This window comes from Lycorma delicatula, chromosome 2, assembly GCF_047948215.1.
Source record: "Lycorma delicatula isolate Av1 chromosome 2, ASM4794821v1, whole genome shotgun sequence".
NCBI lineage: Eukaryota > Metazoa > Arthropoda > Insecta > Hemiptera > Fulgoridae > Lycorma > Lycorma delicatula.
In genome coordinates this window covers 112,908,565-113,159,911 of record NC_134456.1, presented here as the reverse complement: position 1 = coordinate 113,159,911, position 251,347 = coordinate 112,908,565, and the positions used below count along the sequence as shown (strand labels likewise).

The 251,347-nt window shown below is 29.2% G+C and overlaps 3 protein-coding genes and 1 long non-coding RNA gene across 6 annotated transcripts; 1 reads left to right on the top strand and 3 right to left on the bottom strand.

The window, feature by feature from the left end:
• Positions 1 to 10,428: 10,428 nt before the first annotated feature.
• On the bottom strand, positions 10,429 to 23,960 carry EMC4 (ER membrane protein complex subunit 4). Its single transcript, XM_075356108.1, has 4 exons — positions 23,801 to 23,960; positions 20,952 to 21,102; positions 20,455 to 20,572; positions 10,429 to 11,449 (listed from the first exon to the last, which is right to left on the bottom strand). The coding sequence occupies exons 1-4, from the start codon at positions 23,905 to 23,907 to the stop codon at positions 11,253 to 11,255; spliced, it is 573 nt and encodes a 190-aa protein (XP_075212223.1). The 5' UTR covers positions 23,908 to 23,960; the 3' UTR covers positions 10,429 to 11,252.
• Positions 23,961 to 43,633: 19,673 nt separating this feature from the next.
• Positions 43,634 to 50,913, bottom strand: LOC142320234 (uncharacterized). Its single transcript, XR_012755320.1, has 3 exons — positions 50,755 to 50,913; positions 50,586 to 50,639; positions 43,634 to 44,008 (listed from the first exon to the last, which is right to left on the bottom strand). It is a non-coding gene; the product is annotated as an uncharacterized LOC142320234 (long non-coding RNA).
• A 225-nt stretch (positions 50,914 to 51,138) lies between these two features.
• On the top strand, positions 51,139 to 84,148 carry LOC142319143 (T-cell activation inhibitor, mitochondrial-like). 2 transcript variants are annotated; one of them, XM_075356106.1, is made up of 10 exons: positions 51,139 to 51,323; positions 60,154 to 60,292; positions 63,817 to 63,940; positions 64,190 to 64,436; positions 66,247 to 66,467; positions 71,768 to 71,859; positions 73,799 to 73,899; positions 74,321 to 74,464; positions 78,109 to 78,240; positions 82,713 to 84,148. In XM_075356106.1, the coding sequence occupies exons 1-10, from the start codon at positions 51,286 to 51,288 to the stop codon at positions 82,945 to 82,947; spliced, it is 1,473 nt and encodes a 490-aa protein (XP_075212221.1). In that variant the 5' UTR covers positions 51,139 to 51,285; the 3' UTR covers positions 82,948 to 84,148. The 2 variants fall into 2 exon arrangements, with proteins under 2 accessions (XP_075212221.1, XP_075212222.1); XM_075356107.1 differs by lacking the exon at positions 64,190 to 64,436 and having other exon boundaries at positions 66,222 to 66,467.
• Positions 84,149 to 87,760: 3,612 nt separating this feature from the next.
• On the bottom strand, positions 87,761 to 237,863 carry LOC142319142 (uncharacterized). Of its 2 annotated transcripts, XM_075356105.1 has the most exons (9): positions 237,688 to 237,863; positions 208,810 to 208,874; positions 153,797 to 153,884; positions 106,577 to 106,719; positions 99,994 to 100,192; positions 98,227 to 98,539; positions 97,587 to 97,729; positions 93,079 to 93,180; positions 87,761 to 91,229 (listed from the first exon to the last, which is right to left on the bottom strand). In XM_075356105.1, the coding sequence occupies exons 3-9, from the start codon at positions 153,879 to 153,881 to the stop codon at positions 90,949 to 90,951; spliced, it is 1,266 nt and encodes a 421-aa protein (XP_075212220.1). In that variant the 5' UTR covers positions 153,882 to 153,884; positions 208,810 to 208,874; positions 237,688 to 237,863; the 3' UTR covers positions 87,761 to 90,948. The 2 variants fall into 2 exon arrangements, with proteins under 2 accessions (XP_075212220.1, XP_075212219.1); XM_075356104.1 differs by lacking the exon at positions 208,810 to 208,874.
• Between the last annotated feature and the right edge of the window lie 13,484 nt (positions 237,864 to 251,347).

Below are 251,347 nucleotides of genomic sequence, written 5' to 3'. Positions count from 1 at the left end.
ATCGAGAAATTTAGGGAGATGGGTTTGGGTAAAAGACTATGAGTAACATGGAAAAAAAAATTGCAAGTTATATCAGCTGCTATGCAACATAGTAGCAGCTAGTTCATGCCAATGCTGGCCCAACAGAAAGTGTTCCAACTGCACATAAGCAGTTCACAAAAACTGTCATCCCATATAAAACGGTTCAAAAGTTATTGGCCACAAACTATGGAAAGTTTATTCAGTACTTTTAATGTCTAGTAGACAATTCTGATTTTATTTTGGACTATGTTTTCTACACCGAGACATTTCCATTTATCAGGGTATATGCACGCACAAAATTAACATTTATGGTCTGCCCGACAACCCATGAGCCATAAGTGAAATTCCTCTTCATTACCAGATGATTGGAGTGTGCACTGCAATATCCAGGAGAAGAAAAGAGAAAAGTCAGCTCATGTTCTTCGCAGAAACAATATATCTGCTCCTTAATTTTAAATCATTCACCAGTTCATGGGAGAGCTAACAGAGTAAAACATTAATAATGCACAGATTCATACATCCAAGTTACTGCAAGAGGTTATTAGAGATTGAATTGTTTTAAAAGCTTGTGGCCACCTCATTCGCTGGACTTAACCCATCCGATTTTTATTTAATTAGGGTAAATTGAAAACAAAATCTATGCCATTAGGTATAAAATTACAAGAATGCTTCATTAAAGAACCATACCAAGTTGAATAAAAGTAGCAACTGACAACCAAAATTAAATAAGGACAAAATCTGAAAATTGAATCAACATAGCATGTTACATTTATCAATGAAAGCTTTGCTTGAAATGATAATAAGGTTAAACTTGTTTATAGTGTAAATGATTTATGTAGATTTATTATTACTGTTATTGCACATTTGAAGCGAAAGATATATGAATATTGTACGAATATTTTGAATTAGATGTGAATTTCTTTTATTGGATAGTTAATAATTTTAATACTGTTAACTGAAAAAACATAGAAGCTACGCTATATCATTCATGGTAGATGACTTGGTGCAGGATCTTTAGCTAGGATGAGAGTTTGGGTTAATATATCTAAATTTGGGATTGCTAAATAAGTTTAAAGTGCTCTTTATCACTTATGAACAATTTTTGATGTATCACCAAAATTATACTTTAAATCATTCACATCTCAACCAGCCAGCCTTACATATACTGTCTGCTTTTAGAAGTTTGCTTTAGGTTACTTAATGCATTAATATCACCTAAAGAACATGCAGAAGTAATCAACACAATTAAGATATCTGGTAAGTAATGGGTTATAAAAGTACACTCTTCTAACAGTATAAACTGGACTCTAGAGAAAATAACTGACTAATTTAAAAACTGGGTATAACGTGGCTTTCATAATAAACAGTGATGTGCTATGTTGATCAAACAAAGATACAATGAACTCTTACAAGCTGGAGAGCATGCTTTCTATGTAGTTAGCAATATGAATTAACGATTTGCTGACTGTAGTATGGATGCAGGTAATTCATCTTTACAATGATGATATTTTACTATCTCCAAAAATGACCATACATCTTAATGCACTATAATATCATGAAAACACTAACACACAATGACGTACGAGATGAAAAGCATAATTCATATCAAAAACATTTTTTTACAAATTCTAAATATGTCTGCTGAACTAAAAAAAATTGCAAGAAATAACATCAGCTGATGTCAGGGGAAGAACAGCAGTACTAGTCACAGAAGGAGGGCTGCATTTGTAATTGAAACTAATATTAGATTTAATGAAGTTTATTTGGCTTTGTTTAAAAAGTTGATTGTTTTAAAATATTTTTCAACACTGAACATTACAGACAGAACATTGTGAAAAGCAAGTAAATGGATCAGTAATGATGATAATTAAATTTGGTTTTTATCATTAAGATGTTACAAAAAACATTTAGAAGAGAACTTGCTTGATCTACGCTATAAGATTTATCAGAGCATGCATGATAAAGAATTGTCGAGGCACATTAAACTAGTAAATTTAAACTAGAGCAAAATATGTTACCTACCATATCATGAAACAGAAACATTAATCAATTTAATGCAAGTCCTCAGTTATTGCTTGTCTGTGCACCCAGTTCTGGTGCAAAGATAGTACAACTGTTAAAAACATGAAACCCAAAACTTTTAACCTATATGGTGATTTACCATTACTTTTACAACCAACTTATCCATTTCCAACTCTGTAACAGCCTACTGTAAATCAAAATTTATGCTATGAATTCATAAAAAGTTACTCCAGTAAAATTATAACACCACAATATACAAAATTCCATACTGATTTTATTGCAGTGTTCATTTGGCCCACAATGCTGTGCATCTATACTAAAAAATTAAATTGGTGACTAACAATACATCACTAGGGTCCACCCAAATGCATCTTGAAAAAGTAGTAATTTTTTTGAAAATGCAACTAATTCTGCTGTGAGAACTCAATTTTCTTGCATTTTCATTCAGTACTAGAGTTCACCATAAATGCGTAGGTAATTAATTGGCCACTTCATATCATTGTGCTCACTCCACTTTGGTTGCCACTGGATTGCAGCTGTGGAATCATTAAATTACTGCTTACAAATGAATAAATACAAAGATTTGTTAAAAAAATACCAAACTTTTTTTTTTGCGTGCCAACAGAGATATTTAGATCTATACAGTTGGCAGCATTGTGTTCCGCATAACCTCTGTAACCACATGTTCTTGGATTGTTGATATCATTTAGTTTTCATGTTATTGTTATTTGAGTGCAACATGTTCAAGTGTTAGTAGCGATTTTTGTAATGTGTTTTTCAGGAGCAACGATACAACATAAAATTTTGTGTGAAACTGGGGAAAATTCACAGAAATTTCCAAGTTTTGAAACAAGCCTACAGAAATGATGCTTCGGGTCATACACAATGCTGTGAATAGTTTTCATGATTTAAAAGTGGTCATCAGTCGATTGAAGATGACCCTCCACCAAGAAGGCCTTCGACTTCAACTGATGATTTTACATGTTCAGAAAATCAACGATCTGGTGCATGCAACCACCAATTGACTGTCAGAGAACTTGCAGAAAGGGTTAGCATCTTGATTGGATCATGCCATTACCATTTTGACTGAAAAATTAAACATGCATTGAGTTGCAGCAAAGTTTGATCCTAATTTGATGACCGAACAGCAGAAAGAACATAGAGTGGACAATTGCTGGCAAATTCTTGAACAAGCCAATGATGATGAAACATTCATGCAAAGGATCATAATGACAGATGAAAGCTGGGTTTACAGCTACGACATTGAGACAAATGTGAATTGACTCCATTTGTGAATAATTTATCCTCCTAAACCTTGGTAATTACTTTTAGTGATAATTATATCGCTAAGCGGATAGCATAGAATTGATTTTCCAAGCAACTGCTAAAGCAAGAATACAGCTAGCATTTCTATAACAAGATCGAACTGAAGGTACCTCGTTGGTCTACAGCAGAAGGTAAAATGAATGAGACCATTCAATGGTTAATTTAATAACCAGAAGACAAGTTATCATTTTGGAGCCAAAATTCATCATGAAACTTCACTCTGGGGTGTGATATTGTGAATACCCCAAGTCACAACCCTAAAGGCAGATTCAAGTATAAAAAGAACCAACAATCAATTTGTTGAATTACCAAATGACATAAGAAAAAATTTTAAATCTTCAATTTAATTTCAACTTTTTTCTTTCAATGAACTTTGCTACCATAATTTGAATAACATATTGAAATCATTATAGTTAAAAGAAGAGACAGACTTATAGGCCACATACTAAGGCATACTGGAATAGTCGCTTTAATGTTGGAAGGACAGGTAGAAGGAAAAAATTGTGTAGGCAGGCGTTTGGAATATGTAAAACAAATTGTTAGGGATGTAGGATGTAGAGGGTATACTGAAATGAAACGACTAGCACTAGATAGGGAATCTTGGAGAGCTGCATCAAACCAGTCAAATGACAAGACAAAAAAAAAAAAAATTGAAATCATTAGTACGTGAACAAAAGTTTTAATATATTAGAGAAGAGTTATTAGAATTCTCAGTGCAGTAGAACTAATACAAAACAACCCTGTTGAAATATGAAAACTCAACATAAACATTATTTGTCTAGCAGACCAATGTATCTACTGTGACAGAGAGAATTTTCAGCCGTTTATTTAATTATTTATAAAACTAACTTGTTTTATATTTTCTAAAATATTTAATTTTTTTGTGTTGTAATATTGAATAGTTTATTCGTTTAATCCTGATTAAAATCTGTCACATTTTGATAGGTTTTATTTTTAATAAACTTCAAAATTCTTACATTTATATTTAATTTCTGTGGATGTTATTTATACCATTTTACTAAGAATCAAATTCTCAGCAAGCTCTTTATGCGTTTGTGACCCATTTAATAACGTTATTTTACACCAAACAAAATAGTGTGTTTTTCAACCAAAATTTTTGTCTTTTACCACAGATTTCTTGAAAACTATTAAAAATACAGTTCTAAGGACCTAATTTTTCAGGTGAATTTTCACATAAAACGACTAAGTATACTCATTAATTTAGGTCTTAAGAATTACAGCTTTACTTAAATTTATCAAAAGTACAGATATCTTTCCTATCAAAAGAGTGAAATCTTTCCTATCAAACACTTGCTAATGGTGTCCAAACGTTTATTTATATGAAATTTCTTCTTTATTTTCACCAGTACTCATCCTGAAACTATTTTAGATGCCTCATGAATCACTCTGTATATGTATATGTTAAAGCAGAGTTTCATATTTTTACTTTCTTGTATGAAGTACAAGTACTCAAAAACAATAAGCTGTAGAATGTTGAAATTTTGGATTTAGGACTGTTCTAGGAAGGTGCACAACTCCCCTTTTGAATGATTGCAATCAACTGGACCAAAAGTATCAAAAAAAAGCCCAAAATTAAAACAAATTTGGATTTTGGATTTTTTCTTAACTGCAGTAATAAGCCCTCATTGAGAGCTTTTCAATGATATAAGTGGTACTTATTTTCATTAGTTCCAGAGTTACACCCCAATAAAATTTTAATTAATGAAATATTTGGATCTTATAAGGGGAAGGCACATTGGCAAGATCAAACTTCCTTTTTTTTAAATTTAAATACATCGATTTATTAATAATTATTAACTTGCGATTGTAAAAAGGTTTTTACAGTAAATAATGCAATAAGAAAAAATATTAAGTCATGTGGTGTCCACATCAGATTTTAAGTTTGTAATGTGTCATGCACTAAAGGGAACCCTTCACAGTAGAGGGGCATTTGTGATTTGGGCTTGTGTGAGCTCATATGTGCAAGTGTAAGTTTTATTGATGATTGTGCCTCCTATAAAGTATTACAAGAGTGTTGTGGGCTTGACTATCTAATGAATAGGAATTTTCTAGGTGTGCTAGTGAGTTCTTTTAAAAATAAAATACCATAATAAATTTCCTCTCAAAACTTTTTTTTATTCATGATGATAGATGAGGTTGTCGTTCCACAAATGATGAACTATTAACTAATAAAATTTACAATAATAGAAACAGATTTTTCACTTAATGGTTTCATTTGTATCATTAATGTTACAACTACATTTCTATAGCCATAAAGTTGGTGAACCATAGTTTGGCACTGACTGCAGCATTTGTACACTAGGAAACTTAACCACCTCATTTAAACAAAAGCACATTTCCACATCCAGTAATAAAATGGCAGCAGTTTGTACACAGTTGATAAGGGAGGGTGAATCCAGTTTGTTTTAGTCAGTAAGCTTAAAGTCAGCTAACCTCTATTCATCCTTCCAGACCTGAACAGTATAGAAATTAGCCATGTAGACGTCAATTGCACCTGCAATTGATAACATTAGCATGCCTGCTGATCATCACCTGGCATTTGATTTGATTGCTGATGCAATTGATTACATCATTGCATGCTGTAATGACTGTTATACTCAGGAGGCTTATTTATATCAGTCCATACTCTAGCTAAGGCAGTTTCTTATGTACAAGCAGCTGCTCCAGAGAATTGACAAAGTTATTCTCTGAGATTATATGAGCCTCTACTTGATTTGTATGAGTATATCGTACTAACTTGGAGTACTGTATACGGTCTTCATAAAATACTGGTGGGGTTTTGAACATGGATTAAATGAAAAATTCTCACAGTTGATGTTTATTGAATTTGCCTTCTCATAGTTTTCAGAAGTAATGTTTCTATCCAAAATAGAGTTCCTACAACTATGCAACACTGATAATACTTGAACTACACACTAAAGAAAGTAGAGCAAGTATGTTTAACAAATATAGTGCTTTATAAAAAGGAATACAGCATTTGAATTTAGGAATTAAAAAGTGAAATTATGGTATAGAAAGCTAGTTAAATCGTACAATCAATTTGTAGTGTTTTTGTGATCTTGTAATTTAACAGTCAACTAACAGAGATATAGAATAGTAAACTCAACTTTAAAAATAAATAAGTAGTTGGTTATTTGTTCTGTACAATGTGACATCACTTATAACAAAGAAAAGTAGCAATTTCTCACAATGAACTTCATTATCCCATTGTGTAGGAAGGAATGTTCTTTGCTTGAAATTATGGATCACTCCATAGCAAGTTGATCATATAAATGGTAAAGATTAGTTTAATTCCATTACATTTCAAAAAGATTTAAACTTTACTACATGCTTCTCTGTCTACTTCTGCTTTACTGTGTACTTCACTCTCCTTAAACCACCAAAATTTGCTAAGAATGTGCAACTTCCTAGTTCAAAATCAAGTGAGTCTAGCAGTAAATAGATACAGGCAGGCATTCATTTGCACATTGATTCATTCTCTATATGAAATGTGTCCAATGGCTGCACAGGACATTCAATTTGGGACTTTTTGAGTGATTCTGAACAGAGATCAGTGTTCTTAGCTATTTGATGTAGACTACGTTATGTATTGCATAATAATCAATAAAATAATTTAAGTTTGTGAAATTTAATTTAAGGAGATCTATACCCATCAGAACTATACATCATAAAAGAAGTGTCCCTTAAGTGGAAAAACTTTTGTATGCCAGATTCATTACATGCATTTCCAGTAGAGATAAAAGTCATCTTTTGTTTTTTACAAAGAAATCATTAAGTATTAATTCAAGCCAATTAATCATTAGCTTCATAATATTATAAAATGATTGAAAAGAAACTCAGCAGAAATATATATATCTCAAACAATCTACAATGTCAATCAATGCTTTTAACTGAGGCTAATGCAAAAAGTAAGAAATGCCTTGAACAAGCGTTTAAATTGTTTGCAGTACAAAATCCAACATCTCCCTTAACTAAAAACACTAAAACATCATCTCTACATCAAAATGACATTTGTGTGCTTGTAAAACCCCTATGGGACGTATTAAAAATGTTTTATTATCTGAAGTGGGACTCATTATTAAAAGTGCAAGTGAATGCAGTACAAGATCAAAAGCACAATTTCACATATTTATGAGTATGTCCTCATCCACGCAATGCATTAATCTATGTAAACATTTTACTAGGTAAAAGTTAATTGGCAAAAACAATTTTTTGATAGACTAAACTTGTTTATAGATTATGACAACGCTATGTGCAATACCTTCTTTTAAAATAACCACTATAGACTTAGTATACAATGTCTAGCAATACTCATCTGTCAATAATTTGAAAGGGTTCATTTCATAATATTTATTGTACTTTAAAAACATTAGATATAACTTGATCTTTTTCAAGTGCACAGACTTTACCATACAATTTTAACAATTATTTTATAGCATATAGTGTTTACTATTACTATGAAAATAATAGAAAGTTACATTTTAACAATTATGTACTTATTTCTTTTTAAATTGTCAATATGCCAATTGGGCCAGAAGCTGATACCCATTGTAAACATTAAGAAAATCTTGTTTGTGACAATCACATCGATTTTAAATTACCACCCTTTGTTACCATTTAGTTATGGACACAAACACCACAGTGCACTGCTATTCAATCAAGCATCTGTTGAATACAACTATTATGTTCATTGGACATTTTTGATTCTAACCTGTGAAGATGTTTACTAATGAAGAAAGAGTTTTGCTTTAAAAATCTGGTACAAAGGTGGTTATAATTTAATAATAAATGATTGGAATAATCATTTCAACATTGTTTTACTAACACTGAAGGTTGTCTACAATTTATGAAAATGTTTAGAGAAATGCATCTGCATTGGACTAACCCAAGTCAATCAGCCTAACATTATGTGATGAAACTAAGCTTGAAGTTTTACAAGTGGTTATCCAGAGCCCAAAAAGCCCACTTGTAGACTATGTTCAGAAAATTTTACTTAAGGCTAAATTCTAACATTACATACCTCATCTCATACATGGCCTGTTTGAAGACGATCCTGATCGTAGGCTTCAATTTTGCAACTCAATGTTAAATGAGTTAACAGAAGGTGATAATGAGTTGTTATCAGAGATAATTTGGAGCGATGAGGCAACTTTCAAATTAACTGGCCACGCCAACAGACACAACTGTACCTATTGGTATTAAAACAAAATCCCTTTCAGCACGCCGGAAGGCAAAGGTAGATTCCACCAGTGCTAAGTAGGGGATAAAAAAAATTCCAACCTTAAAGTTAAGAAAATTTCAAATGTACTCAATACGACAATGGTTGCATGTGAAAAAAAGTTTAGCGTATGACGGAGCCTCTTCTTACAATCCTAGCAACATTTTGGTCATCCCTTGCCGTAAGAGTTGGTCATATCAAAAATTGTTTCAGAAAAAAATTTAGGTAATGTTTAGAAGACTAACAACCACTTTAAACTGATTTGGTACTATGCCTATTAAGGGAGATATAATTTTTTATTTCTTCGAAACCCTATTTTTTTCTACCCCCTGGGCCAATGGTTGGCGATATCAAAAAACTTTACTTAGATAAGTTTTAGGCTCTTATTCAAAGAAGAGTAGGAACTTTAAACGAATTTGATATTTTAGTTATTAAGAAAGTTATAGCAATATTTTTTTTTTGAAAAAGCCAACCCATTCCCATCCCCATGGTCCGATTTTGGTCATTAATAAATTCGACTGAGATTTGGGGTCAAGTTATTTTTAGGGAACAATTTGAAAGTGAATGGCACAAAATTATGGCAGTTATCGTGTCTACAAGAAAGTGAAATATATATATATAAACTTTTGAGCTGACTGGTTTTGGGGTCTGGGGGATGTGAAATGTGAAGATATGTCAAAATTTTCTGGAAATCGAATTATGGTACCCATTACGATAGGTAGCTTTCTGTTGAAATCTACTTAAAACCATAGAACTGTTTTTGAGGTAGCTAAATCAACCTGGTGTTGCCGTTTGGGGTGGTATCTCATGTCGTGGAATAACTGGGCCTTGGTTTTTTGACGAAGTAGTATCTGAAGAGACATGCCCACCAGCAATGTTCAAAACCTATGCCATTCCAGGGCTAAAAATGAACTTTCAACATGCTGGAACTCCACCCCATTACACAACAGCTGTGTGAAACTACATTGATTAGTTAATCTTTGGATTGATTAAGTCATTGGACGGCTAGGGGCAATAGAAATGCCATCCATATCTTCTCCAGACCTTACACCCATGGATTTTTTCTTTGGGGTACTGTTGAAGATAAAGTCTATGCTACAAAACCACAAACAACTGAGGATTTGAAAGATGATATTTAAAACGTTTTCTAAGAAATATATTCCAATATATGATTGTGCAAACAAATATGCTTAAGCATCTCAGGTCATCTGCAGAAATGTATCAACGAAGATGGAAAGCAATTCAAAAATAAACATAATAAATAATCATGTAGCTTTAATAAAGTGACCTTTACAATGGGTAGTGACTTTGGCCTACCAGTTTAATAAAAAGTTAATTTTTCATAAATAAAGATATTTTATTTGTGACAAAATAATTTTATACATGCAACAAAGGTGACTGTACCACTTAAGTTTCTATTTCAAGCACAATGAATTTCTATTTCAACACCAGTGCCACTCATCTATACATAAAGTATTTTTTGTTATGTTGTATATTGTATTCATAAATTACAAAAGAGAGATTTTAATGAATGATGGCCATGTAAAATAATCCCATAAATTTTTATCTCAAAAGAAATAAACAAAATATGGCATAACATGCAGGTTAAGTGTTCATATCCCAGTGGATTCATTCCTTCATAAAATGTTACACATTAAACAAATCTATTAACATACAAAGTTATTTTATTTCTTCTGTTATGATAGATTTTCAACAAGTAATAATAGCTTTACCCATCCAAAAATTTTTATTTTTTAAATCTAATTACAGAGTTCCAAATATTTATTTAGGTTGAGTTGATTCAATTGATTAATGCAATAAGCTTTTCTTTAGATATATTTATTACACAATATCACAAACATAACAAAATAAAGGAAATTCAATGTAAATAAATAAATAACAAAATGAGACTGCAACAAATTAATTGCTAAAGGAGATGAAACAATATTTAGGATAATTATAATTTTTAGTTCCCATGTATACAATTTAATATATTTCACAAAACAATTTTAATTTGGAAAAAATAGACTAAACACAAAACCACTAAAAATAAATTAATTATGTAAGAAAATCTTGATAATATTTACAGACATGCATATTAACATTATTATTATTATAATACATATTCTCCCGATATCATTAAAAAACCACATTTTTAAAAGTTCCTAATAATATTTTAATAGTTATACAACATACCTTGGATAATTCAAATAATATAAAATATAAGAAGATAGCCCATCAATTAATAGTATAATGCTGGACCATTTCATTATTATTCAGTTGCATTTCACAAAAATTAACAAGTAACCGTTTAGATAATGTTAACAACTAATAAAATTCCCTCTATGATAATTAATTGATTAGGTAATGAAATAATAATTAATCATAATTTTTTATTTTAATCCAATCTACTATTTAAGAATGTAACTAAAGTTAAGTTTGCAGATAAAACTGATGTAAAAATACATATTAATTTCTTCTGACAAAAAATATCAAGATCTACAGATTTTATTATATGCATATATTTCTAATAGTGTAATCTATAAAGTTTATTTTAAATGATATATAAAAACAAATTATAGACAAATTAATGTTTTTCATGTAAAATAATAATATTCCATCAGTACATTTTTTATAAAATCTGTTATGTCATAAGAATACCTCCACCAGAATATTCCATCCTTAATTGTGGTTCTACAAATGCTAACCAATCCGATGTGTGAGAAGGTAGTAATCCCATAGACTGACATTTATACAGAGCCAAAGCAACATTAACAATATTTCCAAGAAAATAAACAAATTTCTGACTAGCTGAATGGCTCCCTTCAATCATCTTAAAAGCTGAAAACAAAATTCAAAAATTTATTAATTGAAAGAAATTCAATCACTTTTTATTAAGCTTATAAAACTATGTCAACAGTATAACATTTCACAAAGTACTAAAAATTAATTATAGTAAATCTTCGGTAATGTTTTTATGTTTTACTAAAATTTTAACTTAGTAAGGTTTATAATACTACAACAGAGATACAATATGTTACATACCTTGTTACCATCTGGGATTACATAGTATACAATTTTTTGTATACTATGTAATATATCAATATTACAAAATTTGTCTGCTTAGTTGACGAACAACTGGTCGACTACAGATGAAGTTAAATGAAAGAGTACACATAAAATAAAATAACAAACATGGAATAAGACAAAAAAATGTATGTCAACATACAACATGGTACAGTACATATACTATACCATAATAATTATTAAAATCACCAAGGAGAAATAAGCAAATCAAATCTAAGTAAGAAGTGAACTATACAGTTTTTAACTGTATTTACAATCAGTATTTTTATTTAACTCTACATACATTATGTTATAAAAATCAAAATGAAATGATTGACATGTATTGAAAGCAAAAACAAGATTGCAACAAATGTTGTGAAGCTAGTAAAACAGAAAACAAGACAAGACTAAATATATGAAATTTATTTTCTTCTAGCTCCTCTATACACAAATCACAATAGTAAAAATCAGCAACAGGAATAGTTAACTCACTATAAGGTAGTAAGAGGCATTTTCTTGCAAGTTTATTGATAATCTGCCTATATCGTTGAAATCTACTAAACAGTAACAAATCAAAATATATTTGAATTAATATTATTTTTAATTATTTTCTATTTCAAGAGGTTTTACTTTATAAAAAGCAATGTAGAATAATCAAGATTTTTGAAATTACCAAGGTTGACTAACTAAATAATTAATATGAAATATGTTTATGCTTACAAGTACAAAATCTGAAAGAAAATAAAAAATACTCACCTGATTCTACACAGGAATGAAACCTGAATTAAAAATATTCATTAAATACTGCTGGCAAGAAGCATCCTACTATAAAAAGGTGGATGCCTTATTATTTATCACATAGAATCTGACAATACAGGTTCATTTCGGAATAGAAATAGGCTTTTTAGTCAAAAAGACAATGATTACCATAAGGAAATGAATTTGAAGGATCACTTCTTGAAATTACATATTAGAGGAAAGATATATCAATGCGATTGATTACATTAATGTAATTCCTTCAACAAACATTAAAAGATTTTAAATAGTTTGGTGGCTGGAAAACAAAAGTATCTTGTTCAGTATCAAAATGAAGTCATGATACTTGTAAAAAAAAAATTTTTTTTCTAATTAAAAGATGTTGACAATGAAAATGCAACAAAGAGGACTACCAATCTCAGGTAGGAACATCATTTACATTAACTACAAGAAAACAATTTACAATAAAATACAATAAAATTTCTGTATTGTAACTGATAATAATTTGTTTAGGGAATTATAGTGACAATGGCTAACAGTGGTAATAGTATTTTTGGTGATACATTCTGAAACTGAGAAAATACCTGTACCAGTAATCAACTAAAATAGATAAGAATAATATCTTTAATGTAACTTTGAACCAATTTATAAAAAACTATTCAAAATATACTCAAGTAAAATACAAATTGAAATTGCAATATTAAAAACATATCAAATTTTAATACTGACAATTAATTTTGCTACAGACTTACTGTTTTACAAAATATTCTGGAATGTGTGTTCACATAAATTTTGTAATAGTGCACTTACATTTCAGAAGTTCAGATTCACAGGCATAATGTACTTGGACGAGAAATAGTCAATCTCAATATTTTCTTTCTAAGGTTGATAAGACATCTTCAAAAATAGTTCCTCACATAAAAAAAGATATAGTATGAAGATGTTCCCTGTCTAGTTTTGTACTGGGCCTACAGATGACAGTAAAGGATTACACAAGCAGCAAGCCTAACTTCTAAATTTTATAATGCAGTGTGCCAAATGAAATTGCTATATTTACATTGGAAGTTGTTAAATTGGTGATTTTGTAATTAAGTACATGCAATGGTCTGCAACTGCCCCACAGATAAGAATTTGGAAAAAAAACATGAAATTTTACAATAAGCTAGGAAAATATAAGCTACATTCAATTTGCTTCTGCAAGATTAAGGTGATGAGGCAATGGGTTGCACACAATATTTTGATTAGCACTCATGCTTAAAAAGTGGAGATGTCCCTGTAGGACGAGTGATTCCTGAAGACCTTCAGTAGCATTATCACAAAAAATTTGGACTTGTGCACAAGGACTGTTGGAGGATGATCAATAGCATAGCTGACAAAAAAAGGAATTAGGGTAGGAGAGAAAAATGCAAGAATGAAGGCAGAAACTGTAACAAATAAGAAATAAAGATATTAAGTGCAAATTAGATAATTTGAAAGAAGATGTAATAACTTTCAGAAAAACAATAACTCTAAAGGAAGATGTAGTATACAGAATGAGAAAAAACTTTACGGAAATGCAGATAAAAAATCTTTCCTACAGAAAAAAAGTTAACAGGTGGCAAGTTAATTGTAAAAGACTATACAAAGAAAAGAATTATCTGTTAAAATTATACAGAAAATTAATTGATAATTTCAGAGAAAATATTGAAAACTGAATTTAACAGAGATCTGAAAGATTTAAAAAAGAATAAAAAAGTGTGAACTAATAATATTCCACCAGAATTACATTGACAGAACAGAATTATGCTGCTGTACAGGACAAATAGGATAAATAAGGTTTTACACATTAAGCAAAATTTGTGACTGAAAAAATACTCTCAGATATATAAGGGAACTATTGCACCATCAGTTTACAATCTCATGCATCAGAAATACTAATTGATTAGTTTACACATAAAATAGAACATCTGGTGAAGGCAAGTTAAAGACCAATTCAGTTTCAGAAAAAACATGAATGCAAGAGAGACGACTCTAGTTAGACTTATTTTAAAAGGCAGATGGTGTCTAAGCCTCCAATAGACTTAGAAGCTAGATTGAAATATTATAATTTCTTAGAAAAAACAGACAAATACAAGTTATTAACAATTTGTATAAGAACCAGTTAACATTTATAAGAATAAATGATGGAAAACGTCAAGCTTTGATTCAGAAAGAAGAGAACAAGGATGAAATCTGTCCTCATTTTTATTCAGTTTGATACATAAGAAACAATATAGGAATTATAAAGAAAAATACAATAGTGTAGTACTACAGAAAAGAGAAAATAAAAATTTTGTTCATAATTTCCTTTGGCAGTATTTAAAAATGATTAGAAATAGCGAATGGCATGAATATAATTAGGAAAGAAATTCAGCTGGAAAGTAACATTAAAAAACGTAATATGTTATGGGAAGAAGGACAATGAGGAATTATTAAAATATGGGAAACATAATACACCAAAAGTTAAACAACATTGCTATGTAAGGAAGATAGCAAGGTTAACAGCAAGGCAGATAAAAGTAAAAAGCTAGATAACAACAGAGTAGCATAAGCAAGGAGAGCTTTCTATACAGAAAAGAAGTTTTTTGATCACTGTATATCAAAATTATAGGACAAATAGGGGCAAAAATTATTAAAATTATCAGTATGAAGTTTAGCATTTTATGGTAACCAAACATGAACATTGAAAAAGCAGAAAGAAGGATAAAGCCCTTGAAATGCAGTATTACAGAAGATGGAAATTAGCTAGGTTGATAATGTGCAAATTAAGAGATGTTAAGAAAAATAGAAGAGACAAGACTGAAATTGAATTTTATAAATAGACAAACTAGGATAGTATGTTATACTGTGTATAACAACAATGATAGAATATATAAATAAATATATTTTCCTAGAATCAATTCTTTTAAGAATCATATTCCTCTGTACTAATATACCAATTAGATCTATTTGATAAACCTAAGTAAAGAATAACAAATAAAGGATGACACTTACCTTATTCCATTTCACATGCAAAAGTGTTTTTGTGAACTTCTCCTATCATCAGTTGTATTACATTTCTTTTTATAAATTATTCACATCAAATTACAAATTAAAATTAAAATTTTTTATATATAATATATTTAAACATTTTTTTAATTAAACTTTAAAAGTTAAAAATTACACATACGAGGTGCTACCCAAAAGTTCGGGGAATTTTACAATAAAAATAAAATAGCTTACCATAACTTATAATTTCCACTGTCTCCTTCAAAGTAATCCCCTTGGGCATTGATATAGTGAGCCCAGCATTTTTCCCATGATTCCATGCATCCCTGGAAGTCTGCAGGTGTTAAGTGTTCGAAGCACATTCTCAGTTTCTTCCTGAATCTCCTCAGTTGTGTTAAAACTACGGCCTTTCAATTGAAATTTTATTTTCGGAAAGAGAAAAAAGTCGCACGGGGCAAGGTCAGGCGAACAGGTTGGGTGGAGAATCACTACTGTCTTTTTGGAAGCTAAGGAATTCTTTATAGCTAGTGATGTGTGTGTGGACGTGTTGTTATGATGCAGAACCCAGCTCTTGTTACCCCAGAGATCTGAACGTTTGCGCCTAATGCTTTCACGTAACCGCTTCAAAACTTCGCAACAGAACATCCCATTGACAGTTTGACCAAGAGGAACAAATTCCTTATGGATAACGCCTTTGATGTAAAAAAAGACTATCATCATGGACTTCACGTTGCTGCGAACTTGGCGACTTCCACTGCAACGACTGCTGCTTAGTTTCAGGATCATACCCGTACACCCATGTCTCATCACCGGTTATGATGTTGGAGACGAAGTTAGGGTCATCTCTTGCTGAATTTTTCAATTCACTACAGACAGATACGCGATTTTGTTTCTGGTCGTTGTTCAACAGTCGCGGTATGAATTTTGCAGCAATGCGTCTCATGTTCAAATTGTCTGACACGATGCGTTACACGGACCCATATGACATTTTTACAATTGCACAAACATCATGGATTGCTTGTCTACAATCTGCAACAATAGCCTCTTGCACTTTCGTGATGTTTTCCGGTGTTGCACTTGTTGATGGTCTTCCTGAACGCTCATCATCATCGACTGTCATTTGTCCATCTTTGAATCGTTTGTACCACAAAAACGTTTTACTTTTACTCAAAGCATTGTCACCAAATGCTTCAACAAGCATGCGATGGGTTTCTGTACAGTTTTTAAGCATGAAGCAAAATTTGATGCAGGTTCTTTGCTGTTTAAAATCTGCCATTTAGAACTTCGCCGAAGCAGTAAAACACAACCGCACAAAAGTCAACAATGCAGCCTTTCACCATCACAGCTGTTGGAACATTGATTCACAAAGAGTACCGTTAGCCACATCTAGCGGCAGCAGGTTGTACCAGCAATGGTTCCCGCGTGAAATTCATATTCCCCGAACTTTTTGGTAGCACCTCATAAACTACTATGACATCAATTAATAAAAATAAAAATTAAAATAAAATGTTTAAATAAAATATATATGCATGTGGTCTAGCTAGCCAATGTCACATAACTTTACAGAGTTGAAATATATTGAATTATACATTAAATTTCTGAAGAAGTATTGCTATCTACAGCAGCTTTTATAATTGTGTCACCCTCATACTCTGAAGCTTGATCAGATTAAATCTACTTTCTGTTCATATATATACAATTTTTCTAAAATGTTTAAACCTCTATTATTTGTATTATTATTATATTTTTTTTAATTTTGAATATTTCTAAATTTGTTTGAATATCAATATGTGTATTATTAATAAGATGGTCAGAATCATTAGAGAAACCCATTTTTCCATTTTTATAATATCCAAAATGTTCAGAGAATCTAGTTTTAAAGGATCTAGTGGCTTCTCCTACATAAATATGGTCATAATCATTACAACTTATTTTATAAATTCCACTCAAATTGTATAAACTATATGAATCAGTATGTTTATTACTTTTGAAACATTTTATTAAATGGTTATCTATCTGGTATGCAGGCTTAAATTTATTTTAATCATAAACTTTTGTTATATTATCAATAATGCTATACCTATTTTAAATATACATTGCCAATTTTTTGTGTGTTATTTATTGGTATCAAATATATATTATTGTTAATTTTTGTCATTTGTTTTTTGAATATATTATCACTAAAAATTCATTAATACCATTATATTTAGCAATTTGCTTTATAATATCTATATCTTTATTTAATTTATTTTTATTTTCATTATACTTTGTGTAATTAATTGTTCTATTAACCACGTTTAAATTTTATATATATATATAAATATTGTGTTTAATGATTTTGGTATTTAATTCTGATTTTTTTTCAGATTTATACTCTTTTTTTCTTTCTCCCTGGAAACTTAGATTGTCGAATCACTTTTCTAAATTTATCTCTGTCTTTACAAAGATCCTTACAAATGTTTAATGGTTTTGAATGTTTCTACTTCTTCAGACCAGTTGGTCTTTGCGGCTCTGTTTATGTAGAAATTAATTATCTGTTTTGTCAAACTTTGGTTGTTCATTCTGCATAAATGTCCATAAAACTGTAATCTTCTTTTCCAGAATAAGTCCTCTATTCTTTATATATATTTTTAAATTTCAATTTGTAAATTACATCTTCATATTTTGGTCCATAAATTTTTCTTAAAATTCATTTTTCTACTTTTGCCATTTCTTGTTCTGAATTAACTTTAGACATTTTACCTATACAGTGCTTAACCATACCTTTATAGTGCCTCAATTTGAAGTTATATGACAGGGATTTTTTATTATAAATGTTCTTCGTGAGGTGAAGGTAGTTTCCATTTTTTTGTACTCTATTCTTCATTCCATTTTTTTTTAGTTATATTTGACCTTATTATTTCTCACAAATATTTACATTTTGAACTCTATTTATTTCTTTGTTATTCGAAATTTAAAGGGTTTGAGTTCTGTTTTCTTTGTCATGCGTAAACCAATTTTTCATATGAAATTTAAAAACCAATTTCGCTTGCACATTTACACAGGCCGTGCGACATAAAGCCGCCCTGTTCTACGTACGATTCGTACGGAACCTCGATGTTACCGGCATGCGACGGCCGTACGCTTTGCAATTTAATACCGGTTTTCAAACCGGCGTCAAATAAAATTTCAGAAATACAGAAATTTTTAATCCCGTATCCTAATTTAGTATTATAAGATTTTAAAGGAGGGTAAGGTTTCATAGGTTTAAGTACACATACCTGTGGTCTGTATTCATACAATAACGATTCCGCTGTGGCAGAATTGGTTATCGGAAAGACCTGCATATCTTTCATAATTTCGGGTAATGTATCGGCCCCTGTTTCATTATAATAATGCTGTACATAGTACTGCTGCAGAGATATCTGATTGCCAAACGAGCATGGAATTGAAGAATAATCTATGGCCGAGCCGGTGGCTGTACCGCCATACCAATTGGTAACCTCATCGCACGGATTGTGCAGATGGAGCTCTGTGGGTACCATAGGGTTGTCAGAAGCGTATGTATACTTACAATTTACGCCCTGATACTTGTTGCAAAGTCCGTATGCGGCACCAACTAACATAAATTGTTCGCTGTTAGCGTTGCTTAACTGCGCACTATTTGTAATGAACGGTAGACGAAAGCCTACCGGTTTAACACTGCACTGCACACGTTTCACTTCGGACGTTATAGGCAGGTTGTTGAATTCGGCCGGAGACAGGTACCACGGTATGATGTCCACAGGAATGAAGGCGAGCGGTGTGGTCACGTACCCGACGCTCTTGTAGGTAGGCGCTACGGCGGGCTGTTTAGCGGCCTCCGTCCATTGCGTCTTGCCGGAGAGATGTTTAAACTGGTAGCCGCACGTCCACATGAAGCGGTGATGATTGAACCGCAGACGGCCGGTCTTGAAGTTGGAGACCGGCATGTGGATGAAGTCTGTACCTCCGGTCACAGAGTTGCGGGCCGTGGCGGCAGCGCCATCCATTTTAGCTACCTTTGCAGGAGGTTCGTCAGCCATAGCTGTATCCGCTGTACGACTGCCTGACATTCGTGGATATAATACGCCGGTAACGGATTCCACTCCGTATTTGATTGAAAGACCAGCGGCGCCCACAAGGCTGTGCCAATTCCCAGTCCTAGCGAAATCGCCAGCAAAATCCCCGATCGCAGATCTATCAGCTGCACGTATATGATGATGTTCGGTGGCCGATTCGTATCTACGGTCGTGTTCAAGCGCGATCTGATCATCGATGTCCACCGGGGGCCCGTTATCGATTGGGTTGCCAGGGCCGAGGTAATTGTGACCGGGGAAATTCATACAACAGACTGGTCGACGGTCCACAAGTGCGGTCTTATATACCGCACACAGCTCGTCCCTCCCCACCACCGCATGATCGCGTACTGGATACTTGTCCGGATCTGGGAACCAGATCCCGCCTCACACCTTACAGACGAACAGCATGTCTGAATGTATCGGAGGTTCCGGAGCACTTTTGAATTTTGATTTTTAGCCTTGACTACATCAGTTGCAAAAATTGCAATATCATCTGCGAAGGCCAGAATGTTTGTATTCATAAATTTAGTTTTAGTGCCCATTTTTTTGTTTTCATGTATGTTTAACTTTTTAAATTAGATTAATGTTAGGCAAGATCTCCTTGCCTTACTTTTAATTTGCCTTAGTTTTAATTTTGAATGTTCTGAAAGTTCCCCTAACGAATTTCACTTTTGATTTTGTGTTTATTAACGCTGTTTTTATAATGTTTATTGTCTTGGGATCTATTTTAAATTCTTCAAGGATTTTAAGTAGAATTTCCCAGTAGATTTGATCTTAGGCTTTCTTAAAATCTATAAAAATTGCCAACTAATTTTGGGTTTTTAATTTTTTGATGTAAAATTTGTTTATAGTTTATTAATCATATAACTGAGAACAGAGGATGCAGATATTATGTTGAGGTCATATCATTATTGTACTACTATTTTAACTTTAACTTACTATTTTGCATTGTGAACAGAGCTTTAACTGGTCGTATTATAAGCATTCCAACCATCATAATTGGAAATATTGATATTGAATTTCCAGCCATATACATAATTAAAAGATTCATTGGAACCTGAAAAAAAAATTATGGTAATTAATACATTAATTGGCAAAAATAAAAAGTCATTAAGACTTAAAAGAATTATTGTTAACAATGTGATAAACTTAAAATTATGAAATTAGTAGGTCAACAAGTAATTATATAAAAGTTGAGTTTCTACAATTGCTCACTTGGTAATTCAAAACTACCTTATTTACTAAAGAAATAAATCTTTATTTGTTAAATAGTTTTTCTAGAACTTTTAATGGGAATATCGACTATAATTAGTAAAAAAGAATTAGAAATTATTTAAATGAAATAATTATTTCATTCCAGTTTTATACTATAATTATAAACACTTTCTTTACAATGAACATTAAATATAGAAGCTAAATAACCAAAAAATTCTCACTTGTTTTAATGGTCCCAAAGCTAAATCCCATGATTTCTTAATTATCAAGTGATTTGGATCAGACTCCCTTGATGTTTCTGTGTACACTTGACCCAATGCAGGATTGTAACCTGGTGGTGAAGACAGATCAACATTTTTTTCTTGCTTAGTTCTAAAAAAATAGTAAATATAATCAATGAAACATACCAGAGGAATAACTAAGACTTTCATTAAAAGACATGCACATATAAAAAATAATTAACTGTTATGATGATACAATAAAATCCTCTTGAGAAAAGAACAAAAATCAACACCAACATTTACCACATTACTATTATGCCAAAAAAAGACAGAACATTCAGAGCAAAGACAGAGCATTTATTGGATCTTTCCTGCTATCTGCCTGCTGTTATCTACCAATTCAATTTATATTTTTATCCTTTTGTTCTCATTTTAATATATAGTTTATACACAAATCTGAGTTCATTAATCTATCAGTTGTCAAATCATTTAGTAAGTAGTCTTCCTATAACGTATCTGTACTGAATTTCTTTGATAAATCAAAAATGGTTAAAGACAATTAAAGTGACCAGACATTTTCTCCATATGACAAAGGAATTTTCATTCGTAAAGAAACTGATAAGATGATGTTGACAAATGTTAAAAATTAGGGTTCATATACAGAGATAAAGAACAATTGCTAACATTTACAGGAACCAAACAGCAACAGTAATAATTGAAGAACATAAGAAAGAAGTTGTAATAAAAAAGGGTGTCCAATAAGGATGTATCCTATCCCCATCAACATTTTAATCATTACATAAAACTAGCAGTTAATGATGTTAAAGAACACTTTTGATCTGGAGTAACAGTACAAGGTGAAAAGATAAAGATGCTACAATTTGCTGATGATATAGAAATTCTAGCTGAGAGTAAAAAAGATTTAGAAGAAACAATGAATGAATGTCATGGAAGAAGTCCTACACAAGAAATACTGCATGAAAATAAACAAGTACAAAATGAAAGTAATGAAATGTAATAGAAGTAACATAGATCGACCACTGAATGTAAAAATAGGAAGAGAAAAGGTTATGGAGGTAGAAGAATTTTGTTATTTGGGAAGTAGAATTACTAAAGATGGATGAAGCAGGAGCGATATAAAATGCTGAATAGCACAGGCAAAACGAGCCTTCAGTCAGAAATATAATTTTTTTATATCAAAAATTAATTTAAACACCACAAAAAGATTTTTGAAAGTTTACGTTTGGAACGTAGCTTTATATGGAACTGAAACTTGGACGATCGGAGTACCTGAGAAGAAAAGATTAGAAACTTTTGAAAAATGGTGCTACAGGAGAATGTTAAAAATCAGGTAGGTGGATAAAGTGACAAATGAAGAGGTGTTATGGCAAATTGATGAGGAAAGGAGCATTTGGAAAAATTTAGTTAAAAGAAGAGACAGACTTATAGGCCACATATTAAGGAATCCTGGAATAGTCACTTTAATATTGGAGGGACAGGTAGAAGGAAAAAATTGTAGTAGGCAGGCAACGTTTGGAATATGTAAAACAAATTGTTAGGGATGTAGGATGTAGGGGGTATACTGAAATGAAAGACTAGTGCTAGATAGGGAATCTTGGAGAGCTGCATCAAACCAGTCAAATGACTGAAGACAAACAAAAAAAATTATTTATATGATTACTTAGGGTAAAGATTTTATTGTTACAATTAATATAACTAATAACATAATCTGATGACAAATGATTTATTATCAGGGCATACATTCTCTAATATTTTTAATTATTTATCAAAGAGATTAATCCATCACTTCACCAGAGGAATTCAACCAAATAGGGATTAACGTCCATTATCATTTGTCTAATTGCACTGAATAAAAAACTATAATTGTGTAATGGGAATAAAAAATGTCCAGCTCAAGAAATCATATAAATAATAAAACATTAAAATGAAATAATTAAAAAAAAACTAATATTTGCAAAATAAAAAAGTGATAAATTGATTAAAAACAGAAGAGAGAAAGTAATTAGTTATATGAGACGGCAAATATAGATGAAATAAAGATTATACCTTAGCTTATGAACTCAGAGAAAAATAGTTATCTGCTGCTTAAAAGTAAAGTATTTATCAATAAAGTACATTAAAACCTTTATTTTGCTGTAAATTAGTAGTGTAAATTGAAAAAGTTAAACTCAGCCCTACTAAATCATAATACTAAAATACGGATTCAAATTATAAAATTACATCTCAAAGTGTAATCTCCACTTCAAAAACCAAATTGTTAACTGGTGGTTTTTGTTATCCAAAACGAATGTTTATGTTTACAAAATTTACAAGCTACAGAATGTACACAAATATCCCTACTAGCTAACTGTTATGAAAAAAGAAACGTTAAATATAAATTCTTAATTTTATATCTAAACTTTAATTTATTTTCAAATTTTTATCTACATTTTAATTTATTTTTATACTTATTTTAACAATGATTAGCTATTTCATCTAACATCTGGTAGGAATAGACAAAATAGTGCTGATCATTTGACATTATGTGAAATCAAAAAATAACAATAAACCTGCCTTGTTTTAAAACAAACATAAACACAAGTACATAAATAAGTCATGAAAATAAATTAAAATGAACAAATAGTTATGAGAAATTAATTAAAAAAATATAAGTTGAAAATAACCTACAAAACATGTTTCTAAAGAATAGTCATGTATTAGGCTAACAGTTTTGCGGAAACGTTAATACTGTAGAAATGTATTATATTACTGTAAGAAATCCTACAGAAATCAAATATGCATAAAAATTAAATAGTAATGAAGGTTTACCTAAGATACTTAATACATACCTGTAATTAAAATCTAGAGCCCATTTATATCTCTTATTATTTGTTCTTCCACCAACTAACGCCATTTTATTTTGTCGTCTGCTGGAACGTAAAGTCAGGGTTACCATCCCCAGAAATTAATAAAACATTACAATTACCAAATTCCTTGACCAAGTTTAAACTAGAAAAAAAACTTCAATCGTTTTTCATCATCAGGAACTGAACACTTATTTTAATTTCCGTTCAAAGTTATCTCCCTACCATTAAAATCAATTTCATTTCTTCTACAAATTGGGGGCCCCCTAATAGAAACAATACCACGGTACCCTGTCCTACCGTACCCTTGTTCCAATAAGGATTCAACCATATAATCCGTTTCTTTTTGTTTTTGTTTTTCGCGGGGAGGCGAAAAACGCCTGTGCGTTATCATCGCCCGGAATTTTTTTTTTAATAAAAAGGTAAAATAACCCTAAAATAATAAAACTAAATAAGGCTAAAACAAAAGTTAAAAAAGTGAAATAAAACTCAAAACTAATATGACAGATGGAGCCTTTAAGATATAAAAACTAAAATAATAGAAAAGGAAACTATATAAAATTTAACTAATTTCGATAGGGAGTGCAAACTACTCTAGGCTTCCTACTCGGATAATAAAATTAAAGACATAGAACCAAAAAAAATCAAAATTGAAAGTAAGAGAAAAAATTATCAAAAATTCTTCTAGCATAAAAAACATATATATTAAATTTTTGCAGTAACCTAGTACTACGCAAATACAGAAACATCCAATTCAAAATTTCATTATCATTATACAAGATACCACGGATCTTTGTGGGTAGATTAAATTTACGACGCAACGCCGCATAACATATGCAGTCTATGTGTACGTGGTGCGGTCAGTTGCATCGTGTGCATAGGAGTGCGTGTCCTCTTGACATTAGGTACTCGTGTGTGACCCTCGTATGTTCTGTCCGCAATCGGCAGAGGACTACTTCTTCACGTCGAGTTTTCCTGTACAAGGAGTCCCATGGCAACACAGAATCTTTAATCTGCCGGAGTTTATTATCGACGGTAGTCGTTCAGTCACCTTGCCACACCTTACTCTCAGTGATTGTTTTACACGATTAATAAAATCAGAAGTAGTAACTCGGGTGGTAAAAGGAGGCTGAATATATGCTTCTTTGGCAGCATAATCTGCTTGTTCATTACCTGGAATCCCTACGTGGCTAGGGACCCAGCAAAAACTTACTTCTGTGTTGCGATTATTCAACTCAGCGATTGCGTTCTAAATTTCAATGACGATAGGATGTTTGGAATAAAAGTTTTCTAATGCCTGGAGAGCACTGCACTAGTCACTGCAAATAAGAATGTTTCTATATTTAGGGTTAATGATATTTAGAGCCTTATTTATAGCAAGCAGTTCAGCGGTAAACACACTCGTAATACCGGGTAGGCGAAACATATAAGTTCTTTCATTGACAACAAAAGCACAACTAACGGTATCGTTTTGTTTCGATCCATCAGTGTATATCACCGCGTCTGGGTTCATCTTGGAAAGAACACACTGAAACATTTGACACACTGAAGCAACGTTGGGTACGGACACCTACAGGTGCAGTACAGCGTGGACGGTCCTCATACTTTCCTAAATTAGGATTTCTAAGAACTGAGTCAAAAGCCGGGTGATTTGGCTGTCGTTTGAGACGACCAAAATAAGATTAAAAAACCTGGTCTCGTCTATCCCAAAGTGATGGTTCACCACAGTCTACAAGTAAGCTTGCGACAGGGCTTGATCTAAACGCACCTGTAGCAAGCCGAAGAAAAGCATAATGTACATCATCCAGCATTTTAAGGACGGTTAGACGAGCTGAAGAGTAGGTGACACAACCATAATCTAAACGGGAACGAACAAGGGAATAGTAAAAACGTAACATTCATGACCGATCGGCTCCCCAATTAGTGTTACTAAGGACCCGCATCATATCTAAAAGTTTGGAACATTTTGTCCTTAATTCCTTTATATGTTTGACCCAAGAAAGGCAGCTATCTAAAATCAAACCTAGAAACTTGACGTAAGGAGAAATAGCAGTAAGCTCTCTGTTCAGAAAAACTTGCGGAATAGAAGGGTTTCGTAGCCGAGAAAGGACTACACATTTCGTTTTGTCGGATGAACATGTGAAACCAGTAGTCCTGGACCAAGACTCAAGGCGAAATATAGTGTTCTGTAGTAGTCGCTCTGCTGTGGATGTTGAACGGCTTGCAATGTAAATAACAAAATCATCAACAAATAGAGAACGTGAGACAGGAGCTTGTACACAATTGGTAATACTATTTATGGCCACAGAAAATAAGGTGGTACTTAATACACTACCTTGAAGTACTCCATTCTCCAAGACGACACTATCTGAGAATAAATCGTCAACACGAAACGTTCAGTGATTTATGAATCCCCGGATAAAAGCAAGTATATTGCCCTTGATTCCCCATCCCTTGAGGGTGTTAAGAATACCACGCCTTTTTTATATCGAAGAAGATAGCAACGAGGTGCTGTCGATTTAGGAAGGAGTTTTGTATGGCTGTTTCCATTGACACTAAATGGTCAATGGAAGATCGTCCTTGTAGGAAACCACACTGTTCCGAAGATATAAAGCCATGTTTCTCCAAGTACCATGTACGCCTGTGGTTTACCATTTTCTCCATTATTTTACACAAAACGCTTGTTAAAGAAATAGGGCGGTAGCTTGAGGGGTCGGTTTTTTCTTTACCAGGCTTCAGTGCTGGTATAATAAATGTTTCTGACCAGCCGGGCGGAAAGACTTGTTCGGAGAAAAAAACCATTGTAAATATTCAAAAGATGTTGTAGTGCTGGGTTAGGAAGGTGTGAAAGCATACCAAGGCGAACGTTGTCCGGTCCAGGGGAAGTGTCACGTGAGTTCTTAAGTGCGTGTAATAATTCCTTAAATACGAATGGAGTGTTTAATTCACCAACCGAATCACCAATGTTTAATGACAATATTTCTATCTGTACTTTGTACCTTTGAAAATCGTTATTATATGATGAAGTAAGAGACACTGAGTGGAAAGATTTTGCTACAGCCGAAGATGATGAAAGGAGTTCTCCCTCATCAATAAGACCGAGAATAGATTGTCTTGGTGATCCGAAAATTACATGGATTTTTTCCACACAGTAGATGTGGGAGTATTGCGTGAGTGTTCACATATTTTGTCCATGAACTACTCTTAGCGTTCAAGAAGACTCAACGGCATACCGCTTTAGCCCTGCGGTACAAATTTAGATGTTCAGTTGTAGGTCTATTATTAAATTTGCGTAGTGCCCGCCGTCAATTCCTAATAGCACATTTGCAATCATCATTCCACCATGGAACAGAAGGACATTTAGGATTACCCGATGTTTGTGGGATATATCTGCTGGCAGTCTCAAGTATCATGGATGTAAAAGAGGAACATTGCTCAAGGATGTTCGCACCATCGACATATTGTGATTGGAAGGCTTTATGATATCCATTCCAGTCCGCCCTTTCAACAATCCATCTCCATGGCCTTCTCTTAACCTCGTGGTCCACACCAAAACCAATAATAATTGGTTTGTTATCACTGCTGTGAAAGTCATTGCAAACAGACCAATTAAGATGAGGGAGTAAATTTGGTGAGCATATGAGAGATCGATGTTAGACATAGTACCAGATGATAAAGACATGAATATGTGAGATCCATTCAGCAAACAAAGTTCTAAGTCTTGTCTCACACTGTGTACTATATTTCCTCAAGTGTAGCAGAAGGTCGAGCCCCAGGAAACATGGTGGGCATTGAAGTCTCCTACTATTAACAATGCAGATGGTATCTGTGTGAGGAGATTTGGGATATCCAGAGCACTGAACTCAGTGTTCGGTGAGAGATACAGATTGCAGATATGCAACTTGAAGGGAATAGAGATCTTTACTGAAACAGCAGGAACGAGAGTGATCAGCTGAATCCTTGTAGCCAACACCGCATTCTTCATGAAAATAGCCACTCCACCACTCTCTCTACTGTCTACTATACAGTCGTATCTCTCACAGAAGTATCCTCTGAGTGCTATTGGGTCATGTTGTAGAAGATGAGTTTCTTGGAAATACATAATTATTGGATCATGTATGTGTGCAAGTACTCCAATATCTTCAATATGGGATCAAAGAACTCTAACATTCCACTTAATAATGTTGATAAGGGTAAAAAAATATTAACAAATAATAAAAAAATTAAATAAATATACTTAGGAAACTATATAAAATTTAGTTGTATATGATTCGATTTTTCTATTTCGTATTCTTTATTTTAGAGAATTCCAACGCCCTTGGGTTGGGAGGTTCTTCAACCATATCCTCCAGTATATGGGGTGATGGTGGAGGAGACTTATTAGAATGGGATGACATCCCAGAGGGGGTGGTTATGTGGGTTCCCTTTATGGGTAGCTTATTAGGTGGCTTACTGCCAGCTGTGATAGTCTCTGCCCGTACCGGTAGAGCTTTGAGAACAGGAACATGGATCACACTGTTGGATTCATTAACTGTGACGTCAGACTTTTTATTCATCTTTGTCAGCTCTGAAATAGTGGCTGTAAGTGAAGCAACTTGATCAGAAAGGATCTGAACATGTTTTTTAAGTTCATTGCAGGATCCGCACTGTTGATTATTAACATTTGTAGGAGTTAGTTTTGACGTAGCGGTGGCAAAAGATACATCTGGTTTAACTAGGTTCAATAAGTTAGTTATCTTTCTATATTCACTGCGTGCAGCCGGAAAAATAGCTTCTGCTCAATACAGATTTTGAGAATTGCCTTTTCTTCTTTAAAGGTTGTGCAGTCTTGGGAGCGGGCTGTATGTGAACCACTGCAGTTCGCACATTTTTCACTTTCTTCGCAGTTAGTGTCGTTGTGACCTTCGTTAGCACATCGAGCACAGATCTTCGTTCTCGAGCAAGATGTTGTAGTGTGACCATACCCTTGGCATCTGAAACATCACTGTGGGTTGGATATAAATGGTTGTACCCGAATCGAGAGGTAACCCACTTTAATCTTCTCTGGTGGAACAGGAAGACTGAATGTCAGTATAAGAAACGGTGTTGTTTCTTCTGTTTTGTTCTGCCATTTCATTATACATTTCACTTCTATAATACCTTGAGCATGAAGTTAATCAGCAATTTCACTTAAATCCATTTCTAGACGGTCGCAGCAAAAAATTACTCCTCGGCTGGTATTTAGGGTCTTGTGGCATGTCATACTTACGTTTATGCTACCCATACTGGTGAGACGTAACAGGGAGTGACTCTGCTCATCATTAAATGTTTCCACCAGAATTGTTCCATCACGTAATTTCCTAATGTTCTTTGGAGAACCAATAAAACCAGTGACACATTTGTTAATAAGGAAAGTTTAGACCTTTGGAAGGGAGCTACCTTCCTGATTATTTCGAAGAACAACAAAGCGAACATTCTTACACTTGACATTACCTTCGTCTTCTATAGTAACAATATCCTTGTCAGACGAAGCTGACCAGGGCCTTTTCACTAGACTAAAATTGGTGGTTTTTTTCAGATGGACCACCAACCATCATAGAATTTACTGATGGAACTGAAATTTTGGTCCCACGAGTACTGGCGATATAATAGACCACTCCAGCAGAGCGCACGTGTATTGGAGCTAGAGCTAAGTACAACTGGGTTTGCTCTGGTGGCCAGAGGATATCGTTCGAGACTCACTACGTAGAACCAATCACCCATCGGCACGATAGTTCCCACCTTAGGTTACGGTTGCGTTTTGTAAGATGTCACAACACCACCGAGTGTAAATGAAAAGAAAACTCAAATGGATGTTGTTATGTAGTTGAGTAAATGTATATGTTGTAATTTGTATAGTGTTATTGGTGTAGTATATGTGTACATTGTAAAGTATTCTGCAGCTCAGTGTTTAAGGCCTAGCCTCTGCAGCTCAGTGTGTACACTGAGCTGCAGAGGCTAGGCCCATGGGGACGCCAACCCCCAAAGTCTTAAAGAATAAGACTCCCTGTCAGGGTATAATCCGTTGTATAAGTAGTCTAAACAGTACTTATAAAGTACTTTTATGCTGTTATAAACAGAACCAATATTACTAAAGTTTATAAACTTACCTCTAAACTGCATTTGTGATTTTATTTATGGCTGAAGTTGATATTTAGATTTAACTGCTGATGCTTTCCTCCAGAAAACAGTTACTGATTTTAAATGAAAAACAGTTGTAATTGACTTTATACAACACATATTTTTTCTATGATTGATCAGATAATAAATAGTGATGTTTCTCTAATCTTCAAGACTGTAATTTTGATTTGAAATAGTATGAATGGCCCATCACTGTTAACCAGGTGTAGGAGTTAATTTTATTACACCTGAAATGGTTCAAAAACAGAAATCAATTGAGGGTTACTTTTTTAACACTGTTTTTACTTCCTTGTACGAAGTAAAGGAAATATGGTGATTGTAAAAATTTTCGGTTTTCAGATGTCAACGAAAATACCCATTTTGACCACCCCTGAATCCATTTTGGCTAGTTTCGCCGTGACATCTGTGCATAAGTAAGTATGTATCTCGCATAAAACAAAAACGATTAGTCGTAGGATGTCAAAATTTTGGATTTAGAACTGTTGTAACATCTAGTTGTGCATCTCCTCTTTTGATTCCAATCGACTGGACCAAAAATGTTCAAGAAAGCCCAAATTAAAAAAACAAAAATTGAATTTTGGACTTTTTCTTAACTGCAGTAATCAGCCCTCATTGAGAGCGTTTCAACAATATATCATAAGTGGTACTTATTTTCACTGGTTCCAAAGTTATAGCCAAATAAAATTTTAATTAATGAAATATTTAGTTCTTACAAGAGGAAGGCGTATCAGTTCAAATCCTATTTCATTTCCATTTTTTAATTTAAATATATTGATTTATTAATAATTATTAACCTCTGATTTAAAATAGTTTACAATAAATAATAATTCAATAATAACAATAAAATAAATAAAAAAATATCAGAAGTTATTAATGAAATAAAATTTGGTGTAGTTTTCATTTAAAAAAAAATGCATATATGTAATTTAATAGGCATACAAGGTGCCCAGATCAGATTTTTAGAACTGCATTTAATACTGCTAAGAAAAGAAGTACTAAATGTTTTATAAAAACAGATAATTCAAAAGTTTTGTTTAATAAACCTGGGACATGAAAAAGAAAAGGAAAAAAACAAGCCATGTTAAAAAAATTAGAAGATCCAAAATAAATATTTTATATATTTAGCAATAACAGTTCTAAAATTCCATTGTCTGAATTAAATTACATCAATAATTTCACAGTTATTTTCTGCACAATATTTCACGACCAGAAATACTAGCTTTTTGCCCAAGTAATTTGATGAATAACTTAATACTTTTATGATGAACTTATTTGATATTAGCTCTTTATTAGTCAGCATGTGATAAATGGTAAATAATACAAATTATTTTTGATTTTTCCTTTGCACTTTGTATATTTGAATGAATTTATTGTTGTAATGATTTTTTTACAATGAATGTTAAGTTCAGTCTGTGAACTTAAAGCTATGTTTATGTAATGTTGTGTATAAAAGAAGATTGTTTTTTATGCCAATTATAACTATTTTTCCACTCAAACCTTTTTCTTATATTTAAGAAGTTATTTATATTGTTTTGGACTTTGCTTTGAATATTTATTTAATATTTATATTAGCTTTTATATGTATGTTCAACATTTTCATCTACATTTATAATGAAGGAAAATTCTCTTATTCATTTATTTTAGTAATAAATAAATAGAAAGAAATTGGTCAAAATATTTTATGATGCAACTGCCTACCAATGTTACACAGTTATTTTAAAACATGTAATAAAAGTTGTTATCCAGTTTTTTAAGCAGAAGGATTTTTAAAAAATGGGACATCTGAAATAAATTGGGAAACGAACATTTTATTAAAATGATGAGACTCTCCTATGAAAATTAGGACAAGTTGAAACCCTGTAGCAAATAAAAATAAATTTAAGTCTATAAAACACATTTGAATAAACTAAAATTTAAGCATACAATATGCTTAAAAAATTTTATTTTTTTTATCTCAGATTACAATATTAATTATTGGTTCATACATTATTACAATTAAAAATTGATAAGTGTATAACATAAATTATACAGAACTACAATGATAATTAGTTCAATAAACAATTTATATAAAAAGAAGCCTTGTATTTCTTAAATTACATGTAAATAAATCTTTATTCTGGTTGTAATATAAAAATATATTGTATATAGAGCACATCAATATAAGATTTGATAAATATAAGAATAAATTAAAAGATAAAATATAGATGTGATTAAAGTCCATATTAATTATTTAAATATAAACAAATGAAAAAATACTAAGGTAAATATAATAAATATAAAAAAATTACTGTAAACAATCCTCATTTCAAAAGCCACTATAAAAATTTATGTTGAACATATATTTAGGTAAATGGGATGCACATAAATCTTGTTTTTGGGGGGATTTTAGTTAGTACTATTTAACTAAGTAATATAAAATTTTTTTAATTGTATTTAAATAATAGAAGGAAAGATTTTTCCAATGTTTCAACAATTTATTAAAAATGGCAGCAGAAGAATAAAAAGGGCCTTTCTTTTAAACCGAATTATTTAGTTGTGTTATTTACTCTGATAACTCATTTTTGTATCTTAAAAGCTTATTCTGACTTTGAGGGAGTACCAAAAAATGGCATTACACACCTCATCCAAGAGATGTATAATAATTTAAAATTCTGGTATTCTTCTTATATACTTGATACTTTACATGAGAGATATAGGGATTATAAATATTTAATAATGTTGACAAGCTTAGAATGTTATTAAGGTGCTTCAAAGCAAAACAGTACACCTTGATTTCGTTATAAATGAAATTGATTTTATTATCCCATGAGAATGTTTCATCTAATAAAAAAATCCAGAAATTTTGCTTTGTAGGTAATAGAAATATCTTTGTTAACATAATGGAAATTCTATTTACGCAATCAACAATGTTACATCTACCTGAGAAGCATAGAGCAACAGTTTTATCCATAGTAAGTTAGATGGTTACAAATCTGTTCAGTGAATAATTCTGACAGTGATGTATAGATATCAACTATTTATTTTATACATCTATAAATTTACTTAGTCTAACATTACATACAAATTACAGTGATTTACTCTAAACCTTAATCCTAAACATATTTAATTAAAGTGTAGAGATTTTGATCAATTACTTTTGATGAATATTAACCATTTTTGGATTCTAATGTAGTATCATAATTTAGTGAAACATATCGAGGTATACATAGTTTATGTTCAACTTTTGAGTATTTCTTCTATCTGTAAAACTGTAACTGGTGCTGGATAATTACGGTGTTAAAAGTTGCGTTATTTTATAAGATAATTTAATCAGAAGTTGAATTATTTTGTAAACATGTTATACTTACAAAGGAAAATGAATATGGACTTCAAAGTTTTAGGAGTCCCAAGTCTACAATTACTCACTCCTAAGTGCTATTTTCTGTACACAAATACTGTTAATATGAGTCTTGAGAATTAATTTCCCCCAGAACTCAATATTATAAGATAAATACAGAAAGAATATGATATAAAATAAAGTCAGTAGTGTATCAATTGACAGATATGCCAACCATACTCTAAGTTGATCCAGATAAGAATTTAATTTCTTTCAGAACATCCATGATAAATGAGAATCAAGTTTAAATCCCAAAAATTTTGTCTAATTGATTTCTTCTACAACAGAGTCATCTAAGTCTGTATTCAATTTTGGATAGTTTTGTTAGAATTAAAGCTAAACTGAATCAAACTCATTTTTCAAATATTTACTTATTATTTGCTACATTGTTTCAATATTAAATGGCAGAAAAGAATTTTATTTCATGTCCTCGAGATCTCATTCCCAACAAATATAAATAACACATTAATTATTTTGTTGAATTTTATATATAATGAAAGCCAAAAAATTAAAAGCAATAATGGTGGAATGGTCTTATATCACAGTTTGAAAACTCTGAATTACACAGCTCATTTAAATTTTGAATGTAATTTATTTCAGTATACTGTATTCTATGATTCAAGTAGAAGCTTATAAGTTGATATTACTGAACAATTTAGTTTGTATTTGAGGATATCATTTGATCAAATGTTTTTATAATGTCATGAAATGGATCTGTTATTTAAAAATCACAATCTAGTTGATTCAGACAATAAAAAGCTATTTAAAAATATCTTTTAAATAGCTTTTTTTTTCAGCCCAACAGCTGAAGTTCATAGTAGAAGTCTGATCTCTAAGCATTACCTGATAGTCATCATTCCATTATGTACTTATAGATTTACTGAAGGACATCGGTATAGAGTTTTCTTTTAAGTGAGTGAATAATCAGACATATTATTGCTAAAATAATATCACAGAATACTGAAATTATGGTTAACATAATTCTAACAAGACCACTCTCATCACTACAATCTTGATTCATTCAATCCTTTACTGCAGTTTCCATTAACTGACATCTTAACTGTCAGTAATGCTATGTTTATATACGATCACTACTAGAAAATTATTGAAGGCGTGTTTATATAATGTATAAACATAATTTATATTTTTATAATATATAAACATTATAATTGATTGACTGAACATAATTGTATCAGTTGCTCTTTAAGTAAAATTTCATACGCCTTCAGCAGTCAACCTTTTCATGCTAGACAAGTCATCAGGTATACAACTTCTAATTCTATAACAATCAGAAAAAACAATAAACAAAATATTAGCCTAAATATGTGATTTAATTCCACTTTTTTATATCTGATCATTCTTCTAATCATTACGTTTTTATATCTATTACTTTCTGATATACAAATGAAAAACAGTGTTCAATTCTACTAAAAAATAATAAACAATAAAGAAACCTACATATGGGGTAGATTAACATTTACAGGAAAAGAAATTTACCTGATCAAAAAATGTTTCAATAAGTATAATATAAAAATGGCAGCAAATATGAATAATACACTTAAGAAGATTTTTAATGACAGCATAGTAGAAAAGAATATTTATAACAGTACTGGTACATACAAAATAAAATGTAAATGAGATGTAACATATATTGGGAAAATGGGAAGAAAGTTAAAATTAAGATTAAACAAACATATGACATCTTTTAATTATGGAAAACAAGATTCTAACTATGCAACACATTTAATAAAAGAAGGACATACCCCATCGAAAATGGAGGACTCGATAAAACTCATTCACAATTGTGTAAAAGGAAAAAGACCGAATAGAAATTGTTAAATTAAAAATAATTGGAAAATGATCATGAATGAACAGATTAATAATCATACAGATGTTTTATTTAGGAATCTTAATTTGTGCAGAACAGAAAATAGATAATTATAAAATAAACAGACGAAGTTTAATTGAAAGATAAAAGAACAGGAAGTCATACAAAGCATAGTTTCATAATAAAAAGAGGTAACTTATTCCTTTACAATATCTGTTTTGGTCTTTCTTATGGCTTTGATGCTGCACATAAAGAACCAGAGATACAAGACGCGTTCATTCATGAGAGAAATAGATACGCTATTTTTTGGAGCAACTTGTAACTAGGTCAACTTACAATTATTAAGGTTATGCTAATTAAAATACATATAAAAGAAATATTATTAAATACCTTAAGTTAAAAAAAAATCAATATTAAATAAAATCACAATTCTGAGGATGTTTCTTAACTGAAACTGTTTAAATTCATATAATTTATACACAATAAATTATGATAACAAGATAATAGGGTTTTCTGTTTTTTTAATTTATATTATTTTTTTAAAACATATAGAACACTTAAGTAGGGATTTCAAATAGAAACTCAGAAACACTATAGAAGGAGAAAAGAACTTAACAAAACTTCTCATTACCTCTACCTACTCAGATTTATAAACCTAACCACTACATCTTTTTGTATGTAACAGTAAACCACAATAGACCAAGTCACTTTTTGGGTAAAGCTGTTGTATGTAAAAAAAATAATTTTGTAAAACTCTATTGAAATTTCTGAAGAATAATGTAATAGGTTAAGAAATCTTCCATAAGATTGTATATGCTAATGATTTTCTAAAAGAAAATATTATAATTTAATTTGGAATATACTGATCGAAAGATGTTAAAAATGGCTCAACAATAAAAATGACAATGAAAATTACAATAAGGCCTTTTATCATAGGCAAATAATTAATATATTAATAATTTATATTATAGATACAATAAGAAATATTTTTGTGTAAGAAAAAGTATTTTGTTACACAAAACTTTTCTCTTATTTGGTTTCATAGATGCAAAAATTAAAAATACGGTAAAACTTGGTTACAGGGAACGATCAAATATGTGCGTTACGTCAGAATGCTCGGTACTTCCGAGTTGCCACTTTGTAACCTTAAATTTTGACGCCATAATTATCTATTATAATACAAAAAATATACTGTATACCCAAGATGAAGCTGTTTTAAAATAAAATATCGATGCGATTTGTATTACAGACTAACAAAAAAAATTTTGATGTAATACAATTTTTAGACTAATACGTTTTGCTTTCAACCAAAATTGTTGGCGTTCAATGAATTAATAAAAAAAAGGAAAAATTGGTAATATGTGTGCAGTAAAACTTAATAAAATCATCGAAAAGTAACAAATGAAGACCACATAAAAATTTCTGTCACACGTTTTTACGTACAAACTATAATTATTAAATCTAAAAAATCATTCTAATCTACTTTTTCTTCATTCTAACAGAATACGTCTAACGTAACTGCGCATTCAACTAATTAGACTTAAAATAATCGTTTATTTTTGTTTGTTTAATGATCTTATACCTGTAATCATCAACACGGTTTTGTAGTTTATTCAAGTACTCCACAAATTAATCACTTACATTATTAGTTTCACTAAACAACGTTAATTTTTTAAAACATTCTTTGACGTCAATCATTGATATGACTGGAAGAGTAGTATATTCATCTTCGTTTTCGGTTTCACCTTCGCTATCACTTGTACGACTACGAATTACCTCACCAATAATGACTTCATCAGTCGGAATCTCTGTAGTATGTACATCAGCTAATGCGTAGACATCTATTGAGTATTCCTGAAAGGCTGATTTTTTGTCGAGTTTGTATCCATTCTGAGAGTGGTATATCGTCATCACCATCTTAAGTCAAAATATGCTGTGGAATGACACCGGATTTTTGTGATATATTACACCAAGCTCGTTTCATAAATCATAGCGTTTAAACCGTCATTTGGAATTCATTTTTTTCAGTCCGTGTTCTCAATAACTTTTAAAGACATTAACCGCCTGTTATGAACATTAAAACTGCGAATAACCCCCGTCCATCGTCTGCAGTTTTGCTGTGGTATTAGGCCGACAAGATTTATATTTTTAAGTTGTACAGTGACAAATGAGCAAGACAATTATCAATCAATAATAAAATTTTTCTGCAGTTTCAAATTGGCTTCCTCGCCCTGCGCAGGACTGCCGAAGTGATTTAGTAGGTAGTAGGAACCTGGGTGGCTAGGGACCGCCTGGGCAGTTGACTGGCCGAAGGTAGGCGTTTTGGCGACGACCCACGGTTAGATTAATAAGAGGTGTCATTTTGAATTGAATTAAGCTGTCGGCGGAGTTGCGGCCGCTGCCAACGGGCATGGAATTCCTTGCTTTGGGGGGGGGGGGGGGTGCGGTTGCGCTTCGACGAGGGCAGTTTGTCTGAGCACACGACACTGTCGGCGGGACGTGGCTGCGTGCCGCTTAGGTGGCATGTAGCGGCGTTTCGACAGCGGTTAATGAACGAAGGTGAATGTCATGTGGGACTCCCCCATGGAGCTGAGCGGGAGTAGGCGTTCATTCTCCTCTCCCCGGTAGACCAGACCGGAGTCCGTGTATTCTTTGCACTAAATTTGAGTTATTAACGTTAGCTGGGTTCATTAAGGAAACTAGGTCTAAATTTCGTTGTTGCGATCAACACTTTTTAGTGGGAAGTTGTTGTATTGCTTCGAATACGAGACATTCACGAAATTGGCTCATTAATAACTAGAACTAGGCGCGGGATTCGGGCTTCCGCTTGTAGGTTCTTAGCTTAGTTTTAGAGGGCTACGATGTAGCGTTAGGTGTCCCAGTCTTCTTCGGAAGGCGATTTTATTGGGGCATCTCTCCCGAGGACTGAACACTGTGTAATGTTATCAGTACGAAGGCAAGAAGATGACCTCCGTTAAAGCCATTACTGGCAAGGAACGGAGAGGGTGGTGTAGCGACCGGACACGCGACGTTGGCGGGATCTTCTCCCCTCGGGGGTTATCGAGATGCAGTTTCAAATCCCTTTTATGAATTTCTTGTTCGAAAATCATTGAAGTCATCCATGCTTTTGAATTAGACACGTAATCGACGGGAAGTTTTTTTTACGTTCTTAAAACATCTTGGATTGCTTGATTTCCCTATTGCTAAAAGTTTCCGTTTTTCTGTGCCAGTCGAATTTGAGCATAACAAAATCGTTAGCTTGACTTTGACTGTTCCCACCAATACATTTTTCACTTATAAATTTAAAAGTTTTGTCGGGAGTTAATTTATAAAACAAGCCGGTTTCATAGGCATTAAAAATGCCCTCTTTATTATAACTCGATTTAATAAGTTGCCAATTATCATTCACTAAATTGCTCACAATTAAACTGTCTAGGCTGTTAGCTTCCCCATTAATTTTTGAAAAAACAATTTGATGTCTGTTTTTAAAACGGTCTAACCATCCGTTGCTACAAACGAAATCTGCGTAGCCGAGATTTATAGCGAATTTTCAACCTGATTTTTTAAAACTGGACCACTGTTGGATACATTTTCACTTTAAACCATAATTGGAGTACCTAAGTCGTCTTTGCCACATAGCCTTTGTTTTTTGCTTAAGTGTGATTTTTTTCAAAAGCACTCGTAAGTTTCTCGCGACTCTTCCATACTGTTGAAACTGTGGATGAAGAAAGTCCATGTTTTTTGCAAACATCTGAATTTGATAGGTCTCGTCCCAGTTCTTGGATAATTTGGATTTTATCACTCACGGACAGTTGTTCCCTTTTGACGTTAATAGAGTACATTTTTAAAAAAATACACTGTATAGTTTTTTTAGCACGAAACACTAAAATGAAAAAACGGCATTCACTGACGCGACTACGGTGTTACTGTACTGTATTTGGCTACTGGGTATCCGATCGATCACTTTAAAGCAATACATTATGTTTAACTGATTCTATGGTATTTTTAAACTGAAAATTATGACTATGGATTTACCAGTGAGGGTAGCACAGGTAAAAATGATCTTTAACCACGCCCCTCTTCAGACTTTTACTTAAATCGTTTAAAATGTGCTATAGAGTTCGATGAACCTGTTAGGGCGGTTTTGACGGATCATTGTTTAACCCGCGTCTTTCCTGGAATTTTGCAAACAGAAAAAACTGAGTAATTAAAATAATTATCAGCCTTTGTAATACTGCAATGGAACTTGTACTGTACACCGTCCTGTTACAAACCTTTTGTTCACCCTTCGGACCTGACCTGAACAAGCCTAAGATAAAATGTCACAATCTTAAGTATAAATCGTAAATTTAGAAATGGAATTTCCCTTGTGTTGAGATTATTTGGTTGTTAGTTAACGTTTTTGAATTACAGTATTTTAAAAATTGGAAATGCTCATAATGACAAAGTTTATGATGCGTCGATACCTTGCTAAAAGCAAGTTAATTTACTATTAATGAGATAGAAAACCAAACAAATCCGTTAACTTGCTCGTTATTCGCGGGTTCCACTGTGTATTATTTCTATTTTTAGGAAATATAGCATATTCATAAATTATAATTATTCCATTGAAAGGTTATAATATGAAAGTTAAAGCAATAATATGTTTTAATTTACAGAACTTTTGGCATATTTCATGTTCATTTATTGTTTTTTCATGTTCTTGTTATACCTTTAAACAGCAATTTGAGTTGCTACAATTCTTCTAGCGTGGAAAAATATAGCATTCTCAATAATTCTAATTTTGCCCTTGATACATCTTGTATTTTGTAAGTGGTTAAATTTTATTTTGTTTTTTATCTCACATGGAAGGAACCATTTGGAGTAACTGTATGTATTATTCGTATTTTACTTTTGTCGTTTCTGAAGACATCAAAATTTAACCTGTATACAACTACTTTTAACAGAAAGTATCAAGTGTACTGCAAATTTTCATAACTTATTCAAATTTTATAAGATTGGTAAAGCATGTACTTCTACAGCAGTTTTCACTCAATTGAATACTTTGAAAAAATTACTCTTTGTTTATGATGGTTTGTTTTGGGTGTGTCTGAAAAAAATCAGGTTGGCTAGTTATTTTTTTTTTTGCCAAAACAAGTATCTCTAACTGAATATTTTTGTCAATTAGATTACCTAAAAAGTTGTATTGTGAGCTTTTTTCTTCAAATAAAAGTTTTATGTATAAATATTTTATAAATGAATACTTCAATGAATCATTCTTTTATAACCATTATTTAAAATTAGCCTAGTATAAGCAATATGTATTAAATACCGGCGATTCAAAAAGAACTTCACAACTTTAAAGGCATATAAAAATATATTTAGATAACTTACAGATTTGGTTAAGGCCTCATTTCATAGCAAAACACATCAATTTTTGACTCATATAATTGATTAGTACAGAATTTGGCCACGTGTTGTTAAAAATGGATATATTTACTGGTGTGGAATGTGCTCTCTGTTTTTTGGTTTCACGATTTGCACAAACTGCAGTTCAATGTAATCTTTACAGAGAATACAGAGGGGAGCCTCCCAGTTGGCATATAATTTATTCTTGGCACCAACCTTTGTTAAGACAAGTTGTTCTGTTAAACATACAAAATCACCAGAATACCTGTGCATCCTTGAAGCTGCTGTGGAACAACTCACAGAAAGCTTTGCACATAGTCTGAAGAAATCAACTCGACATGCATCACATGAGACTTACATTCCACAAACAGCTGTTTAGCGTGTTACATAAACGATTACAATTTAAGCCATACAAACTAACTGTGGTTCAACACACTACAGGTGATGACAAAGTTGCTTGCAGTTTTCTGTGGGAATGATGTTCAGAAGTGCAGAAGATGAATTTTTAGACAATGTAAATTTTTAGTGATGAGTCAACGTTTAAATCAGTGACAACCTGAACACCTGTAACTGCTGAATACGGGCTAGCAAAAGCACTCATGAAGCTTTGCAGTGTATTTGTGATAGCCCTAACATCAGGTTTTATATGCCCTTAACAGACTGTGTGGCCTCTTCTTCTTCCAGGAGGCAACTGTAAATGGTGTCATTTATCTGGATGTGCTTCAAATTTTTCTAATTCCTCAGTTAGGTGATGATGACTCAGATGGACGCCATTACTATCAGCAAGACAGTTACTTAGAAGTCCAAGATTTTCTTGATACTAGATTCCCAGTTTGGTAGATTGGTTCTGAAGATCCAATTGCATGGCCACTTCGCTCCCCATAGTTGACTCCGCTAGATTTTTTCTTCTGGGTATTGAGTGACAAATTTGACATTTTTTTCTATGAAATGAGATATCAACTGAATCTGTAAGTTATCTAAATAGAGTTTTTTACATGCTTTTAGTCGTAGAGTCATTTTCCAATCACCCAGTATTACAATAAGCATTATGGACATCTGATATGTAAATTCATTATATTGTTCTCTACTTGATTTATTCATTAAACTTACATTTACTGCTACCATTTAGTTAACTTTAATAATTTAGGGATCATCATCTTAAATTAGATATATTAGTTACACATATTATACTGTCCTGGCTGTCACCTTATAAAAGTATTTTCATGGCCTAAGAAGACAATATAACAGAATGAAATTTCTTATTTTGGCAAGGACTCCCATATAGAATGTAGGTCCTCTTGGCAAGATAGATAACTGGATTCCAAAGGAAGTCTCTTTGACCCCTTGCTTTTCTTATTATTTATTCATGACCTATCTCAAAATTTCAAAAATATGATTATTTAAAATGAGAAAATTCTAAGCAGTTCCAAAACTTAATGCATGGACTGTAACTGCCTTTTTCCAATAATGATATTTATCGTATTTATTATATCAATAATGTAAAATTTCTTTTTGCTTTGTTAGATTACAAATTCTTGTGGGTCATTAACTGATTTTTTCTGAAACAAAATTAAACCATATTGTTTCTCTAAGAGAACATTAGGTAGGCTAAAAAAAGATGTAGAGTGTAACCACAATACCTCATTTTTAGACGTTTTAATAAAGCAAGTAGCCTATAGCTTATAATTATTAAATATTTACTGTGCTTATGTATATTTCTGTCTAAAGTATTCATTTATTACCTTCAGGCTCATTCAAAATATCAGAATAAGTATTCTAGATACAAAAATCTGATGTGTATAACACATGACTTTCTTGTACACCTATTAAATTAAATTTACAAATTTTTTTAAAATGAAAAGTACATAAAATTTTATTTTATTAAAAACTTCTGATATTTAAACATTTTTAAAAATTATTTTATTATTAGTCATCGTAAAATATTTTTTAAAATGAGAAGTTAATACTTATTAATAAATTGATATATTTAAATTGAAAAAATAAAAGTAAAAACGAGGATATGAAAAGTCTGATTTGAACTGATTTGCCTTCCTCTAAGATCCAAATATTTCATTAATTTTAATTTCATTTGGCTATAACTCTCTAACCAATGAAAATAAGTTCCACTTATGATATATCATTGAAAAGCTTTCAATAAGGGCTTAATACTGCAGTTAAGAAAAAGTTCTAAGTCCAAAATCCAAATGTTTTGGGATTTTGGGCTTTTTTGAACACTATTTTTATTATATATTTTTTATATTTTGTATTTGGGTGAAATTTATATAATAAATTTTTTTTTCTCTATTTAAATTTGTGTATAAACCAGGATTAGATACCTTGTTATTCTAAATTAAGGCTAATTTCTAAGGTAGTACTACATTTTGTTGACTGAAATTTAATAAATCTGGTGGTTTTTAAATCTTTTTAGAGGAACCTGTAATTTAAATAATATTCCACGATTTTTTGTACCTTTTTTTCTTGTATATCACTCTTGTTGAATGTAATGAAAATTTATTTTCTTTTTCTTCTTTTAGATTTATGTTAGGTCAAGATGCAGTTATAGAGAGGTTATTATGGGTTACATTAATTTAAGTTTTTTTATATTTATTAATTTTGAATTCAATAGTAATTTTTTTAATTTTGCTCTCAATTATGTACATATCGCCCATCACTCTCATAAACTGAGATAAGTCGTAACAAAGTAGATGTACTGGAAAGTGTATCTAGAAATGGATTTTGGTTTTTATTTATTTACAATTAATATTTTTAACTATTTTTGATTGCTGATTGCAGTCAAAAGGAGAGGTGCACAACTTGATGTTACAACAGTCCTAAATCCAAAATTTCAACATACTATGGCTAATCATTTTTGTGTTATGTGAGATACTGATGTATGTACGTACGTACAGATGTCACACCGAAACTACTCAAAATCGATTCAGGGATGGTCAAAATGGATATTTCTGTAAACCGATATATCTGAAAACCGAAATTTTTAAAGTAATAACTGTAAAAAACATGAGTAATAAATACACTATATTAATACTGATTAAACAAGAAACCGGAATAATTAACTCAACATTTTTTCTTTATTGCTGAATAGTCTGTACAATATTCAAATATTTTACTGTTAATGAATTTAGAGTAAAATCTATTACTCTACTTTCTAAAAAATTTATTAACTGAAATCTAACTAATAATTTTTTTTCTACTATCATTAATTTTGCATTTGATTGAAACGTGGACGTAAAATTAAAATGATTCAAGAAAATGTATAGTTAGAAAATAAAACTTGTTTCAAACTCAACTATATAACTTCAAAATCATTCATCATATTTATTGCAGCCAGACATTATTTCTTCTTGTCAGATCCACCAGTACTTTCTTCTACATACTTCATGAACTTTTCCCATAGTTTTTGCGGGTTATCTACCTTCTCAATCTGAAAATATTAAGCAAATAAAACTGAAGTAATATTTCTGGTTTAGTGGTAAAAAGAAAATCAAATAAATAATAATTTTTTCTTATCTATATATATTTTTTTTTTGCAAAAATAATAAGTCCTACATAAAAGATACACTAAATTGAAATAACAAATTGTGTTTAACAATTCAGTAAATTTAATTAATTATCACATATTCAGAGTGTTCCAGAAGTTTCTTGCTAAACTTTACAAGTGTATCTCTCTGATTAAAGTAGAAAAAAAGTTCATATGAACAGAGGGTACAATTTATTTTGTTAATTAAAGCCAGTCTAAAATTCTCCCTACTTTTCACTCAGCTTTATCATATTTTTTTAACAATGTGGTAGTGCACTTTCATGATTGCAATTTATAAGGATAAATTTACAATTATAGATGTAATTTTATTTAGACAATTTTTTTTCAAAGTTGTGAGTAAAATACTTTTTTAAATCCTTATGAAATATTGTAGACAATATCCAAAATATATGTTTTCACATTTTTGTGAAAAAAATTATAGAAAAATAAATAAATTTTTGCTACGAATCTAGAATAAAATTTGTGTTAAAAATTGACACTAAATGAATCTCACAACAAGATACTATTTTTATTCATTGTTGTTATTAATAAGATTGCTGTACTGGATTGATTTTTATAATAAATTAACTCATGTATAAAACTGAATGTAGATAAGTAATAATTTAATAAATGAGCATTACTGATTTTGCTGTAAGCCTTTGTTTTTCAAAACTACTGACAATAATACATTATATACATACAGTACAAGAACATCACATCATTTGAGGTATATAGATTAATCATTTTAGTAACTCTATTGTATTACAATTACTACATCGGTCTGTCATTTTAAAAATAACCCTTGCACACTAAACTAAATGAAAACTACACAAGTAAAGGCAAGAAAAACAGTCAATTTGTGGCTGCAAATGTCTTGAAATGAGCTAAGAACCAGCATCGAGCTTAGAATAAACTTTTATTATCTACTGTGAAATAAAAGATGTGATCTAAATGTTTTTGTAATTTCAGTCTTGCTTTCTAAAAAAAATACTTCAAATTGAATTATCAAATTAATAAATTTAATTAATTAAATTATGGATTGTATCATTTTTAGAATACTTTGATATAATATTAAAAGGAGCTTACTGCAATATTCCAGAAGCCTGTAGTATGTAGACAAATTATACATTTGATCAATATTGTGTTGGCTCATTTATGTTTTTTCAACTGCTAAATTACTTATACGTTTGAAGATGTTGAAAATATTTAATAATGCATAAATATCATCATCTTTATGTACTTGGTGTAAAAATTTGGAGTTGTAATTATTTTTGGGTCCTGATTTTATTAGGTGGTTTATGAAGGTTGTTGTCAATTCAAAGGTTTGTTGTTTTATGTACTTGAATGTGAATCAATTTGTCCAATTTAATATTCAGCACAATCATTTTAGTTTAATTTATGTACGCCTGCATTGTAATGTGTCAAGTGTGTGTTTTAGTTTGCAGTATGCTCATGTGTATTCTGTTTAGAATTTTAAATCAAACACAGCACTTTCCTTCCCTAAAAATTGGCAATCTCGTATGAATTTTGCTTGAGGTATTTTCAATTATTATGCATTTTCAATCACTGTATGTATGCGATTTATTTCTATATTTTATGAAGCATTTTGTTGATAAGTGTGATATACAACTAATAACTGACACAAGATATTTTAATGTATTGAGTCCTTCAGTGTCTTACGCAGCTGATGTACAAGGGTAAGTCAATTATTATCCGCAATAAAGTTATATTTTTGTTTTTGTTTGGATGCTGCTAGATTAGTTCCATTATCGCTGCCCTGTCATTAATCATGGCTGCTCCGCTTTCTGTTTGCACCAAAGAAGAGCAAGATTCAGTGATCCGTTTTTTGTGATAGGAAGATGTATCAGGAGCCAAAATTCATCAAAGACTTTCGGTAAAGTATGGGAACAGTGTGTTGCTGCAACAGAGTCTACGAATGGACTGAAAAATTCAAGAATGGTCGCACAAGTGTTATGCCCGATGAAGGAGCTGAACGACTGTTTCTCTACAAATGAGAAACATTGAGCTTGGATGTGACATGGTTTTCTTAGACAGACAAGTATAACTATTGATGAAGTGGCACATCATCTGCAAATTAGTCACGGTTCTGCCTCTGAAATCATCCACAACAGACTTGGGTTTCATAAAGTCTGTATAAGATGAGTTCCAAAAAAACTCACACAGTTGCATAAACAAATGCGCTTGGAAATCTGCCAAAAACATTTGGATTGCTATGGTAACGAACAGGACATCTTCTTAGACAGAATCATCACTGGTATGAAACATGTATCCATCATTATGAGCCGGAGAGTAAACGGCAGAGTATGGAATGGAAACATCCAAATTGGCCCTGCAAAAAAAAGTTCAAGACCCAACCATCCACAGGAAAACTGATGCTTATGGTTTTTTGGACTCACAAGGCCCAGTACTGGAACATTATGAGGAAAGGGGCACGACAATAAATAGTGTGCATTACAGTGAGATGCTTACTGCTAAGATGAAGCCTGCAATTCGAAGCAAACACCGAGGACTGTTGTCAAAAGGTGTTATGTTGTTGTACGACAATGTCCGTTCACATACTGCTGCCCACACTGCTGAAACGCTCCAGAAACTCGACTGGCTCATCCTCCGTATAGTCTTGATCTTGCCCCTTCTGTCTAGCACTTCTTTGGTCCACTCAGAGGCATTAAGGGGCCGTCGATTTACCTTGGACGAAACAGTGAATTCCTGGCTTGAGAAACCGAAAACCTTCTTTTTTGAGGGCATCAGGAAGCCTGTGCAACGATGGGCCAAGTGCGTTGAAATGCAAGGGGACTATGTTGAAAAATGATGTACATGTAAGTTTCCTATTTGTATTGCAATAAAATTTATAACTACATTGCGGACAATAACTGACTTACCCTCAGTAACCTCAGACTTACCCTCCCATACATCAGTATGCATGAGAAAGCATGCTTTTACTCTGTTAGGTATTAGATGTATTACAGATAAAGTATAACATTACAGCATGGATGTTCTACATTTAATAGTACACATGCTGTCTATTTTGATTATAGTGAGGTCAAGGAAATTAACTGATTTTTATGCTCATTTTGCTCAGTGAACTATAAATTGAGGTGAAATTGGTTGGTGAGAGTGATAAATTTTGACATTATTTTGCTATCTTTGTACTGAATAAGATGGAATCAACATGTCGCATAAAAACTCTTAATATTTTCAGGAAAGAAGCTTAGTGTGTTATTTAATACTACTAACAATGTGCATAAGATTACAAAATAAACTAATAAAATAAATAAATAACAATAACACAGTCTCCAATAGTACACAAATTTAATTGCAGTGACTATAAATATTTATCAGGGAGACTGGATGCACATTTATCCACAGATGCAAGGGATATATATAGCACAAGATATATAAGAATCAATTCTTTCAAATAAGTTTGCAGAAATAGGACATATAAATTATACATTATAATTATTATATATCATATATAATTATACATCATAAACTTTATTTGTATCACATAAAAATTAGGATTCAAGTAAACTTAAATATGAAATTTACAGCACAGAAAATTTCAATTAAAATAACACGTTAAATAAAACAACATACATTAAATATATTACAGTATTTAACTTCACATTAAAGTGGTTTCCTGACATTTTAAAACGAGTGTCATTACAAAACTGTCCCCAGTAATTCCATTAATGAAAGAGGAACATAATTAACTATAAAAATATCTGAAAGAATAATTTTCACATAATTTGAAAGTGAGATGATAAAAGGTTTCTTATGAAGGGGAAATTGAAGAGTTTTATGTACTGTGGTTGAGTAGTTATGGATGAAAGAAATTATTAATTTTAAATTGGTTTTTCTTAGTAAAAGTATCAAACCACGTATAAAAACAAATAAAAAGAGTATAATATCTTATTTACAAAAGATAATTTTGGTCAAGATGCCACGTCATTTGATCCAACTTACGTCTAAATATTCTCTCACTTTTAAAAGAAATATCCAAGAACATAATTATACATGATATATAAAATAAAGTTTTCTGACTTCAATTTAGTAAAATAAACGCATTAACAGGATTTCCAACTAAGGATGGAATGAATTAAAATTAAACTTTTCCATTTTTCAGTATTATTGCATACAATTTTTTTTTCATTTTACTGCATACAAAACCTTCTTTGTCTATAAACAGTAAAAATTACTTCATAAAATGCTTCCTTTTATTTTTAGTAAATACTGCTTCACACCAAATTGAAAAATAGAGGACCTGTTTGTAGTGACATCATGGCTCTTTATATGAATGCACTAAATATTGTTCCAACCTTGTAATGACATGTATGTATGCACATAAACCCCCTCTTTCTACATTTAAGGGCCTTCAATGGATTTAATTTTACTAACAATACTAAAATATAAACAATTTGCAATTAATGTAATGCAGAAAGGAGTAAAAACGGATTTACATTCAGAAGAATTATTCTGAATTAAATTTGGCACAAATCAGAAAAGCCAAAGGGAAATGTAGAAGAAATTGGAAGTTGTTTCAAGTAAACGTAATAATTTTGTATTTCAGATCCCTTAAAAATGCACTGTCAGATCACTATTTGCAGCACATTGGATAAAAAATAAAATAAATTAAAATAATTTTTTCTTAAAAATAAAAATACCACCTCTTTCACATCAAACATAGAACACATAATACAGTACAATACCTGTCTATAACAATGGGCCATATTACAATTGCATTGTAGTAATGTAATATTTAAAAAAAATCTTCTCATTAATTTATTTGAAGTTAAAAGATTTTTCTTTTGCAAAACAATGTTACTCTGTTTTAAATAAAAATGACTACAATAAACATGTCTAAAATGTAGTTTTTAAAAATCTGAATTTTCTGGTACCTCAATCATGGGCAATTCACATTTATTTAAAATTTTAAATAAACTAAAAGTTTAGTTTTTTAAAAAACTAAAATTTTTAAATCAATTCAGTTATTTTTGTTAAATTAAAATCAATTCAGTTATTTTATTTGTTATCGTCAATTGTCTGCTTTAATTATTTTATATATTTATTATTTTTACATATTAATATGTAGCTTAACCTACATGTTTCTTTGTTAATTTTATGATGCTGTTCTGGAAAAATGTCTTTCCAACTCTACCCAGCAATTGTTGGGATTTCCTTTTTTATGTGTGGCTCATCTGAAGCCATTTATGATCTAGAAAACATAAACTGAGGATTGGAAAATTAAAAAGGTCAAGGTAAAAAGTTTGATTTTTTTTGTGTTAGAATGGTTCTATGTGCCATAAGGAATGTTGTATCAACTCTATTATATATTGGGATAGCCAAGGAAAATTTTTATTCTAAAAAGTCAGGTGAAAATGCGATTGAATGGGACTAACTACCGGTTTGCCATTGTATCTGTTATTTGTTAATTGCAGCTTAGCCTGTTGTAATTTTGTTATGGGATCAAGTACCACAAATGAAGATATTGCATGCATTAGCAAAGTTTCTAATAAATGTAAAGAAAAAAATTATTACAAAATAGAGGAAAAAGATATTTTACATATGCAAGCGTTAAAAATTCCACTGTTATTATTTCACACTTTACCTGACCTTAAGTTTTAAAACATTTTGTTTGTTTGAACAATATACGAATATAAAAACCATTTATTTGAATAAATATAGCATGAGATTTCCAATATAACAATATAAAAATTTTCAAAATATAACAATTTCTCATGGAGACGGTTCCAAACGCAAGGGAAATTTTTCTTCATTCTTGAACATTTTTTGTTATGGATTGTGAATTTTCATATTCATGGAATGTAGGTAACAATGTGTGCTTTAAACCAAAATTCTTTTACACTGTTTAGTTTTATATAATAAACATCCAACAATCAAATTTAACATAAAAAATATTTGTTTTGTCAAAATGGCATGCTTGTTCTCTTACAATAAAAAATAAATTCCATTAAATAAAAAAGTAAATAAAAGACTGCATCATTGTGAAGCCATTTGAAAAATGTACACATAAAAAAAAAACAAGCACTAATCCAGTTAACACAGTATGCATTCAAACTAGTGTGATGAGATGAATGTAAAAGTATGGTTAAGTGGGAACAAGGGGATAAGGAAACTAATAATAGTACACCTGATAGAATATTTAAAATAAATATGAGTTTATGAAAAAAAATTGAAATAACTTTTAAGTAATCTTATAGATAATTGCATATCAAAGTTACAGGAATCACTTTATTCTCTCTCCACAATTATATCTTGAACTGTATATCGTTTGCTTATTACATTTCAGGAATATCTAACAAAATATACGTTAAATCGATAAAAATATCTTAATTTTTAGATTTCATGTTTTGCAGAATTGGGGTCATACTCAATTACATTATCATTTTTTTAAGACAGTAACCATCATCAAATTAAAAAAAAAAAAAATAATAAAAATTACCTCGTAGTTCTGAGCTACATATATACCAGTGTACACACCAATCCCATACGTTATCTGAAAACATACAACAATCTTTTTTTAAAATTAATTCTTGAGTAACTAATAGAATTGAGGTTATGCTGTTAAGTAATAATACGAATTTTAGGGAAAACAAAAAAAAATAACTTACCAAAATTTTCAGCATTATTCAATTTTAAATGTATTCCTTCAAAACAAGTATTTTTCAGTTAGTATTACTTTATTTTAGAATTCAAAAGTCCTTAAAAAATATTCGAAAAGTACATACCGGTAACCTTACCTAACACATGATTGTTAATCGTAAACAACAGGATTGCAATAGTCATTATGCTTCTTTTTAACATCTGTGGTTTTGCATGAATTCAATATTTAAACATTTCAGTTACTTAAATATAATTATTAAAAAAAATAAATAAATAATTGAAAAATTAAAGATAAAGTTTTTAAAAATATTCTTAAAAAATTAAATTCAAGGGAATTTTTCATCGGATCGTGTGTATTCGAAATTGTTTACTGCATGATAAGTACGTAGTTTTTTTTTGAAAATCTGAAGGTTATTTTGTTTTAAGGTCAACTTTGTGAAGATGCAAGTTTTATTTTTTGACTAATTGTTTGGTGTTGGATTAATGGAGTAATTATTATACCCATTATTAAACCTTAAGTTGAGGTATAATAAGTGGGTATGGCAAGTGAAATTTTTTGTTCACCAATGAGATATTGGTACGGTTGAAGTATTGGTCTTATTGCATTTCTATTTTATTTTGTAAAATATTTTCGATATTCCAGTGTATTTTAATTTATAGAAATGATTTTCAGTTACTTCGAGTTGGTTGTTATTTTGGTTGCACTTTTATGAGTTACGCCTAGGTTTATTCTGCGAGATTTCCTTGTTGGTTAAGTTTACTATTTCTGCTTTAGTTGTGTTACCATGCATTTATTGTATTCTACATCTTTCCAAAATTTTCCGTATGTTATAAAATGAAATTTGAGATATAGGTGACATTGTAATAGTTGAATTGTTAGAAGAAATGAATGTTTTCTAGTAGTTATTTTTTAAATTTACGTTTATCAGTTTCAAACGAATGTAAATTTTTTTATAAAAAAATTTCGTTACATTTTGTCTTTAGGATTGAAGTAAATCGATTTGTTTGTCGTACAGTTGTATTTGGTTTCACTCATAATTTATGTTGTAATTACTGTTTTTAAAATTGTTGAAAAAGATGGTAAAATAATTTTCTTCTTAATTGAGTGAAAGAAGAAAAACTTTAACCATTATTGAACTGGTTTATTTACATGGGAGTAGAGCATATCCAGTTGCAAATTTTTTATTAGAGATTTGCATTCACTGATGATGTGTATAAGAATATATTATAAAAATTAAAAGACAAATGTAAGTAGTACATTGTATAATGAACAAAACAGAAAAATTTTCAATTGTTTTAATATTAATATTAAAAATACAAGATTTATCTTCCTTTCATTTTTTGTAAAGTCATTAGTGTTATTAAATTGTTCGTTTTTCATTTGTACATTAGTTGTAGGTTATCTTTTATTTTCTATACACAGAACAATGTTACATTTAAAACATTCTTATTTTATTTTCAGAGAAATTTGTTCATAATTCCAGTTTAACTTAATTGTTTCTGAGCTAATGATGAATATTGGCTGTCAAGGAAGTAGAGTTAATTCCAAATGTACAATTCATGTAATAAACAAATGTTAGTGTTATTATAAGAGTGGTGGAGTGTCTGTAATTGTTAAAAGGTGTATAGTTTTGTCCCAAGCTAAATTGGGAGATCTGATTTATGTCTAGCAAGAGCGGGGTTATAACATATGCTACTCATGGAAGGCATACAATAATAAATTAATTAATAAATTTTTTTTATCTTATAGTAATTTTTTATACTAATGTACAGTATACATTTTTTTTAGTATTTTTTATACTGGTGTTTATTTCAGTCAATAAAAATATTCATATCAGATTTTTAAATTATTGTAAATATATATTTATATAATAAAATAAATTCATAATTGAATTAAACAGTAAACAAATATTATTAAAACAATACATAAATATCACTGTTGGACTATGTATGCAAGATTCATGGTATGGAACCTTTCAGTCGAATTTTGAAGCACTTCCACTTACCCATTTGCTCTGAAATTTTGCATATAGGTTTGCCACCTGATAACACATTTTAGCAACATTATCAAGTTGCTAAGTGAAAAAAGTGCCCCTTGAACTTATGCAACCTTGTTTACATGCATATTTTCATACAGAAAGAAATTTTGAAATGAGATATATATTAGGGTATACAGCTGCTACTAGAAATTCTGTACAATACCGACCAAAGTTTTGAGAAAATTTAGTGCTCTTTAACTGGATCTGAATTTTAAGAAGAATTTTTCTGAATTTCTGAAAAATTTTTTTGAATCTCCTCAACAATATCCCATCCGCTCCCAGTGGTACCAGTCAGATTATAATATTTTCAAGGCCTCCTGGGGTGCCGTTTGGAAATTGCGGAGGGGTGCGATGGGGTGCCACCATAATATCTCTGAAACTGCTCATCCAGTTTTCATGATTCAAACAGCATATGTATCAGCAGGTTGAGCGCTAACTTGTCTTAACACATTGTGTACATTCTTGATCAACCGGATCTTGGTTATATGGAAATTAAATAGTTTAGCCCTATGCTTTGATTGCACTCGCTACTGATCTTTTGCTAAATACGCTCAAACCTGTGTGTTAGTGCAGTTAAAAAGTATAAACTTATGAAGACCAAAAAGGAAATTAAAAAATATATAAAAACCTTTTTAAAAACCACTTATATTAAATGCACCAAACAGTAGGAAATAAAAAATATATAAAAAAAGTTTTGAAATGCCACTCTTAAATTAAATGCACTAAAAGGTAAAAAATAATTTTAGGATGGTCTCTAAAAAAGGATTTGACGACAAGCTTTGATGGTGATATGTAAGATTATGTGAAAGTAATAGCTTCAGATTAAAAATTTGATGTTTTTGCCAATTTTTTCATATACGTGATGAATGGCCTAGAGTGGGGTGCAAACATGAGCACCCCATTCCTTTGCGAGCAGAAATGAATTTTTTTTTTGTAAGGTATTTTACCAGCAGTATGTTAAACAGTTCTTTTTGAGACCCCTGTGGCAGATGTAACATGTTCTACATGTTCTAATTTACATGCCTTCTGCATGTAAATTAGACATAGTATCCTAAATAATAAAATTAATTCACTACCAAAAGAATAGAGCCGACAAAAATTTAGTAATTTAACACGAATAGATTACTTTTAAAATTTCACAAGACTTGTGAAATTTTAAAACTACTTGTAAGTAGTTCAATTCTTAGAATTGAAAAAAGAACATTATAATCAAACAATAATCTTATACTCTTTGGATACACACAATTAATAGTCATACTGTATACGTACTCTCTTCAATCGAGTAGTATTATAAACCCGTGCTTGTTTGGTAGCAAGATATACAGCTATGCTGTTCATCAGATCTGTGCCAATTCAGCTTGGACAAGCTATACATCCTCTGTTAATCTTTCAAAAACAACTTCATTGTTAGAATAAGGTTGTGTTTTACTCTGTTTATAAACTTGCTTAAGTTTTGCTGTTGTAAAGCAATAATTTATTTATTTTACCATTTTAAAGATTAAAATTATGTTTAATTTCTCATTTTTTGTTTTTACATAACAGTTGTAGTAAAACATCAATGAAATTATTTTCAACTGATTTTACATGATAAGTACTTTATTAAAATCTATAACTTTTTGTCTCTAATAATATGATTTAATACAAGTAGGTTGTTATTTTTTGGTTTATGGATGTACTGATTTATTGTTGTTAATTGATTCCAGTAATATGGTTTTTAATAAATATTCAGTTTTAATTTATTTTAATCTTCTTTTATGGTGATGTCTTAATACCATCAATGTATATACAAGTGGATTACTAGCCAAGTACTGTGAACATAGTCTGGTGCTGTATGGAATTTTCCCCCCTCTCTTATGTTGAGTCAGACTTACATTTAGTAACTGATTATTACTGCCTTATTTTGTTTTTGTCACTTTTCTGAACTATGCATGATGTGTCTAGACTAAACATATTGTTTGTTACCTTCCAGTTTTGAATATAATTATGCTGTAATGTTGCCTAGTTTGTTTTAAATATTCAGTAAACTAATAAATTTATTTACCCGTTAGCTTTTATAATTGAATTTGTATTCATAAGTACTAAAATGATTTATTGTGGAATTTTTGCTATACTTTGGATGTATAATAAAATTCACAAAATATTTGAATATAGTTTTACTGAATACAGATGAATCCAAATAAAAATAAACCAAATGAATAATATAAAAATTGTTCAATATATGTTTATTATTATCTTTTATGACCACATAGGATCACTTAGTCTATTATTGAAGTCTCTTAGATGGGACTATTTGGGTCTTGTGGTCCTCTCAGTACTTTTTCGTATTTTCCAATATTTGTGACCATTCTATTGTTAAAAATGTATATGTTGTGAGTTTGTTTCTTGTGAATGTGAAGCGAGAGTGTTTCTGATGTTTAATTTTATCTTATCTGTGGTGACTTCTGGTGTATAAGGCCAATTTCCTTTCCTTCAGATCCTCTCTTATTTCTCTGATCAATCTGCATTGCTGGCTTGGTATTTTTCGAGTCGAGATTGTACTACTAATTGTTTTGAATCTTACATCCTCATGATATGTCCAAAGAATCCTAGTTTTCTCTTACACTTTGTATCAGTGATGGGTTCTAACTCTTTGTACATGACTTTGTAGGGCACAATCCACCACTGCCCATCTTTCTGGAACTTTTTATTGATTTTGGTTCTTCCAATCTTTCTTTCAATTTTCTGGAATCTGACTGTCTTTGATTGTTCATTCAGCCGGAAGAGTGTTTCTGCTGCATAAGTGGTTTCTGTTTTATAACTGTGTTGTAGTGTCCTGTTTTTGTGTTTATTGATAGGCATTTTTTATTGTAAGTTACTAGATTAATTTTTGAGTTTAGCTAGTTTGTTTCTTCTTATTTGGATCAAGGTTTTTTTGTTTAGGTTGTTTATTATTTCTCAAAGGTATTTAAATAGGGTTACTATTTTGATTTATTTCTGTTTATGATTACTTATTTTAATTATGTTGATTTTTCGGCCATAATTTCTGGCTTTTCGAATGATTTTTTGAGGTCAATTTGCAATGTGTTGAAGTCCTAATGTCTGTGCTTTAGCTTTGTCAATGTCTTTGCTAGCAATGCCAAGTCGTCAGCAAAACCAAGACAGTTTGTTTTGATTTTTCGACCTATTTTTACTTTTGTGGGGAGTTATTTGAGCCATTCCCTCATTACCATCTCCAGAGAACAGTTGAATTGTTGAAAGCCCATTGTCTTGCTATTCTGTTTTAATCTAAAATGGTTCTGAGAATTCGCCTCTGAATTTTACCTCAGACTTAATCAAATTTATTAATTTGGTATGTAGTTCGAGGTATTGTAGAATTTTTAGTAGGGATTCTCTGTGGAGGCAGTCAAAAGCGTTGCTGAAATCTACAAATGTTATCACCATGTTTCATTTCCTGTTGTAATCCATTATTAGTTTGAGAGCTCCTTCAGGGTCTGAAATCTCCTTGGTAATCTCCTAGTTCTTTCTAGAGTTGTGAATTTTTGAGGATGATTCTTGAAAGAATTTTATCTGTTGTGTCTAGGAGTGTCATTATTAGGGTCTGTTTTGTTCCTTTTTTTGTGTAGCAGATTTATGAGGGCTGTCGTCCAGTGTTCTGGTAGTTTTTTAATCCAGATGTTGACAAGGTGTTGACGAAGGGCAATTGCTGATTTTCCTGCATGTTTCCAAATCTCTACAAAAGCCTGACCTTCTCCTGCTGCTTTGTAGTTGTTCATTTTACTCAGTGCTGGTAGGCTTCTTTTATTTTGGATGGGTTGATGTTTTCAGATGTGTTGTTATTGGGGTATTGGTGTTAAGTTTAGAAGTTTGTTGAAATATTTAGCTAGGATTTGCATGTTGTATTTATTGTTACGGGCCATTTATGGTTTTCACTCTTTATTAGTAGGTTTGGGGGTTTGTATTTTTGGAGCTGATTTTTGAAGGTTTTGTAGTAGTCTCTCAACTGTGTTTTATTGGATTCTTCTGTCGACTTCATTTTGTCTCCGTGGTGTTGGTTTTTTTTTTTTTCCATAGGGTTCGGGTGGTTTCTTTTCTTTGTTTTACTAGATTTTGGAAGGATGTTTCTGATTTTTGGGATTTGTGAAATAGCCATGCTTTAGATGTCTTTTCCTCCACTGTTTTGTCACATTTGTTGTTCCACCATTATTGTTTTGTATGGGATTTTATCGGGGCTAATTGTTCTGCGATTTGTTTAAGGTGATTTAGATCTTTAGTTTATCTTAGTTGTTTAGTAAGTTTATTCATGATTATTTTTTTGGTAATTTTCATTCTTGATTAGTTGGGTAGGGTTCATTTTTCTTTTAGTTTTAGGGGCTTGGTTTTGTTGCTTTCTTTGGGGAGTAAATCTAACTTTAATTTTGACTACATAATGATCTGAACCTGTGTCTTCTCCTCAGAGACTTCTATGTTGTAGATCTCCTTGTGATGGTGTTTGTCCATTAAGACATGGTCTAGTCGGCCACTCTCCTTCAGTGTAGTTGGGGTGTTTGCAGGTTTTGAGTTTTTGAGGTTTCCTCTTGAAATATGTGGATTTTGAGTGGTTTCTGCAAAGATCGATGAGTCGGCCATTTTCTGCCGATGTTGCATTATCTTCTTTCTCTGCGTAGTTGAGCATTGAAGTCTTTGATTGTTTAACCTGATTTTTGGGGATGTTATTTATAGTCAGGTCGAGTAGATTCAGAACTTTTCTGCTTCTTTATGGTCTTTTGGAGTTATATTTATTATTAGTGGATACATGGGCATTTATTACAAGTGTAGATTTTATTAGATGCTTTTAGGATGAGTTTGAGAGTCTTGGGGATTGTGACTGTATGGAGTTTATTATTTTGAGGCTGACTAAAAAGCATGTTTCAAACTGTAGGAAATTTTTCATCACTCTCTTCCCAGGTATATCTTTGTAGAGCTTATATCCTTGAGATTTTATGGCATCCTGGTTGGTGTTTCTTATATCCTGCAGACCCATGATGAGATTTTTGTGTAGGTCCATTAGGCCTGTTATTATTTTTAGTTTACCACTCTGCACAAGCGAGTTTACATTGTTTGTGGAAGTGTAGGTGATTTGCTTTGGTTTGATTTTGTACTTTTATTTTTCTTGTTCAGTGTGTAGTGTTGGGGCATTCCAGTGCTTCTAATTGTATGTTATCTGCTAAGTAGCAGCCCACCATATCCGAATGCTGCCTTCTCTGAACTCGTGTTGCTTGATTCAGCCGATGGAGTATTCCTTAAAAGACTTTCACAGTTGACTTGACAGTCAACCGTGAAAATCAGCACTATGTCCTTAGTTACAACTTTAGAGTTGATCTAGAGAGGTGTGATTTGATGATAAATGAAGCTGCAAAGTTTGTTTAGATTCAGTTCAACTGACAATTTCTCCAATTTGTTACAGATATTTCCAGGTGCACCTAGTGGAGGTTCAAGCCAACTTTTGTTAAAGTTATTTCAGAGAAAAGTTACAAAGTCTGATCCTGAACATTATGCCCCAATACAGTTTATTAAAATATGAACATTTAATCTTTATTATCTTTACTTAATATATTACAAATATTACTTTTTCTATTTTATACTATACTTGCTGAAAAAAATTAATTTTGTAAGTTTTTGATGTAACCCTATGGTAGAAAAAAACTAGACAGCTTTAAAAACTAATTAAAGTAAACTAATGTTTACAATCATCCCTTGAGATTTGATTAGTCTTAATGTTAGTTTCCGCTTAGAGGAAAGGTTGGTTTAATATTATTATATGCCATCTATTTTAAGTGTAGACAAGTAAACCCCAGCTCATTTTAGCATTTATTTTTCATTAACTTTATGTACTAGCTTTACTGGACCTCTAAACTCTTTCCCAAAAGGTGTCTCTACTATTTAAATAATCAAACACTTTACCTATTACTCTGATTAATTATACCTAACCTAAAACTAGCAAACTAGGGATGCTTTTTGTAACTTAAAAGTTTTATTGTCTCAGCTACAGTAAGATTTAGTGGTTGTGCAGTTATTTTTCATCTTATGAACTCTATAAAGTACACACTTGCTAGATAACTAACTAGCTACTTTTAGCACTTATTTATTTTGAAATTCATTAAATGTTTCACTATCAACAATACTGTTTTTGATGCAGTAAACTATACCTGACAAAGCAGTATGGCTTAATTTTAATGAAGGTTACAACATAACACAAATATTGTGGTTCTACTGCTTCGAAAGTACAGTCTGTTAGGAAATATTCATGCTATATTTTTCAAAGAATGTACTTGAATTGGCTCCACAAAAGTTACATTTTGAACTTTTAACATCCACATCATGCAGTTTTAAAATTCACATTCTGATTGACTGTGGTTATTGATATTTTATTTATAAAGAATTTAGCTTATGATACATTTTGAAATTTCCTTTCAGTGATACAATTTGGAAAATTAATAAAAAAATATTATTACTTAAATACAAAAATAATTCTTGTAAAAAATTTGAAGAACAATTAAAATGCAGAATCCATTTAAATTAGAAGGATTTGGCCAGCAAATATTTGGATTATAAAGCGAGTGCACATAAATGGATAGCATACAAATTTCTCACTTTCATGCAAACTTGCATAGGCAGAAAATTTTGAGCACTGTGCTGAATAAGCAAAACAATTTTTGTTAATTTTTTTGTGTACACAATTTAATTCATGACTACTTACACACATATTTTTGTGTAGTAGCAGAATAAATATTAACTACAGAGTAGCAATCTTATAATATTTGACATGCATAACAAAGTTAAAACCATATTTTCTGAATTATTCTTAAGTGCTATGAGATTTAATAAGTAGATCAAATTTTAATTATGTTCTTTCTGCTCATTTTAATTGATATCTTTTTATGAAAACTGGCTGGGATAAGTTATCATCCTGCCTGGGCACAACAGACATTATTTACAGTACAGCAAAATAAAATGAAAAAAATATGAAATAATCACATATGTATTATATATTTACATATTCCATTCTTCTTTTGCCTATTCATACAATTATGTGTTGTACAGCAAGAACCTAGATAAGAACTTATTGGCATATGCTGTTTAATCAGTATGGATAAACGTTAACGGCAAGAAATGCAGTAATCACTCATTGGTAAAAGTGTTGGGCAATATTTGGCTGTGTGTATAGTACACTATGTACTGTATGACACAGCACATCATGACTGACAATTATGATTATCTATCTACCTATTGAATTTATAAAGATACAGTCACATATGATTTATTTATTTGAAGCATGGTTTCATTTTATAATTTTGATGTTTCTTTATTTATGCTTGCAGGTATTCATTTTGAAATTGTTCTGCTTTTTAGGTTTAAACATGATAAAAGGATTCAGGGTTGTTTAGTCAACGTTTGCCGATACCTTACTTCTGGAGAAGTTTCCACTGCATTAAGACCTTTTTATTTTAATGTCCATCCTGATCTGTTTGGTCAATTCCCTTCAGAAAGAGTAAGTTTATTATTAATAATGAAGTATTATCTTCTAGACTAAGTTTATTTTTTGTTTTATACAAGAAATAATATTATTCAAATTTTGACCTTATTTTCTGTTATTCAGGTGTTGGAAAATAATTGTATATTTAGTGATGTCAAGTACATTGAAGTCAATAGCTACTAAAAAATGTTAATTGCATATAATGAAAATCATCCATTATTGCTTTGATTGTTTAAGGGATTGTCTAAAATTATTGGTTTGAATGTGGCCTCAGCTGTTTCATTTTATCATTAATTAATAATTTCCAAAGTGCTAATGAGACTTTTCAGATGTTACCAAATCAAGGGATGCATTAACAGTCTTACCCAGGACCCAATAACAGTTTTATTTTTTGTACAACAGCTGTGTTTTTTGTAGTTAATGTGTCCATTCCTGTATGGCAAAATAATCTACCCATTCTGTGAGCCTTAATGTATTGCATTTATATGGTTTAGCATGTTTTTATCATGAAGCAATTGTTCACTTATAGTGACTTAGAGTTTATATATTGGAACTCTGTCATTTAGATAATGAATGTTTATGAAGTACGAGGTCTTTAAATAAAGTAATGAGACTGGTTCAGAAGAACTTTTTATTTGCAATCCAATTATACATGGACTCTATCACCTTCAAAATAGTTCCCTTGGGAAGCCATGCAACGCTTCAAACGGTTTTACCACTCTTCATAGCAGTGTTAGAACTCAGAAACTGGAATATTCTTCAGATGGTCGATTACATTTTCTTTTATGTTTTTTGCTGTTCCAAAATGGTGTCCTTTGAGGTGTTTTTTTGAAGTCGAGAACAGGAAAAAGTTGCAGGGATTCAAATCAGATGAATAAGGCGGTTGAGGAACTGCAGGAATGTTTTTCTTTGCCAAAAACTTATTAATTGAGAGTGCAGTGTGACAAGGTGCATTGTCATGATGCAGCAGCCAGTTGTCTTTGATGGCTGGTCTCAAGCGGACAACTCTTCTGCAGTCTTTCAAGAATTTCTCGATAAACATACTGATTTACAGTCTGTCCTGTAAGGCGTTATGGCCTTATGGACAATGCCATTGATGTCGAAGAAACAAATTAGCATGGTTTTGATTTTGGTGGTGAGTTTGAAGTGTGCCACTCCTTGCTTTGGTGTTTTGTTTCTGGGTCATACTCAAATATCCAAGATTCACCAGTAATAACATTTTTTAGAAAATCAGGATCAGTTTCAATTTACCCTAGAAGATTGCGGCACACTTCCACCCTGTTGTTTTACTTTTTAACAGTGAGTTTTTGGGACCAATTTGCACAAATTTATTTCATGTCCAATTCGTTTGACAAAATTTGATGGACTGTGGTATGGTTCAAATTCAATTGCTGTGCAATCATTCTGACTTGTCGGTTGTACCATATTGAATCTCCGATTCGCCCAACTATGTCGTGACGTTGATGTCACTTTTTTTTATTGTTCTAAAGTGTGGATTATACGCAACTGATTCCCGGCCATCTGAAAATGCTTTGAACCACATAAAAACTTGGACTCATGACAGAATGTCATCTCCATATGTGCTTTTCAATTTTGAATAATTGATTGCACAATATTGCTCATAATTAGTATCACTCATTTTTGTAACGCACAACAAAAACTCATTGAATGAAAATTTTGTTTATGTCTCACGTGGCAACAATAGACTAAAAATATTAATACCTAATGTAAATCAGCTTTGCATATAACCATATGCTTACTAGCAACTTTACAGTGTTGCCACTTTGGCTGCCAAAAAAACTAGTCTCATTACTTTATTTACAGACCTTGTATTTCTTAATTATACAACCCAATGTTTTAATTAACACTTTTATCATGGATCGGATATTTTGCTACTATAACTTACTAATTTATTGAAAAATTTAATTTTGCAAGTTTTTCTTATTTCTGTAACTGCAGTTAGCCATCTATATAAGGTTTTTGACTTAGTTTTGCTGAATTTAATTAATTTCATTATATTTTAATTAATTTTCTATCTAATTTCTTGTATTCATGTAATATGTTAATTCAATTTTTATGTTTTTAATACATATGTACATTATAACTATTTGTTATAATGTTTACAATAACATTTGGAAAAAAAAACTTTTCTTGCAGTTATAAATGGTAGGACTCACAATATTATATATGATTCTTGTTATAGTAGTTTCGACCCAACTATTTCATATCCAACAATTTCTGCTACATGAAAATGATCATGTATCATACGTATCATTTATCCTGTGATACTTAACGAACACCATACTTGACTATTCTAAATGATACCCATACCCCAGCTTACATTTTTAATTTGGACTCATATATGAGGACAAATTATTAATATTAAATTATTATGTTGATAGCTATACCTAGCAACATCAATATATACTTAAATAATAATTTAATTTTTCATAGTTCATATTTTACATAACAGCAGTGTCTTTAGTAATATTTATATTTTCACATCTTATAATTTCTGAACACATGCACATCTTTACTGCTGTTGTGTAAACATTGGTTCCTGTAATAGAATTAATGTTTTTTACAGTTTATTTTTTATTTTTCACTGGTTTGCAAATTTATTGTAGACACTTTTTTATAGTACAGTAAAACAGAAATTTATTTCTAATTCTAAACTGTTCTTAGATGAGATAGTTTTTTTTAATTCTGCTAATACTTTTTTTTAGAAACATTGCTTTTAAGTGAAAGTATTTAATACTTACTTAAAAACAACAGTTTAAAAACTGTTAAAAAAATTGTAATATTTAGTTTAAAAACTGTTAGTTTAAAAAAAAAAAAATTGTAGTATATTTTTAATGAATTCTTAAAAAAGTAAAAATCTTCCAGCCTCCTGTGGGAAAAATGGCCTAGCATTAGAATTGCTCAACATGATACCATTGTGGTGAAAGGTACTCATCAAAAAATTACCTATAGATTTTTTTTTAAGCCAATAAACAAAAAATTTTCAATAAGTCTTCTAGATAATACTCGTAATATAAAAATGCTGACATCTAACTAGTTATCAGAGACAAAAATTCATATGAGATGGTCTGTGACTGCTTGTAAAGGGAATCTCTTTTAGATATATATCATTTTAAAAATCAATGACTTCATGAAACTTCTAAAACGAGGATTTTTTTACTTATGTTTTTATGATTATTATAGTTACATAGAACCACACTTGAAATCAATACCTCTTATTTAAAATTGAGAACAGGAATTTTTAATTTATTACATTACAATGGAGTTTATTTTTAATTTTTTTTTTTTTATTTCATTAAAATAGGTTTATAATCTTACAATTTGTTTTACTTAGTGTAAGTCTTCTGTCTTGTCAGATATATAAGTTGCAAGGTGACTATGATTTTAGCTCACTTTTGTAGCGTCACCATATAATGATTGAAATTTTAGGTACATTGGATTATGTTTCATTAATTTTGTATGCTATGGTAAGTAAGTAATACAGTTTAAGTAATATGTATTTATTAATCTTTTTTCAGGCTGTAAATGAAAATTCTCTGCAGATACTTAGTTCTTTCCTTGAAAACATTCAACAGAATCGTTATATTCGACCGACTACTGTGAAATTTTATCTAAAACCTCAAAAATCAGTTACTGGGAAAGGTAAACTAATTATTATTTAAAAACTTTTGTAATACTGATACTATGAAAAATTGTTAATTTTTGGTGTTTGTCTCGTTTATTGAAACTTAAAATTGATTGGTTGTGTGTATTCTTTTAAAAAAATATTATGTTTATGCTCTTGTGTGTTATATTTGGCAGTTCATGCTTGCTTTACAGTTTTTCAAATATTATAAATTAAGAAAAAATTGTTTTATTTTGTCTTTAGTTATTGGTAATTTCTCTTTTTAGTTTATTTGAAGTCCGTTAATATACAATTATCACAAAGCGATGTAAGAAAAACAGTTGTCTCCATTCTTTCTTCCTGCAATCTTCCTACAACATATGTTGACAGCATTACACCAACGCAACCTCCTGCACCAAAATCAAAACCAGATTTTAGAACCAAAGTCAGACAACAATATAGTGACTACAATTATAATACGCAATCCAACATAAAGGAAAAAATTAAAAAATCTAAAGAAAATGAAAGTTTAAGGTATTGACAAAGTTTATTATTTATTAACTTATAGTTAAAATTAATTTTGTTTTAAAAATGACTATGCTGTTTTTACCAATATGCAAACTGAGAGAAGTTTGATTTTGGTTGTGTGAGTGTGCACATGTGCATGTGTGTATATTTGTATCTCTGCCTATATACGAACTAAAAATGTTTATGTACATGTTATCAAACTATTGATCTTAATCCTGTTAATGATGTTTGATAAATAGCTTTGAACAAAGTAAAATGAAGTTTCTATGTAATTTCATCTCAATCAAAAAATCAGTTATGGATCAAAAGAAATGGCTCTAAAAGAAGATTCTGAAATCATTTGTGTTAAAGAACTGTATAATATTAGTCTATGCAGAATAATTAAAACTTAAGAAATTTTATTTAATTATTGGTTGAATTTATAAAAACTAGAGTACTTAAAAACAGTAACTAACTTTTTGTTTAAAAACAGTAACTAACTGTTTGTGAAAATTTTATGAGTAACATTGACTAGGAGTATTGAAACTTACATGAAATTATAGCAGAAACAGAATTTATATTAAAATGTGTTTGAGGTTAGAGCAAGATTGCTTATGAATAAATTTATTTTAAGTTATGCATTAAATTCCTGTGATCTTTAATGTTCATAAATTTTGTAATTTTGTATTTCATTAGTTATCATGTTAACTTTGTTTGACATTTATTTTTGACATTTGAAATAGCTTAACACTTGTTGTGGTATCATAATTTGATTAATGTAATTCTAAATTTAAATTGTAATAATTTAAATTGAATTATTCCCTAAGACCAAATCATATATAATTTTACTTGTTCATTAATTATATCTTGTTGCAATTTTTTGTTTTTTTGTTTATTTATTTTATTACTATGTTTAAATTAATATTTGATAATGCATTTGTTTGTGTTCTTTTTATTAAAACCATTTTCAGTTGCTAAATATTTTATTAACTTAAATTTAAATTAAAGATTTATTAAATGTAAACTCATAATTATCTTTTATTTAGTTGAGGATTCTATTAAATCATATAAACAGTATTTTTTGGTGGTATGGGTGTGTGTTTTTTTTTACTAGTTGTTATTACTGGTAGCAATGGCTTTTTATATAAAACTAATCTTCATTATAAATAACATATATTAATGAACCTACAAAATTGAAATTTTATATTGCATTTCATTTTTGTTTGATAGATGTCTGCAATTGACTTTTAAAAAGTTTACAAATTGTGACTTACCTTTCTACATACCAGTAACAATTAAAATAAGTACAATAATACAATAACAGGTTTTTTGCCAAAATAGTGGAAGACAATATTTCAAATACAAGTAGTGGTGTGTCATGGCAAACACTACAGTTTATTTTTGTATATGTCTGCAAGTTTTACTAAAGATTATAAGTTGTGTTGCTGATAATAAAAACGATGCCCAAATTTTATCTAAAATCTTTGTAAAATGTACTACTTGTAACTAAAAATATAAAACCATTCTAAACATCTTTTAAGAATCTCCATTCTTCATTTAATAGTAAATAGTACATAATTAATCAGTTTCTGTTTTGTGGTTTGTGTAAGAAATATCATCTGACTTTATTTATAATGCAAACTACTTCCACTTAATTATATAATTAAAAATTAAGCAGATTTGTAAAAGTAAACTGTGTGGCATATTATTTTGGCATGAAGGGTTTATATTTTTCTTTCTGAAAGAATGGCATTAAGACATTGAGCAGTTAAGGATGATAGGGATATAATTTGAGAGTAGTATAATTTGTAGGTGCACTGAAGGGGGGCCTGTGCAGGGGATGGCTAGAATCAAATGTCAGCTCGGCAAGGGAGAAGACCAAAGCTTGTGCTCCAATTTTGGAGGAGATAAAACGCCTGCAGGAAGGACTATGTCAGTCACTCGGGTTGAAAGCTGTAGTATGGGACTGTGGTTGGAATGTTGCACACTTTCGTGGAAGTCTTCAGAGTTTCCAGGCCCTTGCTGAACATCATGCTGATCTGATGCATCATTTGAAAGGTATTTATTTAAAATACTATAATGTACTTTGTGTGTGTTTTATTTTAATGTATGTTTAAACTTGTGTGAGTCTTGAGTTTTATTTGGAAAACAAATTTTATTTGGATTTTTTAATGGGAGAAAATTTTAAGTTCTGGGTAGGAAGATTTTTCAGTTCCTAATGTTCAGATTGGCTCAGATAAGAGTTAGTGATGATTTACTGGAAATCTGACTATTGGTACTGCTGCATGTGCTAAAAGGAGTAAGTGTGTGGATTCACAGTTGAAATTAAGATGGTTATTCACAATCAAGTTGACAACATTGTAAGTCTTATTTATATCAGCTGCTGAAAGTTTTGATGAATCTTTGTTTCTTTAGTAAATACTTTCTGTTTATAAAAAAAAAGATTTTCAGTCTGATTTTTTGTGACGCTTGATTGTCATTTTATTATGTTAATAGGCAATTACTTTACTTATCTTTAGATGAACTATCTTATAGAAAAATAGTTTATTTTTTTTATTACATCATTATTTTATAAATTTTTCAATAGGAGGCCTTAATTTATGCAGCTGATATCCAGACTTTTTTTAAGTTTTTCTATAACTCCCAGATAGGAAAGAGCTAAGACAGTCCCACAGGTAGAAAATTGTCACTTCATTAAATTATAATAAATCTCATTGCTACACCAGTAAGTTAAAAGATTACTGTTCAGGTGGTGGTAACTGACAATTTCCATGATACTCATCCAAGGAAAAAGGGTAAATAAAGGAGAGAGTAGAGGAAGGGAATCAGCTTCAGAGAAACTATCTCTAATGGGAATAAATTGTGGCAATTAATTGAATTGGTAAGCCCTTATTAGTATCATATGAATATAATATATATGCTTATAGTAGCATATGAAAAGTTTTATTATAGAAGTGTGTGTATAGGTGTGTGTGTGTGTGTGTGTGTGCCAGTGAGAATAATGAAAAAAGTTTATACGGGTCTGCAAACGCCGCTTCATCAGTGAGTTACGGCTGGTGAAAGATTTCATCATGATTCCTGAGCAAAGAGTAAAATAAAGCCATACTGAAATTATTTGAACCCAAATTAAGGGGTAAGCTTTTATGGCTTCATATGGTTTTTGGCGTGATAAATTGAATAAAACAGGTTTCAGAATTGTATCTGCAGTGGATTTTGAGAAAATTGGGCTAAATGCAAAAAATTCTGGTGAAAACCCTGTTTTGTTATGTTTTACTTGCAATAACTTTGTTACATGGGTAAATAAATAAGTAAACTTTTTAAACAGAACTTGTAAATAATTTAATTCTGAACAAAATTATATAAACTCAGTTACAAAACAAAACCAAGTTACAAAAATTAATTTTATTAACATCAAAATACCGAAACATGGCTGAAAAAATACATTTTAATTTTTGCACAGAAAAAATAATACTTTTTTTAACATGAGAATACCTAGAAACAAAATCATTTAACAAAAGTAAAATAGTAAAAACACATTAAGAAATTACTTTTACAACTGTTCAAAATGTCCTCTTTCACTGTTAACACGTACTCTGCTCGTTTTAAAATTCCTTTGGTGGCTATTTTCACTGTATCTGGATTATTTCAAAGAATTTCAATAGATAAAATAGATATATTTCAATAGAATTTCATAGATTTCATACGTTCCCACACATAATAGTCCATTGGCGTCAGATCAGGTGATCTAGGAGGCCAATTAATTGGTCCTTCATGCCCAATCCTTCATTTACTGCCCAAAGCAGTTTCCGGTGTTGGAAACTGCTTTCTATTGTGGCATGTGGATTTTCAAAATCCTACTGATGTTTATTTCGCAAGTTATTAACTTCATTTCTTGTAAATGTTGCCTTATCAGGAAATAAAATGGAACTTACTTTATGACATTTTTCTTAGAAGCCAGTCACAAAACTTTAGATGCAATGCAAAGTCGCCAGGCAGTAAATTTTGAACCTTCTGATAGTGGTGTAGCAAAGATTTTCTTTGTTAAATATTTGCCATACTATACTGTGCGGCAAACCAATTCGATTTGAAATTCATGTATTACTAAACCCTGGGCTGTGTTGAACTTGCTGTATCATGTTTTCCTTGTAAACGACACATGTTGTTCTTGTCTTTCAGGAGAATAAGAATGTGTAGGAAAAGAACCAGTTGTGCGTAAACAGTGGAAAAGGTTTTGTGATTTGGAATCCTTATATTAGAAAATCTTTCTTTATATTGCGTTTTTGCAGCCAATGAGTTATGCAATAACCATAAATAAAAATTATGTCAGCATATTCCTCATTTGAAAACTGAAATGGCATTTTGAGAACGCAGAACACAAACATTTCAACTTCACACACACCACACCCACACACACACACACACACACACACACACACACACACACACACACACACACACACACACACACACACACACACACACACATATACACACACTCTGCACAATTAACTAGAACTTTTAAAAGTGTTCAAAACTATATCCACATTCTGTATACAAATTGTGATTGTTGATCAGTTGTTAAAACTGTCAACTTATGAAATAAAAAATAAAAAAATTTATTTTACCATTAAATAACATTTTTCTTCTTTTCAACAGTATCAATAAAGTTATTAAACTGATGTTTTATGTTACTTCTTTTCTGTTGATCTTATTTTTGTTAAATAATTTTATTTCTAGATATTCTCGGATGTTAAAAGTATTATTCTTTCTGTTTAAAAATTAATGTATTTTTCAGCCACGTTTCAGATATTTTGATGTTAATAAAATTATTTTTTTTAACTTGGTTTTGTTTTTAGTTGAATTTATTTACATAATTTTGTTCAGAATTAAATTCTCTACAAGTTTTGTTTAAAAAGTTTACTTATTTATTACCCATGTAACAAAGTTATTGCAAGTAAAACATAACAAAATGGCATTTTCACTACAATTTTTTGCATTCTAACCCAGTTTCTCAAAAACCACTGCAGATAAAGAGTTCTGAAACCTGTTTTATTCAATTTGTCAGGTCAAAAATCATAAGAAACCATTAAGCTCTTACCCCTAATTTGGGTTGCTAGAATTTCAGTATGGCTTTATTTCACTCTTTGCCCAGGAATCATGGTGAAATCTTTTGCCAGCCATAATTTGCGGATGAAGCATTTCTGGACCCATGTTTATATGAACTTTTTTTAATTTTTTTCCCTAGTAAAGCTCGTCCTGAAATTCTTCCTATTTCTTTGTGAAACGTTCTGTATACATGCATACGTAGTTTACTATTATTATGGTTGCTTGTATCTGTAGTAAGTCTTGAAAACTTATCACCTACAGGGGGAACTACAGCATATTTAATAAAGAGGATGGGGTAACTGAAAGGTAATTTGGCTAAGTAATTTGAAAAAAAAAATTAAATTAATTAAAAAAAATTAAAATTAATTATCCTTCAACATGTTATTTGAGTTTGCTTTAACGTTGGCATAAATATTAAAATAGTTAATTAAAAAATTTAAGAAAATTTACAAAATAGAATTATACTGTAGATTAAATTCCTCATTTTACCCTAGATTAAAAATCTTATAATATTTATTATATATAATGATAGTATTATTTTTGTTATTTTTAAATAAAATTATTAGTAATAATAATAATAATTAAAAAAGGTGAAAAAAGATTATACTACTGGAAAATATGCAGTTACTGCTTAAAAATTACAATGAAAATTATAAAAATAAACACATTTTTCTAATTAATTGTAAGTCAGGATGTAGTGCTGACTCTTCTGTCATGGACAGGAGACATGGGATTTAAGGATTAATGTATAGAATAAAGTAAAGTGTAAGATTTGTTTATAGTTGGTATGGATATGGCTAGAATCAGACTCATTGCTTTTTTTAAATTGACAAATGGAGGAAAAGTAAACGGAAGTTGGAACTTAACCGTTTGTCTTGAAAGTAGTAATTTAGGGAATTTGTGTAACTTTAAAGAATTCTATATAAATTTGGTTATTAACCAGAACTTTTATTGAAAGTGGTACAGCAAGTAATAAAACTTAAGAGTGAAAGTAATAAATCAATTTCCATTTTAGGATAATAAAATTGTTTATTTTCAGTGAAATCAAATCAGACTTCAAAGTCGATTAGCATTATTTTTGTTTAACCTCTGTACTCAAGAAATGCTTTGATCTCTACAACTCAGAAGTTTTTGAATTTTATACTAATTTCTTTTTTGGATATCACATGTCTTGTACAGATTGCAGTTTAGTAATACAACTCAAAAATGGATTACATGATGAAACATTTTTTAGTATATATAATCAGTTCTTCATATATATTGAATAAATTTATTAAATTATGTTTTGAAAAAGAAGAATGAAGAGTCTAGAATAAAGATTCACTTTCCTGATGATTAAATCCTAGGCTTCAATCTCTTGTGCAATGGAATAATGGGTTTGGTTGAATCTGTAATGAATTTGATGAAGAAAATGCAAGAATAGCATGGTAAAATTGAGATTTGTTGAGGATACTAATTGTGATTTGGTGTCATTCAAAACTAAAAACACCTAGTGTGGAGGATTCCATCAGAAAGTTTGATGGTGGAAAGTTTTTATGACTCTCTTAAATGAATAAGCTGATTATAGTTAGTAGGTACAGTAACTAACTTTTTGTTATTCTATTATTACTTCATCAAAAAAGTAATCAAACAGGTGAAATTAAATTGATGAAAACAAGCTATATAAAAAAAGACAAACAACAATAAAGCTTTTAATATACATTTATGTATATATATATATATAAATCAAAGCACAATGGCAATTCTTGAGAAAATTAAAAGTGATTTAATTTAGGTTTCTTTTTGTGGGATCTTGACTATTAAATTATGATTTCTATGTGTTATTTATTCTGTGCACTTGCCCATGTACATTCATATAAATGGCTTATATGGTTTTATAATTCTTGAACATGGTTTCAGATGATTTCTGCTATATAGTGTTATAATAATTAAGTTATATTTTCTGTTTACTTATACAACATATGTCGCCATACATATTAAGTTCGTAATATAAAATAGTGGAGTTTTATGGTAGCTCCACTATTCTTAGTGGCCAGGTAACATTTCTTAAAAATGTTACTCATGACTTTTGGTACATAAGTAATCTGATTATTATAGTATTAAAAATAATTTGCATATTGCTTTCTACTTATTGGGTTATTCCACTAAAATGTTATTGGGTTTATAATTATTATAGTATAGGAGAAGTTTATTAGTTTATGATAATTTGATTCTAAGTTCTTTTGTTGTAAATTTTATTTTTGTGTATGCAGGACGGACATTAGTTTTTGCCAATGATACTGGAGTTAGCTTAGATGGCCGTGTGTTATTAAATAGTGCTGAAGTAAGGCACAATTGGTTAGATGTAAGTAAAAATAAAAAACCTCCTTTTTTTATGGTATGATAAATTTATTAAAGAAAAAACTTGTGAAACTAAAGTTTCATATATGAAACTAAAGTTTCATATATGTATAGTTTAATCTAAATGTTGAATTCATTGTATTTTACCACTAATATTAATAATTGCTATTAATATATAATGTTTAGAGATTATTGGTGAAGTCCCAAATACAGTACGAAGTATAATAATTACAGAGCTCTTATATGGAATAGGCAACATTGATCTTTAATTCTTAATCAATCTTTATATGTGAATATTTTTAAAAAAATTATGGAATGTGTTCAAATCAAAACAATGTTTTTTCATTCTCTTCGTGAACTTCTGAATAAATATTACCAAAACATATTATTTATTATCCTAAATACTTCTTACTACTTACTTTAAATTAATATCTCTACCATTTGTGGTCGTTAAAAAATGGTGTGATTTTCCTTTAATTAGCCATTCCAGTAAACAAAAAGTGTAACTGATGTCACACCATTTCAGTTAATAGCTGATAGGAGTAGTATAGAACTACTTTTTTTATAAACAGCTAACATATAATTTAATCTGCTAGTGTTAATGTTTAGTTGATAATGTTATCATAATAATATTATTGTGATATTAAGTCATAGTCAACATCTATATAAGTATATTGTGTATTTTAGTTAAAAATTAACAGTTTATGATATTGCGGGATACAGTAGCATTTTGAAATTAAACATTTTATTAATTCCTTGGAAGCTGACATATTTTTCAAGTCCCCCAAGCATTCTTAAGTTAGGAAACCCAGCATTAATTCCCTCCACAGCGTGGGAACTTTGCAGGCAGTTCACTGTAAAAAAATTCAATTACTTAAGTTCTTTGAAATTGTATTTATATTTATAATTTGCAAGATAGTGTACACCTGTCATATTTTTGGTGGACGACATATTTTCCTCTACCTGTTAGATTTGCTATGATCCTGACTCTTTATTCAAACAGTAAAAATTTTATAATACGGAACTATTATTATTGTTGTAGATGTAGAATACCATCTTATCTTCTGAATATCCATCAATCCAATACAGTTTTTTTAAATCTGATAGTGATATTTTCTGGGTTTTCTGTTGTTTTGCTTCTTCCATAAGTAGTCTCATACTCTAATAATTAAAAATCTCCAGCACTTTGTAAGAATTCACCATTTCTCTCTGCTCATACAAAACTTAGAACTAACTTTTAGGATTTTGTATCAACTGGAAGGAGCATTAGAGATTAGCTTTTCATACATTATTTCTGTGTTGCACATGAACTTTTTGAGTTACAGCAAAAAGCAATCTGCATAATAGTTCTATAAAAGTCTTGAATAATATCTATTTCTAGCAAGAAATCACTTATAAGAAAGTGTCAGAGATTAATTTTTGCCTTGATACAAATTTAGTGGAGTGGTATACAGTGGTATACAAGATATTGACTCAAAAGATTGTTATAAGAAATGATGAGAGGGTTATCAAAAGTTTCAAATCTGGTTTTATTTATTCTTTCTACATTTTTCTTGGATTATTGTAATTTTATACTGTTGATCCTAATTTGTTAATTTAGACTGTGAATTTTGTTTTTAGGATTAAAATCTAACCTTGAATTTAGTATAATTTTTTTGAATTACTAGCCAAAGAACTTGTTCTGTTTATTAATTTTTTCTTTTGAAAATGCCTTATAAATGTAGTGTGATACGGTTGTAAAATTGTGTTAAAATTCTTATATCTTGAATGACTAAGAAGTAAGATGTGCATATTACTCTGCTTAACTTACATATTCTTTTTAATAAATTAAAAAGAATACAATTATACATTGTTAAAATACATTTTAAGAATGAATTCTTAAAATTGTCATTTTTTTATTATGTTTGGTATCTCCTTTTTATATGATAATTTTCTTTTTTTAGTTTATAAAAAATATATGGAAAGATGATATTGTATTGGGTACTGTGCCTGCTTTTGAAAAAGCTGTTTCAAGAGTGCTAAGAGACATTAAAGTAGTCAGAAGGTAAGTTAAATTTTTATTACATTATGTCAACTCTTTAATTAAATTAAAAGAGGGAACTGACTTATATAAAAATGATGTTAAATTTTAGTTCTGGCTAGGCTTAATTTTCCTTTTTTTCACTTGCCTAGTTTTATTTCAATATTTAGCTCAAACAAATACACAGTTTATTAAAATAATGCCATATATTTTATAAGGAATCTTATGCTGGAGATGTATAACTATAGTTATAAAATATGAAATAGTAAAAGGAAAACTGCATCCTTTACAATCTAATGCCTCTGCAAATCTAGCACATCCTGGATGCTAGAAATGGTGTTAAATAGTAATGAAATTCCACTGTCTGAATACATGTAAACAAATCTATTCAAATCTTTGTGACTATTTTAATATTATGTATGTGTATCTCTCTTGTTATTTTTAGGAAGTTTCAACCAGTAACAATGGCTAAACACTATGAAAATAATTTAAGACGCTTAACAACAACCTTAAGTGATTATCAGGGTCGTAGAGGATATCCTAAGACTTGGCCAGTATCTCTTAAGGATTATGAATTAGTTGTTGAAACGTGAGTTATTTTTTATTTAAGCTTTTTAAATTGTGTAGTAGTTCTGTTTATATATATATATAAAAGCTCTTGATATATTTAATTATAAGCCTTAATAAGAAAGTTTGATTTTATTTATGTTGAAGTTGTACAGGAAGAAATTGCCCCATAAAATATTTATTCTGTTTGGTACATTATATATATATATATATATATGTACCAAAATTAATAAGTATATATTTAATATATTTAGAACATATATTAGTTATATGAAAATAAATATTTTTTGCAAAAAATGGATCCACTAGGTGGCGCTGGGGTCAAGATATTTTGAAAAATGTATTTATGGTGTGATTTGGCTCATAGTCAGAATATATATTAGTTATGTGAAAATAAATTTTTTTGCAAAAAATGGACCCGCTAAGTGGTGCTGGGATCGAGATTTTTAAAAATTTCATTTATGGTCTGACTTGTTTCATATTCAGAATATATATTAGTTACGTGAAAAGAAATATTTTTGTGAAAAAGTGAAGATGGGAAAAAATAAAAAGTGAAAGAAAGAAAGAGGTGAAGACATGAAGAGGGGTAGGTGTGATGATAGGAAATGGTGAAGAGGAAAAGAGGTAGGTTAAATTTTGTGATGTTCTGTAATATTCAATTTTTTATTGTTCAAACTTTCATTTGTGTTCATTTAACCTAATATATATACTCAAATCTAGCAGTAGCGAAGCATTATGGAGTCAGGTAGTAAATTAATAAAAAGTTAAAAATTAAAGATTCTTTTTAAAAAAATTACAATTTAAAAAAGTAGATTTCATTCATTCAATATGCTGCAGTAAATCCCTTACAGTTCAAAATTCTTATTAATTTAATTGTTCATCCCACCTTAATATTCCAGCATCAAACACATTACATCATATTTTTTACAAGCTGCAATGTATTATAAAGTTACTATCAGTGAATCACTTGAATTGGCTTGTATATGTAAAGCTGTTGCTCTTTGATTAAAGCTAATTTGAGTAGTATTTTTTTAAATTTCTAATAAAGATGTATTATACAAAGATTTCAGTTTTTTTTATTTTAAATATAAACTTTTATATTTTTTATTAAAGAAGTAGAGGAAAAAATTCTTGAAAATAATAGTAATTAGAACCGAACCATAAACACAATAAATAATTTATCTTATCTAAATTTTAATTATTACAGTATTATGTATATTTTATCTTTGAGCTTAGAGTGTGTTTGTTTTTTCTATTTATAAACTTCTTAATAGAAACATCAGTTGCATAGTTAATTATTTTCTGATGTAAATTTTACGAATGGACTTTGTTTTGTGATTATTTTGAAATAAACTTCATTAAAAAATTTTTGCTGTCTGAATATTAAGTATGAAATACTAATTGTAGTGTAGAATGATAGATTGTAGCTCGGTAATGAATCGTTATAGCTTGGTAAAAGCAATATTTAAAAGATAATCAATTTTTAAGTAATTTTTTGTTTGGTAGGAATACTATCACTGCTGTTGTGTTGTACTTGATAAAATTTTATTGTTTGAAAACAAGCAATTTCTTCACGTCATATCTGTGATAACAGAAAATAATTTGACTGTTTCTCTTGAGATACTTATCAGAAAGCTTTTGAATTCTATAGTTTTGTCAGAAAAAATTGTGATATCTTCTTGTCTTGGTACTAGGAGACTAGAGGTTAAATTGTTTATCATCAGCTAAGTATGTAATGGTGGGGTGATATTCAAGGGGTAATCACTTGTTGTTTCTTATTGTGATCAGTGACTTTGATCTCCCTCTCCTTGATATTATTTGCTGATTAATGGGGTGATATTCAAGGGGTAATCACTTGTTGTTTCTTATTGTGATCAGTGACTTTGATCTCCCTCTCCTTGATATTATTTGCTGATTAACTAGGTTGAACAAACTGGATGAGGTTAAAAATTCACAGTTTTCAAATACTATTGAGAAGACCCTCATTTGTTTTAATTTCACTAAGCTGTTATTAATGGATGAAGGAAAATCTATATAGGTAAGAGTCATTTTAAAATTCTAGGTATCATCTTGGATAAAGAAACTTTCTTGTGACTCATATTGGATTTCTTTGTCAGAGATTGAGAGTTGTATTCACTTTGAGAGCAGTTGAACCTAAAGCTAAAAGAAATTCTTTTATTGTGCATGTTTTGTCGTTTTGATTGAATTGTAATCATTCTTTATTGTTATGGGAAGGAAGCAATGTATTTAACCAAGTATTAACTTTATAAAAAAAGAATCTCGCACAATAGTCACAGAAAAACTGCACTCAAATCAAAATATATTCCCATGAGTCTTCATTTATATTTGCGAAATGTTTTAAAAATCTAAACTTAAAGCTTTGTTACATACTAGACCCTTTCTCCTCTATAAAGAAATCATTTGAATTTAAAAATATATGGTTTTAATTTAATTTTTTGATAGATTTAACAGTACTTAAAATATAGTATTTATTCACCTCCCTTGGATTTTTGTGCTTTTTATAATTAATGAATTATTATGCGGTTCTTATATATTTCCAGTTTTTACTTACATGTACATAAATACGTACATTATATTAATTCGATCAATCCAAGTACAGAATTAATAAAATAAAATAGGATGACACCTACCTTATTCCATAATCCAAGCATGAGCGCTTTCGCAAGTACCTCACATCAGTAGTTGCTCTATATAATTTTTCAAATCGTTTGTTGCAAATTACACATTAAAAACCCCTATACTATACATGAGATCTCTATTTAACTCTAAGTATCCATGATAGTTTTATTTCTGTTTTGATTTAATTGAAAAAGATCTTTTAACAATTTTAAATCTCATGTGTAGTTCAGGGTTTTTAATTTTAATGTGTAATTTGCAATGAACGATTTGAAAAATTATATAGAGCTACTGATCAGGTGAGGCGCTCATGGTACAAGTGCTCTTGCTTGGATTATGGAATAAGGTAGGTGTCATCCTATTTATTTTATTAATTCTGTACTTGGGCCGATTGGATTAGTATAATTTGTATAGTGCAGAGGAATATGATTCCCGAAAGGATCAATTTTATAAAAATAATTAAAAATGTACATATATATATATGTTGTATCTAACTTGTTCTATATATAAAATGATTTTTTTTTATAATAAAGGTATAATTTTTTTAAAAGTTTTATTAAATGCCTTCAGAATGTATAAATTATCCAGTTTATGTAATTGAATTAATCATATTACTTGGCTAGTAAATTTTTGAAAGTCATGAGCAATTTTAAAAGTCTGCCAAAAATTCTAAATAGCATGGCACTCAGAATGATCTTTAAAGAAGGTAATACAATTGCTGCTGAATGGCTATAGAACATTCTCAGCATTTTAACCTGCTGGATTAATAACAAAGATATATAAAAATTAATAAGAAGAATGACACCACTGCCCCATGAATGTTTAATTGAAATGCTTAATTTGATGCTGATAGCATTGTGCTATATTGCTTAATGTGTTTAATAAATTAACTTTTATTGCAAAAAGATGATTATACACAGCTGCCTTGAAGGATTCAGAATAATGCAGGAAAGATGTAAAGATACAAAGATGAAAATTATCATTATTTGATAAATAATTTATTTTTTTAATTTATTATTTTTTTTTTAGTGAGGCTGGTCCGTTAATGGTTTCACCTACTGGGCAGTTTATTGTTCCAGCTTCTTGTCCTTCATTTCTTTTGGTTAACTTTATTACTGAACATCTGGGACAGGCATCTGAATTTCTACAACAGTACAAAACGTAATTTCTTTATATTTACTGTATTTAAATAGTATTAATATTTTATAGTAGTGTATGACTAGTGTTCTTAACACTGTTGTATCATGAAATGATAATATATTAAATCTATTTCATCTGTCCTTACCAACAAATGTCTACCATATAATTTAAATTACAAAAAAGTTAAAAGATTATTGCAAAAAATTTTTATTGATTCAAAAGAGCTGTAAATAAAATAGATAAAGATGATTAAGACAGGAAATAAGAATGCAGCTAAATAATAATCCAATCATGGAGCTAAATAATATTTACTTACTGACAAAATATGAGTCATTTTTGAATTCTTTTTCTGCTAACTTTTGTAATAATTTACTAATAATGTCAAATTTAGTTATAATAGAATAAATGCAACTGAAACAAAGTTGTAAGTTTGATTTCCTGTTATGTATTATAATGTCTTCTAAGCTTTTAGAATTAGATGTGGTATAAATAAAAATGAGGTTACCTGGATGTAACAAGTTTACACATGTGCATGCTTATTTTGAAAAGTAAGGTAGTCCTTACTTTTCAGAAATAGAAAAGAAAACACCTTTTCTATCATGTACATTCTTATTTTACTTGTCATTAATGATTTCTGTGATTTTTAATTTAATCATAAGTAAGTAATAAAAGGTTTTTCAGTTGATCTCTCTATCAAGGTGTTCTTCTGTGTGAATATTATGAGTTTATTGCGTATTATTGACCATTTGGGTGGAAAATATGTACCCACTTTTACTGGATGAACTAGACTACTTTTATTGTAATATTTTTACCTTTATTTCATTAAAAAAACTAATTTTCAAACATGAGATTTGGTAAATATTTTGTTTTGAAAGGTATATACTATATAATTTAAACAGAAAGAAGTATCTTCACATTTGCCTATAGCAGCATTTCTCAACCTTTCAGTATTTGTTACCCAATTTTCAATCATAAACTTTCGTCGCTTTCATACAATAACAATATAAACAATAATAATGTATTTTAAGTATTTTGATGCTAAAGCTACACTACAACCTTACAAACCTTACAATTTATCAAGAATAAGTAAATTTATTGATACTTTGCGATACCAATCCGCTGCATTTACAAAACCAGTGTCGATGCCTCTCTGTTGCTTTCTGTCTAGACATTCACCATATCAGATATTCTCACGGCTTCATGAGAAGTTGTGATTTGTCTCGAACGTTCTGGAACATCTGCACGACCATCTGCGGAAATGTGTATAAACGCTGCACCTCATTTAATTCCAGCCAGTCCCAGTTGTTGATCCTTCTATTGCTATCAAATCTTATCGTGAATGTGTATATTGTAATTTGTGTGTTAATTGCAATCCACAGTATTAAATATTTGTGGCAGTAGATTTATATAGAATCATGGATAAACCTTAAGTGGATGTAAGTGAACATTGGACGATAGTGAAGAATCAAGTGCACAGATGAGTGTGGTTCCAAAAATAAAATCAAAGAAAATATTCTCAAGAATACTTAAATTTTGGGTTTACCAATGCTGAAGTAAATGAAGAAGAAATGCCTCTGTGTGAGCAGACAGCATGAAACATAATAAACTTAAATATTTGAAAACGCTTCAGTGAGTAACATAAACCCCGAGAATCCTTCAAACTAAAATTAAAATCATAAGAAAAGTAAACATCATTTTTTAAAAAAAAATTTTGTCTTAATGAAAAAGCTTTACTTGCCTCTGTAAGAGGCAAGTAAAGCATCATTGGTAAAGAGTTAATTTTGCCAGCTGCAATTGAGATAGTAGGAACTATGTTTAGAGATAATTTTGTCAACCAATTCTAGAGTTCATACCTCTATCAAATGATACTGTTGCCTGTCGGAAAGTTTTTCTCGAAAAGCTGCCTATCAGCTTTTCGGGAAGTTGAGTGACAAATTGTTTTTTAATTCAGCTTGATGAGGCAACAGGTAGCAAGAAAAATGCTCATTTCATTACCTACATTTGATTTTGTGATTGTATGTCGGCAGTAGAAGAACTACTTTTATGCAAACCAATAGAACTCAAAACAACAGCACTCACGCATTATTTGCTATCTTAAATGATTTTATAAATGAGGCAAACATAGAAGTGAAAAATTGCATTGGAATATGAACTGACGTGCTCATTCAATGTCTGGAAGATTCCAAAGTATACACGCACTTGTGAAACAGAAATCTCCACAGTGAGTCTGGACACATTGCATGATCCACAGAGAAGCTCTGCTTCCAAAGAAATTAGTCCTGGTCTGAATATTGTGCTAGTAACGGTTGTAACAATAGTCAATTTTATAAAAATGAGACCCCTAAAATCAAGAATCTTTTTTGCACTTTGTAAAGACATGAGTGCAGTACATCCTGACCCCATAGGGGAAGACATCCACTATGTGATAGGTGTGGTCACAACGCCTCCCCCTCTCTATGTAGCCCATATGGGTTTTACCTGAGGTCATCTTCAAAACCTTGGCAAAAAGCATGTCTCAGCCTTGTTCTTGCCTCAGTCTGCATATCACCGATACATTTTATCTCTAAAAAACAACAAAAATAAAAACAAAACACATGTTATGTTAATCTCAAACAAGACTGAGTGAACAAAATATGGAAAGGAATTGAAATCCACTACCTATCTGAAGGTAAAAGATATAGTACATTCAGCATTACTATTTTATTGTGAGACAAGAATCGTGTGGAAAATTTCTGCAATTTGTTTATGAATTAAGAGATGAAATCGCCATTTTTCTAGATGAGGAAAACCGATCAGAAGCCGAGAAGTTTCAAGATGGTTTATTTGTGGTGGAATTGAGCTTAATATCTTGAATATTCAACTCCAAGGAGTAAATTCACGTATGTTTGGATATGAATGATAAAGTTAATGCTTTTTGTAGAAAATTGGATTTGTAGAACTGAAATTTAAAGCAAAAAACCTAGAAATGTTTGAATGAATATGTTAAAATTTACAAGACTGAAGAACAAATGAAAATTGTGTTTTTGTAACCATTGAAATTCATTTAGCCATGCTGGCAATGAATTTTAATGTATATTCTTAGGCACAAAAACTGTGTGGGAGTGAACATGTAATAGTTTAAAAAAATAGTTTTGTCTTTTATATTAAATGTATTGTTTCCTCACCCTGCTCAATTGTTTCATTTCTAATCCATGTGCATAGCTAAAATGTAGTTTTTCTTGAGAGCTTTTGAAAATTTGTAAATATTAGTCATTCAGTAATATCAACATCTTGTGTTGGTCTAGTCTTTATAACGTAAAAGGTTATAGCTGAATTAATAATCAGAATAAATGTTGACTTTCTTCTTTTTATCTTGAGAATTTTCTACAAAATACACAACCGGTAATACTATATTTTAAGAGTTTGTATTTTTTTTATTTGTATAGAAAAAGAGTAAAGCATTAAAAGGAAATTTTATTCTAATGACCCAATACAAACTTAAAAAATTATTGGATCGGTCAATATTTGGCTGCTTTTATAGGGAGGGTGATTATGAAGAGTATTGAGGGGAAATTTTTACTGCTAAGTAGCTACTACTTCATCACTGATCATGCGGTCTCCCTTTATTCCTGATGTGACCTTGGCTTCTGAACACTCTTGAGGATTATGATGGACCCTGTCCAGTACCAGTAGTTAACAGTAACTAACTAGTTAGTGTTATTTCTAGCTTTAAGCATCATGAGCTAGGTAGTGCTAACATATTGACACATCAATCCTATTGGTACTATATTTTGCCTCGCCCCTTATATTCTCATTTTCACTGTATTAATTCATTTTGTTGTATAGCTCAATTTAAATTCAATGCAGAATGAATATCATTTTACTGTTCTAAGTACTACAGATATTGTACTTAAGAATCTTTATTTATACATATCATTTGAATTGTACATAATAAATTCAAAAGTTAACGTTGTTGTACTTTCTAATTGAAAGTAGTTAAATTTAAGTAGAAGAGAGTTTGTTTCATTTTATTACATCATGTAATGAACTAAAAAAAAAAAAAAACAACAATAAAAAATAAATTTATAACTTTCCACCAACAGTAAGTGACAATAACAGAAACACATTTCAATATGACTACATAAATGCTAATATTCTTTATGGAATTGTTGCAAAATTAATTTAATAGTGTTAAAAACCTATTTGCACTTGATATTTATTAAACTAAATTAACACATCTATTATAAAAACAAAATACCTGTTTTAAAAAAGATGGAAAAGGAAGACATCATGTGATTCTTATGTCAAGATACTTTAGGTGTATAAGAACTTTATGAAAATTAAATTCTGCTTTTTAACTTTTTTCAAACTGTTTATGGCTATTGTGTTGGTAACAAGATTGAGTTACAATATAAGATTAAGGTTGGAATTGTTGTTACAATGCTATAAACAAAAAAACATCGTTTGATTAAAATATATCTGCTATTTGATGTTTTTGTTGAATTTTGTTTTAGTAATAAAGATGTAGAAAATGAACTGTTACGAAGATGTGTTACTGAATTGAAATTAGCAGCTTTATCAAAAGATGATTGTATTACACCAAATTTAATGATCCAATGTTGTCAGCAGTTATTGGCTAAGAAAGATGAATTGGGAATTCAGCTACAAGGAGCTTATTTGTATATCACGAATTATTATTCTGTTATGTCTGATGGCCAGATCTGTATACCTTGGAATTTTAAGATGTAATCATTTATTCATTATTTTTTTAAGTGATTTATTTATTGAATTGTCCTGCCTATATAATTTGTAACTAATGTTTAAAGTAATAAATTAGAGGTAAATCTATGTGTTAGTTTATTATTACATTTTTCTGATTTAATCTTCACCCTGTAAGGTTGAAGCTTTTGCTTGATACATTGTTAATTTTATTTTATTAATATAATTACTGTTAAAATAATATTTAAAGTCCTTTTTGGCAGTTTTAAATTACAGTTTCTGAGAACTGGTTTTTTAAATTTAATTATAAATCTTCAGACATTAGTTTAACGTTTTTTGTTTTTTTTTTATTTATCTTAGTTATTTTCTGGGTAATGATTAATAAAAGTTGAATTATAAAAATTACATAAGATATAATATCAAAAAAGGTTTAACATGTCATTTTTGATTGAAATTTATCTCATTCAGTTTTATTAAAATAATTTTATAATCATTATTATTTTTAAAGATGATTTCTTTTAGAAAAATTTAAGCTAATGACATTATTTAAATATTCTTTAATTGCATCTTTTTTTACACATTTATTATTCTTTTTATATGCTGTAGAAAGGTAAATTTTTAATGCATGCATTTTAGTTAAAATTATTTATTTCTTGTAGTTAGTAATATAAATGTTATTGAAATGAAATGTAGTTGACCTCTGTATTGGTGCATATTATTTGTGCCCAAAGTTTTTGTGATAGTTTGTGCTGTTCATTGATGATTAGTGGGGAAGTTTTATAATATTATTTTTCCAAATTTATTTTTTTTGGCATAAAAGTTTCATACTAAAACCGAATTCACTGAGGTATTTCCTTTCCTTATAAATTGATTTGTATTTGTCATATTCTACATGGTTGTGAGAAACAAAAATTATCTTGATTTTATGTTCTACTTATTTATATTACAGATTTTAAGTACTGTATTACAACATTTTAGTCTTTAAATAAATTCTATTTACGTAATCCTAGATTAAATTACAATTGATTTGATGTAACACAATAATTAACAGGTGTTTTTATTTGTACCTGTACATATGGCATTTCATAGTTAAAATTGTTGCAATATATATATATATATATATATATTTATTATAGATTTGTCTTAGTTTAAATTGTATTATATATATATATTATAGATTTGTTTTAGATAAGCATGATTATTTATTGAAAATAAATTTTAAATATTTTAATTTTTGATTATTTTCTTATTTATTCAAGAATGCGTTTTTATCCTTGTCTGAAATACCTATAATGCAACTGTGGTATATGTAAACAGACTATTCACCATATTTTGGAGGAGTACTGTGTTACAGCATTTCCTAATCATATTGTTGACTCTCTGAATGTGTTAATTGGATGCAATTGAATATCTTTTAACCTAAATGAATCTTTATCATAGATATCTTGAAACCTTTTTCTTTATTATAAACAAGTTTAATTATCTGGTGTTCCTCCGGGTGCCAGTTTTTATCTTAATACTTGTAAGGAAACAGTCTGCCAGATTTAAAAAAAAGTGCTTGAAAATTGTATTCATAATATGGTTTTACTTATTTAGAGTATAAGTTCAAAAAAGTTCTTTTTGCTTTAATTATTGCTCTCTAAAATATTTTTATTTAAATTGAAAATTTTTTCTGTATTCCATGCTTAGGAAGCAAATCATAAAACAATTTTTCCAGAAAGACTGTGAATTACAATTTAAAATTAAATTAAAACTTTAGAGAAAATTTTTTATAAATTTTATTTGTAAAAAGGACCATTAAAATGGAAGAAGTCCGATTCTTTACTCTATTTATTTATTTTTTATAAGTGCACCCTGAACAATTAAATAGCCAAAATTTTATTTTTCATCAAAAAGACACTTTTTCTTTTGATGAGATGTGACTTAATTGACTGCTTGTCTTCCTGAAAAGTATATCAATTTTCTTAATTGATTATGTTTAACATTACTTGTATCTAATTTTCTACAATCAAATTGTAAATAGTAAAATTTGCGTGCAGTTGAAATAATTTTTGGGGAGAAGCTTAATTTAGTGAAGATTTTTGCAGAAAAAACTGACATTTGGAATGTACATACTGTAACAAATTAGAAATTTTCTTGAAAAACTTTAACCTAACTCAAGCATTCGAAGAAGGTTTTATTCTTTTTATTTGAAGAAAGTTTCATTCATAAAATAAATGTCTTATAATAATGTATTAACTATGATTTATTTGTTTTAAACTTATAATGAAAAATTATGTTTCACCTAATTATAGATTAATTATGAAAATATATAATTTTATATTATTTCTGATATCTTGAGAACAGTTCATCTGCATTTGATGTATGAAATACTGAAATAAAATTCAGTTTGCTTTTTAGTTCACTTTTGCAGGAACCATTATTTTTAGAATGTGATTTAGTTTTCTAACTCAAAATCAAAACATTAACAGGAGAATGGCACTGGTAGAAGTTTGAGCCTCTCTGTTTTAAGTGTTATTACTTGTACAACAATAAATTTACCTGGGGTTAATTTATGCCTAAAATCGTATTCAAAGTTCATTAAAAATCGGTGGCGAAATCTTTCTCTAGCTGTAACTCGAAAACAAAAAGCTTCCAGACCTATTTTTAAATGAACTTTTTCCATTATTTTCACCAGTAGAAAGTGTTTTGAAAATTTCTTCGTCTCTTCATGGGACACCTGTATATATAAAATGTTGTGTAGTTTTTTCTTATTATTGGATACAACTTATTTTGTTGTGTGATTTATATGTCATATACTAAATAAATTATAAACATCTTCCCAAGTTTTGTTGCTATAAAAATAATTTTTGGGGATGAGCTTAATTTAATGAATTGCTCTTATTTAACCTTAATATGTTACAAACAACAGGCTTGTTTTCTGCTCCAAATGCAACACTGTAATTGTTATAGAACAATGTTATTGACAACTTCAGAAGATCTGAATGTTGGGTGGTTCTCCTAAATAAAATAGCTGAGTGCTTAAGGAATATTTTCAAGGAATGTATTAGGTCTTTAATGATAATAGAGGTATGTGACCATTATTTTTGAGATACCTTATGGGACTTTTTTTTTTTACTTTTAAGGCCACAAAGGACCACTTTAGTCAGAGTAATTCAAGTCATTTTTGCCGATCTTTTAGCCTTTAAGCTCTTAGCTTTTACTTTCTCCCAATATTTAGTCATTCTTAATGATCTTGCTTTACGATCCTCTTCTGAATAAACCCTTTTTATATAATTAAAAGTTCTTACTTTAAAGTTGGTATTCGGATCTTTAATAAATTTTAATTTTTCGGATTTGTTAAGTAAATCTTTGTAAGTCAAATTTAATTCTTGCATGTTTTCTTTAATTTCTTTAATCCATAATGGCGGATTTTTTAAAGACCAAAATTGATTGATAATTCTCTTAGTAATCCTATCCTGCGGTAATCTTAACAAGTGTGCACAGAAAGAAATTCGCTTCTTTTTCATAGTATCAATTAAGGATTCCAAGTTTTCGTACAGAAATTTATTAGGCAATAATCTGTACTGATTTTCGTGTTTATATTTTATGTTTATGCAGGTTCTAAGAATCCTGTGTTCAACTTTAAGCAAAGGTACAGTCCTATTTTTCTGATTTAATCTAAATAAAGTCTCGCTCGCATAAGTAACTACTGGTTTAACCACAGTTTTGTAATTTCTAATTTTAGTGTTAATCAAGAGCGATTTTTTGTTGTATTTTTGGTTACTTGTAGCACTTTAAATAATTTATTAAGTTTTTCAGTCCAATTTTGTTTTTTGTTACAATTACACATAATAATAATGGAAACGTGGAAATCCTTGCAGAAGCTTTTAATAAGCTTTTGAACTGCGAAGAACCAAAAGATTTACTAGAAATAAGTGTTATTACAGAAATTAAAATGCCAGAATCAATCAGAAAACCGCCGACTTATAAAGAAGTAGAAAATGCACTTAAAGAACTTAAAAATAATAAATCAAGTGGAGAAGAGCAAAGAGATGCAGAAAAATGCAGGAGAATCAGTTAAGAAATCTTTGCATAATTCTCTGGTTAAAATTTGGGAATCCGAAAAACTTCCAGAACATTGGACGACAGCTATATTATAATACATCCTTTACACAAAAATGGCGACAAGACAAATCCGGACAATTATGGTGGATTTTGTTATTGTTAAAATTACAATAACGAAATTGTAATTGTAACAATTGTGTATGTGTCCATGCACACATACACATGGACCTTTATTATATTACTAATTTTTAAAATATAATTTACTACTTTTAAAATATTGCACTATCTTAAAAATCTTTAAAAAAAACTGCAGTGTTTTTAGCCAGTGGTGGTCATATTTCATAATGGATATACACACACACACACGCGCATGCATGCATGCATGCACATGTTAAAAGGTAAACAAACCATTTGTGTAGTGTATTACATTTTATAGGCAGAACCTCATACACAAATGAGACAATTCTTTTCATAAAATCTAATTATGACACTTGTATGCTGTAAATCATACTTCATGGTAACTCTTTCAAAGTTTTTGAATTCAAAACGTTGATTCAAATTTTGTTAGTACTCTCCTTGACTATTAACTAATTCATTTTTTGCATATTTTATGTAATACTTTCTTTCATTATAAAAAAAATATCTATAACTAAAACTATTTTAGCTATCTAAATATCTAATAGCTAAAACTTATTTAAATTTTACATCATATACTAGGTAGTCAGTGAATGATTATGTTGTTTGTAAAGGAGTTCTTAAATAAATTTACAGCATTTTAAAAAATACTTTTTTTTGTTAAGTCTTGACATTTATTTTCTGTTAACAGTAAAAAGTGTTAACTTAAAAAACAATAAAAGTATTAAATAATAATATAGCAGTAATCATTAGTTTGTGTATCTTATAATAATATGTTTACCAGTATTTTTATATCACAGCGAATCACCTACAACATATATTAAAACTATATTTAGGTGTAATATAAAGTATAATCATTATATTTCTATAATGAAGTAGCATTACGAAATGAAATAAATTTGATTTTATAAATTTAGTGGTTTCTTAAGCATAATTGTAAAAAAAACTGCTGACAATTAATATAATTTTAATTTTATCACCAGTGTTGTAATTAATTGTGTTGATTGGTTGTATTAAAGTATTTACTGATTAAAAGTGCAGTTATTCAATTTTTGATAAAATACTTTCTAAATTCAGATTCTTTATAATAAAAATAATAAAAATTTATCTAAGTATTACTAAATAATGATTGCTAACAAAAAATTATATATGTAACTGTTAATGAGTACAGAACAAGAATATGTTTCCCAATGTTGAAAATAATAAAATTGACATTTAATTTTATTATTTGATCAAGTTTGGTATTTTTTTTTCAGTCTTTGAATGTTTATAACATTTATAATTAAAATTTATGTAGAAAGATAATAATTAGTAATCCTGAGATAGTAAATGTTATATCTAAGCCTTTTTTTAAGCTGTTGATTATAGTTTAAATTTCTTGGTTGTAGTTTTTTTTAGTCAGTGTTTGTGTAAAAAACAGGATTGTAGAAAAAATGTCTGTATTTTCCTAGAATATTTTTTCTAAAAAGTTCTGTTTATGTATATTGAAAAATGTTAGTTTTAAAAACTCACAGCTCAGTAGATTCACATTAAGGAATAAAAATTACCGTATCTCACAATTAGTTGGGTATCTTGTTACTGTGATTAAAAGAATAATAAAATTGGAATTATTTGTTTAGATTTATAAAAAATAAAAATAGAAGCCTAAAAATCTTAATCTATTTACTTATTCAGGTATACTTCTGTACTGACTATGACTTTGGTGATCGTCATATGAAATATGTTGAAGGAACATTCATACTGTCTATTACAAAGTCATAGATTCCTCAAGTTTTAATATGAAAATAAAAGTGAATGCACGTAATAATTACACAATTTTCAGGATTTAATTTTATTGTGATCCCTTGTACCACATTTATAAGACAAAAATGGAGTAAGGGCCTTTTTTCTATAAAAAAACAGCTTGAAAATTGGGGTGATTCTTCTACAATGATTTCATATTTTAAGATTTCTTTTTTCTAAGAAAGAGTTGATTTTGACAAATATTAGAATATTAGAGCTAAAAATTAATCTCGTAACCAATGCATGTATGGGCAACGAAGATGTTGGACAAGGGAGTATTGTGATTAAAAAGATGGCAATGTTATTTTATTTAAGAAATCATTAGTATTGCTTTAGATAACTTAGAAGATGATACTCTTATTTTCTTGTCCCTCAGTTTATCAGATGATGAATAACAAATTAAAATACTTTTTAATAAATGAACTAAAGCAGAAAATAAGATCTTGGGGTCATAAAACTGTTTATTTAACAAACTGTTACTGTTTTTTTGAAATGTAACTTTTGAAATATTGTTAATAATATGAGATGAGTATGTCAGTCTGTCTCTCTCTCTCTCTAAATATATATATATATATATATATATGTGTGTGTGTGCACAGAACTGATATTTACGTCTCAGTCTTTAATTCAATATAAATAAATTATGTTGAACCTCCTCGTCATTCTTAACTGCTGTCAGTGGAAATCTGTGTAGCAACTGAAGAATTCTATTTTATTGAAGGAATTGGTAGAATTTTAAATAAGAAATTCATAAAAAAAAGGTTGTTAGAAATAGCCAGCAAATTTTTTTATGTTAAAAAATTCATCACCATAGTGTATTTGCTGTGACCCACATCCCTGATATCAGCAGTGTCATTTAGCAGTTTCTTTTGGGTTTTAATTACTTTCGTTTGCTTTCTGATCATTTTTTATTTGATATCTTCTTTTTTTCCTTCTGGCCATTCTGTTACACTTTTATCAAACTACATGTACTCTTTTTATATATGATGCAAATATTTACTCTAATTTTGAAAGGTGTCATTTTCTTTCCATTCATTCTTATATCTATCCAATAATAACTGTTTCCTTGTCAATAATCTAGGATTGGACCGTACTATAAAGTTGATTATTTATAAATTGGTGTGTATAAACTTATAAGGAAGTTAGTTATAAAGGATGATAGAAAGTGTAATGTGGTGGTTATTATGGGGCAGAGAAGTAGTGTCTTGCCTTTAAAAATTAAGATCCTGGATTTAAATTGTGCTCAGTATCTAAATAAAAAAAAATAATGGGTCAATAAAATGCAAATTTGTTAAATTCATTATATTAATCAGAAAGAGGAAATGTGCAGAAAGTGTGATGTAATGAATTAATCTATCTTTGCCATTACAAGAAACAATATAAAGAGTAAATAAAAGTAGAAGTTTTATATATATACTTTAAATGAATGAAAGAAGACTGATTTATGTATATGATGTTCACATTCAGAGAATTATTTGCTATCTCTATTTACTGATGTAAATATTTATACAGAAGCAATAAATTTATGCATATTTAAGTTATTCATTTGTCATTTAATCATAAATCACTTAAACAGACTTTATTTGTTAAATAAAGGGTTTTCATAAATTATTTCATAATTTATATAATTTTAATAAGGCTGGTTATCAAATTTTTTACTAAGAAACATTTCAATGATGGCATATATTACTCAATCTGAAGGATTAAATACACCTTACACCTCTACCTTATATCTTAGACTTCTACTTTATTTAAAATTATTAATTATAATAATCTTTTTAAATTTCATTGATAACAATTTTGGTATTTAAGAATAGAAAGACTGGTACCATCAAGTACTTTTCTCTATTTTTGATTATTTCATCTAAATTGTAAAAATATATTTTTTAAATAAGAGAAGTAACTCTTAGTGTTTTTTTCTGATTTTCATTGATTTGTTTGTATCAAAAAGTAAAATACGTTATGTTCTTAATCATCCAATACATGTCTACTTGCATATGTTCCACACATCATGCAGCTTATACACACTTGTTTAAAATAAATTATTTGCAATATTATTTTAAATAATTAAGCCTCAGAGTGAGAGGAATTTTCCACTGTAATTGTAGGACTTTCATTTGAAATTGTATAAATGTTGCATGCTTGTTGCAGTATAGCATTATTGCATACACCATCTCTCCAGATATTATTTTCGTCATCATTTGAAATAGTTTCATCATGTCTGTCATTATCTAGAGATGCTCCAAAATCGATTACACTACCTAGAGAATCTCGTAATGAATTCTCATAATTATCAAATATTAAAGCTGATGAAGTAGGCAGTGTTTCATCTGTTAAAATTGAACGATCTGAAAAAAAAAAAATTATTTATTAAGGAAGTTTTAATAAATCACATTCATGCAATAAGGCCACTAAATACAGAATTGAATGAAAAGAAATATATGTACTTAATGTTTTAAAATATTTTAAGCTAGAGTAAGAAGAGTTGTCTGCATATCAGTTTCTTGCCATGTAAATATCATAGTCTTTGAATAGGACTGCGCCAGAACTTGTCAGGTAAAATAAAGATGATCAATGTAATAATATGCTGCTCCATTAGTCTATATTGAGGTTTAAAATGGAAAAAATTAAAATGGGATAGAGAAAATTTATATTTTTGAATCAAAATATATGAAGGGTATATAGGAACAGGTAAGGATAGGTACATAAGTGAGAAAAGACCTAAACGTATTTCAACAGATAAAAAAGCAGAATATTGTGCTGAAATGGATAAATATTATTCAGACTAAATGGCTTTGACTATACCCTTGTCCTGTTGTCTATACCCCTTATGACAAATGTCACATCTTCATTTGATGATCATTGAATGGAAGATGATGAACAAATGCTTAACTGAAATATATAACTGGATATGGACGACTGGAGGGAGGAGGCTCAAAACAGGGATAAGTGCAGGCATATTGTGAGCATGATCTGGAAATACTAGAGCTTAATCTTCAGGATCACAACTGTCAGAAAGTAAGCAATTCTTTGTATTGGATTCTTTTCTTTTAAAGAGTGAGTCAGAAGTTAAATTTGATCTTAATCCTGAACTTATAACTATACAATTGACATATTACTGGAACGTAAAAATTTTAAAAACCAGTTTAACCTTTATTATTTTTTTTAAATTGTTCTTTTGGTTTTCATTTTTCAATGAACTATTATCTAAAAAGATGCAAAAATCCAAACAATTGTTGCACAGATTTCCCCAAGTCCATAGGAGAAGATATGATTATTTTAATAAAGTAATTTATTTTATAGTATATATATTTTAATTTTTGGCACATTTGCTGAGTTTTATTAATTATCATAATCAGTATATATAGATTAATCACTAAATACAAAAAAATTAATTGAATTGTTAAGTACTATAAAAAAAAAAATGCATCTGATTTGACACTTGAATGTAAAATTTTATTAAAAAGGCCAACATATTTTACAACACCTAAATATATACTACAAAATTATAATTAATAGTGTTTTGATGATGATATACTCATTTACCAAGGCACACAATACAATGTAGTATATTCTTCATACTTATCAACAAAGTATACCATTTACTGCAGATTATGAATTCAACAGAGTTCTTAACATTCTAGACCTTACCATCTTTAAAGTAAACAACAAGCAGACTTCAAAATTTAGAGAAAACCCATCACAATTAATACAATTGCCTGCAAAACATTTAATTACTTTTCACAATGCAAACATGTCATAATGCCAAACAATATAACATGCATGATAAAATGAGAACGTAACAAATAACTGTTTAATTTGTTGTATTTCATTTTAATAATTTTCACTTACTCCAGATCTATTTTATCACTCATGTAATTAATTTCTGTTACTGTGGTCATTTTTATGCAGTTTTCAACTTTTATTCTTTGGTGGTTTTTATTTGGTGAAATTTATGTTCCCAAGAACACATTTAAAACACATTCATTTTTCCAAGAAATTTATATCTTGACTTATAAGATTTTTTGCATTTTTCTTAATATATATATATAATAAACTTTTAATATGTAACAAGTAATGAATTAATTAAAACTCATACAAATTATATTAATATAAATTATATCAATATAAATTTAGTGTTTTAATTAATATAATTTCAAAGTGTTAACAAAATTAGTAAATCATATAGTTGCTTACTTGAAGTTGTTGAAGGAACAAACCACCAAATTGTAAGTCCAACTCCAACTAACATAGCAATAACAATGACTGTTGCTAGTACTAACTGTGCTTCTGACTCTTCTGAAATGTCAAAATAATTAAATATTTAACAAATTATAATATTACCAAAAGTAGAAACATGCTCATGTCATATATTTCATAAACCTTATTTGTACATTTAAGATTTAGTATAAAAAATTCACTGGTTGATACTAAGTGATTATGAATTTAATATTACTCAAGTATTGTAACTTCTCTTAGTTTGAGTATAAGATACCTTTTCTGAGATTAATGATTCTCACTATACAGTCAGTAACTGTAACAGGGAGAAGGTACTTGTAGAACTGAATGTCACCTGCATTCCTGGAGGATCTTTATATGCTGATATGTGGCAGTAAATTTGATTTCATTAAACTGCTTCACTTTTCTTAGTAAGCCGGCATGGGATGTTTGTTGCTCCTGGGAATTGCTGAAAAATTCTCAAGGAAGGAGGTTGACTTGAATCATTTGTCAGATCATCTATAACTGTTGTGGTTGTTGCATTTAAGATACATCCATTGCACTTGAACAGATATATGTGAAAAGTCAGACTATGCATATAACAGTAGTCAGGGGAAGCTGGTGGAAATTGACACTTTTTTTTATGTTAAATCATGATGATATAGATAAATTTTAATAAATAATATATTTGTAAATTAAATGTTGAAAATAAAAAAAAATTGTATTGTAAGTGCCCACCTGTGGGTATAAAATTAATTATTTATACAAAATAAATGGATAAATAGTGATAGACTTAAAAAAGACTAGGAAAGAGAAAGAGAGAGGCAAAATTTCATCAAAAGAAATGACCAAAAACTTAAATGAACACTCAGTATCAGCAACTGAAATAACAGAACAAATATTGTTTTAATATTACTTCATAGAATCCCATCCAAAGAAACATTGGAATCCCTTTAATGTCAAATTAAATACAAACTAAACAAAATTCCTTTTAAGAACAAACCAATAATAATATTAATTGACTGGAATATAAATATTATGTGTATAAAAACTGAAAATCAAACAGTAGCTTTTGCAAATAATGTAATCAGTGAAGTAGGACATTAGGACAGAAAAATGAATTTGACAAAGCAACGTTTCAAAACTACTGTTTCTAAAGAGACAAGAAAGAAAGTTAAAAAACATATTAGTATAATTAATTAATAAATTACAGAAAATAAAATACAGTTCTAAATTAAATGTAACATGGGTTTAGGAAAGGGTCTGTCTATACAGTTAGTGCAAATGTAAAATTTATTCAGAATAGTATTGATAATCTAGGTTAAAAGAAATGGCTATTAGGATATTTTTGGAACTCAGTAGTGCCTGTGACTGCAAATATACCAACTTTACTAACAAAATTGAAAAAATGGTATTGCAATATTTAAATAATAGATGGTTCAAAACATTTTTAGCAATACCAGTATATCATTGTTTACTGAGTGATGAAGTGATCATTCAGATGTTATGTGGATGAGATCTGGTATCTCATATTATATATTAGCATCTTGTCTCTTTAAAAAATTCTATGAGTAAATGAATCTTCATTGGTTAGGGATGGGATAATTAGGAACAAGGATAGGATTAAAGAGATGATGTAGTTCTTAGATAACTGTTTGATGATCTTATCATAGCTCAATTTTATGGCAGATGAAAGAGTAGTACAATTATGCTGTAAATTGGGTCATGAAAATATTATTCTGCTTTTCTTGATATATTTAATCCTTAAATATTAGTTTACCTGGTTTTCAGTTATCCAAAAAAACTGTAGAAACTATACAGTTTAATGCAACTCTTCATTTGGAGCTTTCCCCGGTGGGGAGTTAAGCTCTAAAAACGTTAATTCGTTAGGTTGTGCTATTGTGGTTGGCAACAGAATATACATGTCCCCTTCCTAGTATTTTCGTTGTGGAGCTATATGCTATTATTAAGATCATAAATATAATTGGCCCAACATTTCGATATGTTTGCTCAGATTCCATGAGTGCCTTACAGACGATTAGTGACATGTACTCCAGACACCCAATTGTCTATGAGATTCAGTGTGTTGTTTCGCAAATGACTCAACGCAATGCAACTGTGAGCTTTTGCTGCATTCCCAGCCATATTGGAATTTCAGGCAATGAGCATGCTGATAGTGTGACAAAATAGGCTTGCTTCCAGCCTCCTTCCTTTAACCAGTGTTATTTTGAACAATCTTTCTGTTTTCTGAAGAGGGTGGTTTGTGATGCGTGGTAACGTGAATGGAATGCTATCATCAGCAATAAACTTTGCCCAATAAAGAACACTGCGTCACCATGGAGCTCCTCATGCAGAAATAACCACTAAGAAGAGGTTATTATTTTCAATTTGCAAATGGGATACACTAGGCTCACTCATGGATATCTGACGACTCAAACAAATGAGCCCCATTTGTGCTTGCTGCAGTTGCCAACAGTGCACCACATCCGTGCGGATTGTATCTGTTATTTGACATTATGTCGCAAGTTTAAACTAGGGCTGACATGCGAACTATGCTAAACGTTAATGAATTTATGTAATCTTATGTTTTACGATTTCTTAGGGCTGTCCATTAATATTCAAATATTTTATTTTACTGTAGTTTGTTTCAGCTATCTATGGAATTTGTCATGTAGCAGCTGGTAATTTTGTTACTTTAATTGAGATTAATAATGTTGTATATGTTTGTGTATTTATTTTGCTTTTAGCATACATTTTAACAAAAGGTAAGGCTTTTTCCTTTTAAGAGGTATTTTTACGTTGCTGGGTTTTAGTTTTTAATTAATTTTTTATTATCATTTTTTAACATTTATTTATTTACAAAAAATATATCGTGTCCATGGAAAAAAAATATTTTTGCCCAGAAAAAAGTTTGTTTTATACAAAAGTACATAAAAAGTTTTACACAAAATAATATAAAATGATTTAATCACATTGTGAAGAGGTATAAGAAGGTATGAAAAGTCATATATTTTTACTAAAAAATTGATCATAGATTCACATACAAATTAGTTTTACTAAATGCTTATTATGGCATAGTCCATTCCTATATCATATCTTATCATGTATTATGCAGGTTCTGGCGATGGACAGATAATGTCGTAAAAGAGATAACCCATACAGTATTAGAAGTTAAATCTAATTATACCACATCATAAAATTGATATTTTTACTAAAAGAAAGTTGGAGAAATTTTTCCTTAACTGCCCGATTCCTTAAAAATTTGATGTAATGAAGAAAGTAAAAAGAGAGATTATTGATTAAGAAAATATATAAATGGAAGTTGTTATTATTCTATTACAAATTTTCAGTAGCTTCTATTCAGAGGAAAATTCATTAAATTGGGTTTTTGTGTTACTCATTGTGTAAATATATTTTTGAAAATATTTTTCTGACACATTTTTTTTTAATAGTTTTTACTTACTTATATTGTTTTTATTTTTTTTTTTCATTCTTACCAGAGGGTCTTATTGTCTTGCCAGAAGGAGAAGAAAATAATGGAAATAATTATTTTTTTTAATCAAAATTCAAATTAATGTTTTGTTTTTATTCAGATCATGAAGAAATCTAATATATCTTTGTTATATTTGTTGATTATTTTTGAAATTGTTACTTGCTGTTTTTAAAAAAAATGTATTAGAAGAACGAAACTTAAGATATTATATTTTTTTTGACAATATTCTATAACTTTTGTAAATGGTCCTCTCATTGGTTAACTAATTGCTTCTTGAGTAAGTCTGTCTTTGCTTTTACTATGGATCCAGGAAATAACCAGTTTAAGTTGGGTATAAATCAGTGAATTAAGATCAAGAACTTTGACAGAAGTAAATCTTTGAGTCTTAGTTATAAAACATAATGCACAGGATAATTATCTAGTACAGTGTGAATAAAAATTCACTCCACTGTGTTCAGTGTAAGAGCTATCCTAGCTATTGCTTGTAATAAGATTTTACTGCAGTGTGTTTGATTTATGTTAGTACAGTAATGCACCGGGCGACTCAATTTGTTAGTCAGTATTTATATAATACTTATTGTCAGTCGTGTTTTTATCAACAGTGATACAACTTTAAATACAGCTGCCATGTAAATTCATTTGTAAATAACTCTACTCAGTCAGCACCAAATGAAAACATCAAATAGAAATCAGATCATAAATCAAACATAAATCATCAAAATATAATTTGTACGTGTAACTTTTGAAACAGTTTATTACAACAGTGCCATGCAGTTTATTTACAACAGGACAGATCTTAAAGTGAATCAAGTATAATTAGTAGTTCTTTAGTATAGTTAAGTAAATTTTTTGTTTCCAGGAATTTCTATAATCTAGGTTAATTTATTCATTAAAGTAATTTGCATAGTTATAGATTTCTAGATTTTTTTAATGAGACTTTTTTAATGGAAGATATGGTAGATCTTAGACTTATAAAGTTAAAAAAAAGTTTTACCATTTAATGCTCGACCAGCAAAGTCATCTTGAAGCAACTGCAATGGTGAAGCTTGAACTTCATTTCCAGTGACTTCATTCATTGAAGGTGTTTCACTACTAGGCATTAAATCATTTCCACTACTTGTTGAAGGGAGATTCAATCTATTAAAAAAAATATCATCATACATTAACATGAACTGTGTAAAACCTGTGAATAGGTACTTACATATGCACATTCACATGTATAACAAATTTTTATATAAACTTAATGTAAATCAAAGATGTAAATTCAAAGAAGTTTAGATAAATAAGTTTAATTAGTACAGTTCTAAGCTATAAAAAAACTAGAACTGTTAGCTCATACTGTAAAATTAACGTTTTAAATAATCAATGAGTAATAATGAAAATTTAAAAATCATTTAATTTGTTATACAAATTCAAAATAAAACAAGATCAAATTTATACATTTTTCTTATATATTTATATATTGTATATTTAAACATTTCTAATTTTTTTTTTTTTTTGATTTTATTCAATTATATTAAATTATTGTAAATTTAATTCAGTATATAAGAATTAAATATGTATCTGCTATTTACTGTGGTAATTTGCTTGCAGCAAGTTTTTATTAGAGATTTTTAAAATTTTAATTAACTTACCCTGCTCTGACAGTTAATGTTTCTGGCTGAAAAGTACAAAGAACAAGGAACCGACGGGTGCTATGGGTGAGAATTGGTAGATTTTCCTGTACAAGTATAAAAGTTGCAACTGCAGTACGATTTACTTGACTACCACATAGTTTATGTTGAATCCGTAATGTATAGACTTCTCTTGGACTAGAACCATCTCCAGATACTGCACAGTTTTCTCCTTCTCCACCGGTTTCTACAGCAATTCGCCCTCCAAAATAAGGCCCAGTTGATACTTCAACTTCACTTACATCTGGTAGACAAAGACTAGCTCGTGCTGAAACTATACAACATCTATATTACTTCATGTATTTAATTACTAGTCATGTATTTAATTACTACATTTTTTACTTGCCTAGTTTTATGTTACTGGTAAATTGGCACTACTTACCAGTAGTAATTAGTGCTTACCATGTATGTAGATTCCAAGGAAGTTATACCCAATGTTAATTTTGTCATTTATTTAATGATCTGGTTTATTAAATGTATTTTTTACTTTAGACATATTTATCCTTACTTCATATGCTTTTTGTCTTCCAAGATACTTTTTCCTGAGACATTCTAAGAGCTGTGAAACTGCCAGGTTCACAGTTTATTGTAGATTGTGTATTGCAGTTTATTGTTTTAATTATGACTCTTTATTTTAGAACATAAAAAAATTAAGGATAAAACATTATGATAGTGTAATTTTTCTACTAAATCACTTCATTAAACAATTTACCTAAATAGTAAATGATTTAAATAATTTATAGAATCTTGTGTAAATTTGGATTTAAAGTATAATTAAAGAACAATCATGCATATCTGGAATTCTGTTTATAGCGTCTCAACTAATATGATAAGGAGACAAAGGTTTGGCTGGGATCCTTTCAGCTAAATATCATGTTGATTACTTTAAATCAAAATATCAGTGCATTTAGATCCAAGTGTCTGTTCAATTGACAGTCATGAATGTTGTGTGCATGAATTGTGGAAGTAGTGTTCGATAAAGGATGTCTTCTTTTTCACATTAGCTGAAAATATTTACTGTATTGAATAGACTTTGCTAAACATATATGTATATTCTCTGTTGTAGCTTGAGAGAGCTGTATGTATGGTACATACATACCATATTTTAATAATTTGCTATTAATAAATGTAATGAATTATTAATTTAGTTATACATGATTTTTGAAAGGAGTTGGTAAAGTAAGTTCTTGAGCAAGTTGGTCCTGATTAGATTTTCATCATATTCTTGGATTGCAAATTTTTTCACTGCGTGAACACCCATATTTTGCACTGGTGTAACTTTTGGGTTATATGATTTCAATTAATTTAGTTTACATCAACAATACCTTCCTTATTGACATGAGTTTGATCAATACAAAGCTATTTTTTTTTTTTATTCGTTAAGTTAGCTATCATCTACCAAAATTTGTAAAAAAAGTGATCATACCAGTTATTAATTGTAAAATATTATATAGTCATTACAGTACTGCTTTACATTGAGTCTGTAAACTACTTATAAATGGTTAAGCTCCACTGTCCTCAAAATTCATGAAAAAGTTTAGAATATTCTGAATTCTCGTATAAATATTGTTAGTAAGTTCATGACTAACATGTTCAGTAATCCATAAAATATTTAGGAGAAATAAATTATTATCTATCACATATTTACATATAATTCAAATATATAAATATATATAAAAATATATATATATATTTCAGTTTAATATAAGTTATTTGCATTATACTTACACCCTTTTGTTGGTATGATGATTTTTTTACTAAGATTGTTTAACCTAGTATCCATAAAATATCTTGTTCTCCTTGCTTCTATTGGTTGGACTTCAAATGTATAATTTGTTGCCATGCGTAAACCATTGATAATAACAGAATACATATAAAATGGTGAACTGTTTAATGTCTCATGCATTCCTGCTGAGGCATCTACTACCTATAAACAATAAAAAAATTATAATTTTATGGCATACCATTAATTAGTGATGGTACGTTAAATACAGTTATAAATATAGCTACTTCGACATTCATTATAGCTTCAATAAAAATCAATAATTTGAAATAGAACAACAAAAAATCTGCTTAATTATAGAGGTAATGAATGGTTAATTATACAGGTATGTGATATAGTCTGGTTTTAATTAGGCCAAATAATTCATATAATTTATGCAGTTAAATTTATTATCTTTTTCTAACCAATTATTTTTTAACTATGTTATTAAATATTGAAAAAATGCTTTAGAGATGACAATATTAATTGTAAAAGTAATTTAAAAATAAACTATTTACAAAAATATTAAACAAGTGTCCAATACTTGGTGTTGCTTTTACCATCAGACGTCTTCAGTGACTGGTTTATGTTCTTCTCTTCTTGGTATTAGTTGATATTACTGCTTATCATTTTTAAACAGATGTATATTTAAAATATGGTTGAGAAGTACCTTTAATATCCACAAACATTAAACACACAGCAATTACATACTAAATCAACAGGTAAAATTCAAATTCAACACTTATTATTTATTTACCTTTTTAAGGGTTTTGTGGTCACAGTGGACCACTTTAGTCAACTGTGGTTCGTCTTTTCTTTTTTTTCTTCTTGATTGCTTCCCAGTACTTCTTCATTCTGTCAGATCTCGCTTTTCTGAGTTCTTCTGAACTTATCCTCTTTGTTGTTTTCTTTTCTTTAATTTTAAATCTGGAGTTTGCTTCTTTTATTATTTTTATATTGTCAGTTTTGTTTCGTAAATCTTCTATTGTGATTTCTAGTTCTTGCATATCTTGTTTAATTGGTTTTCCAAGTTGGTGTTTTGAACATTTTCCAGTATTTCTCGACCGGTTTCCTGATGAGCATGTTCAGTTCTGTTCTTATTATGTGTCCAAAGAATGAGATTCTTTTCTTTCTAAAGTAGTCTAGAGCTGGTTCTACGTCTTTATATACCTCTTGGTTTGGTGTGAGTCTCCATTCTCCCCTATCAGTAAGTTGTCTTTTATTTATGCATATTCTTATAATTCTTCTTATCCTTTGCATCTCTGCTGAGTAGGAAATGTTGGATTTTAGTTTGAAGAGTGTTTCACTTCCATATGATATTATAGGTCAGATTACAGTTTTGTAATCACTATATTTTATTACATTTTTAAATGTGAACATAAAAAAACCTGAAATGATGACTCTAGACTGATTTCAGGATGAGAACGTATGACTATTCAATGAAGATAAAAGTGACTGAGAATCTTATGATGATAACTTAAAATCTGTATTAAATAAATTTAGTTTGGTTTATTACCAAGCTAAATTTTTTCTGTCATCTTTAAATATATGCATTACTATTAGATGGAGGATATTTACACATATTTCAAAAATCTGATGTGGACACCATATGACTTCCTTGTACGCCTAATAAATTACATATACAGATTTGTTTAAAATGAAAAGTATATAAAATTTTATTTCACTAATAACTAATGATTTTAAAAAAAATTTTTCTAATTGTTATTATAGAATTATTATTTTAATTTTTTTTTACAATCATTACATTGACAAAATTATTAATAAACCAATATATTTAAATTAAAAAAAAAAAAAGAAGAAAAGTGTAAAAAAAAGAAATGAAGTTGGATTCGAACCGATGTGCCTTTCCCTTGTAAGATCCAAATATTTCATAAATTAAAATTTTATTTGTCTATAACTCTGGAATCAATGAAAATAAGTACCATTTATGATATATCGTTGAAAAGCTCTCAATGAGGGCTTATTACTGCAGTTAAGAAAACGTGTAAAATCCAAATCTTTGGATTTTTTTTGGACAATTTTGGCATGTTGATTGCAATCAAAAGGAGAAGTGCACAAGTAGATGTACAACAGTCCTAAATCCAAAATTGCAACAACTAATCGTTTTTGAGTTATGTGAGATACATACATACATACGTACAGACGTCAGGCCGAAACTTGTCAAAATAAATTCAGGTAAGGTCAAAATGGATATTTCTGTTGAAATCAGAATTTTTTTGTGATTACAATAGTTCAGAAGTTCACGATTACAATAGTAGGAGACTAAGATTAATGAAATAACAGTGGAGAGTATGCAAGACTAGCTGAAAACTTAATCAGGATTAGACTTAAAGGTTAGTTGACTGCTGAAATCTGCCGAAATTATCTCAGAGATTTTCAAACTGAAGGTTACAGAACTTTGTATAAAGTTTTATGTAGTTTTTTCTTCTGTAATTTCTATACATATTTATTTAAATTTATATACTTTTAAATTACACTGTGCTATTAATGGTTGGTCTGATGGAATACAAGACCAAGTGCTTAATTGTTATTGGGCTTAGAAACTGCTGTGAGGTAACATGTGTAAATTACTGAACAGGGTTGAACTGAGAACTGCAATAATTTGGTTTTAGCATCTTCAAAACACTGACCGTAGTCTAGTTGAAAAAATGAAATCCAGTTAGAAATAATGCTTTGAAAGTCAGAAAATTGTTAAATGTTAATTTAACAATTAAAATTTCTTTGTCAAGAAAATTAACAAATGTTAATTTATCATGAATGCATTAATTATTTATATAATAGTTTCCACATACCAACAATCTTTAATAGCAACGTTTGAGTGCTTTTGGATTATTAATCTGAAAGCGCTTTGATCAATTGTTATATTAATATTTGTATAAAATTCAGTTTAATATAATTAATGATATGTGAGATAAATAATTATAATGTTCACATCACTGTTCCTGAAGATGGATTAATAATCCGAAAGCACTCGAACAAACATTACTATTAAAGACTGTTGGTAAGTGGAAACTATTATATAAATAATCTATACATTAATACCGACAGGCCATACTCAATAAAATTAACATGAATGCATTGTCCAAAATTCATAATTACAAAACCATCATGTTTAATTTTGTTTTAAGTATTATTTTTTATGTTTCCCATTTCTTTTTGTAATTTGTGCTAAACTTTTAATTCAGCATATTTGCTATATCCTCATTTATTTACCTGGTTTTAGGATTGATTCTTAGAAAGGGATACCTTTTAAGATCTCTGTCAAGAAATGCCAAATGCTTAAAACAAATAATTTAGCACCCACAGTTTTTACTTTGCACATTTTAATCTTTGTTACCATTAATATTTTTATATTCTAAACATTTTTTCATTAACAAAATTAACCCTGGATTATTTAATTTGTGGTTTATTAATCTTATTTTGTTTTCAACACATTTTTTCCTCAGTTCATTTCAAACTTTTTGATTTTGTATTTTTCACTTCAAGTGATTTTTAACATTTTTTTGTAGCAACACATTTCAGAAGCTCAATTTTTTTTCCTCTGGATTTCCAGAAATTCAAGATTATAGGAAAAAATTCAATTCCATACCAATTATTTCTTCCCTGATTGCTAAATGTTTTTTATTATTTTTTATTTTGATTTCTCTACAAGAATGTTTATGCTAATTTGCTCTTGATATATTACTGTGTTCATTCTTTGTATTATTACTGTAAAATAAAAAAAGATCTTCAATTTCTTAATATTTCAATCTTTACCTTAATATTTAACCTATTTTTATTCTATTTCCTGGCAAATTTTCATTTTTTTGTTTAATTTTTTTATTTTCAAATGAATTAAAATTTCATTATTAGCAATGTTCTCAGTGTTTCTTCTAACTCATTTTTCATTTCAGATATAAGAATACTATTAATAAATTAATGTTACATTTACTAAATGTGATTAAAGTCTCAAAATTGTATTTCATGTACGTCCATTTTCCATAAACATGTTGAAAATCATTAGTGTTAGATTACACCATTGATCCAAACTTTATACGTTAGAGATTGTCTTTTATGGTCTTCTTCAGTCTTTTGCTTTGATTCTGTTGCATTGTAAATAACTATTTTCCATATTTCAACTCCCTTAAAATGTTTTTTCTATTCCTATAAGTTCCAACAAATAAATTAATTAGATTTACAATAACATTTGGCTAAATTTCAATAGTTTTTACTTTTATTTTAGAACCTTTTTTTACTATGAGGGAGCTTGAAAAGTAAGTACAAGACCATTGTAATTTAAGAAGTTAATCTGCTTCCCTTGCACCTCTGTTCTTCTGAAATGATCTTTAGTATTTAGACTCTGCATTTCAGTATATTTGTGTGAGTTATTCTAGTGATAAGTCTGGAGCAGTGGTGGCTTGTGTATAGGCATTGTGGAACTGTAGCACCCCCTATTTCCACTTGATATTATCAATAATTTAATATAATTAGTCCTTTTTCTTTAATTCTTTCTTTTTACTTGTACAATATATATGCACTTCACAGTTCCAGCGGTGTGGTGTTTGGCTGTTGTGTGCATGTCCATAGGAAGCTGCACGTGAGGCTGTGAGGAAGAGAGAACCCTGTTGCTTCTGCAGTGTTGACTCTGGTGTGATGGTGGAAGGTAGTTTTTTTTACTCCGTGTGCATATGGAACATTCCTTATTCGTTTCTTTTTCTAGTTCAGTTGGTGGAAGGAATATGAAAGTGGTTTAGTTGTTTTTTCAGTAGTGATCAGAAGATGGCAAAAAGCAAGGGCTCTTTGATTGCCAAATCTGTTGAAAAAACAAGCTGGAAGGATGAAAAAGAAGGTAATTAATAAACACTAATTATGTATTTGTTTCTATGTATATAGAAATTTAAATTAAGCACTTTTGTACTATACTGTTTTTAAGTGGACATTTTATTAAGTTATTATCTAATAATACTAAAAAATATTATCTGTATTGACATTTTATTATTTATTCGGTTAAACCAAATACGGTTTTTAAGCACAATGTGCTTAAAAACTGTGCACCATATTTTTGAATGTGATAAAGTGTAGAATTAGATTATTATCCTGCTTCTAGCAATTCTGTCTGATTCATTTTTTTTCGGTTCTTTTATTTTACATAAAATTTTAACTATGACCTTGAAAAGGCCCAGAAAAAAGTTTTCTGGAGCAGCACCCCAATTAATTTTAGCTAAGAGTCGCCACTGATCTGGAGGTACAAGCTACCAAACTGATTGGGTGGTAAACCATATACTTACTTATTTTACTTATTCTACTATTTATAACTTATAAATACATACATTATTAATGTATTACTATGCATATATTACTAATTCTTGATAAGAAAGCTTAGTAATCTCGTTATTAATAATACCTATTGTACTACATTTTATTAAGTTACTAAATAATAAATACTTTTATCTACACAAATAATTTAATTAAATGAATAAATTATTTAAAAATATAGAATATAATAATTAACTTGGTGTACTCAATTTATTATTACACAAAAATATTTTTAATCACTACAGTATCATAATAACTGATTAATAAATGAACTTTTTATGCTTTGTATTTCCTGTGTGCTTACTAGTCAGTGCTTACAGTGCTTTTTAGTCAAAAAAGAAAAAAAATAGTGGTACCGCATCAGAGTTGTGTAGTTGAAGTGGTTGTATTACCTGATATAATTACCTGCATGCTATTCATGAGCACCTCTATTTGCAGATTAATTTCGGCAGTATGAAGTATTTTTTGAGAATTTATCTTATTTCTGATAGTTAAATGTACTCCCTGATTTTATCTGGCTTATAGTCATAAATTTAAAATAATATTCATTTAAAGTAATACTCATTTAAAATAATATTTATCATAAACTACAAGTTGATAAGAATAGTGAATTTAATTCTTATACATACTTAGAAGAAAACGTTAAGAACAGAAACTAAAAGTGTGGTATTTCTTTAAACAGTTATTTCTCTTGATTTTATTGATTAGAGATTAATTGAAAGCGCAGATGTGTGTTTCTTATTTTCTTCATATCTAAAAATAAATCAGATGGAAGGTCTCTCATCTGTTATTTGATGGTTATAAACTGTTTTTGATGACAAATAATGTTTGTTATATAGAATTAACTTAATAATTGATAGTACAATGGATCTTTATGAAAATAAAAAAATTCTTTAGAGATAATTTTTGTATTAAGAGTATGCTGTTCATATTCTTCATACAAAATATTGTACAAAGAATATGTTTATTTTACTAAAAGCTGAAAGTTCTAAATAATTACTATGACATTCATTAAAATCTATAAAACAGGAAAGATTAGAAAAAAATTCTATCATGAAACTGAACTGTGGATATAAATTTTACTGATACATTGGTAACTTTCATTTCTCTTGGTTTTTAATATACCATAATGCTCATATTCATAAAATAATAGTATTTTAGAAATATAATTATTTATAACTTGAATCTTGATATATTCTTAGTAGGATTTTAACAACTTATGAATATAATTACCTTAGTTCGACATCTATTAGGGCCCCATGCTTGAAGTTCACAATAATGTACTTGAAAGCCATACAATGTGGGAACATGGCGTGGGTATTCCCACCTAAGTGTAACAAATCTGTAGTCAGGGTCTCCACTTAAATGGTATACTTCTGAAAACAGTATTTAAAGATATTATATTAATTTATAACATGATATAATTTAATTTAAGTTTATTTATACAGAGTTGCCCATAAAATCTACCAGCCAAACTGGAGAAAAAATTTGGGATGCTCAAATATAAACTACTTTGGAGTAATAAAATTTATTCCTTTGTAAAAGATGGCAAACATGTGTGAATTTGAGGATTAATGATTCATTGATCAAATATGAGCTAATATATTCCATGAGACATCGAAACTAGTGAGAAGGCTTAAATCCTCTCCATTTTATCCCCCAAACTCATGACATTTCCATTAAATACTAAGGAGCAGATATGGCTTATTGATTACCTTGGAAACTGGGTTGTAGAATTCATGTATTTTGAACCGAGTAAAAAAGTTTTTTATAGACAATTTAGGCATTTTTGTCAAGAATGTTGTTCAGAGAACAGGATGCCTATTATTAGGAGCTAAAAAGGATTTTAATTTTTAAAAAGATGCAGCGAAGCATCTGGATATATATTTATTTAATGTAAAAACAGAATTTTATGATTATCAAAGAGATCAAGAGTAGGCAACATTTTGAGGACACTTCCTAGAAAATTTAGGTCTTTTTTATATGGTATAATAAAATCATCAATCCAAGGGAAGTTCATTTTCTCTATAATAAAGTCTCATGTTTAATGAAAATGGAACAAAACAACTGTTACAGAACAAATTGGAAATTGGAAACTGTTATTGACTATTTTGGAAATCCTAAAAACTTAGCTAGTTCTTTCTACCTGAAAGTAGCTGAGTTGTTTATAACTGTTCTTAAAAATACTATTAAAGATATAGAACATGATCATTTGTATATCTAAGACAACAATCTTATAGGATGTCTTAACAGTCATTCTTCATGTTGTAAAATTAGATGCAAATCTTTTTTAGCATTTGCTGCATTCCTATTCTAAAGATCTCATGATGTTTTAGAATCCAATGTTGGACTCACTTCATACTAATTGAATTAAAAAAGTGTGTTGCAGAGGGGACAAAATTGTAGGATTCTATAAAACCACATTGTATATAAGAAACTTACAAAAGAATATCATTTGGTCAAAATAGTCATAGATATTATATTAATAAAAAAGAACCATAGTTTAATGATTAAAATAATAATAATATCAAAAATAAATATGATTTGAGAGAATAGTGATTTTGTAAAATTTAGAGAATTTGGAACTAATTTCAGTGATTAAGATGTCAAATCTGAAAGTTTTACTATAAGTAACAAACCAGCCTGTTCTCAATCCTCGGAATTATAACACTGGATATATTTCAACTTGAAAAAAGTTTAAAAATTTTATTCTGTATTCATCAATAGAAATTATCAGCTTCTAAATAGCTAAAATAACCCAATCAGAAATTATCATCCTTGATTATTCTGTTATTAGAAATAATTTTCCTCCTTCAATTCTTTTATAGTATTTTATCTATTCTTTCAATAGAAGTATTGAAATGTATTTATGGTATAAACTGTGTTTTTTATGAATTTTATTTTAATAAGATTAAAGAAAAAACAAATTGATTGGGGTCTATATATAAGATATTATTTAAAAACTATATTCTTGAAATAAATACAAAAAATTTAATACTAAAGTACACATAATTTTTCAAACAGTAAATTAATACAAGTATGGTGGGTAATTATGGTGTCAGCTTCAATTTTGATGGAACTTGAAATATACAGAACTTCATTCTAAAATAGAACAACACAAGTAAAATTAATCAACAGGATACACCCTTCAAAAAATATGTAATAAACATAAAAATTAGCTAATAGTCGTTTACGCTTGAAATTACTCCCTATGGAATATGCTTAATAACAGTAACATTGAATTATATGTATTTATTAATATACGTATCAATTACAATGTTGTTAGTACCTATTTTGATTTTTTTCAGTGTATTTAGAGTAATTATTTTTTATTGAAGGATTTTTTTAATTTTCAAAATAGGAATAAATAAAATTAACTTTTTTTATTGTGCATTTTAAACGTGTAGAAGTTGTATTAAATTTTCATACAGAAATGCCTTGCCTTTAGGCAAGATATTTATAAATGTAAGAGGTTTCCTCATCAACCTTATTAACATACTGGAAATCTGTGCACGACTTAGTTTATAATTATTAATCTTTTTATTTATTGTTAAATAATTTTATTTAAATATTTATGCTAAGTATTTATTTATGTCTGGAACGGATGCTTTTATTGTTTGAGGTTTTTTTTTTACTAACATTAGAAATAAATAACATTTAAAATAAATAACTCCTTTTTCAGTAATGTATATATAAAATTAAAATTTTTATTCGAATGCAATCGTAATCTTAGTTAATTTATGTAAAGAATTAATTTAAAAATAAAAAATACTTAAAAAATAGAAATATTACATTTACAGTCTTGAATAAAATATAAGCCTATTATGTTGAATTAGGTGGAAAAAGAAGAGAGATTCTAACTTTTAAATATGCTTAATTATTCGTAATAAGGAAATTTTTATTAAAAATTATGTATCATAATATGTTGAAAATTCTAACTTATCCCTTCATTTATGTTTAAGAATATACAAATTTACTTAAAATAAGTTAAACATTTTATAGCAAAAAAAATAAAAATACTGAAAAGCATCCTAAATAACAATTACTCTCTAATTATTTTTTAAATTCCCTTCCACCTTTTGAAGAATTCGGTGCTAAGTTAAGACAACTAAACACTTTACTAAAATTTATTTTGTCTCTGAATTCAATAAGTTGAAACTTACTGATAAATTAGAAAAGTTTGTTTTATTTTTAGGATTTTCTCAGTTTTTTAAATATATTTTTATTTAGTCGCATCAACAATTAAAATTACAGTTTTATATAATATATTTCAGTTTTAAATAACATACTTTAGTTTTATTTTTAAAAAATTAAATAGTTTTATTTAAGCTGAAAATTTTATTTTTATAAAAAAATACTGCCCTTATGAAAAAAAAAACTCTTCGCAAGAAACCTGAAAGAAAAATAAGAAACAGTAAACAGAAACTACCATCTACCAAGAATTAGCTCACTCTCACTGGTATATAAGAATATATAATATTATTTTTACTTAGCAATTAAACTATGTTCTCCTAGTAATTTCTATTTAGAAAATATTTTGAGTATCAGAATTACTTCAGTCTGTATTTTTATGCTACAATCTTTATATTTAATTTATCAAAGACGATAGCAATGATGACAAAAACATTTTAAATATTTTCAAATCGTCAATGTAGAAATATATTTTTCTTTTGTGTGACTGCGTGAGCGTGTTTTATTAAAATTAATTCTGTAATGCTGCTTTCTATCTTCTTCAGATTGGGAACCATACGAACTATATATGAGTATAAAAATATATTATATACAAAATTAAATTAATAGTTACAGGCCACCGCATCAGATCACAGAAAAGGCCTGAACGGTTTCGTTAGCATATATATAATTATCAAATATGCAGGAAACAACACATATTACAGACACGCAAGTAATCATAAGTTTGTACCCTTTCACAACACAAGATATCATTTGTGAGGCTCCAATTCTCTAGATTATCTGTAGTTTTTCCAATGGCTATTTAAACATCTCCGGTTATTATATTTAAAATTACAGCTTAATGAGAAGTTTTCTTTGGGCTGTAGCCAATTTTGTGGCAATTCTTGCGTATTCTTACATATCTGGAGACGATTAGATTTTGATGAGTCAGTCATCGTGGGAGTGGTGTCCATAAACCTTCCTCGATCACAGACTTTATCGATGGTTGACATAATTAAATAAAACGTGCCAAGAATCCACCTGTTGGATCAACTTCTCTTTCCTGGCAGCAAAAAATCTTCTCACAATCGGAAATACTGAACAAGACAAGCATAATAACCGAATACGTAAATATTCGATTGTCTTGAGTGTATGGGGTTGACTACCCCAGTGCAGCTCTGATAAATGTTCTACCATGATTTCTTTCGATCTGTTCAGTGAAATACGAAAGAGTTACGTGATGTGATACACTTATGCATTTTAGATAATATCTGTATATAATTTATAATAATTACGTATTGCTCTGAGTAAAAAATGTTTTACGAACAATATAAAAAACGATAAAACTAGATGCTTCAATATAAAAAAAATTTCTCTAGTTAGGAAGTAATATTCTTTTTTTTGTGATTAAAGCATAAGCACAGTTATAGTAATGATCTGCGGCAATACTACCATATACTATAATAGCAGTAGTGTACTAGGAGATTATAAGCGAAGTGCGTGATTAAAAACTCCCGTGACAAACGTAACGGGCCCGTGGTTCAATACAACAATAAAGCTCCCACGCTGTCAATGTCGTCTGCAGCGCCGAATGTAATACAAACTGTTACATTAGAAACTATGCTTTTTCAATCGCATAGTTTTCTTCCTACTATTGGTTATCGGCTTTTGTCCATATCGGCTTTTGCTTGTTTGTTACAGTTGTAATTTTTCGCTAACGATAGATACGGTTTTAGAATAGTTCATGAAAAACTACGAACCTTTTAACATCTAAACTGCTGCATGATTGAAACGAATAATAAAGGAAATGTTTCTTTTACCTTTGTCATAAAGTATGTATTTTATTTTTTGTCCGTTCAATTCGACTAGTGTGTAATATTTAACTTTATTACCATCTATATTATTACGAGTATTTTGGTGGTAAAAAAAAATAGTTTGTGTTAGTAGAAAGAATTTTAAACTGTAAATTATTTTTTCTAAAATTGTTATGTGGCAAGCACGTATAACAAACACAGCATAAGTATAAAATTTCTCGTTACTAAAGGATCTTATCTTTAAAGAAATTAATTCTAATGGTTACATGAAAAAAAATTGAGAATATAATTTTTGAATTATTTTTTAATTCAAATATCAGAATTATTAAATTTATTATAAACTTTTAAATTTCAATAAGGCTTATTTAGATAAATAAATTTATTAATAAATTATCAATTATTAATCTTTTTATTAAATTAAGGGTTAATTAAATTTATTTCTTAATATTAATTTAAATCTGATACATTAATTTTTATTTTAATAGAATATAATTATTTTTATTCAGCATTTATGCCGATTACCAGTTTTGAGTTACAGCTTATTGCTAAGAAAATAACGTTTCCAAAAATATTTTCAAGCAAACTGATAAATCATTTTATAAGAAGGCGATTCATTTTAACAATACTATAATTCTTACAAAGTGTAACACTAATGCCACCTAGAATTTATATAAGAGTTGATTATATACAGTATTAAGAAAGTTGTACGGATATACAAAGAAACTTAATTGATAATATACGTTTATCATTGCTAGAAAGAATTGGTCATTACCCCGTATTTGATAATCGTGGATAATTAATAAGGTTTGTATAACAGTTGCAGTCATTTTGGAAAGTAGTGAGAATACACTCAAATGAACTTAAGAAAGGTTAACTGAAAATTAATAGTTTTTATTCTGGTTCTAGAATATCATTTCTTGTTACTTTAAATTTTATTCCAGTAAGCAATTCTAATTATTGTGAAAATTCTTTTTGCCTTTCAACGCCGATTTTCCCAACTTGGGAAATCTGTCAAGAATTAATTTAAAGAACAAAAAATAAATAAAAACTTACACCTTACAACAGTTTGTAGGAGATAAACTATAAATTTAATCAAGATATAAATTCAGTTCTTTAGTTGTTTTAAAATATTGCTTTTAAGGTTCACCCAAAGGAATGAAGTTTGGAAACATTTTAAAACCAAAAAATCACAACGCTACAGAAATAATTTTTAGGGCTATTATTTTATAGAAGTTCAACAATACTGATGCTTGACTAAATCCGACAGATTTAAAAATCCGTTAATCATAAGTAGTCGTGCAATAACTAGATGTTGGATTCTAAATGTAAATTTTAGAAATTTAATCTGCACAAAAAAATGTTAGAACTGTAGCATGAAGTCGTAAAGCGAGTTATTTTTTAAATATTTTTAGGACTTTTTCATAGTTAAGATAAATACGTATCTGGGGAAGTGGAAAATTGAATTTTTGCGTACATTATTTCGTAATAAATTTATTTTTTCAATGTAAAATGCTTAAAATTTACATTCAAGCGGATGCAAAAATATTATAATGTGGGAGTAGAAGTATGATCATCACTCTTTCATTCTTTTTTACGAAGGAGGAAATATTACATTTCATGCCGGAGAATGCAATGTTGTTTTCATGTGGGATGAGAATCAAAACTATTAAAGTATTTATGCTAATAATAGAAATGTCAGAATACTATGTTTCTGTAATAAGGATATAACGAAGCGCTCAAGCTATTATGGTTTGAATAATTCGGGAAAATTCAGTTAATACTTCATGTTCGTTTGCAATCAGTTAATTCTTCCAATATATGTTTCTTTAAAACTAATAATAACAAATTAGATAAAATAATTAATAAAAAAATGTAATCGTAATACTTATAACTATTGCATAAGTGATAATGAACTCATTTCAGGTGAATAATGAAATAAATAGATAAATTCATCAATCTATTTGTTATTGATTAGCATAATCATCGGTCTGCTGAAATTACAGAAGTTCTGTGATACTGCAGAACTCAGATTTAAATCTACGGAAAGTTATATTCAACTTTTATTGAACTCGAATTTCAAAACAAATAACTTAATTTGGTCGTCGTTAGGGTTAAATTATAGGAACTGACTGAATAATAACAATAGTTGAATTGTGAATGGGATAAAGTCAGCCATAGTTTTTTGAAAGGTGGTACGATTAAACATTGAGGATAAAAAACGGTCTATATACAAAAACGTTTTGGGTTAAAAGCACTAATAACAAGTTTGTGGTTGTATTAAAGCGAATTTCGGATCATAATATTAATAATTAAAAAGTTGACTAAAAAGTGTTGTAATACTTTCCTAGCATTGGTTATTTATTCTTATATAATAGAAAAATAAATTATACATGAAAATAGTTACCTAAGATTTCCTTTTTGGGCTGAGAGTAATTTATAATAAAGCTTTATTGTAAAATTATTATTATATGTTTAAATAAACCAAAAAAAGTTTTAAAGATTAAAAAAAATGGATATTTTTAAATTTTTTTCTGCTCCTCCCTTCCAAAATCACCTTTCAGATTTTTTTTTTATTTTTCTACGTTTAATATGTTAAATGGAAGAAACAAAAAAAGTTAAAAATTCCATTAAAAAAGTGTGCAACAAGTACAAAGTAACCTACGATTTCTTTTTTGGGAGTGGGAGTGAATTATGACGAAATCTTGTTATAACATTTTTAAAGTTTATTATTTAAATTTCTAATAACATAAAAATTTAATATCATTAAAAATTTAAATAAACCAAAAAGTTAAAAAAAATATATTTTTAAATTTTGATCGGCTCCCTCACCACCAATATTGTTTCGAAGTAGTTTTATTGGTCGCTTACACTACTACTATACCTAGGAAAACATTACAAAACATTTCGCTTAAAAAATGTGCTAAAAAGATAGTTTTTTAGATTTTTTGGGAAGGGGGATTTCGAACCAAATTTTTTTAAAAATGGTAAGATAAGCATGCACCCATGTACAGAGAGTATACTATAAAGCGGAGTTATGTTTACAAAATTTTGAGAAAATTTATTTTTGAGTTAAATTGTAAACTATTATTTACTTAAATAAAATTCTTCAAGAGTGTAAGTTTAATTAAAAGAAGTATTTAAAAAATTCTAATAATTAATTTTTTCAATTTTTAATTAACGTAATGACGTCTGTTGACGCCATTTTGGTTTAAATAGTCAGAATTTAATCTTTTTTATACCGTTTGCTTGTCTTGCAGCGACCTTTAAAACAACTTATCACATGATCATACGTCCCATTTAAAGTTTTTAAGCTGTCCCTGCCCCCGCCCTCCTCTGAAGACCGAATACTCTAAACTGGGACTTACTGAGATTTCCAAATAGAGAATCGGGATATCTCAAATAAAAAACATTAAAGGGGAGCATACAACCATAGTTCTTCCTTTTTCCTGTTTAGCCTCCGGGAATTACCGTCAGGTATTACTCCAGAGGATGAATGAGGATGATATGTATGAGTGTAAATGAAATGTACTCTTGTATAGTCAGGTCGACCGTTTCTGAGATGTATGGTTAATTGAAACCCAACCACCAAAGAACATCGGTATCTACGATCTAGCATTCAAATCCGTATAAAAGTAACTGCCTTTACTAGGACTTGAATGTTGGAACTCTCGACTCGAAATCAGCTGATTTCCGAAGACGCGTTCACTACTAGACCAACCCGGTGGGTTACAACCGTAGTTCTAGTTACCTGAAACAAACAAATCGTTGGCCGCCATTTTGAATCGGGCGATCAGAATCTAGTTTTAATTGTATGATTTCTCTAATCTCATCGAGCTCTTTAAATTGATAAATCAAGTGATCATCGGTCCCATTTGACGTTTTTGAGTTGTGACCCATCCCTCACCGCACAAAAATCAAAACGAATGAAATATATATTCAATGAAATAGCCCCTCGGTACAAGGAAGAATACCGCAAACCGCATCCAGTTGTCTCAATTATAAAAAAACGTTAGAGAGGGATGTAAGTTTGCAATAACTACATAACTTTTTATTTGCTTTTTATACATATATTAGTTCCTTGTTATACTTTAATTGTACTTTATTTTTTATGTTATGATAATTTCCTTGTTTACGGAAGTAAAGATAAACATCACAATATTCAAATGTTACAAAATACGCCATCATAGTAACATAATATTTATTTCTTATGCTAAAAATAATACGAGAAAAAGTAAATAATTAAATAAAACATAAAGGAATCTTTTTGGAATTGTGTAAAAATGTTTGAAAAATAGTGTGGAATCTTTATAATTATTATTTTAAATTAAAGACATGTAAAGTATGTTGGTTTTATTTTCATGTTAATTGCACAAAAAAGAAAATGTACAGTGAGAGAGATAATGTGAGAGAGAGAGAGAGAGATTGAGGGGGAGTTAAACGGGGGGGGGGGGGGAAATGAAATTAATCTTAGAATCAATTTACATTTAACTTTTATAACACACTTAAATTAAAAAAATGCTTATTTCATTCAAGTGTGAAGTTTTTGCTTTTAGCGTATTAACAACATACCATCTTTTTTCAAATTTTTTTTATTAGAAAACAATTAACACCTACTCTTATATTAGTTTAAGAAAAATAATAACAAATTTTAATAATAAAATTTTGATGTTTTAAATATAATTTTCTTTTGGTGAAATTCTTTTCATCTTTATAGAAGGATACTGTGATCATGTAATAAATGGACTGTGACTTGATTAATCAGTTCCAAGAGTTATTTTTGAATAAATTGAAAGATAACGGGTATTAATGAAAAGTAGAACAAAATACTTTTATTATTACAAATTCAATTCATGTTTATCCACAGAAGACGTATTATCTATTAAACCAATATGTTTTTATTTTTTAAATCACAGAAAAATATCATTAAAATTTGTAGGCCATCAAGGTTTTTTTTTGTTATTAAAAAATTCTTTCTTTTTATATTAAGGTTTTAATATTTTTGATTAAGATTTTAATAAAAATCTTTTCTTAAAAGTCAGAATCTTGCTATAAGATAACAAGATTCTATTGTAATAAGATTCCTGTTGTGTTCTACAATAGGGAATAAAAAATTGCTATTTATTTCTTTTAATCTGTAATAAATAAAAATGTAAATGTTCGTTTGTTCAAAATCTTAAATCTCCGAAAGTTCTTCACAGATTGCTTTGAAATTTTGACACAACATTTTATTCGAATACGCGCATATTTTTTTGTTTCTATTATTTATATACTTAAGATGTCATACCTGTGACAGGTAAAAACATTCTTTTTTTGAAAAATAGCGCTATCGGAGGGTAAAAGCAACACACGCTATACTAAATATGTTACGATTCCAAATCGAGAAAAAGTGGGGAAAGAGGAAAGGGAAATAAAAGAAAGAAAAATGGGGGATTGAAAGGGAAAGGGGAGGAAAAACGGAAAACTAGGAAACGAAAAGGGGAAATGGTTAAAAGGGAAAGGGAATATTGTAAAATAGGGAAAGGAAAACGGGGAAAGGGAAAAGGGAGAAAGTGAAAGGTTAAATTTTTTAAGTTCTGTACAGTTCATTTTGTTAATGTTTTATCAAACTTTCAATTGTGTTCATTTAATCTATATATTTACTCAAATCTAGCAATAGCAAAGCATTGCCGGGTCTGCTAATATATTTATATAACTTTTTTCATTTTTAAGTACATATTGTTCATAAAAATTGAAGATATTTCATTTATGTGTATATAATAAGCTGAAAATAAAATAATAAATGTAAAGCGATTTATGGAAACGAAAGGTTAATAAAATTTCAATAATTCATTAAAAAAAAGTTTCCTTTCACTAGATTAGAAAACTTAGAAATAAAGTATTTGATTATATATTTTAAATCCATTATCAAGGTAAAAAGGATATTTATCATCAATTTGTTATTATTCTTTGTATTTTGTATTGCAACATATCTATTTTCGATTTTTCTATGTAATTTTCCTATTTCAAGTTGAAGATAAACTATAACTTCGTTAAAAATTAATATATTTGAAACCAAAAATAATCTTACTGCCAGATTTTGTAATTTTATAATATTCTTATTCTCGTTTTGAGTTCCCAAATTGTTCTTGTGACTTAAATGGAACATTTAATTTGCATGATTTTGAGTTTCGGAATTCGCCACAAATATGACGCTTAGTGATTCATTGAAGTGATGCAGTTTTATTTTCATTTTCAAAGTTTAAAATTTGAAAATGAAAATAAAACTGCATCACTTTTGAGATTTTATATAAGAACAAAGTTTTACTCGTATTTAAATTCTGTCGCTAGTCTAGGCTTGACTGTATGTTGCAAGCACATAATAGCTGGCCAAAGTCTATTGCATTCCCATTAACTTTTTACTTTCTCGGCGAATATAGCTAGAATAGCTATATGAAAGGTGAAAATATGGTGATCATATCAAAAATGGGGTATCGGTTTTTTTTCAAACTTTACGCTTTAGGGCAACTAGTTCATCTAAACAAAAAAATCCTATGTATGTGTGTCGTACTACTTTTGGCTATATATTTCAGGATTGACCGAGCCGATTTTCTTTAAATTTGGGTTAAATATTTCTGTATATGGGACATTGATCATATTCTTTTTTCAAAATTCGTTAAGGAGTTGGAGGGGTTATCGCGAAAAAACTGATTTTTATTTTCTTCAGAGGCATTTTAGAGAAAACTTGTTTCTAAAGCAAATTTGTTATCTACTATACATATATAAATAAGCCAAAAAAACGTTTTTTCAAAAAATCAACCTGCACCTCTTAAAATTGAAATACATGTTTTTTGTTCTTTTGCTCTATTTCTCTTTAAATATTTTTAAATATTTTAAATAAAATTTATATATTTTTAAATTTAAAATTTAAATATTTTTACAAAATTTTTTGGAAGTTTATACTTCATTTACATATAGTATCAAAAAATGTCAACAATTTGTTAAAATTATAAACCCCAAAATATAGAAAAGTTTTTATAGAAATAAGTTTTCATTTTCTTATTTTTGCTTTATCGAAGGGGTTGTTAGATTTAGAGAAAACTTTACTTAAGCAAATTTGTTAAGCTTAACCTATTTAAGAGTATTTTTTAGAAAAACTTCTCTTAAAATTTACTCTCCAATTATAAAAAATATATATTCTGTTTTTTTGCTCTCTTTTAATTTTTCTGATTAAACATTTTTTTATTTTTCTTCATCACTTAAATAACTGTTAAAATTAAAGTAGTTTTGGCACCTACATTATTTACGGACCCAAAATAAGAACTATTTTTTCGTTACTTTCATTAAAGTTACACATTTTTTTTCAGTATTTTTATACAATTTTCTTTTAAATTAATTTTTTTTTAGGGATACTTTTTTATAAATAGAATTTTCCTAAAGTTTTCCTATAGATTAAAAAGCCCTTAAAATTAAAACGTTTTTTATTCAAAATTTGTGTATGTTGATGCGTAAATCTTATCTTGATAATCACAGAGAAATGACAAGCGTAATCATGACCAGCGTAGTTGGAAATATATGATGACCCAGTGGAATATACAATGCGATTCATGATGACAAAGTTAAGTCTGAGAATGAATAGAGTACCATTTTTATTATATTGTATATAATAGAAGCCACTGAGTGGAAAAATGGTTTCTTTCTTCTGAAAAAATTATTATACCTATACTGGAATAAAAAAAGTAGGCTGTCTTATAGAAATTAAATAAACATAAATACAACAGAAAAAAGTCAAATGTAATAATCACCCAGTGGTTTTGAAGACAGATCATTATAAACAAGCACTGTCTGTTTATTTTACTATAGCAGTTTTAGGTTAATACAACTGCACTTAAAACTAATATAACTTGTGTGATATCATGCTTAAAATGAACATTTTTTTTAAATATCATTTTTTGATTTTATTGGCTTTAAATACAATTAAGGGGATAACAATTATTTTGATTGCCTGTCTGGTATAGTGTCATCAACTAAACTCCTAACAATCAAAAAAAGTCTTAATTATTTTAATTACTGATAAAAGTAAGTAATCTGTACTTAGTAGATTCTGTTTAGAGCAGTAATATTCATTTATTCGTATAACTGGGTCAAATTGAGTCTTATAGAATTTGAGATAAATTGTTATAACAGATCACTGTGACAGTTCCTACTAATATAATTATAAGTAGTGAAAATATTTGTTAGGTGTCTTAGCTCCGTCTATGAATCATGAGATCTTGCCGATGGTGAGGGGGCTTGAGAGCTCAGTGATATAGAGTAGCTGGACCAAAGGTGCAACCTTATCAGAGAGGTACCTGTAGAGAGCCAGACTAATGAATGATTGCTGAAAGAGGGCAGCAGCTCTTTCACTAGTTGTTAAGGGCATAGGTCAGGACTTAAAAAGCCACATTAACATCACTCAATCTTCTGAGTACTGTGCGGCTGAAGGTAATGGAAAACTATAGCTTTTTTCCCCATGAAAATGTAGTTTTCTGCATTTTCATGCAACAACTATTTTGGAGGGGTCACCAGAAAATTAAAAAAATAACATTCAACGAGTCGGAGCATGGAATTTTAGAAGTCTAAAAAAGATTAGTAAGTTAGAAAATTTAAAGAGGGAAATGTAGATGCAGTAGGAATTAGCGAGGTTTGGTGGGAACAGGAGGACGAATTTTTATCAAGTGATTTTAGAAAAATGAACTCAGCGTCAAATACAGGATAGTCAGTAGTAGGTTTCATAATGAACAAGAAATAGGGAAGAGAGTAGAGTATTTCAAAAAGCTTAGTGATAGAATCACTGTAATAAGGTTAAAATCAAAACCTATGCTGATAATGATTGTTAATATGCCTAAAAGTGACCATGAAGATGATGAGGTAGAGTGTGTATACAAAGAAATTGATGAAGCAATTAAACACATAAAAGGGGATAAAAATTTAATAATAGTTGGAGATTGGAAGGCTAGCATTGGAAAACGCAAGGAAGGAAATATTGTGGGTACACAATACAGGCAATACAGGTAATACAGGCTGGGTAAAAGGAATGAAAGAGGGGACCAACTTATTGAGTTTTGCACAAAGTATAATTTAGTAATTGCCAACACCCAGTTTAAAAATCATAAAAGACACACGTAGAAAAAGCCAGGTGATACTGCAAGGTATCAGATAGATTATATCACGGTTAAACAAAGATTTAGAAATCAATTCGTCGACTGCAAAGCATATCCTGGAGCAGATATTGATAGCGACCATAATTTAGTGATAATAAAATGTAGATTAGGGTTTAAAAACTTGAAGAAAAGGTGTCAGATGAATCGGTGGAATTTAGAGAAGCTTGATGAAGAGGAGGTAAAGAAGATTTTTGAGGAGTACATGGCAAGAGGTCTGAGTAAAAACGATAAGGTAGAAAATATAGAAGAATGAGATAATGTTAAAAAGGAAATTCTTAAATCAGCAGAAGCGAACTTAGGCGGAACAAAGAGAACTGGTAGAAAACCTTGAATATCAGAGGATATATTGCAGCTGATGGATGAATGTAGAAAGTTTAAGAATGCTAATTATGAAGAAGGTAAAAGGGACTGTTGACAATTAAGAAATACTATAAACAGGAAGTGCAAACTAGTGAAAGAAGAGTGGGTTAAAGAAAAGTGTTCAGAAGTGGAAAGAGAAATGATCATTGGTAAAATAGACGGAGCATACGGGAAAGTTAAGGAGAATTTAGTGGTACATAAATTAAAATCTAATAATGTGTTAATTAAAGACAGTACACCGAATTATAATATGAAAGAAAAAGTCGATAGTTGGGTGGAATATATTGAAGAGCTATACAGAAGAAATTAATTAGAAACTGTTGTTATAGAGGAAGTCAAAGAGGATGAAATGGGAAAACAATACTGAGATCTGAATTTAAGAGAGCATTAAAAGATTTATTTAAATCTTTTAATGCTCTCTTTTGCTCAGGCCAGGAGCCTTTCTGCCATTTGGCAGAAAGGCTCCTGGAATAGACGGGATACCTACAGAATTACTGCACAATGCAGGTGAGGAAGCGATAGAAAGTTTATACAAACTGGTGCGTAATATTTATGAAAAAGGGGAAGTTCCATCAAACTTCAAAAAGAGTGTTTTAGTCATGATACCGAAGAAAGCAGCAGCAGATAATTGTGAAGAATACAGAAAAATTAGCTTAACTACTTATGCATCAAAAATCTTAACTAGACTTCTGTACAGAAGCATTGAGAGGAGAGTGGAAGAAGAAGTAGGAGAAGACCAATATGGTTTCAGGAAAAGTAAAGGAACAATGGAAGCAATTTTAGTACTAAGATTAATAGTAGAAAGAAGTTTAAAGAAAAACAAACCAACATACATAGCATTTACAGACTTAGAAAAGGCATTCGATAATTTAGACTGGAATAAAATGTTCAGCATTTAAAAAAATGTAGGGTTCAAGTAGAGATGAAAAAAATTGCTAACATTTACAGGAACCAAACAGCAACAGTAATAATTGAAGAACATTAGAAAGAAGTCGTAATAAAAAAGGGAGTCTGACAAGGATGTTCCCTATCTTACTTTTTACTTTACGTAGAACTAGCAGTTAATGAAAGAACAATTTAGTTCCGGAATAACAGTACAAGGTGAAAAGATAAAGATGCTACGATTTGCTGATGATATAGTAATTCTAGCTGAGAGTAAAAAAGATTTAGAAAAAATAATGAACGGCATTCATTATACTACTCCAACATTGTTTCATGAATGGATGAAGTTCTATTCAAAAACTACTCCATGAAAACAAACAAGAACAAAACAAAAGTAATGATATCTAATAGAAATAGTGTAGATGGATTCATCTACATTATTTATACATTCAGTGGTTATTGAATATAAAAATAGGAAGAGAAAAGGTTTTGGAGGTAGAAGAATTCTGTTATTTGGGAAGTAGAATTACCAAAGATGGACAAAGCAGGAGCATATATAAATGACGAATAGCACAAGCGAAACGACCTTTCAGTGAGAAATATAATTTGCTTATATCAAAAATTAATTCTAACATCAGGAAAAAATTTTTGATAGTATATGTTTGGAGTGTAGCTTTATACGGAAGTGAAACTTGGACGTTCGGTGTACCTGAGAAGAAAAGATAAGATGAGAAACTTTGGAAATGTGGTGCTACAGGAGAATGTTATAGGCCACATAGAATTATGGGCCACATATTAAGGCATCCTGAAATAGTCACTTTTATATTGGAGGGGCAGGTATATGGGAAAAATTGTACAGGCAGGCAACGTTTGGAACATGTAAAATAAATTGTTAGGGATGTAGAATGTAGGGGGTATACCGAAATGAAATGACTGGCACTAGATAGGGAATCTTGGAGAGCTGCATCAAACCAGTCAAATGACTGAAGACAAAAAAAAGGTGTCTTCGATGAGATATTCAAACTGTGGTTGAAATTTAACTTTGTTTCAAAAATACAAAAATTCATTTTGAATGCCCTTTTCTATTGAAATTTAAATAACTCCCGTTAAAAAGACAGACATTGTGCAACGTAATTATTTATTTTCATAACGAGTCTCTCACTAATATATATATATATATATATATATATATATATATATAATTATTATTAAACTAATCAGTTTTATTGTCGGTAGTAATGAAAGCAATTTATTATAACACAGTATGTATATACATCGATTGAATTAAATTATAGAATAGACAAGAGATTTAATTAATAAGCGTGATTGTTTTTATACCGTGTTTATATGCTCGGCTTGAAAAAACGACCAAATACTAAATTATTTAAATACTTGTCTTTCTAAATAAAGAATAAGTAAGCATCATTGAACTGGTTTTAGGAACAGGTCATATAAGATAACTTTCTTTCTTTATAGAATATTTTTACTTTTTAAAATAAAAATTTTTACTTTATTTTCAGAAACAGAAAATAAAATTAGAAAAAAAATCTTTTTTAAATCCTTTAATTTATAAATCTTAATAATAATAATAATAATAATAATAATAATAATAAATAATAATAATAATAATAAAAAATAAATAATTAAATATATATATGATACTAATAAAAATTAATTATAATATATAAAAATTAAAATACTTTTAATTTATTTAAAAAGAACATATTCACTATGGTTTTTAATGTATTAATTTACAATAAATATTCGAATTCCACCATTGATATTGATGCACTTTTCAATTCGTTTCCTTACAGTTTCTGTCGCCAACTTAATGGTATCATCGTCGCCTTTCCTTGATGAGACTAGCAATATTGAGAATGCGAGCGATCAGTTCACGTCTGTGTATACTTTTTGCTTCTATACCTCGCATTTTATCTATTCTCATAAACAGTAATCTAATGGAGTAAGGCCCCGTGATCTAGGTGGCCAATTTACTGACCTTTACGTCCAATCCATTTACCGGTAAATTTTTTATCTAAAGAGTGTCACTTTATTCGTGAAATGTTTTGGTACTCCATCAAGTTGATAGTACATTTCAATCCGTTTCGCCATTGAGAATTTTTCAAGCACTGTAAGAAATTCATTGTTTAAAAATTCCTGATAATCTCTCCCAATGACATGCTGTTCTAGTATGAAAGGGCTTATTAATTGGTTGTCGATCGTGCCATATCAAATGTTAACCGAAAATCGTTGCTGGAAATTTGATCCCACTGCTCCATGTGGGTCTTCTTCAAACCACCGGTATGAATTACGTGTTTATTTACGCCATTACAGGTAAAAGTAATTTTGTCCGAAAATGATACGAACGGAATTAAGTGGTAATTATTGTTAACCCGTTGACAAAATTGTAGTCGTCTGGCATGTTCACCAAGCTGGCGGCGTTGAACTTTCTGGACACGATAAGGATCCAGTCCATGATCATGTAATATTCTCCGTAGTGTACTTTGTGGAGTAGTGAATCGTGTAGAAATTCTTCGCGTGCTCATTATAGGACTAAGCTGTATTACCTGAAGAATATTTTTCCTTTCATCACCATGTACCGATTGATGTTCAGATGAAATATGAACGCTGGGAAACGTACCATTCTCAAGAAGATTATTAGAAATTCTACAAAATACTTTACGGTTTGGAACTATTCGTCTAGAATATTTTTATCGCTATTCTTCCAAAGGAGCTGAAGCACTTCCATCGCAAAAGCCGTACACAAAAATCATATCAGCATATCAGTATGAGTGAAGAGACGCAGAACTTTTCAAAACGGAATTTCATTTTTATAAATTCAGATCCAATTGGAATAATGCACGTACAGTTTAGAGTACAACAAACACAAAAAATACTACATAACTTGATTCTCAGAAATAATTTAAAAAAATCAAAATCATGTCAAAAAAACCACCTAATTTATTATCACGTAACCAAAATTTTATAACAACAATGAGTAGTATTTAAATTACATTTGAAGCATACAGTTAGTATTGCCAACCTAATTTTTCAAAGGTCTAAATTTATCATACTAAAATAACTATTTATAATTTTTACAAATTCATAACATTTTTCTGTTCAGTTTTATTTTAAATAATAAAAGTTGATTTTTTTTTCATAGAGTTTATTACATCAATTTTATTAGAATTAGAGTATTATGAATTTATTAGTCATTTAACAAAGTTATTGTTCTTCAAACCTAAAAAAACACGTTTTTTGTCACTGAATTTTTCTGTTTTTTGTTGGATATCTTGAAAACTACGGGAGATACAGTTAAGAAATCTGTTTTATTCAATTTTTCTGCTAAAAAAAAATAATAAAAAATAAAATATAAAGTTTATCCCTTACTTAACGCCTTAAAAATTTCAGTATGATCTCATTTCACAGGGGAAACTGAAATCCGGGCGAAATGTTTCATTAGCCATGATTCAATAACAAAGCATTTTCGGACATATGCTTGTATGAACATTTTTCCTTATTTCAAGCTCTAGAATCAGTCCCCACATTATTTCTCTTTCCTCCTACGTATATATATAATGATAAGCGGTTGTAAGCTATCCGATATGAGTTGCAAGTCATCACAAAAATGATGCCATCCTTAAGTAAACAAGCATCCCAAATCAGGTTTATTAGAGAAAGTAAAGAAGGTGGTTTCCTGTTGCCGAAACTTCAGTCGAATATATTGTTGCGCATCAGCAGAGTAATCCTATCTAAATGTAGAGGATATTTATTCATACAAGCGATACCTTCATTCGATTCACTACTAGGACTAGCTGTTTAATGAGCATCATTAATATCATAGAAAACAAATTTGACTTATCATTCTTGTATTTCAGATGGTTTAGATGTATTTTAGTTTCAAAAAAGCTATAATACATGTAACAATTTTTTATAGCAAAAAACTGTTTTATATGCACTGCTTTGACGAAATAGAAAAATATATTATTATACAATGAATGCCTTACGTTTTTGATGCTATAGGGAGGTTTGGTATCATATAATTTTTTACTACAGAAAGAAGTAGATTTTCGTTATTTTGTATTATCTCAGTCTATGAGATAAATACCATCAGTTGGGGATCTCAAATTATAGCAATAAAAAAAAAACTTAATAACTCAACTATCATTATACACAGTTTTATAGCTCTCTAAAAAAATATCTATAATAATTCTACTGATTTAAAGTAAACAGATGTAAAAAAAATTAAATTTCACGTTCCGGGAAGAATTTCAATAATCACAATTTCTTTACATGCAATCTCATGAATATTTTTATTAGAAATCAAAAATTTTTTCATTTTCTCCTATAAAAGAGGAAGTAATGTAAGAGATAGTTGAATATAATGAAAGAAACGACAACTTCCAAAATAAACCCAAATTATTACCAAAAAATTGAGTTTGATTGTCAAAATTCTAGTTTATAGTTAGTTTTATTAGAAAGTAGAGAGCAATTCGACCGAAAAAAAAATAAAATCAAGAGATGACTAAATGAAGGCATATCATTGATTTTAAACCCAACTTTTCATTTATTTTTCTATATTTAGTAAAGGTTTTTCTTCACTTTCTTTTTTATCCGTCAAATTGAACGCAACTCTTTACTTTCTAATTAGAAAATTGACAAGCAACTATGTCATCCATGAAACTCGTTTTCTCGCGAGATACTGGAATTCTCCTTCGAGCTTGACATTTCATTTTTTATCACCGTTTTTATCTTTAATCTGCAGAACTATTATTTATATTTTTAGAGAATTATAAAACTATATAAGATAGGATCGTAACTATTCATTTTTTATAGATGTCAACATTTAAGATGCCCTCTTTTTCTATCTAGCCTCTGAAACCACCGTAAGGTACTACTTCAGAAGATGAATGAGGATGATATGTATAAATGTAAATGAAGTGTAGTCTTGTACCAGCCTCAGGTCAACCATTCCTGAGATTTGTGGTTATTTGAAACCCAATCACCAAAGAACACCGATATTCACGATCTAGTATTCAAATCCGTATAAAAGTAACTCCTTTACTAGGATTTGAACCTTAGAACTCTCGACTTCGAAATCAGTTGATTTGTGATGCCGAGTTTAACCACTAGACCAACCCGGTGGGTTAAATTTGAGATGCCAACCTATAAAACATGTAAAGCACCTGCGGTACAAGAAGCAAAGTCAGAGTTACTTTCTCTGAAAATAATAGTGTTTATTGTATAGGCAATCTCTTTGGGGATCGAATTAGAAGTATCACTTGTAGAGCTGAATATCAACTGTATTTCGGTAAACATGGCATATTGAAGTTCCACAGTATATTTAGCTCAGTAAGGAAGGCATCTAACCGGAAGCCAGCTCATTTCTGTCGAATATGAGATGCTAATTATTCTTGGAATGGGTCAGTAGGTTTCGGGAGTGATTTGTAATTAATGTTATGTTGCCCTTACTATTACAACTACGATACTCAACTAACAATATCAATTGTTAAGTAGCGATGCACGAAATATGTAGCCTGCGCACACACGTTCTCTTTTAATTTTAAAATTGTCATTTGTAACGTAATATTCGTAATTTTTATTATTATTCCGTAGAAAGAAAATAAAATAAATTTCACATGAATACCTTACTTGTTAACTAAATATTTTCTAAAATTAAGAAATATAATTATAAAACAGCTTTTTTTTTTTATTGTTTGAGGTTTACCTGGTGATGTTCTAAAATTTATTTACAGATATTTCTGAAGCGTTTATCATAATGAAGTTTTACAACCGTTGAAATCTAGCGTCTTTGTTTATTTATAATAAACTTATTCAATAAATAAATTAATAATTTATGTATGCTATTTTAAAATAATAAATCCATTCGTATATTTTCAGATGGACTATTCTTAATAAAAAAAAAAAATAAATAAAAAAATAAAAAATAGAGTTCATTGATTTTTAAGTAGTTATAATCAAACAGTATCATACATTACCGTATATGAGCATGTAAATTTAACGTGCTCCTATTGTTCTTATGGTATTATATTAACTTAATGCATGAATGTTTCCAGCACTAATCGAAAATGTAAAACGATGGAAAATTATATTACAGCGAACCGCCCATTACAAACTTTTCTTATTACCTTATACCTCTCAGTAACAGAATGTAATGCATCTTACCGTTCCGTTAATATCAGATTAAAATAAAAGAGCTTAGGCTGGTCTTCCATCTTCATTAGTAAACTCGTTCAATAATGAATCTGGACACATAAATTAGGCTGCTAGGGGTATTAAAAGACCATTCATTGCGGAAACTTTCTAGACAGTAATGAATATAACGTAGCTTGATAGTAACATCGTTTAGTTACGGCCGTATTAAATCATAATAATTGATACAAATACAACTGTTACTCGTAGTATAAAAAAAATCTTTTTACAATTTCATTTTAGAGCCGTATTGTGTACTAACTGCATACATTTTACCACAAATTGGGTGGGCACTTTTTTATATTAAGCATTTCTAATCATTTAGCTGGATCTAACGTGCAACACAATTATGCCTAAACTTACACATTAGGCTAATGAGAGAAGCTGTGATAAGTTTATTGAAAGTAAACTTTCATAGTTTTTGTAAGCTATTAATAAGACAAAGTTTTTTAAAATTTATTTAATGATCTTTGAAATGTAGTTAAAAATAAATATTCTAAAAATTCTTTAAAAAAATGATCGTTTATAATTTTTAATAATTATTAGTATTTAACAAGCAGTTAAATACTGAACAAGCAGTTCAGTACCTAAGCCAGCCGTTTACGGGCAAGACTTAAAAACTATCTATTTCTATTTGAGAAGTAATGCAGGATATAAGTAAATAATAGTAAATTGGTCTCATAATCAACGATTTGCCTTACTTTCTGGAGGTTTAATGTAAAAGGATCGGTTCTACCTGCGATATATTTTGTTATAATTCTAAATTCTTTTTAAATTCATGACTTTCTCATTCTAAGATAGAGGCTGGAAGAAAAGTTAAGAATCTAATGATCCGTGAAAAGAGTATGGTGTTTCACCCGCAGCATTCAGAACTATTGCATTATCTTAATATTCACATGGATCCACATTTCCCTGACTTCGCCCGTTAATCCCTATATTTTTTTATCTTTTCAGAGCACCTACTATTGATATTAGAAGCAGGGTGACAGCTACGTCAATCAAATAGTTATCTTCTCTGTTTGTCTACGAGGAAAATATCCACCGGTGATTACATTGGCCAGTCCGTTATCGTAATAAATTTAGTTTGAAGTATCACGTACTGATTAATACCAAGGCAACGTACAAGACACGTCAAGAGACCTTTTTTGGAATTTAAAAATGTAGGATATGTTCAACAGATTCTCTGGACGTGCTTTATAGATGACGAGTATTTGAATGGACAGCTGGATCGTTGACTACGAGCTTTCTGTATATTTGTATGCTGATGGTATTGTCCTCATTGAGAAAATCGCAGATTTTATGTTTCATACTTAAGTTCGTAATTATTAAGTTTAAATTTACTGTATTTTTAGCGTAATATTAATTTAGAAGAATTATAATCAGCGATTAATAATTTAAATTGTTATAATAGGTGCAAGACTGATGGCTGTTTCATTTGCATCATCACGAAGATTACGTAATGGTCACGCTTTCTAAATCAAACGGACAGACGTCAGAAAAACTTGACAAACAGAAGGGCAGGTCGTGTCTTATACAGTAGCTACAGTGACAATCTCCTTCGCTTCACGGACCGTGATTATTCAAATCGCTTAATTCTGTCGAAGCAATTTACAGGTCAGCACAACCGTACAATCGCACATCCTTTGTTTATCCTTCCGCGTTGACAGAGCAATGCACCCTCTTTGACAATTTTATAGCAATTTCTTTTTATTAAAAAAAAAAAAAAACACACAGGTTATGCTTGTTTAATTTAGTGAGTATACGGTTTTATAAAATAAATATTAAGGTAAAAGCGGTTAGGTTCATTAGTTGGTAATATAGAAAAAAACGACAGATTTTAATTAATACAGATCGTAAAAAACATTTAAAAAAGTAAAAGTAACCTGTCATTGTAACTGTATTATAATAAGAAAGTTATAATGAAAAAATTACTTCGATCTGTTGATAAGGGATATTTAGTCCAAAATTTCAAACCTGATTTAGTATCAGCAATAAAAATTAGATCCACTTCATTCATATCTGATGACTCAACAGAGTCTATCCTCTAAAGTATAAAGACTAACCTTAAATCGTTCTAAGTAAAAGGTGTAGTTAGTCTCTAAACTAAACTAAACCAGTAAATGTGGTTATCTTCAGGAATTATGTGCATTATTATAAACAATCTGTATTTATAAATTACTTTATGGATAATCAAAGAAAGACAACATTAGCTTTACTTAACATAGGAATTATTTATATGATCAAATTAAATATATTAGAAATTTACAAAAAAAAGTCAGACAATATAAAAGTTCAAAATTCTATTTAATAAATTACAATATGCATGTAGCTAAGTCTGTCAATATTTAGTGCGTTCTTTGCAGTATCCTTAACTCTCAATAATGTTTTGACGTTGGACACAAGTCGGAATTCGAATTGTAAGTTAACAATATTTAATGAGGATACAAAAAAATCTCTCGAGAATATTTATTTTTAATTTGTTTTTGGATCATAAGTCTCCACAGGTATCCTTCAGATAACCTTAAATTGTTCTGCCAAACTGAAATAAGGGCATCATTCGACTACCACTATATTAAAATATAACCAGATCTGTTTTGATACGAAAAAAGTTTAGATTAATTTACTTTGAAACAAGTACTTTATGTTAGAGAGAGACTTTAAATTTTCTTAATGACTCAGATAAACTTTTTAGCGCTATCTAAATGCACCTAAGTCTTTTTTTACATTTCCGGAAATCTTTTATACGAACTCATAAGTCATGTTGTATAATATGTTTTCACAACGTTATCATTAGAGGCGATAAACCTTTTACAAATGGTTGTTTTTCATTGCGTTAATAATGCTATTATTATTTTGATAGTAATCAGTAGAAATATTACCTTCAAGAGGCTCACTGTTTATCTTTTAGAAGAACTCATCTCACAAAAGAAAAGTAAGAACCTGAATTTGAAAACCACAGCGTCTTGTATATACGTCTATGCTGTTTAAATAATATTGCAAACTTTATATTTATACTAGTTATTTGTATTTTTTGCTGTAAATTGGATAACTTCGATGGAACTACGGATACATAGCTTAGTGTTAGATATTACTGCATTCATTTATTCAATATGGATATTTATAGGAAAATGTTTCAGACAGGGAAACTAGTTTGAACCTAATGTAAAACCAGTACAATAAGAGATCCTCTCATGCAAAACTTCTTATTCATCTTCTGATAAGTAAAATATATTAGTATACCTATTATAACATATAATATAATTGGATGACATAAAAAAATGGTATAAATTTTATTTGTTAACGTTAAGAGTATATTTCCAAAAATTAAATGTAAAAAAGCTGGTAAACAATAAAGATGTTATAAAATTTTCAAAAAAAAAAGCACTTGACTTCAGTTACGTAAACATCAGATCAGTATGATCATTCTGCATAATGATTGAACTTAAAGAAGTTATTTTAATTAAATAATAACCAGTTTATAATGACCGCAAACAAAGAAATATCTTTAAAAGCGCAAAGCTCTGATTAAAAACAACACTGTTCACTGGATTAAATTAAAATCTTTACTTTGAATGACTAATTAAAGATGGTGTATCGCATTTTTTAGCTAACAGTTTTTGATTCCAATGTTAAAGTAATTAATTTAGTTTAATGATACGCCACTTTTCTGTAAATTCATTAAAATAAATTCCATTTTTTTACCCTCTAGCTTCTAAATACAATATTAATTATGGTACTTCTTTTACTGAGGAAAATGTACGAAAAATTGTGTAGGTAGTTCTAAAATAAACATAATTTTAATTTTACATAATATATAATTGTTTGGCAATAATCGTTGGTACGCTCCCCCGGTGGAGTTGTCTAATCAAGATAAATTTAATTCCGAACAATTTACTCACTGACTCTTAAGTGAACTAATCGTAGACCTGTTCTTAATCATACTGCGATTACAACAAATATATTTTTATATAAAATATTGATAGACTAACAAAATTATCTTGAAAAAAGTAAGAACAGGGATGCAAAGAAATAACTACTACAGAACATGGATTAAGATTCTCTAAATTGCGGGATTATGTATTATTATGTTACTTAATATTTACTAACTAATTTTGTAAATATTTTTGTGCAAAAATACTTTAGAAATCAGAATGACGTCAGGCACTGCATTACAACAGCATAGTACTAAGCGATGATGACGACAAAAAAAGATAAATAAATAACTTTAATAGTCCGAACGACGTACATTTTTGTCTAAAAAATACCTTGTTAAAAAATCAGCACTTCTTTTAGAAACTAGGAGATATACTATTAGAAAATTAATGTAAAAAAATTATCGAAATCAATATATTTGGTGAAGATTAAAGCGTTTTCATTTTTATTTATTATAACTTAATCGTTTCTCTATTTATAATATTAAGCTAAAATTTCGATAATTAACAGTTGAAATGAAATTCTCTTGAATCAGTATTCAGTAAAATATTTATAATAAAACAAAAATAATAAATAAATATTCGGTGTAACTATATACGTAAATCAACTTATATGTGCAGCCGTTCGAAATGATTTGCAGGAAATAGTTACACGGAAACATCAGTTACTAGCAGGAGGGATATCATTATAATTACCAACATATACTTTCCATCCACTGAACACACATACACATATACACACTTATATTCAGAATAATATATGGCATTCATAATAATAAAATCGCTGACAATGACATCAGTGAAATTAAATAGGTTTCAATTATAACTAAATTATGAAGATGAAAAAATTGGGACGAACGTTAAAAAATGTAGATTAAATACATACAATACGACCTTTACCGTTGTTATTACAAAACTCGTCGACAATTTTTTTATAAAATGAAAATCTACGAAACTTATTTTTAATGATCATCATTAGTCATAATGTGATTAATAATTTTCACATTTTATTCCACTTTATCACCTTTAATTTATAAAACAGAAAATTAAAAAAAAAAAAAAAAACAAATATATATATAAATAAATGTAATAATTCCTAAGATATTTAAAATTGAAAAATTGAAACGACCGCCATTTTGAAATTTGTTAACGAAGATTATCATCGTTATTCTTTTTTCCTATTAAAAAATGTTTGTTTAAAATTAAGTACAAACTTTTATTGTGTTATCTTCAACCGATGTAGAAGAATAATTTTTTCTTAAAAAATAACAAAATGGCGGACAGACAGAAAAATAGGCGTTGTCCGACCTATGTTCACTGGAAAATTTTTTTTCAGTATATTAAGTAGAATCACTTTCTAGAGTTTGGCCTCACCTTTAAAGGACAACTGTATAATTAATTATATATAAAGAATTTAATTACAAAAAATCTAATATTGAAAATAATTTAATTGTTATTTTCATTAAAATTTATTATAATACGATAAATGTATAAAAAATTGAACAGAATAATCTATTGTACTCATTGCTTGACAAAATAAACAAACGATTTAAAAAAAAATAGATACAACTATTTCTAAATTTGTGTGAATGTTTTTTTTGAAGAAACTTTTTGAGCTTCTATTAATTATTTTTTCGATAGTATTATACATGGGGAGTTGTAATAACAATAAAAAAGAGCGGAATAAAATTCCGAAAGCAATTTACATTTACATAGAAAATAATTATTTAAATTTAATCTTTTTTAAAATATTTTGGAAAATATTATTATTAATGAATTTATACGGAAAAATTGTATTATTTTTTTATTTTTTGTCAGTAAAGTTATTTTTATTTACAATTAGTTCCAATTAACCGGAACCACAAGTAAATGACATACAAAGAGAGGTTTCCATTGAAATTTCTTAAAGAATCATATATATGCATACATATATGTATATCAGTAGGCCAGGAAGCCAGACCTCATAAAACACCTGCTGGATAAAAAAAAAATAAAAAAAATAAACGAACAATACATTTTCTCTTCTAGGACTTGCTGATAACGTTAACACACCTGTGTGTTTGTTCGATTGTTTAATGATCACTTCTGAAGCCGAACTGATGTTCAGGAATAACACGCCCTTCCTCTAGAACCGTCCATAGCTTTCGAAGAATTAGTCTTTCAAATATCTTTGATGGAATCAGTAATCGGCTTATCGGCCTGTATGAGGCTTCATCGCAGGTTGCTTTACCCGGTTTCGGGACCGTTACCATTTCTATGCCATCGTATTATTTAAAAAAAAAAGAAAAAAGTACCTTATAATATTAAAAAAGCTAATTATGCAAATAACATTTGCTGATTATGCAAATCAGCATATTTGGGACCACGATTTTTGTAAAATGTATGTAAAATCATAATTTGAAAATTCAATCATTAATAATCTGGGAATTTACGACAGTAATTATTTTGGGGGAGAGGGGCTTGATGAATTAATTCACTCCATATGTTTGAAGTTTGAGGGTTGGAATATGAAAATGGAAATTTTGTAGCATATGAAAAATGTCGTGCACAGTCATTCTTTTGTAAACTTCGTTCAAGCTGGAATATAAATTAAAATAATTGCAATGGGTTTATGAATATACTCGTAGTTAATGCCAAAACCAAATTAACCGAAACTATTAATTTATACCTTAAAATTTCTTTTTATAATTTGTTAATTTGAATTTTGACAAAAATTTATTAGAAATTCCTCCACTTCAATTACTGATGTAAGGATAAATGACTACACAATCTGTAATTAATAACTAAGGAAGTAATTTTGTTTTTTTAAATTGATGTTAGTCCTGCATTGCTAATTTTATTTTATGTTGCCTGTACATGTAATGGTAACTAACAACGGAAGAATTTAATAAGATTTTTCTTTAACAAGGGAATTACTAAAATTTTTATAATAAAAAGGAAATATTAAATTTGATATTGGTACAAGGGGACAAGCGGATGTATAAGATTAATTAATACCAAGACAAACCCATTTAAAAAAAAATAATTACACGAACGTTAGCACATTAATTAACTTTGTTAAAATTAATATCTATAATATTTGTAGGCATATAAAAATACCTCAAAAAGAAAAATAATTTTAATCTTTACTAAAAATATTAATATATATATATATATATATATATATATATATATATATATATATATATATATATATATATATATATATATATATATATAATTATTAACTAAAATCACACCTACACGCACATCCTAACATCAAGTTAAATATAAACAAAGCGACTTATAAAAAAAATTTCGGATTCATGGATTTATCAGCTATAAAGTGCAATATTAGTTAATGCATGTAAAATTGATTTTTGCCATTGTGATCAACTATTAGTTGATTACACCTGAACCAGGTAATGGACTCTTATAAGTTGATTGTTGGCATTTGTTTAAAGTTTATATTGTAATAAGTCTGCTATTTTGGTGTGTTCATAGGTGTTTTTTGTTAAACATTATTGACTGTAACACATACTTGACAACTTGTTGCACAACATTACACGCGCGCACACATACTATCTCTCTATTACAGATACTCACGCGTGCACACATTTACTCACTCACAACCTCACGCGCGCGCACGTCAAATACCAAAATATTGTCTTTAAATATACGAAAAAGTTGTCTTTTATATGTAAATTTAATTCGTTTACGGCATAACTATTGGGAACTAAAGGAAATGTACTGACACACAATTAAAATGAGAAGGACCTCTTAATAAATAATAATTTTTTTTCTTGTGAAAGGACAGAAAATTTAAATACTAAAAAAGTAAGAAAAGAATTTAAAGCAGTAAGACATCCAATGGTATAAAATTTAATGCAGATAATCATCAGTCACTTATTATTAGAATAAATTAAAAATAAGTCGACAACAATTTGTTAAATACATTATTAAAAAAGTAAGTTATGAATGAGGATGATATGAATAAATGTAAATGAAGTCTTGTGTTGTCTTATGTCGACCACTCCTGAGATGTCTGATTAATTGAAACCCAACTACCAAAGAACACCGGTATCCACGATCTAGTATTCAAATCCGTATAAAAATAACTGCCTTAACTAGGATTTGAATCTTAGAACTCTCGACTTCGAAATCAGCTGATCAACTGAAATTATCTAAATTATGGTAAAAAACAAATAGATTATCGTAAATAATATCGATTAACAGATATTTCTTAAATTTTCATATATGGATTCCGTTATTTGAACTATTAAAATGTTATTATTTAAAAATAAGTAGACCGGTATATATTGGAATACAACATTTATTTATCCATTTAAAGACCAAAGCAAGAAAGGGCAGTTTTCATAATCAATAAAAAAAATTTGAACAAAACAATCCTTGATAACTAACTTTTCTTGAGATCTAAAATAATGATCTTTTACTTCTTTTTTAAATATTACTTCACAAAAAAAGGTTGCTTTTCTAATTACTTCCTTGTACGAAGTAAAGGAAGCATTGTGGTCACGAAAAATTTCGGTTATCAGATTTCAATGGAAATATCCGTTTTGACCATTCCTGAATCCATTTTTACTAGTTTCGGCGTGACATCTGTATGTACATATCTTGCATAACTCAAAAATGATTAGCGTTAGGATGTTGAAATTTTTGATTCAGAACTGTTGTTAGTTGTACACCTCCCCTTTTGATTGTAATCGACTGAACCAAAAGTGTCCAAAAAAGCCCAAAATCAAAAAAGATTTGGATTTTGGACTTTCTTAACTGTGGAAGTAAGTCCTCATTGAGAGGATGATACTTTACGTCATTGAATGGTGGTACTTATTTTCACTGGTTCCAGAGTTATAGCCAATAAAAGTTTAATTAATAAAATATTTGGATCTTAGGGTAAGGCACATCGGTTCGAATCAGACTTTATTTCCTTTTTTAACTTTTTTTTTTTAATTTAAATATATTGATTTATTAATAATTATAAATTTCTTATTGTAAAAAAATTTTACGATCAATAATAATTTTTTTTTTTTGCGGAGGGAGGTGGAAATGCATTTACGGACGGAGTGTCGGGCTCCCGCTGATGGTATTATCAATCACTATCAGCAGACTACCGACTAACACCATCCCCCCTTTCTACCAGGACTCGACCCGGAACCGTTTAACACATTACTTCCGGCCGAGTCCTCCTGTACTAGCCTGATTAGGTGCTACCTAATTTTCAGGATTATCCAGGTCAACCTTTTTGTCCCTGAGAATGTTGCCGACGAATCGGGCTACACTTTCCCAGCTGCTCAGGTCTCAGAGCATCATCGCAACCACGTTGTGGGGGTTCAATGCTCCGAGATCCGCTTCTAGTGTCCCTCGATCTGCCGCAAACCGAGCACATTTGAAAAAGGTGTGCTCAACGTCGTCCCGTACACCGGGGCAATAGAGGCAGTTGGGGGACGGCGCTTTCCCTATGACATGGAGGTAAGCGCGGAAGTACCCGTGACCCGTTAAAAATTGGGTCATGTAGTATTCTACCTCTCCATGCCGTCGCTCCGGCTACAGTCTGACCTGAGGGATAAGCCTTGCGGTCCATCGTCATCTGGTCTCGTGGTCCCAGGTCTCTTGCCATGCGAGGAACGTACGAGTGCGTTCCTCGTTGGCAATGGTCTCCCGGTCTTCGCCTGTCCGTCGCCTCCTGTAGATCACCTGGCGTTCCCTTGCCAAAATAGCAATGGGTATAACGCCGGCGAGCACAAGTACTGCAGGCTCGGAGACCGTCCGATACGCGGAAGCGACTCGCAAGGCTGCGGTGCGTTGCACCTGCGAGAGCCGCTTTCGGTTTCTTGCAACTGTTAATGCCTGAGCCCACACTTCCGACAGGATAGAATACACCGTGGACATCAGCAATCGCCGTCTGCTGGCCTTCGGTCCGCCGAAATTCGCTGTGCCGGCTGAGAGTAGCTACGGCTCTTGCAGCTTTGTCGACCGCTCTACGAAGCTGCTCAGCAAAGCTGAGTTTCCGGTCAATAATTAATAATAATAATAAAAATTATGAAAAATATCAGAAGTTTTAAATGAAATGAAATTTTATGTACTTTTCATTTTAAAAAAATGTTTAAAAGTAATTCAATAGGCGTACAAGAAAGTCACGTGTTGTCTACATCATTTTTTTTATATTTGATGTAGACTGAAAATATTAAAAAAAAACTTTTCGTTATCTTTTACTTCTTTGTACAAAGTAAAGGAAGTATTGTGATCGCGAAAAATGTCAAATTTCAGCGAAAATATCCATTTTGACAATTTCTGAATCCATTTTGACTAGTTTCGGCTTGACGTCTCTACGTACGTATATATATATATCGCATAACTCAAAATCGATTAGCCGTAGGATGTTGAAATTTTGTATTTAGGACTCTTGTAACATCTAGTTGTGCACCTCCCCTTTTGATTGCAATTTTGCGTCAACCAAAATATTTTGAATTGACCAAAAATGTCCAAAAAAGCCTAAAATAAAAAAAATTGGATTTTCGACTTTTTCTTAACTGCTGTAATAAGCTCTCATCTAGAGATTTTCAACGATATTTAATAAGTGGTACATTGGTTCCAGAGTTATAGCTAAATAAAATTTTAATTAATGAGATATTTGGGTCTTATAAGGGGAAGGCATATCGGTTTGAATCCGACTTCAGTTCCTTTTTTTCTTAACTTTTTTTTAAATTTAAATATATTGATTTATTAATAATTTTGTAAATATAATGAATGTAAAAAAATACAATAAATAATATTCATTAATAACAATAAAAAGAAGTATGAAAAAAATCATTAGTTATTAGTGAAATAAAATTTTATGTACTTTTCATTTTAAACAAATGTGTATATGTAATTTAATAGGCGTACAAGGAAATCATGGATGCCCATATCAGATTTCTTTTTATTATATCAATACATAAAATTTAGAAGATTCACGTGCCGATGGAATGAAAAAAACTCTGATAAAATTGATATTTTTTATCATATTTTTCCCTGTTATGTTTATACAATTAATCAAGCTGGTGACATATGAAAGGGGACTTATCAGTACATTAGTTTACTTTTTCTGTTTTAAGGAGTTTCACCTTATAACAGTACTCACTCATACGGTATTCAGTACTGTGAGCGCCTGGTGGAAGTAATAAGTAACAAGCATGGTGTCATTGCGATAGCTTGTAAAAGTTGTGACTCAGTATATTTATAACGTTTTAACTTATAATTGTAAACAACTTATTTACTGTAATTAAACATTAAATTAAAAAAAAAAATAAATAAATAATTTCGTATATTTATTATACATTATACAAAACAACAAAGGTTCTTTTTGAGGCAGTATCAGAATAGTTTATTTGCAACGCAACTGTTTTTCTTTATATAATAGTTCTATTTAGAAATGACATGGTTTCTGGATAAAAAATGTCAGTGATAGATGCAGAGGATAGAATCACAGGACACTTCCTCAAATACATGAGTAGTAGTTAGATGCTTGAGTTATTAAAAATTAATTGATTTTTCCTTGACAATGGACCTGCACTATAGTTTCATTATGCGTTTATCTGAAAAATAGATTTCATGTTATTTATTTAGTAATTTTCTTTAGATAAAATATGTTATTTTGTCATAATATTTGTATTTGATAATCATAATTTATACAGAATACGTATTCTTAACATTTAATTAACAAAAATAAATTTAAAAAAAGGGATTCCATGTGGTATTAAATACTTATAATAAAAGGTTGACAATATAGTTGTAGAACTGTGACGCGGCTTTTTTCTTATGTACGGGTTACACATACATAACTTAAATTAAAATATTTATCATTTTATTAAAATATAACATTTTTTGTTTATTCCATTCAGTGATTCTAACTAAAGCGGGTATGGTGGTAACAGCGGCCACTTTAAATACATTTTTTACACTAATATAATTAATTTAATTCTACCGTTTACCTGTGACGTCACAACATACAGACGACTACATCAGCTGTACGTCAGTGCTACACTAGCGCTCCTTATGATGACAGGGGTGGTATTATTGACGCAGTATACACTTAGCCACTAGTTTATTTAGAGAATTTTTTGGGTGGGGGTGCGATTTCGCAAAACAATTTTTGCAAATAATATTATGTTTTAATTATTAAAAATTGCCTAAGAAAAATATACCTTAATTAGGTGAAATCTCGAGATGATGACTGCTGTACAGCCTCACCCCTTTTAAGTTCAAAATTTAATGGCATCAATGCCCCATATAAGTGCATAGAAGTAATCTGACCAAATTTGGTCAAAATCTGTCAGTAGTTCTGGAGATATAAAGAGTAAAAAATCGAATACAAACACGTACATACGAAAATCCGGAAAATTTTCATCCGGTTTTTTGGGTGCCTTAGGTGCCAAAACGTTAAGATCCGGTGAAAACCGCATATGCCCAAATTGGAACGATTACAATACTTTCCCTTCTAAAGATACCAGTATAGCGGTAGACGGGAAAGTAAAAATTGTTAAAAAATATGTACTGTATTCCTAACAAATGCATATTTTTATATATAGAATCATTGATTTCATCAGAAGCAGAGATTAAATTATATCTCTGCTTAAATTATCGAAAATTATGAAGGGTTGTATCTGTTGGGCTTTAAAAACTGGTTATATTTTTTCACTGCCATTTTTATTCCATCACGTATGAATAACTGAGAGCTTTAAAAATGTTAATATTACAATAATTAAATTTTATTGAGGATTTTCATAACGGGTAAGGACATTGGTCGGAAGTTTATTCCACTGAACCCGATCGAATAATATATTAATTTTTCTGCACGCACAACATTCTTATCTCTTAAAGCATCTAGATTCATATACTGGTCAAAGTTGGAATTTTTAACATGCTGCAAATCTATCAGTCATCCCCAACGATAATTATAATTTGAAAACTGCAATCAATATTTGTAGTTACTTAATTAAATAAATATTACAAATATTTGAAATAAAATCAAAGCTGAGTAAGTAAAATCTTCTTTATCTTAGGGGTAAAATAATTTTACCTCTTTCCTAGAATCGAAATTCTGCTTTCTCACTGTAATAAACTGCATGAATATATTTACATGTACAGTAGGAGATCTAAAAAATCACAAATTATATTTATAGAGTTAGTCGATCAAAGTTTAGGTTGTTTATCTTTACATTGAAGAAAAAAGCCTTATCAGAATATAAATTGAAAATATAGAGTGACTAGCGAAAACTGAACCTTTCATTCACTAATTATCCTAAAATTTGGAAGCATTATAACTGTTTAAAGTAACAATAAATATTTTATATTTATACTCCTAAATTTTAGGTTTGGCTTTTAAAACGAGATTTTCCAGACATATTATCATTAATACAACACAGCGGTTCCATTTTTGGTATTTCTTAAATATGAATATATTTATGCCTAACGTTTTTGCTTAAACTTTAGAATTTTAGGATTATTCAGTTACATTTTTAAAGACAACGAAATTAAATATATTTTATATGATACAATTAATAGTTTAAAGCATACGTTTTATTAACTGAAATAATTGATTTAATTTTAATTACTTCCTAATCAAAGATAAGCAGGGTGAGAGTTTTCTTTCCTTTATAGTTCCTGTATACGGGATGATTTACTTCGAATTCATAATCAAAAATAACAGTTACCTTTATTGATGTGACAAATAGTTTAGATAGAAAATATTTACATAGATTTTAGTTTAGGTGACGTTAGAATAATCTAACTTCCGATGTTCTCCCTATTTTCAATAATGAGCCTACATCCGTTTCCTGTACTCCAATGTTACCATCACTCGCAAAACACATGCTCTAATCAAGGTCACATTAGTTAGTAAAACAAGAGAGAATGTTTAAGAATAATTTATAAAAATATTAACTTAATTCGAATAACTGAATAATTTTAAATGTGCTTCCAAAAAATTTGCAGAATTATGATGTGGTTTCTTCCTCAATAGTGTTGAAAAACTGCATTATAGTTTTGCTAAGTTCTTATGGAATCGTATAGCAAATATTTGGAAAACGAGTAGTATAAATATATACAAGTATTTTTATTAAAGTTTAAATAAATTATCGTAATACTGAGGGATAATTTTCAATTTTTTTCCTAGTATATGAGTAAATTAATTAATTAAGCATGTTGATAGAAAAATCATCATATAGTTTTGCTTTAGTTATAATCTACGGGCTATATTGTAATCTACGAACTGCGGATTAGTGGATTCGATGAACGAAATCATTATCTTAATTCATAATTACTGATTAGGTGTTTTAACAAAATGTAAATTAAGTATAATATTTGTATAATTGAGAAGTAAGCGACAGCATTAAATTAATTATCTTAAATAATTAATGTAAAATTATTAAAAATATAATTGTATACTAATTTACAATATACTCGGACTTTACCTAAAGTAGCAAATTTGGCAATAATAATAAAAATTAGTTTTTATTATTATTATTATTACAAACTACTAGACAAAAAAGAACTAAGCTATTAAAAGGAAGAATTTATAAATAAACCTTTATTGGAAACATTAACATTAACTCATGCTCAAACTGATTTTTTTCTCATCTATTTATCTTCAGAAAGTTGAGAAAATATTAATTCTGAGTAAAATCATCAAAGAATCAATCTGGAGATTAGGTTGACTAGAATTGATCAAAATTGGGTATTATTGCATTGTATTAATAAAAACTCATTGTATTAATAAAAATCTTTTTAAATAAAAAAAAGGTGTATGTAAAAAAAGGTGTATGTTCATTAATAAGAACATTCAATTCTGTTATAAATATGTCCGCACGTCTGCAAGTTTATCCTGAGCGTATAAGTTGAAACTGTCTGTCAAAAAGAAACGAGTAAATTTTTTGGTTCAAATTTTTTTGTGAATTTCTTACAGATCTCATAAATACCAGAAATGCACTTTTCGTCAAAAAGTGTAGTAGTCCATTGTTATTCAACTGAGGATTTAGCAGACGTGTCTAAGATATCAGTATGTGTTAACTGTTCAAAGCTAATTGAAATAATGAAACTTAAAAAAAAAAATAGGTTCATTGTAATCCCATACAAGTATTAAAATTGAAAAATGACGAAATTCGAGATAATTAGACAAATATTGAAATAATGGGCTTTTCTTAAGCTTTTTATGTTATCTCAAAAATAAACGAAAATAAAACCTATTCTTAGTACTTTATTGACAAAAATTTAATTGCAGATACAATGTATACTCGTAAACAGCGTTCACTATCAAAAATGAAAAACAATAAAATTGTCTATTAAATTCCTCATATGTCTCTCTAAAACCGCTAACATATTTGTCTAATTTATTTCAAGAGATTATTATTTTTCCTTAGTTTTGAAATGATGAGCATTGGCAGGAGATATGGAGTGTATCAGAGGTGGGCGTCTGGACGAGAAGGCTGATACCAGATATCAGGCCTTGGCTCAGGCGTTAGCACGGGAAACTCACGTTTGAGCTAGCCCAATTTCTATCGGGACATGGTAGCTGTAACAGCTACTTATGCGGCAGGAGGAGACGGTCGTTTGAGAACTGTCAGTATTGTGGAGAGCGGGAAACCGCAGAATATACTTCCAGGGCCCATGGTGGGATGAAGACAGGAGGGTGTTGAGGACGCGGTTGGGTGAGGTTGCTGTAGATAACATAGTGGTGGTAATGCTCCATGGTGAGCGGAACTGAACAATAGTCAGCGAGGTGATAGGGAATATTATCCGGAAAAAGTCGCTGGAAGAAGTGGTAGATGGGTGAGGGATTGTTACCGTTAGAGCAGGGCGGACAGCCCCGTTCAGAAGGGGTGGGATGCTCCGGTGTCTCACTTTAAATGATTGAACGGGGACTTCTGGGGGTCCTTAGATGGATAAAAAAGGAAAAGACCGACCCGAGTCCCAGCCTCTGGAAGGTGCTGTCGGGAACAGCATAGCCTGGCATGGCCTTCCAGAGGATTAAAGGCAACTGACACCCTCAAGGTCGTGTAACACGGGATCGTGGGTCGGACCTTCAGCGGAAGGAAGTTAAAAAAAAAATTGAACAGATCATTATCGGCAGTTGCAAACATTTAAAAATACATTTCATGTGTGAGGACATTTTGTTTTGTTAAGCAGTAATATTCAATTTATCAGTAAAAGGGTTCTTTTCAAGTTCATAATGATAGACGTTTTTCAGACTGGTAAAATTTACAAATAAAGTCTTCGATTAAGTCGATTGAATTTTGCTACGTAAATAGGAGGATCTCCTTGGTTTTTCTTATGATCTTGTTTGTTTATTTCATTTATATTTAATTTAACTAAATTAATTTGTTATATCATGATGAATTTTCTTCAGAAACTAGTTTTTCTTTGATGAGTCGGATGTGCCATAGGGTTAAATTTCAGACAGTTACTTTTTATCTGATCTATTAATAACATTAATATTTACGTAAAATGTGTTTTTTTTAGTTTTTTATTTATTTAATTGATTTAAAATAATATTTATTTGCATATTTCTAATTTTAATAAGAAAATCAAGGCATTATTTTTCTGATAATATTCCAGGGTTAATTAAGGAATGAATTTCCTCAAAAATGCAATGACATAATTTTAGTAATGGTATATTATCTAGATAAACGTCAAATACGAATATAACTCCTCATATTATGCTATACCAATGTACAGCGAAACGATCATTGCGAGTTCATCCAATAATTTATAGACTTTCATAATTTTTCTCGAAAAAACCGTAACATATTAAGGACAGACTGTATTTTCTACTATCTTGTATGTGTGTGTGAGCGCTTGCGAGCTTATTGTACGGATTCATAATATTTGTTGTAAAATTAAACACTACATGTACTAAAATAAGTTGGATTATTATTGTGTAATAAATTACCTCATTTAACAGGGAAAATTGTTTACAGTAAACAAATAGTTAATAAATAATTATTTTTTAATAAATGAAAAAAAAAATAGAATTCAGTTTATTTTCTAAATGTAATTTATGAAAATCACGTTCCTACATGAATAAATGTGATTTAGCCAGTGAATTAGAATATTACTAGTACTCAGTAATGAAATTATTGGCTAAATTCATAAATAAAATTTTCTCCAAAAATTAATATACAAAGTAGTGAATTGAGATTTTTTTGTTTTTATTTTTTCTTTAACCTCTGGGACCACCGTTAGGAATTGATTCAGAGAATGAGATGAGTGTTTTTGTAGCGTGTGAAAATGCCATGCCTAACCGGGATTCGAACCCGGGAACTCCGGATGAAAGTGAATTGAGATTAGCGAATTTTAAGCGAACGTCAATATAATAAAACAAACACACGGTCATTCAGATTTATAGGTAAGGACAAAGAAATTGATGCGCAAATTAAATAAAGATTATGGTGAAGAATTTATGAAGATCTTGTTTTTTTTTTTAACTTAAAGAACATTTTAAGCGTTATAAATAACGAAAACGATTATAACCGGTCAGTAAAGTTAGGTATTAATCTTTATAAAGAAGATATGTGCGTATTAACGCACGTGACTTCGTTCTGAAGAGTCCAACGGTAATCCTAGAGATTATCGAACTGTTCAGTTAATAAGCAACATATTAAATTAAACCATGACAGAATTCTATTCGGAGGAAGTCGCATATTTTCCCACTGTACTTTCTTTTTGTCAACTATTGGTTCTATAGAAAAAGTAATGCTCTCATTAATTATATTATAAAGTGTAAAAAATACATTTTTTGTAAAATTATATCGACTTAATACTCATGAAAAAAATTCAAATATCTTTGAAAGAATTAACCTTACTTGTCAATAATTATATATATATAAAATTAGTTTACTCTAATGACCTTAATATCTGATTAAACCAAACTAATTATTAAGAAAAAAAGACAATAAAATAGAAATGAGTAAAAGTTTATTAGTTTTATTATTAATATAATGGCACAAACGTTTATTTTCAATGAAAGTTTCTTCTGTATTTCCTTATCTGCATAAACCCCCATCGTTATAAACAATAACAAAAAAAAGCTCTGGTTTTATTATTAAAGATAATTTTATTCGACATTAGATTGTTTTGCATCACACTGTAAGCTCAACTACAATTTAGCATTGGCATTCCAGACAGTTTCGGGTCGATCAGTCTCTAAGATTTGTTGAATTGAAACCAGTGATTAAATTACGTAAGTAAAATAAACTGACTAGATATATGTTAGAGAATATGTTATATTTCATACTTTAATAAGTACATGTACATGTTAAGAAATGTACATGTTCAAAAATTACGGTTTTTTTCAAAAAAAATTTGAACACCCTCTTTCCTATCGTCACATATCATATGATTTTCTTTAAAAAGTTATAAGTTGAACATATTTGGATTGAAAAATTCGTAATGTTTTACTTATAAGATCGAGATAATATTGCCAAAATTTGGTTGTAATAAATATTACATGTTACTGATGTACAAAATACAATTTTCGTAATTTTGAAAAATATCATCATATAACCTCACTTTCGAACAAACGGTTTTTATTAAGGGAATTTATCATTTTAATTGAACCTATAAGCATATAATTACATAAAAAAATAAAGAAAATTTTTTAAATCTGTTTAATTTATTTATAAGTCCCAGCTTTCTCATCTTCATGCCTTTATTGCTTATAAAGGTTTCGAACTCTCTTCATTATGACATTATTGTTTGTTTTTATTGATATATTTTTGGAAATATTTTGGAACAAGGTAATTGTCGAAGGATGAAGTGATAAGTTTCCTCGAGTGGATATAATTAGATGAAATTAGTCAGATATATAAGAGACGCAATAAAATTAGGAAAATGATTTAATAAAAAAAAAATTAAATTATCTGAAATTTTAGTTTTATTTCACAATTATTGTTGTGTGATATATCTGTAGTATTAATTCTTTTAAACAGAGTATAAATATATATTTTTTAACTTATTTCGGAAATGAAATTTATTATTGTAATTAACGTTTTGATTTACATAAAAGAATATTATTGGTTACGATGAGTGTATAAAAATGTGTAACTGCCAACTTGAAAGATAGCTACAACAGCCGTGTCTAAGTGTGCAATAATGTAAGATAACTCAGAAATTACCTTCGGTTTTTTTACTAATTATGATTGTACTACTTTTATAAAATTAGCTCGTATTATTTGGTAAAAGAACCTGCTATTATTATTGCTATATTTTCCTTGCATTCTATCATTTAAAAATAATTTAAGTTAATTTTATTCAGAAAAATATCTTGAAAAGTTAGTTGCTGTAATTACTCTGTCAATCGACTCTCGAATTAATTGACCGACCCAATATTTTAGCATTATTTAGCTGAAATGTAAAATATAGAAAATGAAGAAATTAGATAAACGGATTCACTAAATGTTTTAAGGCAGCTAATACGGAAAGGTGCCTTATCTTTAAAAAAAGGATGATGTGAATCGCGCGACAAATAAAATAATGAAAGAGAAAGTAAAAAAGCAACAACAAATAAACGAGAAAATTTAAGTTAATGCATTACGTGGACTACCAGTTAAGGTTAATACATTAGTGTTCCTTAAAATTTAAAAAAAATGTGTAGCTAGTTTGTCGCAAAGATTATACATATCTCAAACTTAAATAAAAATAAATTTCCGAAATCATGGGGTAAATCTTGTATTAGTGTACCCTAATTATTTTAATTGTTTAAGATTAAATGACTATCGATTATATAACAATTTAAATAATACCTTTTTAAACACAAAAGTTTCAAGAACAGATAATAACTGCAAGTAAAATATAATTTTTCGTAGATTATTAATAACTGACTGAACATTTATCTCATATGTATGTAAATATAATGTTTGCATTATAATTTTAACATTTCACAGAAAGTAACTCATTGAAATAATTATAAAAAATGACACTCTGATTTATCAAATTTGTTTCACTTAACCAGTCTCTCCAACCGAATCGGTTCACAGAGTCTACTTATTCTCAACCTGATGAAAGTAAATGGAGATTTTTGTGACCAAAGATAGGATTAAGAACGACCATGATAAAAATATATTGTATTATTGATATTAAAGAAACGTTATTGAAAGATAAGAATGTTGGCGGTAAACAGATTAAAACAATGGAGGTTTAAAAAATGAACATTGTTACAGTAAACATGATGAATTATTTTAATTATGCAGAGGAGTAGATGACACGTATAAAAACTACTTTGGTTAATATTTTTAACTAAATTACAACCTCGAAGTCATTATTATGTTTTTGAATTACTATGAAAATGATCTGCTCTGAATAAAAAAAAAAAAAAAAAAATTATTCTAATTTTCAGACTGGAGAACAAGATTTTTTTTGACTATGATTGTATACATTTGTCATTTAAATAGAAAAAATTTGAAAACCAATTTTGCTTGCACATTTGCTTAGTTTCTGAATTTTGATTTTAGCTTCATTTATATCTTTTGCAAAAATTGCAATATCGTCTGCAAAGGCGAGAATAATTATATTTATCAATATAGTTTTAGTGCCGATTTTTATGTTTTCGTGTAAGTTTAACTTATTAAGTTCTTTTTCCCAATCTCTTGTAATTTTTTCAAGGGCACAATTCAATTATATTCAAATTATAAATACAGAAATTTTTATTTTCTCATATTCAATTAAGTAGGATCGCTACCAAAAAAAAAAAAATAACAATGGAAACCTAGTTGATGAAATGTTTAAAAAAAAAACAAAAAAAAAACAATACTTATTATAAAAGTTAGTTTTAGGGGGGGGAAAGTTTTGAAGAAGGATTAGGATGTTTATGAAGAAAATTTCTTATTTCTATTGGATAAAACTTTCAGGTCAAATTACGTACTATAAAGCTAGTTAGCTACGTTTCATAAAACCATTATAAGTAAAAAAAAGGTTTAAAAATAATGGTGTCATTTTAAAAAAGGTATTATAAATTACAATAGATCGACTTTCATTTAATTGAAAACAGTGTTAGACTTTTCTCACTTTAAAAAAAGAAATAAGTTTATCTACTTGCAACATCATTGAAATAAATGAAAAGATAAAACGTGGTATTGGCCATAAACGATTCTGTTAGTTTGCGAATAGCATAATATTACTTTTCAATAAAATATCACAGTTTCAAGATCTGTATATATTAAAGATGAAACCATATTATACTACTCAATGGAATAATTTTTCGAATAAGAGTAGATCACAAATGTTTTCTAATTCGACATATAAATGAAATTATCAGTAACACTATATCATTATTCGTACATAGAAATGTAAAAATATTGCAGATGAAAAAAGAATGGAAAATAGCTTTCTTTTGTAACGGACCGATTTGTAATGCACTTCTTATTCAACTGCCTGGACTCCTATGGTGCAGTTCAACCAACGATTACGCTAGGATACCACATCCTGGCGGTTTATAACTAGGCCACGTCGACTCTCGGTCTAATTGTCACCTTCACTACATCGTAATAAAGGCATGCGTTTAATAATCTTCCTTCCGATATCCCAACGAGCTGAAAAGAGCACGCGCGTAGACTCGTTTTTACGCTGTTGTTTCTTTATAGCTTTCTTTTCTTTATTATTACAATCATTCACCACGTCATCCTAAAAAGGCTTTTCTAATATAAAGATAGATAAAATACAGTCGATTGATTTTTTCTCAAATATGAAGGCGTTTGGTTTTTTCTTTCATTGTGAAAAATTATTCCTGTGTTATTTTATTCAATATATCGTTTCGCACAATTAAAAAAAAAAATATTTAAAAAGTTTTGAAATCAATCATGATGTTTAAAATTAATATTAAAAAAAATATTATTACTATTTAAATTGTATATTTATAATGTAATCGGTATACAAAGCTCGGCTGTAAAGATTTTGGTTAGCATACGTTAGGTCCTCAGTTCGATTCCTGGTCTGACCACGAAGATTTTGCATTAGTTTCTTATTATCTTGTATATTCTTCAGGTTTAAACTACATTCCGGTACAAGTTATCCGATAAACTGAGAGCGTGAGTTTATGAAGGGTTTTAATGACTATTGTCCTATTAATAATACTAACTAATTAATTAAGTTAATATTTATAATTATAATATAATATATAATTCGTGCGATAAATATATTAAAACATCATAAATTTAAGGAAAATTAAAAATGGCAACAAGTTTAAGAATAGGAGAACAGCGGACAGTTATATCAGTTATTACCAATTTATTATTACATCGTTCTAAGGCCTTTCCGAACATGATTACGCAGTACGAATAAACGGAACTCAAATTTGTCATATCTAACCGTCCAGGTTGTTACTCTCGGAATAATTCTTTTGAAAATAAGTATCGATTTCAAACAAAATCGGAAGGTTTTTCCAAAATAGAATATATTTGTTATTCTAATCATACTTTTTTTTGTATACGGCTGTTATTTTCGGATATTTTCTACAAAAAAAATTCTACCTTCGGCGTAAAACGTACAATCTTGTTTTATGACGATTAACTTGAAAACTTTGAAGTGAAATTTTTATTTTAATATAATAACATTAAACTTTTAAAATCAATTTTGAGGGTTTACTGTTTTTTTTTTTTTACTTTTTAACCAAATCAGAAAGATCAGGGATGTGATTTTCTACAATATTTCATTTTTTATCGACAAAAGTTGTAACTGCATATGGCAACAGCATATCGAAAGAAATGGCTGAAGAAACTGACAATAGAAACAAAAGTTAAATTTCCACTTAACTATACAATACATGTTCATATTATCATAACATTACATGTATTATCATAACATTGTTGTTACATTTTCATATAATCATAACAGTGATTATGTACATATAAATTCTTTCTGTGTTATGTATAATTTTCTATTCTAAAATTAGAATTGTAACCAAACATAGTTTGTTTAGTAACCCCTAATAACAACATAAATGTGTTGCAAAATAAAACATTTTTAAATTATCATTTAAAAAATTCCTCTGTGCGTGTGCGCGCGCCCGTGTGTTGTAATGCAGACTAGTGTATATGTTAATAAAACATTGAAATCAATATTTTTAAGTTGAATTTTATTTTCAAATCATATAATACTCGTTTAATCGTTTAATTACTTAACAACTCATTTTTCTCGTAAGTTTAGGGTCTTTGACCAGTGGTTTTTAGTTGTCATTTTTAAGAAATAATTTCCGGTCTCGAATTCCGGTAAGACATGATATTACTTCATACGCTACAAAATTTCCATTCCGTGTTTTCATTTTAAGTTTTTATGGTGAATGGATCATAAAAATTAAAGCTATTTCAGTCAGTGAATGTTTTTTTAAATTAAAGAAACGCCCACCGGCCGGATCTATTAGTTGACTTATCGTCGCAAATCAATTGTTCAACAACTGATTTTCGAAGTCGAAGGTTTTGAGATTCGAATCCTAGTAAATCTAATTGCTTTTGTACGGATATAAATAGTAAACATTGGATAATGATGTACTTTGGTGGGTGGGGTTCAATTAAACACACGACTCACGAATGGTCGGCCTAAGTTTGTACAAGATTACACCTCATTTACGTCATACATATCATCCTCATCTCATTGCGCCACAGGAGGGTTGCTTATTTTTCACTAGTTGAACGGATTTCAACGTACACATAAAAAAAAAGTAAAAGAAAACTTATAGATTCGTTTTGATAAGCTGAATAATGAATTGTGAATAGTAATGAGAAAAAAATAAAAATATACCATTACGTATTAGATGAAGAGACATTCTTTTAATAAAAATCTGATAAAATATTTCACATCAGAACGCGGGCGATGTACAACTCTTGCAAGAATGTAATTAACTAGCAAATTGCGTATTGAGCAACCATCTAACACTATAATAATATGTTATTATATGATGTTAGGATACTTTTTCTTCTCTGCAACAGTTGTTTTAAGAGAATCTTCTTTTTTTAATACAATTACGACTTCGTCTTAATAACGGTTACATTTAATTAGTATTCACATTTTCACATCTTATCAAAATAAAACAATATTTTTAAAAACTAAAAAAATAATCCTTAATTCCCAAATAGCTGTTTTACTTGGAAAATAAGTTTTAAATGGAAAGATCGTAGTCGACAAATACATGAATTGGGCGGGGATAAGAAAAGATTATGTATTACCCAGTTAATAGAGAATTTAAAAATAATAGTTTTTAGTCATTCATGCAAAAGTATATTCTAACTTCTAAGAAGTTTTACTTTTCTTCAGTTGTCTTGCGTAGGTCAATAAAAAAATTATTGGGGAATTACGAAGAAAATGCAAAATATTTTATTTTAATTTTGACGTGTACTTTAAAGGTTCAAACTCATCTGCAAAATTATAGCGCACTATGTATAGGAATAGCAGTTCCAGAAAGGCTAACGAGCAGGTAGAATTGAGCAACGGGTGTCGAATTCTGAGTAGGAAACTTAACATCAGATCAGATTATGTCATTCTTTAACATTACGGTTTGTATTTCTATTAACAAATTTTAAGTTTGGTTCTTTCTTTTATAAAAATGAGTTGAAAAAAGCTGACAACGCAGTGGGTTGTTTCTCATGCACTGCACACACACACACACACACACACAAAACTTAATTAAAAATATTCATCATTTTATTTAAATATAATATTTTTTTCGTTTATTTAATTCAATGATTCTATCTAAAGCGCGCGTGCATACTGTATTTAATTTGCGCGGGTGTGGCAGTACTAGCGGCGTTATTCGGAACTGAATAAACTAATGTAATTTCACAACTTACATACAACATATTTCGCTTGTACGGCTTGTACGACTGGTGTAGTCGCGAGACTTAACGCACCAAGTACCGAGTCAACCGGGTGGTCGAGTTCGAAACCCAGCCAGATCGAGTTATCTTTTTACACATTAAATATTATTCATTTATTTAATTCTACTGCACACCTGTGACGTCTCAACATATCAGACAACTACAACAGAGTTTTTTGGGGTAGGGATGCGATTTTGCAAAAAAACGTTTTTTTGCAGCTACTGTTATTTTTTATTTGTAAACAAATGTGCTTAAGAAAAATATGACGTTAATCAGCCGAAATCTAGAGATACTGAGCGTGACCTTGATCTAAAGCCTTACCCCGTTGACGTTTTAAGTTGAAAATTCAGTGGCATCAATGCCCGATATATAGAAGTAATCTGACCAAGTTTGGTCAAAATCGGTCCAGTAGTTTTGTAGATATAAGGTGATTTAGAGACCAACGCCGAACACACTCACGTGTGTTCGGCATACGAACATTAACATCCGAAAAATTTCCGAAAGTTTTTTGGGTTTCTTAGGTATAAAAACGTCAAGATCCGGTGAAAACCGCATATGCCAAAATTGGAATACCTTCCCTTCTGTAATTCTGCTACATCGCAATTTAGGCGGGAAATTAAATGACTTTTCAAATAGTATTTTAATTATTAGTAACAATTAAAAAAAAATATGTTCACCTAAAATGAAAGAATTTTATTTATATTTGTTTTAGAAACTATTTGTATTGCTAAGTGGTTTTCAATACTTGGAAGTATGACAATAGTGTTGGTCGCTGGTAATGATAACTGTTATCCTAACATCTACTCAAGGTCGTTCGCCTAACAGAAGTAACAGAACAAGTTCCAATGAACCATGACCAATGCCAGTGTTATGGCAATATTTATAAATCAGATCGCAACGTCTATATAACCGACAGTTAATCTAAATTAAAGGATTAATAATAAAAAAGAAGAGAAAAAAATCTTGAAAAAAGTGATAATTAGTAATTAATTATAAACTTTAAATACAGTAATAATATGATTATACAAAAATCTTTGAATGAAAAAAAAAGACAAAAAAATCTCACCGCTTAATTGTTCCACCGCTGATAATGTTATAATAGGAAACATGGACATGCTGTACAGTAAGACTAATCCAGGTTGTCTCATCATCGTCTGCAACAAAAAAAAAATGATTGCATTAATTTACTGTTACACCGTAATACAAAACCGTTGGCCTGTTTTACGTAACTAAATACATACTTTATAATATAACATGGTCAGAAAACAATTATTTACACTGAATTTATTATGAATAAATATTTAATGGTTTAATCATTGAACTTTGCGGTGTCCGTGACTTTTTTTTAATTGGAAAGAGAGTAATTTTAATTTGATTTGATATTTTGATACATAGGATAAAAAAATTAATTCAGATAATGTACTGGAAAAATTATTCATTTAAAAGTGTATAATAAACTATATTATAAATTGGAAAATTTAATCTATTCTTTAATAAATAGGAATTATGTACGCTGATTTCTGCTTGGATGAATCTGTGAAGATAAATTACATTTGCTTATTTATTTTGTAATATAATTTCTACAAATTTAAAAAAAAATAGTAGGATAGAATAAACAATGCTTTTATTTAAATATTCAAACTCAAGATAGACTACATGCATTAGATGCATTACATCTTACTCATGTTCTACGAGATAAATAATTGTACGGTGTAAAATATATCAGTTGAATAGACGTAAATTGACAATTATATAATTTTATTTAATTATATTTCATTTTGATAATTTCTGCTATGGGTTTTAGATCTCCTTCTACCTGAATTGCCGGAATATTAAAAAACAAATTAGCTATTTTACTTCAATTTTGGATTGATGGCTCGTATTCTGGCATAAAAATTTCATTCCCTTATGAAGATAAAAGATCTTCGAAAGATGTAAAATTGATAGTTTTATGTAATTACATCAAATTTAAATATGGAATTGTGGAGAATATACTGGAAAACGTTTAAATTAATTTGTTTTAATCAAAATATTAAAACCAAAAAAAAAAAAATATTATTTATCTTAACAGTGTTTAAAACAAAATACTACTGTTTAAATATTTGAAAAATACGTAAATTTGTCGTTTTTTTACGAAAGAGAAATGTCTTGTTCTTTAGAAGATAAAAATATTTTTATTATTGAAGGAAGTTCAATGGATGATCTACTTCCTCATGTCCCATATTAAATTTCTTATATACATTTTTATAATTATCCATTTATCATTGTATGTAGTAAAAAGGAATAATTAATGAATACAAAAAACAAAACAGAATATTTCTGCTTAGGTCAGTTTGGAAGTAATCTCATTACATCGATATTCTCTGAATTCCTTTTTCCTATATTTTTCATCAAGGGTTTCTCGTCTTTATATTTTTTGTAAACAGTTTTATTTTTTGTACATCTGTACACTATTTAACCAAAAATATATCAGCAGAAAGTGAAATAGAATGTATAAATATGCAGTCGAAAAAACAAATAAATAAAATTAAAGAAACCGATTTAGAAAGTTGTAAAACAAAATATCGAAAACAAATTATCATATCTTCTTAAACTCTTCTTTTTTATATTTCGGGTTTTTCTCCAAAGTATGGTATAGTATGTTACTGATAGTTGCTTTTAACTATTGGGGGATTTTAACGGGGTCTACTTCAAAAAGTTGAAAGTGTTATATTTTTAAAATTTTTGGTGCGGGTATTTTAAGTCAGTTTTATTATTATTTTATTTCCAGCGGTTTATTACAAGGTAATGAATGCGATCTTTAATAGTAGTCGTTAATGTACAGTTAAATAATTTAATGTGTTTAACAAGAAGGGGATATAAAAAAATAAATAATAACAATAAACACTAGTAACTTTTTGTGTAATTAAAAATTCTTCACTTAATACATTATGTATGAACTTTTCTTTACGTGTGTTTTGTTATAGATTTGTTATTTTATTATACATCAGAAATTCCAAGTCCGTTCGAATTAAACATTACGAGATAAAATAATATATTGGAACAGGGACATTCTCATTTCTTTTACAGTTCCTTGCATTCGGTGATAATTCAATAAAGGCTAGGAGAATTGACTTTAAACAGAAAATTACTATTTAAATTGAATTTTATTTTCACTATTGTTATAATAAGATAACAAAATTAAGTTTTTCACAGTATAATTTAATTGAGTAAAAACGTAATTTGAAACAGCCGTTACAATATTACTGAAAATTACCATTTACAGCATGATAAATAGTTTTGACTTATTAAAATATTTTTTTAATACTAGTCGGAAAATGAAATTATTAGCAAAATAAATTTACTTTTACAAACTATATACTTTGAAGAAAAAAAAGAAAAATTATAACTTTTTCTAATTATCCTTATTATACAACAGTATTGTGTGAAACACTGTTAGTATGTCGGCTATTTACCCATACGTAGCTTGTCTGCAAAACAATCATGTACATAAAAAAAGTAAATAAATAAAAAATTTTCTGGGAAAAGCCGAACAATTTTTCTCACTAAACTTAATTATTATTAAAAAAAAAATCTAAAAGTAATAACACTGACTATTATTTTTAGAAATTTATTTATTAAATAGAAAAACTATTCACAGTAAGATTTCCTAAGATTCTTAAGTTTAGATTAAAAGAAAAAACAATTGTCTATCTATCCACAAAATAAAAACGCAGTATAAAAAAACATTTTTTTTATTGTTTTTAAGGGCAGTTCTAAAAACCAACGAAGCGTGAATATGAATAGTCTAGTAGATGTGGTCAGAAAGTGATGCACTGATCGGTACTGAATTGGATTAAAGTTTAGTGCGTCACGGAGAGCTCTCTTTTAGTTGTGCTCTGATGATTACATAGTCAATGGAATCTTTACTTTTCATCTTAGATTCCCATTGATCATACGACGGGCTATTTACCTTAAAATTTCATCACAAGTTTATTAGTAAAAGTATTATTTATAAGGTTGGAAATCTAAATAAACTCTGAGTTTAAGTACGAGTAATTCGGTTACCCTATAAATTTATAGCATAAATAATTGACTCGAAACATTTATAACAAGTAGCAAATTATGCATATGTTTACCATTAATTTAAATTCCATTTTGACTATTTAAAAAATTATGAGGATTATGAAAGTATAAACCCACGGTTATCAAACTGATACTGACATGTGGAGTTACATTCTGATATAATTAGAACGAGACCGTATCATTATTTAAATTTCAGAAGGAAATTATACTAGAGGTAATGAAGAAAAAAATAGTTACTGGGAATATTTAATAAAGAAAGAAATATATATCATAAGGTTTCATGCTGAATAATTAAAAGTAAAATGATTGTTAGTGTCCTCAGCTCATTTAGCGGGAGAGAAAAATTATCAATAGACTTAAAGAATATTTGAAATACTGTAGTTCATGTAATGACGTAGAAACTTGGGATGTGAATCTAAAGGAATAATCTTAATATATAGAAGAGATGTTCATGTCACTAAAAATGTAACAAAAATAATGTTGAATAAAATGAATGAATGATAACAATGAGGTCCTTTGCAATTGTACAGAAATAAACACTAAATAAAATTGAAATCGATTAGGCGCATCAATGAAATGGAAAGTTCAAGTTTTTTCAAGAAAAATTTACAATGGGTACTCACGCAAAGGATATAAGAGGACATTCTTGGGGTAGCTGGAAGACGAAAATGGGAACTGGTGGAGAAATGAGGGCAGCTGAAATCATCCACTAAAGTTAAACTGAATTTTATAAGTGATATGTGTCAGACCTATAAGTCTGACTGTGTCAGACTTATAGAGTCTGTATAAAACACTTTTAATTCTGACTGTGTCAGACTTATAAGTGTTTTGTTCAGTCTGGCTTTATTTTTTTCTTGCATTAAAAATCAGGGTGAAAGTTTTCGAAATCCATAACTCGAAACGAAATGTTTTTCGAATTTATGTTTATATGAACTCTTTCCCTTATTTTCAAATGTAGAACATGTCTTTAATTCTTTTGCCGTTTCTTCTTGAGACACCCTTAAATGATGCAAGATATATCAATAAATAAAAATAAATGTTAGAAATATTACGTAATTTATTTATAGGTAACTGAGATAAGACAAAAGAAATTAAAACACTAACGAAAATTAATGGCGTCTGATTAGAGATCAAAATCAAATAATAATGATTTTGTTTAAGTATGAATTCAATTTAATTCAACTCGTAAAAGTTAACATTTAAAATGAATTTATTAATTTTGTTTTTATTTTTTTTTTGTATTTTACTTTCAAGTTGGTTTTTCTACTTTTTTTATGTTTGTTTTATTAAATTTTAATATTAAAATTGATATAAATTGTGGAATAATACAATAAAAATAAAATATATGTAATAATAACAAACTGATATAATTCTACGCTGAATAAAACGTTAATTATTGGAATGAGTAAACAGTATAAGTTAATTAAAAAAATAAATTAGTTCATTATAGAAATTTTTATATGAGAGAACTCAATCAATCAATTTTTATTCAGAAATTCATTAATGTAAAATGAAATTAAATTTTTTTTATTGTAAAAATTATAATTAAATGACCGCAAATGATAGTATGGTTTATTATAGTAGAAAAATATCAGAGTAGATTCACGCTTTTGTATTAGATTCATTTTTAATTTTTATTTTAGATATTTTTCTCTTAGAAAATTAAAATATTTGAAAATTAAATAATTTGTAATACATTTATCAGTCAATAACAAGATTGATAATAATAAAGCAATATTTTGAATTTATGTTATTTATCTGATAGTCTACAATACGTAACTGGAGTAATAGAACATTGTAACAGTGGAAATGAAATTTTATGCTAAAGATATGTAGTAATACAATAATAATAAATGTAAAGTCTGATATTCTTTTGTATTATTTTAAAAGTAATTGCCCTTGGTTTAAGAAGAAACCCATCATCTCGAAGAAAACTTAGTTATTACCTAGCGGTACCAGATAATGAAACGCCGCACGCCTATACGGTATAGCGAAGCTTGTTTAATATGAAGGCTACTGACTTTACATGGATAGTTAATTAAATTGAACAAAAAAATTTAATTACTTTAATTAAAATTGATGACAATGTCTGTCTGTTGAATAACATTGTTGAATAAATAGTTTTCTATAACGATTCCTTTTTCTGATTTTTGCAGCACTATAAGAAAATGATTTTCAACAACACATTCGTATGCCGTTACTCTTCTAGGTTTTTTTTTTACGATTGGTTGTTTATGAAAAGAAAATATAAAAGTCAGTCATTTATTCATTTATTTTTTTTTTGTAAGCAATAACGCTGACTTAATTTTTTTCTTCTAAATGATGTTACATATTTATTCCTCTAGAAGAGAATAATTAATTATTAAGATTGATACTGCCTGCAAAATTAAAATATACCATAGGCCTAAGAATAGATCTGGTTGTATATTGTTAATTTTTAGGAGATTTATTTTTTATTTTAGTTTTGTATCAACCAGGTAAAAGTGCACAAGCCCTTTATATTTTATTTCTGTTTTTTTCTTTCTTTGTATGCACCATATTTTTGCTTTTTTTTTCAGTAAACATTTTTTAACTTATATCTTTATTATTAAGAGAGATGCATTTAAAATGTATGCTATATAACAGTACATTTATGTAGTTTAATCTTCTGAAAAGGTTTTGAGCAAAGATCTGTAAGACTGCTTTTTTATATATAATATATAAAAATAAAAATTATGTAAAAATTATAATTTCGAATTATAATATTTTTAATATATAATGTTTGATTTAAGAACAATTCAAAGAAGAAGTCTTAAGTATTAAATTTTTTTATTTTTAAACTCTTTTAATTTGACTGCGTTGCCATATATTTAATGTTTATGTAATTTGTAAGACAATCTGATAACTGATATTTGCTCGGTAAATAAATATTCATTGGGATATTAATAATAAAAGGTGGAATCTTTTTAAATTTAATTTGAAGCTTAGAACTTCCTTATTTTTAATCCCATTACTTAATCTGCTTTTTTTGTTCAAGTAAAAGGATAAATTAACCGATATTTCAGATTATCTTAATTACAACTAAATGGTTATTGATGTAAACTAAAATATTTGTAATTATATAACTCTAAAATTATATAATTTATAATATAATAATAAACAATTATAATTAATAATATAATTTAATATTGTTTTATCTATAATTATAATATCATATTTATAATTTTTCAAAATCTAAAACTAGATGGCTACTTTCATTGATAAACAATAATCAGAGACACTGAAGAATTAATGTGTTCAAAAAATTAACACTTTAAGAAAATAGTAACAATATTAATAACTAAATTAGCAATATCTAGAAAACATTACAAAATGAGTATGTGTACCTGAACTCATAAGAAAAAAAAAAAAAAAAAAAAAAAAAAAAAATATATATATATATATATATATATATATATAAGAATAACTATTTAATAAAAATGATGAAGTATCATTTTCTGAGAAGCAATCTGAGCTGAAAGTTTCAGTGGTTTAGAGTCCGTTAAACATTTTTTGTTTTTAATTAGGGTTTTTAAATTGATACTTCATAAATTTTAAGAAATAAATATATTTTACATATAAACACAGATAAACGTTTTGTAATGTTTCGTAAGTTAAGTTATTTATTATTTAAAAAGAAAATGTACTTTGCTTATTTATATACAGTAATTCCTAAGAATCTACTAACGATGATTTCTAAAAATCAAAATGACCTCTAGTTTTAAATTGTAAATAAAATTTTTGTGAGCAATTTTTTTTGCGTTCTATAGTTTATCAAATTTTGCTTCTCCTGTAATGTTTTTTAATAACTATGCTCGACCGAAAGTTTGCTTTATTACTGTTAAGCAGTGGTTCCTAACGTTTCATTTAAAAAGAATATGGGATTTGCTCAAATGTAAACGGAAATATTCAATTGTGTATCTCCAAGCTAGCTGTTTGTGATTCCGAGGGCATGTAAAGCAGAAGAAGGAAGCATTTTCCCTTCCTGAAAAAAGTTATTATCCTAATTAATGAAAAAAAAATTAAAAATTAACACCTTTATGCTGGGTATAGTAGTAGTGATCGGAAGCGGTCGCATGAATGGCTTATTGCATTTTTTCTGATCTCCAAGTGGGGCAGGATACAGCACTGGATCATTCATCATCAAAATGAATTGTGTTAAATTGATGAAATTTAATTAATTGGTTGAATAAACGAGCCTAAATGAATCAAATCAAAATAAAAAAAATAATCTAAATCAATATAAGAACTGACATGTAAAATCGGTTCTTTGGTTACATTTGATTCGATTTGTTGTAAAAAAAAAAATAATAAATACGAGGTGTGGCTATTCAATAACGAGACTAATGCTGTACAATATTTTATTTTAAGTTTATACATATTTAGTTATTATGTCCTTCAATGTATGTTTCTTCTCTATCCCTACAACGCTGCATGCGAATTTTCCATTGTTCGAAACAGTGCTGGAAGTCTTCTTCTGTGAGCTCTTTCTTGACACGTGCCGCTCTTTCTTTCACAGCTTGAACGATCTGAAATCTTGTTTCTTTTAATGCAGATCCGACCTTGGGGAACAGATAAAAGTCACATGGTGCCAAGTCAGGCGAATAAGGCGGATGGTCTAACAGTGGGATGTTATACTTGGCTAGAAACGTCTTCACAGACAATACAGTGTGAGCCGGTGCGTTGTCCTGATGAAGAACCCATGATATGTTCTTCCACAATTCGGGTCGTCTTTTTATTATTTTTCACGGAATTGAGCAAGGACCTCGAGGTAGTAATGTAGATTAATAGTTTGATCTTCAGGAACCCAATGAAGGTTCACAATCTCATGAACATCGAAAAAACAATCATCATCGCTTTGAATTTTGATTTGCTCATACGAGCTTTTTTGGCTCTTGATGAAATTGGGGCTTTCCAGTGCATGGAGTGATGCTTAGTTTCTAGATCATAAGTGAAAAACCAAGATTCATCACATGTTTTAACTTTTTCCAAGATGTCATTTTCAATGACATTCAAAGTGCCACAACAAACATTTTCACGATCTTCTTTTTATTTGATTGTGAGAATTTCACGCAGACTTTTCTCGCACACTTTTTGCATGTTAAAATTATGTAAAAGTTTCCTTACGCATTCTTTGTCAAATCCTACAATTTCAGCAATAGCACGAATACCGTCGGTAAGATCGGATCAGATTACCAATTTTTTTTCAATATTTTTATCCGTGGAAGAGCGACCCGATATTTTTCAATATTTTTATTCGTTTTTGTCGTGGAAGGGCGACCCGGGCAAACATCATATTCAACATCTTCTCAGCCATCTTGGAAACGCATAAACCACTCAAAAACCCGCGCACGTGATAAATATTCATTGCCATATACCTTTTTTAATAAAATATAAGTTTCAGTAGCGGTTTTTCCAAGTTTGATATGAAATTTCACAATTCTTTGCTCTAATAAAACACTTATCATTTTTTCGGCAAAACAAAAAAACAGATGTTATCCAAACGAAAGCCACGGCCAGACTAATAAGTCTACAAAAACTGTAGTCGCAACAATCGAAAGAAAACTTCATGCTACACAGTTGTTGGTCGTATGAATTTGGCGCATGCGTAGTTCTTTTGTAGCAGCATTAGACTCGTAATTTAATAGTCACACAATGTGTGAAATATTTTTATTCGCCAATTAAAAAGTGCCGAAACTCCAGGATAATCTTTATTAAAGGAAGATACAAGTCAAGTAAAAATTAATAATATTATAGATCTTCTTTTGAGTCCGGTGATTATAGTTTACAAAAATGGGAACTAAAATAAACTTCCAACTATTAATTTATAGAATTTAAAAATTCTATTGAATTATGGATCATAAATAAATCTCCCCATCGTTTGAGATAAATTTTTAAATTCAAAGTTTATGTTTAAATATTTCTATTTTGTAGGTCAAAGGAAATATTTAATTCAATAAAATGATCAATCCGTGATTATTGTTCCACTTCCATAAACGAATTACAAACAATATTTAGGTTACAGTGGCAGAAGTCACGAAGCGTATTTTACGACCCATTTACGATGTTGTACTTCAGTGAATCCCAGATCAAATATCTGTCAATTTTAGACATGGTTACTATTACCACAATAGAGGACCTACTACGTACATTGTTTAGTTTAAATATAAAATATCCGGAATACTAATTAATGTTTTTGAATAATGTGACTTAAAACAACGTTTATATTTATACATAATAATTTATTTAGGAAAATTGTTAAAATGTTATTATTTAAAATAATTAGTAACTCAATAAGTGATATACCCCCACGAATTTGCTTATCAAAATGCGTAAAAATACATGTAAAGAGTATGTTGTTGTTTCCGGAACATAAACCGGAAACATAAAGAATTCTTCCGAAATTCAGTGACCATAACAGGATGTAACGATAAGAATATTAAGATATTTTTAAAAGAATTTCTTTTATTCAAGGCTTTAATTATAGTCCTTCACGTCCTTAAAATTAAACAAATAACAGCCCTTGGTTCAGAAAAAAAAAACTCGTTAATTATAAAGTAGCTGCTTTTTAAGAATTATTTAGGTAACGAACTTTTTGTAACTTTTTACTTAGATCGGGTTATTTCGCCAATATTGATAGAATTTATTAATATTGACAGAAAAATAAAGCGACATAAAAATTAACTTCAATAAACTTCAAGAATCTTTAATACGTAAAATAAGTTGCGTGTCAATGCAAAGAAACCGATCTACGGTATTAATAAGCAAAATCTTACGAATATAACTTTTACAGATTTTTCTAATAGAAAGAAAAAAAAACAGCAACGGATACAATATTACAACTTAATTTTTCTGGGTACTTTACCTGCTATAGGAAATTCGAATAATCTCAAAATTAGGTTTCATCAGGTCTATAAGCAATGGGTCACTAATTATGTTAGTGTAGTATAAAAATTAACACGCACGCACTCACTCACGGACGGACGGACTGACAGACAGAGAGAGAGATATAGATATATATTTTGAATAGATTTCAAAAAATGTTGTTGATGAATTTATAATGATGGAGTGAAGCCCGAATTAGTGTTCACTGAATAAAAAGAGGAAATCTTACATTTTAATTTTAAATAAATTTTTTTTTATTCTACAGACATATTTCTGACTTTAAGTTTTATGATTCTTTATTGTTTCTTTAAGGAATCTTAATTATATTTTAAAATAGATTTCGTTAAAAGTAAAAATATATAAAAAAAATAAGAAAAAAAAAATAAACAAGCATCGTTAATGAGTTTGTAATACGTTCTGTTACTTGTAAAGTAAGATAATTGGAATCAAATCGGACGTAATATGGTTAAAGTTTTATTTTTTTTATTTTTTTCCTTTTTAAAAATGTCTCATTCAAATTGGTTTAATGGCTTACGTGTTACAACAGCGAAAATATGCAAATAAATTTTTACATTTATCAAATCAATTGAACATCGGAATATTTATGGTAAAAATGAAATCTAATATCAACTTTAACAGCTTTAAAAGAGACTGGACGAGAGCAACTGCCGAACTACAAATAGACATGCAACTTTTTACGAGGTCTACAGCTATGATTTAAAAAAAAAAAAAAATTAACACTAAACGACGATATCTTCTGTTTTTACTGTATTCAGTCAAAATGTTAATTTTTTTATTTTAAAAATAAATACAACTGAAATACAAATTATTCGTACAACTAGTACTATGTTCAATATTCGTATAGCCTATTTCTCGAAACGCACTACTTCCGTCATTTACTTTTTCTGGTTTTTGTTTTGCTGTTACACTAAAAAGAAGAACCTTTCTAATTTGATGTAACCGTTCAACTTCCTTTATTTATAAGTTTCCTTTTTATGTTTTTATTTATTTGTTTTTTTGTTTAACCTCCAGGATCACCGTTAGGTATTGCTTCAGTGGATGAGATGAATGATTTGTAGCGTGTGTGAAAATGCTATGCCTGACCGGGATTCGAACCCGGGACCTTCGGATGAATGGCAGAGACGCTACATCTCGCGCCAAGGAGGCCGGCAAATGTTTTTTAAAATGTTAAAATGTATTTTTTTAGTATGAAGAATTGAAATAGTATTTTCTTGAAAAAAAATCATATTTGTATTTTTATGCATGCATTGTTTTAAAAGTGTAGTCTTAAACTAGCTTTTTTTGTTGAATTAAGAAATCTGAGATATTTTATATATATATATATATTTTTTTTTTATAAGCACTTACGAAAAATAAGAAAATAAAGTAATATTATGTTTTTAATTGTTCTTCACTTTTAAATTCTTTTTTTAAATTAAGGAAATATAATACAAAAATTCTGTATATATATACACATACATACACGCGCGCGCACGCACACACACACACACACACACACACACACACACACACACACACACACACACACACAGAGAGAGAGAGAGAGAGAGAGAGAGAGAGAGAGAGAGAGAGAGAGAGAGAGAGAGAGAGAGAGAGAGAAATATATATATATATATATATATATATTTGTATTTGTGTGTATATATATATATATATATTTTAAATAGTGTATTGTGTGTCTTTTGCATTCCAGTTTATCTCAGTCAAACCCACCGGGTTGGTCTAGTGGTGAACGCGTCTTCCCAAATCAGCTGATTTGGAAGTCGAGAGTTCTAGCGTTCAAGTCCTAGTAAAGACAGTTGCTTTTATACAGATTTGAATACTAGATTGTGAATACAGCTGTTATTTGGTGGTTGGGTTTCAATTAACCACACATCTCAAGAATGGTCGAACTGAGACTGTACAAGACTGCACTTCATTTACACTCACACATATCATCCTCATTCATCCTCTGCAGCAATACCTGAACGGTAATTCCCGGACGCTAAACAGAAAAAGAAAGAGTTTATCTCAGCGTGCTCTTTCTTTGTATCCGTATGTAAAATCAACTCACTTCAAAAGAGCTGTTTAAGGAAATTCGGTTGATGGAAATCGGTAGAGTTTTCTTTTGTGAGGAAAAACATTCTAAGAGAAAAACGGATAATTCTTAAAAAAATGGTTGTACGAAGGTAGCATTTCTAAGATGGGAATATGTTTAAAAACAAGGTATAACGTGAATGAAATATTATCAACAGGCAAGAAAATGCTAAGTACGTATATACATTATAAAATGTATATTATTATTTATTCAAATAGAAATTCATATCTGTTAATTTTAAAATACATATTTATTAAATCAAATTAGATGTTTATTAGTTTGAGGCTCTATATTTATTACTTGGAAGCCATATAGTTGTCAATTAGAAACCTCATATACTAATTAATTATATGTTCATACTTTGAGAATTTATATTTATAAGTAGACTAGATACTGATTTTTAAAATAACAATATGATGTGAAATATCTAATATGTAAAAAAAAAGCCAAACCTGACTGGGATTCGAACCAAGAATCTATCAGATGAAAGTAAAATATACGCTACCACTTTGCTTCAGAGGCCGTCAAATTCATTTATAATTCGAAATATAATATTTTTTTTCAATTATTATTCTTGTTTTATTCAATTAACAAGAATTGTCTTAAGATTTTACCATCAAGCCACACATCTAAAAGAAAGCTTTGAAAAATACTATACTGTACCATAAATTAAATTTTTTTACGAAAATTTAAAATTACATTCTTAAATGTTTACTCTTATGATATATATATATATATATATATAATGATATGAACTTACACAACATATTTCTAGATAAAAGAAAAATAGCTAGACGATCTCTAACAAATACAATATATGATTTGTAGGACATCTTTCAAAATCTTTCAAAATTATAACTGGAGTTTGAATAATAGAGCTTTAGAGAAAGTTATTACAGAATGAAAGAAGCTTGAAGAAGAACATACTATCAATAAATATATAAAACTGGGAAGAATCTATAGGCTATCAAGCTTTCGCAGGTAAAAACCAAAAAACGTTCGTTGATGTATTAATATACATCTAATAGATATAGATTTTTCTAAAATAAGATTAGAACTTCTTAAGGAACAGCGTAAAAAGTAGGTCTAAAGATTTTATTTGAAAAGACTGAATATAGATAAACTGATAAAAATGTGTACCAGAATTACTAAATATAAGTTACGGAAAATTAAGAAACTTGATACTTTAAATAGTAATAACAAAAAATCAATCTGAAAAATGAAAAGGAGACAATTAAGATAACAGCATACATACTGAAAAAAGCTTTTATGAAAGTTAAGAGTTAATATAACAGAAAAACGTTTATCTAAAAACAAAATTTTAAGACCTTATAGCGCATAATAAAACCATAAGTTCTTTATAGCTTAGAAACAATATTTTTAATGGAAAATAAAGATACAATAGAACATTTATAAAAGAAGAAAGAATTCTAAAGAACATATTGTATATCCAATCATTAAAGAAAATGTGAATTATGGAATAAAATCAAACTTTTAACTGAACATTCTTTTTTCATGAATAACAAATAAAATTAGAATAAAAAGAATGAATGAAAAGAATTCATCAACTTCAAAGAGTCGATGAAAAAGAATTAACTTAAAAAATACATAATTATTTTGAGAATAGGAAAACCGACGAAGATAAAGGTTGAGAAAGACAGAATATAAAAAAAAATCTAGAAGAAATGGAGTTAAACAAAGCTTAATATTTTACAGAAATAATCTTAGAAAGAAAATTAGAGGATTTAAAATTTTCCTGGAAGAAAAGCCTCAAAGAACATCTAAAAGTTATAAATGATCAGAAGAAAAGAAAAAGGCCTCTCCGAACGTATGAAAGAACACTGGAAAAGTTAGAGATAACAAAAAGAAGAAGAAATGGTTTTCTTTTCGTGATTCACAGCTGGCCGGCAACGAAAAATAAATAAGTACACACATTAAATGAATAATAAATAAATACGGAATCTTTTATATGAATGGGAAAATTTGTGGGCCTGTCTGTTTATTTGTAACAGCATCACACTAAAAACAACCGACCGAGCTTCAAATTTTCAGGGTACATTCGTGTTATCCTAGCAAAAATTGTAACGTAAGTCACAGATTGAGGACCTAGCTCGCTTGGGGGATAAGATACTAAAGATATTAAAAGAATGTGTATATGTAATTTAATAGGCATATAAGGAATTCTTAAGAATTATGATGTCCACATTAGAGTTTTAATTTTCTGAAAACTAAAAGCCTTTCTACTTTGAATAGTGAACTATCAAACAAATAACAACTTCATTTAACGAACTGGGACATAATTTTAAAGTTAAGTGTTGTCTTGCACAGTCTCAGGTCAACCATTTCTGAGATGTGTGGTTAATTGAAAACCAATCACCAAATAACACCGGTATCCTCGATCTAGTATTCAAATCCGTATAAAAGTAACTGCCTTTACTAGGACTTGAACGCTGGAACTTTCGACTTCGAAATCAGCTGATTTGCGAAGACGCGTTCACTACTGGACTAACCCGGTGGTTTGTCTATAACCCTGAAACTAATGAAAATAAGTATAACTTATGATATTTCGTTGAAAAGCTCTCAATGAGGGCTTATTACTGCAGTTAAGAAAAATATCAAAATCCAAATTTGTTTGAATTCTGAACTTTTTTGGACACTTTTGGTCCAGTCGATTGCAATCAAAAGGAGAGGTGCACAACTAGATGTTATAACAGTCCTATATCCAAAATTTCAACATCCTACGGCTAATCGTTTTTTAGTTATGCGAGGTAAATTTGTACGTACGTACAGACGTCAGGCCGAAACTAGTCAAAATAGATTCACGGATGGTCAAAATGGATATTTCCGTTGAAATCTGAAAACCGAATTTTTTCGCGATCACAATACTTCCTTTACGTCGTACAAGAAAGTAAAAATGATAAGAAAAATGAAAAAATAAAAGGTTTTTCATTTTTCTTACTCATTTTTACACGCTAACACATACATGCACATCTAAATATAAGTGTGTATGGTGTTTGCTAGAAATCATAAACCAGTTGAAACAATAATTATGATAATTGCATTTTTAAGAATACATTTTTTACTGGTATGTGAAGTAGTAACAAAAGAATTGTTTATAGTTCTGCCACAGGGAAAGTCCGTAATTGTTTTCGTATCAATAAACTTTGAATGAATTGTTGCGTATGAAGAACATAATTGCATAAATGTTGAAGGTACTACTTCAAATAAAGAAAGGTTTTACTTTAGATAAAGAAGTCCAACCAATCAAGTTGATTTTCTTTATTGTTTAACTGAAAGCACAAAGAACTACATACTTTTGTTTTGTATAGTATAATTTAGTATATAGCGTTGGAAACATTTTTTCTTTCTCTCTCTTTGTTTTTTTTATTACTAACCACGGTAAGCTGATTATTCTCGTAATACAGAACAAACAAAATTACTGTGCCTTTAAACTAGGACAAATATAATTATTTACAAATATTTATGATATAAATGGCTCGTGGAAATAATCATTATTTATGATTGAAGTCGTAAAAATCCTTTTCTATTTAATTTAATCGGATAGTTTATTTTCTGTTTAATGACAATACAAATAAAAAATAAATTAACAAAAGATCAAAATTAAAAACTATTTTCTGAACGTTTTTAATTCAAAGCTACAAAATTTTGGATCGACTCCTCATATCACGAATTTCAAAATAGTTTTGAGAAAATTTTAAATTTATCATTTTTTCAAACAGTTTTCTTTTCGTTTCATAAGATTCTAATTTTATAAACGCGCTAATATAGATAATCAGAGAAAAAGAAAATGAAATCGATTATGTATTATCGAATGCCCAGCTACTAGAGATACAAAGCGTAATTTATTATAAATTCTAATTTCTTAATGGTAACATTAACTTTTGTTAAAAACACATGATAAAAATAACATAAGAGGAAGTGTTCCATCTTTATATTCACTAATATAATATAAAGCCGATTTATTAGATTAATTTAATTAAAATAAATGATTTACACTTGTCTAATTTCATTAATCAGAAATGCAAATAATAAATAAGTAACAGAAAGGCCTAATAGAAATTTTTATTTTACGATAAATTAAAAAAAAATCTCAGAATAAAATACACTTAAAATTAAAATAAGTATAAAAGAGGTTAACCAACAGCAATTAAGAACCGTAAAATAAACAGTAAATAACATAAAATTAAATAATACAAAGTTAAAAGTTAGCTGACAAGTAATGCTTTTGTTGACAACAATAATTAACAACAAATTATGAAAATAATTTAAATATCATCACGATTATTAGCATAGCACGAATTATTCTAACTAGTTTATTGTATCCTATTTACCGTTTAAAAAAAGTGTTAAGCAACAATTAGGTATTATTTTAACAAACGATAAAATTCGAACAAATCAATGAATTTATGTCAGAAGAGAATATGCGTGAAAGAAAATTACGTACATTAACAAAAAACTTTTTGGGTGTTTATTTATTGAAAAGCAATACCTGACTAATAACGACACATTAATGCACTAATGATAAATTATAAAGAAATAGAAGAAAAATTCATATCACATAAAATAACGGAATATTCTTTCACGAGAATAAATTAAATTACTGGTCTATGATAATACCAAGAGATGCGTTCACACTTGTATCTGTAAAGCGATTATATGACTCGTATTTTTTACGTCTGGATGAATAGAAATAATGTTGTGTTGATGAAACTTTCGCTTCCAACAGGAAGGTGTGAAGGAATAACGTGATACGGATGCGATATACAAAGAGTGGATATTCTTTTAAATAAGATTTATAAAAATGTGCAATTGTTGTCTGGTGAAAGTTATATCTGATCTGAGCATGAAATTATTTTACTTAATGTAGATGACTTTGCAGTCACTGACGTTTGAAACCTAAATTTTGAAGAGAAGAGAATGTTTTTAATAGAATACAATTACTAAATTATGCAATATTTTTAAGTTATACAATATAGTTATTTATAATAACATTAGGAACAAGTTGAATATTAAATTTTAAAATCATTTAAAAAAATGTACATTTCATCATTTTTTTGGTCAATTTTACATACTATTCCAATGTAGGTCTTTTCAAGAATTTTTCTTTCATTACTTTTTTGAGATATCATTACACGTTTTTCTTTCTCAATCGTTCATTTAATTAAGATTATAATCACTTAGTCTATCTTTTATTCCTCTTTCTATGGTAACCGTTTCAGAGTTGCATTCGTTTATTTTTCTTCATACGTTCTTACTATCTTCACTGTCATTTAATCTATTCTTCTATTCTTTCTTTAGTACTTTATTCCAGTTTATTTTCTTATCCCGTTATTCTTATTTTTAACCCTTTAATTTTATCCCTTGCTTCAAACACGCCACATTTCTTTTTCTTTTACATTTTATTATTTCTTTTTTCTATCTCAGATGTAATACGGGGACAAGATATTTTATTTTATTCTTTTTCTATCTAGTTCACGTTTAAATTTACTGAAGGTAACCCAACATAACTGTTAATCTTTTCTTTATTTAATAATTTACTCTTAAGTTTTTTGATTTTCTATTTTAAATAAAATAAAATAAATATTTTATTCCAACCGGTGTAATAAAACATTATCTATGGATAAAAAATGGAAACTAACCTCGCATTTACCTAGATGGATCAAGGGAGGCTGTGATAAAATCTTTACAAATACAAGCAGCGCAAAATTATTAAAAAAAATTATAAAATAAAAAATAAAAAAATAGATATGTTATTTGTATTCATATTAATTATGCAAAATATAAACTATGAAATGTTGGGGTAAACAAATAAAAGTAGTAAATTTAAAAAAAAATCTGATGTGGACGCCATGTGACTTCCTTGTACACCTAGTAAATTACATATGTATAAACATTTTTTTTAAATGAAAAGTATATAAACTTTATTTTATTCCGTTAGTTTAGGGTCAATTTTCAAAATTGTGCAAACATAACCCCACTTTATATTAAGCTGAGTACATACTTGCATCCTTATCTTACCACTTTTAAAAAAATTTTGCCCTAAAATTTCCCCTTCACCAAAAATCTAAAAAAGCCCTCTTTTTATTTATTGGATATTTTTAATCAATTTTTGTAGCTTGAAACTTTTTCCAACTCTTTGAGACAGGTCCAAGAGATGACATTTTAGAGGGGAAACGTAAGCAAAATAAATATTTGATAATGATGTCAAGCTTAGCGTTATACTAAGGCTCTTCAAAGCAAAGGTTCATTGCAAACAAAATTAACTTGATCGTCCCAAGAAAATTTTTCTTATAATAGAATACCCAGAAATTTTGCTTTATGACAACAGAAATACTATCGTTTTTATTAATGAAAATTGTAACAATGCAATTAGCAGTGTTACGTTGTGTTTTTCAAAAAATTAAAATAGTCATTTTAAAATTTTTTCAAATACAAACAATAAATTAATTGGCCAATAAGTTTATTAATTAAGCACGAAATTTTCTATGCAGAGAAATATCCAAAAAAGTTAAGGCGGCTGGGAAATAATTCGTTGTTGAAATATTCGTTTATAAGATTTGTAGATGAACAATGTTACTATTTACAACTCTTTATGAAAGTTGGCAGAAATTTCATCTATAATTATTGAATACGAAAATCCTGTTTAATGCTATTAACGTACAATTTACAGAATTATGTATCTCAAAGAAAAAAGCCCAAAGTTGAGGTTACCATTACTTACTATACTGCTGTAATTTTGTGCCAAACATTTTCAAATTGTTCCTTAAAATTAGCTCATCCCAAAGTTTCGGTGGAGTTCAATAACGGCCACAATCGGACCATAGGAGTGGAAGTGGGGCGGGGGACTTTTTCGAAAAAACAAAATATCGCTATAACTTTCTTATTAAGTAAAATATCGAATTCGTTCCTATTATTCTTGGATAAGGGCCTAAAACTTATCTACGTAAAGTTTTTTTTATATCACCAACTATTGGCCCAGGGATGGAAAAAATGGGGTTTTGAAGAAAAAAAAAATCATACCTCCCTTAATAGGCAGAATTGAATCGCTTTAAAATGGTCGTTAGTCCTCTAATCATTACCTAAAACTTTTCTCTGAATAATTTTTGATATGACCAACCCTTAAGGTAAGGAATAACCAAAACTTTGCTGGAATTGTAAGAAGATGGACTTGTCGTATGCTAAACATATGAAACTTTTTTCACATGCAACCATTGTCGTTTCGAGTAAAATTGGAGATTTTCTTAACTTTAAGATGGAAGTCTTTTTTATCCTTTAATTAGCACCGATGAAATCTACCTCCGCCTTCCGACGTGCCGAAAGGGATTTTTTTTAATATCTTTTTGAAACCTGACAAATCCTATTTAGTTTTTACAATCACACTTCAGATAATTTTTTTTTAAACTTAAATTACCTTTTTTCTACACCTACACTGTTTCAAACTACTTTGGTACAGCCTATCTGGATTGAAAGGGTTGACAGGCCACCAGCTCACCTAACAATTTAAATTAACCCATCGTTTGCTCAAGTAAACAAATTGAATTTTAAAATTATCTGAGTTAATAAAAATAACGCATTGTATCTTAATATAAATCAAATCAATGTAGAAGTCCTTGCTTGATGTAAATTCACCAATTTAGTAGTTATTTGTTACACAATTTTTTTCCTTTAGTTGATGAATTAATCCACCGCAGTAGCTTACAGAGAAACTTGTAACTGGGAATATGTAGTGAACTTATGTAGCGTATGAAAAAACGCTATGACTGACAGGGATTCGAATCCGGGATCCCCAGATGAAAGGCCGAGACGCTACCACTCCGCCACGGAGTTCTGATATTTTAGTTATTTATATATATGGTTAATTACAAATCTTTCGTATATTATTTGGAGCAAGCGATAAACTATAAAAAAAATTTATATTGACAGGTAAGGCAGGCGGTCGAGGTTTCAGCCTAGTAAGGCTACTGTAGTATAGTATAAGTATGTTATTCTTATTTTCCACCAAGGTATGACTTTTATTACAATTCTCTGTAACAAAATATTTTGAAATAGAAGATTTCTGTACCAAATACGAACAAAATCATCATCATATGCAATAACAGTATCTAACTATAGAATGCTATATTAAGAATCCTATAGCAAAAAAAAAGTTCGTAACATAATATTCCTAACTCGTTATTTCAAAGGTTTTCTCTTTATGAAGTTGAGTTTTTAAAAAAAATGAAAAAAAGTAAAATATTTCTTATCTTACAATTACTAAAACGCCTATTATTACCTAAAAAAAATTCAACATAAATTATAAATAAAATATATTACGTGCTCAATTAATGCTTTTTCAGGAATGATTCGATGATGCTCAGGTGAGTATATCATATAGATTAGACAAGGATTATCAGAAAGCAGATTTTAAAATAATGTACGGGTGAAAACAGGTATAATAAAAGTGGAACTGGTACAATAGTAAAAAGAAAATCGTGTAGCTTTATTCCCAGGGAAAATTTTGATACGCATGGTTAAACAGTTCAAATACGTTCTGGATCTTATCGTAATGGTGCAACGAATTATAGGATATTCACAAAGGTATCGCTAAATATTGTGAATCATATTTATGTACACAGATTAATCTCATTAAAAGTTTTTGATTATATGATTTACTATTTATGAACTATGTAAACCTTATCACATTGAAAATTAAAATTATTCAGTTAAAAAAACTAAAAATAAATTAGAAATGATTAATCTCAGGACATCTGAATAAAATTGAATATTTTTTTTTATTAGATTAATACATTAATAAAAGTTGCATGAATATAAGAAAACTTCAAAGACTCTTCATTTCAGTGTCTTAAAATTTAAGTAAAAATTATAAAAAATAAAATTTCATGATTAACTACTAAGAGACCATTTTATAATTTTTTTTTGAATAATTATATTATTGTTATTATTATTCTATACTGAAATAAAAAACAAGTATAAACAATAATTAACTATTTCATTTATACTTGCTTGTAAAGGAGCAAGTAAAAGAATCAATTAAATTAGGAAATCATATTCTAATCCGAAGATTTTTTAATATCTCTCAAAACTAAATAACAATTAGTTACGCTTTCTGTAAGTTAAAAAAAAAAAATAAAAAACACTAGTGTTCTGTCAATAAAAATTTTATTTCCAATCATAAAATACTAAATGTGTATTTCGAACATATTATTTTTCCTAATAGAGCTAATAATTCCAGTTTCCTTTATTCCAGATTATAATCCCCAACGGATTACTACTATAATTTAGATTTCATTACAAAATAATAAATATATAATTTTAATAGACAAGTTACAATAGTAAATAAAAAAAACTTCAAAAGTGTGAAAATAAGAAAGGTCTTTACTATTACGTTATTTCCTTAAGATAAAAAATAAATAATAATAATAGTAACAAAAAAATAGCTAATAATGTAAAAATATCCTCAATTATTTTGCAAAATATATCTGGCCTACATGCACATACTTGGAAGTTGTATAAGAATAAAACAATTCTTGTTTAATTAAATAATGAATAAGCATTAATAACGGATTGCTGTACTTTGTGAGAAAATGGGACTCGACTATACGAGAAAATAAATAGTGTTAGTAAGTAATTAAAAATAAAAGGAATAAGACCGGATAAATAAACAAGAAGAAATATAATTATTAAAAATGTGTGACAAAATTTAACGAATTAAGAACGCGAGATAATTAGACTACGTAATATAATACAGTCATGCTTTCACGAAGTTAACAATTAAAAACATGCACATCTAAGATAAAAATGTACGATATGAAAAACTCAGTTTTCGTGCTGAGGTCATGTATAAATAAATAAATAATATGTATATATAAAATATTTTATAAATAATATGTAAACCTGTACACCTTAATGAAAAAAAAACAACGTTACACTAGATCATGAACAACTAATTACAGTACATATAAATTTAAGACTGGTTTTTTAAACTGTCTGACATTTTTTGTTACGTTCTAAAACAGTTTTCAAGTTTATCAGAAACTTAAATAGTACGGCTAAATTCATGGGAAAATATTCAAGCAAGTTACTTTTCAATCTTTTCCTTATCTGTATATAAATGACTTTCTGATCTATATAAATGGTACGGTTGAACTGGTTAACAAATAAATTTATATTACTCGTACTTATAATTATAAGTTATTCTAATTTACCAAAAACTACCTATAGTTAATATGAAGGTTTAAAAACTTATATATTTAATATAAAAAATACGGGTTTTTAATATAACATTAAAAAAATATATATTACTTCTTGGGTAGTATATGCAATTATAATTTTTTTCATATCTGTTCTCGACGTAAATCCTGTCTTTAAAAAAAATATGTATATGCATTATGCTTACTGGAACTTTTTGTTTATATTAATATCCGAAATCAGCTGTAGAGGTATTTCCGTGCAAACTTTTACACTAAGTATACTTAGTATATCAACACAACCACATTTTAAAATATGAGTGACAAACAAAAACGTGGATGAGATATTATACTTAGCGTGCTAAAATTACTCACTCAATTTTACATCTACTTGTATATTTTAACTGGGAGAAGGACAGTTTCTCGGTAATTCTCAACTATAAACTGATGTTAATAGCTGGAATTCATCGTAATATAATCGTGTGGTTAAAACTTGTACACACATGATGAGTAATAAGAACAACCCCATCTCTAATCAAACTATCTGTTCTATAACTGTTGTTACAATTTCTTCCAGCTCAAAAAAACTAATCTGTATACGGTATAAATTTCGTTATGTGATTTATGCCTAACCATTAATAACAGTAGTGATGATGATGGTGATGGTGATGGTGATATGATATGATAATAGTAATAATAATAATAATAATAATAATAATGATAATGATAACTGGGGAGCTTTGTGCTGTTGGGGAGTGAAGTCTCCGCGTACCGAGTCACCCCGCCACGGTGAGGGGTACCCACATGCCGAGAGATCTAGAGGTTCCTATCAGCAGAAGGAAAGGCTCGGAAGAACGCGACTCAGGCCAGAAGTAGCGCGGGACAGGATAAGCTGGCCTCCCGGCAGATGAAGTCGGAATGGACCCACTGGAACCTGAGGAACGTGTTTTACCGGCAGGACAGCCGGTAACCATTAAAGCAGTCTTACTGCTTTAACAACGCATGGCATGTAGCAAGGACTTAAATACGAACGTCATCGTTGTTTTTTCAGAGTCGCGAATTTGGAATAAATAACCATCGGGTATAGAAAGACTAGGCATGAACTATTTATAGCAACAGCACCAGACTATGCAACAGTATCAGAACAGGGACCTAGCGACCAAAGAAGGGTGATTATTAACAAAAGAAGACTCACCGAATTAGAACTCAAGCCAGATAAGGGAAGAATTACGAGCAGAAATGGAAGAAGAACGAGGGGAAAGGTAAGTGCTTGCAGATTCAGGGAAGAAGAAGAACAAGCGGGTGATGACCCCCTGGATCAAAAACCGAGAAACCAGGATGACGCTGCCAATGAAAACTACGCACCAAAGGAAGTAGACGACACCCGACAACGCGACCAAGCAGAAGGGGACCCCGAAGATCAACAAAATTAGATTTTTATCACAAGCGATAAAAGAAGTATTCAAAGAAGTACTCGAGGATTCCTAATCAACACCCAGCGTTGCCCAAGCCAAAGGAAAATAAAAAAAAAAAAACACAAAGAAGATTAACCACAATATCCACATCGATCAAATAATAGAGGAAAAAAGCGAGGATAAGGACTTCGAAATATCCAGCTATTCATATATTGTGAAGTGGTCACTGCATTGAAATTTAACCATCAGGAAATAACGACCAAAACCGGGAAAGCCCAGTTGGGAATGAAACACGGCTGGCAGACTGGAAAAAAGATCAACAGCCTCAGAAGGTACATAGGCAGGCCGACGAAGATGACCCGAGAAAATCCAACGGCCAGAGTGCCGATCATCCTCTCAACTACGGGGATGATATCGAAAAAACTATTAGCGGACATCGAGAAATTGCAACTCGACCCGTGAATCTATTTAGAGTTACAGAAAAGTGTAATCATCAGTACCTGTAGCATAGTAAGGAAATTCCTACAATGAAATAGTTGGATAACTTGACGAAGAAAATAATCCGCACCAACTACGCTACTAAACAACAGTTAATGTTTGAGTAAAAAAAAAAAAATAAAGAAATAATAATCATAAAAATAATAATTTTTTACGTATCTCCTACACAGTATCTATCCTTTCTCTACTCCTACTTGCATGACATCAGAGCAGAAGATATTAATGATTCAAAACTGCTTATTCGACTTATGATGATCTTTATCCGTTATAAAATTAACTTCTATAATGAAAATTTAAAACATTTAAACGTACAATCATGCTCGCTTATGAGCGAGAAAGGAAAGAGACAGACAGAGAAAGATTAGATTTATTTATTTTGTACGGACAAGTTAATGCCAATTTTGCTGTTCCATCCACTCAACCAAATTTAGAAGATACGTTATATAAATTAATCATACGCAAAGTAGTAAAGCCATTTTATATTGCTGTGCTAATTAAAATAAAAATAAGATTAACTCGTTAAAAAATACATAAACTACTAATACAATAATTGCATACTTTAATAATACTAACTTAAACAGCATTATATAACATTATAATTAATTAAAATTGTGATATATGAAAGAGTATATATTAAATCAAGTCTATTCTGATATTAATTCTCAAAAATAATATCATAGTTGTCGACAATAGAGTTAAAGGTTGTCTTCGAAGAGTTTTAACTTGCCAGTCAATCGTGAGAAAAATCGAATTTTACACATTATCAAACCTTGTTTTATTCTGTGTTATTCTATTTAAAAACAAGCTGTAACAATTATAGTAATTTACAAATACAAAAATAAGGGCTCCGTACCCTCTCGATACCAATTTTTAGAAATATTTTAAAAAAAAACGTTTTCTTAATCGGTATTGCGGCTGAAAGTTTTCATTCTACATCATCGTTGGGTAAGTACGAATTACATTGTATTTTCTTTCCCTCTTGTATCTCCGCACTGGTGTTAGAACTGAAGAAGAACAGATCACTTAAAATCTATTTAATTGGATAATAGTTAGGACATGATATGATGGCATTAATATATATATATATATATATATTTATTTACTTATTTTCCAATAAAATTATTACAGAAAAAACGATTTCTAAGAAAGAGGTGAAGGAAATTTCGTAGATTTTTTTTTACTGAGGTAATTAAATCCCGGGTGCAGATGCAAAAATCTAGAAAAAACTGTTCAGAACACTGCATGTTTACAATTCACAATTTTTTCTGTGTGATTAAGAAAAGTCGCTAACATATATATATATATGTTAGCTTTATATTAGCTTTACATATGTTAGCTTTAATTTAGTTTCAGTGTATGAAATTTTTCTAAAATTTTTCTAATAAGGTCGGAACGTCTTAAACATATGTACAGGATATTTCTGTGCTTTTATAAATTTATTAGGTAGTTCTAATGCTAAATTGTTATAAACTGCATCGGAATAACTGAAAAGAGGAAACTAATTATAAATTTAATTAAATTAATTATTATAGCTTAACTAAAAGTATATTATTTGTTAAGTTAATCTGTTTTTTCTGTTTAGCCTCCGGAGCCACCGTAAGGTAATAAGAATGATCCAGCAGCTAGAGGGAGACTGATGTCCTGGTTCTGCGATGAATAGGGGGATATGTATCTCCCGTTATCCTTGCGTTCCGTACTGTTTCGAAGGAGTACAGTAGATGAGCCACGATCTAGCCTGGCTACGATCCAAGCATCGCTATTTTTGCTACAGTAATCGGCGAAGACTGACACTTAAAATAATCACTTATTATACTGGGAAAAATTGAAAATGATACCAAAATACCAAAAACCACAATACACCCCATTTTAACGAAGTTCGAAAACTGTATCCGGAAAAAATCGACAGTGGTTTTTCAATTTTGCACGACAATCATGTCGATTATGCTAGGGAAACACTTCACCTTTAACATATAGCCCTGATTTTTGTTCCGTCGGACTTCGATCTCTTTCCAAAGCAGAAAGAACTACTCTGAGGAATTAGTTTTAGTTTGAAAGAGTTATCAGCTGCCGTTACCCAGGAAATTAGACACCTCAACAAAGATCGTCTCCTGACAGGAATCCAAAAGCTGCCAAACCGTTGTCGAGCGAGCATTACACATGGGGGAAGGGATTATATTGAAGCAAACTTGATTAGATGTAAAAATAAATTTTCTTCGAATCCTGGTGAACTGTGCCTTATTTTGGGACAACACTAGTATGTAATCTTACACATAGTATTGTTTATTCTAGTAAATGATGTCAGTTTATTTTATAAAAATATGGAATATTTAAATTCTCTTGATAGTCGTAACAATATATTTTACAGTTGTTATAAACTATTAAATAACATACTAAGAATAAAAACCGCAGTTACTGAAACTAGTTAAAATATAAATTTCTCTTTGCTAGAAACAAAGTAAAGATCGTAAATGAAAAAATTAAATTTTATCTAGTGAGTAATGAAGTCCTACGAATCTTTTCTGACGTGTTGAGAATCACAACGAAAAAATCAAATATATTGGCTTAATTAACAATGTTTGAACTCTATTAAAGCGGTGAATATCAAGAGATGTGGTGGTTTGTGAGATTGCTTTGTGACAGGTTTTGTGTTTGTAAAATCATAAATATTCTCTAATATGTAAATTATGAAAACGTATTTAATACATTGCAGGTGGTAGAAGGATATAGCAACAAACAGTCAAAAATTCTTAATATAAATCAAATTTCATTTATGTCTCTAGTAATCTTAGACAAAAAATACATTTCAATCTATAGAGAACCTCCTGTTTTTTTTTTTCATAAATATAATACGATAGTAGACTATATAAAATTTTTAGTTTCACATCAGGCTAATTTGATTATGTTATTGAATTTACGTAAATTTTTAATTTATTTATCTTTAATAAGTTGACAAGGTAAAAGGGCTAGTAAAATGAAAGCTTAATTACTTAAACTAACTTTGTTTAACTTACATGCAAGGAAATTTATGAACAACGGTATTTAAATTTGATAATTCTTGCAACATTTTAATACATTACCGAAATAATGCAGTTTTTCTAATCATTATAAATCCTTACGGATAATAATAACTTATTTGGATTGTTTCTTTATTGATGGTATCAGTTTATAGCAAGCTTAACCTCAAAGACATGCTTGTAACCGTTAAGGTAATTTGTGTAATCAAGTTAAAAAGAAAATTACAGTATTAGCATTATTTACTATACTAATAATATTTATATTACACAATCAGCAGAAAAAATTATAAACAGTTTGTTTAAGTGTATAGAAAACATGGATTTTTTTTTTTAACTGACCAACAAATCTATTCAAGCATGCTACTGGGTGGAGACGCAGTCAACTTCCGGCATCCCTTGGGAAACGTATAAAACATTAAGCGTACGCGTTATATACCGATTATCAGCTACGGTCAGACTCGCCCTGACAATCACAGGTACTAGTTTTCTGGGGTCAGTGGCAGTGGCAGATCGACGTGGTCAATCGCCTACGTTATATTTACTACCCACACATAAAACGTGTCATCCTACTCAAGACCGAAACTTATTAAAATTCAGAAACTTAAGATGAGTTTCTATAATTTTTCAAGGTTATTGAATTTAATAATGTTTTTAAGAAAAATAAATAAAACTCGAATACGCCTCCGACATCATAACTGATGAAGTTTACAGTACGATGTCAATTTATCCTGTTTCTTGTATATGTTTGGATTTTGTTAACAGATTTAAAAGAAAGAAGTAGGTTCTTAACTCGATCGTACAAATATATTACTTTTTACGTTTGTTCAAGACTTACTCTTCATCTAATGGACCGATTTCATTGATTCTTTATTTATTTTGTAAGGAAAATTCCTCCATTGGATCCTTTATAAGTTTATTCAAGGTAACTCTTCTAGGATGGAAAATTTAAATAAAAATGTTTAAACTGTTACATTGCATACATACACAATTTGAAGATAATTTTCTTTTTTTTAAAATACTATTTGGAACTGGATTACAGTTATAATGGATTATAGCTATCATTAATGATGTGATTTTATAATTAAAATATTTTTACATGAAAATTCAATAAAGTTATTTAGAAAATTTATGGTAAAAATTATATAAATTACTGCATCCCAGAAAGCCTTAGTTTATGTTTGATAGCAACAGTTTATTTTTACATTTCAATTTTCAGTTTTTTTCATCTTTGCTTGTCCTGTAAATGGTTTTATTTTACTCTTAAAAATATTTTAGGTACACTTATTACTAAGTGAAAAAATTAAAAAAAGGCAAAATAATTTTTTTTTTTTAAACTGACAATCTTTTTCAACGTTGTTTAAATAATTTTTATTTTTGAAGTCAGCAACAAATTAAATAAATTATTATTCCTTTTTTTTGATTGATTTAAAAGTCGTTATCTAATGAAGATTTGGAAACACTATAAAAGAGTTTATTTAATTCCTGTTTTTTGTTGAATAAGTTTTAATTTTTATAAAATAAAACTACATGAGTTTTTTCTATGAATTGAGTTGGTTCGTACAAAGTAGGCAAGTTCATAATTTTGGAAAACTCACTGATATGTACATATTGTTTTTATTTATATAAACATTTCCTACAAGTTTTTTCCTATCCCCAAAAAAAATTTAGTTGATAAGGAAAATCTACCGATTATCAATTGTCGTTAATATTCAGTACGCACGGAGATTTATCACAACAATTCCTTCTACTTCTTTTCAACCGGCCACGAAACTATTGACGATTGGGTTAAAGAAAATAATATTTTAACAAATTATTCTCAACAACACGCAATTTACTTTTATACACGCGACATCACATTTATTTGCGGTGTGCTCTCTTTACCGTGGGTTACTTTCACATTTGATTCATAAAGGTCATAATAGAAGCAATAAAATCTGTCTTAATTAAAACAAGTAGAGATAAAATTAAAATAAGAATATATTAATAATAGTGTATATTATACTGCAAATGAATAAAGCGTAACATTACGTTATGGTTTTACTTTTATGGAAACCGTCCGACCAGAAAATTCCTCGTTTAATGAATCCCATCGACTAAAGTATGTGATAATTGAACCATTCAAATAAAATTAAAAGTAACTTCTATTACATTTTTTTTTAAACCGGAGTTCCATAACATGTCAAGTTTAAGGTAGTCTTTATTAAAATACTATTATACTAACCTTTTTCAAAGACGCTGTTGACACAATCTAAACTACTTAATATAATTTTATTTTTGTTTTCTTCTAAATAAATCAGTATAGTTTTGCGGTTCTTGTTTGTTTGGTTTCTGTTTAGCCCTTATAATCTTTATTTGTACTGCTACCGTTTTCCAGGGAAGCTATTCGTAAGTTTTCAAGTACTGGAATTTTTGATCTTGAATTATACAAGACGCAAGAATATCGTCCTTTGCCACAGGCGGCTGGCTTCTCAACAATGTTATACAAATTCGAAATTCATTTCACTATTTAAATTAAAAAGAAGCAAATTTATAATTTTTACTTTTTATTTTGTTTAAAGCTTAGCCTTTGTTCGTGAAATTAGAAAAAAACATCTAAAATGTGAATTTATAAACAGAATTCTATCTTTTTAAATTAATTTTTTCAAAAATATATCTTTTCCTTTCTGGTTTTTCCTTTTGTCATTATTACTGGTACCGTTTTTCGTCTTCATTCTCCCTACCCCCAGTAAAAATGTTTCAAGAAAAGCATTTAACCGGATTATTAAAATTACAATTTAAAGTCATTTAAATATTATAATATTAAGTTACAGTATTTGTTGAAGTCATTTTTCTAAAGCTAACAATGTTTTTATATTGATAATTAACAAAATTTACAATAAATTTAATCCCGAATATATCTGCAGAATAATTTTTTAAAAAGAAGGTGCATAATATTTTGCTAAAAACATACGTTGGATTAGAACAAAAAAATTGTCAATGAAATGAACTGGATTTGTAAAGGTATAATATTTATTTTTAATTATTCAGTGGCCTATCTCTTCCTGGAAGACGATCTTTCTTAATTTGTTGTTTAATGTTTCTGAGAAATATTTACGTTATTACTGATAATGTACAATCAAGTTTACCCTAATGTAAAAGCTAAAGTATATTACAATTATCATAATTTGAAATGACTCAATCTGAAATTAAAAAAATATTTCGTTTAATCAAATGTCTAAAAATAACTAAATCCATTGGAATAAATTTATTTGTATTTTTTTGTAGACTATTACTTATTTTCCAATAAAATTATTACAGAAAAAACGATTTCTAAGAAAGAGGTGAAGGAAATTTCGTAGATTTTTTATTTACTGAGGTAATTAAATCCCGGTTGCGGATGCAAAAATCTAGAAAAAACTGCTCAGAACACTGCATGTTTACAATTCACAATTTTTTCTGTGTGATTAACAACATCACGAATGTGTAGCATTATCTTTACTAACTAAAAATATCTCATTTTTCTGGGTCAATAAAAAAATTTTGGATCATAAAATCTTAGCCAGTTTAAAAATTGCCACGACGTGGCAATCGTAGCTACCGATGATGATCCATCTCAAGCCTCGACTAAGTGGCAATGTGGGTTAGACATTCTAGCAGAGTGGTTGAGAAAATGGAAAATAAAGGTCAATCAAGAGAAATCTACTCACATGATATTCGCAATGAGAAGAGGTGACTCTTCAGGAATCCATTTAGACGGAGACTACATCCCGCTAGCTGAAAACTTTCGGTGTCTAGGTGTTCATCTAGATCATCGACTAATATAGGAAGTTCACATTAAGGAAAAAAGGAAACAGCTAGATATAAAATTTAAGAAGCTAACTTGCTATTAAATTGGAAATTTAATTTAGTTGCAGGAAATTGCAACTACCCCTATCTAGCAAGCTATTTCTGTACAAAGGGATTCTAAAACTGGTTTGGATATAAGTACGGAAAGTACCAGAAATCTAGAGATTATTCAGTGTAAATTTGTGAGATGCATTATACAAGTGCCAATATTCGTATGAAACAACGAAATTCACGAGTGCTTAGGGTTACGGAGTGTTCGAAAGGAAGCAGATCGGTTTGGAACTAAGTACAAAATAAGTCTTAACGACCACGTACACTATCTAGGCGACGATGCAAGGCTGTTGAAGCGGGTACATTAACGGACGTAGTTACCTAATAATGATACTTCAGTCGAAGCTTCTCTTCTTAAGTTGTACATCATCAAAGTATTTATGTTTATGTTTACGATAATTTATATTTTTGATGTTATTTGTCCCTATGTTAGTATTATTCTTTTTTATGTTTTGGTTTTATTCGTAGTACTGGACATTATTATGATTTCTAGTTCATTATTGACGGGACTTTATCGATGCTTATGGTACCTTTGATTTATTGTTGATGTCTAAAATGTAAAAAATTCCTTTATAACTTGATTAGTGTCATGAAACTTGGTTTCTAATCTACGAAACCGATTGTAAGTATAATTTTAGATACTAAAAAAAAACAAAAAAAAAACATTTTACCGAGGAAAATAAATTTAATCGTCCTCTGCAAAAGCAAAATACAGTTCAGAGATAAAGATAATCCATTAAATTTCAGATATACAAAAAGAAATTAATAAATGCTAGTTTAATCTAAAATTATTTAGATTAAATGCGTTTTCCAACCTATCTATTAGTTGGAAAACAGCATATGAAGCCTAAATGATTTTTCTTAAATTTCCTGTTTTTGAATGGTGGGTTCTATCTTTTTTTAGAAGGTGAGTAAAGAGAGAGAAAGATGTGTGGTTGGGAGGAAGGTTTTATCGCCCCACAGTTGAGCACTCTGAACTTGTGTTCTCCCTTTCATTTGATCTATTCCTGACGTCAAACACAATTTCCAGTACATGTTTCGCGGCTACATATTAGACACTTTACCGTTTCACATTTTACTCCACGTTTACTAACTTTTTCTCAGAGAAAAACGTTAGGTATGTTTCTGAACTGCATCATATTTTCTCGGTACACTATTAAATATTTAATATTATGTTGAGTAAGATAAACGTATTTTTAATTTTTTTCCTCGAACGCCTTATTTAAAAACATATAGTACCCAAAAAAAAAAAAATAAATAAATAAACGGGGATTTAATGGGAGTATTTACTTGAAAGTAATCAATTAAAATGTTATGGAGTTCCTGAAACAATAATTATGATATTGCTAATAAAAAATCTGACGTAGATACCACATGACTTCCTTGTACACCTATTAAATTACATATACACATTTTTTTAAAAGGAAAAGTACATAAAATTTTATTTCATTAATAATTTCTGATATTTTTTCATATTTTATATTTTTATTGTTATTATTGAATTATTATTTAATATAAAACGTTTTTTACAATCAGAGGTTAATAATTATTAATAAATCAACATACTTAAATTAAAAAAAGTTAAAAAAAGGAGATAAAGTCGGATTTGAACCGACGGCGGATTTTGACCGCCTTCCCTTTCTAAGATCCAAATATTTCATTAATTAAAATTTTATTTAGCTATAACTCTGGGACCACTAAAAATAAGTATCACTTATGACATATCGTTGAAAAGCTCTCAATGAGGTCTAATTACTTCAGTTAAGAAAAAGTCCAAAATCCAATTTGTTTTGTTTTTGGGTTTTTTTGGACACTTTTGATTGCAATAAAAAGGGGAGGTGCACAACTCGATGTTACAACAATCCTAAATCAAAAAGTTTTACATCCTACAGCTAATCGTTTTTGAGTTACGTGAAATACATACGTACAGAGGTCACGCCGAAACTAGTAAAAATGCATTCACGGTTGGTCAAAATGGATATTTCCGTTGAAATTTGAAAACCGAAATTTTTCGCAATCACAATACTTCTTTTACTTCGTACAAGGAAGTACAAAAGATTATTTTTGGTATTGTCTAAATGTTTCATAACCAATTCATCCGGAGATCCCGGGTTCGAATCTCGGTCAGGCATGGCATTTTTCATTTCATTTCATATAAAAAAATTCCATTTCATATTCTCAAGCACATATTTTGAAGCTTATAATCGTGAATTAATCACCCAAAATAGAAATAAATAATAAAAACCGTTATCAACGAATTTGTTTTATATTTTATTTTAATGTTTTATTTTTAAATTTTGCTTTTGTAGCAGAATTCAATTTATTAAATTCATTATAAAATTATTAAGGTTTAGCATTCACAAAACTACTAGAAAAAATGTTGGGTTATAAAAATAAATTAAATATTTATAGTAATTTTTTTTTAATAATGTTCAGTGCACCTGTCATAGAAAAGTAAAACGAAGGTTTACTATCCATCATGGTCACTGGTCAATTTACAATATAATATGTCCAGACGGTGAGAAAATTTTAAATAAAAGACTAGGTAAACAATAATGTATTCTTAACCGAAACGGAAAAACAATGGATAAACCATGCACGGTGAATTTAGGAAGAAAATATCGTTATACGGTATTATGAGTATACCTAGCAACATTCACATGAAATGAATGTTGAATTTAGCTGCAGTCCTTCCACCCACAACCAGAGTTGAATTCTCGCCAATATAACTACATAGCATAGCCAGTTTAACTTACTGAACAATGCCATTTATGCGTGAATAATGATTACGTAAATTAAAAGAAATATAATATTGTGTAAATCTAAAACCTTGACCTTTCATCCTGCAAGTATTTTAAATAAAAGTAAACACGGTTGGATCCTGTGTGTAAAATACAATTGTATTTTAATTATAAAAACTAAAATAAAATTGCATTTTTTAATGTAAAAGTGCATTGTTCTATACAATGCACTTTTACATTAAAAACTTATTCATTGCGACAGCTTTGTGAACTTCTTGGATGTCTAAGTTTTATTGAGTTGGTTATATGCTATTGTTCAGGCATTTTTAAAGTTCATATAACTTTAATGATCTTTTAATTTAGCGCTAACTTTTAAAAGTAGAAAATAAATGAAAAAGAATTAGTTTGGTTAAATAATTATTAAACTTAATTATATAATTTCTAATGAATTTTTAAAAGTCAGTTTCATTATTTTTTTAATTTTATATTCTTTAGTTTATTTTTATTTAAATATGACTACACCTAAAAAAAACGCCGCTTACATTAAAAAAAAATTGTTTGAAAGAAAAACATGTGAGAAACCTCGCGACTTAAAATAAGAAAAATCTAAGAAACTACGTAATGGGATTGCTCCCTATGATTACCTAAAATTGTCTGAAATGTAGGAATGTGTAATAATTTTTCGGTAGTTTTTTAGCTAACTTACTTGAATTTTTGCCGAAATACTTTGAATGTAGGATGACATCAGAATTTAGTTCTTTGCACTAGAAATTCTATACAAAGCAATGATATAAAAAAAAAAAGAAAAAATAATGAAAATATTTTGAAATAGTTTACAAAAACAATATAATTTTTTGATAATAGATTGCTACTTAACTTACGTGAAAAAACTAACATTTGGTTCACTAGAAGAATTTCCTCTTTAAAATAAGGAAAGAATCATTGAAATTGGTCCATTTGTTGATCATTAAGAGCTTTCGCATTTATAAAAAAAAGAATTGAGAATTTCCTCCTTTTAGAAATATGTTATAAAATTTTAATATATAAATTTGGGTTTCCAATTGCTTGGACAGTATCTAATTTTTTATACCATTTCTGTGGCAAGAAGTTATAAATTGCTATGAGAATAATATTTATTTAATTCAATTATTATGCAATGAATTTATGAAATACACTAATAAAATTATAATTAAATATTGAAAAATTAATTAATTAGGTATTAATTTTGATAGTTAATTATGAACAAAAAACTTGCATATTTAAATCTGACAGGACTAAAATTGACAATAAAAATCTTCCTGTTACCTCGTTAAATATTGGTTGAAAGTAAAGAGGGAAATTTCATGCACTTATTTTTTTAAATTTTGATTAACATTAGCTGCAAAATTTACCTGACCAAATGATGAAACATATGAAATATTTACCTTCATAACGGAATGATCGCATCAATATTTTTCATGCAGAAAATTCTGGGTTTGAATCCCAGTCAAGATTAAAATTTTTCGTACGAACAAAGATTCATATCTTTCGTATCACGTGAATACAATTGGTTTTAAACCTGTTACTATAAGTTAGTTATTATGATAATTATCTCTAATGCAAAAATAGATTAAAAAAATAACCTCAAGTGAAACGGTTTTGATATATTTAAATGGAAAATATAATAAAAAATAATCTCAAAACTTTTATCCTTAACCGAAAAAAATATAGAAGAGGTGATATTTTCAGGGCAAGATAATTTTTTCAAAAATAACTAATAACCTTATAGCGTCTTCCTACATAGTTAAAAAATGATGAAGTCGCTAAATTCCTTATTTTATGTAAGGTAAAAAAGTGTACAATTAGCTGTGAATATTTACTAAAAAAAATTAATAAAACTATTTTGGGCCAAGCTAAAGGAAAAAGAAAACAATTTTAAAAAACTAATAAATGGTTTTGGGAACATATCTTTCATTGTTGATTTTGTTCGGAATTTAGTTAATTGAGCTCCACAAGGAACCTGAATCAATAAAGTGAAAATCAAAATAAGCACAAACGAAATTTTCTATCGTAATTTATTGAAGATTTAGCCAGAGCCAAAAATAATATTTTTTTTATTAACAATATCGAAGCATTTTATCCATGGACAGTGAACATCACATACGGATTATTCTCATACAGATATTTCAACAATATCCTTTTTTTGTTTCATTTAAAAGTAATTCTAAATAGGATGACTGGAATAAAAATAAGTTAAAGTAAGATTAACTATATTTGATAGTTTAATAGAAAGGCCCTATTAACTCTGATCAGTAGTAAGAATAAAGACGAACTATAGGTTTAAATATGGAATAAAACATGAAAACTTAAGTATCTAACGGGTAGCCATTGATAGATACAGACTGGAAATGGCTTTGATGTCAAGAGTAGGTTGTGTCATAAGTGGAGGAGATCGCGTGTTCAGTGTGAAGCAGCGATAACTTAGTGATAAAACTTCCCTTTCCACCACACTTCTCGTTCACCGCCCTTATCTAAGGAAGATAGGAGTCGCCCATTTTAAAAGGAAAATATGTTTTTTCATTACCTTTATGTCATTTGTGCCCAATAGCAAACTTACTTACTCATAATTTCACCAAAATCGAAAACACGTTTGAACGTAACTGTCACTAACATACAAACAGAAAATGTCAATAGATCAATTTAAAGAAGTACTCTATGATGAAATTGGATTCTGTTGATTAATACGAAGTATGTTATTTTAAATCAGAGTAAGCCTTAAAGAATATTTATATCCGTATTTTTTAGATTTATGTAAAGAAATAATCTTAAATAAAATTTAGAAAATTTTAAATTTAAATTAAGTCGAATTTATGAAAGGAAAATAAAAAATAATAATAGAGGCAATACGTTTTTATATGATACCGTTTATTTTAAAAACATCCCACCAGAGTTTCAATTCTTGGTAGACTGAGTTTATAAAAATTAGTTTTTCATTGAGATCTACATCATAAAATAAAGGCTTTTGCAAAGCTTCGAGACTCTGCTTCGGGACATATGATGATGATTAAAGTATGTCAGGTAGAATGAAATATGTGAAACGATAAAAAGCATACACTGCTTTCAAAAAACGTTCATCGTTAGAAAATTTATTTGCCTTTAAAAAATACAGATCGTACGCAAAAAGACTTATAATAGACTTAAAAAAAGATCTTGGCAACAATACGACACATTCATTAGCAAAAATATGACTGCAAAAAATGTTTGGAAGAAGGATTTGGGAGGAAGGCCTTTTGTGGACGTAAAAACTCTACTTCCATATCTGGCTTTCAATCTGAATACGATATAATAGATTCACCATGCGAAAGTACTGAATTATTACCCAATCGATTAGAAGGTATCAGTAAAACGGTAAATTTTGATGGTTATTACAAGAATTGATAAACAGAATTTGAAGGACACTTAAATTTTGGAACAGAAATGAATCTTTCGTACCTTTTACAACAGACCAACTTGAGTGAGCGCTGAAGAAGAACTCGCATCCTCGCAGAAACAAGATTTCAACGATACTACTCGACTACTGATCAAATGATAAATTAAAAAAATACCACATAAAAAAATTTCATCACGAAGAAACACCGTGTTGAAGTCATCTTCGATCTGTAGAAGGCTTTTGATATGACGAACTCATGAAATAATGTTTCAACTTCATGAGTGAGGCATTCCTGGCAATTTATCATTATTTCTTGGTAACTAAATGAACGACCTTACTTTTCAAGTACGGGTTTATAATGAATACTCATCAGAAAGAAATCAGAAAATGGCATATCATAAGGCTCGCAGTTGTATATTACTTTGTTCACGATCGCCGTTAAACTGATATTAGCCATTCCAAGAAATATCAACAAACGCGTTTACGTTGATGATCTGACAATCGTATATACTAATAACAATATAGTGAAATTTAAATCTCAATATTTCAACGAGCGATAGACGCTCTCAATATAGTCACAAGTAATAATGGATTCAAATTTTCACTTGAGAAAACGTGTGTGTACACTTCTGTAGGAAGATAAATCCACATCTTAGTCCTCTTTTAACTATTGATAGACATTTAATTCAGTAAAAAAATATAGCATACGCTTTTTGGATCTATTATTAGATAAATTCCTTACTTGGAGACTACACATACAGGATTTGAGTGTTTAGATGGAAAAAAGCCTCAATATTATTAAATGCTTATAAAGCATCAACTGGGGCTCAGATAAAGAGGACTTTAGTATAAAGAGGACTTTACTTTAGTATAAAGCATTGGTTCAATCGAAGCTCGATTACAGATGTCTCGCATATTTGTCCGATAGAAAGTACTCTCTAAGAAACGTGACGCACTTTAATGGAATTAGGTATGCTACAGTGCTTTCCGAAGAAACCCAGCGACTAGTCTGATGCCTGAAGCGGGCATAATGCCATTAAATTACAGAAGAGAGATTCTACTCTTAAGATATGCAGCAAGAATGTGGACCTATTTTACCCACATAAATTATAAAACTTTTAATAATAATCCATTGGCTGATTTCTATAAACACCACGTTACCTACTCCAGACCATCCGGAATACGGTACCGCGAGGTAGCAATTAAATACAAAATTGGTTTCCCTGACACTAGCAATTTCTGCAAGAGAAATATCATCATGACATTTAGTAAATTTTACAGTAAGATTATATCTCTTATGGAAATAAAAGAGAAACCAGTAGTGATCATTAACAAGAATTTTATTCAATCCTCTGTTGCTGTGAAGGATATACGACAATTTATGCTAACAATTCCAAAACTGAACACGGTGTTTTATGTGCTTCATACGTTAATGCTGAAGCTCATTCTTGGATACTGCCAGATAGTGTTTGTACGGTGAACTCATTTTTTACAAAGCTTTTCGCTTCACAAAATATTTCTGAGAGAGAGAGCGCTTATATGTTTCGATTCTTTAAGCACTTTAACTGCTATTAGGAACAAAAACGTTAAGGATGTTCCTGTTGCAAATATCCTGTTCGTTTTATATATATATATATATTATATAGAATGGTACAGCATTCTGTATTTATGTGAACACCAGAGCTTGCTGGTATCTCAGGTGATGAAAAGCAGATGAAGTCGTCAGAATGACAATAAATAGCAATAATACGGGTATACTCCCAATTCGAGTGGCAGACGTCAAAAATTGTCTAACATGGTCAGAAAGATTGGAGGAAAAAATGGAGAAAATTAAATACCAAATTAAATTCAATCAAAATTACTCCATTTAAATGGAAGAGAGATATGAACTAATTCACCGGGAAGAAATGACTCGACAAAACTGAAAATCGGTCTTATACGAATAAGGAATTCATATATGCTTATGGACGAAGAAAGATCAATGTGTAGAATATGCGATAAACCGTTCAATGTTAAACATCTATTTAAAGAGTGTACAATGTATTGTCAGCAGATCTCTAGCCCGTTTGTAGTAGTACGCCGTTAATAAAGTAAAGATTTGTGTTGTGTTTGACTGCAAATCAAACCGGCCTATGTGAAAGGAATTCAAAACGGGTGATTCAAAAGGGCCTATTTGAAGCCCTTTACATCTGACCATAAGGTTTCTTGTTTGGTATTGTTTAAAAATTTATGTTTATTATTGAAATGGTTTTAATAATAAGTTTAATTTTGTACTTTATTAAATTCAGGGCTCTAAACAGTCTTTCATCTACGATCCTATTAGTGAGATTTCTTTTCTTTTAAACAATGTGACAAGGGCTACTGACCTTAAAAGTTGATGCCCACATATTCGTATTAAAAAAAAAAAAAAAAAAAAAAAAAAAAAAGTCTTCATATTAAAAGTAAGTTACCGTTTCTGCAGTTAGTATAATCTTGCATTTTGAGTAGAAAAAGTATTTATTTAGACATTTAATGAGTTATAATTTCATTTTCCGGTCTGATATTTTAGTCTTATTGGCTAAGAAAAAATATTATCGTTTATCTGAATAATGGATTGATAGAAATTAAGGAGATCTTAACTAGTTAAAAACTAGTCTTATTCATAAAATAATGAACATTTTATGGTCTGTTTGTACAACATATTAATACAGAAATATATATAATATATATATATATATATATATATATATATATATATATATATATATATAAAACTAAATGTATGTACATTAAGTTAAATAAACCGCAGGAAATTACCAATTTCTATGGTCTACTTAATTTCCTTTACCGACATCCTTGTGGATCTAGAAGTTTTGTCGTTATATACGCGCTAATTCTGTTCTAGGTAAATTCTAATCACACTACATACATTCTTATGGTAGTATTTCGTTTTTAACAGACATCAAGGTAAAAACTATGTCGAAAGAATTTATAGTAATAACAGAAGTCCTCAAAGAAAAAGTAACTCGATGCAATTTATGCTTGCCTTCTTAATAAATGAATAAATTTTTAATAACTTATCATTACACGTATAATAAATACTAAATAATAATATATGATATATAATAATAAACAAATAAATACATAAAACGGATGTAAGTCAAGTAATAATCATAAAGAACTTTCCTTAAATCATTAAGAGAACATGTTTTATGTATTGACGTAGAGAATGTCTTATTTAATTTGCATCAGACATGAAATAAAGTCAACACATGATTTTAAACCGTTCACGTGTAACGATCATCAAGAGAACAGGGAATGGGAATGTGTTTTGTAGTTGTAACGTAACTGTAATTCAGCAATAAAATATCTGCAACAAAAAGAAATATGCTGATAAATCTCTGTTAGTAAGATGAAAAGCACCTACATATGTGGTTTATTCCGCTTTCTTTCAACAATTTATTTTATTTTCAATGATATTTTGTGTTTGTGAACTGTAGTTTTGAAGTATGAATACTAACTGATAAACACGCGCCCACGAAGGAGAAAAAGAGAGAGAAAGAAAGAGTGAACGCGACAGAAAAGTATATACAAATAAGGTGAACAATCATTTCTTGTTTTCTTTTGTTGCGAGTTTTTATATCCTGCATGAATATGAAAATCATTGAATTCATTTTGAAATGTGAATTATGTACCAGAAATAAAGTAAATACACTCTTTAATAAAACTGATAAAGACATTAATTTTTTTTATAAAGTATATATACATAATTAAAGAATATTAATAATATATATACGAGTAATATATAGAAACCGTAATTTTTTTAATTAATATTACAAATATTTAGTTAATCAGGGTATATAAATTTATGGTAATTTATCGAGATATAGGATAAATATGATTAGTATATTGATAGTAATGAAAGAAAATTAAACTTTACAAAAAATTAAAAAGTGGGTTATGTTGATTGTTTCGTAGTTTTGTTATTTATTCGATATTATAGTTTTATCTCATTTATTTTGTGACAAAAAGTTGAAATATTTGGTTTATTTAAGGATAAAACTGTATTTTAAGTTACTACTTGTTAAACTGTTACAACTACTAAAAATGATTAAAAATTCGTTGAGTACGCAGTGTGGGTTTTTTAAGTAGATTTCATAAGAAAGCTACCTATTGTAATGGATACTATCATTCGACTTCCAGGAAATTTTTATATATCTTCGCGTTTCACATCCCCAGACCCGAAAACCATCGTCAGCTCAAAAGTTTATACAACACACACACACACACACACACACACACACACACACACACACACACACACACACACACACACACACACACACACACACACATATATATATATATATATATATATATATATATATATATATATTTAAACTTGTTATTCGCTTTTCTTTGTCGGTTGTTGGAAAGGCTATAAAAGTTATTTATTGTGAGTAAAGATATGTTTCTTTTTAATGATATGCGGTTTTAATCGTAGTCTGAAAAACCTTATATTTTATAACATAATTCCTAAAGTACATATTCAACATATCCTTGCAAATTGCAGGAATCTCATCTCTTTGAACGGTAGGCTTTACCCCTTTTAGAGGTTAGAATAACCTCTTTTATACAAAGCAAATAGTGAACGATTAATTTTTCAATAAAAATATGCACCTCATATACAATAACTTAATTCATAAATCATTCGTAAATCTGTCAGTGCTTATTAAGAACCTTAAAATGTATATATTTATACGCAATAAAAAAATTAATAGTAAAAAGTCTTTTTTTTCACCCTACCCCCCGGAGCGGATTCACAACAAAGCAAAGCACTACCCAGGGGGTTATCTACTCAAACGGGTCTTGCCATCCACCGGTCAATAGTAAAAAGTTGATATAACATTTTACTATTGATATAGTAAAAACTTTTTACTTTTGATATAACCCATGTAGAATTGATATAACGTGAAAATAGATTTTCAGCCAAGAATGTAGCGCTATTTTCCGATCAAAAATTTTACGTTTAAACTAACATCAACAAGAACCGGGTATGAAAAGCCTGTCATTCTACAATATCTAAAGAATTATGTTTATACATTTAAAGAAAGAGAATAACTTGACAATATTTGTTATAAAAAAGAAGAGAAAAATCGAAGGAAATAGCTGTGCGACCACAAGTTTTAAACATTATTTTTAACTTTTTTCCAGTTAGGTATGTACGTAATGTGACTACCAGACGAAAATTTTAATACCCAAAAATGAAAATTTTGTTTTCTAGTCTTTTTTTAATTCTAAGTTTTCTCCTTCTGAGTGTAAATAATGCATTGTTTTTTTATAGAAAGGACTACTTTAAGCAATATTTAATATTAATTATTTAATAATTTTAATAGGCTCTTTTTATTTTTGGACTTCAAATGATATTCTTTTTTTTGTATTTTTTTCAATAGAAAGATAACAAATCTTTAGGTAAGTGAGCTTTCAAAAAAAAAAAAAGAAAAAAGTTTATGTCTCCTAGAATATATCAAAAGTAGTGAAGGTAATTTTAAAAAGAAATAAAATACTAACAAAAGAAGTATTATCAAAAAGTAATGAAGATGGGGCAAAAGTACCACTTTTACAGTGGTAAAGTACATATAAAACTCACCTATCACCATTCTTGTTATAGTTCATTAATAATTGGTACTAAATTCCTAACTATATTCCTTAATTACTAATTGGTACATAATTCCTAACATATTCAAGATGCTCTTGTGAATTGTAGGAAACTCATCTCTGTGAACAGTAGTTTTTTACCCTTTTATTTTTTAAATTACTCATGCCCAATTTTAAATAAATCATCTTGGAAATCGCTTGTATTTATTGTAATATCTATCACCTTAGCTGTAATTAATAATAATAATTTATTATTATTTTTAATTACAACTAAGGTTGTAATTACTTTTTTCAAAATCATAATAATAATAATAATAATAATAATATTATTATTTTTATTTATTTCTATGAAACGTTTAATATAATATTATTGTAAATTTATTTTTATGTAAATAATTTATTTTTTAGATAATGCATTTTTAAAAACGCCTTGTATTAATATATATTTTACACTTTTAAAAAGTGCACAAATACCTACAGACACACAATGCAGTCAGGCAACTCCGCGGTAAAGCACCGTACTAAAATTAGGGAAGTAAAAGATTCGATTCTCATGTAGTAGAAACAATCATTCTGAACCACGATTCTGTGGTTTTGTTACTTTGTAAAAGTGATATTTCTGTGCGGAATCCTCCCGAAGCTGAAGCCGGTCAGGCATAATGTAAACAAGAAACATTGTCTGTCAATTTTCAATCACTTATTCGTATTAGGATTTAAAATCACGGAAGACATAAAATTTAGACGAAGTTTGAAGTAATTTATTCTGTTAAAATATGACTTAAGCTAATTAGATAATTTGCGTAGAATATTAAATTTACTCAATTTTTTTTAAAGGAGATTGCAGTTATCGTAATAAAACTATTTACTTATCTAATCTCTTAAAACAGCTACAGGTTGATGTCCTCTAACTTTTTCTTTTATTCTCTTTTTTTTGTGACGAGAAATCAATCTTTTACTTTGCGATGATATCCACCCTAGCCGAAATTCATACTCAAAAACTTCCGGATGGAAGACAAACACACTACTCATAAATAGCACCGGAAAAAGTAATTTATTTTGGAATCAAGTACCATCCTAACAAACAGCATCATACTAAATATTTAATCTTTTTTGTCGAAACAAGAAACGGATTGACATAAAAAAGATGTATTATGTATCAATTTATATATAGATTTGTTATATTGGAAAGGTTAATGAAAATAAATCAAACGCAAGCAAAAAGTAAAGTTTAAATAACTGAAGATCAATTGCATAAATGCGAGTAATTAAAACAATCATAACAAAAATATTCTAGAACTACTTATTAAATAGGTGTGAATAGTATTTGTTTGATTAGAAGACACGCCTGCTGAAGAATGTCTATAAATAAAGTTAGCTTTGAAAGAAACCTGACTGATTATGGTTAATTTGTAATTTACAATTTAAGGTACGATTTCGAATAGCCCATCTAAAAAAACCGGTCAAAATATAAGTAAATATTATATTTATCTGTTTGGTACATGTAAAAAAAGGAAAATTTTCCTCGAAAAAATCCCAAAAGAAAGTACTGATAATAAAAAAAAAAAGTTAAAAACATTATAATAATTATAACATTATAATTTAAAATGTTTGAAAACATACTGAAACGTATGCAGTGTTGTATTGATGTAGGTGGACATTATTCTCAACACCTTTTATAAACTATTCCAGTTGTTGTAATATCCGTTTCTATAAAATAATGAAATAAAAATAGAAAGTAATAGTTAAGAATGTTTCGTCACTACACTTTCATAATTCCAGTACACAGCAACTTTCCGAACTTACTATATTAAAGTAAATAGTTTAACTGCATTAAACGAATTTTTTAACATACAATACGGGAGTATGGAAAGCAATGTGTTGAAAGGATCGTACAGATTATAATAAATGGTCGAAAATACGACTGCTTAATAACGGGTTAACGGCCTTTGGTATGTTCAAAGAGAAATAAACTGATTAATGGCGTTTAAACGTATTGCAGCATTTTTAGAAGAGATATTTCAACACTTTAAATAATGATGATTTCCAATTTTAATATCTTGAATACCATGCTAATTAATAACTTGTGTAAGTCACTTACCATTTTCAAAAATAAAAGCATTCATGTTTTGTCTTGTTAGAAAGCACTTATTGAAAGAACACGGTAAAATAATCTTGACGAGATCATTATTAAAATATAAAACAATATAAATCAAAGAAGAAAAAACAGAACAAAAAAATTACTACAGGGAACTAACTTAAAGTACTCATTTCGTTCCAGTTGATGAGCTAAAAAAAACAAAAAACAAAAAAAATAAACGCAATTTTAAATAGCTTATTGTACAGCCACCGGATAGCCCGAACTAAAAAAAAGAGCGCAGCAGCTCTACAGTTCCTCAGATCTCTACCACAGATCCACCGATTTAAACGGATATTACAGAATATCTGAGGGAAAAAGGATTCAAAAAAGGAAAGAGATAGATAGTAAAAAAGAAAATATTTGTATCTACTGAACAACCGAGAGATACAATCGTTTCACACATCCAAACAAGAATGTTAAAACACCTCCAGACAGTGATCACGGGCATTGTCTGGGGAATCGGACTATCCTTCCTCAAGATGTGAGCAATACTTTACTGATAAACGATTTTGCGTGAATTTGCTTTTCCTCCAGATAGTAAGAAGCCATTGATAATATGCTCAGGATTTATTAAAGAAAACCTGACCGATTTCTAGAAGTTAATAACTTAGTAGTAACTGACCGTTCAGTCAGATCTGGACTAGAAGAATAAATAAGTTCAATAATTATCGAAATTGACAATATATGAGAAAAATAATGAGAAATTAATTCTGTGAAACTGAACTTATTATTTACTATCGGTTATCGTTCAAAGTTCCGTTAATATTTACAAAAAAAATTATCATAATATTTAATTAATATTAAATTAAAATATTTAATTTATATTAAATATTTAATTAAAATGTCATTCATTGTACATGCAGTAAAACGTTCTACATACGGTTTAGTAGTTTTTACAGTATTAAAATATGCCGTTTGGAGTAAATTGAACGTGATGTCTTATCGTCTATTCTAGTCTCTCTTATTTTAAAAACGAATCTTCTTCAATAATTTACCGCTATTCGTAATATTTCTTCGCTTCGGGGTAAATGAACATCATGTTACATTTCTTTTTAATTATGTTTGATTGCACTGCTAACTACAGGAAATATTTTCAATGAATTTGTAAATAATTCTTTAAATAAAAACTATTATGGAGTTATGAAAATAAATTTATTTCAGCCTTAACTAACTTTTTTTTGAAAATGAAATCTTTTGAACCGTATTAATAACTTAATCGGTTTGAATCAGGCCAAAGTCACTCTATTTATACCTAATAATACAAGTTAGTAATTAACATTAATTATTTTCACAAATTCTAATTTTTTTTATAATCTTTACGTAGCCTAGATAATTTATTTGAATATTTATAACAAAGTCGCGTTGACAAGGATTAATAAAAAGAAATTATCTAATTTATTTACATTTAAAAATAATATTACTTATATTAATGATGAAATTGTGAGTTCTGAATAAATTTAAATTCAGATTGGTTAACTTAATATCTGAATTTTAACATATAAAAAGATTTTTTACGTAGTTTTACACAAAAAGACTTTCGTTTCTGGCGCTCTCACTACTGTGCAGCCAAAAACGCATTACGTACGTTGGATTAAAGAGTAGACCCTACACACTAGGATCAAGTTTAATAAACTCACTCGCCACTATGACTCACTGCATATTCGCGTATGAAAAATACACCACTGCACAGTCAACATAAGGTCTCTGTTGTCGACCTTAAGTTGAGGGTAACTGAAGAACGACTCAACCAATCTTCGTCAAATTTTCACATGCACAACATAGATACACTACTACAGCATAAGTAAATTTCACTGAAATTGATGTAATAGTTTTGGAGATTTTTGAGCCACAAATTTTATGCGTAATCCTATATATGCTCCCTGTATTACGTATAAAATGATAAGAAAAATTCTGAAATAAGAAAATTGCAATAAGTCGAGACCTAACTGCTCTACTGGGACGGGCAGTGGCTTATAACACTCGGATAATCAAGTCAAACCTAATGAGGTCTGCTGCTTTGCGGCGAAGAGGTACAGCCCCCTAGTATATATATATATATATATATATATATATATATGAGAATATTACATTTTAAGTGAATGGTATTTTCGTACTCCTCACATCTCAAAATGTAAAGAAAATTCAATTTCACCCCTCAATCCCTCTGTGCGAACGAAAGTAATACCGTTTTTTTGTTTTTTTTTTTAAAGTCGGTAAAAATTTGGATTGGTGTATTTTGCTAATTTGTAGAATTGCATTGCTTTTCATTTTCTTTGTTTACTATATATGTATCTAATTAAGTTTAGTGATATAAGAAGATTATATTTAAATTATTAAATTGGATTATAAGTAACTGTACTACTAGTATTAATGCACTCGTATTACCTTGGTTTAATTGTTTTGGTTTCATCATCTTTTTTCATTATTAACTTTTAGTCCAAATATTTCAAATTTAATAATTAATTTTTCTTAATACGTTATATAATTTTATTATCCATTTAATTAGTTATTTTATTATTTACAGTTACTTTATATTAAAAAAAAAACTATAATAGTGATTGTTAATCCTGATTTATTGTTATTTATTCTTGAACTCAACAATTGTTCTTACCTCCTATTTCTGCCTTTAGGGCTTTGCTACAGTACAATGGATTCAAGATTCAAGTGAATATTCATTTAGTACAAGGAATGTTTTGTTATGAACAAAAGAGTTTAAGTACGAACACCTACAAACATTAACAGATTTTTCATGACTCTAATTTGATAAAACTCACTATTAATGATTCAGAATATCAACTTAATAAAAGTTCTACTCCCAGTTAATAAAAACATATCTATATTCGAACTCCGCTATAAATCAAAGCAATACTAAATTTCCGACATCTTACAGTTCCTTTTATATCACTAGCAAAAAGCTGTTGCGTTCTATTAATTTTTCTCTAAAAAAGGATATTGTCTATCTTAAAACTAAAACTAGTTTATAAAATATATTTACTGTTTTACGTGATCGTCGTGTTAACAATGTTGGAACAAAGACGTTATGATGAAAGATAAGAAATACCGTTTTAATTAACTTATAAAATTTTAGGTAAATACCTACATAGTACATCTACAGCTAATTTAACTAGTGTTTTTTCTTCAGTGATTTTCTATTTTTCTTAACGTATCAAATTTGTATAACATGAGCTAAAGAAATTTCGTTTAAAATTTTGTTTTGAAAAACTTCAAAAACTGATTTCAACAAAATTTTCAGCATGAATCTATTAAATTAACAAAAACAGTTCAACGAATAAACTGGGTCATATCAGTCCCAGTCAAACTGGGATCAGTTAATCCGGTCACAGTGGGTTGTGTCACACTGGGACTTATAATTTCTAAGAGTGTTCCTCCATTTAAGTGAAAGCAAGTTCCTTGACACAATTTTATTTTGGAAATAATATGAATAAGAATTTACATTGTTAGTTTTTTAGCTTCCGTAAGATCTGAAACATTACTAAGAAATGACTGTAAACTTTTGACCAAAAGCTTTACAAATATCTTGATATTGACGAGTATTTTTTTACTTATCTCGCTCAGAATACAGTAAACTGATACTTCTAAAATAAATCCAAAAACATAATTATAATGATATCAATTAGTAAAAATATTATATATACATTAACGAAGGATCACTTAGTTTACTAAAAACGTTTACGCGACAGTTAATTGTTTAAAAACCTTACAATATTTACGCATTAGTAGCTGAATACGTTACCGGCTAAATTGTTACGTTGTTGAACACTATTTCGTTTTACGTAAAATCTTTACTGAACTGTAAGATGGGCGAAAGCATGTTTATAAAGAAGTAAAATTACGCTGGGGGTCTGTTTCTATAACAGTGGAAATATATTTGTTGAAATTTACAGACAAGCAACCTTCTTCCTACAAATATTCTGATATATATTGGGAAAAATAATGGATGCATCAACACCAACGCTAAGGACGGATCTGTTATTTGTTTCGATTCATAGATATTACATTGTAACACGACATTTGAAAGAGGTTGGTTTCACCTTTCTAGTTCACATCGTGATACACATGCAGAGAAAAAAGAAATTTTGGATGAAAAGTGGCAGGACAAACGACATTGAGGTACAATGATATTTCAGTCCTATGGACATCGGAACATAGCTTCCACTAAGGTCCTTCGCACCATTAAATACTTTACACACGCGCGCGTATAGATTTCGTCATAAATAATAATAATGATGATGATGATGTGTGTGTGTGTGTGTGTGTGTGTATGTGTATGTATATATGTGTGTGTGTGTGTGTGTGTGTGTGTGTGTGATTAATAACAAATTATTTAAGTAATTTTTATTTTACAATTAATGTGTAGTTCCATTTTATTAAAAACTTTTTTAAACAGCAATTTTTAACAGTAAATTTCGTTTTTATAAAATTTTTACATCACCAAAAAAGAATTTGGGTTTTGTTTACATTAAATAAGTACTTTACTGACAAATATATTAATGCAATGTTTCTAAATAAAATTCGAAATTTCCTAAATTTCCTTAGTTTTATTCAACTTATTTTAAACCATTTTGATTAGAATTAAATTATAAACAAGTTTTGTTTAAAAGTTTTATGTATATATTGCCCGTTTAACAAAGTTATTGTATGTCAAACATAAAAAAATAGGGTTTTTTACCCCAATTTATTGGTTTTCATTCGAGATTTCTCATACCTATTGCAGGTACGGTTCTTTGATCAAATTTAATAAGATTTTTTAGGTAAAAACCCAAAAGAAATCACTAATTCTGCCCCTTAACGTCCTAAAAATTTCAGTACTAACTCATTTCACCGGGGTGTATTTTCACGAGCAGAATAGGTTATGAAAGTCTTGGGAGAACTTCATGATGCACTCTGTTTATACATATTTGTACAAAGTACATAAATACATATCAGTTATATTTTATTACATCGAATCTCATAACGTTTAAATGGACTGCTCTGTGGACGTGTTTGTATAAAAAGGGATTATTGGCTTAGCTTTACCTGATAAATCTTAATCTCGGGTTAGGCAGTTAGATACAGTAGTTCCCGGACAGGACCACAGATAAACCCGTACTCAGAAATTATCAAGACTATAGTAACTTAATAATTCTCACATCAAATGGACATACAGATAAAAACCACAGAACAACAACGAGGAAAATGGTATCGAGGATAAAGGAAGAAGATAGATAATGAAAAGGAGCGATCTATCCTCTAATAGGAATCATTCCATCTACAACATCTCAATAAATCGGATATCTTTATCCAGACTGAAAACATACTATTACGACTTTTGAGTGACTTATCCATTTAATTTCATGCTGGCTAGTCATACCGCTCCAACTCTTTACCATGCTTCTCACTTCTATTGTTTTAATATTCAGATAACTGTATCTAGAAATCATCTTTCTATCACCTAGTCTTCTATATCCTGTTCCTTATTTATATACGTTTACATAAATATACTCGTATATAGGTATATATAGTTTTCACCAAGCGAAATTTTCAATTTTCAAATTATTTCTTATGTAATGAAAACTGATTTTCTTGAAAATTTTCCATATACTATGATTGTAGAATTTAATATTGATAATGATACGCCAATCAAAACGGTTGAAAATTAAATTAAAAACCGATACATTCCTAAATATATATATATATATATATATATATATATATATATATATATATATATATATATAAAAATTGACTGCTGAGCAAAGCCACCTAATAATGGAAGTTTTTATTAAAATAACTCTTAAATAAATTTTATTATTAAATTATTAATAGTCCTATTTTTTAAATTGACAGAATAAATACGTAAAAATTTATGTTCTAAAATTACATAGCACGACTGTTACCTTTAGATTGAGTATTTTTTCTTCAAAATTATAAATAAAATATTTTGTTTATAGCATAATATAAACTAGTATTTTAGTAAAGAGAATCGCATAAAAATAAAGTTAATTATGAGTCATTGCCTTGTAAAAGGTTAGTAGTAGTATGACCTTACCATATACAACATAATTAGTTATAATTACATTGCTGTAACTGATGACATGCAAAACGGTCCAGTAACGGAAATGGATGCAACAAAACCAAGCATCACTAACAATGAGGGAACTAACTATCGTATTCTACGATCAACGTAACCAGTGACTAAAACACAAGACGAGACAATAATTTGTGGTTGAAAAGAAACAAAATAAAAATAGAAACATAAAATGATATGTTTCACGAAGTAATTATAAAAAAAATATGAACTCGGAAATTCACTTCCATGAAATAATGATTACATATTTCGAATAAAGATTCATTTTTAAAAAAATATAAAAATTGTTACAATAGTTTAAATGTAAAAATAATTCAGAATATTTTAATTTAGATAATAATGGATAATATTTAAAAGAATTAAATATATATATATATTTTTTATTTTGTTTTGTTGTGTTATGAAGGGCTGATACACCGTATCAAAGTAGATTATTAAAATAAAAATGTTGGAACTGAATCTTGAAATAGTATTTTTTCGTTGGATTCTGATGAATCAGGTATAGAATCACTGACCCACCGTGTTGGTCTAGTGGTGAACGCGTCTTCCCAAATCAGTTGATTTGGAAGTTGAGAGTTCCAGGCTGAAGTCCTAGTAATGACAGTTATTAATATACGGATTTGAATACTAGATCGTGGATTCCGGTATTCATTGGTGGTTGGATTTCAATTAACCATACATCTCAGGAATGGTCGAACTGAGACTGTACAAGAATACAGTTCATTTACCCTCATACATATCATCCTCATTCATCCTCTGAAGTAATAGCTGAACGGTAATTCCTGGAGGCTAAACAGGAAAAAAACGGTATAGAATCACTAATTTATTAAAACCTACCTCTGAGGGTTTTATAAAACCCTGACAAAGATTTTTCACATATTTATCCTCCTAGAATTTATTCCATCGAATTTTAAATATATACAAAAAAATCCAGCTGGTTCTGATAAGCAGTCTGGATATTACAATTCAAGAATGAAAACCTGGAATCTAATGTAGTAAATGCTACAGCAAGTACATACTGATGCTCTCTAACGAGACTTAGAGGTCAAAATATGTAAATATTTCAATTTAATATCACAAATAACTAAATTTTTATAGTATAATCTGTACTGTCTCTGTCAAATGGCAGTTTTTTGTAACATGATACTCATGAGAATGAGGCGTTCTCATGGGTTACATTACCTCAGGGGAGAAATATATGATTTCCCCATTTGAGAAATAAAGTGATTTCCCGTTGACTTATTTACTGAGCTAAACGTACTATTTCGCATCAAAATGTGAAGTTCAATAAAATGCAAACAAAATTTAATCTACAATTGACATTATTGTTCTGCTGCCTACAGGAAGAGGTTGAATAATGAATATTATTCCAACTAAAGAAATTAATTCTGTTTGGTACCTGTTATAATTCAAGTACTCCATATGAATTGCAATTATATAAGTAGCACTTTCTTCGTGAGACAACTGTCTACTGAGAAAGCATTGACTGAAAATATACAAAAGAGTACGAGAAGAAGATACAAAATAACTTATATGGTTTATTGTAAGCACCATACAGAACTGTACTGATATGGGGTGCGCTTGCGTTGAATGTTTTATTAATCTGTTAAACGATTTAAGGGATTATTGAGTAAGATCCTTTCTTTGTATCAGAACATGATATTATTTATCAATGACCACTAACTAAGCTGTCCACCGGGCAGTCTAGTGGTTAACTCGTTCTTGCAAATCAGCTGATTTCGAAGTCGAGTTCTAATTTTCAAATCCTAGTAAAGGCTTACTTTTATACAGATTTGAAAACTAGGTCGTGGATACCGGTGTTCTTTGGTGGTTGGGTTTCAATTAACCACACATCTCAAGAATGGTAGATCTGAGACTATACAAGACTACATTTCATTTACATTAATGCATATTACCCTCTGAAGTAATACCTTACGATGGTTCCGGAGGCTAAACAGAAAAAAAGAAAAGAAGACCACTAATGCTTCTATCAATAGCCAGTAAAATATTTGAAAATGAGATGTTTAAATCTATAATAAAAATCAGAAAGTATCATAAATACAGTTTTATAAGTAACCCCAGTAAATACAGTTTTATAAGGTTTAGGCCCAGGCCGTGGAACAGAACGAGCTGCTACTAATGTACTCACAGAGGTAAGGACAGACACTAATGGTACATTTCGGAAATTTATCTGGATGCCTCTAGCACGTGGTGACCTATAATAATTCTGTAAATTTCAAGATTAGGGTGCGTATTGGTGGAAATTTAGATAGTATAATGGTTTTTTTAAGTTTGGAGAAACAATCTTGAAAATGATAGTTTTACTACTCTACAGTTTTTCACTAAGGCTTATCACCAATGACTGGCCGTTTGTTTTGGATTATTCTGTTTGTTGAATTTCTGGGATTTTACTTCTCTGTAGTTTGAAAGAAGTTTGTTTTCAAACTAATCAACCAATGTATCATCACCTTTTCTGATGATATATTGACAGCAATGATAATTTTATGATAGAAATCATGTTGTTTCGTGCAAATGAGGTCGGAAAAATTTTAGAGGAATGGTACCTGAGATTTAATTAAAAAATATACCATGTACATAGTATTTTGATTCAGTAAAGACATCCATTTTACTTTGAATATTGAGAATATTGAGGTTACCCAATTACAAGGTGTTTGGATATAATTTTGAAAGGAATATTTAGTTATAAAAATTACTTGCAAATGTTTACTCAAGAAGCTGAATTCATCAAAAATAAGAAAAGGGAATTGAATAATAAACACTTATCTGTAACTAAAAATAATTTAATTTTCTATTCTATGAGCACAGTACTTTAGCAAACCAGCACTTTAGTGTGAAATATTAGTTAGGGTTGGCAAGCTAAACTTTCTAGGCAATGTCTTATTTTGCTAAACACGTTGAAGTTAATGTTTACTCAGGTTTGTAGATCATATATTACATTGTCTAGCAGTTCGCTACATGTCAAGATATACCTCAATCGATATGAAGCTACTTTTAATTAAGGGTATTTCAGTAAAAAAGTAGCAGGTAGACAGGTTGTAGTAGACTTCCTACGGCTATAAAAGGAAATTTTCTGTAGAAAAGGAATGAAAGTTGGGCTGGGTAAATAGGAACCATTTTTTTGGTTGATTTACACATCGATCACTCCATCTATTTCTTACAAATAGTCTAAAAGGAAAATGACCACGGACTTTTCGTTGAAATAATTATCGACAAACCATTCAATTATTGACTAGAAACATGAAAAAGATGAGAATTATTGGTTCTACTTCTTGGAAAATTAATAACTAAAAGAGATTAAGAAAAATGTTAAATTTATTAAAAAAAAATTACGTTTGAAACAAGTTTTCGAGAAACATTTTTGATAATAGATATTTTAAAAATATCAATATTCTTAGGCCATTAGATTTAATAACTGGACTAAAATATACATACTGTTTCTTAACGTCAAGATTCATATAATTTTTGTTTTTACCTTGTGCATTAAATAAAAATTTTTCTATCAAAGTTACGCCTGGTTATAAATACAGAAAGAAAACATAATTCTTCTCTTTTTTTTAAAGTAAATATTACAAGTTGCTTTATGTTTTATTGATTAATGTACTGCTCCCACTTGGGTGAAGCTTCTTGTCATCTTTCGAGGTATTCCAGAAGAGGTAATTACTCTCCCATTTTTCTTTTCTTTAGTTAAGATTGTTTATCTCATAATGAGGTTTCTCTTTATTTACCTAGCTTGCTTATCTTTGATACCATCTTTCTTAGTTTTGGATATACCGAGGGAGAATCTATGAAGTTAGTGCGTACATAGAGTGACTGGCGGCTATTTCTGAGAATTTTTCAATTTAGTTTACTGCAATATAAATGTAATGACTTAAGTACCTGGGTTCCTAATCTTCCCTTAAAATAAAAACAAAATTTATAGAACCTGTGATTCTTTAAATTTTTTCTTTGGTGTTTCCAACTTTATCTTACCGTACAAAGTATTGTAATTTGAAGAAGTTGTCCCACCGACGTAATCTTCAAAAGAGTCAATAACTCTGTAATACAAAACATAAGAATTATTACTCTTGACAATTATAACAAAAAAGTCTAACTGAATGGGTAATCTGCTTAAAATGTTTAAAGAAATTAAAAAAATTTAGCATTGGAAATACTGGAAATACCGTATAAATAATTCTTATTAACCAATAAGAAGTTTTAAGATATTGATAACGTCGAAGGCAAGAATGTGTCAGTTAGGCCAATGATGTTAAATTTTTGCACGTCAGTTATAACAATAACAGTTTTGCAGTACCACAGGATATAAGCTAATTGAATAATTTTGACATTGGATCTAAATTAATGGAACTGTCTCCCAAGGAATATTAATCTGAAACTGATAATATTGATTACCAAACCATAACTGGTTTAATAATTTGTATAATTTACAAAAAAAAGGGTTAAAAACATTACGGAATAACTTTTTCTATATAATTTTATAAATACTTTTATGTATTCTAATACGCATTCATATTAGAATATTGTACAATGTAATATGAATTCTAATAAAAACTTTTTCAGTATCTTATTCTTATTGTATATTCTAGTTTATCTAAACGCATTAAATAAATAAAACAGCTGGATTTTAGGCCTACATAAACTATTACAGATAATTAAATAAATAAACCTGACGCCGTCTAATATTGTTAACAGTTTATAGAGCTAGATTCTTAGATAATATGTTATCCAATTTAACAGAAACCGGATAGACAGCTGGAAAAATCAGATGACTTTGCCATTACGAACAATTTAAGAACAGAAAATCTCAGTTATAAAAGAAACACGACTATTAGAGGTGTATTATTATTTTTTTATTAAAAATTTATTGCTGTTTCAAGGCAGTCAAACGACTTTCAAAGGCACGCAAAAAATAAATGATCGAGCTAAGAGACAGAATGAATTACAAGATCCAAGTTTTAGTGCAGACTTCTCATGCTACATTTATCTTAGTACTAATTTAAAAGTATCATATAGATCCGGGTTCGGTAAGTATTCATATATAAATAATTAAATTATACTGATAGAAGACGTTATTTTTTAGAACACAAAAATGCAGTACCTTTGCGTACGATATAAAATAAAATTAATTTTATTATAAATAATTTTTCAAGAATTTCTAGCAATGCTCTATTTGAAAATCGGATTTCATCTAAAATTCAGGTTATCTGGTCTATAAGTATAATAATATAGACCAGATATATTTGGCGTAATACAGAGAAATTCTTCCAGTTCACATTAAATTTAAATTCTTTAATAAACTGTTATATAAACAGGAATTTAATGATACTAAAATGTCGAGTCTACTTTAATAAATGAAAAAAATAAACTATGTATATGCATAGGGTTTTCACTTAATCTACTGTTTAATATATTATTATACATTTTTTCTTACGTACATTATAATAAAAAACTGAATAATTTAAAATTTAACATTAGTTTTGCATATCTGTTTTAAAACATTATAAAATAGCGTGAGAAATAAATTCATAAATAATCATTACACCTCTTGAACGGTTTAACGTACAATCATGAAATTTAATGTGGTATTTTTATGTTTTTTTATTATAACATAAAAAAAAAAACGATCGGTTAAGAAGGGTGAATTTTTTTGGATGATTAATAATCATCAAAAAAAAATTCACCCTTCTTATAAGCTTTCGAAGCTTGTGCGTAAGAAAATGAAATGTAAATTTGTAGCGTATGAAAAATGTCATGCGTGACCGGGATTCGAATCCGGAACTTCAAAATGAAAGGCTGAGATACTTATCTCTTCGCCATGGAGATCGGAAAATTTGATTAAATATTTACATATAAGTATATCATATTTACAAGATAAATTTTTTTTGTAACTCAAATTATATTTACAATCGGTTTCGTAGGTAGAAAGCAGTAAATTTCATCACAATAAGTAAGTGGAAAGGAGTTTCCTTGAAACACCTTAATTAAATAAATTATTCCCGATCAAAGAAAGCCAATACAATGATAAAGTCCAGACAACTAGGCGCTAAAATTCACAAAAAGTAACGCGAATAAAACCACAACGTAAAAGAAAAAGTAACAAAAACAAATGACACCAGTAACATATACAATCATAAACATAAATGTAAGTTATTAGATGACGCATAACTGAAGAATAGAATCCCCGTCCTGATTGTAACTAGGTTCCTAGATGTAGTATATGTAACTGGTTTAACTGCCTAACATATTCACCATTGTTCAAGAGCTTAATAACTAGATAGTTTACGTGATCGTTAAGTATTATTTCGTACTTGGTTACCAATCGATTTACATCTTCCCGAACATACGGTATTCCTAAATGCTAATAGATTTCGGCGTTCATAACGAACCATGCCTTACACATCTCGCAAATTTATTCTGAAGGAATCGAATAATCTCTATATTATTGGTACTTGCCGTACCCTAAAGATGGATTCCATAGTTTCCAATAGATTTTAGGATGACATTGTACAATAATAGCTTGTTAGAACCGGAAATTGTGATTTCCTGCCTATTAACCAGCATAGCTTCTTAAGTTTGAAATCTAGCTGCTTTCTCCTTTCTTTACTATGAACCTTAAACCAAATAAACCTTTAATATTAACCATGTTAAACGACGATCTAGGTGAATACCTTAATTCCGTACTCTCAGCTCGCGGAATGAAACCCCAATCCAAATGGATTTTGGGCAGTCCTTCTCATCGCGAATGTTACACGAATCGACTTCGCTTGATTCACTTTTATTTTCCATTTTCTCAACCACCCGGCCAGAAGATTCAATCCCGTTTGCAACCTAGCTGAGGTCTGAGTTGGATCAACAACTATAGCCATGATTGCCGTGTCATCAGCAAACCATGCAATAGTGGTACCGTCCGTAACCGGATTGTCTGTTGTGAAGACAGTACAGGATAGGCCCCCAATAATGAACCCTACGGTACACCCGAGGAATAGTCAAAGAAATCAGATAACACCTCCTTATATTTAATCTGGGAAAAGCGTACGTCCAAATAACTACGTAATATCAAATAGAATGGTTGATTGATACCAATTGAATTGTTCAAAGTACTAGGAGAAATAGAATTGTTATTACTAGATCTATGCAACGGAATACTTGAAGAAGGAAAGTAGCCGGAGAACTTCAGGATACAGTAATGGTACCAAGAGAAAAGAGAAGAAATACAAAGAAGTGTGAAGAACATAGAACGATTAGCCTAATACCACATGTTGTTAAGGTACTATTAAGGGTTCTAAAGAAGAGGATATACAATAAATTGGACAGCAGCATTTATGAAGAATAGTATGGGTTTAGAGGTGTTGGAACAAGGGACGCTCTAGGACTGCTAAGATTAATAGGCGAGAGATACATGGAAAGGAGGAGGAGAGTGTACGACCGGCATTTGTCGACCTAGAAAAGACGTTTAACAGAGTTAGAATAAATTACTGCTAATTTTGGAAAAGAAGGGAGTTGACTGGAAAGAGAGGTGTCCAGCAAAAGAGCTGAACTACAACAAGAGAATAAAAGTGAAGGAAGGAGACGAAATGACAGGAAGAATAGGGATTGTAAGGAGAGTGAGGCGGAGATGCTGCATGTCACCAACACAGTTTAGTAAATATCTTGGAGAAATAATTAAATTCTGTCTGAATGGCAACAAAGTTATAAAGATAAGAGAAGAAGAATAGAATGTATACGTTTTTCTGATGACATTGCGGTACTAGCGGAGAGCCTAAGTAAACTAAATGAAATGCTTGATGACTTAAACGAAGATTCCGAAAGTCAGGATTGTATAGTGTAAGTTTCTCCATCATCAACTTGTATGACCTTTCAGATTCTTTACGAGTATAGGTTCACAGTATTGCTCGAAAGGTACGCTCGTCCTTTCGTATAAATATGTATTCAATTAGCTTTGCTCACGGACCAAACTCAACTGTTTTTTTGTATCTATTTACTCTTTTTGAGATCATACGTAATTGTTTAGCAGTGAAAATTTTTATATAACTCACTTTTGAACACGATCGACCATTAGTTTGGAGAGAAGTGGCACATTCGTGACCCCATAGAGGATAATCAGAGGTGGTTTGACGGCCTCCTTCCGGTACGTTTCTCCTGTCGGTCCTCATATCTGTTCGACAAGGTTAATTAACTTGCAACTTTACTGCGTCAACCCCGGCTTACGCAGTATCGAAACCGTTTGCAACGTAAATCCTGATTGGGAATCTAATTCGTCAATAGTACCTTCTTCATTAATATTGTTTCGAATCAGTTTATGCCGGGAAAACTTCCTAGAGTCTCTAACCCAAGTTCTTAAACATCCATGTTTTGTACCAGATAACGAATTAGTTCCACAGTCAAAATTTCATTGGTGACAAATCGATCAGTTGACAGGTGAGCCATGTTTTTATTTTGATAGGTTATGGGTTTACCCTACTAACTAAATAAAACCAAAAATCCTAATAACTAATCAAAATTAATGTTATCAATATAATACCGTTCGAAACCTAACGTAATCATCCACAGATAAACTATACTTTTTATAAACACTTATAAAAAATTGAAATAAATATTATTCAGAAGTCGTTTTTTTTGTTTGTTTAATCTCCGGGTCCACCGTTAGGTATTGCTTCAGAGGATGAAATGTGAAGTGAATGATTTGTAGTGTGTGTGAAAATGCCATGCCTGACCGGGCAGAAGTAGTCAATCAGAAGTATTTTGTATACACCATTATCACAAATAAACAGCTGACTTACACATATTATAAGTAACACTTAAAATCTATTTGCGCGTTGACGTTCTCACTACCTGGGATTCGTACGTATTTCTAGAGGAAATCTCTACAGGAAAAAGTGCCCCTTAAAAAAATAATACTTTAAAACTGCGCGCAATCGCAGAATATGCAAATTATGATCATATGTCAGAAAAGCTTTTATACAGATTACAAAAAACAAAATACTTGGTTCTTATTTTCATACAGTCCTCCTACTTGCTGATCGTTGATATTAATGCAATCTTACGGTTACTAACTCGTGTATTCATATTATATAATACTGGTAGGTTGGAATAATTTATTTGGGTTCAGGAAATTGACTGGTAAATTAAACTTTTCCATTTCTTTTTATAATAATTTTTTAATTTCAATGTTATTTGTTTTACATAACGTATTATTTATCTTCCTTTACAGGTATATCATTCATCCATCTTATAAAACCAAATTAATTAACTTAGGAAGATGATTTTTTTTTTTTTTTTAACAAGACTGATTCTCCTTATTTCAACTTTATTCAGATATAATTGTAGCTTTATGCTACATACAATTTTAAAATGATCCATTCTTTTAATTCTGGATTTCTTTCGCTCATGTTTCACACATATAAAGCCATTTGAAGTCCAGATATGTTTAATAATTTATTTATAATTTCTAAATTTACATTTGATTAGATTTGATTTTTGCATTAAAATTCTCCATTTGATGTAGTCATTACTTTTTTATATTCTTTGTAACTTTAATTCAATCGTTAATGTAGGTGGTTATTATCGTAGTTTCTTACCTGTCACATTTTATTACCTTTTTTTAAATCTTACTGATGATTAGATTGAATTTCTTTCTTAGCTATGAATTTTGGTTAAGTCTATTCAAAAGAATGATATTATCAGTGAATATTATTAGATATATTTTTTCTTTAGATTTTCATTACTTTATAAATCGTATCTTTTAATTTTCTTCCATCTAAAAATTATAAGCTATATCTTTTTTTTATTCCTTATTGTACTACAGATATTGCTTAATCTTATATTCAATTCTTATTTTTCAAACTTGATCCTCATGAAAATCAGATTCAGAATTATAAAACTAATCTCTTGTGGACAGGCAGTAACAAGTTTGCTTGTAACACCAAAGGTTGCAAGTTTGATTCCCGTTTTGAATGTGGAAAATGCGTAAGTCAACCCCAACCTAATCTTTAATGGTTTTATTAGTTGAAGTGGCTTAAACATAAAAAAACTTCTTTCCCTATAAATAAATGTTTATAAATTATCTAGGAAAAATGTTTTTAAATTATTATTATTATTTTTTTTCTAACATTTTAAGCAGATTAAAAGTAACAAAAATCTTAGAATATTTATTTTAAGAATAAATTAAAATTAGATTTAGTTTAAAAAAATATAGCATTCTTTTATTATTATATTTAGTAATAAAAAATACTAAACAATTTACAATCGTATTTTTTATTACTAAATATAATAATAAAAGAATGCTATATTTTTTTAAAACTAAATCTAATTTTAATTTATTCTTAAAATAAATATTCTAAGATAATTGTTTAGTATTTTTTTATGATTACACAATACACTACTAAGACTCATTAGTAGTCCTCACCATCCAAATTATATAGTGAACGTTCGTTTGTATTATATGTACATAAATATTTATAAACAGACTAAATAATCAATTTACGATAGTTAATTTAATTTTATTATTTTGTGCAATATGTCGTCTTTATTTCTTAGTTATAAATTAAAATAATCAAACTAAAAAATTAATTTTGAAAGAACAATTGTTTTTGTTAGAAGAAGGTTAACTGCCAAAATTAATAATTTATAAACGCCTAAATTTTTACCTTAACTCTTAGAAATTGAAACTAATTTCATAATTGTTAAAATTAGTTTTCTAATTAACAATATATTATGTTTTGCTTACTTATAATCTTTAGCGGTAAATTCGGGAATAAATGCTGACACATAATTCACGAATTTGAATGGATAACGGACACACACTTGGTAAGAGAAAAAAAAATATGAAGGGAATGAGGACATCTAATTTAGTGAGAATATTCTCAGTTACGTAACGGAGGCATGCGCACAAAATTATTCATGCAGTTCTTCAAGCTAAATTACAATATCTAACCGAGATTTAAAATGGTTCTGATTGAAATCGATTCAGAATTTTACAGATTAAAAAGGTGTACATGGGTAATATAAAGGTTTAATTTAAAATTCACAGTGAATTATGCTTACAGAACGTAACGGTTAATTAATTATGCACATTTTTAAAATGTAAATTATCGATCAAATATTAGGAAAAAAGTTAAATAACCTCGGAATGTTTTTTTTTAAGAACTTATATATTTTGTTAAGAAAAATACATTATTCGATCGAGTGAATAATTTCAATTAAAACTGAAAACTCAATTAATTAAAAACAACCGTTTGTAAAATATTAATAAAAAAATTATAAGATAAAGAGCAGTAAATTTAAGCATTGTATTAAAAATTTTATAGTTAAAAAAAGTCAAGTTAGTAAAATAAGGTTTCAAAACAAGAATCTTGTAAAATAGGAAACTATTATTTCCCACTATTCATATAAAATTACGTCTGTAGTAATTTATAATTTAATTTTGTAAATTACAAGTAATTTATTATTAAAAGTATTATTTAAATGTAAGCAGTATTTTATTGAAAAAAAAATAAAAAATAAAAAATGGAATGTTTCAAGGGTAGATGCTTCGTACAGTTAAAGAGAGATGGGTAAATTTTTAATTATAGATTTTACAAGCTAGTTTTTCAAATTCGTAAGTCATTGATGCTAAACAACAAAGTGTACAGTTTAATGTAAACTGTGCATCTTACGTATCTTATTACATAAAAAAAAATGCGTAACATATTTTTATTACGTTGCTTAACGTCCCCTGATATTTTATATAGGACCAAAAAAGCTAATTATTATTTATTTGAAAAAATGTATGTATTTTAAATAAAAGTAAATAAGAAAAATATTGCATTCAAAATTTTAATTTCTTGAAATAAGAAATACGCTCTATTTTTATTACAAATTCAAGAAATATAAATGTTTATTTGTTATTAATCTTTCTCCCGTTTTCCTGACTACTGGAAATTTATTTTCTTTTAATAAAATTCTTTTTTTTTTGTAATTTCAGAAAGAAAAATTGTATCCGTTGAAGTTTTACTGAATATATTACCATTTGAAAATTTATGAGAGCAAAAAAAATTATGTTTACGACGCATATTTTTAATTCAGTGCTCAGAAATCAGGCTTTAGATATTTTTTTAATGAAAAAATAATTTTCCATTAAGTATTGTACGTAAATATAAACACTTTTTTATGTTAAATATAATAATTTAATATTATGTTTAATATAATAATATAAATAATTTTCCATTAAGTATTGTACGTAAATATAAACACTTTTTTATGTTAAATATCATATGTGATTGGAATTCAAACCTAGAACATTTTAGATAAAAGTCAGAGACGCTTCTAATCCAATTGAAAACTTATACGATGAAATATCTAGAATTTCAACGACTACTGTTTTATAGTTTCCAATTTAAAAAATGTTTACGATTCTTATTTTAAATACAAATAAATATACGCTCTTATTCAATGTTAAAACAATAGAGCTAAAATAAATTTGATTTTAAATAATTTTCAGTTACGTTAAACTTTTTTCAACGAGCATCTTTACTATATTTATTGGATTGAATAATTTATCTTGATTATTCATAGATAGATTCAGGTGAGCGTTCTACTTTTTTTGAGGTTTAACTTATCTCGCATTTATTGATATAATAGGACTTTCTAATATTTTTATTAAAAGCCGTATTTCTATTTGCTTTTAGGTTAACAGGATGACGGTCGACTTTATTTATGGAAAATAAATCAAAATAATAGGATGACCGTATCTGTTAAAGATCACAAATTTATTACTTTTTTAACTTAAAGAAAAGAAGATATATGGTATCAATTAATGTTCTGTAATTAAATACTACTGGCCAATTATATTTCTCATGATGGAAAAATAAAATCCACTATGATTAAAATAAAAATAAAAATAAAAGAAGTGTCATTGTACATCACAGCCTGTTCCTGTTCGGATAAAAACACTAATGACACTAGATCACTTCATTCTGGTACTTCTTCAGAAGATACCTGAAAGGAAGAAATACCAAACAGCGGAATTATAATGTAAAATACTACCATAATAGATAATCGAATATCTATTATCTCGAGGAAGAAAACTGTCCCACACTCAGAGTTATGGAATTTATTAATTACAATCTTGTAATTCTACATGTAAATAAACAGTAGAATAGATTTAATCATAGAAATATATAATATTTGATAGAAAATCAAATGATAATTGTAATACATGTCATTTAAAAACTTTTTTCAACCAAATTAATATACGCTTCCAGATTGATTATTAAATACTCTTTATTATTGCAAAAAGATAAAATTCCTATTTAGATTAATTTTATTTTTATGAATTTCATGTGTATATTTTATAAACGCTTTTACCATTAGAACACCAATCAAAGATATTTTTAAAGTTTTATTTCACTAAAAACAAATTATAATGATATGAACTTCATGATTTTCAGTAAAAAAAAAAAATTACAAACTAATATTTTTCAGTTAAACTCTTGTTTGATAATGAATGTAAAAAGTAGAAATGAAATTAGATAAATCAAAATTTTAGAGAAAGGGAGACGACAATAAAATTAAAAAAGTAATGGAAATAAATATAAATGATAACATTTGAAAATAGTGGTCAGAATCATAAAATAATAAAGGAAAAGCAACTAGTGAGTGGAATACGACAGAAGCTGTTGTACGTATTTTTGTGATATTGACGGACACATAAAAGAGCCCAGTAGCTTTTCCCTCAAAAAAAAAAAATGCCCCAGATTCAAATTTTTCTTAAAAACTATTTTTATAGGTATAATAAATTTAGTTTATAAATTAAACATTTTTTCTTGATAGTGATAATAAAATTTCGATAATTTTTATTACGTTCTTTGTAAAAAAATAGAGTTTATCATGAATTACATAGTATAACTCCAGAACATGGGTATTTTATTACACTATTTAACACTAATTTTAATCCTACCTAAAACAGAGGTTATACGGAATAACTGCAAATTTAAAAAATATAATTGTATTTTTTTTTAAATCAAAGATAATAATGGGTAAAATTTTGCGGTTTTCACATGAACAGTAAAAAATGATTTTGAAATATTAATCTAAAATCCATTACGCGAAATTAATTGAATACAATAAAAAATGAAAAGAGGAACTGGTTTAATCTAACTATATTTTAAATTAATGCAAATTAAATTTTAAAATGCCACTATTAAACCTTAAAATAAGCGTGTCAAATTTAAATCGTAATACCAAATAATGTTAGATATTCGAGACAAAAACTGAATAGAATCTCCGGCTGTAAATCTATAAAAATACTAAGTTTTATTCTGATTGACAGTGTATATTTTATGTACTGCTCCTCTTTTATAAAGACTTTATTTGAAGAACTTGACCTGTTCCTTTCTCCCCGTCATGAAATTTGAAACTGTCTCTCATATACTACTTTCTTAAACTAGCATACTAGGAAAAATATCAAATTGTTGTTAAACGTCTGAGGTTTTGACACCTTAACAGTTTCCTTTGTATAATACAATTACTTCGTACGTGCAATAATATTACAGATGTTATAATAGAATGTTAACAATTAAGATTAATACGCAAATTCATTAATACGGTGGATGGACTTTATATTTAGTAAATTAATAAAAGTTATACTTCAAAAGGTTAAAATTAACTCAAAGTTTATTTAGAAACACATATTATTTGCGAAATAATAAGTGAAAGCCACCTATACTTCGCATAGGATAATCAAAAAATTTCTTCTGATTCTGTTAAATTAGCATATACTGAGAAAAATAAAGTAAAATATAGTTTAATAAAATCTCAGGTCTTGGCCTTGTAGAATTTATACACGTAACAATGAATAATAAAACTGATTAACGTAACAGAATAAAAGTAATCTTACATAAGATCTAATCATGGATTACATACGAAATAAGATCCTTGTTTCATGAACTAGGTTTATCTAGAGATATAAGCAGCATATATATATATATAAAAAAAAACATGCCCTGACTGACTGATTCATCAACGCCCAGCAAAAACTACTGAAATTAAATTGATGAAAATTTGTAAAACAGGTTCTTCCTACGGTATAAGTGAACATTACGTAAGGATTTTTTTGAAATTCCGAGTTTAAAAGGTTAAAATGGAGGAAAAATGAAATTTACTATTTTTTTTATCTGTTTGTAAAAAATGAAAATATATCTTGATTTTTGGAGTGTGTAATCATTATGTGAATATATAAAATCCAATTTCTAGATTTTTGAAATTCGACCTTGAAAGGGGTAAAAAAATGTGAACAATGATTGCAAATTTCCCCCATTTCCGACAATACTAAACGAAATATTCACTAGAATGGGGTTTTGCAAATACTCTTCGGATAAATATCTAAAAATCACTTTCGGTTTTTTTTTAATTTCGATGATTTACGGTGGCTCAAGCAATACAGCCACTGTCATTTTATGAGCGACGCGACTCAGTGCACCTGCCTCCGGTTACTTGACTAAAAAATATAAAAGTAATTAAATATTTTAAAAAAAATGAGAAACGAAGTACGGTCACCACCTAGTGATGTTTGTCCGGTAAAGCTAAGAACCGAGAAAAATACATTTTTATCGGTATTAAGTACGAGTAATCAATTATAACTAATACTGTATTTTTATGATGGAGGTCGACTGTATTGAAACTCACATTTTTAGATCACTCAAAATTTTGGACGTGCACTGACCAAACTATTTTGAAGAAATTACAATATACTGATAGTTTTTATAAATTGAACAGTTTTTAATTTTTATTTATCATTATCAATCTCACAAACATGTGTTTAATGAACACAGGGATGTCCAGGGGTTAGTGCCCCTTGTTAGAATGGAAGGGCGAGCGAAGCGCCAAATTAAATCTATTTAGATTATAGATCCAGTATCTATCTACCTGCTTAAAAATGTAAGAATTAGTCACCGAAACGAACAGTAAAATCAAATTAGTCGCTTCATTTGTTTACAAATTGTAAAGCTGACATCATTTCAATGTGGAAGAAAAAGTAATTTAGTTATGCATTTTTTTATTGATCGGTTTAATGTAGGCTATAAATGTAATGTACACAAATATACACAGCTGCCAGATAAGTAATGACACTGATTTTTTTTCCAGGAACATGCCAAATGTGGTAACCATTTTATCCGATAGATTGTGCTGAACACGCAGACGCTTCGATCGTGTCGATGACTCAGCCAGACCATGCGCAGCAGCCGTGAAGGTAACGCGCAAGTAGCGGCGGTCAAACGTAGCATCATGGATCAAAGAGCTGTAATAAAATTCTACTTTAAATTAGGAAAAACGGCATCAGAAGTTTACAGAAGTGTTTTAAGTTCGACGCAGAGACAAAACGTCAGAGTATGGAATGGCATGGAACATCGTCACAGAGGCAGAAGAAACTCAAATTGCAGAAATCACGCATCAAGACAATGGTGATTGTTTTTTCGATGCTTCTGGAGTGATCCATCGTGAATTTCTCCCTGAGGGCACAACAGTGACCGGACAGTACTGCTTAGAGGAGTCATGCAAAGAGACTTTCTCTTTGCTGCATCCGTCGTGTCAGGATGCATCTCTTTCAAAGCAAGAGTTGGGTTCTTCTGCATGACAATACACCGGCTCAATGCGCACTTCCCGTGAAAAAATTTTTAGCATCAAAACAGATCTGTGTGCTCTAACACCCACCTTATTCGCCTGATTTGGCACCTTCAGACTTTTTCTATTTTCGAAAAATAAATGTGCTTTAAAAGGAGAATGTTTCAGTGACATTGAGGACATCCAACGTGCTGACAGACAAGACTGAAGGAGGTACACAACCAGGATTTCCAGCGTTCTTTCAACAACTTGTATGATCGATGTAAACGTTGTGTGGAGGTGCACGGGGATGATTATTTTGAATCCATATAACAGCAAAATTAAAATAAAGTTCTTAGTTTTGATGTAATACTAGTTGCCACATTACTTACTTAGCACACTGTGTATATTTTTAAAATATAAATTTATTCATTAGTGGCTTCATGAAGCAAAGTTTTCAGAGTAAGAATGATAATTGTGAAAAAAGCTTTTAGTAAATTTTCTCAAACTATATTTTATCTAAAAACCTGAAAAATACCAAATATCGTAACTAAAAAAAAATAAAAAATAAACGCATAAAAATACTACTTCATTTTGATAGTAAGTGGCTGAAAGTCGATGAACTAAGATTAAATTAGGAGAAATTTATGCATTTATATGCATATAAATGACTCCATCCTTACATGAACAATTTTAAATTATAATTTAAAAAGATTTTAAGTACTCGAATAAACATCTAAAATGGAAGAACAATTCTTTAAATGGAAGAAATAATTCGCTTCTTAGAATTCATTTCTTGACATATATTAATGCATATACCACTTTACTTGCCTTCACTAAGTGATACCCTACTAACGATAATAACAGAATGGATGTATATACATACAAAATATAAGCAAATACATATTAAATTAACTGCCAATTTATCTAAAAGAAAATAGTAATATTTTCATTTTAAAGTAAAATAAATATTTAAAAAAAATGATTTCATGGCTAAATTTTATAATATTTTACTTCCTGTACTTGTAACATTTTTAAACATTTTAACAAAACAATCGTCTAGAGAACCACTTATAATCTCCTATTCTCAAGGAGAAGAAAAACGAAGCGGATTTACAAAAAAAAGTGGTCAAGTTTTTATTTTTGTATTTTAATCAATCGGTTTTTGTATAATATAAATAATTTTAATTAAATTTTATAAATTTTTTTATGAAATAAAAAAGAAAACATAGAACAAGACAGAAAGAATGACAGGTCAAAAGTCAACATCATTGGTCGGAATTATATGTCATACCGTAGTAAAAAGAACGGTTAAATTCCCATACATACTTATTGATTAATTACATTCCATAAGTCTCAATTTTTTTTTTACACATTCCACGGAAAAATTAATTTTTAAATATTAATCTGAAAACGGAGGAATGAAAAGATAGCTACGCAAAAAACCTATCGCTTATGTCATCTTACCTAAAAGGAAAGCTAACTGATCATAAATCGTAGATGAAAGGATATTAAAATTGTTGCAATCTTATCCAACTCGATCGAATTACGTATTACATTAAATCAAACTCAAAACCCTTTATTCTTAAAAACTATGAGCACACGAAAGGAGATTACTGCGTTTGAATAAAAGCTTATAAAATGCAATAGAGAAATTAATTTTTCATAATTTCATTTACCATTTAAGTTTAATTTGAAATAAATGTGTTATTACACCATTAGATCGTAGGTAACCTAAAATTTCTCCTGTTCTTCAAATTTTAGTTTCTTACAGAAAAAGTTTTCTGTAAGATTGTGATAAACGATGTGAAGATATTCAGGTACTGATGAAATCCAGTTTTTAGTCTTCATGTTTATAATTCCATATTTTAACCGATATCTGGTCGAGATTAATCTATGTTGAATTTTTACATAAATTAAAACGCAATGATTTTTTTTCTTTCGCGTTAATTGAATCGATATAATAAAAACTATTATTAGTTTTCTATCACCTATTATTAGTTAATTAGGAATTAAATAAGCGCGTTTTGCGGGCTGCAATTTCTCCTGATCATAAATCGTAGATTGAAGGATATTAAAATTGTTACAATGTTTTCAACTCGGTCCAATTACGTATTACACTAAATCAAATTCAAAGGAAAGGTGAGCAATATCACGCTTTACTTCATGTATCATACGTGAAGGCAAACTGGTAGACTTCGACTGCCGATTAAATGAACGAGCTTATTTCAGTTCGCTATAATTAGATGAATACATTTGAATAGTTTTACTGGCAGCCTGCAGTTAGTAATATGTGTATTTTTTCACAGAGTTTATGTTTAGTTGTATCGCTTTTACAGCAAAATAAAGATTTGAAGAATCATAAAGGTTGCTAAAGGAAAATAACTTTTCAGAAAAGAGTGAAACATAAAAAGATGTACGTTTACTATTTCTATCTTTTTTTTTTATTACATTAATGATTTCATTTCATGTTATTAGAATTATAAAAAATAAGGATTGGCAATAAAGACCCGGAGGGCTTGCTCGATGTTCGAACTCGCCTATCGACTTTATCGATTTAATTTATCTCTATATTTATAAAAAGATTAAAAGAATTGCTTAATCAATAATCTACGTAGTACCAAATAACAGATTAAGAACCGAGAAACTGGAAAAATTTCGACTTCACAAATCGCGTTTATTTAGTTTCTAATTAACTAATAATTAGTGATAAAAAACTAATGATAGTTTTTATTATATTGCATCAATTAACGTAAAAGAAAAAAAAATCATTGCGTTTTAGTTTATGTAAAAATGCGACACAGATATCCTGTTAATCTCGACGAGTGATCGATTGAAATATTAACTTATAAACATGAAGAATGTAAAGACTGGATTTTATAAGTACCACATCGTATCACATACAGAATTATGAAAACTAAAATTTGAATAACTGGAGAGGGGTTACGTTACCTACGACCTAATATATTAATAACACATTGCAAGTTGAACTTAAATGGTAAATGAAATTATGAAAATTAATTTCTTTATTGCATTTCATAAGTTTATATTCAAACGCAGTAATTTCGTTTTATGTATTCAGGGTATTTAAGAAAAAAGTATCGATGTGTATAACCAGCAAGTTATTGACCTCGAATCCTAATTGCCAAAAATTTTTTATTTTGAGTTAGGATAAAAGATGGAAAAAATTTCTCAATATCTTTTTACTCGACTAGTTTTATCAGTTTTTGACTAAACGTAAATAATTTATATAAAAACCTCTAATACTTTAATAATAATTAAATTGATGTACGATGACCTACGGAGATAACGAGTTGTTAGCAGGTTCGTTTGGGATTGTGTAATTTCTTCAAACTGAACGTAAGTGATCAATGTCGATAAGGAAAATTGTTGCCTTATTATTACATTTTAGAAATTTTTATATAAACATGATAATTTCATTATACTTTTACGAGATAAAAGACAGCGAATTTCTATAATAAAGAACGTTTTAAGAATACGTAGATGTCTGCGGCTCAAATTGCTGGCTGGTTGGCATTATTCATTTCTTACAGCCGTTAAATTATCAGTAATTTTTATGTAAAATATTATCGCTGCATTCAATTTTATTAGTCTCTGTATTATTTTAAAGACTTATCAATATCAATAACCTGTAGCAGAATAAGAATTAGACTGAGATAGGAGTAACAAGATAAATGACTAGTCGGCGTGTCTCTGCGTTTTATGTCAAAGACTTACTTTCAGATTTTGTTTAAATAATAAAAAAATATATATAATAATCGTGTAGTTTTTAATTCAACCTCACAGCTTTCTATTAAAAAATAACAGTGTACCATATATGAGAACCTCAGAAAGAGGTTCGGTCTAAGAAATAGTAGTACCTGCTGATTTGGGAAATGGAAATGAAGAAAAAATAGTTGCGTATCTGCACGCCAGTAGACTAATAATAAATCTATAAGCAAATTCAAGCTGTGTTAAGGAATCTCTAAGCGAGTAATTAATTCTGTGTATAAAAGGGGTGTCTTGAAGCGTGGCACGTATAGGGCAGTATATTATTATTAAAAAATAATAGAAATTCAGTTTTTATTTAAGTAATATGGAATCTGCGCTGCAGCTGATAGTTTACTGAATGGATAAATCTTTTTCTTGCTTAACCAAAAATTATTGAAAATCCTTTTTTAAAATCGTATTTTTCAGTAAATCTGAGCACTCAAAATAATCCAATAAAATTTACCAGAAGCTTAATTGCATAATAAGAAAGCGATATAAAAATCATAATAACTGAGAAATAGCTGTCAGTACAAGGACAATGTTATTTAAAATTAACCACAAATTGTTAAAAAAATTATTAAAATAAATATTTTTTAACAGATTTCATGCGGTTTTATTATTAAATATCATTTTTACAGTATTTTAAAGAAATAGATGCAGAAAACAGGCGATATGGATCGTCGATCATGACTGACCATTCAGTAGTAATTGTTTATCTCTTGTAACTGTAAAATTATCAATAATAATATTACGTTCAAATTGTTTGGGTTGACTATATTTCATCAAACTTTTAATATTATTCTGTTACGTATATTTTAGTCATTAAATACGCTGTAGGAGAAACTGAAAAGATAGGCCACTGCAATTTAGTATCTCAATACATCAAACAGCATTTAAATTATAAATCTTAATTAAAAATCACAATTTACACATTTTATGTAAAATAATAGTTGGTATCTATATTTATTTTTAAGGTAATTGTAAGTTAAACACAAAATCTTTGAGATACGTGTTACATCATGGCAGTAACCTTTTCTGGTTTCAGAGTAAATGCGTAACGTGCAAGTATTTTAGGTTTCTTTTGATCGGTGGGAGATTTATCTACTCCATACTATTTATTTCTTTACTAGACACTTTGTTATTAAACTAGCAAAAGAAGATAGTACCGAAAATAAACAAAAATCAAGCCCTTTTTTGTATGATTTTTATAAATGTGAGAATGTGAAGGAAATAAGACTAACGTAATTCGTGTATTTTCAAAATTATGTAAAAGATAATTACTAAAATTTGATTAAAAATGAAATTTTTAGAAAAATTTATTATTCAAAAATCCTACCGCTAGAAACACTAGTTTTATACGTTTTATTTTAGATTTTAGTAAAAATATTCAGAACAACATAACTTATAATAAAATACTACAAACATATCCTGTATGATAACGAAACAAATTAAATAAAATTAATTTTAAACCATTTATTTTACCACTATATTTACTTAATTCAAGAAAATTAACAAGTAATTAAACACGACTATACTTCACGTCTGTCAGTCGTTCATTTAACTCGTATATATATAAATATATTTAAATAAATGATATCTTACTTAAGTAGAGTAATTTATATTTTAATAAAAAAAATACTGGATTGGTAATTATATTAGCAAAATACCACGCCTGGTTAAACTAGTTATGGAAATTAAATGGTATAAAGCAGCGAAACTCTCATTAGTTAAATAACTTAATTGTTTAAAAATTTTACAATAATTATTTTAACTACTTAACAGATTAGTCATGTAAATATAGGTGAACAATTTAATTAAGAAAATTAATATTAAACGGTGAAAATAATTGATACTTTCTAATTAAATGGAACAAATTACTAGCTATGTAAATAATTTTATAATTGCGTAAAATTAAAAATTATTTCAGTATGATAATAATAATAATTGATAATTAATTTCTTTAACTAGATATTAAATTTGATAAACTTAAAAAAATAAAATCGTCTTCAAGACTAACTTAATAAAAACGCTTTTTTAGCTTTTTAAATCACGACTTTTTAAAAGTCTACCGAAGAAAAAAATACTTTTGAAACTTTAATTTGGCGCAGAAATAAAAAGCCAAAAATAAAAAATAAAAGAATTTTTTATTTTAGATTTATTTATTGATAACATTAATTTTTAGGTCGGTTTTATTTATTTTTTAAGCTAATATTATTTACATATTTTATTTTATTTTAAAATATTGATACTGCAAAACATTTTTAAAACATATAAAAAACAGTTTTCAAGGAAACGGAAAATCAAGAAAACAGGGTCTCGATAAAAATAAAAGTAATGCACAGAATGATTATTGATAAGTAAACAAGTACTACAAATGCTCTTTCAAATTTTCTTCGAAGAAAATTAATATTTTCACTTCAAATTACCTTCTATTAATTTATCTCGAAATAAATTCCATCAAAAAAAAATTGTTCTACAAAGTAATAAAGAATATTGAAATCGTGAAAAACCTTCTTCTTATGCAAAGTCGGTTAAAAAAAACGATATTTTTCTTACATTAAAAAATTATTCAAATGTTTTTCCAAAAGTATTTCAGTTATTGATAAATAACCTAAATGTTTTGTAATTAATTTAAATTCAAATCAGTAAGTTCATAATGTTAAGTTTTTAGATGTAATATAACGAGTGTTATTAACTAAGGTTATAATGAAAAATTACCATTTAAAGTATGTAGGTATGTATATATATTTAATGAGAATAAAAGACAAATACATTCAATAGATTTATCAACTTAACCGTATTTCTTCTATATTTTACATTTTAATGAAAATAAGAACGTAATTAAAAAAAAATTATAAAATTGAAAATTAATTTTATTCGCAAGAATTATATTCTCTTTATGAGAAATAATAATACATTTAAAGTCTGTTTATAATGCCTCATTTTTACAACGTTTGATTGAAGGATATAAATAAAATTAATGATAATATAGTAACAAATATTGTCAAATCCCTTTTAGACAAATTAAAAAAAAGATGTAATTTAGATCAGTAAATTTCCGATTCTAGCTAAGAGCTTAAGAGTTACTACTGACAAGATAAAAAATTGTGGAAGACAAATAAGAGGAAGTTGAAAAAGACGATGTTCTTTAGTGAATTATTTTATGATAACGCAATTTTAGTCAGAATGTGGACTGAAGCACTAGAATAATATCTATAGTCATTCTTGAATGATAAAAAGGTTAATTATGAATAGTGTTTTAGTAAAAAGGTTCGAACTAAAGTATTTAAACCGGTTAAAAAAGGAAAACGTTATGTTTTTTAAGCAATAAATAGACAAAAAATTAGAATGTCGACAAAAATAGAACTGGGTTCTGATTTACATTACTTTATAAATATTACTTCACCCTTTTTCAAACTACACCTTTAGCATCCATAGTACGGAAAGCATTAACTTTAACTTTCTTTACAATTAAAAACAAATAAACAAAAACTCTTGAACAGTTTTACGCAAGAAGACCGATTTTTCATTTCCGATGCCCTCATTATTTCGAAGACGGAGACGCATTGATTTTCAGAGTACAACGCACTACATACCTTCAATTAACGAGTAGATCCTACTCACAAGCATCAAGTTTAAAGTCGTTCACCACTGTGACTCACTGCATAAGCACGCATGAAAAATGCACACTACAGTCAACATAACCTCAATTTGAGTTTTCATTGCCGGTCTCCGTGGCACGTGTGGTAGCATCTCGGCCTTTCATTCGGAGGTCCCGGTCAGGCACGGCATTTTCACACACGCTACAAATCATTCATCTCATCCTCTGAAGCAATACATAACGGTGGACCCGGAGGTTAAACAAAAAGTTTTCATTAACAGGTAATTAAGACTCAATTTAAGTAACTCTAAATTGAACAAATGAGAATTTACCTATTGAGATTTATGAATGACAAAAAAAGTTTCACAACGAAATTTGAATGGCATTTTAACAAATCTTAACGAATAAGTCAAGATTTCATTAATATATGAATATATATTTTCAGATAACATATATATTTTTATTTTAATTAAATAAAAATAGGCAAAAATTTGCATTGTACACACACACAATACTAATAAATAATTAATAATAATTTCTGCGGCCACAAAACTACGGATGCAGACCATCTGGGGACCTGTAGAGCTCAGTACTACTTGCACAGCGATGATGAAGGCCCCGTTTACACAGAAGCCCGTCTATACTGGTCAGCGCGTCACAAAATGACTCAACAGCCAAGAGTGTTACTTACTAACCATTTAGAAAGTAAGTTTTTAAATAAATAAAGCAATGATTTATCATAACAAATCTTAACAATTAATTATTTAAATAATTACAATTGTACTGAAAATAATAAGACGTAATGTAAACAAATAAATAGATTTCTATAATATCCATATATTCATTAAAAAAAAAATATATATATATAACATACTTGAATTCGTGATATCCAATAAAAGAGATTTTATCCGTAAGTAAATAAAAGAAAGGTTAGTTTTTAATAAAAGTAATTATATGCATAATAGTAGTAGTATACTCGACTTTGCCAAGGTCATCTTTATAAAAATAAAGTTAAATGTCTGATAAATTTTTCTAATGAAATTTAGCATTAGTTTAAAAGTAACCTCGTTCAGCACTCCGAAAAATAAGTATCGTTCATACGATTAGTAAAATACAAGGAAAGCAGAGAAACACATTAAAAAATGAGTAGGTGTGAAAATAATTTTTATTAGATTATATATATATATATGTCGGAGAATAAAGTACAGTGGAGTATCTTCCGACAAAACGATGAGAATATTCTTTAGAATATCTGTATTTTTAGTAGTTTTAAGAAATGTACTATTACTTGTAATATTTTGTAAAATAAGGTTTAAAGTGTTTTATTGCGGTAGGCTTAGGCCTAGGTAGGCACATGGTTGTCAACGTAGTCGGGATCCCAGGACGATAGGGGTATCATAAAATTAATAAGGAAAAGGAAATATGCAGTAGGCATATTATTTGAGAATATTGAGAAAAGGCAGTCTTGCTTTGGAACCCAGATCGAACAGACGTCCTGGTGATCGCGAATTCGTTATTTCCCTGAGCCTCGGTCTATCGCAAGTTGTTTTAATATTATTTGAATTCTAAATTAAATTAATCTTATATTATAATTCGTGTACTACTGAGTTATTGATAAGTGATAATTATCATTTGTAATTATTTCATTGTACGAGTTATCTACTCATTTTTATTAATTGAACTTTATTATAATCTTATATATTCTCCACTTGTAATAATAAAAATGAGTGAAACACAAAACGTTGAATCCCTGACAAATCTCCTCGCCTCTCCGACATATATATATATATATATATACAAATGTATCACGAAGTTCTCCCTGGACTTTCATAAACTATTCTACTCATGAAAATAATGGAAAAAGTTCATATAAACATAATATATGTTCTAAAATGCTTCGTATGCGACTTACGGATAGTGAAAAATTTCGTTCGGATTTCAGTTACCCCAGTGAAATAAGAAGTACTGAAATTTTTAGAACGTCAATTAAGGAGCAGAATAGTGATTTATTATGGCTTTTAACCTGAAAATCGAGTAAAATGTCATAGAACCGTATTTTCAGTAGTTTTTGAGAAACCTGGGGTGAAAACCAATAACTTTTTGAAAACCCCTGCTTTTTATATTTGATGTACAGTAAGTTTGTTAAATGTGTAATAAACACATACGTTTCTCAGGGAAATGATGATTTAAGTGAGAGGAAACGGCACAATGAGATGAGGAAAAGCTCGCCATCATGCTGGAAGTATAGTTTGCGTCTCAGCGTACGTAACATACTTTGCTTGAGTAACATCTTCAAGCAGCTGTGCCAATTCTTCTTGAAGAAAGTACAAGTAAACTTCAGCATTTAAACGATCAGGCAATATGAAAGGTCCAAGCAGCTGATTGTGAAGTAGGCCACACCATACACTGACGCTAAATCGGTGTTAAAATTGCCTTCCGCCGTTTCATAAAGATTTACTTCTGCTCATGTATGCCCAGTGCTTAAGTTGTTGACGCCATCTCGAGTAAAATTTGCGTCATCGGTAAAAAAAACATACTTGTAGAGTTGTCGATTTGTATTCCACAGGTTGCAGAACTCCTAGCAATGCGGGCTGTCTCCTAGGTGTAGATGTTGAACTGACTGTTTTAGATAAAAATAAAACTTATTCGGTGTAAGTGTCCTCCAAACCATCGATCATGAAAGGTCTGATCCGCTTAGAAAGACGTCGTGTATTGACGCTTGGACTGCGCTGAAGTGCATCGATAATAATTTTATCAGTACAACGTCATGCTGGACAGATCGTTCGTAATTCGTAGCTGATACGAATACTAGGTAGCGAACCTGTTTCCGAAAAACGCTAAAGGTTGCGCTAATTGTTTAGGATCTGGAATCCTGCAATTCGAAAAAGGTAATTCATATTCTACTGCTGTAGCATTACCATTACACACACCCAAAATGAATACCATATTAGCGTATACCTCTGAAATAAGTACGGCATTACTTAAATGGCAAACCGGTCACGTTCAAACTAAAATTCACAGAAAACCTTCGTTAACGACATCGCAGTTCACAGTATCCCGTATATTTAATGTACCTTATAGAATGATTTAAACACTAAACAGTATTGCGCATTGTCGATCGGCTGTTGTTATTTTTTTGCCTACTTTAAGATAATAAATTTCAAATAATTTATTGTATTTCTGTCATTTATAAAAAAAATTATTACTCAAGTAATATTTATTTATTTATTTGCAATTGTTGTTTAATTCCCGGTTTTAAAAAAAAATTTAATAGTAAAATTTATAAAAACAAATTTTTCACATCACCAAAAAAGAATTTGGTTACTGTTTACATTAAATAAGTACTTTTCTGGTAAATGTAGTAATGTATTGTTTCTAAAAAAAATTCGAATTTTTTAACATTTCTTTGTTTTATTCGACTTATCTTACACCATTTTGTCCAGAATTTTGTTTAAAAGTTTTATGTGTTTATAACTCATTTAACTTACTGTACGACAAACATAAAAGACAGGATTTTTACACCAATTTATTGGTCTTCATCCTAGATTTCTCAAACATTACTGCAGATACGGTTCTGTGCCCTGTTTTATTCGATTCTTCAGTCAAAAGCCATAAGAAATCAATAATTCTGTCTCTTAATTAACGTCCACATTTCACCAGAATAGCTGAAATCCGAGCGAAATATTTCACTAGCCGTAACTGGCAAACGAAGCATTTTAGGACATATGTTCATAGAACTTTTTCCATCATTTTCACGAGTAGAATAGATTATGAAAGTTCCGGAAGAACTTCATAATATACTCTCTCTCTCTCTCTCTCTCTCTCTCTCTCTCTCTCTCTCTCTCTATATATATATATATATATATATATATATATATATATATTGTTATATATACACGTACATACATATATTGTTTTGCTTTTTCTCCCAATGTGTAGGTTGCAATCTGTTCAATTAATGAACAATAAGCAACCCCCACAGTGCCTAATTAATTAGGATGATATGTATGACATGTAAATGAGGTATAGTCTTGTACAGACTCAGCTTGACCATTCCTCTGCACACACACACACACACATACACACACACACACACACACACACACACACACACACACTAAATAATTAAATTTATATTAGTGTGATAGAGGCCATTATTTTCAAACTGATACATAAATATATATTTTGAATCAAATAAAAGTGATTAAAAAAAACAGGGGATATGTAAACAGGGGATTATTGTAGAGAGATAAAATTCGGAATTTGCATAAAGATTAAAAGAAAATAATGTAAGAGTTGTTTAGTTTAAAAAAAAGTAAAATTCTAGTGAACAAAAGATTTTAATTTAAAAAAAAATAATGTGTTACCATACGTTGAACCCCTCAATATCTCTCCATCTTCGTATGATTATTTAAAAATTAATCAAAAAATCAATTCTCCTAATACACAACCTTCCTTATCAAATTCGTTGCTTTTTTAAGGTAAACCGTTCCTAATATATAAAGCAAAATTCACACGAATCTCTCAGATTTTAAAAATTAACAGATATATCTTCCAGAATTTTTTAATCAAGGTTTTGCTGTTTTGGTAATTGGCATTTCAAATCATGAAGAAATAGAAAAAGTAGCGAACCATTTTTTTTTTGGCATTATCAAAAATAGTTAAAAAAAAGTAGTATACTTTAATATTACACGTATGTACATATATTGGTATATATTTGACTTATATCTCAGAAAGGATTAACCTGTAATCATTAAATTTTGTAGGTTAGCTTGAAGAAAACAAGTTCAAATTTTAAAAAAGAATTATAAATTTTTGAAAACATTGAATTGAAAATGTAATAATTCCTGAACCCTCTTAAGATATGAGGGGGTTCAGCAATTATTCTAGTGCTGAATATTTAGAAGGAACTGAATCTTTTGAAAATTAAGAAGCTTGATCTCATACTTACATTTCTTTAGCTTATCAAAAAATAATACTACTAAAAACAGAATTTAATTTTTATTATTACGACTTCAGATATGTTTCTGTACGTATTTAATGACGAATACGAGCAAGGTGAAATTATTGCAGACCGTTTCTGGAAATCGAACCCGACACTAACTGTTTTAGAAGCGACTTGCAAAAGTTAACTTTTTCAAATAATATCATTAAAACGTTTTATAGATTTACAATAAAGCATTTATTCCTAATAATCTGATTTTTTTATTTTTACATTCTCATTCTGATAACGACTGATTTGAAAAAAGAAAAATTTAATTTCAATTCGACAGGTAACAATAATAAAATATTTGCAATTAAAACTAATTACAAAAAAGTTAAAATTTAATTATTAATATACATGTACTAAACAAGTTTAAATACTAAATTCACCGTTTACGTTAAACAGTTATTTTTATTGCTGATCAACCATTAAACAGCTGTGTTTTATGCTGAAGAATTTATAATGCAAACTAGAGTATAATTGTTACATCTTATCAATTAAACTTCAACATTGTTTATTATTAATGTTCAACTAACGGCAGTCTTTCAAGATTAACTCGGCAACATGTCTGATTAAGATTTACTTATCATGTAAATATATTGATTATGATATTTTTACCTCGCAAAACTGGTTTTTATGTCCGTTTATAATTAATTAAACTTAAAAACAAACATTTAATAATACATCTCATTTCTCATGCAAAGTCTTGCCTCATTTTTTTTTCTTTGTAATTTTAATGTAAAAAATCGGTTAATAACATTTTTACCGTATCGTATGGCTGAAGGATTGTAATAAATAACCTAGTTATAATTATTAAGCACATAGATTAAATGATGTATAAATAAGCTGTATTTTTAAAAAAAATAATTTTATCAGTAACTTTAAAAAATACAGTATAATCTGAATAGAGTATATCCTATAAAAAAAATACAAAAAACAAAACTGCTTATCTTTTCAGCAAACCGTTAACACCATTCATAGAAATATTCATTCGTCATGGCCGGTTGGGAAAACTTTTACGCACGTGCATTCATATGACTAGAACTTCATTATACGCCGCACTGACATGCATATAGTGCGGGAAAAATGAAAAGAGTTCATCAGATCATCTAATACTATAAATTATTCGGGTAAATTTAAAATAATAACAGAATATTTTTCTTCAATAGGTCATGACTGAATCTAAGAAAAAAATTATCTGGTACAAGTTAACCGTTGAATCTTATTCAGTGAATCTATCAGTAATATAACTGCAAACTGCAATTTTATGAGCCCAGTCGAATCAATCAAAATTTGATAATCTCTAATTAGATAATTTTCTACGGTTAGTTAATTTTACCACGGATGATCGAATCACAAGAATACTTAAACAGTCTTGGGTTTAAAAATAGATGTTGATGGGGAAGGAGGAAACAATCTAATGCCTGAAGTAAAGTAAATCAAGCCATCTGCTGGAGGGTTAGTTAAATCAATTTTGAAATATTTCAATTAGTCTTTCCAGTGCTGTCAGCTGATGGTATACAAGGCATAGGTAGTATCAGAGATATACTAGATCAGCAGTTACGCGATAGCAATTTGTATCATTTCTTTTTTATAAAATTACACGGTAAGTTAATGACTTATAAACATTTTTATACAATTCAAATTGTTGCTGACAAATAATCTACTACCTTCTCTTTGAATGTTGAATCTTGTCTCTGAAAATTTTGAATGAAGTTGAGATTATTAAAACGTTTTTTTTTGTTTTCATTTAGAACATGTACTTTTCTGCTTTCATTTAATTTTACTTTCTTGGAATCAAAAATCTAGAACTATGCTGCAAGAAGGAAAGTGTGGTAATCAACAAAAACGGGGTATGGGTGTTTTTTTGCATTTTCGACGTTTCATCACCCAGAGACCCCTAAAAACAAAAAAAAGGTGGGGGGATAATGTTCCTACGTACGAACATACATATCTAAGTGTGTTGGCGTGTTTGAAGCTTAATAACTTTTGACTGGATAAATCGATTTCCATGGAATTTTGTACAGAAATTTGTGTATATGAGGCAATTTGTTGGTAAAAGTTTGGGAATATCTCCAGGAGTAGATAGTTTTTCTGGGTCAATTTTGAAAACTGTTGCTAAAATAATCCAGCTTTATATTAAGCTCAGTACATAAAAAAAATTTGCCCCAATATTTTTCCTTCCCAAAAATCGAAAAAAGCTATCTCTTTTTTATTGCTTACTTTTTAACGGAGTCTTTTTTATGTCTTCCTAGATGTAATACCTAATTTTCTTGGAATTGATCGAAGGATGGCGTATACAAATAAGAAGTATCATTCTGGTTGAATGTGTGGGGGCGTTCTTATCGGCTTTGCAGGTATAAAATTATCTGGGTCTATAGTTAACAATGGATTTATATTATTTATTATTTAAATAATATTATTGTTATTCCTATGCGTGACCCCCCTCCAAAAAAAAAAAAAAAAAAATACTTTGAAAAAAATGTGTTTTTAATTTTTATATACATTAAATAATGTTAATTATTATATACAGATATAATGTACATAATGTATATTATGTACATTATTATATACAGATAATAACGTTGTTGCTTAGCAAGAAATATTTATTTTTATTTATTTAATTATATATATATATATATATATATATATATATATATATATATAACACAATAGTATCAAAATTAAAGCTGTTTAAAATAAATGTAAACTTTAACAAAGGAGATTTAGCCTCATTGGAAATTATACATTTAAATGTGTTTCTGCCAATTAAAAGCGCGACCTGGCTGAATAAAACAGATAATTCAATTTTTTGCAGTTAAAATCATTTTTTTATTAATAAAAATTTTATGAAAATAATAATATCATTTTCATAATTTATTAAATTGTCTGTTTAATCGTATTGTGGTTATTTAGTAAATAATTTATTATTATTATTATTATTATTATGGAATAGTACATTATTAAATTATTAAGCATTAGAGATAATTATCTACGAAAAATATTTTCTTTAAATTATAACAATAATTTATTAACCTTATTTAAAAAAAAAAATCATTGTCACAGAATAGTTCGGAGTGCGAAATGAAGGTTATTAACTAATAAGCCGGTACTCAGCAGTCTGCCGACTATATTTTTATCTACTTTCATAAAACTAGATATTATTACACGTATTTCATAGTTGCAGATTACAGGTTTACACTCTTGTGCACAGGGGTTGAGGACATAAGTTTATTTTTATTAAATCAAGACATAGATATTTAGCAGCAAAGATAAAAAACTTCTTTATTACCTGAAGATCACAAACCAACTTAAGGTTTTAAGAAAAGGAGTTACACTTGAAGGCATATTATTAATATTTATACAAGCAATAATTTTATCGAGTGTGTCTATTAAACAAACCATTTACTTTTAAATATTTACCTGATAATAATTTTTCTTTTGTGTTATTAATTTGATATAAAAATACAAGCGATCTTCGATAAGAAAATTGTGCTTTAAACTTAAAATAATATCATAAATTAAAAAATAGTTATTTAATTAACTAACTATAATTGACAAGCCAATATCCGCCAAATAATTAACATCTCAATTTACTAGATTCTTTTAAATTGATATTAAAAAATAAATTAATATTTGTTTGTATAGATACAAGGGCTTAAATGTATCTAAATAATAAAATACGAGGGCTAATGAACAAAATAATTTGGATTTTTTACTTTACTGTAACGTATTCATAATTTTTGTTTTAACTTTGTTACGTAAGGATTTTAATTCAACCACTTTACTTGATTTTCATAATATTATTAATGCTTAACTGTTCTGAGTGGAAAAAAGTTCAATTACATCTACTTTATTAATAATTTGTAAATATCATTTATTAATAACTATTATGTATAAATAAAATTTAACTTACAAATAAAATTTGAAGTAAGATGTTGATGAGAGACACCTTTTGAAAACTACGTATTTCAATAAAATATAATCATATGCAGCAATCATACAAAACAAAACAAAAAAAAATCTACTGCAAGCTAAATAACTAGCGCTCACGATAGCAGTCAACGCGCAACTGTTGCACTTTGACGGCGACACTACCACATGCCTACTGCATAACAACTCATCTTCTCCTATCCCCACCATTAAACGACACACTACACGTAAAGACCTCAACGTATATTAAAGTATATAACAGTAGCTAAGTAGGCCTATATCCAGTACTGTTTTAAAGACCATATTCCCACCCTCATATTCACATGCACACGACACTGAATTGACATTAACTTAGGATTAACACATCCAATTGTCAGTGATAAAAAGAGAACCGTTATAATGTAGACGGCGAGGCTTTGAAAGCATCAACACAGCAATCAATCATGAATTAAAAGAAAGAGAACTGTCCTTAAAGAAAGTGCGTTCAGGGAGAGCTGGCTGTTTGTACGCACTCTAAAAAAAAAAAAAAAAGTAATAATGACGCCTCCATCAATTCTATAACATTGCGTTGTCACGAATGATCCACGCAAACAGATAATACACTTTATTTTGGGGTCATTATTCTGTATTAGGTAACCTCACAGGCATAATTACTTTCCTGCAGATTTATTTTACTGAACATAGAAGAAAATATTAAAATCAAATGAAATTATAAAATCGAGCAAAAAATATAAAAAAAAACGACAGTAAAAACCTGAATCATGCGCGTGTTTATATAGACTACACGACTACTACCACCCTGCTGGATCATCAGTTAATTAGGAAATGAGGTTAGCCTGAAGGACACTTTTTCTAAGTTAAAACTGAAACAAGGCTCTCCTAAATTTACCAAATATTTATTAACTTAAATTTACTAAATTTTAAACTACATAGTGGACTAACACAGCTCATATTTTCATCTCTTTTAGGAACGTCGGAAATACTTTCTTCCTTTAGAGTTCCAAAACTTGATAACTTGTGCTTCTATCCGGGTACTTAGAAGCAGGGAAATGGTACTACTGTCCTTCCTGAACAAAAGTTATATGAAACTAAGGAAATTTTTCCTAGAATACTTAAAAAAATATTTGTATATTTTTCGAGATTTTTATTAAAATACATCAATTATTCCTGTATTAATAAAAATCAAATTTATAATACGAATAAAAATTCTTTAATCTCTTGGAAAAATATGTTCTATCTCAGATTTTATCCCTATTATTTCTTCTTATATTTCAGAAATCTAGATTTTCTATATTACAATTTCATGTCCTTTTTATATTTTACAAATTCTTGAAATATCTCGATCTTCAATGTCAAATTATTTGAATTTACGAAAGTTACAAAGATTTCAAAGTGGCAAATTTTCTTGGGCTGTACTTTCATCTCGTTACTATCTCCAACGTGTTTTTTTTTTTTTTTTTAATAATTAATAAGTTTTAAAGACGGGATTATGATATGGGATATTGTCTAAATATGAAAAAAATCAATCTTGATCGGGATTTAATTTATAATCTAATAATAAAAGTAGTTTAAATTAATAAAGAATCTTCTTGTTTTAAATTTCTATAAAGAATCAGACGATTTATACAAAGTAGGTGATGAAGTAACATTCATTTTTATTAATTTTTCCTGCTTTTTAAAATTAACGGTTTTATCTCGAAACCTTTAAAACGGATAACGTTTTAAAACTTTCTTTTATCTCGCCTAATAATTTTTTCGATACCTGCCCTACGCTGTGGAAGTTTGTCTGGTCACGTATTCTGATTTTTGTCGTTGAAAAAAAAAAGAAGTAATATAATGAAAAAAATTCTTAGAAGTATTACAGATCATGTGTATATACTCGTATTATTTTAATTTTTCTTTAGCTACACTTATTTTTTAAGTATAGCTTATCAAGCGTATCTAATCATTTATGCAGAATTTAAAGACTATTTACAACTTGCACCTTTTCTTTCTTTTTCTGTTTAGCGTCCGGGAATTACCGTTCAGGTATTGCTGCAGAGGATGAATGAGGATGATATGTATGAGTGTAAATGAAGTGTACTCTTGTACATTCTCAGTTCGACCATTCCTGAGATGTGTGGTTAATTGAAACCAAACCACAAAAGAACACCGGTATCCACTATCTAGTATTCAAATCTGTGTAATAATAACTGGCTAATAGGACTTGAACGCTGGTACTCTCGACTTCCAAATCAGCTGATTTGGGAAGACGCGTTCACCACTAGACCAACCCGGTTGGTTTACAACTTACACCTACTTTAGGCTACTTACACCTTCGTTGTTCAGTCAATATAGATCTTTAAGCCGCTTTGAAAAACAATTTATAACAAGTATATAATTATTTTCAATACCGAGAGCAGTAAAAAGCTCATACATTGTTGTTAATTATTCCATCCTTATCAGTTTATTATTCTACATATATTAAATTCCAGTAACCTATTCTTGATAATACAAAATAAGTTTTCTTAAAGAATAATAGTAGTATTATTGACTTCTTTTGTATTACTTGCAAACATCTGTTATTATATACAGCCAGGTTTTTATTTGCCTATATATATATATATATTTCATAAAAATAATAAGCCTACTATTTCAAGTTGTCTTTAAATTTCGATTTTTTTTTGTCCTTGTTAAGTTAAAGAGTTAATAAACCGTAGAATGAAACGAAAATGACTCCAGTTTTAAGATCTAAATGTAGAGAAAGAAGATTTATTTATATTTTGAACGTAAATAAGATAGATGTTATACGAACAGAAGAGGAAAGAGCAAGCTCTGTTTCAGAAAGGAATTAGACCAGGATTTAATCCTCCGATGCTTTTCGACTTGTACAAGTAGCATTTACAGGAATTGAAGGAACTTTTGAGAATAGAGTAACTATCAAAGAAAAAGAAAGATGGTATTTTTCCCGAATGACAGTCTTTTTTTTTTGTTTTTTTGTAGAGATCGAAAATGCGTTAGAAAAATACTGAAAAGAATTGACATATTGATAGGAGAGAAATTTATTGGACAAATAAATTGGAGTAAAACAAAAATAATGAAATGTGACTGAAAGAAAAATGAGGAATTAAATATTATTAATTTGGGGAACACAATAGTCCATACCAGAAACGAGAGAGTTTGATCATTTAGATAGCAAAATTAGAAAAGATGGATGAAGTAATGTAAGCATCAAAGGAGAATTGACACAAGCAAGGAGACCTTTCATGAAAAAAGGAAGTTAACACTATCAAATATAGATCTAAAAATTTAAAAAAAATCTTGAAATTTGTGAGGAGTGTAGCGCTTTATAATAGGACACATGAACAATAGAAAAAAAGCTGACAACACAGTTGTAGGACTTTTCCATCACGCTGCTTACACGCACAACTTAATGTAGCACGTTGGTGCTACAATAGCGCTCCTTGCGGTGATAGGAGTACTAGTGACGCAGTATACCCACTTAGCCACTAGTTTAGAGCATTTTTTGGGGTGGAGGTGCGATTTTACAAAGACCTTAATTAGGCGAAATTACAAGATACTAAGGGTGACATTGATATACAGCCCTTTAAGTTGAAAATTTAATGAAATCAATGCCTCATATATAAAAGTAATCTGACCAAGTTTGGTCAAAATTGGTCTAGTAGTTCTGAAATATAAGGTGATTTAGAGTGCGACACACACACGCGCGCGCGTACACGTAAATATGACCATCCGGAAAATTTCCATCCGGTTTTTTTGTGGTTTTTTTGGGTTCTTAGGTGTCAAAATGTCAAGATTTGGTGAAAACCGTATATGCCCAGATCGGATCAATTACAATAATTTCCCTTAAAGCTAAGCGCTAAGGAAGCGCTAGTCAAGAAAGTAACAGAAACGTCTCGGCAGTTTTTTTAGTTTTTTTTTAATTAATAGATTATTATTGAGAGATTTTATCAATGTATGCTGAAGTCCGCAATCCTTGTAAAGGCGTTTTAACTCTCAAATATACTTGCATACATGCATAGACAAAGTTCCAGTACAGAAAAAAGAGGATCGTTCAGTAAATTGTAGCCCTTTTCTTATTGCCCACGTCCGTAAAAAATTTGGAACCCATTCTCCAGCATCAGATGTGACTATCTTTTATGAATAATCACTTAACAAGAAATCACTAAATTCAGAAACTGGAATTATATATCTACTATTTTTAAATGCAGCTGCTGAAATTGCAAATTTATCCTGACCATTTTTTCAGATATTAATAATAGGTTTTTACAGAAAGTAACAAAATTACTCTTACCGTGTTTAAAGCAGAAAATTTAAGCAAAAATAAAAAAAAATAATAAAACCTAAAAATTATGAGAAATATAAAAACTTTGAAAAAACAAAAACACAAAATATAATACAAAACAACCGGTAAATAACTCCTTCTACACAAATGTATAAGCTTGTCAAAAGGATAACGAGAAAAAGAACGACAAACTCAAACAAAAAAATAAATAAAAGTAACCCTAAAAAAAAAAACTTATCAATCACCACCAAAGAATAAGACAAGACAAAAATCTTATGAATATATTTCTATACTCGTATAAAAAAAATTAAAGAAAATCTGAAAGATTTTCTTTAAGATTGTTTTCTGGTTTCAATATTGAATATAGATTCAATATTGAAACCAGAAAACAATTCAGACTCAATCTCAGAAAAATCAAAAAGGGAGTGATTAGTCTCAGCTAAAATGCAAGAAAGAAAAATAAAGAATAAAGGAAAAGAAAAAACATCAAATATCTAACAAAATAATATAAATCAACTAAATTAACGAATTCACAAAAAAATAAAAAAACATCATAAAAAATTCTCTGAGAAATTCTACTTATACAAACCAGTAAAGAATAAACAGAATTAGATGATGAACTAGTAATTATAATAAAATAAACACCAAAGCCATAGAAAAGATGAAGGTTTCGAAGGTTCTAAAAGTGAATAAATGGAGAAGGTTTTGTATGCCAAAAAGAACGCACATGAAAAATTAAATTTTTTATTTAATCTTCTACCAGCAGTAAACTAGTTTTTATTTATTTATTTTTTGTGCATATTATGAGATCAAAAATACAGACACTGCACGGTAAAATCTATCATATTCAAATAAAAAAATGGATTTAAAGTTTTTAACAGTCTTAAGAATTTTACCTTTGTGTTATCATTTGTTTTCGTATATATCATGACAAATTTTCAATTTTAGTCCAAATATATGCATATAGCAGTACAAAAAATTCTCAGGAGCAATAATTTTTAAAGTTATGAGTAAGCTTTAAATTAATTACGAGTCAAACAATTAACTATTTAATATTAACAAATAGTTAATTATTTTCTTATAAATATTAGAAATTTATTAGTAGAATACATGATTGAAACGTGTTTACCATAACAAAAGAGGTACGGTAAATATATTACGATATATATAATTTAAGAATAATTTTATCATTTTTTTTTAAGTGTCGCATCAGAGAGTCAAAATGGTTTGTTAACTATAACTGTTCTTTAATAAGAACTTAGAAGTTTTTAACTGGTTTAGAAGTTCTTAGAACAAAGGCTTAACCGGTAAGATATTACATATAAAAATCAAAAATCTTTTTTAAAAATTTAAAGAAAATTAATATGAAGACAACGTCCTTACTTAATGTTTAAATCTGAAAACGTGCAGCAATTGTATACAGGCCAAAAGAAGATACGCTGGATTCCAGTCCTCTTAATATGCAAGCATACCAGGCTCGTACAAAGATACCATAAACAGCGACTACAGAATACTGGACACAGCGAATTGTTTACATTGTTAAAATTCTGAAATAGAATATAAAATGTTGCCAACATCGTAAACCGTTCTGTTGAGAATGAAATAAAAACTCTACATCTAACCGTAAATAAAGATTATACTAAAATTTAAACGATAAATCGGAATCATTTTTGAAACGAATTGGCGTAAAGAACGTATAAACGAGTTGTATTTCTTAAAGTTCTCTAAATTTAATTTAATGTAAATAATTTTTTTCTACTTCTCCTCTAAATAAGCATTCTAAAAAAATCAGAATTGAGATTCTGTTTATTATAAAACTTTGGCTTTCAAAGAAACATAAACTTTTAGTACTTGATTCTAATGTCATGTTTAAAATTTATAGTTAGGTTCAACAGAGAATCCCACTATTAGTTCCCAATTCCCGCTCCAACGTTTAATTTTTTTAAAGAATTAAAGTAAAAATTAGAACGCAGATGTAATAAAGTACAAAGACTAATATATTAATAATAACAAAGAAAACCGTTTATAGATATTTTTATTCCTTTATAATTTACATCAAAACTTACAATGCACTAACGAAGGAATCACACTCCTACCAATAAAAAAATGACCTACAGAACAGGTTTATTTATTTTTATATTTGTAGTTTAATATGCAACCCAGATGGTTATAATATTCAAACATCATAACATAAAAAACGCAGATTAACTGAATTAGAAACTTAATTGTGGAAATAGCGGGAAAGAAACAACAATAAAAACATTAAACAAAAATGTATAAAGGGAGGTCTTCAAGCAGAGAAAACAACGAACATTTAAAGATATCCATAGAAAATCCATCACAGGGAAATGCAATTGAGGAAAAGTAGAAATGTAGTAACGACATGCACTTAAATTTAAAAAATCCCATATTTAAAATAAATATAACATTATAATAGTTCATTAACATAGATTATACTATAGGACCTGATATAAACTTTTCATAGATCAATAGTTTACTCAAACATTGTTCTAAATACGCAAACTCGCCTTAGACAAAAACTTTATTATTATGAAAACTTGAACTTAAAAAATATATTCAAGAAATCTACGTAATTTTGTTTATATTTATTATGGATCATGATTTAATCGGTATTCAACAATGATTAATTATATTTACTGAAGTAAAAATGTCCTTCTCAACGACGACAACAACAAGGTACTGTCCCAGCAATTCCCTGGAAGAGCCAAGAGAGACTATGGGTAAAAGTTAGTAATGGAAATGCACTACAATATAAAAAGTAAATATAAAAATAAACGGTTATTAAAATAATTTAGGAAACAAGATTACGCTTAAAACTTGTTAACGAAACTTATATTTAAAACCTAAAGCTAGGTTATTATTTCGATTTCTGAACAATCATCAACGGTAGCACTGGAGAAAATAGGATGTATATTTTGTGATAGGACTTACAGTATGTCTGTTTCTAAAAAAACTAACATCATGATATCCTTGTACATGTGATACTTGGCAAATACTACACGAAAATTACACCGCCATCATCTAAAAAAAAATCCTGATGATTGCGAGTATTCCGCTACGTAGCCGCGACTTGTTAGTAGTAAAGAAACTCTTCCAGACTTCTTTTTTATTAGTAAAAGAACCTTTTAAAAACTACATTAGTTGTAGCAGAGGGTGTTATGACACAACTTGTTACGAGGGTAAGTCAATTATTATCCGCAATGTAGTTATAAATTTTAGTGCAATACAAATAGGAAACTTACATGTACATCATTTTTCAACATAGTCCCCTTGCATTTCAGCGCGATTGGTCTATCGTTGCACAAGCATCCTGATGCCCTCATAAAAGAAGCTTTCAGTTGAGCTGCGAACCAGGAATGCACCGCTTCTTTTACTGTTTCGTCCGAGGTAAATCGACGGCCCCTTAATGCCTCTTTGAGTGGCATTAAGGGGCCACTCAAAGTGTAACAACACAACACCTTTCGACAGCAGTCCTCGGCATTTGCTTCGAATTGCAGTATTCAGTTTGGCAGTAAGCATCTAACTGTAATGCGCACTGTTTATTGTCGTGCCCCTTTCCTCATAATGTTCCAGTACTGGGCCTTGTTGAGTCCCAAAAAACCGTAAGCATCACTTTTCCTGCGGACGGTTGGATCTTGAACTTTTTTTTGCAGGGCGAATTTGGATGTTTCCATTCCATACTTTGCCGTTTACTCTCCGGCTCGTAATGATGGATCCATGTTTCGTCACCAGTAATGATTCTGTCTAAGAAGATCTCCCGTTCGTTACCGTAGCGATCCAAATGTTTTGGCAGATGTTCAAGCGCGTTTGTTTACGCGACTGTGCGAGTTGTTTTGGGATCAATCTTGCACAGAATTTATGAAACCCAAATCTGTTGTCGATGATTTCGTAAGCAGAACCGTGACTAATTTGCAGATGTGCCACTTCATCAATAGTTACTTGTCTGTCTAAGAAAACCATGTCACGTGCACGCTCAATGTTTTCCTCATTTGTGGCGGTAAACGGTCGTCCGGCTCCTTCGCCGTGCGTAACGCTTGTGTGACCTTTTTGAATTTTTCAATCCATTTGTAAACACTCCGATGCGGCAACACACTGTTCCCGTACTGTACCGAAAGTCTTCGATGAATTTCGGCCCCTGATACACCTTCCGACTACAAAAAACGGATCACTGAACCTTACTCTTCTTTGGTGCAAACAGAAAGCGGAGCAGCCATGATTAACGGCCAGGCAGCGATAAAAAAACTAACCTAGCAGCATTAAACCTGCACAGACATAAGAACAATTAAACCACGCATGCGTCATATATGCAACACGACAGTACTACCAACATAAACAAAAATATAACTAAATTGCGGATAGTAATTGTCTTACCCTCGTAATTACTTTTTCATATAATTTAGAATACTGTATTTTTAGTTAAAACAATTATAAAAGATTTTATATAATTAGTTACTCATCATTAGAAACATAGCAAAATCATAGCCTCAGCAAAGAGTAGCTTTAATTTCTATACGGTAATAAAACGAAATAACTAGCTTTCAGTTATTATTTTAAGAAAGAATATTTATTCGTAAATCCCAAAGTGAGGAAGCAGCGAAATCCTTTCTGCTAGTTGCTGATTAATATTTAGTGTAAGTGAAGCATGTTGTACGCTGCGCCTGTCTGGGCTCATCGTGTGAACTTTACGTGTTACAGGAACATTCTTTTGAGAGCCCAGCGTCTCCTTCTGTTGGCTGTGTCACAGGAGGCAGTCTGTGCTATGGCTGGCATTAAGCCGATAGATATTCTTGCCATAGAACGTAAGAAACGTTATATTCCCAAACAGGATGGTCTTCTTACTTAGGAACGTATGCGGGAAATTGAAGACCAGGGGTGATGACTCCCCTGTTGGTCGTTACACGCATGACATACTTCCAATTGTGTCTGATTTACGCGCATTTAGGTGGATTTTCCCCAATCGGTATATTACATAATTCCTTCCCCAGCATGGTGGTTTTCGGGAGAGATTGACTAGGTTTCGTATAGTAGATTCAGATCTACGCCCGGACTGCGGGGTTGATGACACGTGGACCATGTTCTCCATGTCTGTCCCCGGTAAGAGGCTGAACGTACCAATTAGAGAACTTGAGAGAGTGAACTCATTTCTGGATCTCTGAATAAATTGGAAGGTTCGTGGGGAATGGTCGATAGTGGCTGGTTTCCTCTGTTTCCTTGCATTACGTAGATCGGCTGAAGGTGTTTAAACGGAGTAGGGTCTCGGGTGGCTAGGGTTTCGGCCGAGACATTTGAATAGCCGTGGGTAGGCGTTCAAAAGCAGTGATTGTTGAAGTCGACGGGGATGGATGGGTGGGGGGGGGGTTATCTTGCCGAAAGCGGTCTTCGAATGTGATGGAGTAAATGACACGCGGTTAATTTAGAGCAACAGTTGTTAAAGTTGGGCGACGGAGCCGCTTATGGTGAGGGGGGTGACTGCCAGGACATGGTAGTCCATGCAACCGTGAGGTGTGGCACTGTCTTGCCAAGGGCGGTCTTCAGTTATGATGTTTATAGTGGGTGATGGGATGTAGGTGTGAACTTCGTTGTTACGTATAACACATTTTGAACGGTATGAGTTTAGCATTATATTAACTTGTTACTTAGTCGATGGTTGAGGCATTTACAGTCACAAGTGAAGGTATTAAAATTGGATGAGGCGTGGGGTTCGCACTTCCGCGGACTCGGTTAGCTAATTCAGAGGGTGATATTGTAGGAAAAGAAGAGTGAAGATGTCCAAAAGAAATTAAACGAAGGCATTGGCTGATATAATTTTTACTGATGTTAAGTATCTGCCGAGGCACTTGCATCGGTGGCATCCTGACTGAGGCTTGGCTGATGACTGTGAGATGTAATCAGTAAGAGGGTCTAAAGACAACCCTTGGTAAAGCCCCTCAAAATCGGAACAGAGAGAGTGGTGTAGCAACGACCAGAATTGCCACAAGGTGAGTGTCTTCCCCTATGGGGTTGGGATACCCATTTCTCTTATTATGTTTATCAACGATCTTCCTCACATCCTTTTTGGATGATGTATTTATATTTAAATGTAACTTTGTAATATCTAGAACTGATTTTTTACAGGGTTGAGTGAAGCAGTCACATTGGACGCCATGCTAGGCAGTCTTTTAAGAAAAATAAATTTAGTCGTAATTTGTTACTATATATGATTTTTAGGAATTTCAGATAATGTTTATATCACTAAAATAAAATATATGTATTTAATGCCTGCATATCATGACAATTTTTTTCATCGGCTTTTAGTAGGCATAAGGGATTGCTTAAAGCATCTGAGATACTAACTAACATTTTCATACCAGTCAATATAATTATGATACAATTTAACTAAAAGTAAGCATCCACATATTTCTCGATAAAATGTATCTTCAACTCCCTCAAAAATTAATCTCATTTAATTAAGATTTTTATTATGTAGCTAAAAACAACAAAATCAAAAATTTACATAAAAAAGCTTTGCATAAAGTATCTAATAATTTTCTAAATTGTATTTTTATTGTTCTAGTTGTAACCATTTAAATAATTTGCAAAAATTTAACTTATTAATGGTTTTTTTTTTTAATTTGAGAAAACTTCAGATATAATGTTATGTTATTCCATTTATTTTTTTGATTTCAAATTAAAGGATAAACGTTAATAACAGACCTCTGCGGTGGAGTGGTAGTAACTACATCTTTCATTTGAAAGGTCTGGATTCAGAAAGTTATCTGATCATTGAAAAAATTAAAATGTTAAAATAAAATAGAAAATCAAAGTTAGAAATTATTTTTCATAATTACAGATTTAACACAACAGCAGAATTATATGGTAGGCTTTTAAAATTATTCACTATTGCATTTTATTATATCATGGGTTTGTTTAATTTTAATTTTTGTCTTTGTATTCATAAATAGTGACCTATTACTTTGCTACTATATGTTATTCATTTTTAAATATAGATTTGACATTTTTGAATAATTCAAACTAATTTAATTTGCAATTTCCTTAAGAAAATCATTGTATTCAAGCATTACTTATTCATTAATTATATTTTCTTTGGTACTTTTTATAATGAATACTTTTTTTTATTTAAATGTAACGGATTTAAATTTCTTACTATTAATTTCTAAAATTGTCATCTTTTTTATACGAGAAAGTAAGTACATATTTTTTCTAATATGACAACTAAAAGCTTGTTTATTGTATGTTTCTGGAAGTATTTTTTTCAGCAACTATTATACCACACTATTAATTCAGTTACTATATCAATATTCTAAATTTTTTTTAACATCTTTATAAAAATTTTTTTAAGGCAAGATTTTGCAATAGTGCATGTGATGCTAGATTTAAAATACTTCTTTACGATTTTTTGGGTTGTTTTGTATTTTAAAAATTTGGCACCAAAACAATATAATATAATATATAAATAAATATTTACATAAATTTTATATCTTAAAAATCTATAACACTAAACAAAGAGCTTTACAAACTACAAAAATAGTTTACAATTGTAACAGACAAATCGGTATATGAAAAATTAATTGTAAGAAAATCAATCTGTTGCTATGATATAAACATATACATATAAAAAACCCTGGCAACAACAAATCAATTTAATGTATATGATGTTAATTAAAAGTTAACAGTATAAATGTTTTGAAAAATTAATTTTTTTCTTAATTTTATAAATACTTGGAAATAGAAACAGAAAATGCAACTTTAAAGATATGATACTTCTTGATTAAAAGTATAAGTGATCATATTTTTTATTAAAATAATTAACGATGAAAAAAGCAGTTAAAGCTTCTAAAGAAAGTGGATTTTTTAAAAAATCTTTTGACGTCTAAATTTAGATTTTGGAAAATAAAGAAGCCGGGCTATAATTTACGGGTCTTTACGGGACCTTAGTCTCTAGTTTCGAATTTTGTGTGAATCAGGAAAGAAGTATAAAGTTGAAACCTCATAGGGTCTAAATTTAGAAGTGACTAACATGTTGTGACTACTAGAAGGTAAATACCAGTAAAATACCAAACCTGATCAGAGGAGAAATAACAAAATTTCAATAATAGCTATAAAAAAAAGGACAATGGTAGAGGAAGAGATGATCAATCCACAAAGAGGTTGAGTTGTGGATCATCTTGCAATGGGCCATTTTTACTTTCCTGGCTATTGCTGCTGAAGCAACTTAGCTAAAAATGTAAAGTATAGCGACTGTCCAAAATTTTGAATATTGGATTTTTTTCAAAAATCAATGTTTCAACACCCTCTTTTTACTTATTTCAACTATATAGGAAATTTCCCATGGAAAAAAACATAAAATACAAATATAAGTATATAAGATAGACTTTACTACAATAATAAAGTTATATTATTCAAATAACATATTTATAGATAAATTAGAAATTGAATATTTGCTAGTTTTATCAATGTCAAACCAGTTAGTGTGACGATTACAAAGTATAGATATTTGAGGTATTGATGATCTCCATTGAAAATTTACATTTAAATAAAAATAACACTACTAGTGAACAAAAAAAAATTTTTGTGTATCTGGAATCGTACAAGTTGATTTTAACTATTTTGGGGTGCTGAATTCAAAACTGTTATTAGAATTTGTGTAATAAGTTATGTTTTTTAGATACATATGATTTAGACGTACAATTAATTTACCAATAAATGCATAATCATTGTGAAATCAGTATTTTAAAAATATTATTTTGTGTATTCACTTAAAATTTGGTTAAATCCAATAATAATTATTCAAACACACATAAATTGCAATACATTAATACAATTTTAAAATAGGTCTCTAAAAGTCTAAATCATTTGAAATGTCTTTAAAAAACAATAAAAGTTTAAATCATTAGAATTGTCTTACCTTTAATTTTTAAAATATGGTAATAAAATTTTCGCTTGTGCGTTGTTAGATCAGTTTCTCTAAACAAAAACCAACAATAGTCACAATCATTCCAGGATCCCATCTTCCTTGGTACTGATGCTCCATGGTCAGAATATCCTGATGGAAATGCTCTCCTTGCTTATTGCTGACAGAGCCCAAATTTTCAGAAAAAAGTCAAGGTGGGAGTGCAGGAAACAAATTTTAAATAACATCCCACACATTTGTGTTTTCTAACAGCTTAAAAAAAAAACCCAAAAAACATATTTTCATCTTTTATGTTGCCTAAAAAGTTCAAAAATTTATGATTTACAAAAAAACTTTTATTTGGTAACACAATTTCAACAGCATATTTGAAATCAGCACCCAAATTACAGTAAGATAAGTTGCGTAACATGTTAGATACAAATTTGT

What these genes read in the sequence shown, in the direction of transcription:
- LOC142319142 (XM_075356105.1), bottom strand. Translation starts at nt 153,881, where the DNA reads ATGATGAGACAACCTGGATTAGTCTTACTGTACAGCATGTCCATGTTT. An exon ending in CTAATAGATGTCGAACTAAG is followed by an intron (nt 100,193 to 106,576) that starts GTAATTATATTC and finishes TATTGTTTATAG; the next exon opens with GTAGTAGATGCCTCAGCAGG. An exon ending in TGCTGGTCGAGCATTAAATG is followed by an intron (nt 93,181 to 97,586) that starts GTAAAACTTTTT and finishes TTGACATTTCAG; the next exon opens with AAGAGTCAGAAGCACAGTTA.
- LOC142319143 (XM_075356106.1), top strand. Translation starts at nt 51,286, where the DNA reads ATGGCAAGTGAAATTTTTTGTTCACCAATGAGATATTG. An exon ending in AAAATCAGTTACTGGGAAAG is followed by an intron (nt 63,941 to 64,189) that starts GTAAACTAATTA and finishes TTCTCTTTTTAG; the next exon opens with TTTATTTGAAGTCCGTTAAT. An exon ending in TATGAATTAGTTGTTGAAAC is followed by an intron (nt 74,465 to 78,108) that starts GTGAGTTATTTT and finishes TTTTTTTTTTAG; the next exon opens with TGAGGCTGGTCCGTTAATGG.
- EMC4 (XM_075356108.1), bottom strand. Translation starts at nt 23,907, where the DNA reads ATGGTAACCCTGACTTTACGTTCCAGCAGACGACAAAATAAAATGGCG. An exon ending in GCTCTAGATTTTAATTACAG is followed by an intron (nt 21,103 to 23,800) that starts GTATGTATTAAG and finishes CTATTTTTTTAG; the next exon opens with AACTAAGCAAGAAAAAAATG. An exon ending in CTTTGGGACCATTAAAACAA is followed by an intron (nt 20,573 to 20,951) that starts GTGAGAATTTTT and finishes TTTTTTTTTCAG; the next exon opens with GTTCCAATGAATCTTTTAAT.